General features: G+C 40.9%; 2 protein-coding genes and 1 non-coding gene across 9 annotated transcripts; 2 read left to right on the top strand and 1 right to left on the bottom strand.

Moving 5' to 3' along the window:
• Window positions 1–24,480: 24,480 nt before the first annotated feature.
• On the top strand, window positions 24,481–24,585 carry LOC115835605. Its single transcript, XR_004030643.1, has one exon. It is a non-coding gene; the product is annotated as a U6 spliceosomal RNA (small nuclear RNA).
• A 48,989-nt stretch (window positions 24,586–73,574) lies between these two features.
• On the bottom strand, window positions 73,575–98,194 carry C6H5orf22 (chromosome 6 C5orf22 homolog). 2 transcript variants are annotated; one of them, XM_003274905.4, is made up of 9 exons: window positions 97,993–98,194; window positions 96,053–96,198; window positions 94,591–94,740; window positions 91,483–91,912; window positions 89,163–89,225; window positions 88,784–88,905; window positions 84,497–84,563; window positions 78,763–78,902; window positions 73,575–74,728 (listed from the first exon to the last, which is right to left on the bottom strand). In XM_003274905.4, the coding sequence occupies exons 1-9, from the start codon at window positions 98,071–98,073 to the stop codon at window positions 74,599–74,601; spliced, it is 1,329 nt and encodes a 442-aa protein (XP_003274953.1). In that variant the 5' UTR covers window positions 98,074–98,194; the 3' UTR covers window positions 73,575–74,598. The 2 variants fall into 2 exon arrangements, with proteins under 2 accessions (XP_003274953.1, XP_030669803.1); XM_030813943.1 differs by lacking the exons at window positions 73,575–74,728; window positions 78,763–78,902 and adding an exon at window positions 80,595–80,732.
• A 144-nt stretch (window positions 98,195–98,338) lies between these two features.
• DROSHA (drosha ribonuclease III) lies at window positions 98,339–229,519 on the top strand. 6 transcript variants are annotated; one of them, XM_030813937.1, is made up of 35 exons: window positions 98,339–98,476; window positions 99,543–99,669; window positions 101,360–101,425; window positions 103,533–104,366; window positions 109,179–109,271; window positions 115,143–115,253; window positions 115,572–115,803; window positions 119,608–119,749; window positions 121,989–122,143; window positions 126,168–126,248; window positions 135,431–135,517; window positions 137,848–137,934; window positions 144,551–144,622; window positions 146,144–146,225; window positions 147,155–147,229; window positions 159,000–159,169; window positions 163,189–163,313; window positions 164,976–165,075; window positions 166,912–167,019; window positions 179,587–179,694; window positions 181,822–181,960; window positions 182,641–182,701; window positions 193,566–193,625; window positions 194,965–195,064; window positions 199,169–199,271; window positions 201,277–201,347; window positions 206,188–206,232; window positions 207,718–207,875; window positions 209,424–209,529; window positions 219,962–220,103; window positions 221,522–221,604; window positions 221,695–221,798; window positions 223,699–223,791; window positions 224,938–224,984; window positions 229,106–229,519. In XM_030813937.1, exons 3-35 carry the CDS (start codon window positions 101,406–101,408, stop codon window positions 229,234–229,236), a joined length of 4,125 nt encoding a protein of 1,374 aa, XP_030669797.1. In that variant the 5' UTR covers window positions 98,339–98,476; window positions 99,543–99,669; window positions 101,360–101,405; the 3' UTR covers window positions 229,237–229,519. The 6 variants fall into 6 exon arrangements, with proteins under 6 accessions (XP_030669797.1, XP_030669798.1, XP_030669799.1 ...); XM_030813938.1 differs by having other exon boundaries at window positions 163,189–163,289; window positions 229,106–229,514; XM_030813939.1 differs by lacking the exon at window positions 109,179–109,271 and having other exon boundaries at window positions 229,106–229,514.
• The last annotated feature ends 58,839 nt before the right edge of the window (window positions 229,520–288,358 follow it).

Below are 288,358 nucleotides of genomic sequence, written 5' to 3'. Positions count from 1 at the left end.
AGCCTCTGAGCAAGGAGGTGGGGAAGCAAACGCTGTAGCTAGATGGTCCAGGGGGACAGGGGATTGAAGTTGGGAGGAAGATCAAGTGTGAGCCAGGTCAGGTGGTTCAGTAAACCAAAGCCACAGACCCTGGGCACAGAACAGAGTTCCTTTTTCTCTCCCGAGCCTCTGAGGAATTGTGCTATGTGTAGGCAACTCCTCAGAGGCACCCAAAAAACAAAGAGCGCCACAGCTCTTCCGAACTCAGAACAAGGTGCTGCTGTGAACAGCCTCAGCCCTGTGCCAGCTCCCTGTGGCTCCCAACTGGAGGAGGCATCAAGAGTTGACAACACAAGGTGCCCTGCCTGTCACTCTGGTTTCCCACGGCTGGAAACGAGGGCATCTCACACTCCTTGCTGGGATGAGAGGACCCCTGTGTATTTTCCCTGTGAGATATTCAAAGATGAGTCCAGCCCCTTTGCCAGCCCCATGCCTGGGAACAGCTTGTTATCCTATGAGAATCTTCCCCACAACTCCCACCAAGACCAATAGGTAAAGCCCAGCCTGTCACAATAATCCCAGTTTTTCATCGTTTTGTTTTGTTTTCAAGAAATAACCTTGAGTTTTCCTTGCTCCTACTCTCTGGTATAGCTGCCTAGAGAGGGGAATATTGGAAGCAGCCTAGGCTAATGGCCTTATACTGCAATTACAGAGGTAGACAGCCAGCCAGTTTCACTAACGTTGTAGGGGTTGCGCGACCCAGGGGCACACGCTAACGCCACGTCTCACTCTGCCCACATCACAAGGCAGGGCTTCCTGGCTTTCACAATGCACTGGGGTTTGTTGTGTTTTTGTGGCTAGGTGCCTTACAATGTTCAAATGACACTGATTTTCACAGGATCTTCCCACAGTGGTTTATATGTGTACCTGGGGTCTTGACCAAGGCTCATGCTTTTTCTATTAATTAAAAATCAAAGCTCCCTGAAGGAAATCTACTGACCCAGAAATTAAGATGAGCACAGTGAGTTGTTTTTTTTTTTTTTTTTTTTTTTTGAGACGGAGTCTCGCTCTGTCGCCCAGGCTGGAGTGCAGTGGCACGATCTCCACTCACTGCAAGCTCCGCCCCCCGGGTTCACGCCATTCTCCTGCCTCAGCCTCCTGAGTAGCTGGGACTACAGGCGCCCACCACCACACCTGGCTAATTTTTTGTATTTTTAGTAGAGACGGGGTTTCACCATGTTCACCAGGATGGTCTCAAACTCCCGACCTCAGGCGATCTGCCTCCCAAAGTGCTGGGATTACAGGTGTGAGCCACCGTGCCCGGCCTGAGATTTTTTTTTTAAGCATAATTTCTCCTTCCACTTATCTATTTTCTAGCAGTCCTTCAAAAGGCTTTCCATGCCCATAGAATCCACTGAAGAGTTCCAGTGGGGATTTGAGAGGAAAGGAAGAGGAAAAACAATGACTCATGCTAGAATGCTCAAGCCAATCATTGTGAGCTGCTAGTAGTTGCTAAGAACTGTTGTAATTTGAAGATACAAATGATAATGCTGCAACAACAAAAACAATTCTTTATTATTAAAAAATTAGGAAGTCAAATTGTCTCTGTTTGCAGATGACATGATTGTACATTTAGAAAACCCCATCATCTCAGTCCAAAATGTCCTTAAACTGATAGGCAACTTCAGCAAAGTCTCAGGATACAAAATCTATGTGCAAAAATCACAAGCAATCCTATACACCATTAACAGACAAAGAGAGAGCCAAATCATGAGTGAACTCCCATTCACAATTGCTTCAAAGAGAATAAAATACCTAGGAATCCAACTTACAAGGGATGTGAAGGACCTCTTCAAGGAGAACTACAAACCACTGCTCAAGGAAATAAAAGAGGACACAAGCAAATGGAAGAACATTCCATGCTCATGGATAGGAAGAATCAATATTGTGAAAATGGCCATACTGCCCAAAGTAATTTATAGATTCAATGCCATCCCCATCAAGCTACCACTGACTTTCTTCACAGAATTGGAAAAAACTACTTTAAACTTCATATGGAACCAAAAAAGAACCTGCATAGCCAAGAAAATCCTAAGCAAAAAGAACAAAGCTGGAGGCATCACGCTACCTGACTTCAAACTATACTACAAGGCTACAGTAACCAAAACAGCATGATACTGGTACCAAAACAGATATATAGACCAATGGAACAGAACAGAGGCCTCAGAAATAACACCACACATCTACAACCATCTGATCTTTTAACAAGCCTGACAAAAACGAGCAATGGGGAAAGGATCCCCTATTTAATAAATGGTGTTGGGAAAACTGACTAGCCATATGCAGAAAGCTGAAACTGGATCCCTTCCTTACACCTTATACAAAAATTAACTCAAGATGGATTAAAGACTTACATGTTAGACCTAAAACTATAAAAACCTTAGAAGAAAACCTAGGCAATACCATTCAGGACATAGGGATGGGCAAAGACTTCATGACTAAAACACCAAAAGCAATGGCAACAAAAGCCAAAATAGATAAATGGGATCTAATTAAACTAAAGAGCTTCAGCACAGTGAAAGAAACCATCAACAGAGTGAACAGGCAACCTACAGAATGGGAGAAAATTTTTGCAATCTATCCATTTGACAAAGGGCTAATATCCAGAATCTACAAAGAACTTAAACAAATTTACAAGAAAAAAAAAAACCCATCAAAAAAATGGGTGAAGGATATGAACAGACACTTCTCAAAAGAAGACATTTATGCAGCCAACAGACACATGAAAAAATGCTCATCATCACTGGTCATTAGAGCAATGCAAATCAAAACCACAATGAGATACCATCTCACACCAGTTAGAGTGGTGATCGTTAAAAAGTCAGGAAACAACAGATGCTGGAGAAGATGTGGAGAAATAGGAACACTTTTACACGTTGGTGGGAGTGTAAACTAGTTCAACCATTGTGGAAGACAGTGATTCTTCAAGGATCTATAACTAGAAATACGATTTGACCCAGCCATCCCATTACTGGGTATATACCCAAAGGATTATAAATCATTCTACTATAAAGACACATGCACACACACATATGTTTATTGCAGCACTGTTCACAATAGCAAAGTCTTGGAACCAACCCAAATGCCCATCAATGATAGACTGGATAAAGAAAATGTGGCACATATACACCATGGAATACTATGCAGCCATAAAAAGGATGAGTTCCTGTCCTTTGCAGGGACATGGATGAAACTGGAAACCATCATTCTCAGCAAAGTAACACAAGAAGAAAAAACCTACCACCGCATGTTCTCACTCATAAGTGGGAGCTGAACAATGAGAACACATGTACACAGGGCTGGGAACATCACACACCGAGGCCTGTCAGGGGGTGGGGGGCTGGGAGAGGGATGGAATTAGGAGAAATACCTAATGTAAATGATGAGTTGATGGGTATAGCAAACCAACATGGCACATGTATACCTATGTAACAAACCTGCACGTTGTGCACATGTACCCCAGAACTTAAAAGTATAATTAAGAAAATCAAAAATCAAAAATAAAATAAACATTTAGCCCTTAAAAAAAAAAAAAAAAACTGGGTGGTTGCAATGGCTCATGCCGATAATCCCAGCACTTTGGGAGACCACTTTGGAAAGGATTGCTTAAGGCCAGGAGTTTGAGACCAGCCTGAGCAACATGGAGAGACCCTGTCTCAAAAAAAAAAAAAAAAAAATGCTGGGTGTGGTGGTGCACACCTAGTCCCAGCTACTTGGGAGGCTGAGGCAGGGGCGCTTGAGCCCAAAAGTTCAAGGGTGCAGTGAGCTTTGATTGCCGACAGGCGGACACTACCACAGCAGACTTAAAACAGTTTTTAAAAAGAGTTATTGGCCGGGCGCGGTGGCTCACGCTTGTAATCCCAGCACTTTGGGAGGCCGAGGCGGGTGGATCACGAGGTCAGGAGATCGAGACCACGGTGAAACCCCATCTCTACTAAAAATACAAAAAATTAGCCGGGCCTGGTGGCGGGCGCCTGTAGTCCCAGCTACTCGGAGAGGCTGAGGCAGGAGAATGGCGTGAACCTGGGAGGCGGAGCTTGCAGTGAGCCGAGATTGCGCCACTGCACTCCAGCCTGGGCGGCAGAGCGAGACTCCATCTCAAAAAAAAAAAAAAAAAAAAAAAAAAGAGTTATTGATGTCACGTAAAAGGTGTGTGTGTCGGAGGTACCATCTTGAAGCTAGAGACTGTCAAAGCACTCTCAGCAACTTGGAATTTGGCCCGTGTTTCAACTTTTCTCCCAGAGTAACTTTCGGCTTATACAGGGCGAAACTGGGTTAACGGTACAGGCATATTTTATTGCGACAGTTTGGCAGTTAGTGGTCTAGGACTAGGTGGCAATGTAGAGCAGCAAATTAAAAAGTGAAGTTTGATGTGATGTAGGATGGAGAATTCTCCCTGCTTCTGCGAGCTCTTTCCGTGAATGAGGTATCCCTCACCGAGTTCATTTGGCAGAGCTGGTGTTGCAGACACTCCCACAGCCTCGGGGTGGGCTCTCCCAAAAGACAGAGGGGGATATCTGACTCCCAGGCCTATCCATAAACGCACACACAAGCAGCCCACTGTAAATCGAGGAACTTCTGGAGGCCTTGATCTCTCCTCTTACATTTACAGTAAGGCCCTTGGGACTGAGTAAACAAAGCCAAATTTCCAAATGAATGAAAACTTACTCAGTGGACTTCCTTCCTTTCCCACGTGGCTGCCAGTACTTGGGCAGTGATGAGACCAGTCACAATTACTCTCCTTTGGCTAAAAAGGAAAGCAACTCTCCTTCCTGCCCCAATGTCCAAGGAAGGAGACGTCTTGAGCTGGCAAGATGTGGGTCCACCCATAGAGTGCTAACAGCTGAGGCCTGGATTGTGTGAGCTCAGTAGCAAGGCCAGCTCTCTCTTTTATGCCCTGGCAACATTTCAAGGTCTTTATTCAAACACAGGTGCCTCGTATGTACCAGGCACTGTGCTAGGAACTAGGGGGCATATACTAAGACAGTGTAAGTCCTGACTCTGCAAGAGGGCAGGGAATAGCCTGAGATGCAAGCATGGAACTCTTCCATACCAAAGAGTAGCTCAGTTGGCTGCCACGGCAGTAGCCACAGATCCAGTACAGAACCAGCCATGTTACCTAATGGACCTTGGGGTTGGAATTCCTAATTGCTCACTTCCATAGAACACTGTAGAACTATGGCGAGCTGGGGTCCTGGGTCTGTCCTCAGCTGCACATTGAATGTGTGGCCATGAGTAAAATCCCTCAGCCTCCATGAGTCATAGGTTCCTTATCTGTAAAAAGAGGGTAAAGGGCCGGGCATGGTGGCTCACGCCTGTAATCCCAGCACATTGGAGGGCCGAGGTGGGCAGATCACCTGAGGTCAGGAGTTTGAGACCATCCTGACCAACATGGAGAAACCCTGTCTCTACTAAAAATACAAAATTAGCTGCCGTGGCAGGGCGCACCTGTAATCCCAGCTACTCGGGAGGCTGAGACAGGAGAATCCCTTGAACTCGGAAGGCAGAGGTTGCGGTGAGCCAAGATCGTGCCATTGCACTCCAGCCTGGGCAATAAGAGCGAAACTTCATCACAAAAAAAAAAAAGAGGGCACCCCATACCAAGATAGTGGGTGGAAAAATTTTTGGAAAACTGTAAGCACTGTACACCTATGCAGATCTAGATTCATCACTTGAGTGGAGCCTGTCACTTAATACGTGTCTGGTCCTGGGACAAGTGCTTTTTATAACATTTTCCACAAAGACAAATACAGAGCGTGGTCAGGTTTGTGATCCTCATTACTAGGGTCTTAAATATCTCTCTTGTTTTTTATTTTTATTTTATGTGTATGTGTGGTATTTTGTTTGTTTTTTTGAGACAGTGTCTCATTCTGTTGTCCAGGCTGGAGTACAGTGGTATGGTCATGGCTCACTGCAACCTCCACCTCCTGGGCTTAAGTGATCCTCCCACCTCACCCTCCCAAATCACTGGGATTACAGACATGCACCACCACACTCAGCTAATGTGTAAATTTCTTGTAGAGATGAGGTCTCACTATATTGCCCAGTGTGGTTGCAAATGCCTAGGCTCAAGCACTCCTCCCACTTCAGCCTCAAAAATTGCTGGGATTTTTGAGCCGCCACACCCGTGCCAAAGTATCTCTCTTCTTGCCCCTCTCGTAATGGGAATTCATGCTTACTTCCTCAGATAGCAAGCATGAGGGGTACAGATCCTCATGGTAGATTTTCACCTGAGTCAGCAGAGAGCTGAACTTACAGACCGAATAAGGGTAGCTTCTTACGTTTTCTCTCAGCCACAAATATGTCTGCCCCAGCACAAAGATGAAAAATTACACATTTGTAGCTCTTCCAGTGTTTCGTTTTGTTTTAGTGCTTATATTTAGGTGCGACTTAACGCTGTCACAGTGTGTGATCTATTTTCCATCTCTGGGGCATAGGGTGCAGTTCAAAAGAAAGGTGTTTTCAGTTCCTAACAACATGATCTGACCATAGTCTAACGACATGAGATTTAATACAAGTACAACTTTATTTATTTATTTTTTTTGAGACGGAGTTTCACTCTTGTTGTCCAGGCTGGAGTGCGATGGCGCAATCTCGGCTCACCGCAACCTCCACCCGCTGGGTTCAAGCAATTCTCCTGTCTCAGCCTCCTGAGTAGCTGGGATTACAGGTGTGCACCACCATGTCTGGCCAATTTTGTATTTTTTAGTAGAGACAGGGTTTCTCCATGTTGGTCAGCCTGGTCTCGAACTCCCAACTTCAGGTGATTCACCCGCCTCAGTCTCCCAAAGTGCTGGGATTACAGGCATGAGCCACAGTGCCCGGCCTTACAACTTTAAATACTATAAATCATATCTTCTTAACCATCAGGCCACAACTTATCCAAATGAATCTTTTCCTTCCAGAAATATCTGAAGGAAAAAAATTTAAAGTTGTTTTTAAAATATTCTGAAGAGGACTCATCCAAGAAAATTATTTTAAAGTTTGTCAAGTTGAAAGTACAAATTTAAGTGTGTCTGTTAAAAGCAGTTGCTGGCTGGGCACGGTGGCTCATGCCTGTAATCCCAGCACTTTGGGAGGCCAAGACAGGCAGATCATTTGGGGTAAGGAGTTTGAGACCAGTCTGGCCAACATGGTGAAAACCCATCTGTACAAAAAATACAAAAAATTACCCAGGAATGGTAGTGCACGGCTATAATTCCAGCTACTTGGGAGGCTGAAGCAGGAGAATCACTTGAACCCAGGAAGCAGAGGTTGCAGAGAGCTGAGTTCGTGCCACCGCACTCCAGCCTGGGTGACAGAGTGAGACTCTGTCTCAAAAAAAAAAAACAAAAAACAAAAAACACACAAAACAGTAGTTGCCTTATTTTATTCTTCCATATCATATACATCCCTACCTATTCTTAATACAGTGAGGTGAATACAGCAGGTCCTCAAATAATGTTATTTAATTCAATGTTGTTTCATTATAAAGTCCATAAGAAGAAAAATGGATTCCTGGTTGGGGCCACTGTCTGTCTGGAATTTGCATGTTCTCCCCATGTATGTGTGGCTTTTCTCTGAGTACTCCAGTTTCCCTCACATCTGGAAGTTGTGACAGTGAGTGAACTGGCATGTCTGGATGGTCCCAGTCAGGGTGTAGGTGTGAGTGCACCCTGTGATGGGATGGCATCCTATCCAGGCTGGTGCTCCTCTTGGACCCTGAGCTGCCCGGGAGATGCTCCAGCCACCTGTGACCCCACACTGGAATAAGCGACGATCTTACTTGTTTTTATCAAGTTTCTCAAATGTATGTATAGCTCACATTTATTTAAGTGTTTAAAATTAGAAGTGTTTTGGTCTTTTTTTAGGCGTTTGGGCCTGGTGCAGTGGCTTACTCTTGTTATCCCAGTACTTTGGGAGGCAGAGGAGAGAGGATCGCTTGAGGACAGGAGTTTGAGACCAACCTGGGCAGCATAATAAGACCCTATCTTTACAAAAAACTAAAAAACTAGCCAGATGTGGTTGTGTGAGCCTGTAGTCCTATCTACTCTGGAGGCTGAAGTGGGAGAATGACCTGAGCCCAGAAGGTTGAGGCTGCAGTGAGCCACGATCATGCCACTGCACTCCAGCCTGGGCAACAGAATGAGACCCCGTCTTAAAAAAAGAAATTTGGTAATGTTTTTGTTACCAGAAATATGCTATAGCAACTTAATTCTTGTTTATATCAATTAGCCTAAGGTAAAATTAGTTTATTTGTCATTTCAGTTAAAGTTGCAGTTTCTAAGAAGCTAGCAACTACATTATGTGAGGACTTACCATATTCAAAATATTCAACAATCGGTACAGTGAGTACACCCAGCCATCAGGACACACCTAGCCTAAATGTGGTGCCAGGGCATGCCGGTCGAATACTGGGCAGAAAAACAGATAACAGGATTCACATGCCTTGTCTGGGGATATTTAAAGCTTAGCGCTACATGTGAAAGACAAGTTCTACCTTCGAGAACTCTCAGTCTTAGACAACGTGGTAACACTAAATGAACTGTGGCAGGGACAAAACTACTCAGGCAACAAACAGTTCCTAGCAAGAGTTCTTGCTGTACAGCTGAGAAAAAGTAAAGGACTTAGGATATTCTCAGTTAGTAAAGATTTGTTTAAGGCTGGGTGCAGTGGCTCACACCTGTAATCCCAGCTCTTTGGGAGGCTGAGGTAGGCGAATCACCTGAGGTCAGGAATTGGAGACCAGCCTCGCTAACATGGTGAAATCCTGTCTTTATTAAAAATTTAAAAAATTAGCCGGGGGTGGTGGCGGGTGCCTGTAATCCCAGCTCCTCGGGAGTCTGAGACAGAAGAATCACTTGAACCCGGGAAGCAGAGCTTGCAGTGAGCCGAGATTGCACTACTCCACTCCAGCCTGGGTGACAGAGAAAGATTCTGTCTCAAAAAAAAAAAAAAAAAAAGATTTATTTAAGCTTCTTACCTCACCCATATTTTATAATTACAGCTGATAGCACTGGTTTTATGTTTTGTTTATTGTTTGTTTGTTTCTGAGAGGGAGTCTCGCCTTGTCACCCAGGCTGGAGTGCAGTGGTGTGATCTCAGCTCACTGCAACCTCCGCCTCCCGGGTTCAAGCAATTCTCCACCTCAGCCTCCTGAGTAGCTGGGATTACAGGTGCCGGCCACCACGCCCGGCTAATTTTTTTGTATTTTTAGTAGAGACGGGGTTTCACCATCTTGGCCAGCCTGGTCATGAACTCCTGACCTTGTGATCCACCCGCCTTGGCCTCCCAAAGTGTTGGGATTACAGGCGTGAGCTACCGCACCCAGCCGATAGCACTGGTTTTCACACTATTGATACAACATGACTGTTCACCCATGGCCAAGTTTACCTAACACGAATAATGTCACTTAGCAATTTAGCTAAAACCCAGGGTTTTGCTTCTGTTTCTTGAATTATATTTGTGTAAACTTGCTCAATGGATCTAGCTGCATTTCGTGCTATTCCATGTCACTGCTCTCACAATAAACCAGTCAGCTCCCCACTTGCTATTTCGAAAGACAAGTCCGTGGAACTGCTCCTGACAGTTCTTCTTCGCCATGTGCCACTCCACATTGCCAGTATCACCCTCTCTTGTCCAGCCAAAATAATAGGCTCACTTATTTGGTGTTTTATATCTCTGACATTTCCAGGTTTTAAGACTTTAGTTCCCATTCACTACTTAGTTCTCTCCTGGCCTCATTTCAGCTTCTTCCATCAGCTGGTTTCAGTCTATGCGCAGGAGGTTTAAGGGCCATTTCAATCCAGGATGATGACCAAGATTTAAACCAGGATTGTGCAGCCTTAGATTGAACATACACCAAAATACCCCCTATCCTTGTTGCTCTTTATCTCTGCTGCAAACTCAACATCAAGTCAAAGAGGACTTATTTTCCACAATCTCCAATCTCTACCTATATGTATTTATGTCATCCCCTCAATGTTGTACCTCCTCATATTGTAATTATTTGTTCACACATAGGATTCTCCTTTAAGAATATGAAATCCTCAAGAAAGGGTCTGTACTTTGTGGATATTTTCCCCCATCACCTAACACCGAGTCTGGTGTGTCATATAAATTATAAATACAGATAGACGTAAGCGCATGTGTTTATGAGAGAGATGCAAGTGACGATAGTACTTATTTTGTGCAAGTCATTCACTGATGATGGTGAACCCATAGATCTGGCTGACATTACCAAAAAAAAAAAAAAAAAAGCCAGGCACAGTGGCTCACGCCTGTAATCCTAGCACTCTGGGAGGCTGAGGCGGGTGGATTGCCTGAGCTCAGGAGTTTTGAGACCAGTCTGGGCAACATGGTGAAACCCTGTTTCTACTAAAATACAAAAAATTAGCTGGGCATGGTGGCACGCGCCTGTAATTCCAGCTACTCAGGAGGCTGAGACAGGAGAATCACTTGAACCTTGGAGGCGGAAGTTGCAGTGAGCTGAGATTGCATCATTGCACTCCAGCCTGGGTGATAGAATGAGACTCCGTCACAAAAAAAAAAAAAAAAAAAAGTAGCTCATACTTCAAGATTAGATAGCCAAAGTTTCTAACATAAAAAGAGACTAGCAGCAAAACTCCAGAATTAAGTTTCTTAGTAATGACACCTTGACACTATCAGAGACACATAACCATGACAAACATAAGGACTCCAGTACTAACTGCATCCCAGAAGCAGCCTCAGCCTTTATCATTATCCTAAGAGCCACATAGAGACTATAAAATACTCAGTGAAATTTATACCACTGACAAAAAATACATTAACTTGTTAGGCCATTTTAAAATTTAGTCCATATGTCCCTGAGGAATTTATTAACGGTTCATGACTAGAGAAGACTCCCAGGCACCAAGCCATTCCATTTTCTTTTTTTTCTTTCTTTGAGACAGAGTCTCTCTCTGTCCCCCAGGCTGGAGTACAGTGGTGCGATCTCAGCTCGCTGCAATCTCCACCTCCCAGGTTCAAGCAATTCTCCTGCCTCAGCCTCCTGAGTAGCTGGGATTACAGGCACGCACCACCACGCCCGGCTAATTTTTGTATTTTTAGTAGAGACGAGGTTTTGCCATGTTGCCTAGGCTGCTCTCGAACTCCTGGCCTCATGTGATCCGCCTGCCTTGGCCTCCCAAAGTGCTGGGATTACAGGTGTGAGCCACCACACAGCATCACCCTTACTCCTATCCTGTGCCCTGCAGCTATTTCTCACTCGCCTTGGTCTTACCTTAATCAGGATCTCCATAAAGATGTATTATATTAAACAATTCTTATTATCCAACGGTGTTTTCTCCTATATCATTTTATGATTTCTTTTTGTACTTTAAAGTCTGCTTTTAAATTTAAGATGCTCTGCTTCCCAAGAATCCAGATTTTTGTACAAATTTAAAAGTGTACACTTAACCCCAAGGCCTGAAGCCCTTAACTTTAGGGCTCTACCTGTCTTGTCTATCTTTATAGATTGTTATCCTCCAGAATATAGTTTGAATAGGAGTCAGATATATGCATTGGCTGTGACTAATGGCTATGTGGAATGCTACTCTAGTTAGATGGTGTTAGAAGGTCACTGCTGGGTAGAGGAGAGTCACATCTACATCTAGTCATGGTCAGATCAAAACTCATCACCAGGAAAGGTGCGCTTTTTGACAAAGAGAACACTTCTTTGCTGTTAGCCATTGCTGCTTTTCTCACCTTCCTTTTAACCATTAGGTTACTTTACATACACCAAACAACATGTTTTAACCTAATGATAGCTATTGTATTAAGGGAAATTCCATGTAATTAAAGGGGAAATGTAGACCAAAAACTAGGGTAATATGCATACCTGGGAATGTCCCTTGGAAGCCGCCCAAGCCAATTTTTTAACCTTGATTCCATGAATCAAAATACAAAGAGCAGAGTGATTGGCATTTAGAAAGCACTGGGTAAATATTTATCCAGTGATTGCACAAATCCTTTTTTTACTTTAAAAATATCTCCACATCTACTAATTAATTTGCATTAAATGAGGCATTCTTCTTCTTCTTTTGTTTTTTTTTAAACACAGGGTCTCCCCCTGTTGCTGACACTGGAGTGCAGTGGCGCAATCGTAGCTCACCGCAGCCCAGAACTCCTGGGCCCAAGAGATCCTCCTGCCTCAGCCTCCGGAAGTTCTGGGATTATAGATGTGAGCCACTGCACCCAGCCAGCATTACTGCTTCTAAGGGGAAAAATCCTTGTGAGCTTTAGAAATGTTATATTCTGTATTAATAATTACCAGTTCTTGGCCAAGTGCAGTTGTTCACGCCTGTAATCCCAGCACTTTTGGAGGCCAAGACAGGTAGATTGCTTGAGGCCAGGAGTTCGAGACCAGCCTGGCCAACACAGTGAAACCCTATCTCTACTGAAAAAAAATACAAAAATTAGCCAGGTGTAGTGGTGCACACCTGTAATCCCAGCTACTAGATGCTAGAGTGGCTGAGGCACAAGAATCGCTTGAACCCAGAAGGCAGAGGTTGCAGTGAGCTGAGGTGGCACCACTGCACTGCGGCTTGTACAACAGAACAAGACCCTGTCTCAGACAAAACAAAACAAAACAAAACAAAAAAAACACACAAAAAACAAAAAGCAAAAAAACAAAAAAAAATTAGCAGACCTTGAAATATCAGAGTCCCACAAGAATGGCTTAAAAGGTCTATAAAGTTCTCTTGATATTCGTATATAATCTCTATAGCTGTGTCCAATACAGGAGCCACTAGCCACATGTGGCTACTTAGCACTTGAAATGTGGCTAGTGCAACGAAGGACTGAAGTTTAAATTGTATTTAAATTTAAGTAGCCACATGTGGCTAGTGCCTTCCAATATTGGAAAGCATAGCTCTATAAAAATAGGATGAGAAAAACAAAATTTGAAACAGGAAAATGTTTAAAGGCATTCCTATAGTCCTTCACCATTTTTTCTCTTCCACAGGACAGTTTGTTCACTTGTCTTCCAACTTCCTTTACTGAGATCTTTTTTTTTTTTTTTTTTTTTTTTGAGACAGAGTTTCGCTCTTGTTCCCCGGGCTAGAGTGCAATGGCATGATCTCGGCTCACCACAACCTCTGCCTCCTGGGTTCAAGCAATTCTCCTGCCTCACCCTCCCAAGCAGCTGGGATTACAGGCATGCACCACCACGCCCGGTTAATTTTGTAGTTTTAGTAGAGACGGGGTTTCTCCATGTTGGTCAGGCTGGTCTCAAACTCCCGACCTCAGGTGATCCGCCTGCCTCGGCCTCCCAAAGTGCTGGGATTACAGGCGTGAGCCACCGCGCCTGGCCTTACTGAGATCGTTTTTAAGTTTTATAGTTTTAATGATGGTAAATGCTGTTTCATCCACCCGTGCTTTGTTCTTGTGAGTCTTAATCTTGGCTGTGCCTCAGCCTCACCCCCAGAGATTCTATTCAGCAAGTCTGGGGAGGGGACTGGACATCTGTGTTTTTTAAGCTCCACAGATGATTCTGATCTGCAGCCAGGCTTGGGAACAACTACTTTACACCAGAGACCCAAACCAGCAGCCCTTGGGCCAAACACACCCTCAAAACATATGTTCATCCCACACAGTGTTGTAAAATGTTTTGAATTAGATGCCAACTTCTGCACATTGTAATTTTTTATCCCAAAAAAAAATGGTGTTGAGTAAAGGCTGCCCCCTTCAGATGCAGCATAAATTCTTTAATTCAATACTACTTGCCTACCTCATAAGGGCCCCACTTCCAAGTAGGCATTTGAGTTTGAGATCCCTTTCTTATTCCATGTCTATGTAATAATACCTGCCAAAGCAGAAAGCAATTACTTTATATCAATGCACTATTCCTAGGTATACGAACTGTTTCATCAATGGGACTGCCTAGAGTTATCTCGTCAGGGTGAGGAATATCACCCAACCATCATGTAAAATCCCTGAATAAATATGATGGAAGTCTCAAAAGGAGAACGGGTCATAATCCAGAATCATGAGACCACTCCTGTTCAGGGACAAATCATTATTTTCAGCAAAAATATTGTCTCACTTTTTATTTATTTAGAGATGGAATTTTGCTCTTGTTGCCAAGGAGTGCAGTGGCATGGTTTCTGCTCACTGTAACCTCCACCTCCCAGGTTCAAGCGATTCTCCTGCCTCAGCCTCCTGAGTAGCTGGGATTACAGGCACACACCACCACACCTGGCTAATTTTTTGTATTCTTAGTATAGACGGGGTTTCACCATGTTGGCCAGGCTGGTCTCAAACCCCTGACCTCAGGTGATTCACCTGCCTCAGCCTCCCAAAGTGCTGGGAGCCACTGCGCCAGGTGTGAGCCACTGCACTGGGCCACCTTTTGTTTTCTTTATTTTTTTTTGAGACGGAGTCTTGCCTTATCGCTCAGGCTGGAGTGCAATGAATGGCATGATCTCGGCTCACTGCAACCTCCAACTCCCAGGTTCAAGTGATTCTCCTGCCTCAGCCTCCCGAGTAGCTGAGATTACAGGCGCATGCTACCATGCCTGGCTACTTTTTGTATTTTTAGTAGAGGTGGGGTTTCACCACGTTGGCCAGGCTGGTCTCGAACTCTTGACCTCAAGTGATCTGCCCACCTCAGCCTCCCAAAGTCCTGGGATTACAGGCGTGAGCCACCGCGCCTGGCTATTTTCTTATACTCCAAACTCTCCTACATAAAGTACTGTAAGGCCAGCCAATAAGACTGTCAGGAAGGGTATCTTTGTTACAAATTTTATTCCCATTTTGGGAAAAAAAAAAAAAAAAAAAAAAGCTTTTTCTAGTTTCTCATCCTTCACCCATGTTTTCCATTTAACATATTTATATTCAGCCATGGTTCTTAACATTAAAAAGAGTTGATCACATTTGTGTATCTTTCCTCTCTCTTGAGACTCCTCTGTAATGACAGCTAATGAATGAAAAGTATATAAGCCAAAATGATGAAATAAAAGGTACACAGGTCATTGGTTGATGAAAACTTGATAGAGGAGTGCTAATTGATTTAGAAGCAGAGGAAGGCATAGCATTTGAGTATTTATGGGAACAATAGCTTTTTTCTCAGAAAAACTGCATGCATGTCAAACATTTTGCAGTCAATTTTTGGAGTTTCCCAGCCTCTGTGTCCCATCTATTGATTCCTGATTTAAAAACAAAAACAAAACACCACCAGCTTGAAAGAGGACACACTGTTTGACAGATAGTTTTACTGGATACAACACACCAAAATGTTAGCCACAGCTTTTTAAAGCAGGGCATACTTTTTAGATAAAATACTATAATAGAGCTTTTGTGTCAATAAAGGGGAAAGCAGCCTGGCATACCATTAGGCTTTAAGTAAAATGCAAGGAATAAATTTTCTCACTTCCAGGAGCATGTTAAACTAAGCATCATCTAGAATTTATGACTGAAGGCACAGTGGATTTCTCAGCATACAATAGATAAATCAATGGCATTTGAATTTTTAAACAAATCCTTAGAGACATCCACGACAGGGCTGAGACATTTCCTGAAATTGCACTCATAGAAACAGTTGCTTGACACCTTAACCTGGTTTGTTCCACTAATTCAGAGCTAACTCTTTTGCTCTTGAGTTTTTTTCCCTGAGTGGCAGTTGGTTCCCTCACTGAGGTGATAAATTAGGAGTCACCTTAAGGCATGAAACATGCAATATGAAACAATCTTATTTGTTAAATAGAAATTCCTGCATTTCTGTTCTAATCTATTTCTACGTATGACAGGCATCAAAGGTAAAGTGAAGAATTTTTTTTTCATAAGATGGCTTAAGGTTTTCTATTTCAACCACTTTATATTATTGAGAATGTTTAGGATTTTTACACATCTTGATTCCCCCCCAAGTAATGCAACAGATATTTTTAGAATCTTCATGTACTGATATTCTCCTTTTGTCCCCTGCAGAGGCTCTCTCAGCTCTGCTCAGCTCTGCTCAGGGCCCTGGGAGGATATCTCCCAGGCTTTCTTTTCTTTCTTTCTTCTTTCTTTCTTTCTTTCTTTCTTTCTTTCTTTCTTTCTTTCTTTCTCTTTCTTTCTTTTTCTCTTTCTTACTTTCTTTCTCTTTTCTTTTCTTTCTTTTCTTTCTTTCTCTCTCTCTCTCTCTCTCTCTTTCTGTCTTTCTTTCTTTCTTTCTGACAGAGTCTTGCTCCTGTCATCCAGGCTGGAGTGCAGTGGTATGATCTCAGCTCACTGCAACCTCCGCCTGCTGGATTCAAGCGATTCTCTTGCCTCAGCCTCCCGAGTAGCTGGGATTACAGGTGCCTGCCACCACGCCTGGCTAATTTTAGTATTTTTAGCAGAGATGGGGTTTCACCATGTTGTCCAGGCTAGTCTTGAACTCCTGATCTCAGGTGATCCGCCCACCTCAGCCTCCCAAAGTCCTGGGATTACAGGCGTGAGTCACTGTTCCCAGCATCCCAGGCTTTCTTGACAACTGGCTTCCAGTAGCCAATGGGATACCCTAGCAGGAGATCAGAAGGTGGGAGAAGAGAAACATGTGGATTATTTGTTCCCCTCTTCCTCTCTGTTTTGGTGTTAGGCCTCTGATAGTACTGACACCCCTCCACAACTATAGATGCTGCTGGATGGCACCTTCCCATCTCCAGCTCTCACTGGACTCCAAGAATTCTATTTCCTCCCCCTTGTCTCCTTTGCCCTTGATGTGGTCATGGCTACCCTTGCTTGCTAGCCTCTGGGTGTCGCCATAGCCTTTGTTGGTTCCTTTATCCATATCTCTGAAAAAAATTCCCTTCCTAAAGTCCCTTCTTTGGAACTAGTTGAAGTGAAGCCTGCTTCCTGCTGGGATCATGGCTGACACACCTCATCTCTCTTTATTTCAAACAAGTAAGACTAGCGAAGCAGAAAAAAGAAGGGAGAAAATGCTTGAGGAGGAGAAAGGAACAGTGTGGTTTTAAAAGGCAACGCTTAACAAGAAAACAACTAGAGTAAAACCCATCGAAAAGAAAATGCTCTTTTCTTTGCAATGGACTCCCTAGTAAGATGTCACTAAGTAAAGTGGTCATCAACCTACTCTTTTGAGCTTTGCTTTTACCAAAGAAGTCCAGTCTTGATGAGCTTTATCACTCCTTGTCATCTTTTACTTGTTCATTTCAAAGCAAAAAGGGAACTTATATTGACTGAACACATTATATGTGCTCATAACTCTTGACAATACTTGAGGTATTATGAATTGCATTTTAAAGAGGAGGAAACTGAGGCTCTCGAGAGATCCAATAATTTGCCCCAAATCATATAACTAGCAGGTAGTAAAGCCAGAATGAATAACTTAGCCTATATGCTTTCATATAGAATATTGCTTTCTTTAAAGTATTTCTCTTTGACTGCAATCTTAAGACACTATGGGCTCAAGACACTTAAGACGCTTAAGACACTATGGGCGCGGTGGCTCATGCTTATAATCCCAGCACTTTGGGAGGCCGAGGCGGGTGGATCATTTGAGGTCAGGAGTCTGAGACGAGCCTGACCAACATGGTGAAACCACGTCTCTACTAAAAATACAAAAAAACTTAGCCGGGCGTGGTGGCACATGACTGTAGTCCCAGCTACTTGGGAGGATGAGGCAGGAGAATTGCTTGAACCCAGGAGACAGAGGTGGCAGTGAGCCAAGATTGTGCCACTGCACTCCAGCCTGGGAGACAGAGCGAGACTCTGTCACCAAAAACAAAAACAAAAAACACACTATGACCCTCTGCAAAAAGATCTTATTGTTTCTAAATATTTTTGATGAAAAATAGTTGATCCACTTGTTTATTTTTTGTCTCTTTTGAGACTCCTCTGTAATGACAGCTAATGAAAGGGAAATATGTAAGCCCAAATGATATAAAGGGTAGAAGGGCCATCAGTTGATGAACACCAGACAAAGGAGTGGTTGTTGATGTAGAGCAAGAGGTAGGCATATCTTAAAGGGTCTCCAGAGGAAATTATGGGCCAAAAGGAAGGTTATTTGACTGATAGAACCCTGAAGAACTTTGGGAGCAAAGAGTGGACATACACTGGTGGACAAGAGTAAGAAGTGGGGCTGGAAACAGAACTGATGTAAAAATAGATATCTAGTGTCCCTGATATCTGTACAAATGTACATATTTTTTAAAGTGAGGTATTGAACAGATAATTGGGACGTCTAGGTTTGTTATTGTGGCTTGTCACTTTTTCTTCTTTGCTATAGGATGATCAAGAAGAAACGTGACTATTATTCTTCCCATCTCTACCCCAACTCTCTCTTTCTCTCTCAGAAGGCCAGCAGCAAGGTTATCTACCAGGTAGGCAAGAAATTACAGGTTCCTCCTCTAGAGAAATTAAATAGTCATAGAGAAAAGACCTCCACATTTTGGCCTTTGAGAGTTCCCTGAGATAATGGTCATTGCCCACACCTGATCACTCTCGACACACTTGTTCACAAACACAGCTCTCAGCTGTTTAATTTTATTTTCTTATTTATTTATTTATTTATTTTTTGGAGACGGAGTCTTGCTCTGTCACCCAGGCTGGAGTGCAGTGGCGCGATCTCGGCTCACTGCAAGCTCCGCCTCCCGGGTTCACACCACTCTCTCGCCTCAGCCTCCCGAGTAGCTGGGACCACAGGCACCCACCATCAAGCCCAGCCAATTCTTCTGTATTTTTAGCAGAGACGGGGCTTCACCGTGTTAGCCAGGATGCTCTTGATTTCCTGACCTCGTGATCCACCCGCCTCGGCCTCCCAAAGTACTGGGATTACAGACATGAGCCACCGCGCACGGCCAGCTCTCAGCTTTTCTGTGTCCCATTCTCAAATATAGATGGACTTAAGATTATTCAGATAACAACAACAAAAACATCAGGAAAATAAAAATTAGACAGCAGAAATGAAAATCTCAATAGTAAAGTAGAGGGTATAGTTAGGGAATCCAAAACCAGAGCAAAGTGGCAAATAATTGGACAATAAGAGAGAAAACATAAGAAATTAGATGGTCAATCCAGGAAGCCTGACAGCTAATTAATAGGAGTGCCAGAAAGAGAACAGAAAAGACTGGTGGAGAAAAGTATTAATAAAATAATATAAGAGAGTTTTTCAGAGCTGAAGAACATGAGCCTCTTCTCAAAAACAACTTTTTGGTATCTAGACCAATGAGTAAAAGACAAACGAACAAACAAACAAATATCCCACAAGGCCAGGCATGATGGCTCACGCCTGTAATCCCAGCACTTTGGGAAGCCAAGGCAGGAGGATTGCTTGAGCCCAGGAGTTCGAGACCAGCCTGGGCAACATAGTGAAACCTTGTCTCTACAAAAAATACAAAAAACTTAGCTGGGCGTGGTGGCACATACCTGTAGTCCCAGCTACCCGGGAGGCTGAGGTGGTAGAACCACCTGAGCCCAAGAGATCGAAGCTGCAATGGGCCATCCTCATGCCACTGCACTCCAGCCTTGGCGACAGAGTGAGACCCTGTCTCAAAAAAAAAAAAAAAAATTCCCATCAAATAACATAAACCAGTGAAAATGAAGGGTTATTATTATGAAATTTCAAACCCTAGGGATAAACAGAAGTCTCTAAAAGCTCTGGTAGGGGTGGAGAAATAGGGTGGAGACAGAAAATTAATGAATAGAAGATTGTGAATAAGAATGGCATCAAACTTCTCATGGAAATGGAAGGTAGAAGATAATGGAGTTATACCTTCAAATTTCCAAGGGAAAGTTATTTTTTGTTTAGCCAAGAATTATATATTTAGCCAAATTTGCTATCAAGTAAAAGGGTAGAAAAGAGACATTTTTACACATACAAGTCTTCAAAAAATGTACCTCCTGTGAAATTAAATAATTCAAACTTAAAGCTGTTGGAAATTTGAATTATTCTGAGCTTCAAATGGAGGGTGGCTATGTAGTCTGAGTCACGAAGCATGAAGCTGCAACTTCTGCCTTTTTTTCTTGTAAATAATTAAGAAGACCAAATGGCCTCAGACATGAGACCCCCTCAGATCACTACCTCCCTCATGGAGCAATAAAGGAATCTTCCTTGGGATGTAGCAATCTGTAACCAATCAAATTGCTCTCATATAGGGAATGGTCTTGTAAGGAAAATGCTGTAATCTGCTAAACTTTCTCTGTTTCTGCCTATATAAGTGAAACCTTACTTTTTTTTTTTTTTTTTTTTTTTTTTGAGACAGAGTCTTGCTCTGTCGCCAGGCTGGAGTTCAGTGGTGCGATCTCAGCTCATTGCAACCTCCACCTCCCAGGTTCAAGTGATTCTCCTGCCTCAGCCTCCCGAGTAGCTGGGACTACCGGTGCATGCCACCACATTAGGCTAATTTTTGTATTTTTAGTAGAGACAGGCTTTCACCATGTTGGCCAGGATGGTCTCGATCCCTTGACCTCGTGATCCACCCGCCTTGGCCTCCCAAAGTGCTGGGATTACAGGCGTGAGCCACTGCGCCTGGCCTGAAACCTTAACTTCTCCACTTTGGAATACTGACCTTGTTTGTTTGTAGTCACTGGTTCCCGAGCGGCCATCCTCAAGGCTTGTGTTTGAATAGACTCTGTACAAATTTATATTTTCTGAATCTCATTACTTAAGGTTGACATTTTGGTGACCATGATGGGACTTGAAGCAGAACTTCAGCAATCCTCATCGCCTTGTCAACAACTTGAGCCTTGGTACCAGCACAAATGATTTTCATTTTCCTGACTTCACAGGCTATGCAAATCTCTGGTAAGGCCCCTTTCAAGTTTGAGTTCTCCTGGATTGGTTGAGGATGCAGACTTTCTTTGCATTACACACATTCCTAACTCAATGGGGTTGGAACTGAAGTTCTACAACAAGGTAGGAGTTTGGTTTGTTATTCTCTAGAGATTCTGCTAATTGCAGATTTGTGATTTTCACTTTTCTCTGAGCTTAAGGTTTTATTTGGAACTACTGCTTGGAGTTTTTCAACCTTTTCTCTTGTACCAAATTTTGGTTAGGGAGAAAACAGTTTCTCTTTTAAAAGAGGAAGTGAATCTCTGTGGCTTAAGTGAAAATTTTGTAAACTTTAGAGCTGGTCAGATTCTGAAGCTTGGTTCAATTGACAAATCTAAACTTTTTTTTTTTGAGTCAATATTATAAAAGGCTCTCTATGAGGACAAGATAAGTCCCGAAGATAAGACACATTGTCTTTCCCATCCAAAAGGCACCTTTAGTGAGTAAGGTCTTGAGGGAGTGTTGGAGCTTATCACTCATGAAATAAACTGTTCTAAAGGGAATCCCTTCAGAAGAATATATGGGGAACTTTGCTTAATCCTGTTAGCATACATACAAGTTGATCACCTAGTGCCTTAAGCACTCAAGTCTCTTGGGACCACCAAGACACATAAACGAGAAGAACTGACTCAAGGGTGATACTTTGAAGAGCTATTCCCACAATCAGCACACTCAATCCAAAACACTTCCCATTAGGTCTTTTTGGTCATTCAAAAGTGAAGTCTAAATTCTGAGCAATCATACTTCTAAAACTGAGTCTTCTTCCTTATGGAGAGATCCACCCTTAGAAACATCAGCTAGATTCATGTTTAATACTTATGGCACCTTTATATGCAAATATTTAGAAAAATGGTCTCACATAACTCACAATGACCAAATTATAATGGCCAAATGGGGGTACCTTTTAAGTACCTAACCTAGTTTGCACACTCAATTAGAAAAAGCTGGCAGTAAAATAAAATAAAATAACTGGCAGATTGATTTTCAGTGGTACTTGGAAGCTTCTAAAAGAGATTCTGATAAAATCATTTCTTTGCAAGGAGAAAACAAAAGTACCTAAAACAATTTTTTTTTTTTGAGATGGAGTCTTGCTCTGTCACTCAGGCTGGAGTGCAGTGGCGCGATCTCTGCTCACTGCAAACTCCACCTCCTGGGTTCCTGCCATTCTCCTGCCTCAGCCTCCCAAGTAGCTGGGACTATAGGCGCCCGCCACCACGCCCGGCTAAATTTTTTGTATTTTTTAGTAGAGACGGGGTTTCACCGTGTTAGCCAGGATAGTCTTGATCTCCTGACCTTGTGATCCGCCTGCCTTGGCCTCCCAAAGTGCTGGCATTACAGGCGTGAGCCACCGTGCCTGGCCCTAAAACAATTTTTAAGTTGAAAAAGACTGCTGAAATTTCTCCTTCTTCAGCTCTTCTTTCTGTTTTGTCAAAACTTCTTTGTTTGGACTTACCTTCCCTCCCTCCTTCCCTCCTTCCTTTCCTCCTTTCCTCCCTTCCTCCCTTCCTCCCTTCCTTCACCTCTGCCTCCTCCTTCTGCTGTTGTGACTCCATTTTGGGAATACCCTATGTCCAGCAGAGGAGAATCTGCCTTGGTTTAAAGAATTCTTGGATACTCTTCAGGACCCTACTGGATTTGCTAGAGAATTTGTTTTGTTTTGGAGACAGGGTCTTGCTCTGTCACTCAGGTGGAGTGCAGTGGTGTAATCTCGCTTCACTGCAACCTCCACCTCCTGGGCTCAAATGATCCTCCCACCTCAACCTACCAAGTAGCTGGGATTACAGGCATGCACCACGATGCCTGGTTAATTTGCTAGAGAATTTGTACGTGTGCTGCTGAAGTGAGCACAATTTGCCAGAGAATTTGAATTAAACATTGACACTTATGATCCTAGATTTTCTGATTTATATCAATTGGTTCACATTTAGTGTTACAAAGTAAAGCCAGGCTGGGCACGTGGCTCACACCTGCAATCCCAGCACTTTGGGAGGCCGAGGCGGGTGGATCACAAGGTCAGGAGATCGAGACCAAACTGGCTAACACGATGAAACCCCGTCTCTACTAAAAATACAAAAAATTAGCTGGGCGTGGTGGTGGACGCCTGTAGTCTCAGCTACTCGGGAGGCTGAGGCAGGAGAACGGCATGAACCTGGGAGGCGGAGCTTGCAGTAAGCGGAGATCATGCCACTGCACTCCAGTCTCGGTGACAAAGCAAGAGTCCGTCTCAAAAAAAAAAAAAAAAAAAAAAGGAAAAGAAATTAAAGCCAAAGATTAGATAGCAAAGGCAAGTTGGAGAAATCCTTTAGAGGATCATGAATGGGCCTGCAATACTGCCAAAGTTTTACTAGCCACTATTCCCTTTGGTTTCTAAAGATTGGAAAAAATACAACAATGTAAATAAAATATTGATAAGGCTATAATGTCATACTATGAAAAATTTGAAAAACATTTAAATAATATTCAGGCTTATCAGAAGAAAGTTATACTAATCACCAAAATGATATTCTCCTTAACTCAAGCTTTGTAAATGGATTAAGTGAAGAATTGTCTTTTTATAACAAAAAGACAACGCCCTATTTGGGGAACCTCTCAAACTCATGATCTAGTTAATTTTGCTGATCAAATGTCCTGTACCCTAACCCAGAAATAAAAGGAAATAGAAGTTAAGCAGGGAGGAAAAGCAAATAAGATCATGAGTTTACAATTAAAACAATTGTCCAACCAATTTGTAACCCCTAAACAGCCTAAAAAGTTCCCAAACTGACCCAATCCCCTGCTTTGCAATTACTGAAAAAAGCCTGAATATTTCAAAATGGATTGTAGAAAATTAAAATGGAAATGAGAGCAACAAGTCAAAGAAAAAGAATAAGGATGCTCTGAGGAAACCAAATGGACCTTTTCTTACCTCCTTATAAATACCTTAGGGAAGGTTAGAATTAATTTAAATGGAGACCAAACACAAACTCTTAATGACACTGGAGCTACATTATCAGTGATATATCTCACCTTATTATGAGGTTACATTCCTCAGAGTAAAAAACCAGTACAAATCATGGGTGAAACAAATACTCCTATATCACTATATCAATCTCAACCCTATAGTTTTTCAGTTAGCTCCCCTAGAGGGAACCTAACATGTCTTACTCTTTGCCCCCTCAGCCTCCAACCATCTGATAGGGAGAGATTTCCTAGAGTTATATAATACTCACATATCTTTCTTTCAAAAGGGGGAAGGCCAGGTGCTGTGACTCATGCCTGTAATCCCAGCACTTTGGGAGGCTGAGGCTGGCAGATCATGAGGTCAGGAGATCGAGACGATCCTGGCCAACATGGTGAAACCCCGTCTCTACTAAAAATACAAAAATTAGCCAGTCATGGTCGTGTGCACCTGTAATCCCAGCTACTCGGGAGACTGAGGCAGAAGAATCACTTGAACCTGGGAAGGGGAGGTTGCAGTGAGCTGAGATCGTGCCACTGCACTCCAGCCTGGTGACAGAGCAAGATTCCGTCTCAAATGAAAAGGAGGGGGGATATATTTAGAATTTGAAGATAAAATAGAATTATTAGGTCCAAAATTTTCTCAAATTCTGATGCTTTTAAATCACAAATAGCAATTAATATTATCATGAAGGAAAGTAGATTGTTAAATAATGAAGAATTATGTAACAAGAGCTGTTAAAAATAGTACTTGAGTGCTTCCTTCAATAGCACATATAATAAAATTGGGATGACAGCGAAGATTAGCACGTCCCCTGCATGAAGATGTTATGCAAATTCATGAAATGTTCCATATTTTATATTAATAAAAGTTTTTTTTAAAGATTAAAACTAGTACTTGATCAATTGTGGTCAAAATTCTTCACCAATATTGGAAAAATTATCTTAGCTGCCCCAATTAAAATTCAAATAAATCCATCAAAACTTTTTCCAAACCTTAAACAATATTCTCTAAGATCAGAGGCATAGGAAGGGATAAGATCTATTGGATTATATGAAAAGAGGCTTGATTATTTTTTATACAAGCTCATACTCCAAACAGTAGAGGGTGGAGATTTGCACAGAATCTGAGGGCAATTAATAACATAGTCATTCCTCACATCCAATGGTTACCAAACCTGCATACGTGTTGACTGCCATCTCAACTGAAGGTGTGTTCTTTACTGTAAGAGACCTATGTGGCTCATTCTTCAGCATTCCTGTGGATAAAGATGATCAATTTCTCTTTACCTTCACTTGGGAAGATAGACAATACACATGAACAGTTATGCCTCAGGGATATACTGAGAGTACAACTTATTTTTCACAAATATTAATAGCAGACCTTTCAGATGTTGACTTCCTTAAGAAATACACCTTGATACAGTATGGAGACAATTTACTTCTGTGCTCAGGAGATAAACAAACCTACATAGAGGATGGAATTTATTTATTACAATGATTAGTTTCAAAGGAACACAAAGCCTCAAAGAAAAAACTTCAATTCTGTCAAAAATAAGTAAGATATTTAAGTTAACTAATATCAAAGGAAAGCCTCTTTATCAATTCAGCTAGAATAAAAAGAATATTGGGCTGAGTGCGGTGGCTCACACCTGTAATCCCAGCATTTTGGGAGGCCGAGGCAGGCAGATCACGAGGTCAGGAGTTCAAACTCAGCCTGGCCAAGATGGTGAAACCCCGTCTCTACTAAAAATACAAAAATTAGCCGAGCACAGTGGCAGGCACCTGTAATCCCAGCTACTCGGGAGGCTGAGGCTTGCACCCAGGGGGCAGAGGTTGCCGTGAGCTGAGATCGCGCCACTGCACTCCAGCCTGGGTGACAGAGTGAGACTCCATCTCGAAAAAAAAAAAAAAAAAAAAAAAAAGAATAAAAGGAATATTGGCCTTCCCTACCCCCAAAACTAAGAAACAACTGAGAGAATTTTGGGAGTTAACAGGATACTGAGGAAACTGAATTCCAAACTTCTCCTTAAAAACTCAACCTTTATATACTCTTTTTAAATAAGGTAAACTAGACCCCCTGGAATGAACAGAGGAAAATCAGTTAACATTGGAAATTTTTGGGTTTTTTTTTGAGACAGAATCTTGCTGTTGCCCAGGCTGGAGGGCAGTGGTGCAATCTCAGCTCACTGCAGCCTCCACCTCCTGGATTCAAGTGATTCTCCTGCTTCAGCCTCCCAAGTAGTTGGGATTACAAGTGCATGCCACCACACCTGGCTAATTTTTGTATTTTTAGTAGAGATGGGGTTTCGCCATGTTGGCCAGGCTGGTCTCAAACTCCTGACCTCAGGTGATCTGCCCTCCTCAGCCTCCCAGAGTGCTGGGATTACAGGGGTGAGCCACCACCCCTGGCTAACACTGGAAGAAATTTAAGAGTCTTATAGATGCCCCAGTGTTAGGGTATCTAAATTGTAACATTTCATTTTCATTGTTTGTTCATGAACTGCCTTAGGCATCCTGACTCAAAAACATGGAGATCAAAATAGACTTGTAGGATACTATAGTCAACAACTGGACCCCACAGCTAAAGAACTGCAACCTTGCATGACAGCAATAACCGCTACTGTCCCTACAGTGACCAAACAGTGATAGGATCTCCCCTCACTGTCTTCATTCCACATTCTGTGGAAGCACTTCTCAACTTGCACCACATTTAACACTATTCAGTTAGTAGACTGGCTTCTCATAAAAAGTTCTTCTTTCTGCTCCCCAATCAATCTCCAGATGTAAAAGTCTAAATTTTTCTAAATTCAACTGCCCCTGCCTTCAGATGAAACACCACATGATTGCATACTCTTAACCAACCAGCTCCTCTCCTAGGATGGACCTGCAAGAAACCCTCCTTACTAATGCTGAGGTTATTTGGTTTGCAGATGGATCTTACTTAAAGGGTAGATCTGAAATTTACCACGCAGGTGATGCTGTAGTATCCTTGACTGAGGAAATAGAAAATGCGTATCTTCCAGGAGAGACCTCAGCTCAGAACGCAAAGTTAATAGCATTAATTAAAACCTGTCAATTGGCAAAAGGAACAACTGCTAAAATATATACACAAATAGCTGATAGGCTTTTAGAGTAGCTCATTACTTTGGAATGCTATGGAAATAAAGATGATTTTTAACCTCTTCTGGTCAGTCCACAAAAAATAGACACCTTATTTCAGAATTATTGGAAGCTATATTATTGCCCAAATCATTACCCTTTATCAAGATTCCAAGCCATTCAAAGTCAAATATTTCAGAAAGCAAAGGAAATCAATTAGCAGATAGTACAGCAAAAAGGGCTCTACTAAGCGCATCTGAACAAGAAAACCCATTTTAGCTTTTAAGAAAGCACTTGATTTTGATATAAAATTAGCTCAATCCAAAGCTCCAAAAACAGAACAAGAAAATTGGGAAAGTAAAGGGGGAATGTACTTGTCTGAGACTGGGCTATGATATGGACCAAATGGTCTACTTATGCTTCCAACCAAATTACAGTTATCTTTCTTAACTCATGTGCATGATTTAACTCATTGGAGCCCTGATAAGATGATTGCTTGGGAAAAACAAGATTATTGGAAATCTCCAACTGTTGCTCATAAGGTGTATAATTGCTGCCACATCTGTCCAAAAGATAATCCAGGGAAACCTTTACATAGTTCTCTGGGTCATTTTCCTTTACCAGAAAGCCTAATTGAGGTATGGCAACTAGATTTTATTCAGCTACCAGGAATACAAGAATATAAGTAGGTTCTAGTAACAGTTTGTACGTTTTGTCATAGGGTGGAAGTATTTCTATGCAGAAGAGCAACAGCCTTAGTGATAAGTAAAATTCTTTTAGAAAAAAATTATTGCAACGTGGGTCGTCCCTCTAGAACTTCACAGTGACAGAGGACAGATGTGCTCATTTTACTGGACAAATAATCCAGTCAGTATGTAAAATCTTGCTCATGCTCCAATGTTTCCATTGTGCCTATCACCCTCAATCACCTGGGACAGGTAAATGCACAAACAGAATCACCAAAACTCAACTGGCAAAAATTAACCGAGGTTTTAAAAATTCCTTTGGCCAAGGCCGGGTGCAGTGGTTCACGCCTGTAATCCCAGCACTTTGGGAGGCCAAAGTGAGTGGATCGCCTGAGGTCAGGAGTTCGAGACCAGCCTGACCAACATGGAGAAACCCCATCTCTACTAAAAATACAAAATTAGCTGGGCGTGGTAGCGCATGCCTGTAATCCCAGCTACTTGGGAGGCTGAGGCAGGAGAATTGCTTGAACTTTGGAGGCAGAGGTTGCGGTGAGCCGAGTTCACGCCATTGCACTCCAGCCTGGGCAACAAGAGTGAAACTCCATCTAAAAGAAAAAAAAAAAAAAGAAGAGCAATTCCTTTGGCCAAAAGCTCTTCCATTGGCTTTGCTTAACCTAAGATTGACCCTTTTTGGTAAATGTCAGTTGTCTCCATTTGAAATTATTACAGGCACACCTATTAAATTGTCTCTAGGAAACTGTGAATCTATGATATTAAAAGGGGATATGTTCTATTATTGCAGTAGCCTTATAAGGCAGCTAACTAAAAACTGTAAGTTAGTAAAAGACTCTTTCCACACTGAGCTCCCAGGAGACAAAAAAAACTCAAGGACTATGGACTTCAACCAGGAGAGTTTGTTGATTGGAAATGCTACTTTTAAAGGACTCTTACCAATCGAGGTGTAAGGAATCTTATCAGGTACCCCAAAAACTCTTGTGCCAACCAGTGATTCCTGGATATACATCACCATGTAAAGAAAGCCATTTTGCCCATTTGGACTTCATCTCAAACCGGTGAGCTAAAATGGAAATTCTCCAGAACCAACAAGAACAAGAAAAAGATGACATCTGAGGTAGTCAGCTTTCCCAAGACACTGGACCAGGCCTGTATCTCTAAATGAATATTTAATTTTATTTTATTAAACTCATTTACTGCCGGAAAATGTTTAATGTTAATGATGACTAATAGATGGAGAAGGTGTTCACTTGCAAGTTCTCACCAAATTTCTTTTTTTTTTTTTTTTGAGATGGAGTCTCACTCTGTCACCCAGGCTGGAGTGTGGTGGCACGATCTTGGCTCACTGCAACCTCTGCCTCCCAGGTTCAAGCAATTCTCCTGCCTCAGTCTCCCGAGTACCTGGGACTACAGGCACCCACCACCACGCCTGGCTAAGTTTTGTATTATTATTAGAGACAGGGTTTCGCCATGTTGGCCAGGCTAGTCTCGAACTCCTGACCTCGTAATCTGCCTGCCTTGGCCTCCCAAAGTGCTACGATTACAGGTGTGAGCCACTGTGCCCCACCTATCAAATTTCTTTCTTTTCATTCCTAGTTCTTATGTTTTGCTGCCACTGTGACCAGCTATTGTCCATGAAGCAAATCTCTTCTTGGAGAGGCTCAAGACAATGCAAATGGATTAGAGAAAACACTTGTTGGGTATGTGGTCTTATGCCCTTTTCTGGTGGTTTTGGCTTAACATGGTGGATATCTCCTTTCCAAGAACAAGATTGGATAGAATGTCAGAAATATATCCACAAAAATTAGCTGGGCATGGTGGCGGGTGCCTATAATCCCCACTACCCAGGTGGCAGAGGCGGGAGAATTTCTTGAATCTGGGAACCAGAGGTTGCAGTAAGCCAAGATCATGCCACTGCACTCCAGCCTGGGCAACACAGCAAGAAAAAGAAAGAAAGAAATATATCTGTATTTCCCAAGAATACTCATTGGTGCTTAACACTAGCATGAATGATGCTAGAAATGATAAGTATCACTGGCCTTTTAATAATTTTTTTTTTTTTTTTTGAGACAGAGTTTTGTTCTTGTTGCCCAGGCTGGAGTGCAATGGCGCGATCTTGTCTCACTGCAACCTCTGCCTCCCGGGTTCAAGTGATTCTTGTGCCTCAGCCTCCTGAATAGCTGGGATTACAGGCGTGCTCCACCACACCCGGCTAATTTTTGTATTTTTAGTAGAGACGGGGTTTCACTAGGTTGGCCAGGCTGGTCTCAAACTCCTGACCTCAGGTGATCTGCCTGCCTTGGCATCCCAAAGTGCTGGGATTACAGGTGTGAGCCACTGTGCCCGGCCAATAATTTTTTTTTTTTTTTTGAGAAGCAGTCTCACTCTGTCACCCAGGCTGGAGTGCAGTGGCGTGATCTTGGCTCACTGAAACCTCCATCTCCCAGGCTCAGTCTACAGGTGGCCACCAGCACACTCAGCTAATTTTTGTATTTTTAGTAGAGAGAGGGTTTCACCATGTTGGCCAGGCTGGTCTCAAACTCCTGACCTCAAGTGATCCACCCGCCTTGGCCTCCCAAAGTGCTGGGATTACAGGCATGAGCCACTGTGTCTGGGCCTTTTATTTATTTATTTATTTATTTATTTTTTTTATTATACTTTAGGGTTTTAGGGTACATGTGCACAATGTGCAGGTTTGTTACATATGTATCCATGTGCCATGTTGATTTCCTGCACCCATTAACTCGTCATTTAGCATTAGGTGTATCTCCTAATGCTGTCCCTCCCCCCTCCCCCCACCCCACAACAGTCCCCGGAGTGTGATGTTCCCCTTCCTGTGTCCATGAGTTCTCATTGTTCAATTCCCACCTATGAGTGAGAACATGCGGTGTTTGGTTTTTTGTCCTTGCGATAGTTTACTGAGAATGATGTTTTCCAGTTTCATCCATGTCCCTACAAAGGACACGAACTCATCATTTTTTATGGCTGCATAGTATTCCATGGTGTATATGTGCCACATTTTCTTAATCCAGTCTATCGTTGTTGGACATTTGGGTTGGTTCCAACTCTTTGCTATTGTGAATAGTGCCGCAATAAACATACGTGTGCATGTGTCTTTATAGCAGCATGATTTATAGTCCTTTGGGTATATACCCAGTAATGGGATGGCTGGGTCAAATGGTATTTCTAGTTCGAGATCCCTGAGGAATCGCCACACTGACTTCCACAATGGTTGAACTAGTTTACAGTCCCACCAACAGTGTAAAAGTGTTCCTATTTCTCCACATCCTCTCCAGCACCTGTTGTTTCCTGATTTTTGAATGATGGCCATTCTAACTGGTGTGAGATGGTATCTCACTGTGGTTTTGATTTGCATTTCTCTGATGGCCAGTGATGATGAGCATTTCTTCATGTGTTTTCTGGCTGCATAAATGTCTTCTTTTGAGAAGTGTCTGTTCATGTCCTCTGCCCACTTTTTGATGGGGTTGTTTGTTTTTTTCTTGTAAATTTGTTTGAGTTCATTATAGATTCTGGATATTAGCCCTTTGTCAGATGAGTAGGTTGCAAAAATTTTCTCCCATTCTGTAGGTTGCCTGTTAATTCTGATGATAGTTTCTTTTGCTGTGCAGAAGCTCTTTAGTTTAATGAGATCCCATTTGTCGATTTTGGCTTTTGTTGCCATTGCTTTTGGTGTTTTAGACATGAAGTCCTTGCCCACGCCTATGTCCTGAATGGTATTGCCTAGGTTTTCTTGTAGGATTTTAATGGTTTTAGGTCTAACATATAAGTCTTTAATCCATCTTGAATTAATTTTTGTATAAGGTGTAAGGAAGGGATCCAGTTGCAGCTTTCTACATATGGCTAGCCAGTTTTCCCAGCACCATTTATTAAATAGGGAATCCTTTCCCCATTTCTTGTTTTTGTCAGGTTTGTCAAAGATCAGATAGTTGTAGCTATGCGGCATCATTTCTGAGGGCTCTGTTCTGTTCCATTGATCTATGTCTCTGTTGTGGTACCAGTACCATGCTGTTTTGGTTACTGTAGCCTTGTAGTATAGTTTAAAGTCAGGTAGCGTGATGCCTCCAGCTTTGTTCTTTTGGCTTAGGATTGACTTGGCGATGCGGGCTCTTTTTTGGTTCCATATGAACTTTAAAGTAGTTTTTTCCAATTCTGTGAAGAAAGTCATTGGTAGCTTGATGGGGATGGCATTGAATCTATAAATTACCTTGGGCAGTATGGCCATTTTCACGATATTGATTCTTCCAACCCATGAGCATGGAATGTTCTTCCATTTGTTTGTATCCTCTTTTATTTCATTGAGCAGTGGTTTGTAGTTCTCCTTGAAGAGGTCCTTCACATCCCTTGTAAGTTGGATTCCTAGGTATTTTATTCTCTTTGAAGCAATTGTGAATGGGAGTTCACTCATGATTTGGCTCTCTGTTTGTCTGTGATTGGTGTACAGGAATGCTTGTGATTTTTGTACATTAATTTTGTATCCTGAGACTTTGCTGAAGTTGCTAATCAGCTTAAGGAGATTTTGGGCTGAGACAATGTGGTTTTCTAGATATACAATCATGTCATCTGCAAACAGGGACAATTTGACTTCCTCTTTTCCTAATTGAATACCTTTTATTTCCTTCTCCTGCCTGATTGCTCTGGCCAGAACTTCCAGCACTATGTTGAACAGGAGCGGTGAGAGAGGGCATCCCTGTCTTGTGCCAGTTTTCAGAGGGAATGCTTCCAGTTTTTGCCCGTTCAGTATGATATTGGCTGTGGGTTTGTCATAGATAGCTCTTATTATTTTGAGATACGTCCCATCAATACCTAATTTATTGAGAGTTTTTAGCATGAAGGGTTGTTGAATTTTGTCAAAGGCCTTTTCTGCATCTATTGAGATAATCATGTGGTTTTTGTCTTTGGTTCTGTTTATATGTTGGATTACATTTATTGATTTGCGTATGTTGAACCAGCCTTGCATCCCAGGGATGAAGCCCACTTGATCATGGTGGATAAGCTTTTTGATGTGCTGCTGGATTCGGTTTGCCAGTATTTTATTGAGGATTTTTGCATCAATGTTCATCAAGGATATTGGTCTGAAATTCTCTTTTTTGGTTATGTCTCTGCCAGGTTTTGGTATCAGGACGATGCTGGCTTCATAAAATGTGTTAGGGAGGATTCCCTCTTTTTCTATCGATTGGAATAGTTTCAGAAGGAATGGTACCAGTTCCTCCTTGTACCTCTGGTAGAATTCGGCTGTGAATCCATCAGGTCCTGGACTCTTTTTGGTTGGTAAGCTATTGATTATTGCCACAATTTCAGAACCTGTTATTGGTCTATTCAGAGATTCAACTTCTTCCTGGTTTAGTCTTGGGAGGGTGTATTTGTCGAGGAATTTATCCATTTCTTCTAGATTTTCTAGTTTATTTGCATAGAGGTGTTTGTAGTATTCTCTGATGGTAGATTGTATTTCTGTGGGATCGGTGGTGATATCCCCTTTTTCGTTTTTTATTGCATCTATTTGATTCTTCTCTCTTTTCTTCTTTATTAGTCTTGCTAGCGGTCCATCAATTTTGTTGATCTTTTCAAAAAACCAGCTCCTGGATTCATTAATTTTTTGAAGGGGTTTTTGTGTCTCTATTTCCTTCAGTTCTGCTCTGATTTTAGTTATTTCTAGCCTTCTGCTAGCTTTTGAATGTGTTTGTTCTTGCTTTTCTAGTTCTTTTAATTGTGATGTTAGGGAGTCAATTTTGGATCTTTCCTGCTTTCTCTTGTGGGCATTTAGTGCTATAAATTTCCCTCTACACACTGCTTTGAATGTGTCCCAGAGATTCTGGTATGTTGTGTCTTTGTTCTCGTTGGTTTCAAAGAACATCTTTATTTCTGCCTTCATTTCATTATGTACCCAATAGTCATTCAGGAGCAGGTTGTTCAGTTTCCATGTAGTAGAGCGGTTTTGAGTGAGTTTCTTAATCCTGAGTTCTAGTTTGATTGCACTGTGGTCTGAGAGACAGTTTGTTATAATTTCTGTTCTTTTACATTTGCTGAGGAGAGCTTTACTTCCAACTATGTGGTCAATTTTGGAATAGGTGTGGTGTGGTGCTGAAAAAAATGTATATTCTGTTGACTTGGGGTGGAGAGTTCTGTAGATGTCTATTAGGTCCACTTTATGTAGAGCTGAGTTCAATTCCTGGATATCCTTGTTAACTTTCTGTCTCGTTGATCTGTCTAATGCTGACAGTGGGGTGTTAAAATCTCCCATTATTATTGTGTGGGAGTTTAAGTCCCTTAGTAGGTCACTCAGGACTTGCTTTATGAATCTGGGTGCTCCTGTGTTGGGTGCATATATATTTAGGATAGTTAGCTCTTCTTGATGAATTGATCCCTTTACCATTATGTAATGGCCTTCTTTGTCTCTTTTGATCTTTGTTGGTTTAAAGTCTATTTTATCAGAGACTAGGATTGCAACCCCTGCCTTTTTTTGTTTTCCAGTTGCTTGATAGATCTTCCTCCATCCCTTTATTTTGAGTCTATGTGTGTCTCTGCATGTGAGATGGGTTTCCTGAATACAGCACACTGATGGGTCCTGACTCCTTATCCAGTTTGCCAGTCTGTGTCTTTTGATTGGAGCACTTAGCCCATTTACATTTAACGTTAATATTGTTATGTGTGAATCTGATCCTGTCATTATGATGTTAGTTGGTTATTTTGCTCGTTAGTTGCTATAGTTTCTTCCTAGTCTCGATGGTCTTTACAATTTGGCATGTTTTTGCAGTGGCTGGTACCGGTTGTTCCTTTCCATGTTTAGTGCTTCCTTCAGGAGCTCTTTTAGGGCAGGCCTGGTGGTGACAAAATCACTCAGCGTTTGCTTGTCTGTAAAGTGTTTTATTTCTCCTTCACTTATGAAGCTTAGTTTGGCGGGATAGGAGATTCTGGGTTGAAAATTCTTTTCTTTAAGAATGTTGAATATCGGCCCCCACTCTCTTCTGGCTTGTAGAGTTTCTGCTGAGAGATCAGCTGTTAGTCTGATGGGCTTCCCTTTGTGGGTAACCCGACCTTTCTCTCTGGCTGCCCTTAACATTTTTTCTTTCATTTCAACTTTGGTGAATCTGACAATAATGTGTCTTGGAGTTGCCCTTCTCGAGGAGTATCTTTGTGGCGTTCTCTGTATTTCCTGAATCTGAATGCTGGCCTGCCTTGCTAGATTGGGGAAGTTCTCCTGGATAATATCTTGCAGAGTGTTTTCCAACTTGGTTCCATTCTCCCCATCATTTTCAGGTACACCAATCAGACGTATGTTTGGTCTTTTCACATAGTCCCAAATTTCTTGGAGGCTTTGTTCATTTCTTTTTATCCTTTTTTCTCTAAACTTCCCTTCTCTTTTCATTTCATTCATTTCATCTTCCATCAGCGATACCCTTTCTTCCAGTTGATCGCATCTGCTACTGAGGCTTCTGCAATCTTCGCGTAGTTCTCGAAACTTGGCTTTCAGCTCCATCGGCTCCTTGAAGCCCTTCTCTCCATTGGTTATTCTAGTTATCCATTCTTCTAATTTTTTTTCAAAGTTTTTAACTTCTTTGCTGTTGTTTTGAATTTCCTCTCGTAGCTCAGAGTAGTTTGATCGTCTGAAGCCTTCTTCTCTCAACTCATCAAAGTCATCCTCCATCCAGCTTTGTTCCGTTGCTGGTGAGGAACTGCGTTCCTTTGGAGGAGGAGAGGTGCTCTGTTTTTTAGAGTTTCCAGTTTTTTTGGTCTGTTTTTTCCCCATCTTTGTGGTTTTATCTACTTTTTGTCTTTGATGATGGTGATGTACAGATGGGTTTTTGGTGTGGATGTCCTTTCTGTTTGTTAGTTTTCCTTCTACCAGACAGGACCCTCAGCTGCAGGTCTGTTGGAGTTTCCTAGAGGTGCACTCCAGACCCTGTTTGGCTGGGTGTCAGCAGCGGTGGCTGCAGAACAGCAGATTTTCGTGAGACCACAAATTCAGCTGTCTGATAGTTCCTCTGAAAGTTTTGTCTCAGAGAAGTACCGGGTTGAATGAGGTGTCAGTCTGTCCCTACTGGGGGATGCCTCCCAGTTAGGCTGCTCAGGGGTGAGGGACCCACTTTAGGAGGCAGTCTGACTGTTCTCAGATCTCCAGCTGCGTGCTGGGAGAACCACTACTCTCTTCAAAGCTGTCAGTCAGACAGGGACATTTAAGTCTGTGGAAGTTCTTGCAGAGTTTTTGTTTGTCTGTGCCCTGCCCCCAGAGGTGGAGCCTACAGAGGCAGGCAGGCCTCCTTGAGCTGTGGTGGGCTCCACCCAGTTCGAGCTTCCTGGCTGCTTTGTTTACCTAAGCAAGCCTGGGCAATGGCGGGCGCCCCTCCCCCAGCCTCGCTGCCGCCTCGCAGCTTGATCTCAGACTGCTGTGCTAGCAATTAGCGAGACTCCGTGGGCATAGGACCCTCTGAGCCAGGTGCGGGACACAATCTCCTAGTGTGCCGTTTTCCAGGCCCGTTGGAAAAGCGCAGTTAGGGTGGGACTGACCCGATATTCCAGGTGCCGTCTGCTTCCCCTTTCTTTGACTAGGAAAGGGAACTCCCTGACCCCTTGCGCTTCCCGAGTGAGTCAATGCCTCGCCCTGCTTCGGCTCGCGCACAGTGCGCTTCACCGACTGTCCTGCACCCACTGTTAGGCACTCCCTAGTGAGATGAAACCGGTACCTCAAGCAGAAATGCAGAAATCACCCGTCTTCTGTGTCGCTGGGGCTGGGAGCTGGAGACCGGAGCTGTTCCTATTCGGCCATCTTGGCTCCACCTTTTTAAATAATATTTTATAGGAGGCTGAGGCAGGCACATCACTTGAAGTCAGGAGTTCGGGACTAGCCTGGCTGACATGGCGAAACCCCATCTCCACTAAAAATATATATATATATATATAAATTAGCCAGGTATGGTCATGCATGCCTGTAATCCCAGCTACTCCAGAGGCTGAGGTAGGAGAATTGCTTGAACCCAGGAGGTGGAGGCTGCAGTGACAGAAGATTGCACCACTGCACTCCAGCCTGGGTAACAGAGCCGGACTCTGTCTTAAAACAAAACAAAGCAAAACAAAACTTTAAAAGCAAAGGAGCAAAGGACATAGGGACATAGGAAGGCTTTTCAGAAAAAGAGGCCAGTTCATTAGCTTTATAGCTGGTATTGCCCAAAATGAGAGGTAAGACAACTCAATTTCAAGATAGTATAACACAAGTTTGAGATGGTTTTATCTGGCTTACTCCCTATTTGGTCAGCTCAGTCAGCTTGCCCCTAAATGTTGAGAATGAAAGAATTACAGTAAGGATACACAACCCAGTAGTACAAGAGATATGGGATGGATACTCAAGGAACAGTGCATCCACACCATTATATTACACAGTATTGATTGACATGCCACTGAAGGGGCACAGGTATTTACTGGTGTTAGGTACAGTAAGTTCCTCTTCAAAGAGTCAGCTTGTTCAGCTTCCTTGCTCCTTGTTCTCTATTTTCAAGCCTAATTTCCTCATTCTTTGTACCTCTCCTTGCCCCTAGTTACGGTAAATAACCTTCCTGCCAGCCCTAATCTGTAATTTGCATCTGTCCCCTCAGCTACCCACTCTGCAATTGCTCGTCCCACCAAAACATCCTTCCACCTTTACTGTGCCCTAACATGACCAAACATGACTTGTACTGTAACAAACAGCTTCTCTCTTCCCATCTAATTAGCCCTATTCAGTTTTAAACAGTAGCCAACTGGGTCAGCTTAGATAGTGTGGTCCGACTCCAGCCAGTGGGGAAAGGACACAGCTACAGGAGTTGCTGCGTTAGAGATAAAAACTCCTGCCCTATCCCACTTAGTGTGCTCTTGTGACATGCCAGGCACAAGTGACACCTTTCTGCAGAGGTAAATTGCCTTGCTGAGAAAGCTTTTTGCTGGAGGGCTGATTCTTCTTTGCGGCACTGAGCATTTATTTCCAACACTGGCTATCTCCAAATTGTACATCTTGGCTATGTGGCCTCAAACTATGGCCACGGTTACAACCAGGATTGTTAGAGCAGTGTTCTTTGCATTATGCCTGGGCACAAGATTGAATAATTTACAATCTTGTAAATTACAGAGCCTGCAAATCTTCTTCATTTATAATCTTATTGGGTTTGTTTTGTATTTCATTGGAATGATCAATTAGCTTCCATCTTTCTGCCACAATGGGGTATTGAAGAGGTCCTTTGGCATGTAAAGGCCCTAACCAATTACACAAAAAAGACATTAAATGATAGTTGCATGATTATCTTGTTATTAAACAATAAAGTTTCTCTTATGAGAAAGGCTGCATTGTTCAGGTGCAGTGGCTCATGCCTGTAACCCTGAAACAGGAGGTAGAAAGAAATTATTTAGATAGTAAGGGCAACAGAGTTCTTGGTGGAATTTCTCTTTTAACAAAAAGCAGGCACAAAATTATTTCTTTTCTTACAAAGAGCAGCCTGAAAAAATCAAGCTGCAGACACAGATAAGCAAGCTGGAAGCTTGCACAGGTGAATGCCGGCCAGCTGTGCCAATAGAAAAGGGCTGCCTGGAAGCCAGGTATGTTCAACATGGAGGCCCCATATTTCCTTTTCTTTGTCACCACGTGTATAGTAAAAAGGTAGGCAACAAAGCGCAGTGTGGTGGCTTACGCCTGTAATCCCAGCATTTTGGGAGGCCGAGGTGGGTGGATCATGAGGTCAGGGGATCGAGACCATTCTGGCTAACATGGTGAAACCCCGTCTCTACTAAAAATGCAAAAAATTAGCCAGACGTGGTGGCAGGCGCCTGTAGTCCCAGCCACTTGGGAGGCTGAGGCAGGAGAATGGCATGAACCTGGGAGGTGGAGCTTGCAGTGAGCCGAGATCGTGCCACTGCGCTTCAGCCTGGGCGACAGAGCCAGACTCCGTCTCAAAAAAAAAAAAAAAAAAAAAAAAAAAGGTAGGCAACATGGCAATGGCTGGGTAGAGAACCCATCTGCATCATAAAAGATTAGGGTGGGGCGGCCAGCTTCCTCAGGGTGCTATGCAAACGTCACACCTAGTCCTAACCAGTTCTTTGTGTGCTATGCAAATGGCGCAATGGTCTGGCCTATCTTTCGTGCCCTATGTAAATCAGACACCTCCTCCTCAAACCCATCTATGAAACCTTCTGCATTTCATGATGGTAGCAGAAACCCATTCGGGACCCCTCTGTCTGCAGAAAAGAGAGCTATTCTCTCTTTTGCCTATTGAACCTCCACTCTTAACTTCACTCTTTGTGTGTGTGTGTCCTAGTTTTCCATGGTCATTGGACAACAAATTACCCCAGGAAAACAACACCACTTCAAATCCCAGCACTTTGGGAGACTGAGGTGGGCGAGTCACTTGAGGCCAGGAGTTCCAGAGCAGCCTGGCCAACATGGTGAAACCCCGTCTCTACTAAAAATACGAAAATTAGCTGGGCATGTGTCTCTACTAAAAATACAAAAATTAGCTGGGTGTGGTGGCGCACGCCTGTAGTTCCAGCTACTCAGGAGGCTGAGGCAGGAGAATCGTTTGAGCCTGGGAGGTGGAGGTTGCAGTGAGCTGAGATTGCGCCACTGTACTCCAGCCTGAGCAAGAGAATGAGACTGTTTCAAAAAAAAAAGAGAGAAAGGCTGCATTACAGAACCATATGGCTTTAAACATACTCACTGTATCCCCTGTGATAATACACGGGGAACCCATGTTATCGTAAAGATGAAGTGTTGTGTTTCTGTTCTGGAAGAATCAGATAACATCACTAAATTAATGGCTGATATGAAAACCTAAATAACTAAACTTTAATATCCTACACCCACTCTAAATGATTGGCCAAGAAGCAGGTTTAGATCTTGGTGAACTTTGCCACAGAAGCTCTTATGCGTTCTTGGAATTATAAGCATTTGTTGTATTTTGTCCTGTTTTTGTCTGTATTACTTCTATGGCATTTGTTTGCAATGGAGTCAACATACAACTGAAAAAACTAAAATAATGGTTGCTCAAAGAATTGCATTAATTGAAGATGCAACTATGTAGCCTGACTCAGGTCACAAAATCACTTCCTTCATGTTGCTTTAAATTCAGCCTACACCCCAATAGTTTTGTTGTTGTTGTTGTTTTTGAGATGGAGTCTCACTCTGTCTCCCAGGCTGGAGTGCAGTGGCGCAATCTCGGCTCACTGCAACCTCTGCCCGCCCAGTTCAAGCGATTCTCCTGCCTCAGCCTCCTGAGTACCTGGGATTACAGGCGCATGCCACCACGTCTGGCTAATTTTTATATTTTTAGTAGAGACAAGGTTTCACTATGTTGGCCAGGCCAGTCTCGAACTCCTGACCCCAGGTGATCTCCCCACCTCAGCCTCCCACAGTGCTGGGATTACAGGCATGAGCCACTGCCACGCCACCCCAACAGTTTTATTGCCTAACAAATTCCTCCTGCCATGGGATATGACACTCTAGGAATGAGCCCACCTAGCAACACAGGACTAAGCTCCTGAACTTGAAAGGAACCAAAACTATTTGAGTTCATCTATGACAGTTTCTTCAAAAGGTCAATGAAAGGAGGGAAATGTGCAATTAAATAATTCAAACTTAAAGCTGTTGGAACTTTAAATTATTCTGAGCCTTGAGAGGAATGTGGCTCTGTGGCCTGAGTCATGCCGCATGCAGCTGCAACTTCTGCCTTTTTTTTTCTGTAAATAATTAGGAAGATTAAATATCACCAGAGAAAACACCCTCTCAGATCAGTACTCCTTCTCACAGAGTATAAAGTAATCTGCCTTGGAATGTAACAATCCATAACCAATCAAATCACCGTAATGCATGCACTGGTCTTTTAAGGAAAATGTAATCTGCTAAAATTTCTGTCTCTGCATGTATTAGTGAAACCTTAACTTCTCCACTCCGGAATGCTAATCCTGTTAGTTTGGAGTCAGTGTTTCTGGGTGGTCATCCTCAAGATTTGCATTCAAACAAACTGTGTTGTTAATGATATTTTCTGAATCTCATTATTTTTAAGGTTGACACTCCCAATAGCCTTTCTTAGAAAGCTGTTTAAGGATGTGTCCAAGCATTCACATATATGCACATACACTCACACACACACACACACACACTCTCTCACACATAAAAAAAACTAAATTAAGAGGAGGATATTGGGATTTTGGAATACATGGGATTGAAGAAACAGAAGATCCAAGAGAGGCAAAAAGAATTTCCTGGGTGATGGGAAATGGAAGTTCCAATACAACAATTAAGCAACAGGTCCACAGTGGAAACATCCATATTGGAATAGGAACATGGGGGCACTAGGAAGAGTCTAGAACTGAAGCAGGGCAGACAGTGATGTAATTCCTTAATTATCTGACATGTTTTGTATAAAGTTTAATTGAAAGTCATTTTACAGAGCTGTTGAGGGTGTGGAAATAGTCGGCTGTCCAAAGAAAATTAAGAAACTGTCTTTAAATTAGGCAATCATTAACTCTAGAAAAAAACAAGTTGCATAAGGAAGGATATATAATCACGCTACTAGGCTCAGAAATAAACTGCATACTACATATACATAGACAAAATTCTAAAAACACTGAATATAAATTTTACAGATATTTGAGATTTTGGCCAGGCGCCATGGCTTATGCTTGTAATCCCAGCACTTTGGGAGGCTGAGGCAGGTGGATCACTTGAGGTCAGGAGTTCGAGACCAGCCTGACCATTATGGCAAAACCCTGTCTTTACTAAAAATACAAAAATTAGTTGGGCATGGTGGCACATGTCTGTAATCCCAGCTACTCAGGAGGCTGAAGCATAAGAATCACTTGAACCTGGGAGGCAGAGGTTGCAGTGAGCCGAGATTGTGCCACTGCATTCCAGCCTGGGTGACAGAGCAAGACTCTGTCTCAAAAAATAAGTAAATAAAATACAAATAAATAAATAGATATTTGAGATTTTATTTTTTGGGGAAGGTGGTGAAAGGAAAAGAAAAGATATAAGTAAGCTAAAATCCTTATTACTCCTAACTGGAAATCAATGGATATGTCTACTGAGATGAACCAAGAGACAGCAGTATGTACACATTACTTAGAAATAAAAAAGTAAAATCAGTGAAAACAACTTACAAAAATTGAAATTAGTTACTTGGTGAATGGTGGCAGTAGGATAGTGAAGAGAAGGGGCTATTTTTTAAAAATCAAGTTTCATAATCTTTGATTGTTTTTTGAGACAGAGTCTCCCTCTGTCACCCAGGCTGGAGTGCAGTGGCATGATCTCGGCTCACTGCAACCTGTGCCTCCTGGGTTCAAGCGATTCTTCTGCCTCAGCCTCCATTGTAGCTGGGATTACAGGTGCACACCACCACACCCGGCTAATTTTTGTATTTTTAGTAGAGATGGGGTTTCGCCATATTGGCCAGGCTGGTCTCGAACTCCTGACTTCAGGTGATCTGCCCACCTTGGCCTCCCAAAGTGCTGGGATTACAGGCGAGAGCCACCACACTGGTCAATCTTTGATTTTTCATACTATTCAAGTATAGCACTTTGATAAAAAATAAAAGTTGATTAAAAATAATAATTATAGTTATTTTATATAATGGAAAACTTTATAGTTGAAATTATACAATATCACAAAATCAGAATTTTGAATTATAGTATTAATGCTCCGTTTAACACATGTAAAACTTTATTTAATCATATGAGTTATTACCACAAAGAAGACATGATCTGGCAAAGCCATTTTGCACTTTGTGATATGCTTTGTAAAACTGGAGTTTTTAAATTGTGATAATTAATTCATGAAGGGTTAAGGATTTTATTTCTGCTTTCTGAGGTTTATTAATATTTAAAGCCTGGATATGTATTTGAAGCATAAAGAACTTTATCAAATTAAAGAGTGGCAAATCATTCCCCTTTGAAGAAAAATATTACAATTTGCATTCAAATTCCTTTCTTATCTTTTTTAAAGAGGAAAGACAGCATTAATTTTAGGTCTCATTATATTTACCATCCAAGAGTTTGCAAATGGAAATTATATCGAAATGATAAATGTAAGTCTGTTTATGCTTTTCCTGGATTAAACATATATGCACATACACATATATATATATATATTTTATTTCTTTGAGATGGAGTCTCGCTCTGGTGCTCAGGCTGGAGTGCAGTGGCGCGATCTTGGCTCACTGCAACCTCCACCTCCTGGGTTCAAGCAATTCTTGTGCCTCAGCCTCCTGAGAAGCTGGAATTACAGGCACCATGCCTGGCTAATTTTTGTATTTTTTGTAGAGACGGGGGCTTCTCCACATTGGCCAGGCTGGTCTCGAACTCCTGACCTCAGGTGGTCTGCCTGCCTCGGCCTCCCAAACTGCTGGGATTTCAGGTGTGAGCCATCACACCTGGCCACACACCCATATTTAAATGTTAAGAAATCAGCAACAGTTATTTTACCCATCTGCAGTCTGAGCCCGATGATATGACAGCCTTCTCTCCCTTCTCTTTCCTTTCCTTCCTCCTTTCCTTTTTCCTTTCCTTTCCTTCCTCCTTTCCTTTTTCCTTTCCTTTCCTTCCTCCTTTCCTTTTTCCTTTCTCCTCTCCTCTCTTTTCCTCTTATTTATTCTCAATATTGGCTGGGTACAGGGAATATAAAAAAGGATGAAGTATTACCCTTTATCTACAGAAATTATAATCTGATGCCACTGTACACAACTAAATATAAAACAATTTGAACACAGTGAGAACAAAGTACTATGAAGGAATCAGAATTTACAAGATGTCTGGGGACAGAGAACATTGTGCTGGGGCTCAGAACATACCACACCAAATATGACTATAAGAGACCAGAATATGCCACCCCAAAATATGCTTCCTTAGCATGTTGCTTATTTTGAGCTGGTTATTTTGAGAAACTGCAGACACAGGAGTATTTCTGAAAAGTTACCTTTAAAAAAAGAAATTTACATCTTTAAAGGCAGTCTCTATTTGTAAGGGTGTCTCTCTCTCTGCACCAGGGAAAAAGGGAGAGTAAATCAGTAGAGACTCATAACCAATGGGGAAGGCTTACATTTAAATCTGCACAAAAAAACCTTACCTTTGTTTTATGATGTTTTCCAGACCTTTCCCCATACTCTTCTTTCTTTTTTTCCCGGAATGATGATATTTAAGCTTGAAGTTTAAATGCTTCTTTTGAGATCCACTCTAAATATTGACACATTTCTCAGCGTTTTCTTCCAAATATACATGAGGCATATACAGTAATAAACTGTTTGTTTTTCTCATGTTAATCTCTTTTTTGTTATAGGTAGCCCCAATTAAGACCTATTAAGGGTAGAGAGAAAATTATTTTTCCATCCCTTCAACTGGGAAGAAGTCTCTGAAGCAGACACTTTTTCACTTTGACTTGGAGGGCGTTGACAGGCAACAGGAGAGGGCTTAATGCAGAGGGGCACAAAGTGTCCAAGGGCACAGGTAGGTACCGTGCAAGCCCCTGCATCCAGGGAGGTGGGTGACTTCTGGTCCACTGTGGACCTGACCACACTCTCCCCCGAGATCACTCACAGACACTGGGAGGAGAGTAGGAAGCCTAGGGGTGTTGGGTTAGAACTGGAAACACCTGGGTCGGGGGCAGGGCCGACTGCATGTAATCACGTAATGAGGAATGGCTGTTCATTTCTAGCATAAAGGAGAATGCATCGCAAGCACATTTAAAGAAACGAGTGCTCTATGAATAGTGCTAAATTAAAAATTCTTGGACAAAAGGATTTTCTTCAAGTTCCAGATTATTCAGAAACAAATTTGTATGTGCAAATTGGACATGAGATATTCTTTCATTCAACAGTTATTTATCGGGTGCCGGCTATGGGATGCTGTCAGTATTCAAGGCACTGGGAACCAAAAAAGTTCTTACCCTTGTGTCATATTCTAGTGACACCTATTCATTTTTAGTTCATCTTTCTAGATTAAAAAAAAACACACACACAACAATTGTCAGAAACCAACTTATAGATTTGTCAAGACTAATTTAAGTGACTGACCAACAATAGTCAAAAAACTTAGATGCAAATGTAATGGGATGTTTTTTAACATTCTTCTTATTAAAAGAAAATTGCATCATTGCCTTTACAGTGATATGTTAAGATCATAAAACTGAAAAGCACTCATTTGATAAATCTGGTAGTCTAGAGCCACCTGGTGTCCAAACTATTTACGTTATTTAACAAAGAAAAAGAATACTTTTTTTTTTTTTTTCTGGTATGATTCCACTTATGAGATGTCCAGACAGGCAAATCCATAGAAACAGAAAGCAGGACAGTGCTTTACTCTTTTAAATTTGAAATTCCCTAATTAAAAGAAGATATTCCCCACAATTAAAGATTAAAACTTAAAATATATTAGCCAGGTGTGGTGGCATGCACCTGTTAATGAACAAAGATTCTGTATTAGTTTCCTATTGCTGCTGTAAAAAATTATCACTAACTTGGTGGTTTAATGCAATACAAGTTTATTATTTTACAGTTCTAGGGTCATATGTTCATAATGGGTCTCTAAAATCAAGGTGTCAGCAGGGCTCTGTTCCTTCTAAAGGCCCTAGAGGAAGATCTGTGTCTTTCCCCTTTCTACCATCTAGAGGCTGCCTGAATTCTTTGGCGGGCAGTCCCCTATGGTCTTCAGAGTCGGTGATGACTGTTGAGTCTTTTCCATGATGCACCCCTCTGACACTACCTCTGGGCCCACCTGGATGATCCAGGCTACTCTCCCCATCTCAAAGTCAGTGGATTTTTTTCTTTTAACAGAGATGGGGTCTTGCTGTGTTGCCAGGTTGGTCTTGAACTCCTGAGCTCAAGCAATCCTCCCTCCTTGGCCTCCCAGAGTGCTGAGATTATAGGCATGAGCCACTGCACCTGGTCGTCAGTGGATTTCTTAGTTACACCTGCAAACTTAATTCTCCCTTGCCCTAGAACATAACTTATTCACAGGTTTTGGAGATTTGGATGAGGACCTCTTTGGGGAAAAGACATTATTTTGCCTATCATAGAGTCCATTAGTTTTTTCTGGAGGCAAATATGCTACTTTTTAAGTTTCAGTTAAATGGAAAAGACATTAAACTATTTCTCTGTCCCTATTTGTAACTTGGAATCGATGAACAGGAAGAGAAACATTGCTTCTGCCAATGCCTGTAAAATTAACCAAGCGTTTAAAAATCCCCACAGTGAATTTTTATTTATGCTTTCTTTACTAATCTTAGCCAGAAAAACCCAAACCAAATATTTAAAAATGTTAATCTTAAAATTAATTCAAGTTGACAAAGACAGGTGTAAGCCCAAATACTGTTCGATAGTACACGAAACATACAAGTAGAAGGTTTTGTTTGTTTGTTTACTGGGCAAAATGGTTTTATCTGCAAACTAGTTAGAATGAAGCTCACAAAAATGGAAAAATAGGGACCTCTGAAAGGGATAAAGAAGGCGAAAAGAGGAAGATAACGGGGGTCTGTTTTTTACTGTACCTCTTCATCACAGTAGCAGGTGAACACCCTGCCTATATTGGTCATCGGCGAGCAAGAGCAAGAGTGACCCTCCACACTCAGGAGGTTTGAATGGGTTGCTCCTGAAGTGGCCTTCAGAGTGAGGATGATAAACACGCTCCTTCTCCTTTCTGTGAATGTAGGCAGTATATGCTCATCTAACCTCAATGGAAAATCAGCCAGAAAAAGTGCTTGGATTTTCAATAGTGCTGCCCTGCCTTTTCTGGAATGTCATATATAAGGGGCTATGGTGAGGGGACATCAGTATTACCTAGGTAGAATGAGAAAAAAGAGAATTGAATTATTCAAAATAATTGAATCATTTTGGAATATTCAGCTGTTAATAATAATTGAGTATTCAATTATTTCTGTTATAAAAATGCTTTAGCAACTGTTAATAGTGCTGATAGTAGTAAAGAGAGTCTTTCCAGGACCTGTGTAAGGCTTTTCTCCAGTTTGAGGAAGCCTTCATGAAAACATTACCTCCAAGAACCTCCTTAAAGTTATGTATGAATTAAAATTTAATAATTTTAATTAATAAATTTAGTAATTAACAATAAGTATAACAATAATTATTTAAAATAATTTAATTAAATATTTAATAATTAAAATTATTAAAGTATTTTAATAAATAGCAGTCATTAAATTGCTAGCGTAAGTCTTGGCAGTATGTGTTATATAGTTTTCATTGTAGAGGTTTTACATGTCTTTTGTTAAAGTTGTTCCTAAGTATTTTGTAAATTTTAATGCTTTTAAAAATGGTAATGCAGGCCGGGCGTGGTGGCTTACACCTGTAATCCCAGCACTTTGGGAGGCTGAAGCGGGTGGATCACAAGGTCAGGAGATCGAGACCATCCTGGCTAACATGGTGAAACCCCGTCTCTAGTAAAAAATACAAAAAAATTAGCCAGGCGTGGTGGCGGGCGCCTGTAGTCCCAGCTACTCCGGAGGTTGAGGCAGGAGAATGGCGTGAACCCGGGAGGCGGAGCTTGCAGTGAGCCAAGATCGCGCCATTGCACTCCAGCCTGGGCAACAGAGCCAGACTCCGTCTCAAAAAAAAAAAAACAAAAAAAACAAAAAAAACAAAGGTAATGCCTACCTGGCCCTTTAGAAAATTAAAAAAAGAAAAGAAAAAAATGGTAATGGTTTTATTTATTCCTTTCCAGTATGTATGACTTTATTTTTCTTACCTTTTTACACTGGTAAGACCTCCAGTATAATATTGAATAACGGTGGGGAAAGTGAACATTCTTGCTTTGTTCACAGCCATAAGGGAAAGGTAGTCAATATTTCACCATTAAGTATGCTATTATCTTTAGGTTTTTTCCTAGATGACTTTTATCAAGAAGTTCCCTTCTGGTCTTAGTTTACTAAGAGATTTTCATTTTTAAATCATGATGGCTATTATTGAATTTTGTCACAGGCATTTTGTTGCATTTATTGAGATAATCATATGATTTTTTTCCTTTATTCTGTTAGTGTGACAAATAGCAACAATTGATTTTCCAGTGTTAAAGCAACTTTGCATCCCTAAAATAAACCCCACTTAGTCACAATGTATTATCATTCCTTTTTATGTATTGCTCCTTTCAACACTCTATTTTTCCCTTCCCTTCCCCTCCCTCCCTCCCTGCCTCCCTTCTTTCTTTCTCTTTCTTTCTTTCTTTTTCTTTCTTTCTTTCTTTCTTTCTTTCTCTTTCTTTCTTTTCTTTCTTTCTTTCTTTCTTCTTTCTTTCTTTCTTTCCTTTCTTTCTTTCTTTCTCTCTCTCTCTTTCTCTCTTTCTTTCTCCTTCCTTCCTTCCTTCCTTCCTTCCTTCCTTCCTTCCTTCCTTCCTTTCCTCTTTCTTTCTTTCTCTCTCCTTCTTCTCCTTCTCCTTCTTCTTCCTCTCTCTCTCTCTCTGTTTTCAGACAGGGTCTCACTCTGTTGCCCAGGCTGGAGTGCAGTAGCGTGATCATGGCTCACTGCAGTCTTGACCTCCTGGGTTCAAGCAATCCTCCCACTTCAGCTTCCCAAAGTGCTGGGATTACAGGTGTGAGCCACTGGGCCTGGCCAAGAAACTATTTTCTAAAGGAGTTCGTGGCCGTGAGTGTGGCTTACGCCTGTAAGGAGACTGAGGCAGGAGAATTGCTTGAACCCGGGAAGCGGAGGTTGAAATGAGCCAAGATTGCGCCACTGCATTCCAGCCTGGGTGACTGAAGGAGACTCTGTCTCAAAAAAAAAAAAAAAAAGGAGTTTGTGTAAGATTAGTATTATTTCTTCCTTAAATGTTTGGGAGAATTCCCAAGGGAAACCATCTGGGTCTGCGGTTTTCTTTGAGGGATGGCTTTCGATTCTCAATTCAACTTTTAAAATTAATATATTCAGATTTTCAATTTTTTTTTTTTTTTTGCATCAGTTTGGTAAGTTGTGTTTTTCAAGAAACTACTTTCATCTGACTTGTCACATTTATCTGCCTAAAGTTACTGCCTGCAGGCTTTGTGGTGATCTCCCCTCCTTCTGTTTGAGGTTGGGAATGTGTGCTTTCCCTCTTTTCTGGAGCATTCTCAAAGTCTCCCATGGCAGTGTCCTTTGTCCTAGGCAGGGCAAAAAGGATGAACTTCTTTCAGTTATGGAGAGGCCAGCACCCTCTTCCCCTTTCTTCTATTTCTCATCCACAAACTCCTGCACGCTCATAGATAAGACAGACACTATCTGGGAGATCCCTCATTTTCCCCATAATAGGTTCCCCAAAATGTTTTTTGGACACGAGAATGTATAGACTTTGGGGGATGTGGACAAAACAGACAAATACCAACATAATTACTGTTACTATGATTATACATATGTACTTTAAATCAAATTATATATTGAGTTTTTTAGTTGCGTTACTATATAAAAACACACATATTTATACTCTATATAAACATAGACACATTTACCATTTTAGCCATTTTTAAGTGTACAATTCAGTGGCATTAAGTACATTCACAATGCCATGCAACCATCGCCACTCCCCATTTCTGGAACTTATTTTTTTTTTCTTTGAGACAGAGTCTTGCTTTGTCACCCAGGCTGGAGTGCAGTGGTGTGATCTCTGCTCACTGCAGCCTCTGCCTCCCGGGTTCAAGTGATTCTTCTGTCTCAGCCTCTGGAATAGCTGGGATTACAGGCGTGTGCCACCACACCTGGCTAATTTTGTGTTTTCAGTAGAGACGGGGTTATACCATGTTGGCCTGGCTGATCTCGAACTCCTGACCTCAGGTGATACGCCCATCTCTGCCTTCCAAAGTGCCGGGATTACAGGCGTGGGCCACTGTGCCTGGCATATTTCTGGAACTATATGCACACCACATTTTATTCATTCATTCATCTGTGATGGACACTTGGTTTGTTTCCACCTTTTGACTATTATGAATAATGCTGCCATAAGCACTCGTGTACAAGTATATGTTTGAGTGCCTGTCTTCAGTTCTTTCGGGTATATATGTAAGAGTAGAATTGCTGGACCATATGGTAATTCCATGTTTAACTTTTTGAGAAGCTGCCAGACTTTTTTGCACAGCAGCTGTACCATTTTACATTCCCATCAGTAATTCATGAAAGTTCCAGTTTCTTCATATTCTTGCCAACACTCGTTATTTTCTGCTTTTTTGATAATAGCCATCCTAACTTCCAATGAAGTTACACCTCATTGTAGTTTTGATTTGCATTTCCCTAATGATTTATGAGGCTGAGCATATTTTCGTGTATTTATTGGCCAGTTATAGAGAGACGTCTATTCAAGACATTTGCCCATTTTTGAATTGTTTCTTTTTTGTTGTTGAGTTGTAGGAGCTATTTATATATTCTTTTATTTATTTATTTATTTTTGAGATGGAGTCTTGCTCTGTCGCCCAGGCTGGAGTACAGTCGTGCAATCTCGGCTCACTGCAACCTCTGCCTCCCGGGTTCATGCCATTCTCCCGCCTCAGCCTCCCGAGTACCTGGGACTACAGGCACCCAGCTAATTTTTTTGTATTTTTAGTAGAGACAGGGCTTCACCATGTTAACCAGGATGGTCTCGATCTTCTGACCTCGTGATCTGCCTGCCTCGGCCTCCCAAAGTGCTGGGATTACAGGCATGGGCCACTGAACTGGCCCTATTGATATATTCTTGATATTAATCCTTTATCAGATATATCATTTGTAAATATTTTCTTCCATTCTATGGATTCTCTTTCCACTCTCTTGATTGCGTATGTGTCAACCTGACTGAGTCACAGGGTGTCCAGATAGTTCTTGGTGTGTCTGTGAGGGTGTTTCTGGAGGAGATTTGCACTTGAATGGACAGACTGAGTAAAACAGAATGCTCTGCCCAACGTGGGTGGGCATAATGTAATCTGTTGAGGGACTGAAGAAAACAAAAAGGTGGAGAAAGGGAGAATTTGCTGTCTTTGTCTGAGTGCTTGAGTTGGGATATTGCTCTTTTCCTGTCCTTGGGACTTAACATCATTGGTTCTTCTGGTTCTCAGGCCTTCAGACTTGGACTAGAACTACACCACTGGGTCTCTAGTTTGCAGGTAGCTCATTGTGGGACTTCTCAGCCTCCATAAACATATGAGCCAATTCCTTACCGTCTCTCGCCCTCTCTCTGCGCATGAGTGTGTGTGTTCGTGTATCTCTCTCCTATTGATTCTGGTTCTCAGGAGAACCCTAATGCAGATGTCTTTTGATGCATGAAAGTTTTTGATGAAGTTCAATTTTTTCTTTGTTGGTCATGCTTTTGGTGTCATATTCAAGAAATTATTAGCAAATGCTAATGCCATGAAGATTTTCCCTTATATTTTCTTCTAAGAGTTTTATAGTTTCAACTCTTAAGATTAAGTCTTTGATCTATTTTGAGTTAATTTTTGCATATGGTGTAAGGTAAGGATTCCATGTCATTTTTTTCCATATGTATATACAGTTTTCTCAGCACTTTTTGTTAAAAAAAAAACTGTTCCTTCCTCATCGAATGATCTTGGCACCCACCTACATATGGTCGGTTTTCATCAATTGACCAATATGTGAGAGTTTATTTCTGAGCTTTCTAGTCTATTCCTTTGGTCTGTATGTCTGCCCTCATGCCAGTACCACACTGTTAGGATTACTTTAGCTTTGTAGCAAGTTTTGAAATTAGGAAGTGTGAGTCCTCCAAATTTGTTCTTCTTTTCAAGATTGTTTTGGCTATTTGTGCTCATATATTAACTTTAAAATACTGATTTCCCTCCACTTATTCTTCATGATATCATTTTATTTTTATTTATTTATTTATTTGAGACACAGTTTCACTCTGTCACCCAGGCTGGAGTGCAGTGGCGCGATCTCAGCTCACTGCAACCTCTGCCTGCTGGGTTCAAGTGATTCTCATGCCTCAGCCTCCTGAGTAGCTGGGATCACAGGCGCATACCACCATGCCTGGCTTATTTTGTAGAGACGGGGTTTCACCATGTTGTCCAGTCTGATCTCTAACTCCTGGCCTCAAGTGATCCACCTGCCTTGCCTCCCAAAGTGCTAGGATGTGCCCGGCCAATGATGCCATTTTAAACATATCACATGCAATTTTAATATGGTTTATTCTGCTACAATTATTTAAGGTGGATTAACTCCTATGAGATTGAAAGTAGAGAAATTAGGTCAGTATGCTGTGGAAACTATATTGGTTCATCTGCAAAATTGCCCAGCATGTAATATTTTGTGCCGCCAAGAAAGAGCAGCAGGATGCAAGCACATGAGCACAGCTGAATACCCCAAATATAAAGGAGTACAGTATTGAAACCAGTGCACTTTCTTTCCATGCCCTCCTTTTTCCTTTTGAAATAATTTTCCGAATTATTGCAAAAATAGCACAAAGAGTTCACATATGCCTTTCTCCCAGCTTCTTCCAATTTTAACTTACACAATTATCAAAACCAGAAGAAACATTGGTACCATACTATTAACCAAACTACAGACTTTACATATCACCAGTTTCCTCCCTTAAAGCCCCTTGTCTGTTTCAGGATCCAATCCAGGATCCCATGTTGCTAAATCATGTGTCTCCTTAGTCTCCTCCAATCTGTGAGAGTTCCTCAGTCCTTCCTTGTCTTTCATGACCTAATGATTACTTTGCAGAATTTCCCAATTTGGATTCCTCTGATGATTTCTCATGATTAGATTGAGATTATGCATTTTGGGTAAGATTACCCCAGAAGTGATGTTGCGTCCATGTCAGTACATAATGACATCAATGAGACTTATTACTGGTGATGTTAACCTTGATAATTTGGCTACTGTGGTTTCTCAATAAAGTTCTGCACAAAATATCTTCTGTAATTGATAAATATCTCAGAGAGATACTTTGATACTGTGAAATATCCTGTTTCTCCTCCAATATTCATGACCGATTTTAGCATCCATCAGATGAATCATGCCTGCAACAATTATGATGGTGTCTGCCTAGTAATTTTATATTTCTGTTATTCCTTCTATGTTTTTAAATTAGAATTATTTGTAAGGAATAGATACCCTGTTTCTCCCATTTATTTATTTATTCAATCACTTATGTGTATCAGTGTGGACTCACGGAAAGTTATTTTATTCTGAGCTAAAATCCAATACTATTTCAATTTGGTTGCTCTAGTTGTTCCAGCTTTGTCCATTGAGAGCTCTCTTTCACATTAGTTCCTGTGTCTTCTCAACAGACACAGGAACTATCTTTCAAGCACCTCCTTATTTTCTAGTGCAATAACCTATTCCAGGCTCATTTTGCATTTTGCAAAGGAGACTTTGTTCCTTTCACAGGAGAATGGTGTGTGGAGCTCATGACCTAGGATCTAGGTATGCTTATAGCCATTGGAGTATCATTGCCTTTAGGCACTCTTAGCAGACAGAGCTAGGACATTTATCTATGTATACTAACTCATACATATGCACACATCTAAATGTAAAGGTGTATGTATGTGTATATTTGATACATTAAAAACAATTATTTTGGACTGGGCACAATGATTCATGCCTATAATCCCAGCACTTTAGGAGGCCGAAGTGGTGTTGATAGCTGATGTGACACCTTGGTTCTTGTCTTCTTCGTTTAAAAGAATTTAAATGAGAGACACACAGCAAAAGAAGTGCAGCATAGAGTAATTTATTGCAAAAGAAAAAGAATATTTGGAAAGTTAGGTACAGAATAGACAGTACACCGAGAAAGAGGATTCAGGGCGGGCTGCTCGTAAGGATGAGACAGCAGAGACTGGCGCTAGGGAGACTCCCATAAAGGAGTCTCCCGTGATTATTTATAAGGAGTTGGAAAGAGGTGTTGCTAGTAAGCATGTACCGGGGGGTCCTCTGGGTGCAGGTGCGCAGTAACTGTACATGCTTGTTCATATGTTGCATGTCTCATTAGCATCTTAAATCTCCACCCAGGGTGTGTTTTTTACTATTATAATGGGCAAAGGGTCAGTTTGAGGATGGGTAAAATCCAAATATGCATGTGCTCTAGAAGGGAAAGTCCCTGCTGAAGACAGCTTTGCTTGAGTGAGCCCAGTGCAAATGCTGAGGCTGATTGTGTTGACTGTATGCTCACCATGGTTGTTCGTCCCGAAAACATGGTCAATTCCTTGACTACCAGTCCTGCCTCAGTGGGAGGATTGCTTGAGGCCAGGAGTTTGAGACCAGCTTGGGCCACATAGCAAGACCCCATCTCTATAAAAATAATAAATACAAAATATAAAAAACAATGATCATAATACTGATATATCTGATTCCAATTCAACACAAGGCTCATTCTACCCGTCTCCCTTTCCCTCCTTGTAACTTATTTCTTTGAGAGACACATGGCTCTTATATATAATGTTCATTTATTTATTCAATACTAATATACACAAAGTATTTATTGCATTGCTAATCCATAGCCCTATGAGAAATTAATTTACTAACTAGTGTACAGTATTTGTTTTTTTTTGTTTGTTTGTTTTTTGATACGGAGTCTTGCTCTGTCGCCCAGGCTGGAGTGCAGTGGCACAATCTTGGCTCACTGCAACCTTCACCTCCCGGGTTCAAGCAATTCTCCTGCCTCAGCCTCCCAAATAACTGGGACTATAGCCGCGTGCCACCATACACGGCTAATTTTTGTGTTTTTAGTAGAGACAGGGTTTCACTATGTTGGCCAGGCTGGTCTCGAACTCCTGACCTCAGGTGATCCACCCACTTTGGCCTCCCAAAGTGCTGAGATTACAGGTGTGAGCCACCACGGCCAGCCGAGTACAATATTTGTAAATAGTTCATTTTGCCATTAGCTTTTCAGTATCCAGGCAAAATACTGTTTTTCAAAGTTACTTAATTATTTTCTTCCCCATCCCCTTCTGTATGGTCATGAGTCATTTGTAGTATATTTAATTTGTTCAGTCATTACTATTTTCTTCCCTTTTCTATAACTCCTTTCGAATTTCCCCGTTTTTCACCCCTTTGCTACCCATACCCTGTGGGTAACCAATCTCTTTAGTTTCTTGTTTATCTTTCTGTATATTTTTTGCACAAATAAGAAATCTGTTCTCTTATACTCCCTTCTTAATTTTTGTTTTCCTGTTTTTCTTTAAAACAATTTCTTTTTAGAGATGGGGTCTTACTACATTGCCCAGGTTGGCCTTGAACTCCTGGGCTCAAACAATCCTCCTGCCTGGGCTCCCAAATCTCTAGGATTACAGGCGTGAGCCACCGTGCCTGGCCCCTCCCACCCCCACCCGCACCCCCACTTCTCTTTTACATGAAGGGTAGCATGCTATAGTGACTCTTTTTTTCTTTTTTTTCTTTTCGAGACTGAGTTCGCTTTTGTTGCCCAGGCTGTAGTGCAATAGCATGATCTTGCCTCACCACAGCCTCCGCCTCCCGGGTTCAAGCGATTCTCCTGCCTCAGTCTCCTGAGTAGCTGGGATTACAGGCACCCGCTGCCACGCCCAGCTAATTTTTTGTATTTTAGTAGAGACGGGGGTTTCACCGTGTTGCCCAGGCTGGTCGTGAACTCCTGAGCTCAGGCAATCCGCCCGCCTCAGCCTCCCAAAGCGCCTGGGATTACAGGCATCACGCGCAGCGTAGTTAACTCTTTCCTACTTAGCATTTTTTCATACCCTCTTCTTCCTGTTTGCTCATTTCGGTCACATGCTCTGTCTTGGCTGTGCAAAATACTGTTTCCACCATCTTTGTGCATTTTGTTTTTGTTGTTACATCCCAGAAGCCCCAATTCCTTACTACACATTCTTCCATCAAGCTACTTTCAGCTTTTTTTTTTTAAAGGTAAGATTCTATACTTAACTGTAGTATTTTTCTATTAAGAGTTTAATGTGTCGCTTATTATTATGCTAGTATTTCTTACAGGGTTCTGCTTTAAAAAATTCTCATTATAAAATTGTATAGGCTTTGAGTGGCCTGCTTCAACTTTTCCCCCATAAGCCCTGTTATTTTTAGTGTGCAAGTTTGCAGAAGATAAGCCTTTTATAGAAAGCTGTTTAGTAGCAGAAATGCCTGTTATCAGTAGTTTCATCATCACTTTTTGAGTCTTTTAACACATTTCAAGAGGCCATCATCTTCAAATCCATCTAAATTTTCAAGAGAGTACAAATTTGTATGTGATGATATTGCTGGAAATTTTGTTCTGAGCCAAGTACTCATATATTGTTCATTATCTACAAAACAACCACTTACTGTATCTCTTTTCAACGATCTCTGTGAATGGCTTATTTATAATATCTTGCAACTGTGAAGCCATCTTCTAGGAATAATTAGTAAATCTGTGTAAATTTCTTTACCTCCTTTTTATCAATTCCATCCTACAAAGCATGCAAAGTTGTTCAAACTCATATAATTGAGGAAATTCAAACCGGGATGCTACTGCTTGATAAGCAGTAGGTGATGGCCTGACTCTTTGTCTCTGGAAAGTCTTCGCCAGGTGCAAAAGAGGATCGACCACTAAAGGAGCTTCTCAAAGCTGGTGAGGATGATGCTAGTGCAGTGCTTTTAAACCTTAATGTGCATACAGATTACCCAAGGATCTTGTTGAAATGTAGACTTTGGTTTCAGTAAGTTTGGGAGGGGCTTGCAATTCTGTCTTTCTAACCGGGGCTCAGGTGATGCTGATGCTGATGCTCCAGGTTTATGGAGCCCTCTCTGATAAGGAAGATTATAGATTTTTACTAAGAATTGAGATCAGCATTCAATAGAATATTCTGAAATATTGGAAGTGCTTTATGTCTGTACTGCCCAATACAGTGGCCACAGGCCATGTGTGGATACTGAGCACTTGAATTATGGCTAGTGAGACCAGGAGCTGAATTTTAAATTAAATTTAAATTAATTTGAGTGTAAATGAAAATAGCTACATACAGTTAGTGGCTATCACCCTAAACAGTGAATATCCTTTAAAATAAAAAAATATATATACATATATATAAGGTGGGTGCCGTGGCTCATGCCTGTAACCCCAGCACTTTCAGAGACTGAGGTGTGCAGATGCTTGAGCCTGAGATTTCAAGACCAGCCTGGCAACATGGTGCAACCCCATCTCTACAAAATACAGAAATAAAAAATTAGCCAGGGATGGGGGCCTGCCCCTGCAGTCCCAGCAATCTGGGAGGCTGAGGTGGGAGAATCACTTGAGCTCAGAGAGGTTGAGGCTGTAGGTCGTGCCACTGCTCTCCAGCCTGGGTGACAGAGTAAGACCCTATCTCAAAAAATAAAATAAAATAAAGTTAAATTAAATTAAATAATATATATATATATGTGTGTGTATGTGTGTGTGTATATATATATATATAAAATTATGTTCAGGGGCAAAGGGAACTTTACTTCTACCCTCTGAAGGTTTGATAATTTTAGTCTCTGGAATAAACTGGACAGTAGACAGATCAACAGGAGAAAAGGCGTACAGATTGATTATGTGCATATGCATGGGAGTCCCACAAACTATGAGACTTAAAGAAGGACCAGATGGCTGAAGCTTAAATAGCATTTTGGGCTACAGAAAGAAATAGTAGCTTGGGGTTTCCAGGGGCGGGGAGGTGGCATCAAATTATGGAAGGTTAAGGTTAAAAATGTCTGGCAAACAGAGGTTTTCTTGTAATGCAGATAGTCTTCCAGGTAGCAGTCTTCAAAAGAATACATTAGGCCTGTGTTTAGGCTCCTTTCCTGTGAGTTAATCTTCCCTGTTCAATGAGATTATAGGGAGGGGCTCACAACTGCATTCCTTCTAGACCAACTTCAGAGAAAGCCATACTCTGGCGCTTCGGGAGGGAACGAGGGAAACAGACCTTGATTTTCCTTTAGTGAAAAGCACTCAGCATGCCAAAGCACCATACTTTGGGGCATCAATTTCTGAGCCCCAACACTTGTGTATGTAAATACCTGTACAAACATATAATATAGTTTTTGAGGTCTTTATATTTTCATAAATGCAATGCTATTGAACGCATTCTAAACTTTGCTATATTATGTATTGATAAATGTTCAGGTTGTTGTCCACTTTTTTTCAACTACAAACTATACAGAAAAAAATCTTTGTGCATGCCACCTCAAATACATGTTTGTGTATTTCCATAGGATAGACAGTGAGAAATGGAATCACTGGGTCACTGAGAATAGTTACTATTTTGAGTTACTGCCAAGTTGCTTTTCAGAGAAGCTGAAGTAATTTATTCCAGTTTTAGTAGGAAAGTACCATTTCTCCACATTCTTGATTAGTATTACCAACATTTTTTATTGCTTTGCCAGTTATATGGTGAAAAGTTACATCTTACTTTAATTTACATGTCTGTGCATGACTAGGGAGAATAAAATTTATTTCTTTGTTTACTGATCATTTATATTTTCTGTGACTTGACAGTTCACATTGTCTGTTCATTTTTCTGCTGAGTTGTCTTATTCTTATATATATCCAAATTAAAATTTTTTGTTATATGTTATATTTATTTCTAGTTTGTACTTTTTTTGTACTTATATTTTAAGTTTGCTTATGCCTTTAGGTTTTTACAGAAGGTTTAAATTTAGACATGGTTATGCAAATCTCCTCCCTTGCAACTTTCCTTAATTCAGGCTTTTCTGCCCCAGAGTCATAAACACAGTCTCCTATGTTTTTATATAATACTTTTATAATCTTACTGAGATATATAATCCATATGCAATTGATTTTTATTAAGTGTGAGTTAGAAACCAACCTTTTTTTCTCTAAATGCATGGTCGATTCTCCCAATACTATTTCTTCAGTAGTCCAGCCTTTCACCACTGATAAATTTCAACCTTTATTAGATATTAAATTCCTATGTATGTGGAAACCTTTTTCTGAAGTCTTGTGTTTCATTAATTTTGTCTGTTTATTCATGCATCAACATGACATTTTAAACAATATTAAACACATGCTTTGATATCTGCCAGGACAAGTTTCTCCCATTTTTTCCTCCTAAAATTGTCTAAGCTATGCATACACGCATACACTTCTAGCCTCGCTTATGAATTCTTGAATTAGCTAGCCAAACTGTATGCTAAAGACTGTTGGGTTATTTTGGGGATTACATTTTACATATCAACTTGCAGAGAGCTGGTTTTTTTTTTTTTTTTTTTTGAGACAGTCTCGCTCTTTTGCTTAGGCTGGAGTACAGTGGCATGATCTCTGCTCACTGCAACTTCCACCTCCCAGGTTCAAGTGATCCTCCCACCTCAATCTCTCCAGTAGCTGGGACTACAAGCATGCACCACCACACCCAGCTAATTTTTTTTTTTTTGGAGATGGAGTTTCACTCTTGTTGCCCAGGCTGGAGTACAATGGCACGATCTTGGCTCGTTGCAATCTCTGCCTCCCAGTTTCAAATGATTCTCTTGCCTCAGCCTCCTCAGTAGCTGGGATTACAGGTGTGTGCCACCATGCCCAGCTAATTTTGTATTTTTATTAGAGATGGGGTTTCACCATGTTGGCCAGGCTGGTCTTGAACTCCTGATCTCAAAGCGATCCACCTGCCTCGGCCTCCCAGAGTGCTGGGATCACAGGTGTGAGCCACCACACCCGGCCTAATTTTTGTATTTTTTGTAGAGAAAGGGTCTCACCATGTTACCCAAGCTGGTCTCAAACTCCTGGGCTCAAGTGATCCTTCTGCCTTGGCCTCCCAAAGTGCTGGGATTATAGGCATGAGCCCCTGCACCCAGCTTGGCATGTTAAAATACTGAAATTTATCATCTATAACCAATAATGTTCTCAATTTTGGATTTCTTCTACATCTCATAAAGTTTACTTTTTTCCTTGTAAAGATCTTCTGTATTTATTATTTAGGTTCTGTTGTGAATTCTTTTCCATTACATTTTCCATCTATTGCTGGTTGTATTAGTCTGTTTTCACACTGCCATGGAGAAATACCCGAGACTGGGTATTTTATAAAAGAAAGAGGTTTAATTGACTCACGGTCTCACATTGTTGGGGAGGCCTTGGGAAACTTACAATCATGGCAGAAAGCAAAGGAGAAGCAGGCACCTTCTTTACAGGATGACAGGACAGAGTGAGTGCTGAGCAAAGAGCACTCTTGAGCCCCTTGCCATCAGATCTCATGAGAACTCACTATCATAAGAACAGCATGAGGATAACCACCCCCATGATTCAATTACCTCCTATGACAACTACCTGGGTTCCTCCTATGACACACGGGGATTATGGGAACTACAATTCAAGATGCGATTTGGGTGGGGACACAGCCAAACCATATCACTGGTATATCACAAAACTACTAATTTATGAATGTCCATCTGCTATCTAAGCCACCTTGTTGAACTTTGTTGTTATTTGTAAGTTTTCATCATATTAGTTTCATAATCTATCATGTGGTAGATTAATCATAGCCTGGAGCCTCCCCCTCTTATCTCAAATCCCTAGGAATGACAGAAAAGTTATAAGAAAAATAAAATACATCCCTGCCTCCTAGAACACACAAAAAAGAAAAAGAAAATACATAGTAGCATCCTGTATATACTATTAATCATTTTATATTTTCTCTTCCTCCTAGTGGAATTTTCAATATCAGTACACAGACAGGAGCCCCCTTCTATGTAAGGGTACCACTGTATGGATGTCTGATAACTTAACCAGTCTCTGTTGAAAGACCTTCCTCCCCAGTCTTTTACTGTCACAATGAAAATCCTCGTATAAGAGTCTTGCAATTGCCCGATGGGTTCTTCCTGCCTGCTGCACAAACAAATGCAATTCACTGAGACTGTGGTACTGCAGTAAAGAAAGTTTAATGCAAGGCCAATGATATGGTTTGCCTGTGTCTCCACCCAATCTCATCTTGAATTGTAGTTCCCATAATCCCCACATATCATGGGAGGGACCCAGTGGGAGGTATTGAAACATGGAGGTGGTTACCCCCATGCTGTTCTCATGATAGTGAGTGAGTTCTCATGAAATCTGATGGTTTTATAAGGGGCTTTTCCCCTTTTGCTCAGCACTTCTCCTTCCTGCTGCCCTGTGAAGAAGGTGCCTTCTCCTCTATCGCCTTCCACCATGGTTGTAAGTTTCCTGAGGCCTTCCCAGCCATGCGGAACTGTGAGCCAATTAAACTTCTGGAGCAAAGGTGACTCTTGCTATGCTTTGGCAAAGAGACTGGTGGCATTTTGCCCCTGCCCTAGAGATCTGTGGAACTTTGGACTTGAGAGAGATAATTTAGGGTATCTGATAGAAGAAATTTCTAAGCAGCAAAACATTCAAGAGGAAACAGAGCAAAAAGTTTGGAAAATTTGCAGCTGAAGATGCGATAGAAAAGAAAAACTCATTTTCTGGGGAGAAATTCAAGCAGGCTGCAGAAATTTGCATAAGTAACGAGGAGCTGAATGTTAATAGCAAAGACAATGCAGGAAATGTCTCCAGGGCATGTCAGAGATCTTTGTGGCAGCCCCTCTCATCACAGGCCCAGAGGCCTAGGAGGGAAAAATGGTTTTGTAGGCCTGGGCCAGGGCCCCCCTGCTCTATGCAGCCTCAGGACATGGTGCCCTGCGTCCCAACTGCTTTAGCTCCAGCTATGGCTAAAAGGGGCCAATGTACAGTTCATGCTGTTGCTTCAGAGGGTGCAAGCCCCAAGCCTTGGTGGCTTACATGCAGTGTTGGGCCTGCAGGTGCACAGAAGTCAAAAATTGAGGTTTAGGAACCTCTGCCTAGATTTCAGAGGATGTATGGAAATGCCTGGATATCCAGGCAGAAGTTTGCTGCAGGGATGGAGACTTCATGGAGAACCTCTGCTCGGGCAGTGCAGAAGGGAAATGTGGGGTTGGCTCCCCTACACAGAGTCCCCACTGGAGCACTGCCTACTGGAGCTGAGAGAAGAGGGCCACTGTCTTCCAGACCCCAGAGTGGTAGATCCACCAACAGCTTGTACTGAGCACCTGGAAAAGCCACAGATAATCAATGCCAGCCAATGAAAGCAGCCAGGAGGGGAGCTGTACCCTGCAAAGCCACAGGGACAGAGCTGCCCAAGGCCATGGGCGCCCACCTCTTGCATCAGCATGATCTGGATAGGAGACATGGAGTCAAAGGAGATTATTTCAGAGCTTTAATTACTGCCTCATTGGATTTCAGACTTGCATGGGGCCTGTAGCCCCTTTGTTTTGGACAATTTATCCCATTTGAAATGGGTATATTTACCCAATGCCTGTACCCCCATTGTATCTAGGAAGTAATTAACTTGTTTTCAATTTTACAGGCTCAAAGGTGGAAGAGACTTACCTTGTCTCAGATGAGACTTTGAACTTGGACTTTTGGGTTAATGCTAGAATGAGCTAAGACTTTGGGGGACTGTTGGAAAGGCATAATTGTGTGTGTGTGTGTGTGTGTGTGTGTGTGTGTGTGTGTGTGTGTATTTGAGACAGAGTTTCCCTGTTACCCAGGCTGCAGTGCAGTGGTGCAATCTTGGCTCACTGCAAACTCCACCTCTTGGGTTCAAGCAATTCTCCTGCCTCAGCCTCCTGAGTAGCTGGGATTACAGGCATGTGCCACCATACCCAGCTGATTTTTGTATTTTTAGTAGAAATGGGGTTTCACCATGTTAGCCAGGCTGGTCTTGAACTCCTGACCTCAGGTGATCCACCCACCTTGGCCTCCCAAAGTGCTGGGATTACAGATATGAGCCACCATGCCCAGCTGCATAATTGTGTTTTGAAATGTGAGGAGATGAGATTTAGGAGGGGCCAGGGGCAGAATGACATGGCTTGGCTGTGTCCCCACCCAAATCTCATCTTGAATTATAGTTCCCATCATCCCCACGTGTTGTGGAAGGGACTCAGTGGGAGATAACTGAATCATGGGGGCTGTTACCCCCATGCTGTTCTTGTGATAGTGAGTGAATTCTCACAAGACCTGATGGTTTTATAAGGGGCTTCCACCCCTTTTCTTGGTACTTCTTCCTGCCACCGTTTGAAAAAGGTGCCTTTCTTCCCCTTTGTCTTCCACTATGATTGTAAGTTTACTGAGGCCTTCCCAGTCATGCAGAACTGGGAGTCAATTAAACCTCTTTTCTTTATAAACTACCCAGTCTTGGGTATTTCTTCATAGCAGTGTGAGACTAGACTAATACAGCCAAACAGAAGAACTGGAGTTATCACTCAAATCAGTCTCCTCAAAGGCTTGAAGATTATGGTTTTTCAGGGATAGTTTGATGGGCAGGGAACTAGGGAATGGATGCTACTGACTGGTTGGGGATGCAATCATAGGGGTGTGGAACATGGTCCTTTTGCACTGGGTGTGGGGCCACAGGACTGGTTGAGTCATGGGTCACGAGTCTGGATGGGGTCAGTCAGTTGCCAGAATGCAAAAGTCTGAAAAGCATCTCAAAAGACCAGTCTTGGGGCCGGGTGCGGTGGCTCATGCCTGTAATCCTAGCACTTTAGGAGGCTGAGGCAGGTGGATCACCTGAGGTCAGGAGTTCGAGACCAGCCTGGCCAATATGATGAAACTCCATTTCTACTAAAAATATAAAAATTAGTTGGGTGTGGTAGCAGGTACCTGTAATCCCAGCTACTTGGGAGACTGAGGCAGGAGAATCGCTTGAACCTGGGAGGTGGAGGTTGCAGTGAGCTGACATTGTGCCACTGTACTTCAGCCTGGGCGACAGAGCTCGCTCCATCTCAAAAAAAAAAAAAAAAGCCAGTCTCGGGTTCTACAATAGTGGTTTTTTTTTTTTTTTTTTTTTCCGAGGCGGAGTCTCGCTTTCTTGCCCAGGCTGGAGTGCAGTGGCGCGATCTCTGCTCACTGCAAGCTCCGCCTCCTGGGTTCACGCCATTCTCCTGCCTCAGCCTCCTGAGTAGCTGGGACCACAGGCACCCGCCACCATGCCCGGCTAATTTTTTTTGTTTTTGTATTTTTAGCAGAGACAGGGTTTCACCATGTTAGCCAGGATGGTCTCGATCTCCTGACCTCGTGATCCGCCCGCCTCAGCCTCCCAAAGTGCTGGGATTACAGGCGTGAGCCACGGCGCCCGGCCAATAGTGTTGTTATCTATAGGAGCAATTGAGGAAGTCACAAACCTTGTGACCTCTGGCCACACGACTCCTGAGCAGTAGGGGATTATAAAAACTATGCCCACATTTTAGCAGAATTCCGGCCCCTCCCATAATGCTAATTTCGTGGCCTTTCATTAGTTTTTGGTCCCTGAGCAAGGAGGAGGTTAGTTTTAGGGAGGGACTATTATCATCCTTGCTTCCAAGTTAAACTGTAAACTAAATTCCTCTCATGGTTAGCTTGGCCTATACTCAGGAATGAGCAAAAACAGTTAGCCTGTGAGGCTAGAAGCAAGATGGAGCCAGCCATGTCAGGTTTCTCTCATTGTCAGAATCTTTGCAAAGGTGGTGTCAGTCTTTGCACAAGTATCTGCAGATAAATTCCTAGAAGTGAAATTCCTAAAACCTGAATTTAAAAGTGTATGCAATATACTTCAGTGTTAATAGCTACCACCAAAGTGCCCTCCGGAGGCTGTACCAATATGTATTTTTAACAATAATATATTAGCATGCTTGTTTTCCCATACCTTCAGGAACACACTTGGTTTAAAACTGCCCGAAAGGCATACAGAAATGGCCTCTCAATTCTTGCTATAGCAGATGCTGTGGATGTCCCATCCAGTATTTCCATCCCCCTTCCAAGTTTACCTGCAGAGGACGGTTCCTGCCCATCCTGACAGCATCCGACATAAGTGTCTTTATCTTTCTGCTTCTTTTCCTGAGTCATTTTGAGGTGTCACAGGAACTTGCTCAGCCCATCCAAGGGTGGGCTTCCCAGGGTGGCTGGGAATTAACAGCCTATCAGCTTCTCAGAGGCAACCCTTAACCAAAGAGGAAAGAGAACCAATGGATAAATGTGCAAAATTCCCCATTTCTCATCAGGCAATTCTGAAGCATGTTCCTGCCAGTTCTTCCGGGGACCCTAGTGAAATTGAGCTCTTGTTGGCTAAAGCAGTAATCTCGTTAGTACATCCTTTAATCACTTTGCTACCTTCCTTATCTCATTTCCCCACTCCCTCACTTCTTGCTATCACCTCTCAAACTACATTCACTGAGATCCTTGCCTCAACGTCTGCTTTTGGGGAGACCTAAACTAAGACGGATGGTACTAGAGCTGGTCCTAGAAAGGAGACCCTCAGAATGGGATATGAGAATTTGCTCATGCCCCGGTCAGGAGCAACAAGAACCTCACTGCTGGTCTAAGTGGGGGAAGTGATAGCCCATGGCTTAGCATGTTTACTAAGAATTTCACCAATGATTATTTAGGATGAGGTACAGGCAGAAGGGGAAGCACTCGGCTAGGGAAGGATTGTGGAGGTGGCTGACTTTTGTGAACTTTTCTGGAGTCCTTGAAGAGAATAGCACAGAGAACAGCAGGTAAGCCAATTATCAACTCAGGGCATGCTATGAAAGCCAAAGGCTTTCATAGCCAGCTTTAATTAGATCCTCATCTCTTGCTGCAGGAGTGCAGAGTATGCTGCATATTAGACTCAGAATATAATCATAAAAATGTCAGCACTACAACGGATGCCAAATTCACAGCCAGGGCAGATGTCCTATGTTAATTTCAGGGCCCAGAAAGGGAAGCAGTAGGACTGTGAAACCTGGAATGGTCATGCTACACAGTCTTGAATCCCATATTCCTTTGAATCTTCAAAAAACAAAAGAAAAAAAAAAGAAAAGAAAAAAACATGCTGGCTCTGGGGGTTCATGCCTGTAATCCCAGCATTTTAGGAGGCTAAGGTGGGAGGTTCAGTTGAGCTCAGGAGTTAGAGACCAGCTTGGAAAACATAGTGAGACCCCATCTCTACAACAACAACAAAAAATTAGCTGGGTATGGTGGCATGCACCTGGGATCCCAGCTACTTGGGAGGCCGAGATGCAAGGATTGCTTGAGCCTGGGAGGTGGAGGCTGCAGTGAGCTGTGATCATGACACCACTCCAGCCTGGGTGACAGAGTGAAATCTTGTCTCAAACAAAAAACCAAGCATGCTTATTTATTAAGAATCTTTCCTTTTCTCCTGTGATCTAGAAAGTTTCCTTCCTTCTTTTCTTTTTCACTTTATTAAAATTTGATTCAATTGTAATTAATTTGTTGTAAGGAGTAAATTGGGAATGCAACTTCCTAACTCATCTTTCCCCACTGATATAAAATGCCACCTGGATTGTACACCGAATTCCGTATGTACTTGGGTCTTGTGGGAAAGAAAGCTAGGTGTTCTCCAAACCTGCTCTTTCTTCTATCTGGGCATATAACAGGGTACGTTTCCCAGGTTTCCTGCAGTTAGGAACTGATAGGCCTGGCAGATAAAAGCCTCCCAAAAGATGCCCCATCCTCTTTGCCTCCTTGCTAGGTGGATTAGAGATATTCGCTAAGAAAACCTTGAAAACCACATGTTAAGGATGGCAAAGCCAAAGATGTAAAGAGCCTGAGTCCAGAATCCTTGTGAAGAGGAAAGTCTGCTGAGCAGAAACACATTCTGGACTTTATGAAAATGAGAAACTTGTACTTTGTATGAGACATTAGTTACTTTTTATTAAATCAGATGTCCTTACTCTAAAATAGGTCTATTTCTGTTTCATTCATCAGTTTGTCTGCTCATATGCCCATACTATGCTGTTTTAATTTACATAATTTCATAATGTATTTTAGTACTTAGTAGGAGTTAATAACTTCATTAATTTTTCACAACTTTTTGGGGTTCTCCTTGCATGATCATTTTTCCGTATGAATGTTAGAATCAGCTTCGCTAGTTAAAATAAAACCTCCTTTGGTATGTTTATGGAAATTGTAAACATTAGTATTTGATATAAGAAGCAGTGACACCTTTATAATATTGAATCTTCTTATATAAGTACTGTTATTCTCTTCATAGATGGTCATGTCTTCATTTTTATTCTTTAGTAGTATTATAAAGTTTTATTTGTATAGGTGGTAATAATTTTTTATTTTGTTTACTCATAGTTTTTTTTTGAAGTTATGGTATTATAAATAGGATCTTTTTTCTATAATATTTTATAACTGGCTGTTGCTTATACAGGAAGCCTACAAGGATGCTGTGTTACGTGTTTTAGCATGATGTCAAATAAAAACAAAATGACCAGTCGGACATCCAAGAAAAACGTCTAAAAGCAAAACAAATCTTAAGTTTAAAAATGTTTACACTGTACAGCAGAAAAACAGACTGCATTCAGAGAAGGCATGTTAATTCACAATTCTAGGTTAATTCACAATGGTCAGAGTTGCCCTCCTTTTTGATTAGAATTCCAAAGAGCTGCTATTTTATAAACTGTCCATACTATTTAACGAGCAAGCACTGTTGAGCTGGGGTTTGAGGAAGCACAAGAAACATCACCATTCTCCCATTTCTAATAACTCAGAAATAGGTGCAGGCCTTCAGGCAGACAGATATATCACTATTACTGATGAAACTGATATTAAAGAACATAGCTTATGTCTGTGGCAACAGCTAGCTTCCTAATACTGCATCGAGACAGACTTTGTCATCCACTGGCAGCACGGGACAACTGTAAGCCTCTCCCATGGAGCCCGTCCTTACAAACTAAAGGCATGGAAAGGCAAAACAGAACATATATTTCTATAAGAAGGCATCTTGTAATTCTCTTCTTTCATTTTTCCTCATTCAGGAAGGAGTAAAAGGGCAGAGCAAGGCAGGACTGTAACAGAAGGTACCTCAAAATGGAAGTAAGTATCAGAAGTGAGAATAATTGTCACTCCTTTAATGGCAAAACAATATATTTTTAGGGATCAGAAGTTCATACAGTTTTTGGATATATCAAATGTTAGATTTTCAATGTCAGGCAGGAATTTAAACTATATGTATTTTTACGTCCTGCTTACACACGCATTGTGGAACATGGTTCTTATCAGGCCTTACCGTAAGAACACAAAACAGATTACAAAACTATTGGGAAAATAACACAATTTGCCTTGGCCTTCTTTTGTTTATAACACAGTTCTACGGACACAATCATTATATTACAAGTATTTTTCTTTTAGCTGTTCTGGATTCTTGTATTCAATACACTTAATCCTTGGTAAGTGTTCATCCTTGCGTTAATGCATTTGTTTAATGTGCTCTCAAAGACAGCATGTTCATAATAGGATGTATAATATAGGGCAGATAATAAGGCTTATCACCACCGAGTCTCCAGTGACCATCACAATTTTTCAGTATTTATTAATTCATTATACATGTTTAGAGGCCTTATGATGTGACAGGGACCATGCCAGAGAGTGGAGCAACAAAAATGTATAAGGATGCACTCAAGGAGCTCATGGACAGATGGGGAGGGCAGAAATAGCTCACTGAAGTGCATTGACAGAGCATAGTTGTCCTGTAGGAACACAAGCTGGGCCTTGAATCATGCCTAAATCAAGGGACTCTGACACTTTAAGTTGTCCAACTTTATACAACTTGTAACTGGCAGAGGAAGTACTTGGACTTAGACTGATTCCAAAGCCACTGATACTTCAGGTGCCACTTTGTGATGATGCTGCCCCTCATTGTACCTGCTCCAGATGGGGCAATGGCAATGCTGCAGAGGGCAGATGGTGTGGCTGTGCAGTTCTCAGAGTAATTTGCCCAAAAAGCTGGCCTTTGAGCCTAGCGCTAACCCTGACTTCAGCCTCCCTCCTTGAGTCATCAGGGTCAGCTGATGGGTTGTGACCTTATTAAGCCAAGCTGACAAAGGCATTCCCCATTTCTCTAATGATCCCATTTTGCTTACTCCTCAACAAGCTGAGGTTGATCTTTGGTCAGGCTGAGGCCCAGGTGAAGGAAATGCTTGGGAGTGGTTTGGGAAATACTGGTGAACTGGGTGGAGGTACCCACTTTACCCCACCTCCCTGTCATGCTTTGGCTGATTCATGAGGGATTTGTTGTTGTTGTTATTTCAAGTTGCCTATAAATCAGCTGTACCAAAAATGGTGAGGATAACCCCAGATTCTATGAAGGCAATTCGTAAGTCCAGGGGTAGCAACTTCCAAACACTGTCTACATAAAAAATTTGGCATCACAAATCTGAGTTTTATCTGCAAGCATGCAGAAGGGAAAGTATAAAGAAGAAGCTGGAGCAAGCTTTGACTTCTCTGACCCTCTGTAATTGCACGAGAGTATAAGATTTAAAATTGTGAATAAATGAATGCTTGCACCAACTGAAGGACAAAAGTTTTAAATTATCAGTAACTGCCTAAAGTGATCTCTTACTTCTTTCCTTATGGGCAGGAACCTACCTTTTTTGAATAGACCTCTAACCTTGAAATTCTGTTATTCACAGATATATGATGGGGGCTGATAGGCGGTTGAAAATAATCAGTATTTGGAGAATTATGAGAAGAGCAGCTGAGACTGGAGCAGCCACCACAGGATATTCTCATTTGGGCTGAGTTTGGAAACAATAGCCAATGTTTACTGAATGATTCCAGTACTGATGGCTTTATATGTATTTTTCTTCATAATGTCCTGAGGAGTTAAGTTCTTTTTTTTGTTTGTTTTTGAGACGGAGTCTCACTCTGTCACCCAGGCCAGAGTGCAATGGCGCAATCTCGGCTCGCTGCAACCTCTGCCTCCTGGGTTCAAGTGATTCTCCTGCCTCAGCCTCCCGAGTAGCTAGGATTACAGGTGCCCGCTACCATGCCCAGCTAATTTTTTGTATTTTTAGTAGAGATGGGGTTTCACTATGTTGGCCAGGCTGTTCTCGAACTCCTGACCTCGTGATCTGCCTGCCTCAGCCTCCGAAAGTGCTGGGATTACAGGCGTGAGACATCGCGCCCGGCTGAGTTCAGTTCTCTTCTTGTAAAAGGGTACCTGAGGCTTAGAGAGGTCACAGAGCTCACACATGGGGAAGGGAACACTGGAGTCAGGTGGTTGGCCCCTGGAGCCCACATTCTTACCATGTTCTCCTGCATTCAGTCACGGAACTTCTCACTTGGCTCAATTTTAGCATGAGTCACCTCAAATGGGGTGCAGGGGCTTTTTTTTTTTTTTTTTTTGAGACGGAGTCTCTCTCTGTCACCCAGGCTGGAGTGCAGTGGCGCGATCTCGGCTCACTGCAAGCTCCGCCTCCCGGGTTCGCGCCATTCTCCTGCCTCAGCCGCCGGAGTAGCTGGGACTACAGGCGTCCGCCACCACGCCCGGCTAAATATTTTCGTATTTTTAGTAGAGACGGGATTTCACCATGTTAGCCAGGATGGTCTGGATCTCCTGACCTCGTGATCCGCCCGCCTCGGTCTCCCAAAGTACTGGGATTACAGGTGTGAGCCACCGCGCCCGGCCACAGGGACTTCTAAATAGTGTTAATGGCTGACTGACAGGCTTCAGAGATCTGCTTGCTGTCAAGGTGCGTTTTGAAGTTAGCAAAATGGTAGAGATGCTGTAGTTGGAGGTTGGCTGACTATTCAATGAAGGCCCTCCAAGAAAGTAAAAATGTGCCATCTCAGCCTTGTTTTAGCCTCCATCACAGAACTCCTGTTTCTGAATTACAGGAATCAAACTGACAAGATATTAATGTACAGAATGCCAATTTACTAATTTGCAGTGTTAAGATAGACCCTCCTAGTGAGTGACCAGAATGTTCACTGTTCAGAGAACTCTATTCTAAGAACCAAGGTTTGTGGGAACCTCCTTAGTTATTTGTGAATGCAAATGAGAATGAAGGGAAAGGATGGTGCTGATGTCTGGAATCCCAGGGTGCACCTAGAACTGCAAAAACAAGAGGCAGTCCAAGACCAATTAGTGCAGAAACAAGCACTGCAACTGCAACAAAAGTGCTACCACTGAAGTCGACACAGCAGAGCAGGACAATGAGTGTTTATAAAACTGACCCTCACTTTCATGTGAAGCCTAAAAAAGTCATACAGAGCTAGAAAATAAAACGGTGATTCCAACGGGCTAGTGGAGAGGAAATGGGTAATGTAGGGCTAAAGGATGCAAAGTGGCTGATACACAGGATGAGTGAGCCTAGAGATCTAATGTGCACACGAGGACTACAGTTAAAAATGCTGCATTTGACTCAGGATTTTACTAAAAGAGATTATAGGTGCTCTTGTCACATACACACAAAGGGCAACTATGTGAGAAGTGGATATGTTGATTTACTTGACTATAGTAACCTTTTTACTATGTGTATCAAAACATCATGTTGTACACCTTAAATGTTTACAATAGGCCGGGCACAGTGGCTGACGCCTGTAATCCCAGCACTTTGGGAGGCTGAGGCGAGTGGATCACGAAGTCAAGAGATCGAGACCATCCTGGCCAACATGGTGGAACCCTGTCTCTACTAAAAATCCAAAAATTAGCCGGGTGCGGTGGCAGGCGCCTGTAGTCCTAGCTACTTGGGAGGCTGAGGCAGAAGAATTGCATGAACCCAGGAGGTGGAGCTTGCACTGAGCCGAGATCGCACCACTTTACTCCAGCCTGGTGAAAGAGTGAGACTCCGTCTCAAAAAAAAAAAAAAAAAAAAAAAAAAAAAAAAAATAATAATAATAATAATAAAATTACAATAAAAAATGCTGATCCTCAGCAAAGTATCAGTATACTTTCAGAAGGCAAGACTGTATGTCAAGCATTTCTGAAAGATGTCAAACAAAAACTCCTGAAGTTTCACTAAAGTGCTGTCTCTTGAGATGTACAGTGAATGAGAGAATCTTCTACTGAGAAACACATCACTGACTATAAACTACTGGCAGTATGATGAATTTACTGCCAGCAACCCAGGGCCACTGCTCTGAAAACAGTCAAGACTAGGAGAGATTATCATAAAAAGAGTGAAGGAGGCCAGGCATGGTGGCTCACGCCTGTTATCCCAGCACTTTGGGAGGCTGGGGCAGGAGGATTGCTTGAGCCCAGAAGTTTGAGACCAGCCTGAGCAACATAGTGAGACTTCATGTCCACAAAATAATAATAATAAAAAGCCTAGCATGGTGGCACACACCTGTAGTCCCAGCTACTTGGGAGGCTGAGGTAGGAGGATCGCTTGAGCCCAGGAGGTTGAGGCTGCAGTGAGCCAGGATCATACTACTGCATTCCAGCCTGGGCAACAGAGCGAGACCCTACCTCAAAAAAAAAAAGTGTGAAGGACATTGACTAAGAGCTCCTTGAGAAGCTAGAACACATAAAGACCCATGCCTATAGGAAATATTTCTTTCTTTCTTTTTTTTTTTTTTTAGGAGACAGAGTCTGTCTCCATCGCCCAGGCTGGAGTGCAGTGGCACGATCTCAGCTCACTGCAAGCTCCGCCTCCTGGGCTTCCGCCATTCTCCTGCCTCAGCCTCCGGAGTAGCTGGGACTACAGGTGCCTGCCAACACACCTGGAGAATTTTTTTTTTTGTATTTTTAGTGGAGACGGGGTTTCACCGTGTTAGCCAGGATGGTCTCGATCTCCTAACCTCATGATCCGCCCGCCTCAGTCTCCCAAAGTGCTGGGATTACAGGTGTGAGCCACCGCGCCTGACCAACTATAGGAAATATTTCTAAAGAGATCTAAAATTGACAGTCAAAAGGTTATTATGAAAGGCTGGACTTAAATTTTTTCCCCCTAGATACTAGGAAATACACAACTTACTAATAAGTTAAAGTCCACGCTTACACTTAAGTCACATTTTTAAAAAAGCCACAAAAATCCCATGCTTTAATGATATTAGTACACAATTCAAAACACTGTACCATGGTATCCCCTCACTGGTACTCAGAACACAAATGAAACACATCTTGATAAAGTAAATATCAAGACATAATTTACTAAGTTGATTCTTTTCAACTATTAGGGACTGAATTTTATTCTCAAAGAGATGATCACAGAACATGAGAATTAAACAAACCTTCCTATAAAAGAAATGGATGCTTTTATTCAACCTGAGTTAAAACCACAATGAATCATATCAGAGTTCATGGGAATCATAATAAATGACTAGTAAACCACTCACAAAATCAAAGCTATCGATATACTAAGATCACACACATTAATTAGTGCTACAGTTCAAAACATACCCTTTAACTTACTTAGCATGCAAAATAATCATAAAAGTAATGTCTGTAAGCTCTAACCAAAAATTTTAAAAATTAAAAATAGCACAATTCTACAATTCTGATTTTACCAAGAAAATAAACCTATTCCGGCACACATTGTTCTATGAAAATGGAGAGCTGAGTCAGGCTGACCTGCTTTTCACAACACAAATAAGCGTTCATGCTATCAGACTTGGGAAATTAACTCGGTGACAAAAATTCACTGGAAAATAGAATCCTTGGAAAAATGGGGTCAGGTGCCATCCACTGAGAGGCAATGATAATGTGTGTCCTTGGTTATTAGCACAAAGTTAGGCAGCACACTATAATTTTAGCTACATGCAACTCTGTAGGGACACATGTGGGTAAGGCCTGAAAGTTACATGCAAGAGTGAAAAGAACTGCTGTGTTGGGACTGAGGAATGATGGGTGTTTGTTTTTCTTTAAATGTCATTTCACCTTTTAAAGGAAAATAAATCAAGTAGGTAGGTAAAAATTACTGAACTAAAGAGATACTAAAGATCAGAACAAGGCCGGGCGCAGTGGCTCACGCCTGTAATCCCAGCACTTTGGGAGGCCAAGGCGGGCGGATCACGAGGTCAGGAGATCGAGAACCATCCTAGCTAACACGGTGAAACCCCGTCTCTACCAAAAATACAAAAAATTAGCTGGGCATGGTGGCGGGCGCCTGTAGTCCCAGCTACTCAGGAGGCTGAGGCAGGAGAATGGCGTGAACCTGGGAGGCGGAGCTCGCAGTGAGCCGAGATTGCGCCACTGTACTCCAGCCTGGGCGACAGAGCAAGACTCTGTCTCAAAAAAAAACAAAAAAAAAGAAAAAAGAAAAAGATCAGAACACTGGCCAATTGAGAAAATCAAGTTTCATGATTAAGACTCAGGAAGGATGTCCTAGTTATGGGGTGGGGGTGGTGGAAGACAGTTTATATCTTTGGGTATTTACGGCAGGTCAGAATTAAAGATTTAACTTTTTCCCTTACTATTTACATAAAAAGCTGGTTTATCTGAAAAAAGTATCAATCCAGACTTGCCAATAAAGTTGCACTTAGGTACTATATTATTGATATTTACAACGACCGCCTGGAGGCACAAAAGACCCTGAAGGGCTTTTTTGATCGGTAAAACAAAAACAGAAAAGCAAAGAACAGTTAATTTTTGTTTGGTCAAGTTTACTCAACCAGACCACCTTGATACCAACAATGCTGGAGAGCATTTGGCAAGAGCAGGGCCACAATGCCAAATTCCTTGGAAAGGTAGACTTCCTACGATACTTTCATGGATTGGCAAATTTGTGGGTTTTTTTCGGTAGTAGCTTTTGAGAATGTTAGTTTCTGGCTGGGGCAGTGACTCACACCTGTAATCCCAGCACTTCGGGAGGCGAAGGCAGGTGGATTGCTTGTGCCCAGGAGTTTGAGACCAGCCTGGGTAACATGGTGAGACCCCACCTCTATTTTTATAAAATTAAAAAAAAAAAAAGAGAATATTACTTTCCTATAAGGCCATGGTACTCTAAGTACTAAGACAGGTCTGTTGTCCTTTCCTTCGTAACATTTCTCATAACCCATAATTTACTTCTCATCTGTCTCCCCTAAAAGGGCAGGGGCCTTGTCTATTCCATTCATTACCATATACCCAGCACTTAATAATGTCTGGTACATGTTAAGTGTTCAATAAATATTAGTTGAATGAATAAATGAAGTATGAATGAATCTCATACAGTCCAATAGACCTGGGGGAAAAGTGAAAAAAAAAAAAAAACCCTAAAAAATACTTAAGGAAGACAGATAAACAACAGTTCTATTAGCTGGGGTTATTAGACTTGATGCCAAAAAATTTACCATCATTCCGCAACTGACAATAGTTGTTTAGCGATTCAAAATATCTGAAAGATTTCAACTGAAAGTTAATATAAAAACAGTGTTCTCTGGAAGACTCATTTACAAATAAGTTAATTAAAGGGCTGTTACTAAACCAAGATACAACAGGAGCCTAATGTTTTGTTTGTTTCAGGATGGAGGAGATTCTGCTGCATACACTTGGAGGTCTAGATTTCCATAGAGGGCACGTAGCATATTGAGGACCTTTTCTTGAATAGTGTCAACTTGGTCAGAAGGACAGTAATCATCCAGACTTGACCTAGAACCAAAAGAAAGAGAAAGAAGAAAACTACACATAGGATAAAATCATACTGTGAGGAAAAGCTGCATGTGTTGATTTCAATGTAAAACAGAAATTAAGGTGTGCTGAATTTTGGATTAATATCAATTGAAAGCTAGTAAAGGTTTACCTCATGTTAGGCACCTTACGTAAATTATGTTCTTTAATTTTCACAGCAACTGTATGAAATAGGCACAATTACTATCCCTTTAAAGAAATCTGAAAGAGATTAACCTGGGCAAGGTGACATGCGGTGTGCGCCTTAGTGCTTGATTGCTAGACCACTGTTTGCCTGAAAGGGAGATGTTGTTTGGGAATACAGGGGCTTATTATCTTAGCGATGGGACATCTTTTATTATGTGTGTGCTAGGGCTAGAAATGATGAGGGTCGAGGTTTTCCAACTGATAAAAGGATTCTATTTCTAAAAATGATTTGTTAACTACAAAATTATAAAGGATCCATGGCTTGGTCCAAAATGAAATGTGGCGATGTGCTGGTGTTGGATTTACTTTCCTAGGCAGTAGGAAGCAGAAAAGAGCAGAGTAGGTTGGGGCAGATATCTGTATTTTGGGAGTCTTTCCAGAACTTACCAACTGCAACCTGAGTTGCACTGGGCAGTTACAATGCTGCTGCCAGTTACAACTGGATTAACCAGTGTCTCCTGGTTCTGGATAAGGGTTAATAAAGCCTTCTAGAGGACAGAGTGAGAAGAGCAGCACAGAAATCTTTATAGAAGGAACTGGAATTAGTTATCTGGCCTACTCCTTAGTACAAGTATTTCAAACCTAAAGAGATAATCTATAAGACCACTGATAAACTCATTTTATGCTCTAGTGACCAGGTTATTTTTGTGGCTCGATGTGAAAATTTAAGACACAATAAATAATAAAGAGAAACTTTATTTTTTATTTTTTTTTGAGACAGAGTCTCACTCTGTTGCCCAGGCTGGAGTGCAGTGGCACAATCTCGGCTCACTGCAATCTCCGCCTTCTGGGTTCAAGCGATTCTTCTGCCTCAGCCTCCTGAGTAGCTGGGATTATAGGTGCCTGCCACCATGCCTGGCTAATTTATATATTTTTAGTAGAGACGGGGTTTCACCATGTTAGCCAGGCTGGTCTTGAACTCCTGAACTCAGGTGATCCGCCCACCTTGGCCTCCCAAAATGCTGGGATTATAGGGGTGAGCCACCATGTCTAGCTTGAGAAACTTTATTAAATAGTAACATATACATATGGACAAAAGCCTACTTTTATTTTTTGAGACAAGAGCTTCCTTTGTTGTTCAGTGGCATGATCATGGCTGATTGCAGCCTCAACCTCCTGGGCTCAAGCAATCCACCCACGTTGGCATCCCAAAGTGCTGGGGTTACAGGTGTAAGCCACTATGCTCAGCAAGACCTACTTTAAATTGTCATATGTAAAAACTCAATTTATAAGTCTTAACAAATAAAGGGTACTGCAATACTTTTGGAAAGATTTTTGACTTTTTTTTTTTGAGACAGGGTCTCATTTTGTCACTCAGGCTGGAGTGCAGTGGTGTGATCTTGGCTGACTGCAGCCTCAGCTCCACAAGTAGCTGGGACTATAGGCACATGCCATCATGCCTAGGCTAATTTTTTTTGTTTTTTTGTAGAGACAGGGTTTTGCCATGTTGCCCAGGCTGGTCTCAAACTCCTGAGCTCAAGTGATCCACCCACCTCCAACTCCCAAAATGCCAGGATTACAGGTGTGAGGCCACTGCACCTCGCCAATTTTTGACTTCTTTAAACACTATTAGAGTCGTTCTTGATGGGAGCTACTCCCATGAGGGTGTTTTGAAAATCTCTTAGTACATTTTTGATTGACACAATGAATAGGGGATGCTATTGACATTTAGGGGACTGGGATAAGAGGGCTGGGCTGCTACAGGGCTTGCAACAGGCAGGATCATCCTGCAATATGAATAGCTATCCTGTGTCTTGAATATTTTCAAAGTCTACTGAGTACTCATGTAAGTGAAAAAGTGATTTTTATTTTTTTGAGACTATGATATAGTTTGGCTGTGTCCCCACCCAAATCTCATCTTGAATTGTATCTTCCATTAATTCCCATTGCAGTGGGAGGGACCTGGTGGGAGCTAATTGAATCATGGCAGTGGTTTCCCCCATACTGTTCTTGTGGTAGTGAATAAGTCTCATGAGATCTGAGGGTTTTATAAGGAGAACCTCTTTTGCTTGCTTCTCATTCTCTCTTTGCCTGCTGCCATCCATGTAAGACATGACTTGCTCCTCCTTGTCTTCCACCATGATTGTGAGGCTTCCCCAGCCACGTGGAACTGTAAGTCCAATTAAACCTCTTTCTTTTGTACATTGCCCAGTCTCAGGTATGTCTTTATCAGCAGCGTGAAAACAGACTAATACAGCCTAGAACTGAACACTTGTTTATATATAAAAGTATTTTTAAAAAATGCATTAAATATGAACTAAATTTTCCAGGAATGCAACACTCTGTCAGTTGGGGAAAGACTAGACTTTAACTGCAGATCCTTATGAAGAGGCTGTTCAATGACTGAAAAAATGTCATTATGGCAGTGCTGTTCATGGCATCTGGTCAACGCACGGTATCTGTTTGCATTTGTAACTGCTACATTTACATCACATAGTGTAACTGCTACAGTATATTTTTAACTGCATCTCTTAAATATGTGAGTCTAGTTTGGCATTTTAATATATTTTATTATCAATTACTTTAATTCTTCCTATGTGTATAGGTATTATGTATATAGTAGGTTACATTACCTATATATAATGTATATTATCTATGTAATTATGAATATTATCTATATATTTAAATTATATATAGGTAGGTTACATTATATGAGGTTTCAGAATGATAAAAGGATGTTACAAAATGTTTGTCATGAATTACATATTATTAGCCTGAGTACTTAAAGTACTTATTTTAGAATCTCATACTTCCATACAAAACCAGCCCAAAAATTAACACAGGAAAGCATTATTAAATTGTTATAACTATTCAGCAATTATATTCAAATTTAAAACATGGCAGCAGCCAAATAATTGGTAGGACACAGAAATGAGAATTCTTGTGTTCATCTGAATATTACCAACCTCAAAGACAAGATAACAATAACTACATTGTTTGCATGTCATCGCTAACAGGGAACAGAAAGGGCCAGGCACAGTGGGGGCCGAGGCGAGCAGATCATCTGAGGTCGGGAGTTCGAGACCAGCCTGACCAACATGGAGAAACCCCGTCTCAATGAAAAATACAAAATTAGCCAGGCGTGGTGGCACATCCTGGTAATCCCAGCTACTCTGGAGACTGAGGCAGGATAACTGCTTGAACCTGGGAGGCAGAGGTTGCAGTGAGCTGAGATTGCGCCATTGCACTCCAACCTGGGCAACAAGAGCGAAACTCCATCTCAAAAAAAAAAAAAAAAAAAAAAGAAAAACAGGGAAGAGAAAATACAACATCTAAATTTTGCGCTGAGTAGGTAAAAAAAAATTTGTATTATTTTATTAGTAATCATTATATTTACCTACAGAGATTGTATTAGTTTCCTACTGCTGCTATAAAAAATTACCACAAACTTAGTAGCTTAAAGCAACACTAATTTATTATATAGTTTTGGAGGTCAGAAGTCCTAAAATAAAGGTGCTGACAGGGCTGCATTCTTTTTGTAAGATCCCAGGGATAATCTGTCCCCTGGCCTTTTCTAGCTTCTAAAGGGTGCCTGTGTTCCTTAGCTTGTGGTCTCCGCCTTCAAAGCCCACAGTGTAGAATTTTCGAATCACTCTCTCTGATTCTGACCCTCCTGCCTTTCTCTTCTAAGGACCCTTGTGATTACATTGGGCCCACTTGGTGAATCCAGGATAATGTCCTCATCTCAAAATCCTTAAGTTAATCACACTGCGAATTTCCTTTTGCCATATAATGTAACATATTCACAGGTTCCAGAGATTAGGATGTGCACATCTCTGATTTGCCATTATTCTGCTGAACACACTTACCTTGCAATTGTCACAAGAGTAGGATTTGGTAAATTTTTCAGTAAATAATGCACAGATTGAATAAGATACTCTATTTCTTGTTCTGTGCTGATATGGTGAGGAAGTTCTGAATAATCGCAGGTTAAACCAGCCTGGTGAACCTGAAAATAAGACAATTAAAAATTACACTGTATGACAGTTGTTTTTATAAGCTTCTTTAATCATTAATGGCCTTATTGACAAATCTTTACTTTCATTGATACATAAAAGATGTACATATTTTCAGGGTATATGTGATAATTTAATACATTCATAATAGCATATAAAGATCAAATCAGGGTAACTGGGATATCCAACACCTTAAATATAAAAAACTTTTAATTTTTAATATTTTTATGCATTGGGATTATTTTTTCCCTAACAGTTTCTATGTCATAAAAGTTATTTGCTCTCTGAAGTGTTGGTAGAACTCGCCTATACACCTGTCTGGGCCAGATGCCTCTTTTTAGAATAAGTCTTTAGCTACTTCTTTATTTTATGATTATTGGTCTTGGGTCAATTTTGGTAATTCACATTTTCTATCAAATTATCCATTTCATCTAGATTCTAAAAAGTTGAGGCCAGGCGTGGTAGCTCATGCCTGTAATACCAGCACTTTGGGAGGCTGAGGCAGGCGGATCACCTGAGGTCAGGAGTTTGAGACCAGCCTGACCAACATGGAGAAAACCCGTCTCTACTAAAAATACAAAATTAGCCGGGCGTGGTGGCACATGCCTATAATCCCAGCTTCTCCTGCTAAGGCACGAGAATCACTTGAACCCGGGAGGCAGAGGTTACAGTGAGCCAAGATTGTGCCACTGCACTTCAGCCTGGGCAACAAGAGCGAAACTCCATCTCAAAAAAAAAAAAAAGTTGTACATATTCTTATCTCATTTTTAACACATTATTTTACTTACTTTTTAAATATTAATATATGCACCTAGTACTACATTCAAAGCTTTGAGAGGATACAAGAGAAAATATTTATCCTACCTTATTTAACCAAACTGTTTTCTTGTGTATCCTTTATGTATAACCATAAGCTACTGCTAGCTACATGTGTTTTAAATTTGAATGGAATAATGTTCTAGTCTTAGCACTAAACTAAACTTGCCTGAAAGTTAGAAGTGGCTCACATGCTACCATTCTGCAACCTTAACTTTAATGTTTTGAAAACTAGAACTTAACTATGTCATAGTTTTGCCTAGAGTACACAAGTGCAAGGTATGAAAACACACACTAATCAACTATTTTATTGGAGGCTTTGGATACACATCAACAATTTAACTGGCAATGATCAGTCAGTGTGATAAAAGGATGAATTCTGGATGTTCATTTTGCCAAAATGATAAAACTATTTAGTGTTCTATCTCTGCAGCTGTAGGCACATCATAATGGATTACATCATCTGTGACTGAGCCCTAGCCATTCTCTGCTCCCCAAAAAAACATCAAACCCACCCAACGAAAAAACCCAGATGCAGTGTAATGATTAAAGCAGACCTGCCTGCAGACATACTTGATAAATATTGTATGAACTCAAAGCATTTTCTTTCTCTTTCTAAATTTGACACAAAGTCTCACTCTGTTGCCCAGGCTGGAGTCCAATGGCACGATCTCAACTCATTGTAACCACCTAGGCTCAAGCGATCCTCCTGCCTCAGCCTCTCAAGTAGCTGGGACTACAGGCATGCGCCACCACACCTGGCTAATTTTTGTATTTTTTGTAGAGACGGGGTTTTGCCACGTTGCCCAGGCTGGTCTCAAATTCCTGGGCTCAAGCGATTTACCTGCCTTGGCCTCCGAAAGTGCTGGGATTACAGGTATGAGCCACTGCTCCTGGCCTGAAAACATTTTCAAACCTTAAGTATCTTATAACGATCTTCTTAATTACCATTTTTAAAAAGTGTAAGTCTTGGAAGTGTTTATTTAGGGCAATTTGAATGTATACTCCTGGAAAAAAAAAAAAAGTTAAACAAAAAAGTGTAAGTCTTGGATTTGCTTAGGTTTCACCAAAATATTCTATTGCTTTGCTCATTATATGGTTTGGCTGCATCTCCACCCAAATCTCACCTTGAATTGTAATTCCCACAATTTCCACGTGTCATGGGAGAAACCTGGTGGGAGGTGATTGTAGGGGTGGGTCTTTCCTGCACTTTTCTCATGATAGTGAATGAGTATCAGGAGATCTGATGGTTTTATTTATTGTTTTTGAGACAGAGTTTCACTCTTTTTGCCCATGCTGGAGTACAATGGCATGATCTTGGCTCACCACAAACTCCACCTCCTGGGTTCAAGCGATTCTCTTGCCTCAGCCTCCCGAGTAGCTGGGATTACAGGGATGCGCCACCACACCCAGCTAATTTTGTGTTTTTCATAGAGATGGGGTTTCTCCATGCTGGTCAGGCTGGTCTCGAACTCCCGACCAAAGGTGATCTGCTCGCTTCGGCCTCCCAAAATGCTGGGATTACAGATGTGAGCCACCATGCCTGGCTGGAGATCTGATGGTTTTAAAAACACAAGTTTCCCTGCACAAGGTCTCTCTTCTTGTCTGCTGCCATGTGAGATGTGCCTTTCACCTTCTGCCATGATTGTGAGGCCTCTCCAGCCATGTGGAACATTAAGTCCATTAAATCTCTTTCTTTTATAAATTGCCCAGTCTCGGGTATGTCTTTATCAGCTGCATGAAAACAGACTAATACAGTAAATTGGTACCAGTAGAGTGGGGCACTGTTGAAAAGATACCTGAAAATGTGGAAGCAACTTTGGAACTGGCAGAGGTTGGAACAGTTTGGAGGGCTCAGAAGAAGGCAGGGAAATGTTGGACAGTTTGGAACTTCCTAGAGACTTGTTGAATGGCTTGGACCAAAATGCTGATAATGACATGGACAATGAAATCCAGGCCGAGGTAGTCTCAGATGGAGATGAAGAACTTGCTGGGAACTGGAACAAAGGTGACTCTTGTTATATTTTAGCAAAGAGACTGATGGCATTTTGCCCCTGCCTTAGAGATGTGTGGAACTTTGAAGTTGAGAGATGATTTAGTGTATCTGGTGGAAGAAATTGCCAAGCAGCAAAGCATTCAAGAGGTGACTTGGGTGCTGTTAAAGGCATCCATTTTTTTTTTTTTTTTGAAATGGAGTCTCGCTCTGTCACCCAAGCTGGAGTGCAGTGGTACCATCTCGGCTCATTGCAGCCTTTGCCTCTCAGGTTCAAGCGATTCTCTGCCTTATCCTCCTGAGTAGCTAGGATTACAGGTGTGCACTGCCACACCCAGCTAAGTTTTGTATTTTTAGTAGAGACGGGGTTTCGACATGTTGGCCAGGTTGGTCTTGAACTCCTGGCCTCAAGTGATCTGCCAGCCTTGGCCTCCCAAAGTGCTGGGATTACAGGCGTGAACCACTGTGCCTGGCCAAGGCATTCAGCTTTAAGAGGGAAACAGGACATAAAAGTTTGGAAAATTTGCAGCCTGACAATGTTAAAGAAAAGAAAATTCCATTTTTTGAGAAGAAATTCAAGCTGGCTACAGAAATTTGCATAAGTAACGAGGAGCCAAATGTTAATCCCTAAGACAATAGGGAAAATGTATCCAGGGCATGTCAGAGACCTTTGTGGTGGCCCCTCCCATCACAGGCCTGAAGGTTTAGGAGGAAAAAATTGTTTCATGGGCAGGGCCCAGGGTCCCAGTGCTGTGTACAGCCTAGGGACTTGGTGTCCTGTGTCTCAGCTGCTCCAGCCATGGCTAAAAGGGGCCAACACAGAGCTTGGGCTGTGGTTTCAGAGGATGGCCTTGGCAGCTTCCGTGTCGTGTTGATCAAGCCTGCGAGTGCACAGAAGTCAGGAATTGAGGTTTGGGAACCTCTGCCCAGATTTCAGAAGATGTATGGAAACACCTGCATGCCCAGGCAGAAGTTTGCTGCAGGGGCAGGGCCCTCATGGAGAACCCCTGCTAGGGCAGTGTGGAAGGGAAATGTGGGGTCGGATCCCACCGAGAGTCCCTAGGGGCACTGCCTAGTGGAATTGTGAGAAGAGGGCCACTGTCTGTCCTCCAGATCCCAGAATGGTAGATCCACTAACAGCTTGTACCGTGTGCCTGGAAAAGCTGCAGACACTCAACACCAGCTCATGAAAGCAGCCAGGAGGGAGGTTGTATCCTGCAAAGCCACAGGGGCGGAACTGCCCAAGACAATGCGAACTCACCTCTTGCATCAGCATGACCTGGATGTGAGACATGGAGTCAAAGACGATCATTTTGGAGCTTTAAGATTTGACTGCCCCGATGGACTTCAGACTTGCATTGCCCCTTTGGGCCAATTCCTCCCATTTGGAATGGCTGTATTTACCCAATTCTTGTACACCCATTGTATCTAGGAAGTAACTAACTTGCTTTTGATTTTACAGGCTCATAGGTGGAAGGGACTTGCCTTGTCTCAGATGAGATGTTGGACTGTGGACTTTTGAGTTAATGCTGAAATGAGTTAAGGCTTTGAGGGACTGTTGGGAAGGCAGGATTGGTTTTGAAATTCGAGGACAGGAGATTTGGGAGGGGCCAAGGGCGGAATGATATGGTTTGGCTGTGTCCCCATCCAAATCTCATCTTGAATTGTACCCCCTACAATTCCCACATGTTGTGGGAGGAACCTGATGGGAGGTGATTGAATTGTGGGGGTGGGTCTTTCCTGTGCTGTTCTCATGATAGTGAATGAGTCTCACAAGATCTCACTGTTTTAAAAACGGGAGTATCCCTGCACAAGCTCTCTCTTCTCTTGTCTGCCACCATGTGAGACATGCCTTTCACCTTCTGCCATGACTGTGAGGCCTCCCCAGTTATATGGAACTGTAAGTCCATTAAATCTCTTTTGTAAATTGCCCAGTCTTGGGTATGTCTTTATCAGCAGTGTGAAAATAGACATCTCTTATTTAAAGAATACCAGCAAATTCTTATAAATTCAAAAAATACTTAAATCAATACTTCAACTTTAGTCAAACACAGTGGTCTGACTGTATTCCATAAGTAAATAAAATATGCAAACCCAGCTTACTGAAGTAAGAGAAAGACCACACTAAGAGGAAGGAGACTTGGAAGTCTTAGCCCTGGCATCAAATCTGAGAAAAGTCATTTGAACATTTTAAGCTATAGCTTTCTCATCTCAAGTACCAGGTCAAATGGGAAAATATATGCTTCAAAGACTGCAAAATGATATACAAATAAATTATGACTAAAAGTATCTTTCGCCATAGCATTCAGATCCCTGTTGACAAACAGCTAACACATTTAAAATGTGCTAGTCACAGCTCTCTCTTTTTTGTCTTGTGGTTTTTACAAACGGAAAAGTTTTTAAATAGGGAGGAAAAGAAGGAAGGAGGAAGGGAGTATAAATACTCGTCAATAAAAAGTGGACCATTTTAGAAATTGTGTGCTTTTCTTTTGTCTGGTGAAGAGAGATCTAACCACAGACAAATTTAAAAAAATACACAGGACTTTTGCTTCATACGTAAAATTGAGAAAAAAATGTTTTTCCTGGAAGGCTTTTCCAGGAAAATAGTATTCTGTTTCAATGTATGTATTTTTTTCACTCATTTCTTTTCTTAATAATTGTTTCAGACTTCACAGGAACACAAACAAAAATGAACCACTTTAACAAAAAGCAAATTCTTCTACCCAGAAAATTGTCTTTACAAAGGGTCAATTTTACACGTTAATATAAAATATTTACCATTTCATAGTCTGGTACTTCCATCCGTTTTTTCAAACTCTGTACAAGGGGAACTAGTGATTCCATTCTGGAAAAAAGCCATCCCACTCAATTAAACATCACAACTACCACAACTAAAATGACAATAGCCAATGATACATTATACTAACATTTACCATAATAACATGCTTCATATGGCACTTGGGAAATAAAAGATAAAGCTGTTCAAATATCTTAAAATATTAAGAAATAAATGTTTCCTGATTTCTTACCCAAAAGATTACAGATTGTGTTAAAGACTAAAAGTGAACATTCAAGAAAATGAGATTTCTTCTTCAAAAATGGGAAGTTCTACTGACTTTAAAAATTATTTTGAGGCCAGGTGCGGTGGCTCACACCTATAATCCCAGCACTTTGGGAGGCCGAGGTGGGCAGATCACTTGAAGTCAGGAGTTCGAGACCAGCCTGGCCAACGTGGTGAAACCCTGTCTCTACTAAAAGTACAAAATTAGCCAGGTGTGATGGTGCATGCCTGTAATACCAGCTATTCGGGAGGCTGAGGCAGGAGAATTGCTTGAACCCGGGAGGCGGAGGTTGCAGTGAGCTGAGGCCACACCATTGCACTCCAGCCGGGGTGACCAGAGTGAAACTGTCTCAAAAAAAAAAAGATTATTTTGATTAGCAAGAAAACTAAGTGTCTTTAGCATGCTGTGATAAAAAAAAGGCTGTTTCCTGAAAGCTAAAAAAAAAAAAAAATTAAGGACATGTTTATTTGTATATACAATTATTATTACTATTGAGACAGGATCTCGCTACTACCCAGGCTACATGGCAGTGGTGTGATCATGGCTCACTGCGGCCTCGAACTCCTGGGCTTAAGCAATCTCCCACTTCAGCCTCCTGAGTAGCTGGGACAATAAGTGAACACCACCACACCCAACTAATTTTAAAATCTTTTTGTAGAGATAGGGTCTTGCTACGTTGCCCAGACTGGTCTTAAACTCTTGGCCTCAAGTAATCCTTCCACCTTAGCCTCCCAAGTGTTGGGATTTTACAGGTGTAAACCCAGGCCTAGCCAGTAAATACAATTATAATCGGAAAAATCCTACATCATCTGATATAACATTGATGCATTTTTTTTTTTTTTTGAGACAGAGTCTCACTCTGTTGCCCAGGCTGGAGTGCAGTGGCACGATCTCGGCTCACTGCAAGCTCCGCTTTCCAGGTTCACACCATTCTCCTGCCTCAGCCTCCCAAGTAGCTGGGACTACAGGTGCCCGCCACCACACCCGGCTAATTTTTTGTATTTTTTAGTAGAGACGGGGTTTCACCGTGTTACCCAGGATGGTTTCGATCTCCTGACCTCATGATCCGCCCGCCTTGGCCTCCCAAAGTGCTGGGATTACAGGCGTGAGCCATCGCGCTCGGCCACATTGATGCTTTTAAGGTATTAAGTTTAGGTGGACCTTTTGGAAGCTCTGATTGGCTAATACTTCTAGTGTTTTAATTCCTCCTCCACAAATATTCACTAATTTGCTGGGAGTAAAAAAAGAAAAAAGGAGGCATGGAGGCCTGCCTGCTTGCTCACTTGTCCTGTTACTTTTTCCTTTTAATGAATGACATTTTCTAGGATTCTGGACCCTAACCACCCACCTCACTTCCCTAGACATAGTGAAGCCTCCATGCCGAGGGTCTGGCTCTTTAGGGTCATGGTTAGTTTGGGGAGACTTTTCTTTCAGTGTCATCTACTTTTCCTTTATGCTATTTTTTCTCCCTTCAATACCAAGCACAGTCTAAACTCACTACTGTTGCAGTCTCATCATACCTTCAAGTCTGTGATAGAACTCTCTGCTGGCGATGAGGAGCTAACTGGGCATGCTCAGTAGGCAGAGTGGGTTTCAGTGGAAGTCTGTGGGCTGGACTTAGGATTCCAAGGTTTCCAGGCCTATTTTGTTGTTGCTGTTTAAGTTTTAAACTTAGCTTGAGACTTCATGAAATAACAAAATAATAGGTATTTTCCAGAATTTCTAGGAAGACTCCTGTCCTGTGACTTATTTTTCTATATCCCTCTTCTATCATTTCAAAAAACAGGGAATCATTTTAGAACCCTATACGGAAGAGGAAAAAGCATTAACTGATTTTTTTTCTTTCTTTTTTTGAGACAGGGTCTCCCTCTGTCACCCAGGCTGGAGTGCAGTGGTGCAATCTCAGCTCACTGCAGACTTGACCTCCCAGGCTCAAGTGATCCTCCCACCTCAGCCTCCCAAGTAGCTGGGGCCGCAGGCACATGCCACCATGCCTGGCTAATTTTTTGTATTTTTTTGTAGAGACAGGATTTCACCGTGTCACCCAGGCTGGTCTCGAACTCCTGAGCTCAGGCGATCTGCCCACCTTGGCCTCCCAAAGTGTTCAGATTACAGAGGTGAGCCACCATGCCTGGCCATTAACTGATGTTAAAGTGCCTAATCAATACTTATTGATGTGATTAATATTACTGTGAATTATTCTTCCACATCACTGCTTTGTTAGTGTCAATAATTAAAGCTTTATGATGTTTACATTTTAGGGATATTTTTGAATATTTTAAGTAAAAATTACAATGAGTATTTTGAATAGATAATACATGCGCATAGCAAAAGAAATAATTTCTCACTCATATACTTCATCATTTAGCCATAGAATTCCTCTCCCCAGAGGCAACCACTGTTTCAGCTTCTTCCATATTCTTCTAGAGATCTGCTGAATTATTTTTAATAACCAAAACATGACAAATCTTAATGGCTGTTCATGTTCTGGCCTAAAGTACTGTTGATTCTAATTTCCCGTTTTATCTTGCTACCTTACAACTGATTTTCTTTTGTTTACACCAGAGAGAATAATATGACAGTTTGTAGGAGATTAGTTTTAAAATAAGCTAGTTCTGGTTTTCCTATGCTCATGGGGACAAAAAGTTTGTCTGATGGTTTTATTTTAGTTTTCTGGCTGTTTGAGATTACATGACTTAAGAATTATTTTAGAGAAAAATCACTGTAATATTTATGTCAATATTCTTTCACTCCAGCTTCAATACCAAAGGCTTTCACTCAGAAAGAACTTCTCTCTCCATTCTTTCAAGGTAATATGAACAGTCAGTTAAATAAATGACCTGATGGAGAATCTAGCCTTCAAATACTGCTCCTTCACGTCAAGAGATTGAAAATACTCTTCCACTTGTATTTGGGTTTTCCTTAAAAGAAGCTAAGTTTTCCAATTGTTTTTCCAGTCTCCACATGCTGGAGTGCAGTGACGCAATCTCGGCTCACTGCAAGCTCTGCCTCCCGGATTCACGCCATTCTCCTGCCTCAGTCTCCTGAGTAGCTGGGACTACAGGCGCCTGCCACCATGCGCGGCTAATTTTTTTTTTTATTTTTTTTTAATTTTTAGTAGAGACTGGGTTTCTCCTTGTTGGCCAGGATGGTCTCCATCTCCTGACCTCGTGATCCGCCCGCCTCAGCCTCCCAAAGTGCTGGGATTACAGGGGTGAGCCACCACGCGCAACCAAGTTTTTGCATTGTAATTTACTTGTCAAGTAATTTACTTTTCTGTTGTTAGGTTAGTATTTTTTTTCTTATTCTACTTAGAACAGGGAATGCCTATGTACTACTCATCTTTAATTCTCTTTAAGACCTTGTACAATATCTCATATTTAGGGGCAGCTACTATACAAAGACTAAAAACATGCTCACTTACTATGTGACTTGGGGCAATTTACTTAACCTTGGTTTCCTCATCTATAAAATTGACATAATAATAATAAAACTGTAAGACTGTTGTAAGGAGTACATGAGATAAGGCAAGGAAAAATCTTTGATAAAGGGTACACAGAAAACACTCAATAATGTCTACTATTGTTAGTAAATGTGTTGAAGTTTAATACTAATTCTTTTTTCTTTCTTTCTTTTTTGAGACAAGTCTCTGTCACCCAGGGTAGAGTGCAGTGGCATGATCACAGCTCACTGCAGCCTCAAACTCCTTGGCCCAAGCAATCCTCCCACTTCGGCCTCCCAAGTAGCTGGGAGCAGGGGCTGTAGTGGCTACCGGTAGGTGCCACCATATCTGGCTAATTAAAAAACTTTTTTTCAGAGACAGGGTCTTGTTACATTACCCAGGCTGGTCTGGAACTCCTGGCCTTAAGTGATCCTCTCCTGCCTCAGCGTCTCAAGTAGCTGAATACTAATTTTTTAAAAGCAATGTATCTTGCAAATTTAGGAACATATCTAGGACTGAAAGTTGGTAGAGTTGGGGGAAAAAAATGTTTGAGAGTCTTACCCAGGGTTTGAAGCCCATCTCTGTACTGTTTCTTCATCATCACCATCACACAAATCAGCGAAAGTGGCTTCTAAATCCTCTAATTGATGAATTCGAGTATCAACAATATCTACCAAATCTTCCTTTAAATACATTGAAAAGCTGAGATTATATAGTTATTCTTTCAAAAAACAAGCAACATCCTATTACAAAAAAAACTTGGCTCTATTAGTTAAAACATAATTTTCAAGTACTAACCATGGGCTTTGCCAATACACACACACACACACACACACACACACACACTTTGAGCAGTCTTTGAGATCACTGTGGTAATTTGCAAGATATTATTAGTTACATGATAAATGAATAAAACCCCAAAGAAACAAATGGAGGATACCTCTGTTAGGTTGGTGCCAGGTTTCTTAAATTGGTACAGCTCTTGTAAGATTTTGTACTCTTCCTGGAAAACAAAACAAAAAATCCACATACCAGAAAAAAAAAGTTAAATTTTTTTAATGATATGCTTTAAGGAAGAGACAACCTTCCTTGTGATACAAGAACATCTTAGATAATTATTTAAAGGTATGTATGGGAGAATCAGGCAAAATGTATACTTTAGATTTTTATTGTAATAATTTTATTGTAAATATTGTAAAATTTTGTTTTATTGTAAATATCACTTCTTCAAGGCAACTCTATCCAGCTGGGCATGGCAATACTATGTAAAAATTACCTAAGGAAGTATACTTGGTGGCTAATGGGTCACGAGATGAAAATATTTTAAATAATATTCCGCCATATAAATGGCATGTCCTAGCTGTTTACAGGACTTAGCTGTTTACAGGAAATATACATATCTTTAATAACAACAACAAAGAACTCCCTATGTTCACTTTGCAGCCATTTCTCTGACAACAGAAGAGAACTCTGAAGTACAAAGGCAATACTGGAGGTAGAATGTCAAAGACATAGAACCTCGGTCAGGAGGCACCACACAAGGGGAGAAAGAGGCTTGCTATACAAACTTTGTAGGATAATGTTTCCCCTTGTTTAGCACAGCTACATGGATCCATTATATAGCTGGGTACACCTGGCCCCAGTAATCCTATTTAGGAGTATTCTCAGGAAGAGGTTATATCCAAGAGCTAAAATTCATTAAGCACAATGTTGTGGCATATCTTCAGTGCTTTATTCATTATAACAATCCTGAGTTGGGTATGATTATTATTCTGATTCGATACTTGAAGAAACTATGGGTCAGAAAGGTTAAGTAATTTTCCTAAGATCATATAGCTAATAAGCAGTAGAGGTAACAACAGAACTTAACTCCCCTAACTTTTGAACATGCTTCTTTTTTATGAGATGGGGTCTTGCTCTGTCACCCAGGCTGGAGTGCAGGGGTGCGATCACGACTCACTGCAGCCTTGACCTCCCAGGCTCAAGTGATCCTCCCATCTCAGCCTCCTGAGTAGTTGGACCACAGGCACATGCCACTATGCCTGGCTAGATTTAAAAAAAATTTTTTTTTTTAATAGAGATGGGGTCTTGCTACGTTGCCTACGCTGTTCTCAAACTCCTTGGCTCAAGTGGTCCTCCTGCTTTGGCCTCCCAAAGTGCTGGGATTATACGCATGAGCCACCATGCCCAGCCTGAACATGCTCTTAAAAAAAAAAAGATGAACATCTGTCTTTCCTAACGATATTTAAAAAATTGCTACTAAATAATAAAGTGTAATATATGCTTTTTAAAAAGTCCATTGTACCAAAGGGTATTTAAGCTATAAAAATCCCTGTGTTCCCAGGTTTCCTGATAGCACTCTAAAAGGAATAACTGCCACTGAATTTCTTATGTAACCTTCTAGAAACTTTCATTACAAATATTTATTACAAATATTTAGGTGAGTAATCAGGCACACCACTGTTTAAGGAATAATCTGTTACACAGAATTTATATATAGAATATCGCTGGAAAGATACACAAGAAACTGACCACAGTATTTGTTTCTGAAGCAAAGAACTGAGGGAATGGGGATAAGAGAGTGCTGTTTTTCAATGTACATTGTCCCTTGGTATCCGTGGGGGATTGGTTCTGGGACCTCCTGTGGATACCAAAATCTGTGGATGCTCAAGTCCCTCACATAAAATAGTGTAGTATTTGCATATAACCTATGCATACCCTCTCATATACTTTAAGTCATCTCTAAATTACTTGTGGTATCTAATACAGTGTAAATCCTATGTAAATAGTTGCTAATACTGTATTGTTTTTTATTTGTATTATTTTTTACTCTTGTATTGTTATTTCTAGTTGTTTTTTATTTTTTCTGAATATTTCCTATCTGTGGCTGGTTAAATCCAGGGATATAGAACCCATGGATACAGAGGGCTGACTGTATATACCTGTACTGTATGATTTAATTTTTATCCATCACCCATGTATACATTACCCCAATTAATAAATGCAAAATAATGAATACTATCTAGAGCAGGAGTTGGCAATCCACAGCCTATAGCCTGTTTGTGTATCGCCCTCAAGTTAAGAATGGTATATACAACTTTAAAAAGTTTAGAGAACAGCAGAAAAGGGTATTAGTAGAGAATGTGAACCCCAAAGCCTAAAATAATTGCTAGCTGGCTGTTTAAAGAGTTCGCTGGTTCCTCATCTAGAGGAAAGCCATACAATTCTCAAGATCTATGTGTTAAAAATACAGTATTTACCTGAGTGAACATTTCTTTGAAGGGATTCTTGACTGAAAAAAAGTCCAAGTCAATATCTAAAACAAATGCCTTCCCTTTCTTCAAAATTTCCAGAATTTCCCCAGTGCTGGCAGCAGTCTGGCATTCCTGATTTTCAGAAGAACATGAACATGATGGTTCTAGGCAAGTCTGGTCACTTCTCTGTGTTGCTGTGTCCTTTTCCAGTCCTTCTGAAGAAGAGTCACAGTTAGTAGAAGCAGTGTTTTCCGAATCTTCCAGGGCTAGCTTTGGTTTCTTAGCAGAAGACACTGCATTATTTTCTTCTTGATTGTTACAGAGTTTATAAGGTTTTACCATAATTACATCCAATTGTAAAGGTTTTTGGTTCTCTAGCTGGTCTTCAGGTACATACAGACCATCACTTAGGAAGTAATGATCTGTACCTGTAACCCTGAATCAGAGGAAAAAACGATTTTTAAGAAGAATGGGCAAATCAGTTGACATTTCACTATGGCATGGCAGAAATATAAGAACAGATCTATTTGACAAAAACTGAGAGCAGTCTCTAGTATTTATACTTCCTGTTCTTCTGTAGAAATAGCATTCCTCAAATTCTTAGCTGGACACACAGCTGCTCCACATAAAGACTACATTTCAGTCTGCCTTGCAGCCTGGTGTGGCCATGTGATTAAATTCAGGCCAGTGGTTGTGAATGGAAGAAAAGCATACAGAGCTTTGCTCTCCTGTTCCCTGCTGACTGGCATATGAACACAGAGGTGGCAAGTCACCTTGGACTATAAGGACAAGGTTAATATTCTAGAGACGGTGGTGCAAAAAGGTAGAAGGAACTAGAGTTCCCCAAACTCTAGAGCTGCCACATAGGCCTGGACTGTGTACAGTGAATTCTACCATAAGAATAAACTCTCTTGTTTAAACCAGTGTTCCTTTGTTCTCTCTCATACCAGCTGAATCTTTATCCAAAAAATCATGGAAGGGAAAAATTTCAACTGGAAATAAATTCTCTTAATAGAAACTCCCCCTGACATATTTTAGAGCTTTGTTAATTTTTATATAACCATAGTATTTTCAATATGAAAAGTGACTTGGTAAATACTTCAAACAGTGAAGCCAAATACTTCCTCTAGAGGCATGCCTTACCCACCTAAAATCATGGTTAATATTTATTTCCCACTTGACCTCTCCCAGCATACACAGCTATAAACTGTAAAAGCTATTTTCCAGAAATAGATTAATGACATAGTAAAACTAATGTCCAAGCTTATTAAAACTGTACAACCCTAAGATGAGGCTGTATCCCCCAACCTAAATTAATATTCTTTTTAATAACAGCAGTTTTCCCGTGTTCCTGTCATACAAACATACAAGTATTTGTTAAACTGCACACCAACATGTATATGTGTCTTTTCCATACATTTTTACTTGCAGGATTAACCAAAGTCATGAATCAAAATCTTCCAAAATTGTTAACCACACATGGAGTTTCAGATGTCTGTGTCAGATTGCTGAAAATTATTTGATTTTATGGGTTAAATCAGGCCTACTCACTGAAGTACTCAATAAAAACCCTACTACTATTTCACATATACCAGTAGTATGTACAATATTTATATGCTGAGTCTTAATTATTTCTTTTGAGTTATATCTGAAATACAATTTTCATATATCACAACAAAGCTATTTGTGCAAATGATAAGAATGTATACTACAAAAGTTAATTGTATCATTAAGAATAAATTAGAAATAAAGTATCATTTTCAATGAGGAAGACTATCTGATTTTCAACTATTACCATTTCACTCCATTATCCCTAAGGTTCTAGAAAGTTATGGCTATACTGCTTAAAATATTTATCCCATCACAAGAGAATTTTAAAGTCAAGAACATACTGATATTTCTAAAAGTATTATAGTATCACAAGATACACAAAACATTGTTAAATAGCTTATACAATAAAAACAGTTGCACATTTATCTCACGTCAGAGGATACTGTAATTTACTTTAGATTAAGTACTTATCTGAAACTAATTATATTATAAAGAAAATTAAAGCCCCAAATCTACTTATTCAGCAGTTGGATTTATAAAAAAATCAAAGTGAGATAATTTTGCCCTTTCACTGCTAATTATTGTTTTTTTTTTTTTTTTGAGATGGAGTCTCGCTCTGTTGCCCAGGCTGGAGTGCAGTGGCATGATCTCGGCTCACTGCAAGCTCCGCCTCCCAGGTTCACGCCATTCTCCTGCCTCAGCCTCCAGAGTAGCTGGGACTACAGGCGCCCACTACCACGCCTGGCTAATTTTTTTGTATTTTTTAGTAGAGACAGGGTTTCACTGTGTTAGCCAGGATGATCTTGATCTCCTGACCTCGTGATCCACCCGCCTCGGCCTCCCAAAGTGCTGGGATTACAGGCTTGAGCCACCGCGCCCGGCCTAATTATTGTTTTTTTGTTTGTTTGTTTTTTGTTTTGTTTTTGAGACAGAGTCTCAAAACTGTACTCCTGCTGCCCAGGCTGGAGTACAGTGGCACGATCTCAGCTCCCCACAAGCTCCATCTCCTGGGTTCACGCCATTTTCCCGCCTCAGCCTCCTGAGTAGCTGGGACTACAGGCGCCTGCCACCAAGCCCGGCTAATTTGTTTTTGTATTTTCAGTAGAGACGGGGTTTCACCATGTTAGCCACGATGGTCTCGATCTCTTGACCTCATGATCCGCCCGCCTTGGCCTCCCAAAGTGCTGGGATTACAGGCGTGAGCCACTGCGGCAAATTCAGCAGACAACAGTTATATTGACAGGAAACAGTAAAATGTACTACTGAATATATAAATCTATAAGATACTTCAATGGCTTAAGAAGTTAATCACCGATGAAGCCCAAATTCCAGAGGATAATGATCACATTCAAAATCTAATTTGACTAACAACTAAATATAAATGGTACGTGAGGAATATCAACAGACTTAAAAGTTTGTTCTTCGTGTTTTGAGAACTCTTTGGAGAAGCTGAGGCTTAATCTGACCCTATCTGTGTGCAGAGACTTATGAAGTTATTATAGGAATCCAAAATAACATAGAAACATTCAATCACTTCCATATTCACAAATATGAGGAAATTACCTGATTGTTGTGGTAGAAGTGTCTTTGCCTACTAAAAAGTGATGTCTGCCCTCTCTGATTTGCTGAGCCCATGTGGGATGAAACCATATTACATGTGAAAAATGGCCAGCATAAACTGCAGGCATAATCCAATTTTCAATACTTAATTCTCTGGAAAAGAAACATAGAGACAACATTAAAACTTTTAATTTTTTTTTTCCCCAAGTGCAATTTTATCCACAACATTTTAAGACCACAGGTCTCAAAGTGTGGTCCCTAGAGTGGTTCCTGAGACTTTTTCAAGGACATCACTATTACAAAACTATTTTCATGAAAATACTAAGGTATTATTTCCTGTTTTCATTTATTGACATTTGCAAAGATGGTGCAAAGGCACTGGTGGGTTGATGTTCCAACATTCAGCAGCACCAAACTGTTAGCAGTTACTATATTCTTCATTACCAACCAATGCCAAAATACATAATATAAAAGTTTCATTCGAGAACATCTTGATTTTATTAAATTTCCATCCTGAGTATACATTTTTAAATATTATGTGTGATAAAATGAGAAATGCACAGAAAGCTCTCCTGCTACATAGTTTGAAGCATAACAGTTGTCTCAAGGAAAAGCACTTGTTGTGATTGAACTTCAAGGTGAACACCGTTTATCTTGAAAGGAGTGATCAATAAACTATGGTTATTCACACTTGATACTGAATTGCTGAATTCTACATTTCAAATAAGTTTTAATAAACTACTACTTTTCAAGTTTTGGTGCACTATCAAAGAATATTCACAATTATCTGAAAAGGCTATCAAAATACTCTTTCCTTTTCCAATTACATGTCTGTGAAAGCCTGAATTTTCATCATATATTTCAACCAAAACAACATATGGCAATGGACTAAATGCAGAAATAGACATGAGAATCCAATGGTCTCTATAAAGGCAAATATTAAAAGGATTAAACATTGGCCAGGCTGTTTTTGTCAACAAAGTTTTTTTGGTTTGTTTCTTTTAAGAGATGGGGTCTGGTTATGCTGCCCAGTCTGGAGTGCAGTGGCTATCCACAGGCTTTGATCACAGCCTGGAACCGCTGGCCTCAAGTGATCTTCCCACCTTAGCCTCCTGAGTAGCTGGGACTACAGGCTCATCCACCATGCCCAGCTTGTAAATAAAGTTTTATTGGAACACAGCTGCTGTCATTTGTTTACACAGTGCCTGTGATTGCTTTCACACTACAAAGGCAAAGATTAATAGTTGCAACAGAGACCATATGGCCAGCAAACCTAAAATATTTACTAATCTGGCTCTTTAAGAAAGTTGTCAACACTTGTTCTAAATAAAATGCAAAAGGCAAAAAGACAAACAAAAAACCCCCAAACCCATGAGTTTAGCAAAGTCTATTTCCTATAATTGCTTATTATCTACTGCAAATTGTACTTCAAACACAAAAGACCACGAATAAAATCACGTATTACCCAAAGAGTGTTTCCTTATCAAACACGGTGTCTGCTGGCATATTCACAGGAATAAGGAGGTCTGGATGTGAGTCGAAATGTAAAAAACTTATATTACTGGCAGGAAGATGCTTTGAGCCTATGGCCCGGTATATAAAGGGTAGAACCTGTAAAAGACACAGGCACACAATAAGAATTAACACTGAAACCATGAGCACACACTCAACTGCAGACTGAAAAACAATGCTAAATAATGCACATAACCGAAAGCATACTATGTTGCTGTAAAGTGGAAAAACATAAAATTTGTTTATTGTAGATGGTGCAGATGATAATCTCAAGCATTACTTTGTCCTCAGAACTTCCAACCTGCACCTCCAGCTGCCTTCCTGCTGCCCCCTCAAACTCAATAGGTCATGTGGGGAAACAGACCAGGACGGGGGCTCAGGAACGAACTACTGCTTAATGCCTGTTCTAATATTAACTAGGTGTTCAAGTTACCCTAGGTCTCAAAGTACTTTTTTTTTTTCCTTTAAAAAGGGACAGGGTCTTGCTCAGTTGCCCAGCCTGGAGAGCAGTGGTGTGATCATGGCTCACTGCAGTCTTGGACTCCTGGGTTCACGTGATCCTCCCACCTCAGTCTCCTGAGTAGCTGGGATTACAGGCACGCACCACTACGCCCAGCTAATTTTTTCACTTCTATTTTTGTAGAGATGGGATTTCGCTCTGCTGTCCAGGCTGGTTCGGGTCTTTTTGGTACCCTTAGAATGGTGGGGTTGGGTTAAGTGGTCTGTAAAGGATTTCTCCTCTTACATCTCTAATTCTAGGTTTAATACCTAATTTGAAAGCACCGTCTCACCTAGGCTTTCTCATTCTCTGAAGGTCATAGACACTATATCCAGGTCCTGAGAAACCTATCTTCCTCTCCTATTAACTGTCACCATCAGTAAATCCCTCTTCTTTTTTTAACATCCAGAGAACCTCCTCCCATCCCAAGCCTACTGATGCTACTTTACAACATATTTATTAGATCCATGGGCCTCCTTTGTTGACTTGGAAAATTTTAGATTAAGACACCAATTTAGCTACTGTAAATCAGCACGGCCATAAACATGGAAACCCCTTTTAGTGTTTATCTCTATGCAGGGCACCGTGTTAAAATATATAATTTTTTTTTTTACACAATATGGGCCGTGCGCAGTAGCTCACGCCTGTAATCCCAGCACTTTGGGAGGCCGGCGGGGGCCGATCACGTGAGGTCAGACGTTCAGACCATCCTGGCTGACATGGCGAAGCCACGTCTCTACTAAAAATACAAAAATTAGCTGGGCACGGTGATGTGTCCCTGTGGTCCCAGCTACTCAGGAGGCTGAGGCAGGAGAATCACTCGAGCCCAGGAGGCGGAGGTTGCAGTGAGCCGAGATCGCGCCACTGCACTCCAGTCTGGGCAACAGAGAGAGACACCGTCTCAAAAAAGAAAAAAAAAGATTTTTAAACACAATATGCACACAATAACACTCCTAACAGCCCTGTGAGTCCTACGATTACGGTCCCCATTTCAGATCAGAGCCCACGTTCCAAACAGAAAGCCTCCCATCTAAACAGCAGGGCTGTGGTGGCGATTCCAGGAGACACCTGGAAGTCAGAGTTAACTGCAGGTTAAGGACACAGGGCTCTGCCGCCAGACTGTCCGGTTTCGAATCCCGACGCCACCAGTTGTTTGGTTCTGGGGGCAAACCGAGGTAAATAAGTTGCCCCGACTCGTAGGAAGCGCCCATAAATGTCAGTTCTCATTCTTCCTAGTTAGCTGTTTTGGGGTCCTCTCCACAGCAACGGAATCGGGCAGTTTAACTCTGGTTAACTCTCTGGCCTCCGATGCTAAGGTTGCGCCGTCTGCTTGGCCCTCTGAGCGTCAGGGCTTCCGCTGATTCTGCCCCAGAGCCTGGCTGCCGTCCGCTCACCTCCTGATGATCCTCCACCACCCACACTGGGAGCTTGGGGTAACGCCGGAGACCAGCGCGCCCTCCCGCGGAGTCACTCATGTTTTTGCGCCCGTCAGCTTTGCAGCAAAGCGGTGGCAGCCGGAGAAGTGCCGGGAAAGCCGGCGCCTCAACCCGGCCAGCTCTCTCCGGGCGGAAGCGCTCCCTCACCCGGTTGCGTTTTCGGATTGGAGGACGCAGGAGGAGGGGGCGCGGGCTCCAAAGGGTCTTTTGCTGACGATTGGTCTAGACGTCCATCGCTTTCGTTGACGCGCCAATCACCGCGTACAAGGCCCTGCGGTGGGCTGAAGAGTTTTCCCTCCCTTGGCCCAGCTTTCTCAGGTTTGCTTTTTAATTCCCTCGGTTTCCTGTTCCGGAGGCGCGGGCGGCGCCACTGTCTTGGTACCTGCAGTAGTAGCCTGGCTTTGCTCTGACGGCGATCTCGCGGCCCGAGAGCCTTTTATAGGTAAAAGGGGTACCTTGCAAGTGTTAGAAGAGTTTCCGAGTGTCAGGATTTAAACGGGGCTGGAGTCTCCGGGGCTGGGGTGAAAGGCGTCCGGGAATTGGGGTCGGGCAGCCCCACTTCAGATCTGCAGCTAAGGGCAAAAGAGCGACCCTAGGCCTGGATCCCGCAAATACGTGGAAGTGAAAAAGGAGACCTTTCATTCATTTGTGGAGCACACACTGTGTTCCAGGCCTGGGGCCGCCCGGCTCTCGGAGGGGAGTGAGATCCTGAGCTCAGCGCCTGCCTCGTGGGGCGTACCATCTGGCGGGAGATGCAAACAGTAAATGTGCAGTTATGGATCAGGATGAAGGTGACTGCCCTGCAGATCCACCTGGGGAAAGAGGGAGTTCTCAATAAAAATGTAGTCACACTGTAAAATTCTTTTTACATGCACTGACGTTCTGGCCGTGTTAACTATTCAAGACAGCTCCTTCAGTGTCTCTGCTTCCAAACCGCAACTGAGAAGAGACAGACGGAGAAAAGAGAGTTACTTTACCAGTTGCAGTGAATTCCTTGACTTTTGAATTAAAGTCTGCATCCACAACACAGTCGGACTATGCCTTCAATAGGTCAATTTCATGATTAGTCTTTTTAGATTTTCTAACTACAGAAATATCCATGAGGATCTGGCAGTGAATGTTGAGCTCTTGTTACACACTGTACAAGAGTGTTCATGACCCTGACTTTTGCCCACCTCTAGGTGCAGCACACACCTTTGTGTTCCCCTAAGCCCTGCACATACCTCTTTTTTGTGTGTGTTTATTGCATTATTTTGTATTTTTAAAACACTTACTTGGATGTGGGTTCTGAGTTCCTTGAATCCTACAGGCTGTGTGTCTTACTTATCTCTGAGTCTACAGGGCCTGGGACAGTGCTTCCCATGTATGGGCTCATTAAATATTGCATGACTCAGTGAAAAGGTCTGCTTTCTATTGCGGAGGTACAAGGAAGGGAAATGTACAGTAGCAACATGGAAACATACTATTGGTGAGACGGTAAACATTTATTGACCACCTACTGTGTGTAGGTTGCTTTTCCCGGGGATGTGAAGGATACAGAAATGACTGTGAATCAACCCATATCATCAAGGAGCTGATAATCTAGTGGAGGAGTTAGACATGTGCATACTTCACTGTGATATGAGGCAGTCTCTGGTAAGTGCTGTAAAAGGATTAAGTATAGACTAAGTCTAGAGGGAATGGGATTACCTAAGGGAATCAGGAAGGGCTTCATAGAGGAGGTGGCCTTTAAGATTGGTAGATGGATAGAAAATCACTGGGCAGATTCATACGTTGGGAGATTTTTTTTTTTTTTTTTTTTTTTTTTGAGGTGGAGTTTCGCTCTTGTTGCCCAGGCTGGAGTGCAATGGCACGATCTGAACTCACTGCAACCTCTGCCTAGGGTGGGAGATTTTAGAGAGGAGAACGGGAGCAAAGAACTAGCTGGTTCTTTGTACTTGAATGGTAATCCGTTGGGAAAACATAGGGTAGTAGGGTCTTTCCGGGGAAGATACTGGAGGACAAGCCTGGGTCCAGAGTCAATAGGGCCTTAAATGCCAAGCACAGAGTTTGAACTTGATTCTGTTGGCAGTGAGCAGCCTATGGTGGCAGGAGCACCTGTCTGGGCCCCAGGTTTATCATGAGGGTACTGGACTGGATAATAGTAATAAGGAGTCAGGCACAGTGACTCACGCCTGTAGTTCCAGCTATTTTGGAGGCTGAGGTGGGAGGATTGCTTGAGCCCAGGAGTAAGAGACAGCAGTGAGCTATGATTGCACCACTGCACTCCAGCCTAGGGACAGAGTAGACTCTGTGTCTTAAAAAAAAAAAAAAATCAGATATTATTTGGTGCCTATTATTTATTAAGCACAATGACTACTAACATAATCTGAAGTTATTTTCATGAGCCATTTGGAAGCCTTCATAGTAAAGTTCTATTGATGAGACTTTTAGAAAGACTTTAGGAAAATGTTTCTAAACCTTCTATGTTAAAGGTTTTTGTACTCAATATTTATGTGAGTTTTTAAAAAATGTTTTGCTGAATTTCAAGTATTTGGAAAATCATTCATGTTTACAGTATTTTTCTGTGGGAGGAACTGAGAATGAAAATCAAGAATCATTAACTGGTGTGTTAACAAGATTGTGGTTATGTTTGAATTTGAATGCTGGTCTTACTGTGATTTTTGTGTTTGGTCTATGCCTACATGGTTTTTTTTTTTTTTTTTTTTGAGACTGTCGCCCAGGCTGGAGTACAGTGGCGCCATCTCGGCTCACTGCAAGCTCTGCCTCCCGGGTTCACGTCATTCTCCTGCCTCAGCCTCCTGACTAGCTGGGACTACAGGCGCCCGCCACCATGCCTGGCTAATTTTTTGTATTTTTAGTAGAGACGGAGTTTCACCGTGTTAGCCAGGATGGTCTCCATCTCCTGCCCTCGTGATCCGCCTGCCTCGGCCTCCCAAAGTGCTGGGATTACAGGCGTGAACTACCATGCCCGGCCTGTGCCTACATGTTTTTACCATGAAGGAAACAAGAGTATGAAGGGGGAGAGGGGGAATGATATTTTTCCCAAGTCTTTTAACAAATTAGAGATGATCTATGCCTGTAAGTCTTTTTAGCTGCAGATAGTTTTGAGTTGGCAAAACTAGTAATAATGACATTTTAAAATTTAAGGACATTAAAAATTTAGTTGGAAACTTTAACACAGTTCAACATGCTTTTAATTTTGTTAGTAGGCTAAGTGTATTGGAAACTGCAAAATCAGTGTTATGGTAATTGCAGAAATATTTTGTAGCATTGGCAGTTTAGGAAACATGTTTATGTCTGTTTTATTCTTTCTGTTTTTTAGAGCTTATATTCTCTGTGGAAGATGTAACACATCCAGGCGGTACATCATGATGCAGGGCAACACATGGTGAGTGCTGTGATGGGAATGACAATAGTTTGGGAGAACCGAGACAGGAGCAAACATTGGTGCTGGGCTATAGAGGGTGGAAAGGATTTAGATACATGGGGAGAGGGGATAATGTGCTCATTCTTTCGACAGTGGGCACAGTACAACAGAGGGCCATGCACAGGGCTAGGAAGCCAGACCAGAACAGTTAATAGAAATCCCAGAGTGCTGCCCTGACAGCACTTGCAGTTCCGAGGTGCAGGCAGACATTGAAGGTGGAATTAGGTCCTTAGTAGGTGGATTGAAATTATTGCAGGACCTGCTAAGAAGCAGCACAGAGTGTTGTGAGAGCAAGGAACCTAACAAAGCCCTGGGGTCAGTGACAGTGGTTGTAGAAAGGCCAGCAAGGATATTATTGTAATAGCCATGTAGGAGGTGATGGTGTGAAGCAGATGAATTCAGGAAATATTTATGAAGCAGAAACAATAGGATTTTTTATTTTTTATTAAGGGATAGTTGCCATATAAGTGACAGCAATTTTAAAGTAAATTTTTAGCTAAGGATGGGGGATGAGGGAGGACAAGTCAGATGATTCCCTGTTATATGTCTTAAGGACCACTAATGGTGTCATTTATTGAGATAGGAAATACTAGGAAAAGAGCAAATGTTTATCTTGGAGGGGAAGGTCATTAATTCCTTTTAGCATATGTTATGTTGAATTTGCAGAGTCAGTGAGACACTCGAGAGAGATGGGGTTGGTAATCGGCAGTGTGGGTCTGGAGCTCAGAAGTTGTGGGCTAACGGTGTAACTTGGGAGTTTCTGACAGATTGATGTTAATTGAAGCAGTGCAGGTGGGTAGCGTCACTTTGGAAGAGAGAGTGAGCAGAGTGCCTGCGCTAGACCCCTGAGGAATACCAGATGGTTAAAGGCCCCCTAGCAGAGAAGAAGCTGGTATGGGAGACTGCCAGGAGGAACAGCCAGAGAAGTAGGAAGGCCACAGTGAAGGCGTCAGGAAGCCAAGAAACGCATCCATGGGGGTGGGGGCTGGGGAGGCAAACGGGGAGGCAACTGGACTGATTGCTGCACAGAGATCAAGCAAGGTGATTGAAAATGACCTTTGGTTTTCAAGACAAGGTGGGCACTGATCATGTCACTTATTGGAGTGGTGGTGGAAGCTGAAGTCGGATTAGAGTGAGTTGGAAGTGTATACACTTTTGCCTTAGCTTGGGCTGCCATGACTAAATGCTATAGACTGGGTAACTTAAACAGTAAACATTTGCTTCTCACAGTTCTGGAGGCTGGCAGTCTGAGATCAGGGTACCAGCACAGCCAGGTTTCTGATGCACGCCCTCCTCCTGCCTTGTAGGTGGCTGCCTTCTTGTTGTAGTCTCACCTGGTAAGGGGTGGGTGGCGGGGATTTCTTTTCTCTTTCTCTCTTTATAAGGGCACTAATCCCGTCATAATTACCTCTCAGAGTCCCCACTTCCATAGAGCATGACATCGGCATTATGGTTTCATCAGCATGAATTTTGGGGTGGACACAAACATTCAGTCTGTAGCAACTTTTTCAGGTCATTTGACTGTGAAGGGGAGGACAAAGAAGGGGTAAAGTCAAGGGAGACCTGGAGGCCGAGGAAAGTACTTTATGCTGGAATAGACCTGAGCACTTTCAAATGCTGTTGTGAAGGGTCTGGTAGTGGGGAGAGGTGGAGGATTGCAGAGGGAGGGTGGTAATCCCAAATATGCATTTGGAGATGGGAGTGGGGGCTGGGGATCTTGTGAGGTCAAGATCAGAGGGGAACTTGAGCGAAGGCATGACAGCAAATGGTGAACAATGGGATGTTGAATTGGTCATTTTGGAAGTGGGGCAGCTTTAAGGAATGGTCGGTCCAGGGACTAAACATGGCAGTGGGCTGGGTGGCCAAGAAAGGGGAAGAGGAGTTTATTGAGCATGAGGGTTTCAGATATTAGCAGGAACCCAGTATTAAATGGATGGCCTATTCCAGTGGTTTGACTAGGGGGTCTTTGAGTTGCTCATCAAGATGGTCAGGTATTTATGAAACCCTATTTACACAGTTAGGATTATTTTTTAAAAAAACTTTTCCGTTTTTCTTTTCTGCCATGAAGTCACAGAATGTCGTTCCACCCGGGACGAGGGTGTCCCCGAGGACGAGGAGGACATGGAGCCAGACCCTCAGCACCATCCTTCAGGCCCCAAAATCTGAGGCTGCTTCACCCTCAGCAGCCTCCTGTGCAATATCAATATGAACCTCCAAGTGCCCCTTCCACCACTTTCTCAAACTCTCCAGCCCCCAATTTTCTCCCTCCACGACCAGACTTTGTACCCTTCCCCCCACCCATGCCTCCGTCAGCGCAAGGCCCTCTTCCCCCTTGCCCAATCAGGCCTCCTTTCCCCAACCACCAGATGAGGCACCCCTTCCCAGTTCCTCCTTGTTTTCCTCCCATGCCACCACCAATGCCTTGTCCTAATAACCCCCCAGTCCCTGGGGCACCTCCTGGACAAGGCACTTTCCCCTTCATGATGCCCCCTCCCTCCATGCCTCATCCCCCGCCCCCTCCAGTCATGCCACAGCAGGTTAATTATCAGTACCCTCCGGGCTATTCTCACCACAACTTCCCACCTCCCAGTTTTAATAGTTTCCAGAACAACCCTAGTTCTTTCCTGCCCAGTGCTAATAACAGCAGTAGTCCTCATTTCAGACATCTCCCTCCATACCCACTCCCAAAGGCTCCCAGTGAGAGAAGGTCCCCAGAAAGGCTGAAACACTATGATGACCACAGGCACCGAGATCACAGTCATGGGCGAGGTGAGAGGCATCGGTCCCTGGATCGGCGGGAGCGAGGCCGCAGTCCTGACAGGAGAAGACAAGACAGCCGGTACAGATCTGATTATGACCGAGGGAGAACACCATCTCGCCACCGCAGCTACGAGCGGAGCAGGTAAACCACTTGTGTGTAGTTCTTTAATGAACTGCAGAGGCCCAGGCACAGTCATTCTCCATTTATGACAACCAAACCAAAAGGATCCAGTAGTGCATCTTGATTTATATAAGGAAAGGAAGCACATTTTGGACTCTGTTTTCAAGAGGAAGAAACAACTGACAAATAAGTTGATGTCAGAAAAAAATTGCTCTTAAAAAGCATTCCAAATATATCAGTGTAGATTCATTTCAGTGAATATAAGACTTTTACTCTGCATAATACAGTTGACATTTTAATGATGATCCCATGAGATGAAAGAACTTGTATTTTTTGTGTTATCATAGATTAAATTATGTTCAATGTGATCATCATATCAGGTTATAGCATTTGAGTTTTTTTGGAACTGGCGATCTGCATGTTAATAAAGAATCAAATTAGTTAACAGGCAGGACTTTCTGATTTTTAGGATAAGTGGAAATTTATTGTACATTGTTGCCTTCTTGGTTGGTTTCTTTGTAAAAATGAAGTAAGATTATTTACACATTACAAAAGATAGTTTTCAAAATATCTTTTTTTTTTTTGTGATGGAGTCTCGCTGTGTTGCTCAAGCAGTAGTGCAATGGCGAGATCTCAGCTCACTGCAACCTCCACCTCCTGGGTTCAAGCGATTCTCTCACCTCAGCCTCCCCAGTAGCTGGGATTACAGGTGCACATGACCACACTCGGCTAATTTTTTTTTTTTTTTTTTTTTGAGATGGAGTCTTGTTCTGTCGCCTAGGCTAGAGGGCAGTGGCGCGATCTTGGCTCACTGCACCCTCTGCCCCTGGGTTCAAGTGATTCTCCAGCCTCAGCCTCCTGAGTAGCTGGGATTACAGGCGTGCACCACCACGCCCAGCTAATTTTTGTATTTTTAGTAGAGACGGGATTTTGCCATGTTGGCCAGGCTGGTTTCGAACTCCTGAGCTCAGGTGATCAGCGCCCCCTCGGCCTCCCAAAGTGCTGGGATTACATGCGTGAGCCACTGCACCTGGCCTAATTTTTGTACTTTTAGTAGAGACGGGGTTTTACCATGTTGGCCAGGCTGGTCTTGAGCTCCTGAACTCAAGTGATCCACTCACCTTGGCTTCCTAAAGTGTTGGGATTACAGATGTGAGCCACCATGCCCAGCCCAAAATTGCTTTTAATCTGATTTTGTTGCATTGAAATGGATTCTTACTGAAGAAAGTTGTATTTTAAAAATACTGTTTCATTCTATATTACATTTCTTTTTTCAAAAGACCAAATATGTATAAATATGAGAGAAATAATGTTTCAAGGAGGCATTTCTAAAACTGGGATTCTAGCTGGGCTCACAGAAATACTCTGAAGTTATATGCAACTTTTTTGTGTGTATGTTTTTCTATAAGGAAGCTTACATCAGGTTCTCAAAGAGGAGGGTGTGAGTCTGTTATCCCAAAAGCCTAAGAACCATTGGTTTATATGGAAAAATAAAAGACACATATCAATTGTGCAATGTTTATTTATGCCTCAGTGAACTCTTACGTTGATGAAGATTTGAGGTCTTCCGTTGTCAAGCTAATAACGGTGCTTCTCTTTCTTTCCCCAGTAGTGTACTTACCTTCATTGTCTTGTGGAACTTTTGTGCTAAAAGTGTTTGAGCTCCCCAGACCAAGTCACTTCACTCTGGGTTTGCAGAGAGCTGGTCTTGGCTCTTGTTGCTCTGCAGCTGATTTCAGGAACCAGTTCACATCTGTTTCCACATTTTTCTCATGGCTCTATCAATTTGGTTCTGACTGAACATTTTGCCAGTAAATTAAATGATAGTGGTCATTCTCTGTCCTGAAGAGAGGGATTAGTGCTCAGAAGGAAAATGCTTTGTTGCCTCTCCCTGGTGGCCTGGTAGAAGGTAGAAGGGAATGTGTTTCTTGTAGGGATGACTGACTTCTGGTGGGCCAAAGCTGAGTGAGAGTTGGTAGACTTTAAAAATCTTTTCAGCATGAACTACTGTTTCTGGTCAATATTCTGTGATGGACTAGTTGGCAGAGGCATAGGCATGTGATAGTTTTTATTTTTATTTTTTGGAGACAAAGTCTTGCTCTTGTCCCCCAGGCTGGAGTGCGATAGTGCGATCTTGGCTCACTGCAACCTCTGCCTCCTGGGTTCAAGCGATTGTCTTGTCTCAGCCTCCTGAGTAGCTGGGATTATAGGCACCTGCCACCACACCTGGCTAATTTTTGTATTTTTAGTAGAGACAGGGTTTCACCATGTTGGTCAGGCTGGTCTCGATCTCCTGACCTCAGGTGATCCACCTGCCTCGGCCTCCTAAAGTGCTGGGATTACAGGTGTGAGCCACTGCTCCTGGCTGGCATGTGATAGTTAATGTTACAGTTTTATAGTGCAAATGTTAACTGGAAAGAGTAGTTTGTAAATAGTTTTCTTCAGACTCTAAAGTAATTGTTAATAATCTTGTTTCTGGGAAAACATTTTGCAGCAAACATTCTAGATAGTGTTGTATTTCCCCCTCTGTTTTGAGATGCTGTAATTAGAGGAGTTGTCAGGGCTGTGCTGTAAATCCTAAATTTTTCCATCAAGGCTTCGACTTTGAGTTATGTATTTGTTAGAAGAAACTCAGATGTCTTCTGAATTGAGGATCTCAGTAAAATCAAGTGTCATAAGAATTACTTCTAACCTGATTTATCCTAAACCACACTCCTTTACTATAAGGATCTATATCTTTCTAAAATGGTCTTTATTTATATTCGAGTTGTTTTATAATGTGCTTGGGGCATTTGCTCTGGAGCTGCCTAGTGGCATAGCTACATTATAATTAGCTCCCTTTGGGATATTAATTAGGTGGAATGTCAGTCATCTGTCTTATATGGCATGCTTCTGTGAAACAAACATGGAGCATATGAAGTCCTAATATAACTTCTAGAAGTATATGGGGAAAACTGAAACTTCATAAATTTGGATTGTGTTAAGTTTACGCAAATTCTATAGTGTGTTCTCTGGCCGCCCCTCCCCTGCTTCTTGGGGTAAGTGAATCTATCCTTTTACAAATTCTGTCTTCCCTATTTTTCTCTGCCTCCAAAATGTGGTTGAATAACAATTGCAAGATTGTCTTAGGGTGGACTGTTTTTGGAAAAGGTCTGTGAAGAAGTGGATATATGTACTTGTTGTCATGAAAAATGAAAGTTACTCCAGGGGATAAGGAAAGAAATCGCTACAGGCAGATGTAGTGCACCAAGCACACTGTTGAGCAGAGTGGTAAGGATGTGTGCCCTGGGCTTCACCTAGCTAGGGAGTGCTACCACGCAAGAATTCTCACGGCTGTCCTTGTGACAGTAAATGTGTAGCTATTGGAGAACTAGCCTAACGTACCTAAGGAATATCTTAATGTTTGCAAACAAGGAAGAATCTTGGGAAAAGTAACACAAACATAGCTTTTCTTGCTTTAAATGAATTTGTCTTCATAGTGTTACTAATGTGATTTATATCCAAATTGGTCTCTTCAAGTCCTACCCACTCAGAGGTACCAGTCATCATTAGAAGTGTTATTCTTAAATGCAAAATTCTATTGGCTATGTGGTGAAAAAAAAATTACAAATATCCTCTAATTAGAGTTTTTATTTGGAAATGTAGGCAATTATTCTTTTCAGCAGCCATGCCATTACAGATGACATGTATCTTTGACATGTGGCATGGTTCACTAATTTCTATACAATAACTAAGATTTACTGCCCAAATGTAAACTGTGATTTTAGAAGTGTATGAGATGAAGAATGTAGAATCCAAATCTCTGGCTGCTTTATTTGGGATAGCTGGTATATATCTGAGGATTGTATATCTATCAGAAACATTATTCAAAGGAGTCTTCCTTTAGAACAGGGGAATCTTTAAGTAGAAAGCAATTTCTATTTTAATACCTAAGCACTCACCGATCTGTCAGTTTTGTAAGTTCTATTTTCAATGTATTGACATTTCTGTTTGGCGATAGGTTGGGGGATATTTTTGAGTTCAAACATTTTTATGGTCTTCTTTCTAGACTCAGGTTAATATAGCATTTTATTTTTCCTATTCTAAGATTGGAAGGTTACTTCCTTTAGACTTGTAGTTCTGATTCAGACACACTAGAGTTCAGATTTCTCTTCTAGATCCTCATTGTTAAATAGGCTCAAAAGCTGTTAATATTATTAAACCCCAGTTTTACATGAGAAGGTTTTAAAAATTCCTCATCTTTTTTTTTTACATTAAGTAAGCCCAACATCTCTATTTAGTTTTTTCCAGATGAAAAATAGCATTCAAGTGACTTAGTCATGGCCTCATGGCAGGTTAGTGATAGCTAGATCTACAACTCAAGCCTATAAGCCATAAGCGTTAAGAGCTCTTTCATTATAGAACCTTGTCCTAATTTTCACTATAAAAGCTTTATAATTTACATTTATTTGATAGGTGAAATAGAGCATTTTTTAGAAATCAATAGGATGTAGAGTTCTTTAGAGTTTTCCCTCTAGGTTAAATAACCAAGGATTGGCTGATTGCAAGGTTTTAAGGGAAGATTAGGATAAAATTCCCATTATTGCATAGCATCATGTATGACTTCTTTCTTTAAAGAAAACTACAAAAATTCTCCAAGTTAGTTAACTTCTGTAAGGTGAAAAGCTCCTTTATCCTCTAATAAATTAAGAAGGCATAAAAATATCCCCCAGTGAATAGTGCCTGAAAAATTCCTAGATGTGGTCCATTTATTTAGAAGATGAATTCACTGAAAAGAGATGGTGTTTTTGAGTCTTTCTGTTGAAAACAGCTCTGTGTATTAATTCCTTTAAGAGAGCGAGAACGGGAGAGACACAGGCATCGAGACAACCGAAGATCACCATCTCTGGAAAGGTCCTACAAAAAAGAGTATAAGAGATCTGGAAGGTAAGCAAGGAGTTGACACTGAAAGAAGTCATAGGATTATCTCCTTGAATTCAGATTTTGTGCTTGTATGGAGCAACAGCCAAGTCTTCATAATGGCCTCAGAGTCTGTCCAGGATGACCTGTGAGAAAAGCTAAAGCAGCCTGTAATTTAAAAGACTTTACTTTCCAGATGCATTGATTATGCACAAGGAAAATCTTGATAAATTTCCAAAAATTAGAAATTATACAGACCACTTTTTCTGACCACAGTGCTATAAAACTATACATTAATCATTTTTAAAAACCTTGGAAATTCATAATTATGCTCTTAAATTTACATGTTTCAGAAAAAAAGAGCAAAACTGCAGTCATATTTTCATTAGAAAATGACATTGAGATTGCCATCACCCAAAACTTAAAGGGTGTAATCAATTCTATATCCCAGAGTAAAATTTTGTGGTCTTACATTAATATAATGGTAATGAAGAACAGCACTCTAGAATCTGACAGATTCGGGGTCAGTTATTAGATCCCCCAATTTTATTACTGGGCAAAGTTATCAGTGTCTTCGTTTGTAAAATAAGGACAGTTATATGTACCTTCTTGAGTGATAAGGGGTCATTGAGATAATGCATGTCAAACACTTAGAACTGGGCCTGAAGTAAGTGCCAAATAAATGGTAACTATGTATATAATTATTATCCGAGCACTTGGCTCTAGAAATTGGTGGAGCTTAAGAAAAGCAGAAAAAGGGATTTAAAGATAAATTAATGAAATGGAAACAGAACTATAGTGATATAACTATATTGTAAGTAAATGCAAATACAATTTTTAAAGTGGGAAATAAAGAAAAGAAAAATGTACATAACATTAGGTTTGAGAAAGTGTATGATTACAGGAATGAAAAGAAATTTAAAAATTTAAAACAGTATAAAAAATTAACGAATGTGATGGGTTGATTTTTAAGAAAACAAAAATAATTTCACACAAGAAGCAGAAAACTTTAATAGGTCAATAACTCTGGAAAAATGGAAAAAGCTTACTTTGCACCACCTCTGAAAAAAGTTTTAAAGTGGTCTTGAACACTAAAAAAAGATGGAAGGAAAGCTCAGCTCATTTTGTAGTAGCAGGAAAAACCAGATGGCAAAACCTAACCAAGGGAAAAAAAATGACACAAAAACGACACAGCAATCTCTCTTACAAATATGGATATAAAAACATGAATTAGGATATTAGCAAATGTTTTCAGTAGTTTGTTAAAATAACTGATAGAGTTTATTCCAAGACTGCATGGATAGAAAAGTTAATATTAGAAAATCTGTATTCTATGTGTCAAAATCTGTAGGGTTATCTCAGTACTTGCCTTTTAGGTATTTAAACTAAAACCAGCATCCATATGTGAGTAAAAACTAGTAAACTAGAACTATTAACAGTTGTCTTTAACGTGATGAAGAATGCTAGCTCATGATGAACCTGATGGATACTATCCCCAAAGAGTCAAATGTGGTGTTGAAACCTGCTGGCCTTTCCCATACAAATTTGAAAAAAGGCAAGGAGGCCCCATTGCTTATCATTGTTACTGAATATCCTTATGATACAATCAACATGGTAATTAAAAACGTGGTGTTTTTGTGTGTCCTGGGTATTGCGCTGGTATGTGTGATATAGTCATTAACAAAGGCCCCCACTTAATAGGAAATGGAAAGTTAAGTGCTGTAAGTGCGTTTGATAGGACACTTACATGTTGCTGTAGATTAGAAGAGATTAATTAGGAAGGATGAAGTGCCACGGGTTAGATGGGATTAATTAGGAAAGATGAAAAGAGGGCCTGAGGAGGAGGAGAGGAGACAGCAGAAAAGCCAGGGTATTGTGTCAGTGGACATCACTGAGGACCTATTTGAGGTGGATGATTTTTAATGTATAAGTGCTGGAAATAGCCTCGGTTTAATGGTTTCTTCTCTAATGCCGGGTAGCTTGCAGAGAAGGTAGACTTGAATTCTATAAGTTCTGACTAACGCAGCAGAAAGTAAAAATTAGAGATGGAAGTACTGTGAGGGGGAAAAGTTACCAGTTTGCACTGTAGCATATTGGTAAGAAACATTGGGAGTTTGGATTTTGAATTTTGGAGTGCCTGAGACACTTACCTAAAAAAGATCTTTTGTTTCTGTGTTGAAATGCCCTTCCCAAAGTGTTAAAAAAAATATTAACTGATGTTCACAACAACTGACCCTGACCATTCATTACATCATTCACAACTCCTGCTTGAAAGGATGGGTGAGGATGTCTTTTGCCTGTGTTTCTTGGCAATAAAACATTTGGTGGGATTTCTTTTTAGAACATGCTGAAATGTCTGTATCAACCATATTAGCATTTAACTACCGCTTCCTAGCTTTATCGTATTAGGCAAGTGACTGATTTTCAAGGCTGTTTCCTCCTTTGTAGGGGATGTTAATATCTGCCTCCTAGGCTTGCTGTCAGGATTAAATGTGAAATGTCAGTAAAGTGCTCAGCAGGGTGCCAGCCTCAGAGTAAGCACCAAAACAAACCAAAAAGAGTCCCTAGGAGCTAAGAGTTGCCATTATTACCTGACAGTATTTTAACAGCCTTTTAAATAAAAAGGACTACCTGGTTAGAAAATGTAATGCAAAGAAAAATTAAAATTCACTATGGAAAGTTATTAATAAATTATTTAAGCGTCTTGTAATGCATAGAACCAATGGGAAGAAAACTATAAAATGTAGCTGATGACAAAGAAGGTGATGTAATAAAAGGAAGGTATGTCCTATTCCCGTAGTGGATGACCATGTTGTAAAAATACCAGTTTTCTTCACAATATAGTCACGTACCACATGGCATTTCAGTCAGTGATAGACTGTATACAACGCTGGTCCCAAAGATTATAATACCTTATTTTTTTACTAGACCTTTTCTATGTTCAAATATGTCTAGATACATAAATATTTACCACTGTGTTACAGTTGCCCACAGTATTCAGTACAGTCACATGCTGTACAGGTTTGTAGCCTAGTAGCAACAGGCTATACCGCCTGTCCTAGGCGTGTAGTAGGCTATACCATCTAAGTTTGTGTAGGCACACTGTGATGTTTGTACAGTGATGAAATCACCTAAGGACTCATTTCTTAGAATATATCTCTGTTGTTGTTAAGTGGCACATGACTGTAATCTATAATTTTAATGTAACTTCAGTTAAAGTACTTTTTCTTTTTTTCTTTTTTTTTTTTTTGAGACGGAGTCTTGCTCTGTCGCCCAGGCTGGAGTGCAGTAGCGCGATCTCCGCTCACTGCAAGCTCCGCCTTCCGGGTTCATGCCATTCTCCCGCCTCAACCTCCTGAGTAGCTGGGACCACAGGCGCCCGCCACCATGCCCGGCTAATTCTTTGTATTTTTAGTTGAGATGGAGTTTTACCGGGTTAGCCAGGATGGTCTCCATCTCCTGACTTTGTGATCCGCCCGCCTCAGCCTCCCAAAGTGCTGGGGTTACAGGCGTGAGCCACCGCGCCTGGCCTTCTTTTTTTTTTAGTTTTTAAAAATGTAAAAAGAGATGGGGATGTCACTATGTTGCCCAGGTTGGTCTTGAACTACTGGCCTCAAATGATCCTCCTACCCCGGCCTCCCAAAGTGCTAGGATTACAGGCATGAGCCACCACGCCTGACCCTAAGTACTGGCTTTAGGACTTCATAATGACTCTTTAATTTTTCTTTGGGATACAAGTTAGGATAATGAAGAAAAATAGTAATGCAAGGATACTTACTCTGGAAGTATTAAAGGTTCTGGAAATATATAATAATTTTAAAAATTTCACATGGGTTAAATATCAAAAATTTGAAACAACTAAAGAGAGAGAATATATATTACGTACATCTAATAAATATGTAAAGTTGCATGTGATAAAGAATATGTTTTTTTCAAATCAGAGGAGAAACTGGCAATTGGTGAGCCATTTGGAGGAAAAATTGAGATTAGATTTCTGCCTTACACCTTGGAGAGAGAGAATTAAAAATTGTGTTAAAAGTAACTGATGAAAATATTTTTTTAACCTTGGGATAGGAAATGGCTTCCAAGCATACTAAGGCAGGAAGCATAAAAAGATCTCTAGATTTGACTTTATAAAAGTTGTATGTAGCAACAAACAAATAGATTTCAAAGCAAGAAACTGGAAACGGTTACAATGCATATGACAGAGGGAGGACAGTTACCTTAATGAAAACTGTTTCAACAAATTAAAGACTCTAATCATAATTTTAAAAATATTTGCATAGCCTATGACCAGAATGTTCACAAAAGATGTAAGCATGAAATGTATTCATTTCAGTATCGATAAAATACTTCAAATTAAATTATATGAAAATACTTTTTCATCAGAATGGCAAAGATTAAAAATAACCATAGTGACAGGATGTGTGGAAATGGGAACTCTTATGTGGTTTTGACAGTAGTCTAAATGAGTACTACCTAACTAGAGAGAAGCCTTAAAAAGTATGCATTTGGGAAAGAATTTGACAAGTGTGCAAAGAACACTAATGTGTTCATCATAGCATTGTTTATGGTGGAAGAGAAGTAAATGTTAACCTAAATAACTATTATTAGTTTTGCTAAACTATGGTATATACATATAAAAGAATAATAATGTACCTATTAAAAATGCTCCAAATATATAATTATTGAAATAGGTGTTCCTGATTTACTACTGAATGAGAAGGTCAGGCTATAACATTAAAACATTTGTGAAATATAGTGATTTTCTCTGAGTGGTATTATGTGTGGTTTTTGTTTATGTTTGTGCTTTTTTTTTCCTACAGCGAACATACATTGACAGTAATTTTTCTGGTAACAAAACTAATGATGCATATTGTAATGTTTAAAAGTTATATAAATAATATGTATAATCTTTCTAATCCAAAGTGTACATACCTACACACACATATATACATACAGACTTTCCCTGTTAGAAAATTACAAGTTAGTGGTAGAGTTAATGAGAATACTTACTACTTTGATCTGGATGTAAACTTTCATGGATAGTAGTAACTTTGTTAGTGGAGCTGTGAAGGCTACCAGCTGATCTTACAAAGCAGTTTTTCTACTTCGCTGGATTCTCAAGGTCTCTGTGTTCTACCTAAATTTCTTGGGCTTAAATTAAAATCTACCCTATAGGTTTTGTTGTCATTGTTGTTGTTTTGAGACAGCGTTTTGCTCTGTTGCCCAGGCTGGAGTGCGTGGTGCGATCATAGCTCACTGCAGCCTCAGCCTTCCAGGCTCACGTGATCCTCCCACCTCAGCCTCCTGAATAGCTGAGACTACAGGTGTGCGCCAACATGCCTGGCTAATTTTTGTACTTCTTGTAGAGACAGGGTTTCACCATGTTACCCAGGCTGGTCTGGAACCCCTGGGCTTAAGTGATCCTCCCGCCTCGGCCTTCCAAAGTGCTGAGATTACAGATGTGAGCCACCACGCCCAGCTGACCCTATAGGTTTTTCCCTCCAAGTACATCCATAGGATGGGTCTTTGCAGATTTCAAGCCCCAGGAAGTCAAGGAGATAGAGTTGTTTTTTCATCCTTCTTTATTGACTGAGTTAATATTAATATTTGTGAGGACCAACATTAGGCAAAGTGTTGGTTCGCCAAGTAGTAATGCCCAAGACTGGGGTTCCAGAGACATCGTTAGGGATGACATAACTGGTTCACTCTTGGATTATTATTATAGTCCTCAGGCCAAATTTATGGCCATATTGAGACCCTGTTTTGTGAAGTCTTAAAGTCTTTTTTTCCTGGCAAAGACCGATGTGGAGGATTCAAAACTGGTATTCTCATTGCTGAAATTGTCCATATGTGGACATTTCCAAACATTTCGCAAATATCTTTTTCTTTTAGGAGTTACGGTTTATCGGTTGTTCCTGAACCTGCTGGATGCACACCAGAATTACCTGGGGAGATTATTAAAAATACAGATTCTTGGGCCCCACCCCTGGAGATTATGAATCAGTAAGTAGATCTGGGGTGGGGCCTGGGAATTTGTATTTTTAAACAAGTAAACTTCAGGTGATTCTGATGCCACCAGACTGGTATTTGGGAATCACAGGTTTAACAAAAGTACACATGGTGATTTGGCATGGTATTCATATTTTAGGTGAAAAATGCACCAAATAGGTGAAATGGAATAGTTTTTACAATGGAAGAGTATTTTTAATAATTAACCTCCTTTGCCCTCTTTTGAAGTTGCTCCCCAAGTAGGGAGAAGAAGAGAGCTCGTTGGGAGGAAGAGTATTTTTAATAATTAACCTCCTTTGCCCTCTTTTGAAGTTGCTCCCCAAGTAGGGAGAAGAAGAGAGCTCGTTGGGAGGAAGAAAAAGACCGATGGAGTGACAACCAGAGTTCTGGCAAAGACAAGAACTATACCTCAATCAAGGAAAAAGAGCCCGAGGAGACCGTGCCTGACAAGAATGAGGAGGAGGAAGAAGAACTTCTTAAGCCTGTGTGGATTCGCTGCACTCATTCAGAAAACTACTACTCCAGTGACCCAATGGATCAGGTGGTAGGTCCGAAGTAGCAGACAAGCTATAGACCAGGGTTTCTCGGCGTTGTCACTATTGGCCTTTAGGGCTGGATAACTCTTGATTGTGGGGACTGCCCTATGCACTGTAGGATGTTTAGCAGCATCTCTGGGCTCTACCTATTAGATGCCAGTAGTACCCCTCCCCAGTTGTGATTACCAAAAATGTCTTCAAATATTGCCAAATGTCCCCTGGGGGGAAAGATCACCCCTAGCTGCGAATCACTTACAGACAAAAGCCTTTTTAAAAAGCTGAAAGCCAAGAGTGCAGTAGGTTAATTAAAGTGTCTTTTTATAATGCATTTTTATTTATTTATTTTTGAGACAGGGTCTCACTCTGTCACCCAGGCTGGAGTGCGGTGGCACCATCGCGGCTGACTGCAGCCTTGATCTTCCAGGCTCAAGTGATTCTCCCACTTCAGCCTCCTGAGTAGCTGGAACTACGGGGGCATGTGCCACCATGACTGGCTAATTTTTTTGTATTTTTTAATAGAGACGAGGTCATACTCTGTTGCCCACTCTGGTCTCGAATTCCTGAGCTCAAGCAATCCTCCTGCCTTGGCCTCCCAAAGTGCTGGGATTACAGGTGTAAGCCACTGTGCCCAGCCTATTCTACATTTTTAATGATGCTGGTAGTCTCAATACTGGTGGTTTCATAAGCTTTCACGTGTAACTAGTTTATACAGTTTGTGGTGTGTATGTGTGTATGTGTGTGTGTGTTTTTTCTCCAAAATGAAAAATAAGGAAGAATTTGAGTTTGTCTCTTCAAAGTGTATCCTTGACCAAAACAGCACCAAGCCTACGAAGTTGCCCATGCATATTGGCTAGTTTTGCAGAAAGGGAGAGCCACTGTCACCCTTAATGGGCTGGAGGGAAGACTCCTAGAGCGCATGCTGCCAGGGCCGGGGCGCCTGTGGTGCTACGGCCAGCGTGCTCATTGCCATGGCAGACTCCACCACTATTTCTACATGCTCACTTCTCTTTTCTTTCTTCCATCTCCATTTTATTTTCTGTCACTGTCACCTTTTTGCTGTCTCTTCCCCTCTTCCCCCTAGGTGTTATGCCTCCATCCTGTTAGGCATATTTGCCACAAAATAGGCATATAGTAATGTTCATTGATGAAATGAATGAGTCGACATCTCATTCATTTAATCAATGAACTTTTGCAGATTTAGGGCATGAAAAGTTGCAGATGTTAGATTTAGTGCATGGGATTAGATAAGAGATAAGAGAGGGTTGTGTTATTTGGAATTTTGTGAAAATAGCTTCTATTTGGACTTTTATCTGTGGGGAATTTGAAAGGAGATTTCTGTGTTTTTGGAAACAAAGGATTTGAGAAGTCTTTCATAGTGGTGTGATATTTTATTTGATAAATTAGAGCAGGCTTTTAAGTCATAGTTGATGTGGTACAGGGAAGGGAAAGCTCACATACTGTGCACTTTCATGGTGCCCGAATGTTACTCCATGCTTCTCATGTTGTCTTACTTGACTGTGAAAACACCCCTGGCAAGAAGGTGGTTCTGTCAGTTAGAAATGCTGCTAGGAGTAATAACACCTGACTAAGTGGGACTTAAACAAGCTGGGTTTGTTCTTCTCATAATAAGGTACCTAGAGGGAGGCCGTGGCTGGTGTTCACTGAGTGCCTCAGTCATGGCAGGCCCTGCTGTCTTCCTGAGCATCTTCCACAGTTGCAGGATGATGCAGGACCAGCAGGCCTCAGGTCCTTACACACCCGTGTCCCCACACGCAGGATGCAGAGGGCGTGTTGGGTGAGCATTCTTGTAGTGTCTTGCCCGAGCTCTCCTTTCATCCCTTGACTTCCCTTCCATCCCTTTACCAGAGCCATGTGACATGCCTACCCCAGGGATTTGTTTTTCCTTACTGCCATAACAGAGTTCCACAAACAGCATGGCTTGAAACCACACACATTTGTCATCTCACAGCTTGGGAGGTCAGAAGTCCAGCTTGGGTCTCACTGGCTCCATCAAGATGTCAGCAGGTCTGTGCTCCTTTATGGAGGCTCTGGAGAAAATCTGTTTTCTTGCTCATTCAGGTTGCTGACAGAGTTCAGTTCCTTGTGTCTGGAGGACAGAGGACCTTGTGTCCTTGGTGGCTGTCAGCTGTGGGCACTTCTTTGTTCCTCCAGGCCATGTGCATTCGTTGACTTGTGGATCCCTTCCTCTGTCTTCAAAGCCAGCAATGGTGGTCGAGTCCTTCTCATGTTTTAAATATCTCTTGCCTCTTTTTCTGTTGTATCTCTGACCCCTGTTGGCAAAGGTTCCCTGATTTTAAGGATTCCTGTACTAAGATTGGGTCCAGCCAGCTGCAAATCCTTTTTGCCATGTAAGTTAACATATATATTTAATTTCTGGGGATTAGGACATGGACATCTTTGAGAGGGGCTGGTGGCTCAGCCTACCTTCCCAGAGATCAGGAGTTCTCTTCTCCAAATCTTATAGAATCCTGCTTCTATTAGGAAGAAGGGAAGAATGGCTGCCATAGGTGTTATTATTCTTAAAACAATAAAGATGAAGACACTGAAGTTCAGGGAGTTTAAACAGGCAGGGCTGGTTGTTTTTTATTACATCATTATGAGTATATTAAAACTCCAGTGTAGGAGGAAGACTGATAAACTCAAAAGGCTGACATTTGCCTTTGAGTTTTGTTGTCTGTGGTGCAGAGAAGGTGGTGAGAATGTCAAAGCTATACCGGCATTGCCACTCCCAACAATGAGATGGGGCCTGAATTATCCCCTCTTCTGGGTACCAGATTTTATGATTTGCCTTAATTTTACATTTGACAGGTCTGGTTTTTACATTTTAAGGCTACTAAGTCAGAGTGTGGACATGTAAAGTGATTTTCAACCTGGAAATTGAGTGAGGAAAAGTGGAAAATTTCCTCTAGGAATCTGTTGCAGAGTCCCGTGTTTGTGGTATGTGTCTGTGTGTGTGTGGGAGAGAGTGTGTGCATGTTTATGTCCTTGTGTTTAAGGCATGAGTGTGTGTGTGTGTGAGTGTGTGTGTGTGTGTGTGAGAGAGAGAGAGAGGGGTGGGGGGGATATATAGGATATTTCTTGTTGCTTGTTGGATTGATATAGGAGAAGATAGATTATCAGTGATTTTCAGTAGGAAGTGTACATTCCCTAGGAGGGTATTTGATGTCAGTTGTCATGATTCTCTGAGGGTCATGATTTTTTTAAAAATGTCATTTTAAGAGGGTGTAGATGAACTGTTCTAATGTTTCTTTTCTTTTTTTTTTTTTTTTTTTTGAGATAAGGTTTTACTGTGTCACCCAGGCTAGAGTATAGTGGCACAGTCATAGCTCACTGCATCCTCCAACTCTTGGGCTCAAACAGTTCTCCTGCCTTAGCCTCCCAAGTAGCACAGGCACACACCACCTGGCTAATTTTTTTCTTTTTCATAGAGGTGGGGTCTTGCTATGTTGCCCACGCTGGTCTTGAACTCCTGGCCTCGAGCAGTCCTCCTGCCTCTGCCTCCCAAAGTGTGCTAGGATTGCAGGCGTGAGCAAGCACGCCTGGCCGGTTCTAATGTTTCTGAATGTTGGCAGGGCACATTTACCTGAGGACTGTGTCAGCGATAAGTGTGTGTTTGATTCAGAGTATGATTGCCAGTACTCGAGCATTTTGTTTTTAAATGTTTGTTAAATTGAGGGTTGAAAAATAGCATCTTGCTGTTAAAAATGTTTTGATTACCTGTGAGATCTTACATATCTTTGATATGATCGTTATTGATATAGTTCCTAATATTAATCTTTTATTTTTAAAAGGGAGATTCTACAGTGGTTGGAACAAGTAGGCTTCGGGACTTATATGACAAATTTGAGGAGGAGTTGGGGAGCAGGCAAGAAAAGGCCAAAGCTGCTCGGCCTCCGTGGGAACCTCCAAAGACGAAGCTTGATGAAGATTTAGGTGAGTCAGAGTCACTAACTAGCCTGAGACCCTTGCGATTATAGCTTCATTCCTAAATTTTGGGGAAATACCCTTTAGAGTCCCACATTGAGATTTCTTCTTTTTCATTTTATTTTTCTTAATTACAGTCAGTAAGATACATAGCAGTAGAACTTCCTTCTTTTTGATCCTATTTTTCCTTAGTTCATTTGGCAGAATACAGCAGCGATCTCGTTTGCAAGGCATGCCTCTTGGAGAGTTGTCCAGTCAGAAGAGTTCAGCATCTTTCCGAAAGCAGGAGCCCGTGCCCCCGCCTCTGAGGACAGTTGTCCTTCCTTGGCCCTCTCCTTTGCCAGGTGCACCTGGTTTGATGAGGGAAACGGTGACTATAGCCCAGCTCTGTTTGAAGGTTTCTCTCCACTTGTGTAGATAGTTTGCGTAGCTTTTTCATAAGGTGGTCTATTTTTTCATTATATGTTCTGAGGTTCCAAGTAGCTTGTAAAATCTTTGAGGATGGAAATTGCTTTTTATCACTTTGTATCCTTAGCCCCTAACAGAATGCCATGCACAGATGAGACATTCAGTGTGCATTTACCTACATGTTCTCTCTGGCTCTCATCTGCCCACCTCCATTACATCCCACACGCTGAGAGGCAGTTATCCATACTGGGCAAAGGCACCTGAGTCGGGAGCTGGATGGCCTGGGTTTGAATCCCTGCTCTACCACCTGCTTGATATGTGACCTTGGGCCAGAGGTTCATCTCCATCTTAGATTTTTCTCATTTGTAAAATAGGGATGACAGTAGCATCTATCTCATGCAGTACATGTAAATACAACTCCATGTTGGATTTTATTATGCTACTATTACGTTAATCTCTTATAGGATTAATTTATTTTAAAAATTAATTATTTTTCTTTTTGTAGAGATGGAATCTCACTATGTAGGATTAATCTAACTTCTAGGTCTTTTTTTTTTTCAAATTGTGGTAAAATACACATAATATGAAATTTACCATCTTTACCATTTTTAAGCATACAGTTCAATAGGGTTCAACATGACATTGTTTGCAACCAGTCTCCAGAACTGTTTTCCTTTTATAAACTGAAACTCTGGACCTGTTAAGGAATAACTCCCCAGACCCCAATTCCCCCCATTCCCTTATTACTACTATGCTACCTTCTTTCTCTATGAATTTGACTCTTAGGTATCTCATATATGTGGAATCATGTAGTATTTGTCTTTTTGTAACTGGCTTATTTCAGTTAGCATAAGTCTGTGTCTGTTTTTATTCAGTCACTTTAAGGACTAACATCTTCTCTTGCTGTTACTGAGGGAAAAAAAATGTCAAGTCTTTGGTCTTGCATTCCCAGCCTTCACTGTGGCATTCCCAGCACTCCCAGCCCCTAACCTCCCAGTGTTTTTCTGTGTGGCCCACGCTCTAGCTAGTCCACTGTGTTCTTAGCTCCACGCTTTTGCCTACGATGCTCCCTCTTCATTCCTTTCTTCTTTTCTCCCCCTTATCATGCTTCTCCCATCCCGTCGCAGTGCCTGGGTCACATGTGCTCCTTCTTTGAAATTATCACCAGCCTTTCTGGATCCCAGTGAAACTGCCCTTTTATGGATCTTTACATAGCTTGAATGTTAAACTACGTACTACTACTATGGTTTTTCATTTTATCTGACATTGCTCATCAAGTCTTACTTTCTCTCTAAAGATCTTTATTTTCTTTGCTTCCCCAACTAGATTGTGACTTAGCATTATGGGCTATATATTTTTTAATGGTGTTGCTTAGTAGAGTATTTGGTGTAGAGTAGGCCCTTAAGTATTTTCTAGAAGAATAAAGAACTCTTCTTACCTTTAGAGGTTTAGGTCATTTGGAAGTCTCCACAAAAACCAGTTTGTCGGCCGGGTGCGGTGGCTCACGCCTATAATCCCAGCACTTTAGGAGGCCGAGATGGGCGATTCGCCTGAGGTCAGGAGTTTGAGACCAGCCTGGCCAACATGGCAAAATCCTGTCTCTACTAAAAATACAAAAATTAGCTGGGTGTGGTGGCAGGTGCCTGTAATCCCAGCTACTTGGGAGGCTAAGGCAGGACAATCCCTTGGACTCGGGAGGTGGAGTTTGCAGTGAGCTGAGATTGCGCACTGCACTCCAGCCTGGGTGACAGAGCGAGACTCCATCTCAGAAAAAAAAAAAAAAAACAAAACAGTTTGTTAATTCCATCAATTTCTGTGTTTTCCTCCCAACCCCTGTTAGAGAGTTCCAGTGAATCCGAGTGTGAGTCTGATGAGGACAGCACCTGTTCTAGCAGCTCAGACTCTGAAGTTTTTGACGTTATTGCAGAAATCAAACGCAAAAAGGCCCACCCTGACCGACTTCATGATGAACTTTGGTACAACGATCCAGGCCAGGTGCGTGTTTTTATGCCCTTGCTATGAAGGTTGCAAACCCAGACATAACGGTTATTGCTCTGGGCTCAGAAGATGCATGTTGCCTAGTAGTGAAACTGAATTTTACTCTCAGGGTTGTGTCCTGAGACACAACCTGAAGGTTAGCTTCAGGTTAGTTCCAAAGCATAAGCACCAGAGCCGCTATCCCTTGAATCATTTTTGATGATGTTTGTAAATTCCGTGTTGGGGAGAGGAGTAATGGCCCTGCCTCATTAAACTTGCAGTAGATGGAAGGAGACACATGGTAGGATGAGGAGAGAGAACTCGGAGGTCTTTTTAGAAGTAGTTCACCTGGAAGTTACCTTGCTGCAATAGCAAATAAGTCCTATAAGATTTCTTTTTTTTTTTAGTTGGTAACAGTCACAAGTTCTCTTCCTTGTTAAACATATTTGAGCTAATGACATAATAGGTGGACATAATTATTTTTATTTTTAATTACTGTCTTAATATGAAGTAATACGTAATAAAATTAGCATTGTTAAAAAAGATTTGTGTCACACAGATACATAATACATGCAAAAATTGTATCTTTAATGCATGTAAAGTTAAAAAGCATAAGGTATATCTATAAAAAGATAATTTAAAATTTATATTTTGTGGGTAAATTTATAACATTCTATATTAATTAAAATGCTTTTCTCCTGGTTCTTGTTAGATGACAGCTATCCATCTTTTTTTTATAGAACGTCTGGCAGAAATGTATTTTGTGTGTTCCTTTTACTCTCTTGGAATTGAGCAGAAATGTTTGCAGAACTGCCAATGCATTTTAAAACTTGGTTTTCTTTTTAAACAGCTTTGTTGAGTTATAATTTACATATGATACAATTGTACTTCAAATTTATAATCCAGCATTTTTTAGTATATTCATGGGGCTGCACAACTATCACTACAATTGAATTTTAGAACATTTTTGTCTCCCATAAAATAAACTTCCTCTGTATGTGGGTTTTTTTTGTTTTTTTGTGTTTTTGTTTTTTTTGAGACCTGGTCTCACGCTGTTGCCCTGGCTGGAGTGCACTGGTGCTATAACGGCTCACTGGAGCCTTGATTTCCCAGGCCAAAGTGATTCACCTGCTTCAGCCTCCCAAGTATCTAGGACTATAGGGGCGTCCCACTATGCCTGGATAGTTTTTTTTTTTTTTGAGACAGAGTTTCACTCTTATTGCCTAGGCTTGAGTGCAATGGCGTGATCTTGGCTCACCGCAACCTCTGCCTCCCGGGTTCAAGTGATTCTCCTGCCTCAGCCTCCTGAGTAGCTGGGATTACAGGCATGCGCCACCATGCCTGGCCACTTTTGTATTTTTAGTAGAGATAGGGTTTCTCCATGTTGGTCAGGCTGGTCTCAAACTCCCGATCTCAGGTGATCCACCTGGCTCAGCCTTCCAAAGTGCTGGGATTACAGGCGTGAGCCACTGTGCCCGGGCTGCCTGGCTAGTTTTAAAAAATTATTTGTAGAGATTAGGTCTCCCTATGTTGCCCAGGCTGGTCTCAAGCTCCTAGGCTCAAGCAGTCCTCCTGCCTCAGCCTCCCAAAGTGTTGAGATTACAGGCGTGAGCCACTGCACCTGGCCCTCTAGTCTTTTTACTTGACTGTTGTTTCCTGTTCGCAAGAAGCCTCTACATTGATTTCCGTGGATACCTGTTTCTATCAGAAATTCAACAGTGCTTTGTAAACAGTCTCTCTAATGCTGTTGAGTGTTACTGGTTTTGTGTCCTCTGTATAGTTGAGCCTTGTGAAGGGCTGAATATGTAGGATCCCAGACCTTGGTAAAAGGCAAGCATGTAGGATGTCTCAGCTTTCCTGGAGATCAGTGAGCACTAAGTTAATTTTTTATATTTTTCATCACAACAAGTCATGACTGGCATTAAGAGTGTGTTATAACTTTATTTTTGTCCTTTTTTTTTTTTTTTTGAGACAGAGTCTCAAAAAAACTCCTGCTCTGTTGCCCAGGCTGGAGTTGGAGTGCAGTGGTGTGATCTCAGCTCACTGCAACTTCCACCTCCCAGGTTCAAGCGATTCTCCTGCCTTAGCCTCCCCAGTGGCTGTGACTACAGGCTTGCACCACGCCCAGCTAACTTTTGTATTTTTAGTAGAGATGAGGTTTCACCATGTTGGCTAGGCTGGTCTCAAACTCCTGACCTCTAGTGATCTGCCTGCCTCGGCCTCCCAAAGTGTTGGGATTACAGGCATGAGCTATTGCACCTGGCCTTAGGAGTGTGTTATAACTTTGTTTTTTTTTTTTTTTTTTTTTTTTTGAGATGGAGTCTCACTCTGTCGCCCAGGCTGGGTGCAGTGGCACAATCTCAGCTCGCTGCAACCTCTACATATCTGGTTCAAACAGTTCTCCCTGCCTCAGCCTCATGAGTAGCTGGGATTACAGGCGCCCGCCATCACGCCCAGTTAATTTTTGTATTTTTTAGTAGAGATGGGGTTTTGCCATGTTGGCCAGGCTGGTCTTGAACTCTTCACCTCAGGTGATCCGTCCGCCTTGGCCTCCCAAAATGCTGGGATTACAGGCGTGTGCCACTGCGCACAGCTGTGTTATAACTTTTGATGAAATCCTGTTACATCTCTTATTTGCCAGCTGTTACTTTAGATAATAACATAATATTTCTTTTCGGTAGCAATATTATTCCTCTGCTGTACCACCTGGATCTTTAGATTTCCCAAGAGGCTAAAGAAAGGTATAGCTTTTTACTTTAATACTTTTTTTTTCAAAAAGTCTTATTGACTTTTATATTTTAATTGGACATAATGAGTTATTAATCTCAATAACTTTAAATAAATATGTGTGTGTGTATATATGTATACGTATATTTTTTCTTTTAAGGCTAGTCAAGTGAAGAAGCAGTGGGAGTGGAGAAGGAACGAAGAAATCTGTAACTGGCTGTGATCAATTACTTGTAAAAAACCATTACACTCTGACCAGCCTGTATTTTTAAAATATTACAAAAAAGGGAAATGGAACTCCACTTCTTCATTTTCCCTATCTGAGCTCTGGTCTTGTTTTTGATTCAGTATTACCATCTATACCAGAGGAACTCATGAACCTGGCTTGTGAGGCCCTTCAGATTTTGATCTTAGTTCTGCTTCTTTTGGTCTTCTGCCCCACATAAATGTTCCATTTTATTTAGATGGGTCTAGTGGCCCAGAGCATGACGTGGACTCTCTGCCTTCTCCCCTTTTCTCATGCGTGCTGGTGCCTCTTGTGGAGCAGCCATTTTGTTTTCTTGTCCATCTCATCTGTTTGACGCCCCAGCGTTACCTACTTTCGAGTGATTTTTTTTTCTTTTAAATTATGAAGCACATCACATATATGTTGTTCTCCTGTCTAGAACAGATATTCACTGAGCACACGGACCCGGTGCTCTTTATCATCCCCATGCTTAGCACTGATCCGTTCCAGAGGTTTTGAAGAATTGCCTGCCTATGGAGCCTTGTGGGTGGAGTTCGTGGCACTGAAACAAATTCAGGGAAAGAGATGTAATCTAACCTGACCAGTGTGGCAAGTTTTTCTGGCTTTAGTAGCATTTTCTTCTCTCTGCTAGTGAGGTACCTTACAGTTTCTCTTTTCGAAACACTGAATCCGCAGGTCACCTTCAAAACACTCTGTGTGTTCCTCCAGGATATAAAATTTGCTTTTGTGAAAGAGTCATTTTTCTTGAGATAAGAAATAGGGAAACAAAGTGTCCTGGGAATTGGTAGAAGAAGATGGGGGCAAACAGTGTGCTGACATTGGTATTTTCTGCTCGGCTGCACAAATAACTTGGGAATGCCGTGTTGTCACACGGTTTCCCTTTATCAGACAATATAGACAGTTTGCAGCTTTATTGGTTTTGGAACATCCGTTTAATCTTCTAACCGTGACAGCCTCTCAGAGCTTCAGTGCTCATGACATTAAAACCCACACATTTTCGGGGGCATCACTGTGCATGGTGTGGATTTTTCCCTCCAATAAAAACGAATTACATTGTGTTTCTGACAGATGAATGATGGACCACTCTGCAAATGCAGCGCAAAGGCAAGACGCACAGGAATTAGGCACAGCATTTATCCTGGAGAAGAGGTAACTGGTTTGGGTTATTATGTTTGTAAATGCCGAGAAGCCAGAAGTAGACAGATGTTGTTGCTGTTCTGTCCCCCATAAATGAAATAATACCATCAAAATTCTCTTCATATTCCCTAATAGTCTCTGTTACTGATAATTGCAGAGGAAAGCACTTGGGTTTTGGGGGCGGAGTGGGGAATGTTCTCAAGGAAACTTTAACAAAAGTTTTAGTAGTTTGATTATTTAAAATAGGCATGGTGTATTTGATACGTGTTTCCCATTTTAAGTATTCTTCAGCTGTACATATTATAGTTTTATGTTCCATCTTAAGCGGCTCTGAATGGCCCTGGAGCAACACTCTTACTAAAGTGCTCTGAAGCGCATGTCTTCTCTCTCTGGTAGTCTGTCTTTTCCACCAAACTGAATATATATTGACTATTTTACCTGCGTCTCCACCCTTGGTTTATCAGGGACCCTCTAAATAAGTTTAACTGAATAGGTAGAACACTTTTGCATTGTAGAGTCATATATAACTATCCCTTTCAATTATTGTCCCTCATTTGTTCCCTTTATCTTTTATTTTTGTAAGCTATTTTTATTAATCCCAGGATCCTCACTTTATAATTCAGCACATTATATTTAAACATAGTATACGTAAAACATTAATTTTTATTTAAAACTTGTTTGAGGGCTCAACAATAATGGGAATAAAGACTATGAGATGGTGCCTGATAATTTGAAATACTTGCATCACTTCTGCTCATTTGTCTTTGAAAGTTGGCAAGTGTAGCGAGGAATTTGTGGGACAAGGTGGCATCTTGTGAGCGTTTGTGCACATGCCTCAGGTTGGGAGCTCTGAGACGTTGATGAGGGATCAACACCTGTGACAGGAAAAGAGCAGAGGTGGGAACTATTCACCTGTGATGTGGGTCTGATCAGGCCTGGCTTGTCAGAATTTTTGTGTGTTGTGCCGGAATGGCTGCCATACCCCCATCTCTCTCAGTCCCCAGGGCAAAGTACCCCAGGAAGGGCACGACCTTGGGAGAGGGGGCTCTGCAGCTGAGGCTGACCCTGAAGGAGCCAATAGCTACAGGCTGTGTGCTGACTACACAGTGCACATCTGGACAGCAGGCCCTTCCTTGAAGGGAGACTAGATGGGCAGTGGTGCCAGCTAGGGACCTGTAGGCAGGAAAGGCAGGTGACAGTTTGGTCTCCTGGAGGAATGGTCCCATTTTGGGGGCTCAGCATGGGTCATTGTATCTGGCTAGTTGGATGTTTGGCAGCGGAAGTTAGCTTAATTATATAGCTTAGGCTTGATAAGCGGGGTCCATGCTATCGGGCTCATGTGAAGCCTCCTCTGCTACTGTGGTCACTTCATTCATGTGCCCCTCCTGTCGCTCTGGGGTGGCTAAGGACAGAGGGTGGCTGACACCAACTGCCCCAGTCATTTTGTCTGCTTGGTACCTCTTGCATGGTGGTGCTGTCTGACGGACCTCCATGTGTGAGATAGAGCTCATCATGCTCCCTTCCATTTGTCCACCTTCAAGTCTCTACCCCAAGACCTTCTCATCCATCATCTTCCAATCTTTCTTCTTCTAGGCCCCTGACCAGCCAGCATGGCCACTTGCTTCTGCCCAGGAGTCCATCTATATTCTAACTTCAGGCCACTTCTCTTTCCACACAAAGTGGATGACCCAGTACACTGCCTGAAACTCCACCCCCTGGGAGAGATTTCCCCACAGCGCTGTCTCTCAGAGCCATCCCAGAGTGAGGCTGTAGTGCCGTCTGTTTTCAGCTCACCCACTCTTGCCAACTGACCCATTTGTAAACCAAGCTTGGGCTTTTTCCTCTGCTTTCATCCATACATCCTTAGTCATCAGCTGAGGGAGGGGAGCTGGTGCAACAGTGGTGGAGCTGTGGGGATCCGGGCCACATGCCCAGGCAGCTTGTTTGTGCCCTTGGCTCCTGGGTATGCTTGACTCTGGCAGTACCACTCCTGCCTTATGACGGATTGTTGCTGATGCTGTATTGCCTGGTGGGACTGACAGAATTTACCCTATGATGGGTGGTTCTGGCCACATGTATATCTGGTGTGTATCTGGTATCTCTTGGCCAGGCCTTACATATCTATCAGGGCCCAGTAGCACATCTGGAGTATTTTTTCAAAGGCACATAATTCTTCACTATAGATGGCAGGTCTTGCTCCAGAACGTCAGGGACCAGCATTGTGATTCTCCCAATGTGGCCTGCCACAGATTCCTTTTGGCATCTTTTCCCACCAACACTGTAGGATCTGCCAAAACATACGGCCCCAGCAGCAGGGCTGCTTGTACTCTAGCCTGGAACAGCTGAGGCCGTTTCTCACATGGGCTGTCCTCAGTGCGGGCAGCTGTTGATGCCGTTTGCGCCACTCTGTAAGCGGGTTGGAGCAGTGTTTCTAAATGTGCATTCTCTTGCCTCCTGAGCCTGAAAAGGCCCACTAGGTGTTGTGCTTTCTTCACTGTAGGAGGTGGAAGATATAATAATTGTCTTTTACTTTGGAGGGGATGTCTTGGCATTCCCCAGACCATTGGACTCCTAAAAACTGTGTGGCTGCGGCAGGCCCCTGAATCTTTGTAGGGTTTATCTCACATCCACTGTGGTGCATGCATTTCACTGAGGTCTCTAGCCTGATCATCATCATGTCAGAGGTGTAATGGAGCAGTGTGAGGTTTTGCAGCATGCCCCGACCATCGGGAGCTCTTCGGTATTATGAGTGACACAGCCCTGGGGCAAAACTATAAATGTCTGTGAACCATTCTGATCCTCATTTCTGATTGGGATAGAAAATAACCCATTCACCAAATCATTTGCCATATACTTTATATCTGCTCCAGCTAAACTGCAACACCTGGCCTGACAGCTACAATCAGAGCTCCTGCTTGGTTGAGTTTGTGGTAGTTTGCAGTCATCCTTCAGGATCTTCAGGGGCCAGACAGGTGAATTAATTGGAGATAGGACCGGTACCATCTCCCCTATATCCTTCAGATCCTTAAGGGTGGCACTGACCTCTTCCATCCCCACAGTGCAATATTGGTTTTGATGCCTGGGTTGACGGGGGTGGTGGTAATTTCGTTTCTGCTTGGCTTTCCCATTAGGATAGCTCTTATTCCACATGTCAAGGACCCAATGTCGAGTAGCACATTGGGTCTGCCAAGAATGTCAATTCTAGTGGTACATTCAAGGACCAGGGAAAGGGCCACTGGGTAGATCTGTGATTCAGTAGACCCACTGCAAGTCAGAACTTGACCAAGATCCATTTATTACCTTGGCCTCATATGCTCTATTCTAACTGGGGCACCACAGTGATGTATCCAGTCTCCAAGTATCAACGATGATTCAGATACTGCATCTAACATGGCTTGAATTGTCTGTTATTCCTCTTTTCCCAGTGTACAGCTCCCCAGCTAAATGGCCATAAGCCCCTTTGGGGAATGACAGGGTTATTATTTTGTTACAGGATCCTTCCTTCTGGGATCTGGCCACCTCGTCAGTCAGTGGATTTCAGTCCAAAAAATGTGATCACGTCTGGAACTGGGCAAGGAATAGTGTGACTATTTATTGGAATGACCTGCTTTCAGTCTCTTGGTTATCCATTCTTGGTTTCTTATGTTTGTACAAACTAAGTAGTACTCTTATTGGTTACCCACTTATTTTGTACCCAAGGATACCATGTTCTATTAACTATTTCCATGACTCTTTGTGGGTCAGACCCCCTTGGCTGCCACTTTGGCATGGCTTCCAGCACTTAGTCCTGTCACCTGGCATCTCTTGTTTCAGGATTCTGTCATCCCTATTACTGCTGGTGAGCTCTGCTCTCTGACCACTTTTGTGGTCAGCCCTGGCCTGCAGAGGAGGCTACCACTGATCTTCCTGATGATGTTTGTGCTCCTGTTACCTGCACATTCGTTTTGGTGTGTCCTCTGGGGCTTCCCATGCGACACGATTATTTGGCATATTTTCCAGCCGTAGATACTTTATCCATTCTAACTTCCTTGAGTCCTTGAATTCCTTCCTCCACTGTCTACCACGGCAATTCTGGTATTTCAGCTTTGCTCAGCATGGGCCGTTGCTTCTTCATGCTTTTAGGAGCCATGCTAGTAGGGAGTTCTCAACATACCCTGGTGTTGTTGTATCCTGAGTGCCCCCAAGTCAATCTACTCTTCTCTAAACAATTTTGTGTTCTGGCCCTGTTGATCAAGCGCTCTCAGCATCAGGTCCTCTGCAGACTTCTCTGGCTGTTGCCACATGCTAGTTAGTTCCTGCAATTCTTTTGAAATATAATCTGTTTCCTTCTAGCACCTCACCAGTTGGGGCCCTGAAATGACCCCAATTGTAGGTGTTGTCCAGGAGGGGAGACTGGTTGAGGGGTGCGTGAGGGGGGATAGTGTTGCCTTGCGAGTTCTTCCATTGTCTTCTGGCACAAGTGAGTGGTTGCTCTTAATTGGGAGGGATGTGCCATCTCTGCAGTCAGATGATATAGAAGAATCTGGGGAGTCAAAACCTAAATGTCCCCATTTCAGGTTTCCTGGGCCCTGACTGTGGCTAATTGTCTTTGAGGCTTGGCCACTCTCACAGGTAAGCCTTAGGCTTGGTCCTGCCTTTCTGTGACCTCCCACTGTAGGTAGTGAGAGTTTCTTCTGGCTTTCACATCTGGTTTCTAATCGTCTTTTCTCCTCTGCTGTTATACTTCTATAGTGCAGTGGTTCTCTAAGTTAAGGCTCCCAGCTGAGACTCATACGAGCTTCACCTGGGAACTTCTTAGAAAGGCAGATTCTCAGCCCATCCCAGCCACTGAATCAGAAACTGGGAGTGGGGAACAAGCAGTCTGAGATTTAACCAGCCCTCCAGGTGATTTCTGGGTACACTAAGGTTTGGGGACTGTGGTAGAGCATCACTGGTGCTTAGCGACAGCCATCCATCCCTGAAGGATCATAGCCATTGTTCTTGTAGCTACCATTTTCTCCACAGTCTTAAACACCTGGGTGTTTGGCCTGCTTCCAGGGTACAGCTTCTAATTCACCATCTTTAAAGTTTAGTTGCCCTGACATCTGGTGCCAAGGGGCTGTCTGTGTTCCACTTACCACCAGCGATGGCGTCTTCATTGCTTGTTGGGAGGTGATTGAGCTCCAAAACACCATCTTATTTGCTGTTTTCTTGGGTCACTCCTAGTACCAACAGCCTCATCTTGGGTTCTCTAGAAGCAGATGCCAAGATGGAGTTTTGGGTGCATGATGTTTATTAGGAATCAACACCTGTGAAAGGAAGAGGGTGGAAGCAGGATTGGACAGAAGGATTGGCTGAACTGTGAGTGAGGCCCATCAAAGCTGCATTCAGCCTGGGGGTGATCTGTGGAATGCATATTGCCCGTTTGAGCTGGGCTGAAATGGCTGGGCATTTATACCTCTGCCTTGCTCAGGACCTGATGTGGGCCATGCCTGAGGTCAGAGGAGGGAGATCTGCAGTGGAGAGAGATCCTGAAGGAGCTTATAGCTGGAAGCTCCCTGCTGTCTGTGCCCTCCACAGCCAGGCAGCAAGTCCCTCCTTGAACGTGGGTCTGTGTGTACAGCACCATGTCTATCACAGGTGCACCCAGTGATGCCATCACAACTGATGCTGTCACAGCACACTTCTTTTGCTGCCTTTGTTCACCTTTTCCCGTCTTTTTTTTTTTTTTTTGACACGGAGTTTTGTTCTTGTTGCCCAGGCTGGAGTGAAATGGTGTGGTCTCGGCTCACTGCAACCTCCACCTCCCGGGTTCAAGTGATTCTCCTGCCTCAGCTTCCCAAGTAGCTGGGACTGCAGGCATGCGTCACCACGCCTGGCTAATTTTGTATTTTTAGTAGAGACGGGGTTTCTCCACGTTGGTCAGGCTGGTCTTGAACTCCCGACCTCAGGCGATCTGCCCACCTTGGCCTCCCAAAGTGCTGGGATTACAGGCATGAGCCACCGTGCCTGGCCAGCCTTTTCCCATCTTAAGATCCATGCATATTCTGTTCCACCACCTCTCATGCTTTCTTCATTTCTGACCTTTTTGATTTTTACTCAGCATATTTATTCCTTCTAGCTTTTTAAATTTCCTATTAACAATTACTGCTGTTAGTTCTCAGATTAATTTCCCCACTTTTTTTTTCAGTTTATTCATAAGTATAACCAAAGGTCAGTTATTGTGTTATTTTACAAGTAAAAGGAAGATGGTCATAGGATTCTAGATCTAGAAAGATCCTTAAATCTTGTAGTCTGAACCCCTTCTGGAGTATACTGTAAGTGGCATATTGTGGCTGTAAGATTAAGGGTAGCCATACCTTCATTCAGGTGTCTCACAGGGATGATACTCCATGTCAGCAGTGTTGTCCGTGTCAGCCTGTGTCAGCAGTCTACAACTTAGCCTGGAGATTTCCAGGAGACAAGGCCACCTAGGCACAGATGCAGCTTTCATAAGTCTTAAAGCAAAGTTTCCCCTTACAAGAATACTTTAAACTCCTTTTAGAAAAGAGACACCTGGTAACTGACCTGGACTGAATACAGGTATAAGCAAAGGAAAAGGATCCTCCAAACTTGAGAATGGTCTCTGGATGAAGACCCTCCTGGTGACTTGGTCATCTAACTCCCTGGCTATATCTGGCCTGCGTCTGCTGTCGGTCGTGTAAGAGAATAAGCAGAATAAACTGCTTGAGCATCGGTTGATGACTAAGACTTATCTTTGAGGAGAATCAGATGGAAAGGGAGGAGTCCCTCCTGAAAGAGCTGGTTAGTTAGGTCCACTCAAAACACGCCAGCCACCAACATGACAGCTGGGGATGGTGATGGGATTTGCATAAGCAGGTGAGTAATGGCACTCATTTCTATGAGAGAATCATGACAGAGTGAATGGGAGCTATCTCTGATCCAGCTATTGGGTGAGCCCTATGGACTCTTCCACAGTGGGTCTGGCAGTTTTTATTCGGCTTTCTGGCCAATTGCTACCTTCTGTGTGCACTTTGTACCTCTGCTATGGAAATTGCCACCAGGCACCTGCCAAAATTATTCTTAAGATCCTTCCAGGCCCATAGTAAGGGGGGACAGGCTCCCAAGTGGAGGAGGACTGTCTGGATGTCAGGGATGCCCTTGGCTTCAAGAGCTGACTGCCGGCTGGTATGTCTCCAGCCCTTGCTGTGCCAGCGGAGCATCTCGGCCTGAAGGATCCTGGGATTGTGACACCATAGGCCAGGAAGTCTTAGGTCAGGTTTATCTGCAGAAAGCCTCTCTGTTGTTGTCTGCCAGTGGGGGAATTAGAAGATGATCCCCTGCAAGTCTGTACAATCACTGAAGGGCACATTATCCCCTCTGCACTCCTGATGGGACTGCACAGCTTCTCCAGGGATGTGTTCCATCCTCAGATGCCTGCTGGGTGCCACATACCCCAGTCACATGGGCTCAGTTCAGAGTCGCATCATTTGGCCTGGCTGATCCATAGGCCTTCAAGCTGTGGAATGATGATCCCGAGTGCGCGGGGTTACCATTGGTTGCACTGCAGGCATTACCAGTCACCACCTGGGTCATGGTTAGGACAGTGGCTGTCACCTCCACAACCTGCTCAGATGAGGAGGCATGCCCCAGACACCGTGGAAGTCTGCAGAGAGGTTCACTCTTTGACAAGGACAGAAATTTAGAGCCTCCTCAAAGACCTGATGAAGGGACTCAGTGAGAAAGTTGTCACTGGCTGTACTGTGTGTATCACACAGGAAGTGAACTGTAACTCACAGACTGAAAAATATAACAGTTGGTAGCTATCTCCAAAGATGGTAAGATCTCTCATGACTTCAACACCCAGTCAAGGTTATCCAGGAAGCACAACTTGATGGGGCTGTGGGCATAGAGCAGGCAGCCATAAGCTGTCCCTGTCCTCTGCTGCAGTGGCTGTTTATGGCTTGGAGAATAGCACACCTCAGCATGAACGTCCCCATCAAGGGCTGAAAGTAGCTGGTGTAAAGTTCAGGAAAGAACATTTAAGCATGTTTCAGTGGGTTTATGCAGCTGCCACCTCCATGGGACTGGGGCACCGCTGGGAGAGCCCTGTATAGGCCACCTTGCAGCCAGATGTTTATGGTTTTCTTTTTGTTTTTGTTTTGAGACAAGGTCTCCCTCTGTTACCCAGGCTGGAGTGCAGTTGTGCAATCTTGGCTCACTGCAACTTCTGCTTCCTGGGCTCAAGTGATCTCCTGCCTCAACCTCCTGAGTAGCTGGGGCCACAGGCATGCACCACCACACCAGGCTAATTTTTGTAAAGACAGAGTTTTGCCTTGTTGCCCAGGCTGGTCTTGAACTCCTGGGCTTAAGCAATCCTCCCACCTTGGCCTCCTAAAGTGCTATGATTACAGGCATGAACCACTGTGCCTGGCCCTACTTTACAGTTGTTTTTAAGGTGAGCCCCATCATAGGCCAAACGAGCTCTCTTGGTCTCCGAAGTTAATCAGGCTCTGTGGCCCCTTGCCATGCTGGAAAATGCCAAGACACAACCACCCAACTAAGTGTTTCCAGCTGCAGCTCACACCTCTCCCAGCCCCAACTTGACACCTTGTAGCCAGAGGTCTGACACCTGGCATCACTCTCCTTGGCCTCCCCAGGCCCATCAGCCACAGGATGAGACCCTCTCCAGCTGTCTGCAACAAAGGCAGAGCTACTTCTACTGGCAGCTGCAATAAAGGGGACTCCCAAATGGGCCCATCTCCGGCAAGCCTCATGAGTTCCTTCAGACCCTCCTTACAACTGACGTGGCCTGCTCACCCACCGACCCAGATGGAAGAACACCAAGTCTTCATCAAGACCCCCCCATGTGTACTAGCAGTCCAGCGGGTGTCCCCCTGGTACCCTCATGGATGATAATTGCTCATTTACCAAGTTCACAGTATTTTGGAGGCCCCAAAACCTCAGACATTTACGGCCTTATTGGTCATCCTTGCTTCACCAGCACCTGAGGAAGTGGCTGAGAGCTGGAGCATGGCCAGCCCTTTTTTATTGGTCTAGGTATGGCAAAGCCAATACTGTTCTTTCCTACCAGTCTGTGAAGGAACAGACATAAAACCTCTTTTGTTAGATGTGAATCTAGGAAATACAATATATTTTTAAGTAAAAATACTCTTGCTTTACTTGTAAACTGATTTTCGTTTTTTTCCCCTCAGGCCATCAAGCCCTGTCGTCCTATGACCAACAATGCTGGCAGACTTTTCCACTACCGGATCACAGTCTCCCCGCCTACGAACTTTTTAGTAAGTTTCTAAAGAATCACATGCATATCATTTAAAACGTAAATAGAGTAAAATGAGAATAGGCTAAAGTTATTGATTCTGTTCTTAAATGTTCTTACTTTGAAAAATATTTTATTTTTATGTTGAGAAATTGGCCTTTTTCACAATGATGTTTCTTTCAGCTTCCTCTTCACTATACTACTATATCTTTTTTCATTAAATATTGTTGGCATCACTTAATAGCCAAATTCATAATAGTCAACAATGTTGGCGCTATGGAGTGGGAAGAAAACATACAACACTTCCACATCTCTTAAAAATTAGTCAACAGCGGCCCGGCACGGTGGCTCACGCCTGTAATCCCAGCACTTTGGGAGGCCGAGGTGGGCGGATCACAAGGTCAGGAGATTGAGACCATCCTGGCTAACACGGTGAAACCCCGTCTCTACTAAAAATACAAAAAATTAGCCAGGCTTGGTGGCGGGTGCCACGGTGAAACCCCATCTCTACAAAACATACAAAAAGTTAGCCGGACATGGTGGCGGGCACCTGTAGTCCCAGCTACTCGGGAGGCTGAGGCAGGAGAATGGCGTGAATCCAGGAGGCAGAGCCGAGATCGCACCACTGCACTCCAGCCTGGGCGACAGTGTGAGACTCTGTCTCGAAAAAAAGTTTTTTGAAGAAATGCCAAACTGTTTCCAAAGTGGCTGTACCATTTTTTGCTCATTATTTTTTTCTTTTTTCAGAGGTGAGATCTCACTTTATTGCCCAGGCTGAATTTGAACTCCAGTCTCAAGTGATCCTCTTGCCTCAGCCTCCCAAGTAGCTGGGATTACAGGCATGTGCCACTGTGCCTGGCTCTCTTTTCCTTTTATTTAATTTCGACCATCTTTGTTAAGTTTTTCAAATATAAATTAACAATAATATTGGCAAAACAAATAATATATATTTCAATATTCTTTTGCTCCCCCTCTTTCCAAGTTGTTCTTAATAGATAATGTTTAAAAGAATGAAATCTAATATCTGTGTTAGAAATATGTCTTATGGGTCATCAATCTTAATAATTACTGCCATATTTAGCATTTAAGTTTAAAAATGGCTGGGCCTGGGGGCTCATGCCTATAATCCCAGCATTTTGGGAGGCCGAGGTGGGTGGATCACCTGAAGTCAGGAGTTAGAGGCCAGCCTAGTAGAGATGGTGAAACCCCATCTCTACTAAAATACAAAAATTAGCCTGGCATAGTGGTGCACGCCTGTAATCCCAGCTACTTAGGAGGCTGAGGCACGATAATTGCTGGAACCTGGGAGGTGGAGTCTGTAGTGAGCCAAGATCATGCCACTGTACTCCAGCCTGGGCAACAGAGTGAGACTTCATCTCAAACACACACACACACACACACACACAATGTTGGGTTATAAGAATGGCATAAGGAATAGAGTCCCTCATGCTTAGATTGATATATGTATTGTTTAGTTACAAATCCAATTTTCAGGGAATTAAGGCCTCTGAACTTGTATGGAAATTGATTTGTTGCAGTGTTTGGTTGGTTGACTTCTTGGAGAGGCTGGGAATAGAGCTATGAGGGGTTGACCTTCTGGCGCCCGGAGGCCTTTCAGAGACTTCTAGGCTGTTGCTAGTCTCCACTTTATGATGCTGGGTCTTTTTCCACTTTACATTTGAGTCAGCTGTGTTACTACCTTGCTCCTGCTAGGACTTCTGTTAGTTCAGAAACATAGTTCATTGGCCGGGCGCGGTGGCTCACGCTTGTAATCCCAGCACTTTGGGAGGCCGAGGTGGGCGGATCACGAGGTCAAGAGAACGAGACCACGGTGAAACCCCGTCTCTACTAAAAATACAAAAAATTAGCCGGGCGTGGTGGTGGGCGCCTGTAGTCCCAGCTACTCGGAGAGGCTGAGGCAGGAGAATGGCGTGAACCCGGGAGGCGGAGCTTGCAGTGCGCCGAGATCGCACCACTGCACTCCAGCCTGGGCGACAGAGCGAGACTCCGTCTCAAAAAAAAAAAAAAAAGAAACATAGTTCATTAAGAACAGAACTGGTAGCATTGTGAGATTAAATAAAACAAGTTCCTAGAAAATGAAGCTTAATATAGTCTTTTATTTATTTATGGCACCCATAATATTACATCATTCATTGTCTAAGTACATAAATATTATACTTACTATCTGAAGCCAGAGAATTTCATGTAAAATTAAACTTCGTATAAAGTTCTCCCTGGTGTCTGAAAGGAAGTCCTTATGTTCTATTGGTTACTTTGTGTCCTGATGGATTTCTGCACATGCAAATCGTGTCATTTATTTAATTTGGGGTTCATGTTTCTGTTTGCTTTTAGACTGACAGGCCAACTGTTATAGAATACGATGATCACGAGTATATCTTTGAAGGATTTTCTATGTTTGCACATGCCCCCCTGACCAATGTAAGTATGTGTCAGTTGGCTGCTTTTCTCTTTCCTTGTACCTCCTTTATCCCTTCTTTCCAAAAGTAAAAACATTTCCTGTCATCTGACTCCTAAGAAACATTTCCTCTGCATCCCTCTGTACCGTAAATGAGCTGCAGGAAGTCTGCAGCAGTGCATCAGGTGGCAGTGTGACATCTGTGCTAATGAGTCACAGGTTCGGTCTGCATTAAATGGTGTAAGTAAACGTGTCAGAGTAACATTTTGAGAGTGTGAAAGATTGGAAAAGGAGGATAAACTGTGGAGTAATGTGTTAAAGCTATTTTGGGTTGGTTGTCCTTCAAAAGAAAGTTTTAAGCAGAAGCCATTGTTTAGTCTCTGAGCAAAAGAAACAGAGCTTATTCAGAACGTTTGGAGCCTGAATTCATGAAATACATTTTCTGCTTTTGAATCCCAGGAATATGTCTTCAAGAGACTTTGACATATGGATTAATGATATTTTTATACAGGTATTAAGTCAGCTTTGTTTGTAATTGGTTCAAATGGAAGTTCCTGATCCGTGAGTCAAAATCTTTCCATCTCCATGCTGGCAGTCCCAGGAACTGTCTTTCTTACTTCATATTGCAGCTGGACGTAGAGTGAATTGGCTGGCAGTGGCACAGGAAAAGATGTGTGGCAGTGTACTTGACCCAGTACAGATGCTGTTGTAGAACTTACTGAATTGTAGCTATTGTATATCCACATCAAATAGAATGTTCTTTAACCTTTTCTGGTTTGGTTACATGAAATTACATCTGCAATTTGAAAAATTATTTTAGTACCGTTTACTTCACAGATGAAATTCTGTTCCATTGGAGAGTACAGTTAAGACTCAAATCTTTGCCTTACCTTAGCCCTTTTTGTCATTCTTTTTTTCTATATAAGTAGATATGATTCCATAGCAGTGATGCTAATTTAAGACAAATTGTTTTCCTAATGAGATTTTCTTTATTTCACAGTATTTTTTATCCTAGAGAATTTTCTTTGAGAAGATGATTACATTGTGAATGTAAAAATAAAATCATTTGATAATATATATTACGTTTTTCTTCGGGGGGACCATCTGTTCACTAATGTAGAAAAGCAATAATATGGGCTGGGTGCAGTGGCTCACGCCTGTAATCCCAGCACTTTGGGAGGTCGAGGTAGGCAGATCACTTGAGGTCAGGAGTTCGAGACCAGCTTGGCCAACATGGCGAAACCCCATCTCTACTAAAAATACAAAATTAGCTGGGCGTGGTGGTGTGCATCTGTAAACCCAGCTACTCGAGAGGTTGAGGCACAAGAATCACTTGAACCCGGGAGGCAGAAGTTTCAGTGAGCCGAGATCATGCCGCTGCACTCCAGCCTGGGCAGAAGAGTGAAACTATGTCTCAAATAAATAAATAAATATAGAAAACAATAATATTAGGCCATTCTTAAATAATCTTTATGGAAGTGTACTAAGAGGTTTCTGAATTTTCATGATTTCTCTGCTTTTTTTTTTCAAGTGTCATAAACTTTCAAACCCTTTGTTACACCAAATCTCATAGCCTTAGAGTTGATAACTCTGCACCCCTGATCTACTGCCTATCTCTTTTTTCCCCACAGAGGGCTTATAAATACACAGAATTTAGTTAGCATGAAAATACTTAAAACTATTCTTCATCTTATTTCTTGATTCCCTAGAAGTAATATAGATCTTATTTTGACTTTTAGGATCACCTTAAACAAAGAAGGATAGCAGTGTGGCTTTAGAGAGACCAGGGTTTAAAATTAGTGATAGCTCTGTGATTTGACATTTCAATCTTTATAAGCTTTGGCTTTCTCATCTGTAAGATTAGGGTATTAGTGGGAACAATCTCATTGGCTTTTGTGAAAAATAAATAAGATGGCACATGAAAAGTGTTTATCATGGTGTTTGGCACATAATAAATACTGGCACCTCTCTCTTTGGAAAGGATTTCAAACAGAGCTGGGTTTGAATCTTTCTTCTAATCCTTTTTTTTTTTAACTTTGGACAAGTGAATTCTTTGAACTTCATTAATGATAGCAATGCTTGGGGTTTTAGTGAGAATCAGACATAATTTTTTTAAAATATGGACTTTTTTAAAAAAAAATAGTAGTTTTAGGTTTACAGCAAAAGTGAGTAGACAACATCATTTTTAAAAACGTCCCCCAGCACAAGGTTTGGCCTGAGAGGCCACGGATGCTAAATTAGTCACAGTCGTTACCGTCATTATAAAACAAAAGGACAGAAAAAATTCCTGGCTTCAGCATATATTTTATGTAAGTGTTCAAGTTCTCGGTGAGAACTTTATTCTATGACAAACCCCATCATTTATATTAGAGATGTTCATAAAAATAGAGTTTTAATCTGAGTGTTGTACAGTTCATAGGAATTAGATCCATCAAACGCCTCTTGAATTTGAAATAGCCTCCTAAGGAAAAGAATTGTTAAATTGCTTTACCAATCTGATTCCTTTTCTTGCTAGAGAGAGAATGTCAGCAAGCATGTCATGCAAATGATGGTAATGATAGAATCTCCACCAAATCTAGTTCTACAAGTTCTCTTAAGGTCTTGAATTGAAGTGGATTGAAAGCCTTGTTGGCTGAGTATAGAGCATTCTGGGAGAATTTTACCTTTTTATGTAGTACATTTGTTATTATAATACCTGATGTTAAGAGCTTTGACAACTTATCTGAAGTTTTAAAGATATGTGTATTTGCCAGGTGCAGTGGCTCACACCTGTAATCCTGGCACTAACGCAAGGGAATCGCTTGAGGCCAGGAGTTCGAGACGGCCTGGGCAACTTAGGGGGACCTCATCTCTACAAAAAAATAAAAATATTAGCTGGGCGTGGTAGTGCCTGTCTATAGTCCCAGCTACTCTGGAAGCTAATGCGGGAGGATCACTTCAGCCCAGGAGTTTGAAGCTGCAGTGAGCTGATTGCCCCACTGAACTCCAGCTTGGGTGACAGAGCCAGACCCTGTCTCTTTAAAAAAAAAAAAGGAAAAAGGGCCAGGTACAGTGGCTTACACCTGTAATCCCAGCACTTTGGGAGGCCAAGGCGGGCAGATCACCTGAGGTCAGGAGTTCGAGACCAGCCTGGCCAACATGGTGAAACCCTGTCTCTACCAAAAATACACAAATTAGCTGGGCGTGGTGGCGGGCACCTGTAATCCCAACTACTCGGGAGGCTGAGGCAGGAGAATTGCTTGAACCTGGGAGACAGAGTTTGCAGTGAGTCGAGATCGCGCCACCGCACTCCAGCCTGGGCGACAAGAGCGAAACTCCGTGACAAAAAAAGAAAAAGAAAAAGAAAAAGAATGTAAGATGTGTATGAGTTACACCGTATTTTGTCATATTCTCAAAAGCACAGGAGAATCCCTGGATCATTTCCCTCCCACTTTAGTTGGCTTCCCATTTGCAGTGGACTCGCTGACCCCTGGATTTGGTCAATCAGTATGTGGAAGTAGTAGAGTTAGAAGATAGAGGTTTGGAGAGTTTTTTAGTTTTTTGAGTTTTTTGCGAGGGTGAGATAGGAGTATAAGTCAGCATAGGATGTTCTTTACTTTTAAGTATTCAAACATGATAGTAGTCATTTATATTATTTGATGGCATTTGTTGGGAGGTATTTTGGTGATCTTTGAAGTTACACAGTTTCTTGGTTGACCATTGTGTAGCAAAATAACAAGCTCTTCTTGACACTTAGAGAGAGACCACAGTTTGAAAAGATGAGGAGATCCTGCCTTTCCAAGTTTGTGTGTCTGAGAAGGGCTCTGGTGGTATGGATGGAAGCCCAAAAGAAAATAAAGTATATACAAAGAGAAGAGGACAGAGAAGGAATTCCAAGAAGTGATTTTACTTAAAATGAAATGGGGGAAAGGACTGTACGTGCATAAATCATCTAGCAGAGTGCTTCTTCCTATGATAGCAAGGAGGAAAGTTTGCACATTTGCTTTCTGCCTACCTCTTGAGAATTCCCAAGAGCTCTGGTTGTTTTCTCTCCTATTTACTCTCTGAGTAATTCATTTCCACCCATGCATATTCTGATCCCCACCAGATCAATATTAATAGCTGTGACATGTACCTCTGTATTAATACTCCACTCTCACATTTTAGATTGCCTTTTGAAATGAACCTCCTCGATGTTTCCTCAGATACTTTACCCTCAACCTGTGTGAAACTAGACTCATCATCTTCAATTTGAGGTACTCAAGGGACACCCTCCTGAATTAAGTGACCTAGTTGGTCACTTAAGCCAGAAACCCAGAAATGGTCCTTCTTTCTTCACTCTTCCTCCCACATCAGAATGGTCACTGTATATTTCAGTAATATCTCCTGTGTTTAAAATTTTTATCTTCCTTTCCAGTCTTCCCTTCATTTGGCTCCTGGACTATTGCATTAGACTTCAGTCTGGTCTTCTTTGTTCCCTTACAAGCCACTCCCACGCTGTTTCCACGGTGTCTCATCTGAAATGTAAATGATGATAATCTGTAACTTGAAGTAGTTGAATGATTTCTTGTTGCCATATATCCATAAGCCCTGACCTTAACATGGTTTGTAAGGGCTACATAATAGAGTTCATATTTTCCTCTCTAGATCATCTGGCATCTCTCTCTCTCCACGCACTTCTGTCTGAACTGTGAAATTACTACTTCTTTCCTCAGCTCCCTTTCCTCCATTTTGCTAGAAGCTAAACACCTGCTCTGCCTCAACTTTTTCTGGATGACCTGGAAAATTCTTCCCCATCTTTTTTTTTTTTTTTTTTTTGATGGAGTTTCCCTCTTTTGCCCAGGCTGGAGTGAAGTGGCATGATCTTGGTTCACTGCAACCTCCGACTTCCAGGTTCAAGCGATTCTTCTGCCTCAGCCTCCCAAGTAGCTGGGATTATAGACGCCACCACGCCCAGCTAATTTTTGTATTTTTAGTAGAGACGGGGTTTCACCATGTTGGCCAGGCTGTTCTTGAACTCCTGAACTCAGTTGATCCACCCCACTCAGCCTCCCAAAGTGCTAGGATTACAGGCATAAGCCACCGTGCCCAGCCCCTCCTCATCTTTGAAGCCAACTCACATGTTACCTCCTGTTTGGTTCTTTTGTACTTTATACTTTTTTTGGTTGCTTGTTTGTTTTTTAATTGAACTTAGAAGTTACATTGCATTGTATTCTGTTTGTATTTGCTTACATGCCTTTCTTCTTATACCTCTTTACCTCTTAAGATAGGACTCGTAGCTTATTTTAGAGCACCTATGAACCTCATATAGTTGTTAGCAAAGAATAGGTATTTTAAAAATACGTTGAATCATGCAAAATTTTGTAACTCTTAAATATTTTTAAATGATTATAAGAACAAAGTAGAACTTGATAATGGCTATTATGAATTTCACTCAAATTAACCACTGTTCTTTAGAATAAAAAGGAAAAGACCCCAAGAACTAAACTTCGTATCTGAGAAAAGGATTTCCAGTAGATGGCATTATAAGACTATTTTTCTGTTTTTCGTACCATCCCTTTCACTGATAGAATTAAAATTTGTTTCTTTCTGATTGCTATGGTTTATGAAAATGATTACATCTATATAAAATCATCTTATGGACAGATTAAGCAGCCAGAAAAACTCAGTTAACGCATCTCTGGGACTTCTGGGTCTGTTATTTTCCCCAGCTAGCCAGCCAATTCTCTGCAGTAATCTCCCTCCCTTTTTCATTCTTTAATTCATTCAAAAATATATTTACGGAAAATCTATTATGTGTAGGCAGTAGGCAATTGTCTGATGATACACTGGTAAAGTAAGATAGATGTGGATTTATTTTATTCTGAGCCTTCCTTCATTTTCACATGCATCTTGAGTATTAGAACAGGTAATGAGAGGGGTATACTCCAGTGGCTAAGAGCTGGGGTCTAGAGGAAGACTTCCCAGTTCACCAAGCTACCTGTTCTCTTAGGCATGGTACCTGATGACTCTTCTGCCTTAGCTTCCTGCACTGTTCAGTGGACATGGTAGCCAAACCCATGTCATAGGGATGTTGTGATGGTTACATGAATGAATATTGTGAAGCATTTGGGACAGTGCCTGGCTCAAAAAATGTCAGCTATTATTATTTTTATTATCATTTGTTATTATTATATTTATTACCACAATTGCCTTTGCTCAAGAGCCAGATGGGCAGCATGATTGGGTGTTTTCAGTGACCTATGAATCCATAATTGATGAATTATCACCCTACTATCCCTGATCTGCCTAAGGAGCCAGAGATTCTAAAATATTTTAAAAACTTGAGAAACAGAAATGTTTATGGTTATGGTTTTATTAATTCTTTAGAGGTGATATTTGTGGTTTTAATGGGTTCTTGTCATGTTTGTGTTGCTGCTGCTAATACCGTTAATTAAGCACCACACTATGCAGGTTTCTTGGAGAGGCCGGGCCAGCTGGGTTCTTGTCATTAAAATCCAGCACTTGTGGTCAAGCTTCATATGCAGTGTTGTTAGCCGCTGAGATGAAGGTGAAGCCTTCTCATTTGGTTCATGGCCTTTTGGGTCAGGTAACAAATGCGTATAATATGAGCCTGCAGGGAGATATTGGGGAACTGAACCTCACTTCTTTTTATTGCAGATTCCACTGTGTAAAGTAATTAGATTCAACATAGACTACACGATTCATTTCATTGAAGAGATGATGCCGGAGGTAAGGGAAAAGATTGTGTAGTGGTTTGATGTAGTTTGCTCTTTTGCTTGTTCCACACTACTATTTTAAAGCATTGAACTTGGCCAGATCTGGCTTTTGCCAGGAATATCTCTAAAGTATCATATTCACTGTTGAAAGAGTCAGTGAAATGTAGCTCTAGTATCAAGGTTAAAATTCAGGCCAATTTTCAACTTGTTGACCTGTTTTTGAACCCCTTTCTCCTTGTGTTACATCGGCTGATATTAACTTTACATCTGTTTCTAGTTTCTTTTACGTAGGGTACAGATTTTGGTTACTGGCCATTGTCAGAGGGGAAATTGGAATAGTGAAACAATCTGATAGCTGTTGTAATAATATTATTCGTTATCTCCAATGACAAGATCAATGCTCGGTTCATTTTTCTTCCCATATATTTACATATTTTTCCTAATTGTTTTTCATTGCGGGTGCTCAGCAGCAGATTTATCTCAATATATGCAAGAGATTTAAAATTCCAAAGGAAGATTAATGTGAATCTCAGAATGATTCATAGTCTGATCTTGAATTTAGTGGTGTCAACAAATCATACTAAGAAATAACAACTAGACAGCAAACAAGCTTGTGCACTTAACATTGTATTGGAGTCAGGGTCAATTTCCGGAGCCCCTGGCTCTGCTTGCAAACCTTGTTTAATGGGACAGCTCTGTCATGGGCAGGGAGCGTGGAGGGGGAAATTGATGGGCATCACATGTGTGCCTAGTTGGCACCTGTTTCATTCTGAGCAAGTCTTGTTCATTGTACCTTCCTTTCAAAAAGAATTAAAGAAGAAGAACCACCCCTTCATTCTCCTGCTTTAGAAGGGACTTTTTTTTTTAACTTCCTTTTGGTTTTTAAGGTCATATGCCTTCATTTGCTATTACAAAAGTTTATGACTTCTGGCGTGGTCTCATGCAGGGTGATTTATGAACTCCGAGCAAAACAAGTAGGAGGAAGAATTATAAGTCTCACTTGCAAATATATCATCTGTTTAGCTTGTTTACAGGAGAAATTTTGGTGCAGAGTTGTATAGTTTTTCTTAGCCCTTTATTTGCATTCATTACTTATTTGAACTTTTTGGGTACACATGACCTCTGTTTTTTGGTAACTCCATGACAATTATTCTGGATGTGTGGGGCGGGGGTGGGGGACAAGCCTATCAGGTGCATATGTGTAATCTGAATTAAAAAAACATCCTCAGAAGATTCTGACACAGTTTATAATTGAATTAGAAAAATACATTAAGTGAGACTTTACTTTTTAAATTTCTTATTTTCTTTGTATACTGAGAAGGGCTAAGTTGACATTAAGGAATCCTAATGGCATTATTGTCTATTTCATTTCCATCTGAAACTAGTGATCAGTGGCCAAACTCTTCAGGAAACTATATGGTCTTAGTATAGTTTTAACACACACTTTTAAAGACACTTGACAAGAACAAGTTGAGCCTTCAGTTAATATATATTTTGCCAAGCTACAGTAATTTAATTTTGGTTTATTTTTCAGAATTTTTGTGTGAAAGGGCTTGAACTCTTTTCACTATTCCTATTCAGAGATATTTTGGAATTATATGACTGGAATCTTAAAGGTAAGTAATAGGATTTAAAGAAGAGAGTAATGTTTATAGAAGAACGTTATGGTATATGTGAAAACTCTTATAAAAGTTGTAGGGAGATAGTTGAAATTTCTCTTATTTTTTAAATACCCAGAGAAAAGTGTTATTCACAGGAATGCTCGTTATCATTTGACATGAATAAGTTTCTATGGATTTTACTTTATACAGTTTGACAGGGCTTATTATTAGCTGGTAGCAGCTTGAAGATTGTACCAGTTATTATCTGTAACTACCTTGATATATGTGTACCTGGGAAATTACCATTAGTTAATATTTTAAATCTAGTAAACTTTGCTGTAATAAATCTTCTAAGATGGAAGTTTATTTAAATGCAAAACTTTGGTTAGTCATTAAAACGCACACACACACATGCACACACGCAGACACTTAGAGTGAACCAGATAGATTCAAAGACTTGATGCTTGGTTCTTGGATAGTAGCTTACTCTTTTGGAATTATCCGTATTCTAACAAACAGCTACTTATTTATTGATGAATGGCTTTTCAAACTGATAGCATTTCTCAACATTTTTTTAGTGTAGTGATTAAAATGGGAAAGAATGAACACATAGTCACATTATATCATGCAATAATTCAATGATAATAAGTCTTGATAGTTTTGAATTTTAAAAATAATTTTACTGTATATATTTGCTACTTGGGGCTTTCATCCTCTTCTTGCCTTCCTGTAGTCTCCTCATTGCAGTCTTCCTTGGGTGCTTGTGGCAGTTACCAATGATTGATTTAGCCACTGAGGAGGAGTGGCAGGAGGTGGTGGTATTTTTTATGCCTCTACTTCTGGTGGTAGTTTTTGTGGTTGTCATAAATCTTAGAAATTAAGTTGCGTGCTTGTTTTTTAAGACTGAGTTTTCTTTTTTTTTTTTTCTCATTTGTTTGCTTCAGGTCCTTTGTTTGAAGACAGTCCTCCCTGCTGCCCAAGATTTCATTTCATGCCACGTTTTGTAAGATTTCTTCCAGGTAAATCTTCTGGCTTGTCAGTGACCTGGTGAGATAGTGCATCTGAAAATAAGCTTGCTGTTTTCCTTTCAATCTTCAGGGACAACTTTCCCACCTTTGATACTGTTAATTATCTACTTCTCAGGTTAGGCATGGAAATGTAAAATTATACATGTGGATTTATATCCCTGCATAAATCATGGTAGTCCAAATTAGATGAACAATGGAAGAACAGATTTATAAATTTTAGAAATCTACTTGACAAAATATCATGCAGGTGTGTTAACATGGAAAAATGATTGTGGCTTAAAAATGCATATGGCTAATTGGAAAACAATAAAAAAATTTTAAATTCAATATGATTATAACTATGCTGAAAAAATTACTATAATAATGGTTACATTAAGGTAGTAGGATTATAGTGATTTTTTTCCTATCTTTTGACATGTGCTTGAATTCATTTTACAGTGAAAAAAAGGTATAAAATAATTTTGTCTCCCAATAAAATACATAAGGAAATATATGACAGTTTTTTAAAGCAATATTTTAACTGTTTTCAAATTTTTTTTTTTTTTTTTTTTTGAGATGGAGTCTCGCTGTGTCGCCCAGGCTGGAGTGCAGTGGCGCAATCTCCGCTCACTGCAAGCTCTGCCTCCCGGGTTCACGCCCTTCTCCTGCCTCAGCCTCTCCAATTAGCTGGGACTACAGGCGCCTGCCACCATGCCCGGCTAATTTTTTTGTATTTTTTAGTAGAGACGGGGTTTCACCGTGGTCTCGATCTCCTGACCTCGTGATCCGCCTGCCTCTGCCTCCCAAAGTGCTGGGATTACAAGCGTGAGCCACCGCACCCGGCCTTCTAATTTTTTTTAAAGAATCCAACTGTAATATTTGGCATTATATTTAGTGTTTTTAAAAATGCTTGGAGTGAGTTTAGTGACGTGTACCTATAGTCTGAGCTATTTGGGAGGCTGAGAAGGAAGGATTGCTTGAGCCCAGTGGGGGTTTGAGACCAGCTTGAGCAACATGGCAAGGCCCTATCTCTAAAAATTAAAAAAAGTATTTTTAATGAAATCTTTTGGTTGCCTTTTTGTTTGCAAAATCTTTCTCCTTGAGGCTTCTGGCACCCTATTCCCACTCCTTCTTTATTTATTTCCTAGTCAATTACCTGCTTTATCAAGTGCTGTGAAACCTGGCTTACAGTTTCCTCTCTCCACAAGGTTCTGTTACCAGCCTGGTGAACTTCACTTACCATTCTACCCTGAGCTATATAATTATTTGACTTTTTCTACTGTAACGATTGTCACCACTCAGCCGCTTAATCTTAAGATAAAACCTTGGACCATGCCACCAACCTACATTAATTTCTCCCTAGAATTTGACTCCAGTATCGCACTTTCTGGTGACATCCTTCAGTCTAGCCTCTCATGTCCCTATTGCCTTTGCTTCTACTTGGATCTTCCCTCTTCTCCTTATGTACGGCTACTTTCCTTTGCCTTCCCCACCAGGTCCTGTGCTCTGACATTTACCCTGTCAGTTCTAGCTGTCTCCGCTGCTTGTATGGCCACCATCTCCGAGTTAATGTCGTCAATCCAATTGCTTGCCTTTTCTTCTATATGTGGGCCGCTCAGTAATACTGGAGAGTAAAACATAGCTGCTGCTGTAAATCTGTGGTCTATAATCTTGGTTGGGGAGCTTTTCTTCGTGTAACCTTTCCACCCAATATCAGCAGTTAAAGAATTTCAGTGCTGTGTTCGTGCTGTCCTCCTTATGCCTCCTGTCTCCCCACGGGCAGGAGCCCCTGTCTCCCTTGGGCAGGAGCCCTTGTCTCCCTCATGCCTGAGAGCCCTGCAGTGAGCCTGTCGGAGTCGGGCTTCCTCCAGTGCCCTTGTCCATTCACAGCCAAGTTTTGCTTCAGTGCCAGACCCTCTCTAACTGTCCCTAACCCACTGCAGCTGCTGACGCCAGAGGCAGCCTCCTACAGACCAAGTGCAGAGGACGTGCGTCAGTGTTAGTCTCTTCCCTGCACTGGTGCCTGGGCGCTCCTTACTTTCCTCCTGTCTCTTTGACTCCCCTTGTGTGGCTTTAGTTTCTTGTCTACTCTGTCTGGTTTAGATTTTTCTCAAGATTTTTTCCTGATACTCTTTCCTCAGTCCAGACAGTCAAAATGGCTTAGTTTATTTTAGGTTAGCATTACTCAGATTTTTACTATTACTGTTCATGTTTATTTTGTTTAGAAATGCATTCAAAGGCTTTTCTCCTTTTTATGTCTGGTTTTGTTTTATTGAGATGCCCTTTCTTCTCTTCCGGTGAATGAATCTTTTGATTTTAGAATGGAGCTTCAGCAGTAAACATATTAGAAAATGGTGTTAGAGTGAATTTGCTGAAAAGCCTTTTCCTTTCTATATCTACTTTCCTCTAGGCATTTTATGACCAAACAGATGTCTGAGAGAAAGTGGGCAGTTTTAAAATCACCTTAAAGAAAAATCTGATGTTGGATATTTACTTTGTGAGATTTCAACTCTCACATAACTATGTGGGGATAACATTTAGGTTGTCGTAAAGAAAAAGGTCTACTGATTTGTTTTTAAACAGGGTTTACCTTTTCATTAGACTTCCCTTTGAAAATATACATACTAAGAAGACCCCGAAGGATACAGAAAAATACCTAATGTATAAAATGCATTTTGGTATTAGATAGGAAATTATGGTTGATTTGTTATTCATAATGTGACCTTGTTAAAGATCTTTTAGAAAATGGTGAATTTAAAAAAACAAATTTTGATATGTATTTTCATTTTTTCTGTGCATAAGGGTTTTTTTACGTAGTTGTCATCTACTAGTATATGATTTGCATCTATTTTTTAATAATTCATTGAGCAGATGGATATTTTTAAAGATCGTGATATATAGTGCCAAATTTCTTGTCAAAAGAATAACATCAGTTTGTGCTGCCGTGAACTATGCATTATTATTCATTTTTAGCAGAAGATGGCTTTCCCATCTTCCTTCTCTCCTTTCTTTCTTCCTTTTAAAAAATTTCAGTGGTGAGTTCCATGAGGCTGAAGAGTAAACGTTTGTCTGTCTTGTTGTATCACTAGTGCTAACATACTTCATGGCACCTGGCAGGGACTCAGTAAATACTTGTTTACTGATTTTATTTAATTGGTCATAATAATGCCTTATCTAAATGTTCATGTTTTTGGTTACTAGTGAGTGTTCTTTTCCAATAGTCTTTGGTATCTTCTCTCATTTTTATAAAGTAAACTTTTGATTGAACTATAACATAAATACTGGAAAGTGCATGGATCATGAATATAGGACCTTAGTGAGTTTTTACAAAGTGAATATGACCATCCACCCAGCACCCAGATCAAGATTAGTAGCTTCCAAGAACCCCCTTAGGACCCCTTTCCAGTCGCTGCCGAGACCCTCAAGGGTAACCGCTATTCTGACTTGAAACACCATGTATTAGTTTTACCTGTTTTTGAACTATGAAAACTAGAATTGTATATTCTTTTTTGCTTCTGTCTTTTGTTTAATGTATTTCAGAATCATATCCTGTTGCACTTAACTGTAGTTGGCTCATTCTCACTACTATATAGTATTATATGGGACGACTAAATTAAAATAAACCTATCTATGATTAATGGACATTTGAGTATTTTCAGTATATATATATATATAAAAATGACATTTATATTCATGTTTTATATTCACTACATATATACATATATTCACTATATATCTGTATCTGTATATTTGAATAGCATATGTACGTTCACCAAAGACCTGTACATGTCATTTAGTGAGCATATATATATGTATTTCTGTTACATATATACCACACCAAGTGGAATTCTGGGTGTGTGTATATTAAGCTTTGTAGACACTTTCAGTTCTCCAAAGTGACTGTACTGTTTTACCTTCTCATTAACAGTGTATGAAAATTCAAGTCATTTCACATTCTCACCACTTGGCATTTATTTTTTCTTTGTCAGTTTAGCCATTCTGATGTGTGTTCAGAAGTATCACATTGTGATTTTAATTTGCATTCTCCTAATGACTAATAAAATGGAGCACCATTTCATATATTTATTAGGTACCTAGATAGTGGTTTTTTTAAAGTGCTCATTCAAGTCTTTTGCCCGTTTTTCTATTGGGCAATGTCAGCTTTTTTCTCATTGATTTTTTTTTTAAGGTTTTTAGAAATATATACTGTATATGAGTTCTTTGACAGATATATATATATATATATATATATGGCTATATATATATATATATATATATATATATATATAGCCAATGCCTTCTCTGTAGATTGCTTTTTGATCTTCTTGATTTTTGTTGAATAGAAATTCTTAATTTTTATGTAGTCCAATTTATAGATATATATTCCTTTATGATTAGAGCTTTTTGTATCATATTTATAAAATTTTCGCCTACCCTAAAGTCAAGATACTCACTTATATTTTCTTCACTTTTAGAGCTGTAATTAGTCTTGAATTTGTTTTCACAATTGGTATGAGATATGGGTCAAAACTCAGTATTTTCAATGTGGGTATCCAATTGACCCAGCACCATTTATTGAAAAGAACAATTTCTTTCTTTAGAAAATTGAAGTGTTGCTTTTGCTTTTCATTGAGTTGACTCTGTGTGTATGTGTGTATGTGTGTATGTGTGTGTATACAAACAATACAAAAGTATGTAAAGTAAAAACAGTGAGCACTTCCTTCTGAACATGTGAAAATGGGTAAATGCTGTAAATGGCTTGATTTATATTGCTTTAACCGCTGTAAAGAGAATTATGCTTTTTTTCTTCAAGTGGAATAACACTAAATATGTTACACAACTTCCTTTTTTTTTTTAACTCAGATACTTCAGGCATTCTCTGTACTGTAAATGCTTTGCTTCATTCTTTGATGCATACTTAGCATTTTATAGTATGGATGGACATTAATTTGTTTATAATTCTTATGGTGACAAATATTTTGGAGTTCTCCATTTTTTTCTCCATTTTATATAAATGCTTCAGAAATAGTCTGTGTCTATCCTGTTGCATTTGTTTGTTTCTGTAAGGTAGAGTTCTAGTAATGAAATTATGTGTTAAGGTAGTATGCACATTTTAAATTCAGAATGATGTTGGCCAAGTTTTCTCTAGAAAGGACATACCAATTTGTAGTTCTGACCAACAGTACTCTTTATGACCAACAGAAAGTACTCTTTTTCTATACACCTGCCAATACTGGATGTTACTAGCCTTTTTTTTGTGACAGAGTCTGACTCTTCTCACCCAGGGTGGAGTGCAGTGGTGCCATCTCAGCTCACTGCAACCTCTGCCTCCCAGGTTCAAGCGATTCTCTTGCCTCAGCCTCCCAAGTTGCTGAGATTACAGGGACCTGCCACTATGCCTGGCTAATTTTTGTATTTTTAGTAGAGACAGGGTTTTGCCATGTTAGTCAGGCTGGTCTTGAACTCCTGACCTCAGGTGATCCACCCACCTCGGCCTCCCAAAGTGCTGGGATTAAAGGTGTGAGCCATCACACCTGGCCAGGATGTTACTAGTCTTTTACAGTTTAGTCCAAGCTTATCCAACCCGCAGCCCATGGGCCACATACGGCCCAGGACGGCTTTGAATGTGACCCATCACAAATTCGTAAACTTTCTTAAAACATTTTGAGTTTTTTTGGATTTTTCTTTTTAATCTCATCAGCTGTCGTTAGTGTTAGTGTATTTTATGTGTGGCCCAAGACAGTTCTTCCATTGTAGCCCAGGGAAGCTGAAAGATTGGACATTCCTGGTTTAGTCCATCTGATAAGCAAAAAGTCTGATGTTACTATTTGCATGTTTCTTGAACTTCTTTGAGAATGAGTAGCTTTCCACATTTTTCAGGTATTTTATGGTCTTCTCATTCTTACTTGCTTTTTATTTATGTCAGTTTATTATAATATCTAACTGAAAATTCAAGTTTTATAAGTCATCATCATATTTCTCTAATTCTTCAGTTTATCCCTTTTGAAGATAGCTGTCCCAGTTGCTTTATACAACTTTACCCAAAAGTAAGCTTGATAGTTTAAACCAAGGATTATTCAATGCTGACCAGTTTACCAGAAACCAAATCATAGAGCAATCAGTTTATTGAGATTTAAAATTTTTTCTCAAATTTTTGTTTCTTTCCTATCCCACTCTCTACCTTTGGTCGCAAAATAGTTGATATGAACTAGACTGAGTATAAGGTTTTATTCTGAGTGTAACTGGGGCAAAGGTAGGTCGTAATTCAAGATAGTGAGATCACACTTAGGGGAAAGCCTACTCATTGCTTATATTACCACCCTAGTAAAGCATTGCAAATCCTGAATCAGTTTTGCAAATTGACTGTCTAGAAAATTGATGCTTTGAAATTGCCCCATCTGGAGTAGTAGTTCTCAGGTGTGGCTGGCAGGGGGCCAGGAGGTGGGAGAGTATTGCAAAATTTCCAGGAGGCAAGTGTAAAACCATCTATTAGTACCACATCTATTTTTGCAAACCATCTATTAGTACCACAACTTAACATACATTTGGAAAATTTAGAAAAGACTTGTTAATACATATTTTAGAAAATAAGATTATTAGGATGTCTCAGCAGGAATATCCAGAAGACACAGAAACGCGGTCATACAGTTACTGTCAGTGTAGAGAAAGGGGATAATATTTTTGTATTTCTTAAAGTTGAGTACTAACAGTTGAGAAATACTCTTATAAGCAGCCATATTCTTAATACAGATTCCCTAACAAATTACCCCCCACCCCAAATAACCATGTAAATAATCAAGCAATATAAACTGAGAGAATTGGGTCTCTAAGAAACAGTTTATAAAGTCTATCAGTTCATTAATGACTGTCCAGATTCATTCCCTGAAACACAAACTCCAGTTCTTCCCGAATAATGAGCTGTTGTCACGGTTCCAGTCCCAGAGTTGGCGGAATTCCTGCTAACCTTAGCTTACCCGCTCTCATTTCTCATTTATATCATGTCCTATTTATTTCAGCCAACAAGATAAAAATTACTTCCTAGCCCTCAGTGACATGGCTCCATAAATCCCCAACATAAACAAGTGGCAAGGCAGACAAACCAAAAGAGCCAATTCATTAACATTAGTGAATTCATGGCAGCCTGAGTGCAAGTGGCCAAGTTATTAGTCTGCTTTAGAAAGTCATTCCACAAATGTTTATGGAGTGTCTTTTTGCCAGGCTGGGTGTGAGAGATATAGCCCGTGCCCTGTGGCTCTGGCAGGAGTCTCTAATTTATGGATCTCCTCTTGCCTTTCCATGGAAATTGAACCCCAAAACCAGACAGGGAGCAGAGTCTCAATCCCCCTTCCTTGAGATACCTTTCACTTCAGGTTATCTGCCCTGAGTTTCTACTTTGTTACAGTGGTAAATAAAATCTTATTAAGGTTTAGTTGCCATTTAAAATATTTAGCAGATTTCAACATGGATTTGTGGTTTCTCCTTCAGTGTTGTTAACTTTGCACCTGATGTGTGTATATGTATATTTTTAATTATGTCTAGTTTCTGTGCTGCTATGTGACTTGTTTCTGCCTCATCATTAGCATTGTACCTGAATAAGAAGGTGGATAACTGGCATTCTTATAAGCACCTTGTGATCTTCTTTCTTTCTTTCTTTCTTTTTTTGATATAGAGTCTCACCCCATCACCCAGGCTGGAGTGCAGTGGCACAGTCTCGGCTTATAGCAACCCCTGCCTCCCAGGTTCAAGCGATTCTCCTGCCTCAGCCTCCTGAGTAGCTGGGATTACAGGAGTCTGCCACCATGACTGGCTGATTTTTTATTTTTAGTAGAGACAGGGTTTTGCCATGTTGGCCAGGCTGGTCTCGAACTCCTGACCTCAGGTGATCCACCCACCTTGGCCTCCCAAAGTGCTGGGATTACAGGCGTGAGCTACCCCACCCAGCCATTGGCCTTATTTCTTAATCTAGTTATGCCTTTCCTAAATTGGACAGTATCTATACTAATCATTTTCTACAGAAATGAAGCCTTTAAGGGAGTCTTGGTTTGTAGTCTTAAGTGTTCCTCTCTCCCACTAGCTCTTTTAAAAGTCTTTTCACATTAAATTCGCTGTCCCCAGTCCATTTTCCTTTTATCTGAAGTGCCATGGAGTCAGGCAGCTGTAAATGTATGTGTGGAGATTCTAGTGCTGTTTTATATATCTGGACCTGTGTATATTTACTCCCTCCGTCATCCTCCTCTCCCCCCATGAAAATATGAATCTTTTTTCTAATTCTTACACAAAGCAACATTCTGCTCCTTCTTACGGTATTTTACACCCCTATTGTGTCCTTAAAGTCCCTGGTACTCTTAAGTAATCTCACCAAGTATAGGCATTATAAGCCAAAAATTATTTTCTTCTTTCCTTAGTTCCTAGTGAACCTAGTTGGTGTGGCAGTTCTTTCCAAGGTTCGCTAGGTTTCCTTTATTCCTGCTGTTCTGTGTGTGTGCACATGAAGTGTATAGGCAACGTATTCTGGCATTAGAATTTTCTCATCCACCTGTTCACCTCAGTCCCCTTAGAAGATTAGTGATTCTCATGGACTCAGACTGAGAGACAGGTATTGTGGGTTTGCTGGGCTCCTTAGCAAAGAGAGGAACATTACTGATGGAGGAACACACGTTACAAGCAGGTGGATTGGAATATGTTTTTATTATTTTATTTTATTTTTTGAGACAGGGTCTTACTTTGTTCTCCAGGTTGGAGTGAAGTGGCACAGTCACGGCTCACTGCAGCCTCAACCTTCAGGGCTCAGGTGATCCTCCCACCTCAGCCTCCTGAGCAGCTGGGACCACCAGCGTGTACCACCATGCCTGGCTAATTTTTGTATTTTTTGTAGAGAGGGGTTTTGCCATGTTGCCTAGGCTAGCCTTGAACTCCTGAGCTCAAGCAATCTGCTCACCTTGGCCCCTCAAAGTGCTGGGATTACAGGCATGAGCCACCATGCCCAGGTGGAAATGTGTTTTGAGACTGACTTGGAGAAATATGCCCTTAGCCATGTGTCTTCGTTTGAACTGTACTAACAAAAACATAGATTGGTGGCTTAGACAACAAACACTTATTTCTCACAGTCCTGGAGGCTGGTAGTCTGAGATCAGGGCGTCATCGTGGTTGGGTTGTTGATGAAGTTCCTCTTACTGTTTCACAGCCAGCCATCTTATATCCTCACCTGGTGGATAAAAGAGAGAGGAAGCAAGCTCTTTCGTGTTTCTTATAAGGGCACTAATCCCATTTATGAGGGCTCTACCTTCATGACCTTATTACCTCTGAAGGCCCCACCTCCTAATATCATCATACTGGGGGTTAAGATTTTAATATATGTCTGAGTGCTGTGGCTCACACCGTAATCCCAGCACTTTGGGAGGCTAAGGTGGGAGGGTCATTTGATCCCAGGAATTGGAGAACAGCCTAGGCAACATAATTAGACCCTGTCTCTACAAAAAAATTTAAAAAGTAGCCAGGCGTGGTGGCACAAGCCTGTAGTCCCAGCTACTTGGGATGCTGAGATGGGAGGATTGCCTGAGCCCAGGAGGTTGAGGCTGCGATGAGCTGTGATGGCATCACTGCACTCCAGCCTGGGTGACAGAGACCCTGAATCAAAAAGAAAAATGAAAAAAAAATGGATTTTAATATATGAAATTTGGGGGAACACAAACATTGAGTCCATAACACTATGGAAGTTAGCTTATTAATGATGACTTTTGCGTTTAAGGCAGTTGCTTTGTAATGAGGCATAAAAAAAGTTACTGCTATGAATTAGTAGACAGAACATATCTTAATGTGGGTTGATGTATTTTGTGACTTTGTCACTTCTTGGACAATTATTATTATTTTTTAGAAGCACAGTGTCTTTAGAACTTTGATTAAAAGAACTTTATTTTCTGAGTGTTATCTACAAAGATTCATTTAGGAACCATTGTGATCAATCATTATTAGCCTATGTGCTTCTTGAGCGCCTAGAGCTTGTGGCATTTTTTTCCCTGGTGATACTGACATGGGACCACTCACAGTGCATGGCACATATGGTGAAAAACATGCTCCCGTCTCAGAGTCAACTCCAGAGCTCTTAATGAGCTGTAAAGCTTTGTAAGATCTGACTTCCCTGCTGCCTCTCTCACATTCTTCTCACTTCACACCATCCACAGTGGCCTCTTTGCAGTTCCTGGGCACAACAGTTCCACTCCACCTTAGGGCATTTGCACTTTCTTCTCCTCTTCCAGACTGCTGCATGGTAGCCTCCCTTGCTCCTTTCAAGTTTTGCCTATGTGAAACCTCTTAGAAGATTCCATTCCTATCCATCCTTTTAGATACAACTCCAGTTCCTTGTCCTGTTTGATTCTTCTTTGTAGCGCTCATCTCAACCTGATCTTTTATGTAGCTCTTTTATATTGTCTCTACTGCAGTAGAAGCTTCAGGAAGGCAAGGCTTTGGCTGTTTCCATCATTGCTGTGTTCTTAGGGCCTAGAACAGTGGCTGTTACATAAAAGGCACTCAATAAATATTTGTTGAATAAATGAGTATTTGGATGAATGAGTGAATGCATGCCTGCATATATAGTGGCTGTTGAACAGCAATGTGGTCTAGTTCCAGAGTAACATCTCAGATGGAGGAACACAGCTCACACAGAAATGTTGATATTTTCTCTCTTTTCTCTCAGACATGCAGTCTTGTTTAAGTTCTTAGCCCACAGCAATTCACATTAAAATTGTTTAGTGCCCCAGACTCAAACTGGGTGCCACTAATTCCTCTGGCCAGGGAGGACACTCTCTTTTGTGCCATCCCATTGCTGCCATCTTGTGCTGTTGGTCACTTTCTTTCTCCCTGAAGTGTTTGGTCCTGTACTACTGTTCATAGCCTATCTCATGACCTGGGAGAGGGTAATGATTGTCCTCTTCAGGGCTCTTGTCCTTTGTTTGGTTGGGAGTAGGCAAAGAAAAGAGGTATAAAATGGTTGCCCATGTTGGTCCAGAAGTTAAGTCCAAAGAGAAGGCAGAAGCCTGTGGACCCCACATTAATGCTCAAATGAAGTGGATGTCTTTAGTTCATCAAGTACTAGATTAATTGGCTTTTTTCCAGTGTACTTGAATGATGCCCTTTGTTATTTTTATCCCCTGTACTTGGTGCTATATGCTTCTGTAGGCCTCAGAACACTCAGTATTTTTTCCATGTACTAACTCCATAATGATCTTCCATGATATTAGCACAGGCTCTTTAGCTCTGTTCATCATGGCAGGTGCAGCACATTAGCACCAAAAAATTAGACCATAATGCAACAACAGTGTATTGAAGACATCCATAAATATCTCACAAAAGCTTAGAATTTCCTTAAGACAGTAACATCACTTCTAAAGAGCTTTCATCTGTTACCTCAGAAAGAATGATAAAATATTTAAGACCTAACATGGTTCTGTATATTATAAACTATGGTTCGTTATGCTAGGTGGCTTTAAATTTATTTAGATAGGCACCTTTTTTATATTCATACCTCACGAATGGAGCCTTTTATCATTTATAATGTTGTTGTTGCCAATTTAGTAAATGAGATGGTTTATGAGCACTGTTCATCAATGAAACAAATGGCTTTCATATTATTTGGCACCTGGTTAAACAGTGTACATTTTACGTTACCTTTTTGTACGTGCTCTTTTTCCTCCATTGTCTTGTTTTTTCCTTATTCAGTTGTTGATTTGCTGTAAGTTGAGTAGCCTTATTTTTCCTCTTCTCTCCACTCCCACTCCCACCCAAGATGGAGGAAAGGAAGTGCTGTCCATGCACCAGATTCTCCTGTACTTGTTAAGGTGCAGCAAAGCCCTGGTGCCCGAGGAGGAGATTGCCAATATGCTTCAGTGGGAGGAGCTGGAGTGGCAGAAATATGCAGAAGAATGCAAAGGCATGATTGTTACCAACCCTGGGACGGTATGTTCTGGTGTCTGTATATTCAGAGGCTGGAGGACCTTCTTTTCCAGATCTGAATGATTCAAGAAAACAGTAACAGCACATTTTAAAAGTTTTAGGTACTCACTGCTCTTGTCCTTGGATAATTTTTCCTTTAAATATTTAGTAAATAAGAAAATATTACAATTTAGGCATATTTGGTAGTAAATTCACCTAATTTAGTAAATTTATTCTACCTGAAGATAGGTACATTTTTAAGGCTTTTGATGCATGTTGCAGATTTCTTTCCAGAAGGGCTGTAAAATTTGTACTCTGGGAGCATATGAGAGCAACCATATCTTCATGCTGGTTGTACTAAGGGAATTGGATGAGAGTTGGGGGGCGGGAAATGACTTAGTTCAGTTTTGTGTTTATTTTGATTTCCAAATGTTTATTATCCATTCATGTTTTCTTTTGATAATTGCCTATTAATATCCTTTGATCTTTTTTGTAGTATTCTTTTTTATTGATCCTCCACCATAATTATTATAAATATTTTCCATTTCTTTGGGTGCTACTTAAGTTTTTTGTTTTAAAATTAGCTTTTGATGTTCAATTTTAGAATTAAAAAATGCAAACATTAAAAGGAGATAATTAAAAGAAAACTAGTTCTTATATAAAGACATAACATTTTCTTTATATCAATTTTTTTCTTCTAAATTAGTGTTACTGTTTCATAAAATAGTTACATATTGGCATCTTACAAGGATAAAATTTTATAGAAATGAAGAATTAAAATATTTCCATGAAAATAAATGGAATAATCTACTTAACAAAGCTGTTGTTTTCTAAAAAGCTGCCAGTTGGTTAATAGCTTTGATTCATAAACTAAAAACTCTGGATCAACTTTTTGTAGCATGACAGTAACATCTGCACAAACAAAATGTTGCTATTTGCAAATAAAACATTCTGGCTAGTATGGATTCTTTTAAACAAATCCAGAAAGTAAAATTGTTTAATAAAAATATGTTTAAACATAAAACTTGTTTAAAACCAGAAAATCGTATAATTGTTACTGTTTTACTGTTAAGCCACATAATTATTGAGGTGACTTTAAAAGAAATATGTAAGTAATAACACTCTCAGGGTAAGACTGTGAATTCTATTTTTATTCTTAAAACAGTTGCATATATTGATATTCCCTTTGTCACTTTTCATGCTGAGTCAGAGGATGGGGTGATGGTGGTGGGCGATGTCCAGTTTCAGCTGGGTGGTTCCACTTGGAGAGTTCCATGTTCTGTGGTAGACATGGGGGGAGCACGTTCACCCTGGGCTTCCTTCCATGGTATAGTTATGTTTTCCTGAAATCTAGAATCAGCTGGAAAGTTAAAAAAAAAAACAAAAAAACTTAAGGATACCCTGGCTTAAGGATATACCTACCTTATATGCTCCAGGCAGTAAGGCCCAGTTTGCTGTAGTTAAAAAAAAAAAAAAATCCTCTAACAGTTTGATTTTCTCATTGCTTGTTTTTGAGCCAGTGGCATAGGTGAAGTTTATGATCACCATGATCATCATTCAGCTGATTTGTTGAGGGACTATTATATGAGCCAGGTGCTAGTGAAGGTATATGTTAGGTTGGTGCAAAAGTAGTTGCGGGTTCTGCCATACCGCAACTACTTTTGCACCAAACTAATGTATGATGCTTGCCCAGGTGATAACCCAAAGACCACCAACATATGAAAGGAGTCTTTGATGAATGGTTGAGCCAATGGGCCCATCAGGAAAGCCTCTCATTTTAGGAGAGATCACTGGGATAGGCTTGCCAGGGGTGCTTCCTAAACAGTAAGATCTCTGAGGAATTGAGAAATTGTAGAAATTATTGGCATGATTAACTGTGCATCCTTGAGATGCTGTAAAGCCAGTATTAACAACATGAAGTCAGACCTAGTCAGTATGAAAGATTTATATTGGAAGTTTCGGTGTCAGGCTTAAGAATGTGTTGAAGTTAGTTCTTTTATACTATTTATCTAAAGATATGCTTAAAGGAGGAAAAAAAATCTGAGAACTCAGTATTATGAAAACATCCTACTGAGAAATGTGCAAGTTACTCATATGACAAGGTAGACACCACACTACATTTCATCCTCTGTAGGACTTACTTCGAAAGATTGCAAAATGGCGAGAATATTGGGAAATTTATTAAATTTTTCAAGCCATTATGGTCACATTAAATACCTCATTGCTGCAGAACTTAAAAGAATTAATCTTCCAAGGAATACTTTTGTCATTAGTGACTTTTGTCATTTTTTATTCTTACACAAAGATCGTATAATAAATGTTATAGGGTGTGGCCAAAGTCTAGAATATATTTCATTTCCTGCTCCCTCAACCCCTGCCATAAATTTAGAGATACTATAGATATTTTAAATCACTGTTTCCTCTGTTGGTACCATGGCATGGTGTTTAAAATCACAGAAACATGAATAATTCAATAGCATTCTATTCCACAGTTCCCATTCTAAAAATGTATCCTGCTGTTTTGTTGTACAAAATAATGAAAGTAATTATTTGACCTTAAATAGCACGTTGCTACTGTTGATGGGCATTTAAATAATTTTATATTAGATTACAAGTGAAAAAAATATTTTCCATTTTCAAATTTTGAGAGCAGAGACCAACTTTTCAAGAAGCTAGTGAAATTTTGTTTGTTAAATGACACTTAAAAAGTTTGAGGGTTTTTTTTGTTTTGTTTTGCTTTGTTTTTTGAGACAGAGTCTCACTCTGTTGCCCAGGCTGGAGCACAGTGGTGCAATCTCAGCTCACCACAACCTCCGCCTCCCAGGTTCAAGTGATTCTCCTGCCTCAGCCCCCTGAGTAGCTGGGACTACATGTGTGTGCCACCACGCCCGGCTAATTTTTGTATTTTTAGTAGAGATGGGGTTTCACTATGTTGGCCAGGCTGGTCTCGAACTCCTGACCCTGTGATCCACCCACCTTGGCCTCCCAAAGGTTTGAGTGTTTTAATTAATGTGGATGAATTCACCCAAGTTTATCCCCTTTGTCACCTCATTGAATATTTGTCAGATGGCTGGCTGGTATCACAGTTGTAGGTAGAGGGACCAGTTTTTCCCAGTTGCTGAGAGATTTCGTGGTTTTAGCATTGAAATTCCTCTGTCCCAGAGAAACCAGGCAGCCAACCAGACTCTAATTGTTGGGCATTGTTGTGGGACAGAATGAAGATTATTGGCCTCTGTATGAATCAGTTTTACAGCCTTAGCCTCCAAAGCAACTGAGCCACAGACTCTACAGTGTGCTAGTAAAAACTGAATCTCTAATTGAGACTGTCCTGAGAGGTGATTATAAGGAAGGCGGTTGCTGAAACCTATTCTCTGTGATTTTACCATCTTTTCATAAATTTAAGCTTTCAAGATGAAAGCCATTTCACAAATGATCCAGAAGGAATGAGCCATTCACTTCTTCCTTTATTAGACACGAAGAAAAAAATATGAGGCTCTCTGTTAAAATACACAAATGTCCTACATGGACATAATAAGAGAAGCTTAACTATTTGGCCTTTGCACCACTATACTTTCTAACTTAAAGATGTAGAATTAAAGGAATACATAAGATCCACTGAAAACAAGTGAGGGAAAAAACTTAAATAGAGGCATCTGTCTGTGCATCCTGAAATGTGAAATTAAAGCAGAACAGGCTCTGCCTGTGATGTGGAATCCTTCCCCTGTGCCTTTGGAGAGGTTAAGGAAAAGTTATATCTGACTAGGTGTCCTTTTAAAAGTTTAATTTTTAAAGGTTTCTGTGTGGACTGCAAAAAAGGACACAATCATTGTTCATTATGCCAAATGGCATAGGCTCATTTACAAGGATGACATTACAGTTTTTAGATAGTATAGCTGCTGTAATTAAAGGGTTTTAAATGACCTTTTCCTTTTGGGGACAAGGCTTTCCTGGAAAAAAGTCTGATTTATTCCTTCCCTACTTAGGTTAAAGTCAATACGTAAAGACTTCTTATGGGAATAAATGGCTTTGATTTTTCTCTCTAGAAACCAAGCTCTGTCCGTATCGATCAACTGGATCGTGAACAGTTCAACCCCGATGTGATTACTTTTCCGATTATCGTCCACTTTGGGATACGCCCTGCACAGTTGAGTTATGCAGGAGACCCACAGTAAGATATTTCTCAGTGTTTGTCTTAGCCAATTTCACCTTCTACTAACAGCTGAATTAGCAGAGAAATACCCTTTAGTGGATGTTTCCTTTTTAAAAATTAAGACCTGAAATGAGCCATGCTTCCAGTTTAGATTACCCAAATGAAACAATTTTGGTAGCTCCTGAAGAATTTTCTCTACATATTTGAGTGCAAGAAACTATTATTCAATAGAAAATTTTTGGCAAACTTGGTCATCATAAGTCCTTGTATGTTTTTAAACTTTAAGGAACTTTTTCTTTATTCATCCTTATAATAATAATAATTATTATTTTTTATTTTTTCAGTGCCCTCTAGAGGAAAGTAGCACATATTGGTTCCTAGCACTGCCGAATTTATGCAGAGTTCTCTTTTTGGGGGCATCTTAAGAGTTCAAGATCACATGCAAAGTCAAGGTTGTGTTGGAAGTAGGAGCCGTGACTTCTGACTCTTAGGATTGATGTAACTTTCTACATTTTGATTTTTCCAACTGGCATGTTAGTGCTTTCTGGGAGAAGATTTAGGATGTGTGGGAATGGAGATAGTACCATTAGATTCTTTGGGACTGTTTGGATTTCCTACCTTGCTAAACACACAAACAGCTTCCTGATTTAATTTTTTTTTTTAAAAAAAAAAGGATTCATAGTGGGAGAAAAGGGCATGGGAGATTTTCAATTCATAAATAGAGTTCTGGCTGACATATATTAGAAGAGGCTAAAGGGTTTTGTTCTTTTTTTCCCCCCTTTGGATAAAAGTATGAAGCAGTGAACCAGGCACTGTGTAAGTACTTCTTTCTTTCCTCCATTCTCTTAAAAAAAAAAAAAAAAAAGTTTTCAAAAAAGCAGAGGCCCAGCTAAGGCCAAGAAAGGAGCAGTTTTAATATGACAGAAAATCTTTGGAAAATCCCTTCTTGTCAGAAAAATGTTAGTAGAATGTGATGAGGCTCTCGTGGACTCAGATGGCAGGACTGTGAATTGATAAAGGACTGCATATTCGCTTCATTTCCAGGACGCTTTGACAGTATCCTTTAGACTGGTCTAGGTTATAACTTATTTGACTGCAACAAATATGCTTATATTGTCATGGTAAATAAAAATTGGTATACACCATTAGTCTTTTACCCTCTCCAGTGGACAAATGGATACAGCTGTGTAGCTTGGGTTTTGGCACAAATGGAGTTCTCATTCTCATACTCTTCAATTCTTATATTTGGTATAAGTAGTTCAGCAACTGACAGTATCCCTATTAAGGAAGGGGTCTTTCTTTCAAAAAATATCAGAAAGTGTATATTTAAATAAAATCTGTTATTTTCAAGAGGTAACAGTAAGAAACAGGATGATTCCATTGGTTGAGGTGTTTTTGTGTCTTTGGAATTCTTTCCAGAGATTCATTCATATAGTCACACCTCATTTCCAACTGAAATAAGCAATAATCAACTTAATCACCAGATTCCAGTTGACTCTTATCCATCCTGACTGTCAACCTCAAAGTCTTAGCCTTCCTTAAAATGATGGCTTTCTGCCATTAAGAATAATCAAAAGAATGTAATGTATGATTTGAAGAGGGCTCTTAAAATAACTGATTTTGTTGCACTTTAGGTTTACCTTCTCTTTACCTGAGATGTTTGCCTGTCTTTTTCCTTAGGTACCAAAAACTGTGGAAGAGTTATGTGAAACTTCGCCACCTCCTAGCAAATAGTCCCAAAGTCAAACAAACTGACAAACAGAAGCTGGCACAGAGGGAGGTCTGTATCAGACTCCATTCCTTGGTGATTAACGATGATGTGCTTCAGGTTTATTTCGCAATTGTTCTATCACACTATACTTCTGGTACAAGATGGAAAAATATTTTTTTTTTAAAAATCATACTTTACCCTCCTCCCCACATTATTATACGAATTGATTTTAAAAAATCTTTTAGTTTTTAAGGGAGCCTTTTTATCCCTGTATTAGTCTGTTTTGCATTCCTCTAAAGGAGTACCTGAGACTGGGTAATTTATAAAGAAAAGAGGTTTATTTGGTGCACGTTTCTGCAGGCTGTACAAGAAGCATGGCACCAGCATCTGCTTGGCTTCTGGAGAGGCCTCAGGATGCTTTTAGTCATGGTAGAAGGTGGATGGGGAGCAGGCACATCATATGACAGAAGAGGGAGGAAGAGAGGGAGGAGGGAGGTCCCAGACTCTCTTTAACAAGCAGATCTCACATGAACTCATTACCGTGGGGAAGGTACCAAGCTATTCTTGAGGGATCCACCCATGACCCAAAAACCTCCCACCAGGCCCCATCTCTCACATTGGGTATCATATTTCAATGTGAAATTTGTAGGGGCCAAAACATCCTAACTATATCAATCCCTAAAATGCCAGTTTCTTAATGGATTATTACCACTGGGAATCAAACATATCTTTTATAGATATTAAAGCTTAAATTTGTTGAATCAGCCTTTTATCTTTAATTTGGTTGCACATTATACAACATTGGGCCTTACTCAGATTTCTTGGTCTTAAAGTTGGAAAAGATTGTCTTCCATTGCTCTGCCAGTTTAGTATGGTAAACTTATTTTGTAAGATTTCATATCCCAAATTCCATATTTCCTTACTAATGGGTAGTACTATCCCTGTAATGCAAGATAACTTATGTTTTAGTTTTAATTATAAGAATAAACGATTTCAGTATCAACATAGATTATTGTCTCGGAGAGGTTTTATTCTGCTGGGGTTGTGTAAGGGCAAGGCTTTGAAGCTGGAAAAAGTGAATTCTGGCTTTGTCACTTACTGTGATTTAGGCCAATCAGCCTGTTTATAAAGGAGGGAACTAAGGTTGAGAGGCTGACTGAAATGTTCCTCCGTTGGTGCACTCAAGGAAAAAGGTAGTTCCGTGAACTTCCGAAATATGCCATTTAACGGGCCTCTTGTGGTATTTGGCCTGTAAAAAGAACTTAATCAATAGTGGGGGTGGGGGTGGTTCCTGTTATTATGAATTCCTATGAGATTTTGATTCAATTGCATGCATACAAATATACAACTATTTTTACAATTATTCGAAGGGCCGTGAAAGGGAAGAGTTAGTTCCTAATCATGTCTCACAGGTGACATTTTAGATCATAGTCTTTTTTTATTATAAAATATGCCCTTGCAGCAAGAGTTTTTATAAGGGTTTGCAAGTTAGAAGGCAACTGTTAGAATTATGTGGGTTGCAGTTTAATTTACTTTGTTTCTTAGATGTAAATACTTAACATGAGGCTTGATAAAAATTTTACATGCTCATTTCAAATCCCAAACCACATTTTGCTTCCTTTATCAATGAAAGGGCGTATTTTGTTCAAAAATACCAGAATGGTAGATTTAGTTTAGATTTTTTCTTATCTAGTTGCCAAGAAAGGCTGGGCTGTGTTATACCCCAAGCTTTGAGCATTCCAGCCTCCATTTTAAAGAAAATATTATAATTTTGTATGAAGGGATTTGAGTATCTGAATGTAAGGGTGATAGTAAATGAATCCAACTTACTTTCTAATGCTTCATGTTTGGCTTACTATTGCTTTGTAGCAGTTGTGTTACTCATCATAATGAATTCTTTTCTAGGAAGCCCTCCAAAAAATACGGCAGAAGAATACAATGAGACGAGAAGTAACAGTGGAGCTAAGTAGCCAAGGATTCTGGAAAACTGGCATCCGTTCTGATGTCTGTCAGGTGGGGACACTTCTGAGGACACAGTTATGCCCATACTTTTCTTCCTTTAAAACAAATCTGGTACTGAGGGTTTCTTAATTGAGAATGTTCTTTAGAAAATACTACCTTGAGACTAAATGGAATATCAACTATAAATTGTTTTCTATTATTTGGATTTTGTTTTTGTTGTCTGTTTTGATGCTGGTGTGTGTGTGTATGTTGTGCTCGTGGCTGTTGGGGTGGGGAGAACCTTACTTAGTAGTGTTCAGTTCAGTCTCTTCTCTTTGGATGAAGGTAAGTCTGTCCTCAAGCATCTGCTCATGCATCTGCCTGTTTGCAGCACACGTATAGGTGCTTATACAAAAGAGATAATCCAGCAGCCATACAAGCAGACTCCTGAAGTGTATGTTTTCTAGACTGATGACTCAAATTTACATTGCAATTTATATTGCAGAGAACTGAAGGCATTAATGAACAGAATCAGTGTATACTTCATATTTGAACCAAATGATAATATATTTTCCTTGGGTGAATGCAATAGAGTAACATTTCTGCTATATGTAACTAACTGACTAATAAGCATTTTTGTTTTTCCTATGGGTGGAATTTATATGTGATTAAAGATCCCCTAAACCAACATATTCTGTTTTTTCACTTGATTCTTTTGTCACAATTGATATTGGATGAAGTCCATGAGAATTACAGTAAAGGAAATGAGTACACAGGCTATGGTTAGGTAATGCAGTTTGCTGTGTTCAGCCTTTTGGAAGAATACTTCCAGGCTTCCATTTATCTGTTTCGATGGTAGCATGTGTTGCAGTAAGTTCAAGCAGCTTACTCTTAGTTTCTTCTTAGTGTTCATTTCATCATAATGAATTTTTTAAAAAATCAGTGTTGGCATTTAATTATTATATTAACTAGCAGGGTTTAAAAGTATTGCTACACAATTTATGTACTAAGTGATGTCCAAAGCTAACTATTTTTGCATTAAGATGAACTGCTATTGGTGTAATATTGCCATATTTTCAGGGTAATCATCTATAGTGGTAGCCAGCTATTTTCACCAGGTCTACAATTATTTTACCAATTGACAAATATCTTATGATGTCAGTACTTTCAGATGAATATTTTACTTCCATTGATTCTCTCTCAGGGCCATTTGAAGCCATATCACCCGGTTTTTCTGTTTGTCAGTGTTTCCCCAAAACCAACGTAATGTCATCCTAAGGTGGACATCATCAGACCAGTGAGCAGAATCCTAGACAGTTTGCTCCAAATCTGATGATCTCAGTGATAAGTCAGAGTTGATTGTCTAAGAGATCATAAAATTGTTGAGCATTAAGAACTAGAAGGCACCTTCCAGACCTTCTGGTTAGTAGTTTTGAACTTGTGTTTTTGGTTAACTTCAAAGTTTTTTTTTTTTCATACAAAACCCTTCTAGAGCCATTATTTGTAAAAGGATAAAGAAGCCTGATTGACTAGTGGGAGATGGGAGTGGAGAGAGTATCCTGTTTTACTTGATTTCTCCCCCACCTCCTGTAGCAGTCCCTAAGGCCACTGAATACAGTATCTTTCTTTTTTTTTTTCTGAAGCATTGAGCCTTTTTTTTTTCTTTTTGTGAAGCAAACAAGAATACTGAATTATCTGTTCCAGTACAGTTTTGTATTCTTCAGCTATATCACAAATGTCCTTCCTCTACCCTCACTCAGCTAGTTGAGAAGCAGCTGGAGGAGTAAGTGGTCTTGTCTCTTGCTGTGTGATATGCTATGTTCTGTTTCGAGGTTGATAGGGAAAAGGACTCACTCAGTTTCCTTGCCTAACTGGTAGAAGAAAAGGGATCCTGATTAAACCCCTGCAAAGGTGAATGCTTTATGATCTAATAATCGTTCCTCCCTCTGTAGAACTCTCACTCTTCCAGAGAGAACTGCCATCTGTTTAGAAGCCATGCTTCCATTCTCTGGTCCTCCGAATGGAAGTCTTTTTAAGATTTTGATAAAATTACTCTCATATGTAAATGACTTGATAAAGAATGTAAATTGTTGCCTGTGAGTTCATATACTGAATACAGAAGGAATTGCTTTATGGTTTGTAAAGAAATGTCTGCATATAAATGAATGAAAATGAGCCAGCAAGCTACCTGAGAAGTCCATAGAAGCAGAAGAGAAGGAAATGCCACTTACACAGTGGCAACATGGGGGCTGAGAGTGAACTATTAAAAACAAAAAACCCTGTGCTTTGGTGAAATAGTTCCTTACACACCAAAATCAAATTATCCTGGATGCATTCTGTAGCTGTCAAGGTTAGATGAACAGATGAAGTATCTGTTTATTTTGACATATTAAATATTATGTCACCATCAGTGAGTATTCTTGGGGTTGTGAAAGTAAATTGTTACCTGCATTGAGCTTAAAACATGAACATATGGAAATTTGGAGGTGTTCATCAACTCATTCATGACACAGGAGTAACCTAGTTCAAACTTTAAATAAAAAAACCCTACAGTAAGGTTTAGGGGAAAATGATTTAGGGGAAAATGGCAAAAGTAAACTAGCGTAGTTGACTTTGGGCTCAAAATAAGTATTTTTGCAATGAGTATTTTCATTATGTTTATTTATACCTTTCCTTGTTCCAGAATGGCTTCGAAGTGGTAACTGTTGTTATGAATGTAGGAATAAATAAACCACTGACTATGCAAGCCATGGGCTAGTCATTTGAAACTCCCTGGACTCTTACTGAGCTTTCTCTTCGTCTGTCCTATTGAATATAAATGGTCAGAAAGTCTTCCTTTCTACTGATGCATCTTACAGAAAATCTTTGACAAGTAGAGAACTTCTGGGTACATTTTAACTAAGAGTTTTTGCCACAGATGATACGTTAGCTCTTCCTGGAATTTTTATGTTTTAAAATTCTCAGGTATTCTACATGCATCACACAAAGATTCTGAACAGTTGCCCTTAAATTATCAATGTTTGCTATACATTTTGTTTGAATTTTTTTAACCTTGAAATTCCTTCAGTGAACAATGAAGGCAGCAAAGCCATTCCCCCTAGTTTTGTTGTAAAGAAATCAGATAAAATATTTTATCATGTAGCATTAATGACCAAACATCTATGAATATATTTTAGAAGCTGTTTTAGTCGTATTTTTAGGATAGAGTAGTCTTTTTACATCCTTCATAAAAGTTTAGTCCAGTGCAGGTTTGTCTAGTCAGAAGTCATATATGCTAACATTTTTTATTGTTTATTTGGCCTTTACTTTGTTCTTAATGTAAAGATTTTAATGAATGTTTAATAAAACCTGTAATTTTTTGAGAAAGGGACCAACAGTGTTTTTGTTGTTGTTTTTTTACAAGTAAAATTGGCTGTGGCTTACAATGATATTTAATTTCTTATGTTAGAATAAATGTTTTCTTTTGGTGTGTTTTCCTCACATAAGCTGGTGGCATATCATAATGCAGTTTAAAACCTCCAAAATGAAAGCATTTAGTATTTTTGGTAATGAAGAATAAAAATCTAATTGACTAGGAAATAGCAGTTAAGTGAATTTATACACTGAATACTTTGAATAATTTTATGATTATTCAAAGTCTTTGAACAGATAGGCTCATAATTTTTAGAAAAAAGGATGTATTTAAAATCCTTGGTAGTTTTTCCTCTGTATTTGATAGTTCATTGATATAGAACCTACTGTTTTTTAGTAATAATTGCTAGTAGGTTGCTAGTAAAAGCCTTGAGATGCTATCTGGTTTCTGCAGGAGACGAAACCATCGTGTTAAATCTGAGATGGAGTGACCTCAGTACCAGCATCTCTCTCTGGAAGTACATTTTCCCCAACCAGAGAAGTTACCAAGGATTGTTAGGAGATTAGAAAATTCTACCTGGTGCCCCAGCCAATGTTAAGAGGATTGAAAACCTAGGGGTGGGTGCTATAACTTGTAATTATATGTGAACCGAATGTGGACCTGTCACTATATTTGTAGATAAATTGTTGAAGAACTTTTTCTGTGTTGCTGCTTGTTAGAGTGAATTCTGGGTAATGTGGAAGAAAAAGGAATCAAAACCTGAATCTGAGTCTAAAAAATTGAGCATAATGACTCAGAAGAGGAAGAAAAGCAACATGCTGCAATAGGACCTGTATTTTTTAAGAATAGGGTTTCACACACTGAGGTTAAATTGGTATCTTCTGTAGAGGGAGGCGCCTGGACCCTATGCTATACTGAGAAGGTGGTCCATGGAAATCAATAAACTGACTCAGAAGACGTGAAAAAAGGAGCAAAGAATTTGCACCATCACACTCACATCACCAGTAGGAGACTCATGCCAAACACGGAGACACTGTAACTTCTTAAGGAAAAAAAAGGAAACACAGGTGCCTGGAGAACTGTTGGCCTTTGAGGAAAGCTGAGTTGTGGTGGTTGGTATTTGTATTGAGTGGACAGAGAGCTGTATTTGGACTAATTAATGAATGTGCTGTCTTCCTAGAGTGGCCATCTGGAATGGGATGGAAGGCTGCCATGTATTATCAAATTATCTGATTCTGTTGCTCAATGATTTGTCAAGGAATGACTCAACAGTGAAAAGTAACATCCCTAGGGATTCAGAGACTTTGGACAGCAAGTTGAAGGATGTATTTTCTAAATTAGATCTTGTAGCAGGGGGAAGGAGGAATGTCTGAGAGGGCAATGGTTTCATAGTTATTGTTAACAAAGGAATTTTGATTTTTAGTCTGTATGAGATACTTGATTTTTTAATTGGAGCGTAGTGCTGCTTGTGAAGAAGGAAAGATTTGTTTAAAGGCTAACTGGCCTGATAGAGATTTTTTTGTTTTGTTTTTTGTTTTTTTTTTAGAGATGGGAGTCTTGCTGTGTTGCCCAGGCTGGAATGCAGTGGCTATTCACAGGTGCAATAATAGTGCACTCTGGCCTTGTTGCCTTGGACTCCTGGGCTCAAGCAACCCTCCTGCTTCAGCCTCCTATAGCTGGAACTACAGGTGCATGTCACCTCATCTGGCTAGTATTATATTTTATTAGGAATAATTTAAAACATACAAGATGAAAGAGAAAAGAATAATGAACTCTGTGAACTATCACTTAGCTTCGACTGTTTTCAAAAGCATTTCTGTAATATCATCAAATACCTAGTCAATGTTTACATTTTTCTCGTTGTCTATTAAATTTATTTTAGTCTGTTTGAATTTGGGTCCATGTGAGATCTATACATTGTGATTAGTTGGTGTTGTTTAAGTCTCTTTAATCTGTAGGTTCTCATTCCATTTCTCCTTTTTTTCCCTTGCAAACATTTGTTGCTGAAGAAATTGGATTATGTGTCCTGTAGAGTTCCTACAGTGTAGTCTGAGTTTTGCTGATTGCAACTTTCTGGTGTCATTTACCAGGTACTTCTGCCCCTTGTATTTCCTATAAATTGGTAGTTAGATCTAAAAGTGCACTGCCCAGTATCACTGGTTGCATGTGGCTATTTAAATTTAAATTAATTAAATGAAATTAAAAATTCTGCCTCGCAGTTGCCCTAACCACACTTTGAGTGCTCAGTAGACACATGTGGCTACTGCCCATTACAACAGCACAGATAAGAGGATATTTCCATCATCATAGAGTGTTCTGTTGAATAGCACTGACCAGATTTAAGTTCAGTTTTTTTGCAAGATATTTTCATAGCTGGTGGTGAGGACTCTCTTTATTTGTATGTGACATTATCGGTCACTGATGGATCGTTACGTAGACCCAGGGTCTGCCAAAATGATATTCTAATTCTGTCTTTCTTCATTTATTACTTAAAATACTTTTTAAAAAGGATCTTTTCCTCATCAACTATTTGATTACCCTGAGATGAAGATCCTGTGGGACAGCACCAAAAATTACTCATTTGATTTATTCCATAATACACAACAAGTAGTCCCAGATTAACAGTTTAATAGCACCACCACCAATATGGTGATGGAAAATAGCTGCTTGTTTGTTTGGGAGTACAGATGGTCTTTGATTTACAATGGGGTTACATCCCAGTAAACCCATAAACCCAGAGTAAGTTGAAAATATCATAAGATCATAAGTTGAATTTTCAGTTTATGATAGGTTTATTGGGACACAGCCTATCATAAGTCAAGGAGCATACTGAATTAATATTGCTTACATGTCATTGTAAAGTCAAAAAATTGTAAGTCTTACCATAGTAAATTGGGGACTGTCTTTGTTCTTTTTTGTCTTTGATTATCTATAGCTGTATCTCACTGGGGATTTACACTCAATTTTCTATATCCCGTGGTTATGCCACAAACTGGATACACAGAATTCATTTGTTTCATTTTACTTTTGATTTTAAGAGTTCCACTGACTGACTGACGGATTGATTGAGTCAGGGTCTTGCTGTGTCACCTAGGCTGGAGTACAGTGACACTGCGATCATGGCTCACTACAGCCTTGAACTTCTAGGCCCAACACATCCTCCCACTTCAGCCTCCTAAGTAGCTGGGACCACAGGCATGTGCCACCATGCCTGGCTGATTTTTCTATTTTTTGTAGAGACGGGGTCTTGCTTTGTCGCCCAGGCTGGTCTCAAACTCCTAGGTTCAAGTGATCCTCTTGCCTCAGCCTCCCAGAGTGCTGGGATTAGAGACATGAGCCACTGTGCCTGGCCTAGGTTCCTTTTAAAAATTAAAGATTGTTTTATAATTATGTAAAATGTTTACATGACTCTTCAATCAGATTTACAGGGTCAAGTGTACTTTTTTTAAGTCTAACTTCTATCTCTGTTGCTTGTATCCTTTTCTTGCCACCCACCCCTGACTATCTTTTAAAATGTAACTATCTTTTAAAAATGGCTTGATCTGGCTACGCACGCAGTGGCTCACGCCTGTAATCCCAGCATTTTGGGAGACCGAGGCGGGCAGATAACCTGAGGTCAGTAGTTCGAGACCAGCCCAGCCAACATGGTGAAACGCTGTCTCTACTAAAAATACAAAAAATTAGCCGGGAGTAGTGGTGTGTGCCTGTAGTCCCAGCTACCTGGGAGGCTGAGGCAGGAGAATAGCTTGAACCCAGGAGGCAGAGGTGGCAATGAGCCAAGATCATGCCACTGAACTCCAGCCTGGGAAACAGAGTGAGACTCCATCAAAAAAAAAAAGGCTTAATTTCTTATTTTTATAAAAGCAAATATATATGTATTTTTGTTTGTTTTCCTCTTTCCTGTATGAATGGTGGTATCTTAAACACCCTTTTCTCTACTGAGATTTTGTTCACTTAACAATGTGTCTGGACCAGATGTGATGGCTCAGACCTAAAATTCCAGTGCTTTGGAAGGTCAAGGCAGGAGGATTGCAAACTTAGCCAGGTGTGGTGGTGCACACCTGTTGTCCTAGCCACTAAGGAGGCTGATGTGGAAGGATCACTTGAGCCCAGGAGTTTGGGGCTGCAGTGAGCTATGATTGTACCACTATACTCCAGCACGGGTGACAGAGTGAAACCCCATCTCTAAAAAACAAAACAAAACAACAACAACAACAACAACAAAAAAGTGTCTGGGAGATCACTCTATAGTAATATATAGAGCTTACTGATATGTTTGGCTTTCTGTCTGTCAAACAGTTTTATGTTAGTGGTTACTATGAAATCCATTATATTGGCTTTGTGTTTTTCCTTTTCATATCCCTCGTATTCGGGAACGCTTGTATTTTTATTCTAATGGTTACCTTTATACTGACAACTTTATAGTATAATTACATTTCTCCCTTACTTCTCTTTCTCTCTGTGTGTGTGTATCTTGTTGTCTTTTAGTAAAAATAGCTTCTCTCTGCTTCTTCCCATAATCCTCTCTCTCACCTGGCACCTAATTTGAAGTGATATCCTTTTGTTGCAAGTTAATAAGGCAGACAGCAACCTCATCCTACTCTTTCTATATTTCTTCTTCTCCCCTTGTTTTCTGATGGTTGTACTAATCAATGTTAGAATGTTTAATTATTTCTTATATTGACTCACTTGTGATTATCTACCATAAAAATATATTTGCAAGTAATCATCAAATCATATGTCATTATCAATCTCCTACCTCCCCTTTTTTATTTGTCTGAAGCTCATTTTCTAAAACATTCCTCAAGAAGGGCTTATAGAAACAGTGGTCCTTGAGTTTCTGCATGTTCCTCACAGTTTGCCTGTGGCCTTTATTTTAATGGTCAGTTTGGCTGGATATAAAATCTGTGGATCCCATTTTCTTTCTTTAATATTTTAAACACATTCTCATTGTTTTCTGGTGTAAAACATTGCTGTCAAAAGTATGATAACAATATGGTCAGGTACAGGTACTCACAATTGTAATCCCAGCACTTTGGGAGGCCAAGGCAAGTGCATCACCTGAGCTCAGGAGTTCGAGACCAGCCTGGGCAACATGGCGAAACCCCATCTCTACAAAAAATACAAAAAATTAGCTGGGTGTGGTGGTGCACACCTGTGGTCCCAGCTACTTGGGAGGCTGAGGTGGGAGGATCACTTGAGCCTGGGAGATGGAGGTTGCGGTGAGCCGAGATCGTGCCACTGCACTCCAAACTGGGTAACAGAGTGTGACCCTGTCTCAAAAAAAAAAAAAAAGTGTGATAACAATATGAGTTTAAGTGACTTGGTCCTTTTGTATGAGTGCCCAAAGGATTTTTTCTTTTTCTTTAGAAACCAATAGTTTACTAGAATATGTCTCAGCTCTTGTCTCAGCTCTTTTCAGTTAATTTTTTCAGGTATGCTGTATATACTTTCAGTATATACTTTCAAGTTGTCTTTTGTCTCAGGAAAGTTTTCTTTTTCTTGTATTACATGTTTCATTATTTTCTATTATTTTGATTTTTAAAGTACTCCACTTATATGCATCTTATATTTTCTTTGCTTCTCTTCTGGATCTATAATGTTCTCTTGAATTCTTCATTCAAGAAGTAGTAATTACTTCTTGCATCTTATATCTTCTTATAAGATATATGCATCTCATATCTTTTTTGCTTCTCTTCTGGATCTGTCATTTTCTCTTGAATTCTTCATTTCTATTTTTGAAAAGCACTATTCATTGGGCTGATCTGATTTTGTGTTCCTTCTTTAGTCTTGAAATGCTTACCTCCTTTTATGTTTCTTTTTCCTGAGTTTTGTCACTTCTTTTCAAATCTTCCTTTCCTCTTATCTCATTTCTGAATTTATGTAATATTTCTTTGTAATTTTTGTTAATCCTTCTGTTGTTTTAGTAATTTCTTTGCTTATTTTGAAGGTTATTGGTATGTTTCTCTGGAATTTTTTTTTTTTTTTTTTTTTTGAGACAGAGTCTGGCTCTGTTGCCCAGGCTGGAGTGCAGTGGCGTGATCTCGGCTCACTGCAAGCTCCGCCTCCTGGGTTCATGCCATTCTCCTGCATCAGCCTCCCGAGTAGCTGGGAACACAGGTGCCCATCACCACACCCGGCTAATTTTTTGTATTTTTAGTGGAGACGGGGTCTCACCATGTTAGCCAGGATGATCTCGATCTCCCGACCTCGTGATCTGCCTGTCTCGGCCTCCCACAGTGCTGGGATTACAGGCGTGAGCCACTGTGCCAGGCCTCTGGAATGTTTTTATTCTCAGCAAGGATGTTATTCTACTCCTCTTCTTAGAAAAATCTTTGAATGGGATTTGATCATGATTCTTTCCTGTTGCTCTTTAAGAAACTTAAAAATTAAGTAAGCCAAATGAAATAGTTTCCTGTACTTTTAGAAAGGGGGTATAAGGCAGGATAGTTTTTCATGGTTCTGGAGCTCCTCATCCAGTTGTTTTTGCAGTGATAAAAGAATATGGCTTCACACTAAGATCTGCCCCCTCTGCTTCTCTCCTCTGCTTTTGTCTGGACCTCCTCTCTTTTGCCATTCATTATCCCTCTCGTGCGAAATGTGGCTTTCACTCCCAGCACTTTCTCCTCGTTGTGGGGCTTTTACCTTGTAGGGAGCTTCAGTTTTTGTTTTTTTGTGTGTTGAGTGTTTGTAGGTCCCAGGTGCCTTAAGCACAGTTAGACTGTCCTCCCGTATTCACTCAATGAATTAGATTCGGCAGAGCTCTCACCAGTTTGGGTTGTTTTCGGTGAACATGTGTTGTTAATTTTGAGTTTCTTCCATTATCAGGGCCTGTGCCTCTCTTCTTTCACACAGATGCTGAGACATAGCTCTTTCTCCTCATCCACTCTTATTTAGGGACTCAAGAGGGTACCTTGTCATTTAGTTTTTATGTAGATAATGTTCATTGGTCTTTCATTTTGCTAGTCTTGTTGCTCTATTTTTGTGGGAGAATTTGAGGGTTTTTTTTTTATTAAAGCAGTTGGCAGACATAAAGATACCAGACATAAAGATGATTGTATTTTAATATTGCAAAGATTGATACTTTTAAAAACCGAGTTAGAAATTTAAAGTCTTGTAGGTAACATTGAGACTTGATGTCTGGGATTCAAGATGGACACAGGTCATCTATACCCTTCCATGGTACTCACAAAAGGTTTATTTGGAAGGAGAAACAGGCTTTGTTTGGAGCAGATTTAGAGGAAGTGGTTAAGGGATTCAAAGCTGTTTTACATGAGAAAAGGTTAAAGGAAGTAAGGAAGTAAAGTGTAGGTTAGCTAAAACAAGATGTGGAAAGCCTGCCATTTTGTTTCTGAGTAGAAGTAGGATTAAAGGGATAAAACTTCCAAAGATACAGATTTGGGCTTAAAGTTAATAGTAATTTTCAGGCCTGGCGGAGTGGCTCACGCCTATTAATCTTAGCACTTTGGGAGGCCAAGGCAGGCTGATCCCTTGAGCCCAGGAGCTTAAAACCAACCTGGGCAACATGGTGAAACCTCATTTTTACAAAAAAACACAGAAATTAGCAGAGTGTGGTGCTGCACGCCTGTAGTCCCAGCTACTGGGGTTTGGTGGCTGAGGTAGGAGGATCTCTTGAGCCTGGAAGGTCGAGGCTGCAGTGAGTTGTGACTGTGTCACTGCACTGTAGCCTGGGCGACAGAGCGGGACCCTGTCTCAAAAAAAAAAAGGTAATTTTTTAATAATCAGCACTCTAAAGAGGGTTTTATTTTCCTGGCAGGCAGCGATTTATCTCTCATAGGAAATATTAAAAAAGTAAACAATTCACCAGGTTGAGTTCATGCTTTAGAAAGGCAGTTGCACCGAATAGTCTTCATGTCCTAACCCATGTCCTATCCACCTGGAGTTTTTAGCATCAACTCTTGAGCTTCCTGCAGTTTAAGTGGCTGGAAAACTATTATTCTTTGGTTGTGCATGTTGTTTCCATATTGTTGTGTTTATCAGCACAGCACTTATAAAAACAACGTGGATAAAGTGCCAATAATTCAAATGCTAATGGCATATTTCTAGCTTTAATGGCAAAAACAGTGTCTTTACCTTTTCTATCTTCCACACATATTGTAAGGCCTTACATGTGGAGGTGCTCAGTTACATACTTACTGAATTGAACTGGCAAGAAAGATTTTTTGTTGATTAGGGATCCTATTTGGTAGAATGAATCTTTCTTTATAAGTTAATAACATAACTAATTTCTATAGTTTAAAGCAAATTATTTTCATGTATTTTTAAACAATGCCAGCTTAAAATACTTCAAAGACTGAAATAATATAAAGCATATGTCAGTCATTCTGTGGGCTGGGTCCATCCTCCAGGTTCTGATGAATAAGAATGATTCCTTACATGCTCTTGTGTTCTTGGGAAATAGTATTAAGGAAAAGAAAAAGATATACCCTCCATGAAATTATCTCCCAATAAGGAATTTATAGCCAAATGAAAAGGGATTGAAGGAAAAATTTAAATTCTGTGTCCTTGGGTACCTTAACTATACTGGTAGCTTTATAAAAATTGTCTTCAGAATGTTAGATCATTAAATGTTAAACCTAGGGTGGCATATCTGGTTGAGAAGCTCTTCAAGGATAGTCGTGGGCTTTAGGGGTTTGTGAACCCATTAAAATTGTGTACAACTTTTGCATGTTTGTGCACAGGGACATTTTTCTGGGGAAAGAGTCATTTTCCTTGGATTCTCAAAAATATCTTGACCCCAAAAAAGTTTCAGAATGAATGAATCCTAATCCATTCCCTTTTAATTAAAGATAGACAAGGAGGCACAGAAATGCATGTGACTTACTCAAAGCTACCCTGCTGAATACTGATAGAACCAGGGCTATTCCTAATGGAATGAGGGCTAACAGGCCATGTTCTAAGAAGATTTCTGTATTTCCTCTTTTAATCCTTTTAGCTATCCTCGGAAGTAGGAATATTTCTTATTCTCATTGTGCAGGTGAGGAAACTGAGGCAGAGAGGTGCGATAACTTGCCTCAGGTCACACAGTGAATGAGTGGCAGAGCAGGATTTGGACCCACGCATTCTGATTCGAGAGACTATATACTCTTAACAGCTACAGTCTCTCACAGAGGATTCTCCAGAATGCCATGCAGCCAATAAGCTGTTTCAGGACTTAGTGAGATAGAATTTGGAATGTGAAAATGGTTCTGGCTTGTTGTAAAATAAATGAAGTCACTTTGTAAGTTTTTATAAAGTTAAACATTATTGAATATTTTTTTTCCTAGCATGCAATGATGCTACCTGTTCTGACCCATCATATCCGCTACCACCAATGCCTAATGCATTTGGACAAGTTGATAGGATATACTTTCCAAGATCGTTGTCTTTTGCAGGTAAGAATTATTCTCCTGTAAACTCACGTAATAACAAGATAGGAGTAATTCATCTTGCAGGTCACAAATGGTACATTGGGTTCTCTATCCTGGGAAGTGACAAGGATTATTAGAAACATAGTTCTCTCCATTGCTCTACCCTGGTTGCCTCTGCTGCTTTCCAGCCCATTCTCTTACATTTATTTGAGACCGTCCCTAAAGAAGTTGACCAAAACTAAAATTTGTCAACTCTGAGTACCTTCTTCCAACTTTTCCTCCTTTATGGCTCTCCTTTCCAGGTGCTGAGTATTCTAACTTCTCTGAAAGATGTAGTTTTTTTTTTTTTTTTTTTCTTTTCTGGTACAGAGTTTCGCTCTTGTTTCCCAGGCTGGAGTGCAATGGTGTGATCTCGGCTCACTGCAACCTCCGCCTCCCGGGTTCAAGCGATTCTCCTGCCTCAGGCTCCTGAGTAGCTGAGATTACAGGCGCCTGCCACCATGCCCGGCTAATTTTGGTATTTTTAGTAGAGACAGGCTTTTGCCATGTTGGCCAGGCTGGTCTCGAACTCCTGACCTTAGGTGATGCGCCTGCCTCGGCCTCCCAAAATGCAGGGATTACAGGTGTGAGTCACCGCGCCCAGCCTTAAGATGTGGATTTTTATGTTTGTTTGCAGAAGAGGGCTTGCATCAGAGATCTGGAAATTTGTTTTTTGTTTGTTTTGGCCACTTTAAAATTTTTTTCAATAGATTTAGGGGTACAAGTGGTTTTTGGCTACATGGATGAATTGTATAGTGGTGAAGTCTGGGCTTACCTGTCACCTGAATTGTGTACATTACACCTAATAGGTAGTTTTTCATCCCTCACGCCCCTCCCAACACTCCCCATCTGAGTCTCCAGTGTCCGTTATACCACTCTGTATGCCCCTGGGTACCCATAGCTTAGCTTCCACTTGTGAGTGAGAATATGCGGTATTTGGTTTTCTGTTTCTGAGTTAATTAACTTAGGATAATGGTCTGTAGTTCCAACCGAGTTGCTGCAAAATACATTATTTCATTCTTTTTATTGCTGGGTAGTATTCCATGGTATATGTATACCACGTTTTCTTTATCCACTCATCCGTTGATAGGCACTTAGGTTGATTCCATATCTTTGCAATTGTGAATTGTGCTGCAATAAACATAGAAGTGCAGGTGTCTTTTTGATACAGTGACTTCTTTTTCTTTAGGTAGATACACAGTAGTGGGAGGACCGAATCAAGTGTTACATCCACTTTTAGTTTCTTGAGAAATCTCCATACTGTTTTTTGCAGAAGTTATACTAATTTATGTAGCTTATATAAAGTTCAGTGTATTATAAGCCTTCCCTCTTCACTGCATCACACCAACACCTGCTGTGTTTTGATTTTTTAATAATGGCCATTCTGACTGGGGTAAAGTGGTAGGTGGTATCTCCGTGTGGTTTTAATTTGCATTTCCCTAATGATCAGTGATGTTGAACATTCTTTCATGTTTGTTGGCCATTTGTATATCTTCTTTTGAAAAATGTTTGTTCATGTCATTTGCCCACTTTTTAATGGGGTTATTATTGTTATTATTATTATTTTTTCTTGCTGATTTGTTTTAGTTCCTTGTAGATTCTGGATATTAGTCCTTTGTTGGATATATAGTATGCAAATATTTTCTGCCATTCTGTAGGTCGTCTATTTACGGATACTTGGGGAGATAAGATGGAAAGATCAGGGCTTAGAATCCAACTGGGTAGACAGCTCCCTTTCCTGCTTAATTTGGGATGATACAAAGATGGTGCTGTCATGCTGAGTTTTTGTTTTGTTTTTGTTTTTTGAGACAGGGTCTCCCTCTGTCATCCAGGCTAGAGTGCAGTGGCATGATCATAGCTCACTGCAGCCTTGACCTCCTGGGCTCAAGTTATCCTCCCACCTCAGCCTCTTGAGTAGCTGGGACTCCAGTCACATGCCACCACACCAGGCTAATTTTTTATTTTTTGTAGAGATGGTGTCTCACTGTGTTGCCCAGGCTGGTCTTGATCTCCTGGGCTAAAGTGGTCCCTCCACCTTAGGATTACAGGCGTGAGCCACTGCACCCAGTTTATGTTGTTTTAAAGACTGAACTTATTTCATTGAAATTTTAGCTGGCCATGACTCATCCAAGTCATCATTTAAATTTTGGAATGAATCCTGATCATGCCAGGAATTCGTTGTCTAACTGTGGAATTCGGCAGCCCAAATATGGAGACAGAAAAGTTCATCACATGCACATGCGGAAGAAAGGTATGTCTGGATGATTTTAAGATGTGAATCTCCTATTTTGGCCTGTGTTTTCTGTCGTAAATTATTTCACCTCTAGGAATGGTTCCCTGGGTGACTCTTTCACCATCTCATATTCTAGTGCTTACTGACTCTTTTTTTTTTTTTTTTTTTTTTGAGACAGGGTCTCACTCTGTCACCCAGGCTGGAGTGCAGCGGCACGATCTCAGCTCACTGCAAACTTTGCCTCCTGGGTTCAAGCGATTCTCCTGCCTTAGCCTCCGAAATAGCTGGGATTACAGGCATGTGCCACCACACTTGGCTAGTTTTTTTGTATTTTTGTTAGAGACAGGGTTTTGCCATGTTGGCCAGGCTGGTCTTGAATTCCTGACCTCAAGTGATCTACCCGCCTCTGCCTCCCAAAGTGCTGAGGTTACAGACGTGAGCCACCGTGCCTGGCCCCACGGACTCTTTTATAATATTTACTTTGAGCAGGAACTATAATAAGGGTTGATGAGTTTTTTAGAAAAATTTCTTTTTCCTATCCAGTGTTTTAAATAATTGTTTATTACACTTTTAGACAGGTAGATTCCAAACCTTTTAAAATCACATTGAGATGAGATAATTTTTTTCTACTGTAATATGATGGTCCTATAATTCTTCTATCTGTATTTACTTGTGTATTTGTTTTTTATTTTAAATAGGGATTAACACCTTGATAAATATTATGTCACGCCTTGGCCAAGATGACCCAACTCCCTCGAGGTAAAGTTGATTTTTAAAAAACAACTTGATGGATATATAATTCACATACTATACAATTTACTCATTTAAAGCATACAATTCAGTGGTTTTAGTATGTTCACAAAATTGTATATCCATGGCCATCATCTAATTTTGCAACATTGACATTACCCCAAAGAGAAACCCTGTACTCATTAGTAATCTTTCCCCATGTTCCTTAGCCTGCCCAATCCTAGGCAACCACCAATTTATTTTCAACCTCTGTGGATTTGTCTCTTCTGAACATTTTATATGAAAGGCATCATATAAGTCAGTTCTTTGTGATTGTCTTCTTTTACTTAGCATGTTTTCAGGATTTGTCCATAGTATAGTATGTGTCAATACTTCATTGTTTTTATTGCTAAATAATATTCCATGATATGAGCATACCATATTTTATGTATCTGTTCATCAGTTAATGGGCATTTGGATTGTTTCCACTTTTTGGCTGGTGAATAATGCTGCTTTGAATATTTGTGTACAGATTTTGTTTGGACATATATTTTGATTTCCCTTGGGTATATACTTAGGAGTAGAATTGCTGGGTCATATGGTAACTCTGTTTAACCTTTTAAGGAACTGCCAGACCGATTTCCAAAGTGCCTGTACCATTTTATATTCCCAGCAGCAATATAGCAGGGATCCAGTGTCTTCACATTTTTGTCAACACTTGTTATCGTTTGTCTTTTTTATTCGAGCCCTTCTATTCTAGTGAATATGAAGTATTAGCTCATTATGGTTTTGATTTCCATTTCCCTCGGCTCATGAAATTGAGCATCTTTTCATGTGCTTATTGACTATTTGTTTATCGTCTTTGGAGAAATACCTATTCAGATCCTTTTCCCATTTTTAATTAGGTTATTCTAAATTATTGAGTTATAATAGTTTTTAAATATATTTTCAGATGCAAATTCCTTATCAGATTTGCAAAAATTTTTTTCGTTCTGTGAATTGTCTTTTCTCTCTCTTGATGATGTCCTTTGCAGTACTAAACTTTTGATGAAGTTTTAGCTATTCTGAGTTTATTGCATTTCCACATGAATTTTTGGATTAGCTTGTCAATTTCTGCAAAGAAGTCAGTGGAGATTTTGATAGGCATTATGTTGATTCTGTAGATCAATTTGGGAATTATTACCATCTTTTAAAAAAATGTTTATTTAAAGTGCAGTTTGTTACATAGGTAAACTTGTGTCATGGGAGTTTGTTGTACAGATTTTTTATCCCCCAGGTATTAAGCCTAATAGCTATTAGTTATTATTCCTTATCCTCTCCCTCCTTTTGTTCTCCACCTTCCGAAAGGCCCTAGTCTGTGTTGTTCTCCTCTGTGTGTCTGTGTAACCTGTGGTATTTGGTTTTCTGTTCCTGTGTTAGTTTGCTAAGGATAATGGCCTCCAGCTCTATCCATGTCCCTGCAAAGGACATGATCTCATTCGTTTTTATGGCTGCATAGTATTCCATGGTGTATAAGTACCACATTTTTTTTTCTTTTTTTTTTTTTTGAGACAGTGTCTCATTCTGTTGCCCAGGCTGCAGTGCAGTGGCATGATCTCAGCTCACTGCAACCTCCGCCTCCTTGGTTCAAGCGATTCTCACACCTCAGCCACCTGAGTAGCTGGGATTACAGGTGTGCGCCAGCATGCCTGGCTAATTTTTATATTTTTGGTAGAGATGAGCTTTCGCCATGTTGGCCAGGCTGGTCTCCAACTCCTGGCCTCAAGTTATCCATCTGCCTTGGGCTCCCAAAGTGCTGAGATTACAGGCCTGAGTCACCATGCCTGGCCCCACATTTTCTTTATGTAGTCTATCATTGAAGGGCATTTAGGTTGATGATTACCATCTTAACCTTTTTTTTTTTTTTTTAAAATAGAGACAGGGCTCTTGCTATGTTGCCCAGGCTTACCATCTTAATCTTAAGTTTTCTGATTCATGAACTTGGATGTCTTTCCATTTATCTGTCTTTTTAAATTTTTTCAATAATGTTTTATAGTTTTCAGAGTATACATTTTACACATCTTTTGCAAAATTTATTCTGAAGTATGTTATTCTTTTTTGTGCTGTTATAAATGGAATCTTTTTTTTTTTTTTTTTGAGACGGAGTCTCGCTCTGTCGCCCAGGCTGGAGTGCAGTGGTACGATCTTGGCTCACTGCAAGCTCCACCTCCTGGGTTCACGCCATTCTCCTGCCTCAGCCTACCGAGTAGCTGGGACTACAGGCGCCCGCCACCACACCTCACTAATTTTTTTGTATTTTTAGTAGAGACAGGGTCTCACTGTGTTAACCAGGATGGTCTTGATGTCCTGACCTTGTGATCCACCCGCCTCAGCCTCCCAAAGTGCTGGGATTACAGGCGTGAGCCACCACGCCCAGCCTGGAATTATTTTCTTAATTTCATTTTCAGGTTGTTCATTGCAAGTGTTTGGAAATACAGTTAATTTTTGTGTATTGGTCTTATGACCTCCAACCTTGTTGCTCTTGTTTATTAGGTTGAATAGTCTTTTAATGGATTCCTTAGGATTTTGTTATTTTTGAAATAATATTATCTACAAATAGCAATAGTTTTACTTCTTCCCGTGTAATCCTTTTAATTTCATTTTCTTAACTTAGTTGCCCTGGCTAGAGCCTCCAGTACAGTGCTGAATAGAAGTATTGAGAACAGATCTTTGTCTTCCTAATCTCAGTAGGAAGCATTCAGTCTTTCACTATTGAGGATGATGTTAGTTGTTGGGTTTTTATAGATGCTTTTTATCAGAGTAAAGAAGGTCTTCTATTCTTAGTTTGCTGAGTGTTTTTATCACGAAATGGTGTTGAATTTTCTCACATGCTTTTTCTGTAGCTATTAACATAATCATTCATTTTATTCTTTTATTCTAATTGATTTGGGGTATTAAACCAACCTGGCTTTCCTGGGATGCCTCCCACTTGATTGTGGTGTCTCATTCTTCTCATGTGCTGCTGTATTCAGTTTGGTAGTATTTTGCTTAAGATTTGTGTGTCTGTATTCACAAGAGATACTGGTTTGTAGTTTTCCTGTGATGTTTTGTCTAGTGTCATTATAATGGTAATACTGGCCTCATATAATGAGTTGGAAAGTTTCATACGTTAGCTTTTCTTATTTAATTTCCTGGTTTTATAAGATACCTTCTTATGAGGAATATTGATATTCTCATTTATGTGTGGTCTTGAGGCCTTTGAAGAATCTGGGAATGGAATGACCTAGGTGTGTATAAACTCATTAACACAGTTTGACAACTGAATGAAAGCAAATGCTTAATGGCTGATGAGGCTCTGGGGTTGCTTGCAAGGAGGATTATCTTTGTGTGTGAGGTACAGCAGGTTCTATTTGGAAAGCCAGTAGAGGAAACTGCTGGAGGGTGGCTTTCTTTTTAAGATGGGGAGTTGGAAAGTGGAATAGCTATGCTTATCATTCTGGGGATCCAGACTGAGATGGATTAAAGGTGGGCAGAGTAGAGTTGGAAGTTACAGGAAATTGAGGCAATTACTTCAGCTGCCCACTGGCCTCCACAAAAATTGCCAGCAATGGCTGACATGGCTTCCTTTTCCAATATCTCCTTCATATATCAGGTTTTTAAAAAATTGACTTGCCTTGAGTTGTTCTCTTTTGAGGTTATCAGAAACCAAACCTCTTCAATCAAGAGGTAAAAAGAAGAGCAGGACAGAGCTTTAAAATTCTTGTTTGAAAATGATCATATGCCCATATACCTCACTATGATGTTCTGTGAGAGTCTAAGATCAGAAAAGAATGAATTAAAATAGCCCTTAATCATACCCTCGGGGATGGTGTGACCATGGTTTTATTTTACCCTGCTGCATTGTAAAGTCTGTATTTTAATAAGTAGAATCCTATATACCCATAGCCCTCTAACATGGCTACATGAACACCATAGACATGTACTTTTCAATGATGAAAATATGGGTTTAAATCATCTTTGTCTCATCTTCCCCTACCGCAGTTGTTGGTATGTAAATTATGTCTTTTGATAATGTCATTTGAACCCCATGATTTATGTTTTCTTTAGCTCTGTTACAAAGAAGTGGCTTTCTTACCGTGGCAGAAGGGATGATACCTGAGAAACTATGTGATGTTTGAATTTACCATTTTGAAAATGATATTATTGACAGAGAATAAACAAATAATCTCTCTTGTCCTTTGACATTCGGCCTTTGCTGCTTGTGTTGAGAGCCTCTTGCCCTGAATATGATCTTTTTGCTGATGCAGAGTTGACCCCAAGTGTCTGTTCAAAAAAAGCCTCTTGGCCTTGGCTGCCAGGATCTGCTGCTAGTTGACTGCTATCAGCCAGCTGTCCACTGCTGGGCACAGCTTCTCACAGAGACTGACCCAAGTAAGACAGAGCTACTTACCTGGGTTGTCAAACATACCCTGTCCCTTCCCTGTGTGCTGATCGTCATTGTAAAACTTCCTCTGTCATGCCCATGTAACCTTGTAATATCCTGCTCAAATCCTGCTGGTATTTGTTTTATGGTACATATTCTTGTTCCTCTGTGCACCCATAATTGTGTTATGGGGCTATTTTTCTTTACTGGACTGTAAGGATTTTGAAGGTCTATGGTCCTACCCATGTTTTTTCTCCCTGTTCTTTATAACTAGTGCCTTTCACAGAACAGGTACTCAGTAAATAAGTATTAAAGGAAGGAATGCCATTCGTCATACTACTTTTATCCCAGGCTATTTACTTATTGACTAGAAATAGGGCAGTGGAGGGATCAAGAAGGGTTACGGTCAGCAGTTTAAATGGATGGGTAGTATCTTTCTTAATCTCATTTGAGATGGGCTAGGGTTTACAAAAAAGGCATGAAGAAATTAATAAATAATTCTTGATAGCCTGGCTGCCCATGAAAACTACAAAATAATTAACTTTTATGATGCTGTTATCTCAAGCAAATATGCCACCCATAATTTTAAAAATGTCACTGTTTAACCACCTAAATCTGAGCTGAATAGTTATATTTTATTCATTCATGCAAATTGTGATGAACTGTTAGCACAAAAAGAGTGTCTGAAGGATTAGGCATTTGGTGGCATTCAAGTAATCCACGTATTATCAGTAAGACCCTTGGGAAGGAGGGACCAGAAGAGTAGCAATGGAAAAAAGGGGAAAACCAAGCTGCCTTGGTTTGATTTGATTTTTTTTCCTTTTGGAGAGTCATTGCTACATATAATGCATAAAAATCTCGGCCAGGCGCGGTGGCTCACACCTGTAATCCCAGCACTTTGGAAGGCTGAGATCTCAGGTCTCCTGGGTCTGTGGCCTGTCCTCCCTACAAGTGTCCAGGCAGATGCAGTGAGGTGAAGGAATCCTAAGTTGGGTAGAAGTTCCCACTGACCTCCAGGGCCCCCTCTAGCTCTACTCTGCGAGTCACTGCTTGAGGCTTGGGATGCCAGAGTGCGAAAGATTCTGCGTACCCTCACTGGATTTGGCCTATCCCGAGATGGCTTTCCTTGGAGTGAATGGCACCTTACAGTACTTACTGTTACAGGGAGATGGTTGTGTTTTATAAAGTGCATTGAGTTCCTCAGACAAAATGTGCTGTATAAATGTTACAGTTAATCTAGATTTCATAATGCCTCTGTTGATTCACTTCTTAAAAACAAATGGAGTATTTACTGCTCAGTAAATATCTCATCTTGGAACCTGCTAGTATTTATAAAGAGGGTGATTAAAGAAAGTCTAAACAATGAAAGAAGGAACAAAAGATTTGCTGCTGCTGAGAGGACTAGCAGCCCACTCTTCCCGTTTTTCCAGATAAACCATTGGCTTAGGAATTGTACAGTATAATAATAAACTAAAGTGGTATTTAATCCCCATTCTTATTTATGACTTATTGCCAGAGTTTAGTCATAATGTGGATACAGAAAAACATATGTTGGATTTGGGCAAATTATTTAATAAATGGCAGACTCTCTGTTGAATAAATCTGTTTAGAACCATGACCTTGTATTTCAACAAAATGAATAATAACCCAACTTTGTGGTTATTAAAACCCTAGATGTAGTTTTTGTCTCCATGAAAGTTTATAAAAGAAATTAAGGTAAAACTTATGCCAATATGACTTCATTTAAAATGGTATATGACTTCAAGCATATACTAAATATGACTTATTGTCATATTTGACTAAATGTCTTACTATTCTTTAAAAATGCATTAGACATCCAAATATGGTCTGTCCCCAGCTCCTTTGTCCCCAGTTTCTTGCTTTCCATGTGAAGATTTTTCTGTATAGTACTTCGCACTATTAGGAAGAAGATAAAGCCTGTGCCACAGAAAATGCATTTTTATTTTACTGGCTCATGAAAAAGAATTTATTTTTTAAAACTCACTATTTCTTTCTTAATTTCTATCCTTACCCAGGACAGCAGCTTAATAGGTTTCTTGAAATTGCAGGAGGACTTAGGAGTTAACATCGTCTTACCATTAAATCATGCCTCTATTCCTTGATGCTTTCTCCAAGAATGATGGCAGATGCTTTTGAAGTTCTGGTGTATTTGACAGAAAGCAAAATCTCAGTATTGAAAAGTTTTGAAAATTTTTTTTGTTAATATAATGTGTCATACTCCACTGTGGAACTTTTGAGTCACTCTTGGCTAGTGGAGTAGTGACAAAAAAAAGTCCTTTAAAGTCTAGCATATATTTGGTAAAAATAAGAAAAGTTTGTCTTAGGACCTACTGCTTTTTTTTTTTTTGAGACGTGGTCTCCCACTGTCACCCAGGCTGGAGTGCAATGGTACAATCATAACTCACCGCAGCTTCGACCTCCCAGGCTCAAGTGATCCTCCCACCTCAGCCTCCACAACAGCTGCGACTACAGGCACGTGCCACCACACCCGGCTAATTTTTTTAATTTTTTGTACAGACAAGATCTTACTTTGTGGCCTAGGCTGGTCTTGAACGTCTGGCCTCAAGCTATCTCCCACCTCAGTCTCCCAAAGGATTACAGGCATGAGCCACACCTGGCCTGCCCTTTTTTTTTTTTTGAAACTAAATTATGAGATTATGAATTTGTCAGCTAGACATGAATGTATTTTCTCTTTCTCTCTCTCTTTTTTTCATTTCCCATTATTGGGTATTACGATTGAGTATCCCTTATCCGAAATGCTTGGGACCAGCAGTGTTTCAGATTATTTTTGGATTTTGGAATATTTGCATATAGTGAGATATCTCGGGGATAGGACCCTATTCTAACTGAAATTCATTTATATTTTATATATATCTCATATATAAGAAATATATATAAGATGGCCTTGAAATGGCCTTGAAAACCAGATGGGTTTAGACTCATGTAGCCTGAAGGTAATTTTATACAATATTATTAATACTTTTGTATAGACAAAGTTTTGATTGCAAGCTGTCACATAAGGTCAGGTGTGGAACTTTCCACTTGTGGCATCATATTGACACTGAAGAGTTTCAAATTTTGGAACACTTTGGATTTTGGGTTATGGATGCTTAACCTGTAATTGCTTTCCAAAATGATGTTTTCACATAAATTAAAGGCCATAAGTTGGAAGGAGGGTTCAGAATCACTAATTTGTTGTTCACAACTTACCAGATTTTTCCTATTACCTTTTATTTCCTGTAAAATTCCAAAATGTGGAGGAATAGTAGGGTAGAAGAATAAACTTACTAATGCGATAAGTGAAATGATAGCAGTTGTGCTTAAATTTCTAAGTAGATGATTTGGTAGCTAAGAATAATTTACAAATATTTTAAATTTTCTACTATATATGAAACTATAGGGATACTTTAAATATGGAAATTAAACTGGCACACATGAAACAGAATAATACAGATATAATCTAATTTTGTTGTAAATGAAGTGATAAGTGTTGACTTTTTGTGGGAATGGGGGTGGGATGGTGGGAGTTAGCCCGCACCCCTGGAAGCTCCAGTACTTAGGGTCGGCCTCCCAGTTGACTGTAGGAATGAGTGCGATTTGGGAGAGGTAAAAGGGAAGGGAGCGGGGATGGTGTGTGCATGGTAAAGTTGTGCAGGTTGATCAACATGGACTTGAAAGTTGCTATTTAAAGTAGATAAAAGTGGTGGGTATGATGAAACTAGATGAAGAATGGCCTTGAAAGCCAGATGGGTTGAGACTCGACAGGCAGCTGTTGAATTATTTGGGGAGATGCGGGTTGGTGTCAGAGAGATTTAAGAAAGCCCCTGTAGTTAGTGAGGCCAGCTTCTGCTCATGCCCAAGCCTGTCCTTTGCTGTCTTTGCTCAGGCCCCATGGGCTCTGCGTGTCCTCCTTCCCTCCTCAGTGCATCCCTTTGGTTTTTCTCCCCTTCTACATCCCCAAACTCATATTTTCTCTTTCAGCAGCCAGCCTTGAAATAGACATTCAGGTTCTTTTCATTCTTAGTCATCTCCCCCCCATCCTTCCAACACCTCTAGTGAATGCATAAAACCAAAGATAGTACATAACCCTTTACGTACTATGTTTTTTCGTACACATACATACCTATAATGAAGTTTAAATTATAAATTACGCACAGTAAGAGATTAACAGCTACAATAATAAAACAGAACAGTTATAACAACATGCCTTCTGTACACCAAACCCCATGATATGCAGCTTACCTATGTAACAAACCTGCACAGGTACCCCTGAACCTAAAATAAAAGTAAAAAGTAAATAAATAATAGTATGCCAGCATCATGACTCTTGTGCTTTGGGACCATTATTAAGTAAAATAAGGATGACTTGAACGTAGGCCCTGAGATACTGTGACAATCGATCTGGTAGCCCACATGGCTAAGTGACAGCATAGAGATACTAGAAAAAGGGATTATCCCAGGTGGAATAGGGTGGGACAGCACAAGATTTTACCATGTGGTGAAGAACAGCATGCAATTTAAAACTTATGACTTGTTTATTTCTGAAATTTTCCTCTTAATATTTTTAGATTGTGGTTGGCCAGGGGTAACTGAAACTGTGGAAAGTGAAACCATGGGTATGGGAGGGCTGTTGTACAATTCCATATAACTTATTATTTCTCCAGCCTACTGTACTCTCAAGCAGGTTTGTCTCCACCACTTCACAGATAGCCTATCAAGGGCCTCAGTGACTTCACAGGACTGAATCAGTGGTCTGTTCTCATCTGACTTGAATCTAAGCAACAGTGGGCATAGCTTACCACTTCTCTCTTGAAACACATCATTCCCTATGGCTGGAGGATACCATGCTGTCCTTGAGGAGAGCATACTGGCTTCCTTTTCCTCCTACCTTCCTGGCCAGGTCTCCTTTTCTGGCTTCCCTCCTGCTTGACTTCTCAACTTCGGCACTCCCTGGGTTCGTTCCTGGGACCTTTTTTTCCCTCTGGCTACATCCTCTCAAGTGGTGTCATATGGTTCATCACCTGAAATTCTGTCTAACATTGACCAACCCTAAAGATTCATTAGCAACTGTGTCCTAGCCCATGAGCAGTAGGTTAATATCTAGCACTCTACCGGATCTCTCCATTTGGATATTTGATGGGCACTTCGAAGTTAACATGTCCAAAATGCACCTCTTGCTTTTCCCCCAAACCTGCTTTCCTTTTGGTCCTCCCCTCCACAGTAAATGGCACCACTCCTCACAAACTACTTAAGCTGAAGCCTAGCCATTGACCTTCATTCTTTTCTTTCACTTAGCTTCCAAATCCCAACTCCAGCTATCAACAATTCTTTTCAGTTCTGTCTCCAAAATGCATCCCAAATATGACTGTTTCCCTCCTCTGCACTGTGACCTGCCCAGCCTAAGCCTCCCATGCGGGAAAGTCTCCTTGCATCTGCTGCAGCCTCTCCTCAGTGCTTCTCTGTCCTGCACTCAGTGTCTCACAGCAGCCAGTGTGGCCTGTTGAAAACCTAAATCACTTCATGTCATGTCTGTGCTCAATCAAAGGGGCAGTGTGAGAAGCATGTTGGTACTGAGAGGAGGCGCTCCATTGGCTTTACTGAGACTCAGGAGGAGGTTTTCCGTGGGCCACCTTCTCGGTCGTTTCAGCCTTGTATGCGAAGATGAGAAAATAACAGCCTGTGGGATATGACTTCATCATATAATTAAAGTCTAAATAAAGTGTGATCTGTGCACTGAGGGAGAAGTATTAATTTTGATGAGAGGCATCGGGCAGGGCTTCATAAAGAAGATAACATTTTTGCTGGGCTTTGAGGGATGAGTAGATTTTCAGTGTGGCTCATTGTATGAGAGAGAGTGGAAGGCTCTGGGGTGGCAGGGAGCTTGGCCTGAAGAGGCACACTGAGTGTCTTAGGTGATGCCTCTTTCAGAGAGTGCCAGGCAGTTTTGGAGCAGCGCCCGATGAGTAGATAGGATAGGATAGGAGTGGGTAATGAGACTGAAAACGTAGATTACACCTATTTTGAAGGACTTCAGATGCTGGGTTGAGTTTAGAGCTGGAGTGGTGGGGAACTGTCTTTAGGACATTGTATCAAAACAGATTTTCCAGTGGTCAGAAAATCCACTGAAGGCATCCTTCTTTCTGTCTTCTACATGATAGTAGTATGGAAATACTCAGGATTGTTAGTGAGATATCACCTTGAAGGCTCTGGATGCTTTAAGTCTGGTAAGGAAGCCCCCTGGTAGAAAGCCTGACTCACGTGATGTGATGTAATGTACCTCTCCTTCCCATTAGGCAGGTGCCAGATGCCTCTGGGCTAAGATGGTGGTCTGTGCTCTTAATTATGAGGAATAGGGAAGGTGGTTTGATTACTAAAGGAGCTAACCTTCATGTGCTCTTTTGTTGCGGGGGTGGGGGGGTGGGGGGAGTGTTAGTATGCTGTATTAAGTAATCTTTTTAATTGCCATTGTAGGATTAACCACAATGAACGGTTGGAATTCCTGGGTGATGCTGTTGTTGAATTTCTGACCAGGTAATTAGGCTTTTTTGTTTTTTACAATTCCTCAATAATTATATTCTATTGGTAACGTACTTATTACATTGCTTTCTTTGTAATTAGCCAAATAAGGCATCGATACACCATGCATTTTATCTCTTTTGTAGAGCTCAGAAGCCACATGTCTGTGGCACTTGCCCTGACAGCTCGCACTCACTGATGCTGTAATGAATGAGATTACAAGATGAAAGGCTGGTGTCTCTGTCCTGTCAAGTATATGTTAAAGTTGCTTACAGCCACTAGAGATCAGCTTGTCTTGGTCTAGATGCTTCAGAGCTTATATTCAATTTGTAAAGAAAGGGATGATATTTTAAAATGTCATTTCATCTTCTAGGATTTGTCTTTGATCCCTTTCTTACTCTTTCTGATCTCAAGGGAAGTAAAGCTTACAAGTAATTTTAATGACCAGATTTGTGTGTGTGTGTGTGTGTGTGTGTGTTTCTCTCCAGAAGTGTTTTAGGATCCTTAATTTGAAAGTAGGGGTAGGACGCCAGGCGCGGTGGCTCACGCATGTAATCTCAGCACTTTGGGAGGCCAAGGCGGGTGGATCACCTGAGGTCAGGAGTTCAAGACCAGCCTGGCCAACATGGCGAAACCCCATCTCTACTAAAAATACAAAAATTAGCCAGGTGTGGTGGTGCATGCCTGTAGTCCCAGCTACCTGGGAGGCTGAGGCAGGAGAATCACTTGAACCTGGGAGGTGGAGGTTGCATTGAGCTGAGATTGTGCCACAACACTTTAGCCTGGGTGACAGAGTGAGACTCCGTCTCGAAAAAAAAAAAAGGAATGGGGCAGGAAAGTGTGTTTTGCTTTTCTATACTGACACAATTTCTCTTTTAAAGGGAGACAATACATGCTTCTCTTGGAACTCTCTTGAGCTGTTTTTATTCCCTTTAGGCTATTTCTTTTCACAAGATGGACATAATCAGGAGAAGAGACTCCTCTCTCCAGGGGCCACACATAACTCAGCCCAAGGAACAGCATTTGTTTCACTCCCAATTTTTAGTATTGAATGTGTTTGCTCTTAGAGTGTGTAACTGATTATTCTGGTCTTTGCTGTCATCAGATTTCAGAGAAATCTTTTAACAGAAATAAATGTGAAAATACGAGTGAATGGTGCTGTCTAGGTTTTAGCACATTCAGATGTACTGTTCTTACCATTTAACTTTCAGAGACTTTAATCAGATCCTTTAGTTTGATTCAGCTAATATCCATTGCACACATACTGTGTGCCAGCCCTGTTTCTGTGACTCAGAGCCACAGACAGAATGTTGTGATGCATATTTATTCACGTACTCCTTTTTTTTTTTTGTAGTGTCCATTTGTACTATTTGTTTCCTAGTCTGGAAGAAGGAGGATTAGCAACATATCGGACTGCCATTGTTCAGAATCAGCACCTTGCCATGCTAGCAAAGGTATAGAAAACATCTGCAGCATTTGTAGTTACGTCTGACATGCTCTTCTGCGGTCCATGCATAATTTTGCGTTTGAATAAGTAACTCTTTAGGATATATTAGGGGTGTCAATATTTTACAGACCAGGAAGTATTTTTTGCTGGGTTTTAAGGATCCAGTCTTATTAGTTCTTTTACCTTTGTGAGTTTCACCAGCAGCTAATGAACTCCACACTGAGGTAACTTGAGAACAGATGAAGAAAAATTTGACAGATGTGCATGAACAGAGTTAAACATTTGGGGAAAAGGAACATGGGAACAAAGCAAAAGAAATGAAATATACTGTATTTTCCCTTTGTATAGTATTTGTATAATATTTCTGTAGTACATTTATTTTTAATTTATGTTAACAAGCCCAATGATAGCTTTGAACAGAATATTACAGACCATTTTTTATCCACTAGGGGTACTTTCTACACCTTTGAGAATCCCCCAAATCACAAATCCTATTAAGATTTAGGGTTTAGGCTGTTCCCCTAGCCTCATTGACTTAGCTCAGTGACTAACAGAACCTTTTCATAATTCAGATAAACGTGATCTGATTTGATGTTTCCATCTCCATATGATGTCTTATTATAATACATCATGGCTGATAAGAACATGGATACTTGCACTGACTCATCAGGGTTCCAGTCCACACTCCTCCTCTTATAAACAGATGGCCATGGACAAATTGACAAATTGTTGTTCTCTTCTCCAAGCCTCTGCTTTCTTGTCTGTAAAATGGAAATGACATTAGCCCTTGGCACACAGCCTGGTTGTGAGAATTAAATGAGATTATGAGTTTTAATGATGACATTTATAAAGTGCTAGGCATAATACTTGTTTATAGTAATTACACAAAGATGTTAATAATTTTGTAGGGGCTGTTTTTATTGATGCTACTCATGTTCTTGTGAAAAATCCTTACATTTTTTTAGACCTTTGGGTTTATTTAATAGTAGGTAGAATGGTGGCTCTTAAATCCCAAGCACTGGGGATCCACTGGAAAAACTTTTGTGGGTTTTGCCTAAAGTAATTTGTATCTTTTCTTCATTTTGATATAAAAGTTTGATTTTGATAGGAAGAGTAGATAAAGCCCATCCTAGCTTTATGACTGGTTTCTTAATTTGATCTTGCCAAGGCATTAATTATATTCAAAATGTGGTTAATTTTAGCTTGGGTGTTATCAATAACACATTGTTTTATCTTATGTGATAACATCATCATTGTAGCTACAGTGGTAGGCTTTGAACTGGTTTTAGTGGCATTTGAGAAAGTAAATATTGATGTCTTAATGAAAACCTGTAAGCAACCAGGTAAGCTAACTTGGTTTTAGCAGGCTCACAATGAATGAAATTTCACAACTCTATGTAAAACTGCTTAAGTGTTTGGTTGATTTAATTGTCACAGTACTTCCTGATCATTCACATAAATGCCACTGGAAATACATATTAATAAGTAGGTAGTCACTCCGTTCCTTATTGTTTTTAGTTTAGGATGTAATGGAATGGCATAATTATTTTTCAAACACTCGTAGGGAGGATATTTACAAAGTGTGGGGAATTGCCGTAGCATGAAAACAGAAGCTATTATATAACCCATCGGGTGCTGTACAAAGCCATGACTAATGACAGAGGTGGCTAGTTTCTCCCTTCAGGGATTTCTATGTGGTCTTCTTCCACCAAGCCCAAGGCTTGCCATTCCCATAGTACTCAACACCCATTGGCTGCAGCAGAAGGCTGTGGCAGTCCCACCTTTCTTCTATCTAGACCAGTAGTCCTTAACCATTTGGGAAGGAAGGGAATTGATGGAGAATTGTTGACCCCTTTGAGAATCTAACGAAAGCTCTAGGTCACCTTCCAGACTAATGAACATTTTAACACATCAACAGTAACACACCACTCTATCCTTTTTAAAAGTTGTACTAATTCCGGGTGCAGTGGCTCATGCCTGTAATCCCAGCATGATTACAGGAGGTAGGCTGAGGCAGGCGGATCACGAGGTCAGGAGATCGAGACCATCCTGGCTAACATGGTGAAACCCCGTCTCTACTAAAAAATACCAAAAAATTAGCCGGGCATGGTGGTGGGCGCCCATAGTCCCAGCTACTCGGGAGGCTGAGGCAGGAGAATGGCGCGAACCCTGGAGGCAGAGCTTGCGGTGAGCCTAGATTGCGCCACTGCACTCCAGCCTGGGCAACAGAGCAAGACTCCTTCTCAAAGAAAAAAAAAAGTTGTACTAATGCCTACATGGAAAAATAAGAATATAGAGACTAGAAGAAGTCAGGAAATTCACATCACAGCACTCCAGAATACAGTAGATGTTTATAAGATAAAATATGGCTTGCAGTCTGCTCACAAGCAGGGCTCCAGAGATAGCAAACAATTAAATTTTCCCAGTGAAGTTGTGAAACAGATTAAATTTACGTATTCTAGTATAAACTCTCGCACTTTGGGATCAATTTTTAAAAAGAGATATTTTCTGCTATTGCTTTTGCAGTAGTCAAAACTCATTTGAGTATATTTTATAATCACGAATTTCAAACAGTATAAAGTACTACAGCATATATGTCTTGTTTTTATTGTCTTTGTCTTTTTCCAATATGAATAAATATGGATATTTAAGATACATACTGAGACACACAGAATCTATGTCTTTTGTCTGAGGGCTGGTGGAACTCATATTGTCCTAGGCTGTTCATTGACTTGTGATTTGTTCCATGTTATGTGGCATGTTATTGCTTAGTATTTATTGAATTGAATTACGTGGTAATGGAAATGGATTTATTGCATATTTATGCAATGTTTGTATCTTTTTTATGGAAAGAATTATGATTTCCATTTATTCAATCTCAGGAGTTGTATAAAAAATATTCTTTCACATTGTGTCTAGTTCTAAAAGGCTGGAATTGATTTGTATGTTGTAATGCCATGGGATAAGAAATAAGCAGCCACAGAGATCAAAGTAAAGGAAAACTGTGAGTAAGATAGTGAAATGAATCCAGAGGTAAAGTTGGTATACACTGACGTATTCATCACCTACAACTGGGCTACAAATTTGGCTCTAAACTCTTCTGAGGCCAAATCAGAAAAGGAAACACAATTTACTATGAGTGCTATTTTCAGAGCCCTTAAGATCAATCCAATTCATTGCTCAGAAGGTCTCACTGAACCCACAGAGAGATGAGTATGGAAACCTTATGAGGGGGACACAAGTGCAGAGGGGTCCCCAAATCCTCACAAAAAATAAAAATAAAGATTTAGAAGTATAAGGCATTTTGAAGTCTTCTGAGGGTCCTCACCTACTCTTCCACATAAAAATCTATTTTGGGCCAGGCGTGGTGGCTCACGCCTGTAATCTCAGCACTTTGGTAGGACGAGGTGGGTGAATTGCTTGAGCTCAGGCGTTTGAGACCAGCCTGGCCAACATGGTGAAACCCCGTCTCTACTAAAAATAGAAAAATTAGCTGGGCATAGTGGCGGGTGCCTGTAGTCCCATCTACTCGGTAGGATGAGGCAGGACAATCGCTTGAACCCGAGAGGTGGAGGTTGCAGTGAGCCAAGATCATACCACTGCACTCCAGCCTGGGCGACAGAGCCAGATTCCGTCTCAAAAAAAAAAAAAAAAAATCTGTTTTGTATGGTGCTGACATTGTCAGTACTACATGACTTGAGTCAAAGACGTAAAATTGACTTTCAGAAGTTTCTGTTAGGTTTGTAATTTTCTCCCTAGGCATATTGGATGAACCGAGGGGCTTGTAGCAGAATCTTATTCCAGCCTGGGCTAGTGCTTGGTCTGAATTTGGAATTGGAAAGTTCAGATCTGATCAATTCTGAACCTACTTGAACTATTGGAGTTTGTAGAAGCCTGTTTGGGAAAGAATTGAGTTAGTGAAAACTGAGCTGTATGTATAGGACTTCTAATGAATGTTAAACTAAACTCTCTCTTAATAGATTCATGGATTTGTAACAATTACGCTGCCCCCATCTCGTCTCCACACCAACTCTCTGCAAGAGATGCTGAGTTACTATAGTTAAGATTTTGGCAAACTCTATCTTACGTTTTGTCATTGTGAATTTTGTAGAAACTTGAACTGGATCGATTTATGCTGTATGCTCACGGGCCTGACCTTTGTAGAGAATCGGACCTTCGACATGCAATGGCCAATTGTTTTGAAGCATTAATAGGTAATTTCTCTCTTCTTCAAGAAGTCTACTTTCTTGCATGTCTAAACAGTCTGGTGAGCACATAAAATTTAGTGTGGAAACTTGGGACAGAATTACTTGTCCCAAAGCACATGAGGTTCCTAGGACAACACCTACCACCTTGTATTATAGTTATTTCAGTTCCTTCAGAGCAGTGAACATGCCTTTTTTTTTGCTTTCTTACCACCTGAATTGGTGTCTGATGTCATGTAGATGCTTAGTATTTAATGAACTGAAATGAGGTGGATTAATATGGAGATGGATAACTTTCCAGATTTGATTCAGGATCACATACATAAACAAACAGATTAGGTTGCTGAGAGGCTCCAGTGTTGCTTTTGATTAAACTATTTGTAAGATTTCTGTTTTGAACATCTTGAGAATACCACGTTTTTTAAACCCCACCCAGGGTTTGAGTCTGTATAACTGTTATTGATTCACTTGAAGCAAGACCGATGTTGACATTTCACTCCTCACTCAGGCACTTTACTTCCTTGGCTTCTTTTTGACTATAACCCGAATACAATTGGCCATTGGTACAGGAAAGTTATGAAGAGTTAATTAGCTGGTGATTACAAGTTTGTATGCTTTACAATGAAATGTTACAGTAGATTGACCATTTGTTTTTTTTTTAAAGTAAATGATTAAGTACATTTTAGCTTTCAAAGGGCTTTGTTCTTATCATTTTTGCCCTCTTCCTTTGAAAATGAATATAAGAGCTTCCCATTGTAGTTTCATGCTGATGATAGTGGGAAGAGAATGTTTAATAATTATCCACAGTCTTTTCACAACTATGTCTGTTTTTCACAAATATGTCTATTTTCAAAGAATTTGTCGCATGGAATTACTTTGCTCTGTACACATAATATTTTTGACAGTTGGTGTTACCATTGCCTCCAGAACCAGCCAGACATGAGTCAATTTCCTGTTCCATCATTTATCAGATCTGTGTCTTTGGCAAGCTACCTAATCTCTTTGATCCTCAGTTTCCCCATCTGTGAGACTGTGAGATGGAGATAGTATCACTTACCTTGCAGAGTTGTAATGATCTTAATACCTGATTCTGGCAGCATCCAATCCAGAGCAAAGCTCTACTTCCTTAAGCTGTCCCCTCAAATCAACTAATATGAGCCTAAATCCTCTAAGTCTTTTCTAACATCCTCCTACTGAGTACCCCATGAAAGTGAAGATAAGAACGTGGAAATGCTTTGCATGCTACCCAGGACATAAGTGTTTCCCAAACCACAACAGCTGCTACTACTGTTACTCTGACTATCATTGTTACAACTATCAATAAATAATGAATGTCTTTAGTTGTCAAAAGCCCTGGTAACTAAGTGCCTTAACATTTTACATGGAAAAGTAGCCTTTCTGAAGACAAGTGTAAACATTTGATTTCAAGAAAATATGACTACTCCATTGTAATTTATACCCAGTTAAAAAGTTACCACAGTACTTCCTGGTTATGATTCACGAGTGTCTGTGCCTAATGCTTAATTATTCCAAATTAAAGGTGAAGCTTCCCCTGATATTTTATTTGCAGATGCCTTCATTGATCTAGACTCAGGTTTTGTCTATCAGGTTTTTTTTTTCCTTAGGTATCTATATACATTTGATCTGAAACGTAAACTATAAGTGCATAAAATAAAAGAACATTTGCTTTACTAAAGTCAAGTATTTGTGCATTGTTCCCTTAGTAAGGTTTATGCCTTTACCCTTCATGATAGTTGATATTTGGCCTCTTTTACTTACAATATTAGATTTAGATTTTAGTAAATCGAATTTCGTATTATTTCAGTCTAATTTGTAACACAAAGCATAGCAAAAAGAGGGGAAATGTCACCTTTAAGACAATTGCTTCTGAACATGTTGATTTGTTTTCTGTGAGTAGTTTTTGGCTTGCGTTTTTGCTTTTTTTATAGAGATATGTCATTTTCTTTGACTGTTGTTGGAGACTCTCTTTTGGCATTCTCTGTTTTTCATCTAGGAGCTGTTTACTTGGAGGGAAGCCTGGAGGAAGCCAAGCAGTTATTTGGACGCTTGCTCTTTAATGATCCGGTATTTCTATGGAATCATTTGATTTTTTTTGTTATATATTATTACAGAAGATTTTATTTCAGCTGGTCTTTGTAATTTGAAGAGAATATAGGAGAAACAAAATAGTCAGATCTACCATAGATGGGACATTTCAAGTACACCAAAATGGCTTATTCAACTCTTGCAGATGGAAAGTTCCATGGACTTTACACAAGGAGTTTTTCTTTGGCCCGAACCTGTCTTTCCTCATGGTCACTTATAAATTAAATGTGAATACAAATGTAATAGGACTTCGCTTCATTTTGAAGTGTCTTGAAGCTAATTATGATTTTATATTTTAGAATCATTGGGTATCTACCCCATGCAGGCTTAGTTGAAGTGATAGCCTTTTGGCTTTTCTGTGTATGATTTGTTTTTATGTAAATTATGTAGACTAGATAAATGTTTATTTATTTTTAAAAGTCAGTTCATAGGGAGTTTCTGATAGGGCTATGGATAAAGAGTATGAAAGTACTTTTTTAAAAAGCAAATTGTAGTTTAAGAAAAAATGATAGATTCTAAAATAGTTTCTGTTGTTACTTAAATATTAAGCTATTAATATTGCCAGAGATACCTTTTTAATCCTGCATGTAATAGAGCACACTGGATGCTTTCTGCACCAAAACAAGTCAATTTAACATTTAAAGGGAGAAGCAACTCTGTATTCCAAATTGAAATGTCATTATAATTGAATGAAATAGCCCTCATGGAGCAATAAAGAACACAGGAAGCCAGTTTTAAGCCTCTGTGAAACCTTCAGCTTAAATGGCTGTCAGACGTTATTACTGTATTACTGTGGGTAGTTTTTTTAAAAAAGGATCAATAGTTTTGGAAAATATGACCTGGACAATGTTCATATCTGAGAATTTGATTTTTGTATTTGTTTTTCTAGAGATATGTGATGATTTTTATGTGTGAATTTCCTCCTTATGGGAAGATTATCTACAGATGTTCTGTGTCCCCCATTTTTGTCCTGCACATATAAACACATGTGCATCTTGATTTGCATCTGTACCAGATAGTGTGTGTTTTAAGACCTTTTCTTAAATCTTAAATTTTCTTTGTTCTGGCCTTCACCTTTTGTGGGTCATTTCAGCAACCTCTTTGCTCTCTTTCCTTCCTGCAGTCTTGTCTGTGTGTCCCCCAGCACCCTTTAGACTCCTTCCCCCACCCCCACCTCCTCCCTGTCCCCTTCTCCCATCTTACCTGCATCCCCCAATCCACTGTGTTCTGTTGTTCTGTTTTGCTGCAGTTTTCTACGTGTCTTCTTTAATTGCATCAGTCTGTTTAGATTCTTTTCTCTTTAAACTGCCTCTCTGTCAGTTGTCTACTTAGTGAGCTTATCTTGTGTTTCCAGTACCTAGTGCAATGCTGGCATGTGCAGCGTTTAATACAGATTTGTTAGAAGAGTGAAGTGAATAAATGACTGGATTAAAAGCAGAGTCTGAACATTATCTTACAAGCGGGGTGGTTGAGATTCAGAATTTGTTTTAGTGTGTCTTTTGTGAAACTGTATAAGGCTCACAATGTATGAGTTTTCCTCTTTAGCATTTTGAAGTACACAAACTCGGACACTGACTCATTTCACATCTCCATATTGGTTTCCACCTATTAGTTGTAGCATGTGAGAGATATTAGTGAACCAATGTACTTCTTTTTTGAATAAGGCATCATGAAAGCCTAATTAGCCAAAGACAGCCAGGGACAAACCTTGGCGATTGAGTGTCTGCAGTGATCCTTAGTCAGAGGGTCATAATGGCATTTTACAGCAGCTGCAAGACCTTGAGGGAAACATTGCTTCCTGTTGACTTTGCTGCTGGCTTTATCTATGTCTGTCTTCTCAGCCCTGTAAACAGCAAGGCTGTTTTTTTCTTTTTAACCCTCAACTGAGTTTTACTCTTTCAGCCCCAGTTTTGCTGGTTTTGTATTTTGGTCTTTGTGTAACCCTTCATGTTTGACCCAGTACATTCAGATCCATTGTTTCATTTTGATTATGTTAATGGCCCGCTTAGAAAGACAGAGGGGTGTTAATGTGATTTTTCCTATGCCCCCTCTTTCCACACCTTTTCTCTTTACACATCTATCCCAGTACCTCTGACTCAGGCCTTTTCTCTGGAGCTCCAGAAATTGGAAAAAGTGTCTTTTCAAGTTGGCTCTGGGCACCTTCTCACAGGGGTTTCACAGATACCTCATTTAAACTTGTGTAATATTGAACCCATCACTTTTAACCCCCAAACATGTTCCTCCTTCCTTATTTTTATCTTCTAAACCAGAAACCTTAGGATTTATTTTTGTCCCTAAGCTTTCTTCTCCTCTTATCTGATCAGTTGCAAGATTCTGTCAATTCTGACCCTAATATTTCTTGAATTGCTACCCTACTGCTTTCATTTTTGTCCTCCTCATTTCTCACTTGAACTCTAACCGGCCGTCATCCCCCACCGCTCCAGTCCATCATTCATAGCACATTTCTTCTTTTCAATATGCAGATTTGGTTATGGCCTTTCTTGCTTAAAATCTTTGGTTACAGCCTCCCAAGCTCTATATACTACATAACATAGCATTTAATAGTTTTCATAATCTGACTCTCAGCTGTTTTTTTAATCCCTCTTTGTGCCATTCACTAGGAATCACCTTTTCGTGCCTATGTACTTTAAGACTTATTATTTGTGTGTTTCTGGTGCCCCGTTTTTGATTCTCACTCTCTACTGATTTGCCAAAATCTTCATATTCTCAGGACACATCTGAGGAATCATCTCCTCTTTGAAGCTTTATCTGACACCTCCAGGCAGTTTTCCTAACACTTATATGTATGTATCTCATTATTATGAGACTTACCACAATGTATTAAATTGCACTTATTTACCTTCATTCTTTCTCACTAGGCCTCGTTAGGACAGAGCTAGGTATTCAGTAAAAACATGTTGCATGAACAAATGACCTGATCAGACTATTTTCCAGAAGAGCCAGCTAAAGGTAGAGACCTTGCCTAAGGTCCTTGGGCTAATAAATGGTAGCACTGGGCTTCCAGTCTAGATCTTTTCAGTATATTTCCCGACACCAAGGTGCAGCAGAACCCTATCTCGGTGTCTACGGGGTAGATGAAAGGAAATGGACAGGTGCATTAGTCTGGTCATGGGGTGTTATGCTATTACACCAAGATGGGTGGCAGCAGACATGAAAGGAGAAATCAGTCTTGTTTGGGTATAAGACAGGAAGGTGATAGAAGAAAGGTGAATCAAGATCGCTGGGAATTTTGAGCCTTGGAGACTGGGGTTGGTTGGAAGAAATAGCTGTTTATCATTGTTGTTGTTGTCATCATTTTTAATAGTAGGATTTTCTATGGGCCAGCTCTGGGTTTAATACTTTGAGTGCATTGCTCAGGGTGTTCGTCATAGAACAGCTTGAGTAGGTCCTATGGTTGTCTTTGTCTTAAGCTTGAGGACATGGAAGCTTAGGTTAAGTGACTTGCCAAGATGGAATCAGGATTGGACCCAGGTAGCCTGACTCCTAAGCCTACCGTCTTCTGTAACAGATGCTCTAGTTTAAGGAGAAAGGTGAAAAGTTATCATTTGATCATGTTCATTATGGGGTAATAGGTGCCCATGTGATATTTAGAGTTATGGACTGGGAGCTTAGGTAAGAGGTCAGTGCTGCAGCAGAAATGAATGAGTAATCCAAACTGAAGTAGTAAAGCATTGGAAATAGTGGAATTCTCCAGTGGAAATGGTAATGAATACGTCAGGCAAGGGGCTGAAGTTTGATAAATGTCCACTTAGGGTGAAAGGAGGAGGAAAAAAAGCATTGAGAGGAAGTTGTAAGAAGGTAAGAACAATCAATATAATTTGCACTACAGAGATTTCAAAGGAAAGATTTCTGAATTGGTTAAGAGAAGTCCTTTAAAGTGCCCCAAAGAAAGTTTGATGTTTAAATGCTTTTAAAAAATATTATTTTAAAAACCCTGAGTGTATTTTATTAAGATATCAGTTGTGCAAGAAATATTAGGTATTTTACTTTATCACCCTGTGTGTTTGTTACAAGTGGTACTAAATTTTCCTATAGTTCTTCTCCTCTAAAAAAAAAACTTAAATATTTTTTCCTCTTAAAGAATTTTTTTTTGTTATTTATTTCAGAAATCTAACATCAAGGTCGGGAAGTAAATTCAGTCAGAGGCTCCCTAGAGTCTGAAACTAAAGGAAAAACACTTTAATCCTGAGGAAGTTCTCATTATAACCTCTAGATTTAACTCAGTGGATAAAGTAATGTACTAGGGGTTTCCATAAAATTCACTCATTCCAGTAGTTCAAGTGAGCATTTGTAGTGACCCACTGTAAAAGCGTGATCTCATAAACGTAAGATCTTATGAAGATGACATGGGGCCTTTTCCACTCCATCTTAAAATAGCTCATATGATAATGAATTAGTGCCTAAAATAAAGGACATTTGAAATGCGTTTTAATTACAAAAGGCACAGCTGATGCACATTTCTGGATAATGGTAAGAAAAAATATGATTAAAACAGCAGCTTAGTGCAGTGTATTAGGTTAACCAAATGTGTAGCTTAGTTTTAAAAGGTGTCTGACTTCTGGGACTAGAGGTGGCTCTTTTCCCCCCTAGCTTAATAGGCTAATTAGAGTCACTACAGGCGGTTTGAGTGGTGAATACACTTAAAAAAAAAATTAGTTTGCCAGCGCTATTGAATTTGCCATAAGTGGAGTCAGCGTCTTGAAATAGTTCAGTATTTCAAATAATGACATTTTATTTAGTACTCTAGAGTGCGTTAAATGGCTCCCTTGAGCATTAAATGCATCACTCCATTTTCCAGGACCTGCGCGAAGTCTGGCTCAATTATCCTCTCCACCCACTCCAAGTAAGTATGACCTCCCTGTCTGCATTGAGCTTTATAACGCCAGCTATTCATGTTACTTTCCTTTGCCTTTTTTTCCTTTCCCACTTTTGTCTTTTGATTCTCTTCAGTGGCATTGTGCCTTGAAGCTGAGGTGTCAGACCTGGAAAACTTTGAAACAATAGTAGAATGAACCCGTGCATTGTGTTTATGTGGTCTGGAATGGGGTAGGGGGAGCATTGGGAGTCATCTTCCCTCAACGAGGAAGGAAGAGCTACTGTGTAGTTATGGATGCCCCACCACCACCAAAAGGTGATATTCAAAGCGTAAAATGTTGACTCCAGTATATATCTATACACTTGCTATTGCAGGGAAAGTGTTAATAGTACAGAAGCGAGTCTGAGCATACTAAAATAGTAGAACAAATACAAATTAACATTGTTAACATATAATCTAATCTGGATCTTAGAAATTGAAAGCTTCAAATCAGTGTATAAAACCTACTGTAAATTAAAAAATTAGTATAGTGTGATAGCTTTTCACTCAAGATTTTGGAATTTAAAAGCTCTACATATGGTGGTGACACCTATTTCCCCAGATGGTTTAAGAATTCTTACTATTCTTTGCCTTTATTTCTGTTTTACTTTGGGATATATGCATATATGTAAACATGCATATGTATCCTCATATACTTATTTTTATATATGTATATAAAATAAATGTAAGGAGTGGTTGAACTCTCATAAGAGGCTTTACAGTAAGAAATGACATTAATTCATTAGAGTACTTTAAAAATATTTTATTAATACATGAGTGCCCAAAGTTGTTGCAAATGTTCATTTTAATCACGCTTTTCATATTTGCTCTCTGCTAGTTGTTAAAGGCTCATTGTTGGAGCACCACCTGTCTAGTGGTATCATAATCTCCAATGTACATTGAACTCTGTTTTAATGATGCTCATTGCCAAAATAGGTTGGTCCCTAGAAAACACAGTAGTAAATTACTTTAATGCAGTAGTTTTTAAAGGGCAGACCCAGACCAGCAGCATCTGCATCACCTGGGAACATGTCAGGAAGGTGGATTCCCAGTCTTGATTCCAGACATAGGAAATCAGTAATCTTGGGGGCAGGGCCAAGCTGACTGTGTTTAACATGCATGCTGGAGTTTGAGAACCATTGTTTTACTAGATATATATATTTTCTACCGGCTGTTCTTCAGCTTGCATCTCCTTGGACAGTTAGTATAATACTTGGGATTTTGAACTATCTGTGTACAGTACTTGGCCTTGAAATTTGGTAGAAGATTGGAAAATATTATTTGAACCTTCTTTAAATATTAGATTTGTTTGCCATTCAAAGAGATGAGAAATGAGCTTCCATGCTTTATTGGCATTTCAGAAATTTCTGCTCATGGGAGAAGGAATTTTACAAAACACCATCCTAGAATTGATCATTACACTTATAACCAAAAATGAAAAAATGATTTTTATTTATTTCTATTTTCCTGTAGCTACAAGAGCCAAATACTGATCGACAACTTATTGAAACTTCTCCGGTTCTACAAAAACTTACGGAGTTCGAAGAAGCAATTGGAGTAATTTTTACTCATGTTCGACTTCTGGCAAGGGCATTCACATTGAGAACTGTGGGATTTAACCATCTAACCCTGTGAGTTAAAAGTTCTCATGTAGTCCCAATGTGACCATTTAGACGAGGCAGTCCCAGACCTTTGGAGTATGCCCTTCGAAGGAATTGGGATTTCAAATATATTTCCAGGAAAGTCACATTGCGAGGTGGGTGGGCAGACAGACCTCAGTGTGGACCTGGGGTTATGCTCCAATCCAGTGTTGTTGGTTCCATTGTCATGCATCTTGGTTTCTCTGTGAAGTTTTAGGAGAAGTGTGAAGGAAGTATAAACTTTTTCCCAGCAGGACAGATACTAAATATTTTAGGTTTTGTGGGCCGTGTGGCCTGTGTGCAGTGATTCAACTCTGCCATAGTAGCATCAAAGCAGCCATCGATGAAATGGAAATGAGTGAACATGGCTGTGTTCCAGTAAAACTTTATTCTTAGAAACAGTCCATGGGCTGGATTTGGCTCTCTGACCCCTGCTCTAGATGAATGATTTGAAGGTGAGCTAGTGAAACAATTAAGAAAATAAGCAAAATTTTACTTCTTTGGGGTTGTTTTTTGTTCATTTTTTTACTCTCCTCTTCCAAACCAAATATTCCCAACTCTCTTTAAACTGTAAAGATGAAAGATTCTTATCACAGATTTTTTTGTTTTTAAACTTGGATTCCAGCTTTGAATAATGGAGTATGTTATTTCTTTTTCTTTTTCTTTCTTTTTTTTTTTTTTTTCTTCTGACAGATCTCACTCTGTTGCCAAGGCTGGAATGCAGTGGCATGATTATGGTTCACTGCAGCCCTTGACCTCCTGGGCTTAAGCACTCTTCCTGCCTCAGCCTCCTGAGTAGCTGGGGACCATAAGCATGTGCTACCATGCCTGGCTAATTTTTATATATATATATATATATATATATACACACACACACACACACACATTTTATATATATATATACACACACATTTTATATATATATACACACACATTTTATATATATATATATACACACGGCCAATTTTTTTATATATAGCTAATTTATGTATATATATATTATATATATATATATAAAATATATATACTTTTTTTTTTTTTTTTTTGTAGAGATGGGGTTTCTTCATATTGCCAGGCTGGTCTCAAACTCCTGGGCTCAAGTGATCCACCTGCCTCGGCCTCACAAAGCACTGGGATTAGAGGCATGAGCCACTGCACCCGGCCAGAGTATATATTTCAATAAATTTAGCAAAGAAAGTTCTTGGACCTGTTTGCTTTCTTTCAAGATTGTTGTTTGTATTATGCTTGATTTTTCAATTTATGCTCTTCAGCTTCTGACCAGGCAGTGTTTACCAGTCTTTATTTTGGCAATCGTTTAATCCTTAGATAATATTCACTTTATTCTTCTTTAAAACTCAACCTATATTAACTCAGATCTCTTCTCAATCGAGGGGCCTTAGGGAATTTTATTTGGTTTTGTGCTTTAAAACAAATGAACACATTGTCTTTTTAAGTCATGCCTTTTTTAAAATTCTGGGTGTTTTTTTGGAAATCCATAAATGGTTATTGATTTCTTTACATTGATGTTTCTTCTTCCAGGGGCCACAATCAGAGAATGGAATTCCTAGGTGACTCCATAATGCAACTGGTAGCCACAGAGTACTTATTCATTCATTTCCCAGATCATCATGAAGGACACTTAACTGTGAGTTTGTTAAATCACTTCCTCCAGTAAGATTGCTGTAAAGCCGAGTGAAGATTAGAGGGGTCAAATATATATATCTATGTAATTGATTTCTTACTCTTAGTGACTTTAGCTTATCATATGGCTTTGTTCATTTCATTGTGCAAATTGTATACAAAGCACATATGCAATGAGAGCTCATTTTATACTCCTTTGTTTACTGACTGTCTACTCTGTGCAAAATATTGAGCTAGGCCTCACTGAAGGACCAAAGGTAAGTTGACACCAAGTCTGTTTACAAGGAGCTTAAAAATTATTAGAGGAGATTAAAGCTTAAATAACCACAAAATAAACACTATATATATATATATATATATATATATATCATGAGTTTATATATGTAGATACACACTATAGAAAGCATAAGTTACTATAACTAAATGCAAGGTAGAACATGTTAAATATCATAAAGAAGCCTAGGTAAATTGTTGCACTTGTGCGGTTTAGGAAAATACGAGGTTTCTTCTATCTGTGGAGTTCAAAGAAGGCTTCATGGGTGTAATGATGTTTGAGCCTTTAAAGATGGTTAGGATTTGACCATTGGGATTTGGTGGGAAGAAATGTCTGTGCAAGGGTAGTACACACACTGGGACTGCAGAACAAAAAGCCATGGCATAAAAAAATGAGAAGATTGAGAGGCAGTAGGGACTTAGTTTGGTTAGACCATGGCAGAGTTGAAAGGGAGTTACAAAGACAGGTTTGATTTATACACAAAGTGAAATGGTCCCTATGCCTCTTATTTTGGTTTCATTTTATAAAACTTTCGTGAGCGTTTTTATTTGCTGCGTACTGTTTTTACTCTGAAACCAATCAATAATATCCTGAAATGGTGAACAAAACGTCCAGAAGGAGGTCATGATGATCTCTTAAGGCACAAGGAGTAACCTTTGAGAAGTCCCTTGAGGACTGGACATTGAGAAAGCAAATACTTTATTGGGCAAAGAAAAATATTGGTACACTACAAGACACTTAGTGCAGTCTGTCTTTATTATGTTGAAGCAAATAACAAGTCTTTGAAACTTTGCATCTCTACAGGTTTTATGTGTGTTCTGCTTTGAATAGAATTGGATTTTATCTTTGTAACTGTGAGCCCTGGAAATAGTTTATGTGAGACATAAATATTGGAACTAGAGAGAATATGGTGACTTGGCTGTTCAGATGTCATTTTTCAGTGGAATTTCTAAGCCTAGCATTCATTCATTCAATGAATATCTCTTGAGTTCCATCATAAGTGCTGAGGAATCAGCAGTACTCTTTTTTTATATCAACAGTTTGATTACCATTTAAAGTTAACTGTTTTTAGGTGGACAAGAAAGTGTCTTTTTCAGGACTTAATATTAAATTCATAAGAAAATATAAACATTTTTGAGAAATGAACTATTGATTAGTATCTCACTATTCATTAGAAAAACAATAAATTGCATGTTCAATATCCTCTGACACTTCATACGTGTCAGAGTATCTGGTTGGCCCGAGAAATGGCCAAACCAACTAAATAGTTTGAAGTGGTAATTCATCTTAGGGCCCTATAGAGGCCACTTTTGAAAATGTTTACTTTAAATACACACATTTCCCCTGGTATTCCTACAAAATTAATTGTGAATGCTAGGATCTTATAGAGATGGGAAGTTTATTGTTTCCCACCTGCTCACTGCATACATTTCCCCTCCCACCCCACTCCCCCACCCCCAGCATTGAACAGTAAGGAAACCAAAACTCAGGCATGAGTCCTGCCCATGATCTAGAGAAAGATAAAACTAGGACTAGATGAGAGACTCTAGTTCTATGTTCTTTCCAAAGTCACTTCAATGCCAGAAGTGTAGTTTTATCCAAAATGTATTTAACAGCCCTGCTATCTTAATATTAGAAAGTTTTTGACCAGCTTATTACAATGATGTTGACAAATGATAAAATTACGTGAAGGCTTTTTGAATTACATTCACAGAATGCTTTGGTAAAAATCAGCAGGACCAGCAGATCTGCGGGCAAGACAAAGACAAAGAATAAGCTAAATGCAGATTCTAACACATACCAACTCCCATTAGCATTAACATGGCTGCTCTCTTCTCCTTGAAACACAAGCTTTGTTGGCTTCTGTCACGGTGCACTTTCCTGGGTTTCCTCTTACCTCTTTAGCTACTCTTTCTCAGCCTGCTTTGCAGACACATCTTAGTCTCACAGCTAATAAACAGTCCATATCTAAAATGCTCACTCTTAGGTCATGTTCTCTTTTTAATAGAGTCTCTCCTACCAGTCTTTTCAATGTGTGTCATCAGTTTCATCTTACTGGCAGATGACTTCTAAACTGATCTCTTCAGTCCTATCTCCTTTCTGAGTTCCAGCCCTAGCTGCCTTCTCAACGTCTCAACATGTGTAAGACTGAATTTGTAGTCTCCTGCCTGGGTCCTTGTCCAGTATTCCCTGAGTAATTGAACGGCGGCATCACCCATTCAGTGTTGCATGTCAGAAACCTAGGAGACATCTTGAATGCCTCTCTCTATCTCCCTTTTCTATATCCCAGTCCATTCACAAGCCCTGACAGTGTTACTCCTCGAGTATTTCTTGAATTTATCCTCTTCCTTATGACCTTTTTTCTGTCACTCACATCCTCCCTACCTGCCTTACTCACCTGGACCACTGCAGTTTAATTTCTGTATAACTATCAATACGTTATAAGGGCCAGGTATGGTGGCTCATGCCTGTAATCCCAGCACTTTGGGAGGCCAACCTGGGAGGATTGCTTGAGCCCAGGAGTTTAAGACCAGCCTGTGCAACATAATGAGACTCCATCTCTACAATAAAATAAAAAACTAGCTTGGTAGAGTGGCATGCATTTGTAGCCCCAGTTACTTGGGAGGCTGAAGTGGGAGGATCGCTTGAGCCCAGGAGCTATGGTTGCACCACTGCACTCCAGGCTGGGCAACAGAGCAAGACTCTCCTCTCTCTGTCTGTCTCTCTCTCTCTCTCTCTGTGTGTGTGTCTTTCTCTGTCTCCCTCTCTCTCTCTCTCTGTCTGTGACACACACACACACACACACACACACACACAGTTACAGTGTGATTGATAGAGACCCAGTTGAAAGGAGTGACGTTTATTAAATTGCAAAGGATAGGAATCTGAAGGTTGTGTTCATGCAAAACATAAGGCAATGCAGCATCTTCCTGTGAGAGGAGTGGGCTCCTGGAGTCCCCAGGTGTCTCCTGGATGTATCCTAATATATGAAAAGCCTGCCTTTGCCATTCTTACAGGCATTTTTGAACTCTGTCTGAGAGATGGACAGCCTCTCAGGCAGAAATCCTTCAAGAGGCCCAGATCCCAGGCCTTTGTGAAGTCATTTTTGCAGCTTCCTACCCTGGTCTTCCTATGTCAACTCATGCCCCTGCCCAATCCATTTTACATGCTGCAGTCAAAGGAGTCTCTTCACAACAAATCTACACTGGCCTTTCATCTACAGTGACTACACTGTGACGACACCAGCCATTCATCTTCAGTCCCCTTTGGTTGTTTCTTTTCCTCTCCCCACCTCTTAACATTGGAGTGGCCCAGTTCTCAGTCGTCAGACCTCCTCTCTGTCAACTTCTGCTCCGTAAGTGATCTCATTCTGTCTGTCTCATGGCTTTGAATACATCTTTACACTACTTCCTAATTTGTGTCTCTGGCCTTTTCCCTTTCCTTTTCTTGTAAATTTGTTTAAGTTCTGTGTAGATTCTGACCACTTTTACTGTTATCACCCGGTCTGAGCCACTGTAGTCCAGATTATTAGCCATAACCTCCCAACTGATTCATCCCCCGCGCCCCAGTCAGTTTTCAGCACATCTAGGGGATCATTTTTAAAGAGAAGCCAGATTCCTCTTCTGCACAAAACCTCCCAAACCTTCCCATCTCAAGAGTAAAAGACAGTGTTGTTACAGTCACCTTATATGAACTGGCTCCCTGTCTCTGACTGTTTCAAAAGACTCTTAACATTGGCCTGTATGCCAGTTCCTGTAGGACACTAAGCAAGCCCTTGCCTCAGGGCCTTTGTGGTGCATTTTATCTGGCTGCAGTATTGTTCTCCTGGTAACCTATACGGCCAAATCGCTCACCTCCTTCAGGTCTCTGTTCAGATGTCATCTTATCAATAAGGGCTTCCTTAACCTACCCTGAATAAATAGGCAACCGCTTCCCCTTGTCACTAGCACACCCCCTCAGCCTGGAACCTCTCATGTCTTTTTCCTCCTTAGCATATAGTATGTAATGTACTTGTTTACTATCTGTCTTCTCTGATCAGAGTGTAAACTCCATGAAGGCCAGAGTTTTTGTTTGTTTTTTCCGTTCCTGATTCCTTGGTCCCTGGGAAGTACCTGGCATATCAGTGCTCAGCAAGTATGCTTTGACTGAATGATCATCCTATCCCAGCTTAACTCTCTACAGTTGCTCTTCAGATAGTTTCTAAAGAACAGGCAAAGCCCTGGGTGGTCTGGCCTTGCCCGCCTGCCCAGCCTCATACCACAGGCTCTTTTTCTCGCTCTGCACCTCTGCACTGAGCTGCTATTTGCATTTCTCCAGGCCTCCTCCTGCCAGCAGGCCTTTGTGTATGCTCTTCCTCCCCCTGGAAGCTGTTCTGTTCTAGCCCTTACTTTTATGTGCCTGGTATCTTCTATTCTTCCTTTAGATGTCCTTTCTGGTGTGACTTCTGGATGCGGGAAACTCTCCCTGACCACCCTTACCCATCCCCACCCCCCAATCAAAATTCTGTGTTGTTTTCCTTCCTGGCCTTTACCTCAGTTTGCCTACCCCAATAGACTAGAAGTTCTTTGAGAGCAGGTTTTTGTTCATCACTGTATGCTCAGCAGTGCCTGGCATATGATAGGCCCTCAGTACATCTTTGCTAAATAAATAGAAGAGTGACAATTGTGCAGTCAGCTAAGTCAAGAGGGAAGAGGCAGTGGCACTGGAGGGAAGTGGACTGTTGCTTTATATATAAGGGAAGAAGCGGAAGGCTTACTTATGAGTGTCTAAGGATTAAAATTAATTTAAAATTTGGAGAGGATTACTTATTGCAGTTGCATTGGTTGGGGGATGGCAAATGATTCATTATTGTGATTAAAGAGCACACAGCTACAGTAATTCACATTGGGAGGCATTAATTAGCTTTGAGCCGTTCCCTTGCACACTTAAAGGGAATAAGGACAATTGAGCAAATGTAATATGGCTTTCAAGTTTTGAATGCTGATGGAGAAAAACATTCTGTTCTGTAAGTTGGCTATTCAAAAAGGCTTACTCGGGAAGGAGTGTTAGGCTTATCCAATTGTTCTAGGATAACCGAGTTTGCATTGGGTTATGGGGGGAAGAAGTTCTGTTTCATATGCTGAAGTTTTTAGTTTTTAGGTTGGTGTATGCAGTAGGGTCAAGGTATAAATTGTGAGAACGCCTCAAAGAAAGTGTTTACACAGGCCAGGATGCCTGTCATGTAACCCTTGGAAATCTTAAGCCATAGGAGTTTTCTCCTCTGTATCATTCTTCTTTGTTAGCCTTCACTCTTTGCTAAAAATAGTTGCTAATCTCCATGCCTACTGTGTTCAAGGCACCGTACCCAATGGTGGCATGCACTGTAGTGGTGATGAACCTACAGTTTTTTTTGTTTTTAATGATTTGGGAAAATGGGAAAGAGAGCAAGGATTACAGATAAAAAGCTCAAGAACCAGTGATCTAATCCTGCCCTGCTGCTTCCACACAGCACTGAGCATAAATCATTCAGACAAACAGGTATTTTATCTAAAAGATCTCGTTGAGAAGATAGATTCCACAGCCTCCTGTTTGAGGATTTCTGTCACTGACATAATTTGGCTCTTTGTATCTGACCTGTATTTGCCTGCTAGCATTTATGTACCTTTTCTTTAGTTATCACGGGAAATGGAGACCATCTGGCGACCACTCTTGGTATAATAGACCTGTGTGGCATATCACTGTCACTTTCAATAGTATATTCTGCTTTCACCCCGTGTTCTTATATTAAGCCCTCAAAATAATAAATCACAGTCTGCTTATTTTACACTAGGTGGCCCTCTTTGGTAGCTCATCCCCCAGCTGTGGTTTTTCTCTTTAGATTCAAGAGTGAAATAGGATACTTGAAGGAAGATTGTCAATATGTATGTTTTATTTAAACGAATAAATCTTTTTCTTATGAAAGTTTAAAGTAATGATGAAAGACTGCTATGCTGGGATGATAGAAAACATCCTGGATTCTCAATACCAGAGTTTGAGATCTGGGATATTTACATTGGTCTCTGACATTGCACCAGGAATTCAGCAATCCTTTCCTCAGGTTTACAGAGAGCTTTAATTATAGTCTTCTTAGTCATTTCTGGTGATTTCAAATTAAACTCTGTCTTTCTGGAAGTATTTTTTTTAAAGTTGTTGAGGACAGGTTAGCACCTGGTAAAATGGGGAATTTTGAGGACAGTGAGTGGACAGGACAGGTATCCAAAACATTTTACATTGAAAACAAATTCAGAGGAATTCTTAGAATTTTCTAGAACCTTTTTCCCATAACTGAAGAGCAAACGTATTTTGTTGAGTTATGATGATGCTGTTGTGGATAACACAGCAACAGCTAACATTTCTGTTGTGTTTATCATATGCCAGTCATTGTAGTTAGATTATATGTCATTCACTCTAATTCTCAAAACAAGCCTGAGAGCCAGGTACTACATTCTCCATTTTATAGATGAGGAAACTGAGGCTTAGAGAGATTTAATAACTTAGACAGGGTCACTTAGCTAGGAAGTGCCAGAGCCACAATTTGAACCCAGGTAACTTGGTGCGAAAGCTTTTGCTTTTTGCTATCTCTAACGCAAGGCATTGTTTGCAAAATAGTCTGATAAGTGTCTTCTGCTCAATTGGGTGCTTAATGTTTATTTTCTAGATTTCCACTAAAATATATAAATAGATATTTCCTCTTTGTAAAATAGTAATTTATAACATCACCATCTACAGGCTTTTCAACTTCATGTCTTGCCCCCATTTAAATCCTTCTGCCAAAACAATCTTTCTAAAATAAAAAGAAATTACCTCACAACTGCCCCCATTTGATACCTTTTGGGATTCCTCTTCCCCTACAGGAAAGTGCAGGCTTCTTTACATCATCTGCCAGCCTTACTGCATCAGCTCTCCTCACTTGGCTCTGATTTCCCCTCCAGGTCCACTCAGCGGTCACCTTGCTGTGTAATGGCTCCTTGCATTTGCCATAGCTGCTCTCTCTTCCTTGGAAACCATTTCCCACCCTTCTCTCACTGGCTGACTCAGTCTTTTTCAGTTCTGATTCTGTGTTCATCAGAATCCACCTACATAAATCTTTTCAAAAGTTAAATCTCCAGAAATGTTGCTTCGTTGGTTCTTGAAAGAAGCCTGGGCAACAGCTTCTCAGAAGCACCTTATGATTCTGGTGTTACAGCCAGGTAAATGAGGCCCTGAAATGCTTTTACTTAAATGTCAGCCCTCCTCCAGGAGGCCTCCCTGGAAGGCTGAGGTCTAGAGGAGCACCTGCGTGTATCTGCAGTCTCTGTGCTGGCACTGCAGCCACCACAGTGCATTGCAACAGCCAGTCTGCACGTGGCTTCCAAGGAGGGTGTCAGTTCCTGAGGGCAGCAGCAGCACGTTGCTCCTCTCAGGATCTTCAGCTGTCAGCACAGGGCCTGGCATGTAATTGGTCTGCACCACTGGTGCACTGAACTGCTGTAACCTCAGGTTTTCCTTCCTGCTGATACCCCTGGGTCGTGTTCTCTGGCAAATAACATGATTCATTATGAAGTAGAGTTCAGCAAAGGACAAGGTTGAAAGTTGTCATTTAGAGAACTGCCATTCAGACTTTCTAGTCTAGGTAAAGAGCAAGGTCTTCTCTCTTTTCAACTCATTTTCTAAATTTAAACTCATTTTCTAAATTTAAACTGACGATGAGAATATGGATGATGTATAGCTTCCTTCTCCCCCACTGACTTTTGGTTCAGGCTCTGGGTTTTTGGCAAGAACTTACAGATCTCACTTATTATTGGCCACCCTTCTGCTTTAAGACCTGTCAGGGCTTGTCTGAAATAAAACTGGAAGCACTTCTGATTCCATCCTCACTGCTTTCCTCCTTCCCCGTCAGACAGCATTACTGTATAGTACTGAGTGAGGGGCCCCAACGCTGGAAGGTGGCAGGTGGGGCCTGGCCGCCAGTGATGTGTCATAATTCGTGTGTGCTCATGTGTGCGTCGGGCTTGTATCTGAGGCATGAACATTCCATATACACGGCTTAAAGAGTTTTCTTCCCATGCTGAAAGCATATATTCGGAGAGGACGCAACTTATTCAGCATAGCCTTGTTCCCACAGTAGCCATCCTATTCCCCTACAGCCTCTACTTTAGGAAAGCTCCCCATCCCCATTTGAAATCCAAACCAAAAAAGATATATCACTTTCAGCTCATTTCTTCCATAATTACAAGATCTTAGGCTAATGGGCTCCTTATTGGTTGGGTCTTCTATTAATGTTACATGCTAGCCTTTTAATTTTGAGCTCCTCTGTGGATGTTAATTTTAGTGAAACTCTACATTGAAAAAAAGATGGGGCTAAGGGGGAGATAGGAGGAGGGAAGAAAGCAGAGACAGGCAAAGAATAATAGTCTGAAATTCAACAGCAAGCATGGCTTATGAAGATCAAGTTATATTTCTGCTTCATGAATCATTGTCAGACAAATTAAGAACATATTGTTTCTTATTTATCTATTGTCAAGGATTCACTATCAGACACTAAGAATAAATCTTGATTTTCATAAGCTCTGTTGACACCATGGAGCCACAGAGCATAAAACTTGCATCTAATAAAGAAAGTGTGACATGGAACAGCAGGGAGTGGAATACCAGCACAACTCACAGCTGCTTCCTGCTCCTCGTCCCTGTTTTCAGGAATGTTTCTTAGCAGGAAGTTTTTTAATAGACCAAGAATTTGTTATATGTATTCTAAGAAAAGTTGCAGTTGTAGATGCATTATTCTCCCAAATCTTAGAGATCAGGGATGATTATGTTCCATTTTTGTTTGGTGAGTTCCCATCTTTGTACGTACCTACTTGCTCCCAGCTGTCCTCCTCTCCTCTTCCCTAGTGAGTGGTTAATGAGTGTTAAATGCCTAAACCATACTTGTTTTATGGACACTTCTATAATGAATTCATTGCATAATTTTCATGCAGCGTATAGTGTTACTAGTTGGAAATTCTTGGAGGACTCTTAGCTGTCTGCTGAAATTCCTAGTAGAAATTTTTGTTTTGAATTCCTGAAGTTGAAGTATGAAAATTATATTTTAATTTGATTAGAGACAAAGGGTACCAGTGTGGGCCGGGCACAGTGGCTCACGCCTGTAATCCCAACACTTTGGAAGGTCAAGGTGGGTGGATCACTTGAGCTCTGGAGTTCGAGACCAGCCTAGGCAACATGGTGAAACCCTGTCTCTACAAAAGATACAAAAATTAGCTGGGCATGATGGCAGGCGCCTATAGTCACAGCTACTCAGGAGGCTGAGGTGGGAGGATAGCTTGAGTCCAGAAGGTGGAAGTTGCAGTGAGCCAAGATGGTGCGCACTGCACTCCAGCCTAGGCAACAGAGCAAGAGCCTGTCTCAAAAAAAAAGGATATCGGTATGAAAAACTGAGACTCAAGCTAGATACCATAAATCTTTAAAATAATAATAAAAGTAAAAATGTAAATAAATAATTTAAATATTTTCATAATATTTACTTAAACCTCACTTAAGTCCTATAATATCAAAATTAGCATCAGTGCCATGAAACTTGAAGCTTATTTTAGACTTTAAAAAAAAATCCTTTAAAATTAATGTACAGTGACAGAAAGCATGCCGAGTTTGCCTGGTCAGGGGTTGGGAAGGATTCACTGCGTGGAGATGCTGGGAATTTGTTTGGAGTGATAATAATGTACATGTTTTTCAAAACTCATCTAACTGTGCACTGAAAATGGGTGCATTTTATTGAATATAAGTTACACTTTAATAAAATTGATTTTTAAAACTCTTAATGCTTCCTCATTTAGTAGCATTAAACTTATTAGAAGCTATGACCTTAAATCATATTATATATCCCCCCTCCCCTGCCACAGCCCTGCCCCAGTGCTCCTAAAGAAGTAAATGAGCCATTTATGTCAGTAAGGTAAAAATACAGGATAGTAGAGTGGAGTACGTTATTAAGGAGAAGGTATCCGGGCATGGAACATATCACTGTCATCTGGGTGACGGTTGAGGACTTAGACCTCACTTATTTTGGTGTCCCTGTCAGTGAGATCCTCTCAGGCTCGTTGGGTCCAACCCAGGAATAAGAGAGGTCAAAAGTGAAATGTGTTCTCAATGTACCCCCATTCCTTTTGGGCAGTTGTTGCGAAGCTCTTTGGTGAATAATAGAACTCAGGCCAAGGTAGCGGAGGAGCTGGGCATGCAGGAGTACGCCATAACCAACGACAAGACCAAGAGGCCTGTGGCACTTCGCACCAAGACCTTGGCGGACCTTTTGGAATGTGAGTGCCACACACTTTTCTCTCAACCTTCAGGTTCAGAGTTTAAGTCCAAGTAACCGTATTTGTCCTCCTCCTCATTATATTATGTTCTGGCTAAAGAAACCTTGTTTGCTATTTTAATTTTCATTTATGCTTTTTACCAAAGCTTTTCTGAAGGAAAATAATTTGAAACTAAGACATGTGAATAATGAACTTTTATGTTCAATCTATCTTCAGTGGTACCCCCAACACATACCCCTCCATCCTAACACTCAGTTACCACATCCCTTTGTGTGAAACACTAATAGAATATGAAGATCAGTTGTTGTAAATCAGAGCCTTTTTGCCACCCAGCAGCCTTCATATAGGGGCACAGAAGAAAGAAGGGTAATTTATTCACTAAATACTAAAACTATTACTCATTGTTTTGAATGAGTGCAAAGCTCTGCGGACAAATGTCATCTTTTGCAGTTTCCGATACGGTCCGGTAGCATTGTAAATAATCCTATTATAGTTAACGAAAGGATTATACACATAGTTGTATTGTTTGTAGTACTTCAAAATAAGTGGGCCGTTCACTGAGCCTTAGAACTTTTTTTTTTGAATGTTACGGTATTTTTGACAATGGGAATTATATTCAAGTATCAAAGTCTACCATGCAAAACCAGCTTATTTACAAAGTGCAAAGCCATTCTGACTAAGGAACTTAAAAGAACTTCTTTTTCAATGAAAGAAAAGTAATTTAAAGATGAAAATCACATAAAAATTAAACTGAGAGATCATTCTCACTTTTTTTTTTAGCTCAATGAAAGCTGTTTTTATTTCTTTTGAAAATGCACCATTTGTTTGCTTTGTCAAGGTGCCTTTAAATGAAGTCATCCTAGGGGGTCACCATTTATTAATGCAAAATTTGACATATTGTTGTTATTAAGATCAGTATTAAGTTTTTCTCTTTTTGGGCAGATTGAATCTATAAATTACCCCATTCCTGTTCATTAAATTTAACATAGAATCCTTAAAAACAGGGGACCTCAGGATTGGTGTTGAAAATGGCAAGACCCAAGAATGTGCGTATTCTGGCATCATATCTAATCTTCAAGTAGTATTTTGACTTATTTGATGTGAACAGGGTTGGGTGCTCAGGTAGCATTTTTTCCCTGATATACAGCGGCATTCTGTGTACCTTTTAAGCTATTCATTTAGCCCTTAGCTAAATGCAGTTTGGTCTTTGTGGTCTATGATTTGCATCTTACACATCTCTTGCTACTTCTGATATTAATGATAAAAAGTGGGGGAAGATGAAATGGTAGCGCTAAAAAATAAAGAGGGCCTGGAAGTTGAAACTATTACTAAAATTTTGCCTAAAAGTCTAGGTCTCTTACTCTTTCTGATAGATGGCAGTGACTGTGGTTTATTGTAAAGTATTCTTTTTTCCCCAGCATTTATTGCAGCGCTGTACATTGATAAGGATTTGGAATATGTTCATACTTTCATGAATGTCTGCTTCTTTCCACGATTGAAAGTAAGCTCATATAAAGTTTGAATTAGTGGTCTGCTTTATGTTTGGTGAGTCCAGAACCCGTTACTAAATAGTTTTTGGGGACTTCCACAGGAGTTCATTTTGAATCAGGATTGGAATGACCCCAAATCCCAGCTTCAGCAGTGTTGCTTGACACTTAGGACAGAAGGAAAAGAGCCAGACATTCCTCTGTACAAGTAAGTACTTGCTGCCTGCAGGCCATTGATTGGATCCAGCATGCCTAAAATTGACTTTCCATGTGCCTTGAAGAATGAGTCATTGTGGGGTGATCATGACAGGAGCCCGGGATTGAGACTTCTTGGCTGTTAGTGTGACTTTGGACCCCACAGGGAAACTCACTGGGGCTCTTAGTCTTAGCTGTAATAAGTGGGTCCCACTCCATTATCTCTATGTTCTCTCCCATTTCTAAAAATCTCTGTGAACTACTGCCTGGGAGGGAGACAAACTAACATTATGAGATCAAAAAGAAAATTTGGATTCAGTGGTTTTTATATACATTTTTATATTTGTCTTCTTGCTTGTAACTTCTGCTGGGCTGTGCCTCTAGATGAGATCATGTATGATTATTTGTAGCAATATTTGGGTACCTCTCTGCACTTTCCCTGAACCCCTATTGGCTTCAACTTGGAACTTTTCTTCTCAGAATGTGTATCAAAAGCCATCATGTACTTTGAATATCTTTATCCTTTGAGTGGTAGCCAAAAGTCATTAAAAAGGAATGTAGGTGAGTAATGGGTCACCACACCACTTAATACCCGTTTTGATGAAAACAGGAGGTTCAGCTCTGAAGTAGAGTAATTATCTTGAGACACACATAGGTTGATTAAGAAGATGCTTTCAAAGTGGAATTACAAAATGAAAGGATTATTGAAATAGGTGGGTTGCATCTCAAGGTATTGTCTGGGTACGTGATTTTAAGGACGTGTAAAGATTGTTTCAAAACTGTTTCACCCCATGTGGATGCATACACGGTTGCAAGCACACACGGTGTGTGTTCTGTATGGAGTAAAAGCTCCCCATTGGACTTTCTCAAATTTCAAAATACACAAGGAAAAACATAAGACTGGCAGTTGGGAATTTTCAATCCTTTCGCATGTTTTTATTTAACAGTCACAACACTTTATAGGCCTTTTTGCTAAAGAAAAACTAAGGCCAGGAGAAGAGGTTGAGTCACCCCACAGCAAGCTACTATAAATTACGCCAAGAAGCTGTCACTGCTAAACAATATTTCCTTTATTTATTGGGGGAAAAAAGCCCCAAATGTTTAGAAATACTACTTTATTATGTGCCTAATAAGCATAATGAATATCCAAACTGTATTCTATGAAAGGCTCATAGCATTTCCTCATCAGAGTGATAATTAAGGTTCAATAAATAAAATGAGGATGCTAAACTTTCCATAGCACAGGCATGATTACTGTAATAAGTACTACCTTCAAGAAGCCACTCGTGCACATTCATCCCATGGAGCGTATGAACACAAAGGAAATTGCTATGCTCCCTCCTCATAAATCCCCCAAATGAAAGTGCAAGATGAGTTTGCTCATTTTATCAAGATCATGGGGTTGTTTTACATGTTTTGTTTTTAAGATTACTATGTTCATTCCATTATCTTTGTTGGCTACTTTTAATTTCCCTTTTCCATGAAGTTATCAGTTTTACTGCATTTGAAATCTGCACCATGTCATTAAAATCCCTAGTACCTGGAGCTTTGTTTTTTTGGTGATTGAGCTCATAACTTTTCATGAAAAAAGTTTGTGAATATGTACACTTAGAAATTCTTTAAAAATATTTTACCCTTCACTGTTAGCCTTTTGATGTTATTTATATTACTTTGGGAAGAAATATTAAAATGCAATGCAGAATTTTTAAAAATTTCTATTTCAAACGCTCTTGATATTTGTCGGATTAGCAAATCAAAAACTTAACTCTTTTTACCTTTCTGCCATTTTCACATTTCCTGTTATTTTACTTAACTCTGTCTAGGCAGTAAGTACATGATTTTCCTCATAGTTACATAGTAACCATGACAAATAACACTTTACCATAATAAATGTTCTTTCCTTTCCCTTTCAGGACTCTGCAGACAGTGGGCCCATCCCATGCCCGAACCTACACTGTGGCTGTTTATTTCAAGGGAGAAAGAATAGGCTGTGGGAAAGGACCAAGGTATGAGAAGAGAATACCTGGAATTGCTTTGAATGAACATCCTGTGTGTCTAATTCCCTAGCTGGTATCTCCAAACTCAATCATCTGTCTTTTTTAACTCAGAGAATAAAATGTTTAAGAGTAGTAGCAAAGTGAATTCCAGGGATTAATGTCCCCACATTAATTGTCTCAAAGCCAAGCCCTGAATCAGCCCTGGACCGTGGGAATACCATTGTGTAAGGGGGCTTTAGCTATCTTGAGAAAACCACATTACCTGGTAAGAAGGTCTGCCTAGTTTTAGTTACCCAGCAGAGCGCGCTTTGATGCAAGCTGTGCGTGTAAGATGTGTCATGTCGTCATGTCGCACATGACACGACCATTAAACTTTTTTTTTTTTTTTTTTTGGAGATAGAGTCTCACTTTGTCACCCAGTCTGGGGTACAGTGGCGTGATCTCCATTCACTGCAACCTCTACTTGTGCCTCGGCCACCCGAAAAGCTAGGATTACAGGCACGTGCCACCATGCCCACTAATTTTTGTATTTTTAGTAGAGACAGGGTTTCACCATGTTGGCCAAGCTGGTCTCGAACTTCTGACCTCAAGTGGTACCCGTCCCCCCTCAGCCTCCCAAAGTGCTGGGATTTTAGGTATGAGTTCACTGTGTCCAGCTCTGTTAGACATTTGATTTACTACTACTCACCTGAGCTGTATGGAAATGCTAGCATCTTTGAGTGAAAAGAATTATGTATATTATCACCTTTCTTTGAACTCTCCAGTCTGTATCTTAAACTGAGAAATGATTTGAAACCTGTCTATATATTTTTTTTTATTCTTTTCCTCTTTAAACTTTACAGTGAGGGTATTCAAACTTAAGTATGAAATACTTCAGACCTAACATAAATGGAAGGCATTTTATCGCAGTATTAAAGTGTGGAGTGAATAACTTAAGGAGGCTTTGTGCAAATCAATGACATTTCTGCATGCTCTTGTGTATATTCCTATCTGTGCAGTTCAGTGTGTGACAGTGTAAGTAATCAGAGGAGATTTTATGCACCAAATGTGAAAATCAGCCTGAAAAATTTGTAGCCATACCTTGCATTTTTGAAAAAAAAAAAAAAAAAAAAAAAGAATCTTGAAATTAAAGTATATCTTACTTTTATTTAATAGTATTCAGCAAGCGGAAATGGGAGCAGCAATGGATGCGCTTGAAAAATGTAAGCCTATTTTTTTTTCTATAATTATGTTCATAATGTAATGAGTGTTTTATGGAAAGGAAATGAGGAAGGAGAAAAATGGTAAGTACTGATAAAATGTGATCTTGTTTTCTTCAGAATTATTCTTTACACAGAGAATATAGTAGAATGTGAGACATGCTAAAATGGGCTTATATTTAAAAATAAAAGTGTTCCTGAGTGCTTTTTGATTTGCATTTTCCTTTTTTGCTTAGAGTCCTAATCTCAGCGCGGGTGATCTGTGTGAACAGCCTACTGTGTTTTCTTTCTTTTTTTTTTTTTTTTTTGAGATGGAGTTTCGCTCTTACTGCCCAGGCTGGAGTGCAGTGGTGCTATCTCGGCTCACTGCAACCTCTGCTTCCCGGGTTCAGGTGTCAGGTGATTCTCCTGCCTCAGCCTCCCTAGCAGCTGGGATTACAGGAGCCTCCTACCACACCCGGCTAATTTTTTTGTATTTGTAGTAGAGATGGGGTTTCACCATATTGGTCAGGCTGGTCTTGAACTCCTAACCTCAGATGATCCACCCACCTCGGCCTCCCAAAGTGCTGGGATTACAGGCATGAGCCACTGTGCCCAGCCTGTGTTTTCTTTCATACATTTCTGTGTTCTCTAAAATCTTGTAACAGAAAAGTATACGTGTGAAGGTTTTTTCTTTTTTGTTTTGGCCGTTGTTTTATTAAATGGGCTGTTATTACATACTTCTCTGCACCTTTCTTTTTTTGCTCAATAATGTATCATGAGCAGCCCTGCAGATTATAGAAAACAGCTCCAATTCATTCTTAGTGGCTGCATAATATTTCCTGCTATAGGTGTGCTATATTTTATTCAGCCTTTTTGTTATTGGTGGACATTTTTTTTTTAAATCATCACCAATAAATGTTATATATTGGTGCATTTTAGTTCTGTGGAATAGGTTTCCAGGAGTGGGATGCGTGGGTTGAAGAAACTTCAATTACATGATTGACCTTGCAGGAAACTGCATAGTCTTTTGTAAACTGAAGGCTTAAGTGCAAGGGATTTTTCTTCTGAGGTCTATTGTGCTGCACAGCAGAACCTGTGGGCACAACATGACAGTGCAATTCTATTATGCTTCAAGTACCCCGCTAAATGAGGCAGGAGACAGCAAAGTGTGGGAAGCTAAAAGTGAAGAGGCCCAGAATCCTCAGGCGTGGGAGAGATTCCAGGAAAGGCAAGCAGGCCAAGAGCCAAGTGGAAATCAGCAAAGTTTCCTGTTCAGGGACAGGGAGTTTAGTGGGAGCAGACGCTGATACTGCCAGGGTCCAGCATCCATGGATTCTTCACTGAGAGTTTAAGTTGGCTATTAGGAACATCATCCATTGTACATATAAATTTGCAATCAGAGTGAAATAAAAGTGAGATTCCATTTTTTGTTTGTTTTCAACTATAAAACAGTACTGGAGAGATCACCTACTCTGAGACAGGCCTGCATATCCATACTGGTAGGAGTGAGTTGTTTAAACTACTGGAAAGCAATTTGGCAGTATGTAGCAGTTCCTTAAAGAAATTCATACCCTTGGTAGGCCAAGGTGGAAGACAAAATTAAAAAAAACAAACAAAAAACAAACAAAACCATTAGCCAGGCTTGGTGGCATGTACTTGTAGTGCTAGCTACTTGGAAGGCTGAGGCCAGAGGATCACTTGAGCCCAGGGGTTTGAGGCTGCAGTGAGCTATGATCATGCCACTGCACTCCAGCCTGGGCAACTGAGTGAGACCCTGTCTCTTCCCCTCCCCGCCAAAAAAAGTTTATACCATGAGAATCATGACAACTTGATTTATAATAGCAGATAAAAACTATGTGTTTTAGAGTAGGAAAATGTTTAATAAATTGTGGTATATCCCAGGGGCTAGGAAACATTTTCTGTAAAGGGCATTTTAGACGTCCCAGACCATACAATCTCTGTCGCAATTCTCCAGCTCTGCCACTGTAGCCCACTGGCCTGGATAGTGTGCAAACTAATGGATGTGTCTATTTAATGGGTGTATCTGTCTGTCAATAAAATTGTATTTATAAAAACAGATAGATAGCTGTATTTGGCCTGTGGATAGTAGTTTACCAACCCTTGCTATATCCAAATGTATCCATTAAAGTAATGGTTTTAAAAACTAATGATATGGGAAAATGCTTGTACTAGAATAAGTGAAAAAAGTATACCCATAAATACATACCTATATTCTACTTTCCCAGTGAGTAGAGAAATGATTTTAAATGTTCAAGTGTCTAGGTGTATGTGTGTGTGTATATATATGTATTTATGTATGTATATACACATTCACATTGCATATATATGTAGTACAACTTCATAGGAAAAGGGCTGTAAAAGTTTTATCAATAGTTAAATGTGAATTGTGTTTTTCAAATGCAAATTTGATTTTACAGTAGAGTTTATTCTGGAAATAGAGTTCATTTTGTAGAAACTTGCTTTACAGCTAACTTAGTGGGATTTGTTTATTTTTGAAAAATGTAGTTATATTTGAAACCTACATAAGGAATCAATTTGATCAGTTCAGGAATAGGATTTTAATACTGTTTTATTTCCAAAATACAGATGTCATGTTCTTCTTTTGTTTAAAATCAATCTCTGGGCCGGGCACGGTGGCTCATGCCTTTAATCCCAGCACTTTGGGAGGCCGAGGCAGGAGGCCAGGAGTTTGAGACCAGCCTGGCCAACATGGCGAAACCCCATCTCGACTAAAAATACAAAAATTAGCCGGTTGTGGTGGCACACGCCTGTAATTCCAGCTACTTGGGAGGTAGAGGCAGAGAATTGCTTGACCCTGGGAGGCAGAGGCTGCCGTGAGCTGAGAGACTGCATTCCAGCGAGACTTCATCTCTAAATAAATAAATAAACAAAATCAATCTCTGACCCCCAGACATACCAGGTCTTTGCTGATTCCCCACCTGTCTTTCAGATGCTTTTCCTAGCACCCTGTCCCTTCTTCAACCTGGTGTAAGGATGGTATACTATATAATTAAGAGGGAAAAAAGAATTTAGGTTCTATTATACAGTTGTCTCCCCTTATCCATGGGGGATACCTGACCCCAGTGGATGCCTAAAACTGCAGATAAAACTGAACATTATATAGATTGTATTTTTTCCTACACATGCAAAATTTAATTGAAAGAGGAAATTTAATTTACAAATCAGGCACAGAAAGAGATTAACAATAATTAAATAAAATTGAACAATAATATACTGTAATGAAAGTTGTGTGAATGTACTCTTGATTGTATGCTGTGCCTTCTCTCTCTCTTAGAATATCTTATTGTACATTATCCACCTATTTTTGGCCCATGGTTGATCACGGGTAAATGAAACCATGGAGAGCGAGATCACTGATGAGGGGCCTGCTGTATATGTAGATCCACTTCATTACGCATTGTCATTAAAGCAAATAAATGAACTTGCCGCCAAGCATGCCATGCTTGCCCACATCTTGGATTCTTCATGTGTTTGAAACATGAGGTTATGTGTCTGCTTTAACCCAATAAGTTTTCTGCTTGAGTTACTTTTGCAAATACAGCTTTGGGCCTGTCATCACAAACCTAAAAATTAATTATCAGACATAATGACTTACTTAGAACGTGGCCCCTTTTTGTCCACCTGATCTTTCTTTGCTCTTTTCTGAATCTTTAATTCTTGGTAAATAATGGTGTGATAATATCATTTGTTTGAAGTTTTTAGTTTGAGCTTTTCAAAAACTGTGACTCCATTTTACTGTATCCTTTCATCTCTCCCAGAAAGTCACCTGTTGCTAGGAGAGTGATGCTAAAGCACCTGCTTGGTAACATTCCCAAGCCACACGTCTGTGTTTTGACATTTCTGTATGTTTGGTGCCTGCTATACCCAAGTTCACATCAGATACTGAAATTTACAATCAGGGGCACTCATCCAGACTTCCAATATGTTTTTGAGTGATGAAAGAATAAGGGAAGAAAACAGTTTTCTATCTTGTGCCTTATAAAATACAATTATACACATTTCATAGTCACGCATATTTGTATGTGCATATGTTTAGTTGCATCATTCTTTGCACTAGTGGCTATCCTTCATTAAATATAAAATATATTTCCTTGTGTCAGATAATTTTCCCCAGATGGCCCATCAGAAGCGGTTCATCGAACGGAAGTACAGACAAGAGTTAAAAGAAATGAGGTGGGAAAGAGAGCATCAAGAGAGAGAGCCAGATGAGACTGAAGATGTCAAGAAATAAAGGAGGGCATGCAAGTGTGGAGTATTTACTTGCTCAGTAACTGTGACTGTTGTCTATTGAGACCTAGCCTAGTTTTCCTACGGACAATGAATGAAGTGTACTCATTGAAATAAAATACAGAGTCAAATCGCTATTGTTGTTTTAATGATCTGTTTTTAGCTGGATGGTCTTTATTACAAAGTATTAGATTTTTCTTCTATTTAATGGAAAACGACTTTGGTGAATGTGCATTACTTCCTTTTATTTTGCTCTTTAAATAATAAAATTCAAGAAGCATATTCTATGTGGAATAGATCCTGTTTTTCCATCTCTGTCCCAGATTGTGACCCTAGACTTTCAATTGACAAGTACAAAATTGACTTTACTAGACATTTTGACTATCCTGTAGTAACATCTATCCTTTTTCAAATCTCTGGATTTTTAAGTAGATTGTTCAGCTTTCATCTGGTGGCTGTTCATTAAGTTATCAGCTGCAAATATTGAACTTACCTCTCTCTAAGTAGTGAATGTTTTGTAGAAGGAATCAGTTTAACAATTAATTGGCTAATGGGAGAAGGGGAAAGACTGATATTCAAGTCACATAGATTCTTTGAATCATTAGAATAGGAGAGAAATCATGATTCTAAGCCAGGCCACACTTTAAACCAAGTGCTCTCACCCTGGGGTTAGTGGAACCTTTAAGAAGTTAATGAACAGACTTCAGGGAAGTCAAAACCTCCCAAAACTATATTCAATTTTCTGTGTGTGTTTGAGATTTGAGAGGGCATGGGGAGCAGGAAGAGGAGGGTTCGTGGCTTTTATCAGCCTAAGTGGGCCCTGCAGTAAAAGGCTAACGTGACATTAAAAGACATGACATTTTTTAAAGTTATTCAAAACTAAACATCACTGGTTTCTTATTAATAAAGGCAAAACTTCTTTGTAAAACAAATCTGTTTCATTCATCATTTCAGCAAATATATAGTGAGTGCTTCCTATGTATCAGACACTGTTCTAGCCTTTGGGGCTATAGCAGTGAACAGAACAAACAAAACCCCGGGTCCTCGCGGAGCTTGGGTGCTAGTGCAAGTATACCCACAACAGACCAAGAGCCCAGTGGCAAGAAATAAAGCAGGAACTTGTGGGTGCAGTTTTCAATGAGGTGTTTGAGGAGTTCTCCCTAAAAGGGTATCATTTAAGATGGGAAAGAGGAGAGGAAGTGAACGCTTCAGGTATCTGGGAGTGTTTCTTATATAAATAACTATTAAATATTACCTATGTATTGTCAAAAATTTGAAAAATGGGCCAGGCACGGTGGCTCATACCTGTAATCCCAGCCCTTTGGGAGGCTGAGGCAGGCAGATCACTGTAGGTCAGGAGTTCGAGACCAGCCTGGCCAACATGGTGGAACCCCAGCTCTACTAAAAGTACAAAAATTAGCCAGGCATGGTGGCGGGCGCCTGTAATCCCAGCTACTCTGGAGGCTAAGGCACGAGAATTGCTTGAACCCCGGAGGCAGAGGTTGCAGTGAGCCAAGATTGCGCCACTGCACTCCAGCCTGGGTGATAGAGCAAGACTCAGTCTCAAAAAAATAAAAATAATAAAAATTGAAAAATATATTACTTTTATTAGCAGGAGAAAGAAACAAATGTTGCTTAGGAACTATTATGGAAAAAGTAGAAAGCATAAGCAGAAAGATAAATAAATCACTCATGATTACATCACCCAGATAATTTTTATGTCCTGTTGGACTGTCTTTGTAAATACACACATGCATTCATGTGTTTTAACAACAGGATACCATATATATGGTTTCCATAGCCTTTCTAACTTTTTAAAATATGAATATCTTTGGGCGTCGAATTCACGTTTACATAATATAGTTGTTGATGGCTGCATAGTAATACACATCTTATATGCCAATGGTAGATATATTAACCAATCTCATCAAAGATGTGTAGGTTGTAAGCAATTTATTGTCATAGACAGTGCTGCCACATACCTTTTTGAGGGTGTGTATACACACACACACACAAACACACACACACACATTGGAGAGAGAGATACCTCTCCAGGATGTCTTCATTTGCTAATCATAAAAATGTAATGTGGTGCCTTTAAAAAAGCTTGTCCTGATGCCCTTCCTCCCCACCAGTGATGCCAGGAGACAAGTGAGGAGGGAGAAGAGAGCTCATTTCTTTTTCTTTGTTTTCTTTTTTTTTTTTTGAGATGGAGTCTTGGTTTGTCACCCAGGCTGGAGTGCAGTGGCGTGATCTCAGCTCACTGCAACGTTCACCTCCTGGGTTGAAGCGATTCTTCTGCCTCAGCCTCCCAAGTAGCTGGGATGACAGGTGTGCACCACAACGCCTGGCTAATTTTTTTTTTTTTTTTTTTTGAGACGGAGTCTTGCTCTGTTGCCCAGGCTGGAGTGCAGTGGCGCAGTCTCGGCTCACTGCAAGCTCCGCCTCCCGGGTTCACGCCATTCTCCTGCCTCAGCCTCTCCGAGTAGCTGGAACTACAGGCGCCCGCCACCACGCCTGGCTAATTTTTTGTATTTTTAGTAGAGACGGGGTTTCACCGTGGTCTTGATCTCCTGACCTCGTGATCCGCCCGCCTCGGCCTCCCAAAGTGCTGGGATTACAAGCGTGAGCCACCGCGCCCAGCACGCCTGGCTAATTTTTGTATTTTTAGTGGAGATGGGGTTTCACCATGTTGGCCAGGCTGGTCTCGAACTGTTGGGAAAAAGCTGAGTGTTGGGAGGGAAACTGAGGCAGGGCTTGCATAATATCCTCTGGAATGTGTCTAGACTTGCTGGCTCCTTGCTTCTAGCCATCCTAGGCTCCTAGGCTCCTATTCCCATTATCTCAAATAGCAGAACATGTTCTATATAAATGCTAAACCATCACAGCTGTAAATCATATGCTTAATGCAACGTGTCCTTTTGACCACCACATTCTCACCACCTGTTTCTTTGTTGGATTACCAATAAATACCGTGGGCTGCCAAAGCTCAGGGCCTTCACAGCCTCCCCAATAGCAATGGCCCCTCTGCTGTCCCACCTTTCCCTCTTAAACTTTTTCTCAATCCTTTGACTCCGCCGAACTTCATCGCCCCCACAACCTGGTGTTGGGTCTGATCACCCCAACATTCCTGGCTGCTCAACTTGGGGCGACAAAGACCCTGGTGAAGGAACGAATGCCAGAATGTATGAAAGTGGAGGACGTATGGTCAAAGGACACCCGAGGACGTCTAAAAGAAGCTCAGCAGGAAAGCTGAGAACTCAGAAGAACCAGGATAACAATGGGACAAAGTGAAAGCAGACATTCTGCTTATTTAAATTTCTTCAGGCATTTATGACGAAGAGGGGGAGTGAAAGTTAGTACTCAGAATTTATCACTCACTCCTTAGTGCAGTAAAGCGGTTTTGCCCGTGGTTCCCAAAACAAGGGACTATGGAGTTGGAGGAATGGAAGAGAATTGGCAGAGATTTTAAAAAACGTATAAAGATGGAGCAAAAATTCCAGTCTCAGTTTGGTCAGTGTGGGCGCTAATAAAAGCAGCTCTTGAGCCATTTCAAACAGATGAGGCAGATTCAGATAAGGAAGAGGAAGGACGAGTGTAAAACACTACAGATTCTGAATGTGAGGAACAGGAAACAGGAAATTAAAAGAAAGGGAAACTGAAAAATATGTTTTACTAGCCCGTCGGCTCCACCTGCTGAATTAAGTGAAGGCCACCTCCTCTCTCTCCCCCTTAATGGGCGAGAAGATGAATTAGCTACAAAACTCACTGCTCCTGTAGTTGCAACACTAAAACCTGGAGCAATTGGTGGTGCTATACAAAATTCTATTCAAAAGGCTAGAGCCGAGGGAGACCTTGAAGCGTGGCAATTTCCCGTAACTATAATCCAGCAGGGAGGACAGCAAACGTCCCTCCGCTGTGTTTCTAAAATCCATCTACAAGGGAGAAAGACATATTACAAGTAAAGAAAAAAGTGTACCCTATTCCTTTAAAAGCCAGGGTAAATTTAAAACCTATAATTGAAGGTCTTCTCCGTGACCCTATAACACTCCAATACTACCTTGTTAGTGTAAACAAGGGTGTAGCCCAAAAGCACTGAGACCACTGACAACCCATAGCCTTCCTATCAAAAATCCTTCACCCAGTAACCCGCAGATGGCCCAAATGCATTCCATTGGTAGCAGCGGCAACTGCTTTGCTAGCAGACGGTAGAAAAATAACCTTTAGAGGAAACCTCACTGTGAGCACACCTCACCAGTTCAGAGCTATACTAAGTATATATATATATATCTATATAAAAGCAAAAAGGTAGCTTACTCAAAAATCTTAAAAGTGTGGGGCTATTCTGTTAGAAAAAGGTGATTTAACATTAACCACTGAAAATTCCCTTAACCCAGCAGGTTTCCTAACGAGGGATTTAAATCTTAATTACCATACAAAGGTCCGACCAGACCTAGCAGGAACTCCCTTCAGGACAGGACCATAGATGGTTCCTCCCGGTGATTGAAAAAACAAAAAACCCACAATAGGTATTCAGTAATTGATAGGGAAACTCTTGTAGAAGCGGAGTTAGGAAAATTGGCTAATAATTGGTCTGCCCAAACATGCGAGCTGTTTGCACTCAGCCAAGCCTTAAAGTACTTACAGAATCAAAAAACTATCTCCATCCTGACTCAAAAGGTTACTTACACCCTCTGAAACGAATTGGCGTAAGAACTGTTGTTTATGGGAATACATCTTGATGGGGCAGCCGGGTTGTTACGAAATACTCAGGAACCCAACCCAGCTCTAGAACTCACCTCTGAGTGCAAAGGCAATGCTGGGCACGCTAGTAAATGACCACTAGAATCCAGCAGCCTGGACCTCTTTCTTTGTGGTCAAGAAAGGAGGGAAAACAGGTGAGCGTAACTAATCCGATAAGCAGAGGTCCATGGGTGGTTATGCACCCTGGAAAGGAATAAGCATTAGGACCATAGAGGACGCTCTAGGACTAATGCTCATCGGAAAATGACTAGGGGTGCTGGCGTCCCTATGTTCTTTTTTTCAGATGGGAAACGTTCCCCCCAAGGCAAAAACGCCCCTAAGATGTATTCTGGAGAATTCGGCCCAGAGTGCATGTACCTTTTTCCCTCTCAGACTTGAAGCAAATTAAAACAGACCTAGGTAAATTCTCAGATAACCCTGATGGCTATATTGTTGTTTTACAAGGGTTAGGACAATCCTTTGATCTGAAATGGAGAGATATAATGTTACTGCTAAATCAGAACTAACCCCAAATGAGAGAAGTGCCGCCATAACTGCAGCCCGAGAGTTTGGCGATCTCTGGTATCTCAGTCAGGTTAATGATAGGATGACAACAGAAGAAAGAGAACAATTCCCCACAGGCCATCAGGCAGTTCCCAGTGTAGACCCTCATTGGGGCGCAGAATCAGAACATGGAGATTGGTGCCGCAGACATTTGCTAACTTGCGTGCTAGAAGGACTAAGGAAAACTAGGAAGAAGGCTATGAATAATTCAATGATGTTCACTATAACACAGGGAAAGGAAGAAAATCCTACTGCCTTTCTGGAGAGACTAAGGGAGGCATTGAGGAAGCATACCTCTCTGTCACCGGACTCTATTGAAGGCCAACTAATCTTAAAGGATAAGTTTATCACTCAGTCAGCTGCAGACATTAGAAAAAACTTCAAAAGTCCGCCTTAGGCCCGGAGCAAAACTTAGAAACCCTATTGAACTTGCAACCTCGGTTTTTTATAATAGAGATCAGGAGGAGCAGGTGGAACGGGACAAACGGGATAAAAAAAAAAAGCCACCTCTTTAGTCATGGCCCTCAGGCAAGCAGACTTTGGAGGCTCTGGAAAAGGGAAAGGCTGGGCAAACTGAATACCTAATAGGGCTTGCTTCCAGTGCGGCCTACAAGGACACTTTAAAAAAAGATTGTCCGAATAGAAACAAGCCACCCCCTGGTCCATGCCCCTTATGTCAAGGGAATCACTGGAAGGCCCACTGCCTCAGGGGACGAAGATCCTCTGAGTCAGAAGCCACTAACCAGATGATCCAGCAGCAGGACTGAGGGTGCCTGGGGCAGGCGCCAGCCCATGCCATCACCCTTACACAGCCCCAGGTATGCCTGACCATTGAGGGCCAGGAGGTTAACTGTCTCCTGGACACTGGCGCAGCCTTCTCAGTCTTACTCTCCTGTCCCGGACAACTGTCCTCCAGATCTGTCACTATCCGACGGGTCCTAGGACAGCCAGTCACTAGATACTTCTCCCAGCTACTAAGTTGTGACTGGGGAACTTTATTCACGTGCCTTTCTAATTATGCCTGAAAGCCCCACTCCTTTGTTAAGGAGAGACATCCTAACAAAAGCAGGGGCCATTATACACTAGAAGTGGAAGAAGGAAAAAGGGTAAATATGTATACAGACTCTAAGTATGCTTACCTAGTCCTCCATGCCCACGCAGCAATATGGAGAGAAAGGGAATTCCCAACTTCCGAGGGAACACCTATCAAACATCAGGAAGCCGTTAGGCCCCAAAATTCTCCTTACCTCTGAGTCTACTTCCTCCGATCCCTGCCTAAAGATAATTTTACGGGGAAGAGGATTTGCTTGTGTCTCTCCAGGTGGCGATCAGGTGCCTATGTGGGTGCCCACCAAACATCTGAAGATCTATTGTGAGCCACTGCATCTAGTGGACCCACCTGTACAGTGCGAATTGAAGGTTTAAGGATTGCTTTTAAGCCTCAATTTGCTTTCCCTGTGCCTTCTGTTAGAAGGGGACTGTTTCTCATTATGAGTGCCCTCCCGGCCACAGCCACAAAAGTTTTTGCTTCTGTTTCAGTAGATTTACTAACGGGGGTGGGGGTGTGTGTAAGGGTATACTTGTGTTTTTGCAGGAGATGAACGAACCATGTGGGTGCCCTCAAGATATGCACGACCATGGAACAGGAGACTGGAGGGACCCATGAATCCCAACCATGGATCGGGTTCCCCAGTATGAGCCACGAGCCAGTTGAATCTGAATGCGAAGATAGAACGAAGACTGACCAGAGTCACGATGCTTAACGGACCAATGCTTTCTGACTCAGCTCCTGTCTACCCTGAATACAAGAGACCCTAATAGTTAGGAATATCATCGCCCCTATTCAGCATGAAGAAGTTACAGAAGACGGACCTTCATCCTTCTGCAACCCCTAGGATTAAGGGTCCTCTGGTAAAAGGGAAAGGGGAGATATGTGGGAAGCATTCAAACCAGAGCAAGTCCAGTTTCAATAAGAGCTAAGAAAAATGAAGCTGAATCACCAACTGGCAATTAAGGGCTGCACAGCCTGCAATCGCCTTGCTCAATTAAGAGGCCACCTCTTATGCTAGTAATAATAATAGCTAGTAATGATAGTAATAATGATACCTTCTCTTTTACAAAAAAGAGAAGGGGGGCATGTTGGGAAAAAGCCGAGTATTGGGAGGGAAACTGAGGCAGGGCTTGCATAATGTCCTCCGGAATGTGTCTAGACCTGCTGGCTCCTTGCTTCCAGCCCTCCTAGGCTCCTAGGCTCCTATTCCCATTATCTCAAGTAGCAGGACATGTTCTATATAAATGCTAAACCATCACAGCTGTAAATCATGTGCTTAATGCAACGTGTCCTTTTGACCACCACATTCTCACCACCTGTTTGTTGGATTACCAATAAATACTGTGGGCTCCCAGAGCTCAGGGCCTTCACAGCCTCCACGATAGCGATGGCCCCCTGGTGTCCCACCTTTCTCTCTCAAACTGTCTTTTTCTCAATCCTTTGACTCTGCTGGACTTTGTCGCCCCCATGACCTGGTGTTGGGTCTGATCACCCCAACATCGAACTGCTGGCCTCAAGCAATCCACCCTCCTCAGCCTCCCACGGTGCTGGGATTACAGGCATGAGCCACCACGCATGGCCAAGAGAGCTCATTTCTGAGCTACATCGGTTTTGGTACATCTACCACCCTATTTGGTGCGCTCTTTCTGAGCATTTTATTTAAGTTATATGAGCAGCAGACAGCAGGACTGGAAAGAAAAGAATGCTGATGGCCTTGAAAATGTTATGAGCAAAAGCAAAAAAGCAGGGGAAATAGTTGATTTTTTTTAAAAAATAAGCACTTTTACTACTCTTGAATTGCATAAAAATAATGTCAAAGCCGGCATGCTTTTCAGGAATTTCTGTTGGACCCTGACTTTTACTCTCTGTAGCACTTTGGCCCTTTTCAAGTTCCCTCTCCATATTAATGGCTCTTGAAACCTGAAGAAGTCAAGTCCATAAAACACTAGAGCACCACTTGTAGTGGAACCTGCCACACACATCAGTGCAGCTTAGCTCCCAGGGTTCTATAGAGCAACGGTGAGGCCGACACTAAATTCCGTAACTAGCTAGCCACATAGGCCAAATCAGGAGGCGCCTGTGAGCCCCGCCTCCCACCCAACTGAATGTTCTCACATGTTCCAGTTTGATTAGAAGAGTCAGCAAGAGGATGTTCAAATATTCACTCAGCTGAGTGTTAAATGCTATTGGTCACAGAGGCTGAATATGAAGGTTTCTTCTCACAAGTCACTTAGGGTCTGGCTGGGGAGACAAATGATGGTGTGTGTGCAGACAAAGGGCTTCTAAATGGGGAAGGAAAGAAGGGAAAGTAGCCCAGGCAGGGAAGGCTTCACAGAGGAGTTAATACTTGAGGAATTCACTGAAGCTTGATGAGAGGGAGTTTGCAAGGTGGGGGAAGACATGCCTTTCCAAGGAAGCAACAGGATTGAGAGGCAAGAAAATGAGTCAGGAGTCTTAGTCCATTCATGCTGCTGTAACTAAATGCTAGCACCGTAAACTCGGTGACTTATAAATGGGAAATGTATTTCTCACAGTTCTGGAGGCTGAGAAGTCCAAGATCCGGGTCCCTGCAGATGCGGTGTCTGGTGAAGGCTCACTTTTTGCAGTGTCCTCACCTGGTAGAAGGGGCAATGTCACCCTCTGGGCCTTTTATAAGGGCATTACTCTCTGTAAGGGCTCTGTTCTCTTGACCTAATCACATACCAAAAGGCCTCACCTAATGCCACATTGGTGATTAGGTTTCCGACATGAATTTGGAGTGTGGAGGGATACCAACATTCAGACTGTAACAAACCTATTATTATGTTCCATGAAAGATGTGATGAAGGTCTGAAACAAGGCATTGGGAATATGGAATGGAACAGATTTGAGGCAGGTAAGAGAGAAAAATCTACCGGTCATGGGGTATGGCAAGGTATCTCAATTTGAATACTGTTGACATTTGGGGCCCAATAATTCTTTGTTGGGGCAGGGGACTGTCTTGTGCATTGTAAGGGTGTTTAGCTGAATCCCTGGCGTCTGCCCACAAGGTGCTAGTAACACCCCTTCCCCTGGTTGTGACAACTGAAAAGGTTTTTCTACATTGCCAAATATCCCCTGGGAGCAAAATCACCCCTGGTCAAGAACCACTAGGGTAGGAGAAAGGAAGCAAGAGAGCACCAGGCCAGATTTTGTGCAATCAAGATGCAAACTATTTTTAGAAAAGCAGGATTAGGCCGGGCACTGCAATTACATGCCTGTAATCCCAGCACTTTGGGAGGCCAAGTCAGGTGGATTACCAGAGGTCACGAGTTTGAGACCAGCCTGGCTAACATGGTGAAACTCCGTCTCTACTAAAAATATAAAATTAGCCGGGCTTGCTGGTGCATGCCTGTAATCCCAGCTACTCGGGAGGCTGAGGCAGGAGAATCGCTTGAACGCGGGAGGCGGAGGTTGCAGTGAGCTAAGATTGCGCCATTGCACTCCAGCCTGGGCAACAAGAGCAAAACTCCGACTCAAAGAAGCAGGATTAGAAAGTAGGTATTTAGTTGTCTCTGTTGAACTTGAGGGGCCTGTAGAATGCCTCTGTGGAGATGTTTAATAAGCAGTTACATATACGGTTTTATAGCCCAACAAAGATGCATGGGCTGAAGTTCAGATTAGAAACAGACACAGAATGATCAGTGGCATATGTACTTCTACAAGGGAGGGCATTGTTTTTCCAGGCTGAAGACAGAAAACCATTTCAATGATGTATTGCTTTGAAACTAGGTTTAATACATTCGATAAATTTATACAGGCGAAGGAACTCAACTCTCCTTTGAATTATTTCATCACTAGATGAGATTTTCTTAAACCAGTAGGCTTTTAAAGAATTATTTCCATCTTCTTTCATAAGTTTGTGAAGTGTTTGTGAAATTTCTCTACAACTACCTTGTACAAAATGAAGACCCCTTGTGAATTCCCCAGGTAATTGTTCTGAACTAGGAGTAAAGACGTATTTACAGAAGCCTTGCAGAAATATTCCCTATAGCTACCAGCCCAAAAATTCTTCACCAGACTTATTACTTGTTTATTATCTCATGAAAGATGAAATAAACATAAGTATATTAGGTATTATCATATTACTTATAAATATCAGAACATTTAAGAAAACAACCTAGGCCGAGTGCAGTGGCTCATGCCTATAATGCCAGCACTTTGGGAGGCCGAGGTGGGTGGATCACCTGAGGTTGGGAGCTCGAGACCAGGCTGACCAACATGGAGAAACCCTGTCTCTACTAAAAATACAAAATTAGCCAGGCGTGGTGGTGTGTCAGTGGCCCCAGAGACATCCCTTTGAAGAGACCCCTGCCTCATCTCTGCCAGGAACTCAGCAGTGAATGGGCACTGCTGTCCCATCACCCAGTAGCTGCTTCTGGAAGTTTTCTTTCATTTCTGCTGAAATATTTGTCAGGTTAAAGAAGAAATTTTAAATGAAGTTATATAAAAAAAACAAAAACCAGACCTGCACTAGCTAATCATTTGTATGCTGAATATTAGCCCATCATGATTTGAAACTCCCGGATAAAACAACTTATAATGAAAATGCAGGCAGACTCTCAACTGTAGCGATTCTAATGCTCACCTCTATTATAATAATAATAGGGGTCTCAAATGGAGCTGTGGAGAACAGTGGCTGCCCCTGACTAGAATTCAACCAGAAAGATCAAGAGAGAGCCCTAATTGCCTTTCTTCTCAGATCAAACAATTGACTTAATTCTCCGGGCCTACACACGGAAATGTGTTTGAGGAGATTCAAATAGGTTACTATAGAGGATTAAGGTTTTCTCTGCAGATTATACTTTTATGCCCTGTAGTTCATTGCTTGAAGTGTTAAGTAGTTTTGTCAAAATAAGCAGGGCTGGAAGGATTTTTAGAAACTTACAAATCACATACTCTTGCTGAGTAACACAAGGGACCTCTGTTTTTTGTTTTTTTTTTTTTCTCTCCCTTAAAAAAAAAATTAATGGTTGAGGCATGAAGGTGGGGAGAAATTAACCATGTTCAAGATTAGTTGGAAATTTCAAGAGGCATCTCAGATAAGAGAAATACAGCTGTGGTGGTTTATTGTATTTCCTCTCTTGAAAATTGTTTCACGAATGATGCGGCTGAAGAAGCCACATAAAGAGAAGGGATTTTCTTGTGAGTGCTTAACTGCCTGAAGAGAAAGTCCGAAGGGGATGTGAAATCCGACCCTTGAGGCTTCTCTGCAGTGCCGTGCTAATCAGTGTTACTTTACTCACTAAGACTTCATTTCTGCTTAAAGGAGTTGGTGGCAGAATAAGCTTTCATCCTCTCACAATAGATTATTCCCAGGAAAGGGCACTTGTCGGGAAGTCATCAGTGACATTCTGTCCTTGGTGCCACAGGTGGCCGTTGCTCAGCCAACTTCATCTTGCTCAGTTGTTCTCCCTGTTCCCTTGGGAATGCGTCCTTCCTCATCAAAAAGTTGCTCGGTGAATTTACCCACTGCACGGAACAGTGGTGATCTGTACACCTCCCTCCACTTTTTCAGCCCTCCTGGGTCCATCGCTCTTAGTAAAGCTACATGAAGAAGCTTAATTGATGTTGCAATATTGCACAACACACGGAGCACATGTAGACTGCAGACTCCATAAAGGCCTGACAGTGATAGGACAGCCTCGGTGTGCACACACCCCCTGGAGCCACGGCACTTTTGTTATTGTCCTGGCCTGGCACAATCACAGTTGCGTCTAGGGTCACCTTTCTAGTTTTTTTCAGAACTCAACTCTGTGCCCCGGGTCTTGGCGGGTGCCAGGGAAATTATTCTTTTTGCTTTGGTCTCTCCTCTCCTCTAGCATGGGGCCATCTCCATTTCTCTCAGCCACACTCTTTGTCTTCAGCAGCCCTTGCCAATGCTGCCCAACTGCTACCAGAGGTGCCCACAAACACCACCTCACCCCTCAGCGTCCACTGGGTCTGGGAAACCTCGTGCATCATTTATAGCCCACTCCCCAAGGAGACAAATTGCTGGGAAACCTCAAGGCAGAGTTAAGCAATGAAGGTAGGGAACATAGGATTGCTTTTGGCAGGACGACGCTAAAAGGCACAGGAGGGAAAAGAGAAACCAAAAGCCTGGGGGGAAGGCATGAGAATAAGAGAGTGAGAATGGTGCCCGCTGGTTCTCAGAGGCTGGGAGCCAGAGAGTGAGAATGCCATCCAGGCAGAGGAGGGATGGGGTAGGGGCAGGGCAGAGAAAAGCCTAGGCAGCGATGGCAGGGGCACGAAATGCTGCATGTTTAGCATGGCAGGCCCCCTCTGTCTCCTTGGAGAGAGCATCAGTAAAACACCTATTGCTCAATCATGGAAGCAAGCAATAGAATAAAGAGGCATTGAGTCCAACATTCAGACCGACCAAGTGACCTGAGAGCACACACATGGTCTAGCCATATCTGAGTCGCCATGCGGGCTGGGGAGCTGGTTTCTTCCCCTGCTAGCTTTTTCCATCTCTCTTCTCTCTGTCCCATTTCCCTTTTTGGTCATTTCCATCCTGATTGGGTCCCAAATGGACCGCTCTGCTCTTTCAGTCCCCAAGTCTCAGCCTTCTCTGAATAGATCTCATCTTTCTGTTAGATTCTCAGCACATTAAGTCCCTCAAGAGGCATGGTGATGCTCAAATAGATGAGGATTTTGAATGCCTTGGATTCAGAGTACCGAATGAATGCTTTAAGACAGTGGCCACAAATGGTTTGTATAAAGGACTGAGAATAGTTTTTTTTTTTTTTTTTTTTTGAGGTAGAGTCTTGCTCTGTCGCCCAGGCTGGAGTGCAGTGGTGAGATCTCAGCTCACTTCAAGCTCCACCTCCTGAGTTCACTCCATTCTTCTGCCTCAGCCTCCCCAGTAGCTGGGACTATAGGCGCCCACCACCACACCTGGCTAATGTTTTTGTATTTTTAGTAGAGATGGGGTTTCACTGTGTTAGCCAGGATGGTATCAATCTCCTGACCTTGTGATCTGCCCATCTCGGCCTCCCAAAGTGCTAGGATTACAGGCATGAGCCACTGCACCCGGCCTGAATAGTACTTATTTTAGCCTTTGTGGGCCAACAGGCAAAATCGAGACTATTATGTAGGCACTTATAAGAAGAAGACATCTTCACCAATTTTTATTGATAACATTCAGAATTTTATACACACTGGCATTTGAATTCCATTTCATTTTTACATGCCATAAAATATCCTTCTGATTTTTTTCAACTATTTAAAAATGTAAAAGCAATTCTTAGCTTGCAGAATATATAAAAACAGATGGCGGGCTGGCTTTGGCCCAGGGGCTATAGTTTGCTGACACCTGCTCTGAGAAGATTGAAAACTGCCACCATAAAGGAAACTGCACTAAAACACTGTGTTCTGCCCATCATCTCTGCAGACTTGATCATGATGATCTGGATTAAAATGCTGGTCATCAAAACCTCAGTTCCACAATCAATGCCTGTGATTCATGACGGGTAGTCAACACGATAGAGTTATAGAATTTTCTGCTTTTCTTCCAGGTAATTAGGCTGCAGGCCCAGGTGCCTTTGTAACTAATGTTGGCATGTTCCTTAAGCACATGCTCTTTATCAGAAGTTTGCACCAGGGACCATGTGGCGATCTTATCTTTTTACGGCAATGTGTGGTTCCAAAGCACTTTAACATACGATATCTCACTTTAGCCTCATAACAACCTGAGAGGTAGAAAGAGTCATTGTTATCCTCATTTCATGATTGAAAAAACAAACAAACAAACCAACAAAAAGAACTAAACAAAACCAAGGCTTCAAGAAGTTGTGGAGCAGCCTAAGATGAGACACCTGGGGATGGGTAGAGACGGGACCACAGGTGCTGCTAGGAACTGTAAATAGAGCCAGAAAGAAGACAGATCTGGAGCTTCGGTCGAGAGGGTAGACAGCCAACCAAGAAAACAAAATAATCCTATTAACTTTAAAAGAAGTGGCACACATATCAAGATGAAAAAGAAACGCGTCCTTCTTTGAATATTTCCAGAAATATTTAGCCTTGTTTATCGTAACCTAAAAGCATATCTTAAGGTAAAAGACTCTAAAAGCTGAATAAATCCAAAAGATAAAAAGAATAGACTTCAAGGTAATAATTAGACTTCCAAAGCCAGTCCCAGGATGCTTCTAAGGGCCAGTACCTCGTATGCGTGTTTTATTATTATCATATATGTCAAGGTCTTAAAACAGGCGGCAAAGGAAAGCTTCAACAAAGCTTGAGATTGTGACCCTTTCACACAGATCCGAAGGAGATCACAGAGGCCTAAGGCTTTAATGAGCCGCGGCAGGTTAGTGGCAAAGGTGATCCCGCTGCCCACTGGGGAGAGGTCAGGGAAGCGGGGACAGCCTGCTGCTGCTGTCTGCTTCTATCACAGCCACGCGGTGACATCACACGGGCCCAGCGTTCTTTGAACACTACCCCCAGGAAGTGTCACTCAGTGACAGAACTGATGCCCTTAGAGGGTAGTGGGTAACAGCAAGGCCTCTGGAATTGAGCTAACCTGGGTTCAAGTCCCCCGTCCTCCCCTTCTGGGTGTGTGACCTTGGGGAGCCTGCTTTTGGATGGCCGATGGTTTATAAAGGAGGATAATACAGTAGCTCTGCCACTGGCTTGTGGGGAGCACTAAATACGATAATGCATGTAAAATGTCCACCGCATAGCAGGTGCGTGATACATGTGTGCTATTGTTATCAGTGTTATTTATTAGGCCCAGTAGCAAACCTGAATGGGTTATGACCGCAGAGAGTCAGTTCAGTAGCAGAAGAAAAGGCTTTGGGTTGGGATTCAAAAGACCTGGCTTGCACGTCAAATTCTGACTCTTGGGAGAGGTTAAGTGATCTGAGGAAAGCGACTCACAGAGGCTGAGTTGCCTCATCTCAGCCCTGGAGTTCATTGGGAGGATTAAGAAAGACCGGGTGTGAGCTTGCGTTATAGATTAGATTATTATATAGTGCCACAAAAATGTTCACAGCAACACCTCTAAATGTACATATTTATATATACTACATCTCATCCTGGAAAAGGTTCCAGACATTTGTCAAGCCCCAGGCAAAGCTCAAAACTCACATAAAAAAGCCACACAAAATAATGAACCATAAAAAAATGATTTAAAAATGAGCATCCAGGAATAGGTGAAAGTAGGAACAAAAGATCCAGGAGAAATAAACATTTAAAATTACAGGTCAGAAGACTTTGTCTACTTTACTGTTCAAATTGGATATCAGATTTATCTGTAAGTTTCCCGAGAGTCAAAAGGAAAACGGGGAGATGTGGTTTTTCATTCTTATTGAAAATAAATGCATACATGTCTATCTTCCCCACTTCACCTCCCTTTCTCCCCTCCACCCCTATCTTTATCTTCTCCCCTTTCCTTTGTTCCAGAGAAGCAGTAATTTGCAATCATTACTACAACCTTGCCAAGGTGAGTACTATTTGTAGATGAAGAAACCAAGGCTCAGAGAGGTTACTGAGTCTGCTTGAGATCACACAGCAGTATGAGGCAAGGCCAGGATTCAGAGCCAAGTCTGAGGGCACCAAAGCCCTCACTTCTCTCCCACCACACTGAGTAAAATTGCTCAGCCAGGGCCTTCCTGAACTGTGCCAGCCACGGAGGCGGTTCACCAGAGAGTTAGCCAGGGACTGTCTTAGTGCCCCCAAATTCTGCCCAGAGTGTGAATCAGCAGAACATTACTTTTCAAGGCAAAAGAAGCAGAATAAAACCTTCCTATTATCTCAGTGTTGCCCAAGCAGAACAATCCCTAGTGGAGGGCACGGACTGGGGACACCAACGGAAGAAAGGGATGGTTTGCTGTTCCTGGGCTTGTAAAGGAATTTAGCAGAAGGCACGTGCAGAGGTGCCTCCTGGCCAACAATTGCCAAAGGCTGCAGGTGAAGTAAACTGGACCAAACGCAAACAGAATATCAGGGAAGGGTGCTCTGAAAGCAGAAAGAAAATTCCAAATCAGACATGGTAGAGCCAGAATGATGTGGAAGGAACACACACTTCAGTGAGAGTGAAACAAAGCAAGAGGAAGAAGGAAATACAGCCCCAACCAGCCTTTTCATTCAGGTCTGGTAACTGATACCACAACTCTGTTGTGCAGAATTACAAGTCATCATAACCAAGGTTCCAGTTGACTATATAGTATAAAGTATACAGTCCCCACTGGTGTTTTTAATAGATCCATAAAGTCCTGAGTTAAGGAGCTCCTCCAGGCACCATCATATTGATATCTAGACTGGAAGAATCTACCCATTATTGCAAACTGGAGTAAGTGACACCTATGATTTTAACAAGGCTTATATCTCTCTGGGTGGCTATAGATTACGTTAGCATGGATTCCAAAGTTCATTTCACAGTGGGGTCATAAAGGAGGCACTGAGTGACCGAGAAGGCAATGTCTTCAAGCAATATTCCTATAATAAACATAGCATTTAGTATCATAAGCCTTTTCTTCTAGTGTCTCTTGATCAATGCCAGGGCCTTAGCACCTACAATACAGCTCAGAGAAGGGAATTCTGCAGAGGGCTTGGTTCAGTTCTGTGCTGAACTGTGTTGATGTCAAATTGGGTCAAGGGATAGACTATATGGCATTGGCATCGGGTCATTTTTTTGTTTAAATAGAGGCAGGATTTCACTATGTTTCCTAGGCTGGTCTTAAACTCCTAGGCCCCCAAAGTGCTGGGATTACAGGCATAAGCCACCACACTCAATCTATCTTATGTATTTTAAATAATTGTTCATTGACATCATTTTTCCTAACCTGTGGTTTTGATAAGAATTGGCCAGTTGATAGTTTGGCTCTATTTTCAGACACTGTTTTATATTTTAGAGAGACAGTGTGTCCGTTGAGGATGGAACTATATCCTTTGGAAATAAAAAGAAAACACGGAAATTTGATACTTTTTAATGAAATGTGAGTAGACAAAGTATGGCATCTACTTGGATTGATAGCTATTTGACCACTTCATGGAGACAAGATGCAGAAAGCTAGAATTGTTATTGGGAAATAGTTCTGGGGCTTTTCTGGTGATTGAAAAAATGATTAATGAAGCCCTGAAAATTTTACTCTATAGAGCATGAGAAGAAGCTTTGGGCCCGTAAACTGTTAGAGCAGTTGGTACTGGTTCTCCTCAGTGACCATATAAAACCTGGATGATGTTCCCAAAGATAGCATAGTTTTGATCGAAGCAGTTTGATACTACCAGGATGCATTAATCGAAAGATGTCCTTATTTTAGTTTCTAAATAAATGTACCTGTTTTATGTAATTGGATATATACCAGTTACGTTTTGTACAACATCTGACAAAAATTTTAGTTGGGTCCTATAATTAATTAACTGGAGGGCCTCTGAATCAGAAGGGTTTACTTGTTATCGAATGTAATTTGGAGGGATTTGGGCCATAAATCACTGGCTCTGAGGATTATTCAACTCTAGTCATGGTATTTTAGAGTGGAAGCCACAGTGTTTGGAAGAGAACACTGAATGGAATCTTCGCCTCTAGTTTGAATGCAAGGCATCTGTGGACAGGACTAGCAAAAGGAAGTCAAGATACGAGAGATGAAAGACACAAAAGAAATATGAAGGAACATCTCCTAGGTCCAACATTACCCAAATGAATTGGAATGCTACATTAGCAGATGTGTCTGGGTTTCACAGACAAGTCATTTACACTCTGCTGACTGAAATGTAGTTTCGGGAATAAAGTTGTAATGGCTGTGTATTATATCTCTGTCCTTTTTGTTCACATATTTTTTGCTCAGCTAAAATACCACTAGCGTATCTAGAAAAGTGAGGTCTTTTCAAGGAAAGGCCTCAAGTAGATGGTGGCTTTTAGCAGTCCAAGTTGGTTGTGAGTAAACAAAAGGTCGCCTCTGTTCCTTTGGGATGCTGTGGGATTACCTAAAGAGGGGAGACTCTCATTTACTGGCGTCACATCTTCAACTCTCCAAAATACGGCCCTGCCAAAGAAGTGAGTATTAAAGTGCCTCACTTAAGAAACCCTGCCTCAGGCCGGGCGCGGTGGCTCACGCCTGTAATCCCAGCACTTTGGGAGGCTGAGGCACGCAGATCACGAGGTCAGGAGATCGAGACCATCCTGGCTAACATGGTGAAACCCCGTCTCTACTAAAAATACAAAAAATTAGCCGGGCATGGTGGCGGGCGCCTGTAGTCCCAGCTACTCTGGAGGCTGAGGCAGGAGAATGGTGTGAACCCGGGAGGCGGAGTTTGCAGTGAGCCTAGATCATGCCACTGCACTCCAGCCTGCCTGGGTGACAGAGTGAGGCTCCATCTCAAAAAAAAAAAAAAAAAAAAAAAAAAACCAAAAACCAAAAAACAAACAAAAAAACCCTGCCTCAAATAAAGCCAGGTACGTAATTCCTTAGGTTCTCTCTCAGACCCACTAACTCTTCTTGTCCAGTCTTTTCAACAAGTGTGCGAGTCTGAGTTCTCCTCTTCAGATGGGAAGCAGTGTATCTACTAAGACAGAAAAAGAAAAGGAATGTCTCAGAATAGCTAGAGACATAGCTGGAGCCAGTGACATGTTAGGTCCAGAGTTATAACAATAAAAAAAATTCTAGACCTAGAACCATATTTTTATTAAAAAAAGAATACTGTGTATTCATGATAAGAACTCTGAATCAAGGCCTGGCTAAATGCTGTTTTCTAGGGCATGCATGATACACATTAAAATTGATCATAAATTTATTTGTAAGCTCAAGATTAAATAATATTTTAAGCTGGGTGTGGTGGCTCCCGCCTGTAATCCCAGCACTTTGGGAGGCCGAGGCAGGTGGATCACCTGAGGTCAGGAGTTCAAGACCAGCCTGGCCAACATGGCAAAACCCCATCTCTACTAAAAATACAAAAATTAGCCAGGCGTGGCGGCACATGCCTATAGTTCCAGCTACTCAGGAGGCTGAAGCATGAGAATTACTTGAACTGGGGTGATGGAGGTGGCAGTGAGCTGAGATTGTGCTACTGCACTCCAGTCTGGGTGACAGAGTGAGACTCTGTCTCCAAAAGAGAAAAGAAAAAAAGAAACTAGTGCAGGCCAACTGAGTCCTCCATCTCCTCATCTTTACCTGTCATCAAGGCCTGTAGGACAGAGGGTACATTGTGAAGCTTAGTGACTTAAACTGGGATTACACCAAAATAGTGGCTGCTGGAAGGAAACTGCTGTTTTTGTTCAGTGGCTAGGGAATAGGAATGAGGGGGTGTCAACATCTTCAGTGGTTTCTATTTTCAGATCTATGGAAATAATGCTCCATTTCTGAAAGATTCCCATTAAAATAGATTTAAGGCAATAAAAAGTAAAAAATTTCTTTGACCTTTACAAGATAATGTAGAGTGGTTATGTGCCTGACAAACCAAGCTTAAGACCTGGCTTTGCCTCTTACTAGCTGTTTGACTCGAGGCAAGTTTTTAATACTGTGTCTTTTTTTTTAATGAAAAAACGGACAGACCATTTAAAAGCCATCGATGCCATTGACAGAGGTGTGGTTGAGAATATCTGTGCCCCATCTGAGGGGCATCACTGGGGACCCCATTGTCTGCCAGCTTCTCCAGTCCTAAAGCCTCATGTTTGGTGGGAGTCAAGTTCCCCTCGAAGCTCACTGATTTGTGGAGAGAAGAGGGTAGAGGATCATTCCCCAAAGAAGATCTCAGCCAGGGCCCTGCCTGGCCGGCTAGAACTTGTAGAAGTGACCAGAGCAGCTCTTCTCCCATGGGAGGAGAACCCCTTCAAAAGGCAGTGAGCTTCTTTGCTGTTGTCTCAGAAGTCTCTTTCGGTCTCTGTTTCTTTCCCTAAGCAAAAGGCCTGGAAGTGCAATGACATCTGGGGAATTGGCCCACAGCTGCATAATAAATAAGTGCCATTTCCCTTGATTTCCTGTTGGTTCAGCTATGACTGAACCAAAAGTTTCAGAGCTGTTCAGAAAGTAAACTTGGTTGCGAGTGCATCCTGGGGTAAGGCTGAAGTCGACAAGCTCCCACTCGGTTTCTTGTTCTCCGTGATGGGGTCTGCAGAGCCTCTACTTTCCCCTCTGCCTCCGTCTTCCATGAGTTCACCTGTCTTCCTGTCTTCTGCTTTCCCGTAGTCTTGCTTGTAGCTGCCAGACTCAACAGAAGCAGGAGGAGGCAGGATGCAGCTGGGCCTTTGAGAGCTAGTCACGCATAGCTCTCAGCTCCTGCCAGTGGGTGGACATGTGAGAATCAGGGCTGCCCTGGGCCTCTCCTAGTCCTGCATGGCCGGGTACCTGTTCCTGGCGAGCACCTGTGATGCACTTCATGTCCTGGAACCTTCACCTGATGATTGATCATCCCTGGCCTGAACCCCAGGTGTCATATCCTGCTGTCACAGCACTTAGCCAGAGACTTCTGGTGCTAGCCAAGGTGCTGATCACACGGCTGCCAAAATCCAGGATCCACAAATTCACCCCTGCAGAGCCAAAAGAGTTGAAAAACCTTGTCCTGATGAGAAGACTAAGTAACTTCTTGCTACTTGGAAGGGGCAATTGGTGTTATGCTTCTGGGTTCTTCAGTGGTGATTTCCTCTCAGCTAGGGTTGGGGAGGGAGGGTGGGGAATAGTTACTTCATGGGCAGCACATTCGGCAAGAACACAGTTTTTTTGGGGAGTAGAGGCACAGGTGGGGTGAAAGATGGGGAGCCTGGGGTTATAGTTCCCAGGCTGGGGACCAGAGTGCTCCATGGAGCTGGTTGGGGGCAGGAAATAGATTGCTTCCAAGGTAATAAGAGTAAAGGGTAGGGGCAAGACAGAAGCTGGGGACAGGAGGCAGGCAGTGGGGCCAGTAAAGTTTAAGCCTAGACTTTGGCAGAAGAACACATAATGAGTGGGAAGAATGACAGGGTTGGAGTGGGGCTTAGCCATGAGGAATCTTCTAGGAGGAACAGTATCATGATGGCAGAGGGCCCCAGGAAGGGGATACTGGGAAAAGCATTCTCTGTCTCTGCAAGTGCATGATGGCTCTCTGAATGGTGACTTTATAAGGCAATATCCATGTTTTTAAACAGTTTATGATTTAGCTGACGGTGCATTATATTCACTCAATAGAGGGTTAAATAAAAGCTCTGGCAGCACAGGGTAAAATGACCAATTCATGGCATTCAGTACGTATGGACCTTCTACGAAGGGAGGATTTGCAAATGGGATGGAATAATTGGAGGGAACAGATGAAGGAACTGCAGTCCTACCTGATTCTTGAAGTATGGGGCAGGCTTTGGAGAGCTAGATGGGGAGGGAAGTGGGGTTCAGGTAAGAAGAATGTACTATGTCAGAGCTGAGTGAGGTGTGTTTTCAGGACAAACCGAGCAGGCTGGCTGGGATGCAAACACCAGGAAGCAGACAAGCGGAGGATAGCAAGGAGGATAGCAAGGAGGCCACAGTGATGCACTCCCCAAGAACTGGAGGAAAGAAGCCTGCCAGTGCATAATCTGTCAGAGCATAGATACACAAGGCCACTCTAAAATCCACTCTGTTCCCTGGCCCAGGGGATTGCACTGTAACAAGATACAATCTATAAAATTAACACATAGCCAAAAAACAATTAGAAGAAGAAGTGTTAGTCAGTCTAAGGAGCCTAGCAAATGAAATTTGGCTGTCCCCATCCAACTCTGTCAGGGAAGAGGGAGTTTTTTAAAATTTTATTTATTTTTTATTTTACTTTAAGTTCTGGGATACATGTGCTGAATGTGCAGGTTTGTTACATAGGTATACATGTGCTACGGTGGTTTGCTGCATCTATAAACCTGTCATCTGGGTTTTAAGTGTCACACGCATTAGGTATTTGTCCTAGTGCTCTCCAAGAGGGAGTTTTAACCAAATGATTTCTAATTTTTTGGTTTCATTGGCAAGAAGAGCATGGCATCAGGAGAGGCAGCATCAAAGAGCCTGAGTAGATGCTCAATTAGATGAACAAAGGAGCGAATAAATGATGTTATTAAATACTCCATTAATCCAATTCTTCTCTTTTTATACTCATCATGCATTCTTTTGATTGTAACTTAGCCTTCCTTCTAGATTTGCTTATGGAGAGAAAAGTGCTGATCAGAGACATTTCAAGTATTCTAGTCTCCTCAACAGGAATTGCTTAGTATGACAGGGTAAACTGTCTTTCTGGTTTTCTACATCATACCAATGAGTTTGGCTAATGGGAAAGATCCATTCTGATTTCTGAGACCGAGTATCAGACAGTGGATGGTGGTCGATTTGCCAGCACAAAAATCATCGTGTGAGGCTTCTTGAGGACAGCCTTGCCATGGGTTGGGAGGGTGCTATGTGGAATAGGATTATGGAAAGTCTTACACATCCGTGTGATGGGCCTTGAGTTTATTCTCCATGCATTTGTGTGGAGGTCAGGTGAATGAAAACTTACTGAGCACTTGCTCTGGGAAAGGCACTGCTCTGTGTGGGAGGAAATGATGACTAAATTGTCTGTGGAATGTACAGGGTACTGGGGACGGCAGCTTCTCACGGAACCATTTGTGATGAGCATTGAGAGAAAGGTAGAAAATAGACTTCAGGGAGGAGGTTGCAGTCAAATTGGGTCTAAAAGAGTGAGCAGAATTTTTAATTGGTAAAACCGTGGGAAAGGTTTTAGGGCATGGGAGCAACCTGATGGATGAGAAGAATCTCCTTGTGGCTGTAGAGGGGTGTTGGTAGGGAAAGGAGAAGGTTGGGTGAAGCAGAGACAACCTTGTTTGAGGGCCGTCTTGTAAGTAATGACAAGCAGTTGGTGGTTTGTGAACAGCAGTGTAATGAAAATGATTTTGTTTCTCTTTAGAAAAAAAGTTCTGGAGGGATCATGATGAATGGATTGGAAAGGAGACATATTGGAGGTGAAAGATAAATTCTAAGACTGTGCTAAGTACCAAGTGAAAGCCTGAACTAGAAGTGTAGGGGAGAGGTGGTGCAGGTGGAAAGAAAAGGGCAGATTCCAGCACAAGGTTCTCTCTCTTTCTCTCTCTCTCTCTTTTTTTTTTTTTCTTGAGACAGAGTCTCACTCTTTTTGCCCAGGCTGGAGTGCAATGGCACGATCTCGGCTCACTGCAACCGCCCCCTCCCAGGTTCAAGTGATTCTCGTGCCTCAGCCTCCTGAGTAGCTGGGATTACAGGCATGCACCAACATGGCCGGCTAATTTTGTATTTTAGAGACGGGGTTTTACCTTGTTGGCAGGGCTGGTCTTGAACTCCTGTCCTCAGGTGATCTGCCCACCTCAGCCTCCCGAAGTGCTGGGATTACAGGTGGGAGCCACCATGCTCGGTCCCAGCACAAGGCTCTTAACACGTTGGCTCAGCGATCCCGACAAGGCCTATGGGTGGACTGAGGGGCTGCACAGATCTCAAAGGTTATGTGTCAAATTTTGTGGGAGTCACATATGAATGTAACTGGGGAGAGGATTCTGCTAGCTGGCATCCCCCAGCGAAGATGCCAAGATGGGATTAAATATTCAAGACATTTTACAGGAGAAATGCCTGTGGGAGAAAACAGAGAGGACACTGGGAGAGGCTGCGAGAGCTCTCAGAGAGAGAAGGAAGGTAAGAGGGTTAAGGGGGAATCCTCCAGCCAAATTACCCATCGGAGGAGCCTCTACTCTTCCAGGAATGGCTCTGCTTACTATTCCTGCTGTGTTTAGTAATTGGGAACGGGCTGTCAGAAGCAGAGGCTAGGTGCCAATGCAGCCGCTCTATGTCTCAGCACAGCAGCCGGGAGAGCAGAGAGGCTCCTGTTCATGATCACCACAAGGACACCTGGCTTTTATTGGATTCTCAAAGAGGTCCATGGCCAAAAGGGGTTAAAACCTTTCTAGAAACTGTTGAGGCAAAACTAACAACGTGTAAATAACTTATCTGCATATCTAGGGGAATGGTGATGATGCTACCTGTTCTATGACATGTAGCACGAGGCACTGTGCCAGGGAGTGTGTTTTGTTTCTGCCATGTTGTGTTTGAGATGCCAGAAGCTCAGATGACACAGTTCGAGCTGCAGCTCTGTGAAGGAGTATTTTCTTAGAGAAATTGAGGTGACAATGGAAACAATAGGAATGAATAAGTTTTCCTCAAAAGAGTTTAGATTGAGCAGAGCAGAGGGTCAGATGAAGTTGTTTTAGATGGGGGCACTGGGGCATAACAGTCCAGGTATATTGTTGAGAGAAACCAGGATAAGAGTGAGAGGCATGGTCCAAAAGAGCAGCAGATAATCACTAGAGCACTCGCATCTTAAAAGCAATGAGGACAGAGGCTAAAAAAGAGTGGGGTTGTCAAAAATGCCAAATGCTTGCAGAATGTGAAGTAGGGAGAGGTCTGAGAGAAGTAGTCATGTTTTAAGAAGAAAAGAACCAGGAAACAGACTTTTCCAGGTATCCCCACAGACCTCATCTTACCGTGTTATTACATTTGTATTATAGCATTTTCTTGCATTTTTGGAAGAATTGTTCACTACATTCTATCCCTTCTCAATTCCAAATTAGGAAAAAGTAGGTAGGATCTTGTTAGAGGTTGGAAGAATCATTTCTATTGCAAAGAAAAGAATGGTGCTCTTTATAAATGTCTGAGGCATTTTTTCCCCTTTTTCTGTATCTTGGATTGTCATTCGAACCCCATGAAACAAAATCTAAACAATCCCTAATGCATGTGCTTTATGTTGAATATTTTAGATGTAAGGCATATCTGGCTTTTGACAGCATACCATAGCATTTAAAAAAATAGATGATTGGTATCATCGTTTACTGAATTCACTTTTGAAAAAAAAAATTTGTGGGGGGAGGATCCTTTTCCCTTGTAATGTGGGGATTGAAAGCTTGCACTGTTGTCTGATGGTTCAGAAATGCTTCTCTGTGCCAGTTATTGATCCATGTTGTTTGATGACCAAGAGTTTAATTCTTATAAACCGTAAGTGTATGGAGGATCGATTTAAGAACTATCTATTTGGACAGCACATCTTGTCCTTTTCACAATGGCAGTGTTGGTTTTATCCACTGGGTTACTCAATGTCCCTTCTATAAAAATCCATATGACTAATTTACTTGATTTTTATTCTGGGAATCATTTATTTCTTATGTGATATGTATTGATTTTTTTTTTTTTGAGACAGCGTGTCATGAAGGCTGGAGTACAGTGGCATGATCACAGTTCACTGCAACCTTGACTTCCTGGGCTCAAGTGATCCTCCCACCTCAGCCCCCTGAGTAGCTAGAACTATAGGTGCATGAAACCATGCCCACCTATTTTTTTTTTTTTTTTTGTATTTTTGGTAGAGACCGGGTTTTGCCATGTTGTCCAGGCTGGTCTTGAACTCTTGAGCTCAAGCAATCTGTCTGCCTTGGTATACCAAAGTGCTGGGATTACAGATGTGAGCCACCACACCAGGCCTCCATATAGTTTTAACTTATTAGAATATGCAAATTTTGTAATATATCGTATTTCCCTCTCCTCTTTATTACCAGGATATTACTGCATACTTAGGTATAGTAATAGGTCAATCTTGGTCCTGGTAAGATGACTCCCAGAGAAGTGCTTAGTTAATATATATTTGTTGAATGACTGACTGACTGAATGAATTAGTTCCTTTTGACCAGCTCAGTTCTATTTATGATATAAATGTAATATGGTGCATTAGTTTGTCAATTATTTTGGGTTACCTTGGAAGTAGACTGAGCATTAATCCTGAATTCAATCTATAAAACAAAGAAGCAAGCTGCACCCACAAAAAATAAAACAAAGAATATGACAATGAGTTTCTCTGATCTTTCATGGCTTAATGTAATATAATGTAATCTACAAGAGTACAACGAATGGTTGTTTTCATGTTTAAGGTGGTTCAAGAAGAAAAATTACCACTTTATTTTTAGATAATAGTTTTGAGTTGGTTGAAGGAAAAAGATCACGGGAGAAGTATGGTCTTTGAAATCAGAAAGTTTATACAAAACTTACTAACGTTGTGACCTTAGAGAGCTAAATTTATCCATAAAATTGAAGTAATAATGCCAAATATCTCCTAGAGGGGTGTATGAATTAAATGTGATAAAGTATGTGAAGCCCAGGACACATGATCAGATGTTGCTAATTGTTCAGAAAACTTCCATTCCCTTCCTTCGTTTCCTGTGAGCATCAACACACTCAGAAATTTAATTATGGGAGATGAAAGGCATTCAAAAAACACTCAATTTTCCTCACTCTTATAAATCAATAACACATTTATGAGTTTTATTTTAGTGTGCTTACCAGCGAAAACAAGATCAACAGACTCAAAAACTAGGTACCAAGTCTCACTGTTCTCTTGTATTAGCATGACTGTAAAAGGTCTGTGGGCATTCTTTGTTAACACTTTAAAATCAGGCATTCCTGAGTCCTATGAGGAAGCCCGCAAACCACTTACTCTGCTTCAGGGTATGGACATCCTAGTGAAGAACTGATATTTTCTATAAGATTATTACCCATCATGACTGAAGCTCAATAGATAAATTAAAAGCACGGCTACTCTTCAGCCCTGGAAATGACTCACTTCTCAAGTAATGCTCTCACTTCACTTGAAGATGGGCTTCAAGATGCCCTGAATCAGAAATGCTCATTGTCAAAGGGGTCTCTGGCCCATTCCCAGAAGAATTTGTGGGTTGTCTAATAGAACTGCGGAGGCATTTGGCTGAGTGCTTTCTGGAGCTTGTCCTGCCAGTTCCTGGAATTTGCACCAGGTCACTTGTTATCCATTTTAGCTGACTGAACAGTTTAAATCACGGATGTGAAAAGGCAACCAAAGCAATAGTTGGCAAAGCCCTTCCAGGAATGTGCTATTGCCATTTTGACCGTGTGTAAGTGGGGTCATAAACTACAACTGGCTCTTTCTTCCCTTTGCAGAAAACACACACACACACTCACTATTTGTTGAAGAATAAGTATTAGTCTCTGCGAAAATGGACTTACAATGAACATCTGCAAAAAGACAAGAAATGTAAGCCTGAGCAGAAAATACTCCAACTCACTGAAAGCAAACCCTCTGCCAACTCAAACGGGTCTCCAGGCTTGCTTTGAATAGTTTGGGCGTTCTTTTTTAGATTGATTAGAGCTTAAACGTTCAGTGCACTCTCTACTCTGTTACACTGCAAATGTGGTGCTCAGGTACTTATTTTCCAGTTTAGCATTTCATAATAGTCTGTTATTTTCCGCCTAGGTTGCTTTGTGACAGTCTCATGCAGAATTTCCTCCCATGTGGCCTTTTCTCTTTTGGATACATCTCATTATCCATTTAAGAGTAATGAGATAAATATGTGCCATCAAGTGACTGTAGGGGAATAAGTGCTCAGCACCACCTTGCAAATAAGTAGTTGCTCTCTCACCTGGAGAGCTTTAAAATATGTCCACACTGGAAACATTTTAAGGGACAGGTTAAAAAAAAATTTTACTTAGTATTGCATCTATGCAGTTCTTATAGGAGTTTTGTTAAAACTCTACTTACCATGAGTACATGTGGGTGTTTATGGAATGAAGAAAGTGGACATGAACTGGTTTTCCCATCAGGCATGTTTCATGCAGGGTACAAAGTATAGCAGTGATCAGAAATGCTTGATTTCTGTGGAAAAGGCAGCCACTAAGGTCACAGCCTTGGGGAAAGGCGGTGGATGGTAGAGGTAGTATGACCAGAATAGCTGGCAGCTGCTGCCGGAAGGGGCAACAGTTAATTCTGGACTTTCATTGCAAGCAAAGAGGGACCGTAAGTCCGCATCTGAGAGCCTGGCTCCCCAGGGCAAGAGGAAGGACTCTGAGGCTCACCGTGCAGTGTTTAGTATGAGGAAGGAGGCTAGTTGCCCGCTGGGCCTTCACTCTCCTCTCCTATTGCTAGGTACTTCATTAGAACAGGAGGTTAAACAATTCACCCACAAAACAAGACTCCACCCTTTGTTTCTCTGCTCAAGTGTCCTGTGGAGTTTTGCCACATAGTTTGTGGCATCCTCTGATGCACCAGGATTTGTGTCAAACCCTTAAACTCTGTCCTACTTTAATTCGTGAAATGGAGGTTGGAAGCTGGGACAATACGCAGATGATAGTTCTGGAATCTTAAAAATAATTATTCAGAAAATCTCTTCTATTTCCTCTCTCCATCTAAATATCATGGGAATTCAAATTTAGAGATTAGTTTCTCCTGAAATCAGGACTGCTGTTCGTGTTGCCGTAGTAACATTGCTAATGAAAGAAAGAGTTTCCAGGAGACCCATTTGTCAAACTCTATTCCGATCACAAGGGCTGGATTTATAAATTCCATAGACTACTTCAACTTCATTTTTCCTCTACAGACTCATGTATTATTTTACAGTTAGGCATTAAAACTATGTAACTGGATTAAAAAGTAATGAAATACTTACTATGACTGATAGGTTCGCTATTTGAGATAAATTTGAAGATCACAGTCATCATTGTACATAGCCAGTGTTTTCTTTCTTGAGTTCGTAGAACCTTTAGTGGTAAAACTTTTTCCAAGTCCTGCCCGTGGCCATGATATAAAGACATGCCATCAAACTTCCTGCAAACCAGAAAAAAATGATACACTCAAACTTTTGGAGCTTTGGAAAACTGGATTCCAATCTCAGATATTGACTTTGACTCTACAGATATTTGACTTTGATACTGATATCATTATTAGTGTGTGATGCATTCTTTCAGAAATGTTCTGCAGGAGTGTAACACGATATACTCTAAAATATGTGCTTTGGTTAGAAGATGGCAGGTTGAGCACATGTTTGCCTTTTGAGTCACCAAAGCTCATTGGGGACAAAAAAGGATAGAAGTTGCTAACCCACAGTGAGAAGGCCAGGATAAGGACAAGGAGAATTGGGCAGCCAATAGATAAGAAAGTTTAATCAGTTTAATAAATTTCTGGGAGATAGAAAGAAAACAGAAATGTGTTGAATGACAGAAGCCCAGAACATGCTATGGGAGGTAGGAGAGCAAGCAAGAGCCAAGAACCTTGAAGAAACTTTAGGTTCTACATCAAACCATAGGATAGGACAGGAGTAAGGGGCACTAATTAAAGAACAACTTACGGAACAACTGCATAGGTGGGTGCAATTCTCATAGGAGTTTTGTTAAAACTCTACTTACTATGAATACATGTGGATGCTTATGGAATCAAGAAAGTGAACATGAACTGGTTTTCCCATAGGGCATGTTTCATGCAGGGTACAAAGTACAGCTCTCTTTCACAGCTTTGTATGCAGAACAGCAACATGCCTGAGACTTATGTGTAAACCAACCAACCAGGCAACCAACCAACCCACCAACCAACCAACCAACCAACCAACCCACCAACCAACCAAGCAACCAACCAACTCACCAACCAACTAACCCACCAACCAACCAAGCAACCAACCAACTCACCAACCAACCAACCAACCCACCAACCAACCAACCCACCAACCAACCTACCAACCAACCAACCAACCAACAAACTCACCAACCAACCAACCCACCAACCCACCAACCAACCAACCAACCAACCAACTCACCAACCAACCAACCCACCAACCAACCAACCAACCCACCAACCTACCAACCAACTAACTCACCAACCAACCAACCCACCAACCAACCAAGCAACCAACCAACCCACCAACAACCCACCAACCCACCATCCAAACAATCAGGAAAAACAGAGGGGGTATTTTGTAAAACAAAAATGAACTCTAAGGAAAAGTTAAGGTCCTAGCTGTGTGCTAGTGCCTGTGGTAGACCTACCACCTAACAGAGGCTGGCCCTCCATTTACTCTAAAGCAGGCTAAAGCAAAACTGTAACTGATATGCTTCAGTCATTTGAATAGACTTCCCAGTCAGAATTCCCTCAAAGAGAGAGCCTTTTGGAATATAGATCTACTTACACAATGGCAGAAGAAAGCTACAACAATCACCCAGGTTTTTGCTGTTAAATATGAATGAACATCATCAGTCATGGGAAAAATAGGAAGAGCCCTCAGACATAAGCAAAAATCAGCCACATGGAAAAGAAAGTCCAAGGTAATTTGTATCAGCCAAGATGCCTTGGGGCTGCTTTGTCCATGGAGTAGCCATTCTTTTATTCCTTTACTTTCCTAATAAACTTGCTTTCACTTTACTCTATGGACTCACCCTGAATTCTTTCTTGGATGAGATCCAAGAGCCCTCTCTTGAGGTCTGGATGGGGACCCCTTTTCTGTAATTTGTGGACTTCAAGCTTAATGCAGCAACTGAATGAGACTGTGGTTGTCTCCCTTGGTGGTGGGGTAAGGTAAGTTCTATGAGTATACATGAATATTGAGGAGCCAAAGGGAGGACTTTGGCAGACACTATAAATTGGATTACTCAACACCTGCTTACAACCCCCTTTGCTGTTATTTGCTCTTATAGTAGAGGGAGTAACTATAAATACTCACCCAGTCACCTACACAGCTAATGGTAGCAATACAACACGATTCTGGCCAGTAAGACACAAATTTATGGAGGAAACTGCTCTAGGAAAAGTATTTGCTTGGTTGTTAAAGGTAACTGATGCAGCTGCCCCTGGCTCTCTCTTCCCTTTTCCACTTCCTGCTGCCTGGATCACAGACGTAATTCTTAGAACTGCTGTCATCTTGCAACCATGGGACAACAAGCCAATGTGCAAAGAGGGTATACTGAGAAACAGAGTCTAGGTTTCTCATGACATCATTATCCACTGTATCAGTTCTGGATTGCCTGAACTTATTGATATTTGAGTAAATTAAACCATATCTATTTAGGACATTATAAATTAAATATTCCATTACTTGAGACTGAACAGCAACTGGCTAATAACATAAAAGAAGGAAGTGGAGTGAGGAGGAAGGAAGGAATGAAGGACAGTGATGCTAATAGCCTTGTCTTACATAGGGTAGGATTGAGAAACTGACTTCTGTCATTGGAATCTTGCCTGTTTTAATATTTAATCATTGCTCATCTACCTCCACATTTTTTTTTTTTGTTTTTTAATCCTGAGATCTTCTCCCTATTTAATAAAATATTTTAGGCTGAGGCATTCTAGGCATTCTAGAGGAGGGCAGACAAGGCTACGTGCATTGATCAAGTTCTTGGCTTTTGAAATTCTAAGTGTGCTTTTGAAATTTATTTTCTTGAAATCCAAAGGCTTTTGCTTTGCAAGAGAAAGGAATATGTCATTGAATTCCAAAAGCTTGGTTTTAAGTAGCCAAGGAAAAATCTCTGAAGGCATTAGGGCATAAAGGTTAGTTTGCCTGAAGTGAGGAAGGAGGATAGAGGTTTAGAGAGTCAGGGGGAAAGCAAGTGCTTGGGGTTTGCTTGTGTCCTGGCCACCCTCGGCCCCCAACCCAATCCCGGAGTGGGAGTGTCAGAGGCGTTTGAACCAGAGCGACTCCATCTTGAATAGGGCCTAAGTAACATAAGGCTGAGACCTACTGGGCTGCATTCCCAGGAGGTTAGGCATTCTTGGTCACAGGATGAGATTGAAGGTCAGCACAAGATACAGGTCACAAAGACCCTGCTGATAAAACAGGATCTGGTAAAGAAGCCGGCCCAAACCCACCACAACCAAGATGGCAATGAAAGTGACCTCTGGTTGTCCTCACTGCTCAGTATATGCTAATTATAATGTATTCGCTTGCTAAAAGACACTCCCACCAGTGCCATGACAGTTTACAAATGCCATGGCAATGTCAGGAAGTTACCCTATATGGTCTAAAAAGGGGAGGAATCCTCAGGTCTGGTAATTGCTTGCCCCTTTCCCAGAAAACTCATGAATAATCTACCCCTTGTTTTGCATATAATCAAGAAATAACTCTAAGTATACTCAGTTGAGCAGCCGTATATACCACTGCTCTGCCTATGGAGTAGCCATTATTTATTCCTTTACTTTCTTAATAAACTTGCTTTTGCTTTACTCTACGGACTTGCCCTGAATTCTTTCTTGACAGAGGTCCAAGAACCCTCTCTTGGCGTCTGGATTGGGACTGCTTTCCAGTAATGGGAGGGGGTAGTTTAGAAAAGAGTAAGAGAAGAAAGGAGCAGTACACCCCTTTCCGAGAGGCAGCAAGCTAAACACAAGACTCACAGAAGTGCCTCCACCTCCTAACAGAGTGTGCCATAGCTGTACAATGGGAATTGTAGTGGGGAGGGCCAAGGCTCAGGGGAGGGCCTGAGACAGCCCTGCTGAGATTCCTGTGTCCCCATAGTCACAGAAGACAGTTGGAGAACTGTTTACGTCCTTTAAAGGGTCACAGAAGGGTTAAGATGGTGAGTGGATCTGAAGGAAATCTTTTATGAGAACATGGATGATTCAAACCATGTGAACTAATAATCAGAGTTCATGGTGGTGCCTGGAACAGCTCAGCAGATGTCAACAGAGATGTTAATGACCAAACATCAGGAGATGCCAAGTAGGACAGAGGTCAACCCTATCTATTTAGGGCATACCTACCTAGGATACCTCCCCCCAGTGCTTTGGCACCACATAAATCCCCCAGAAAAGACCTGCCCTCCCAGGAAAGTGGGAGGTAAGGGAGGAATTCAGCTGGACTGTATAGAGTTTAAATGTAAAATGACTGAGCTTGCTTGGAATGGACAATGATTAAGCTTTATGTCAGCTGGTAAAATGTGGTCTTTTAGTTACAGAAAATAAAGTTAATCTTTTTTTTTTTTTTTAAATGCCCAAGAACATGGCTGGAGAAAATTGAACCTGCTACAAAAGAAATTGAGGCACAAGTATCTTATTTAAAGTAATTAAAGATAAACAAGCAAAGAAGTAAAAATAATAATACATCAAATATTAGAAGGAGGAAAAGGTGGGAGAAGAGAGGATGGTTGTATAAGTTAATTAAATCCTCATCTTTCATTTCTGGGAGACAATAGGCTAAATATAAATTTGATACATTCAGAAATCTCATATGCATGTTATTTAGTATTTTGAAAGTAACAAGTATAAGAAAGAACTGAAACAGTTAAGATGTTGTTTCTTGGGAGAGGTACTGGGGGGAAGGTAGGAGACTATTTCTTTCCATCATAAATTGTTTTTTCCTATTTGATTTTTTTCTTACAATATATCCATGTTACTTTTATATTAATTAAACTAGCAAAAAATAATCATGAGCCTGTGTGTGATTTGTTTGTGCTATATGCTGCAGTGGTCTATGCTAATAGAATATGCATACTAAAGATAAAAATACCTCTGATAAATGTTCTAAGAATATGAAATACTGTGCATCACAAAGAGGCTTTGCAGAGCTCTGCGAGAATTCCCAGACTCTATGGGCAAAGACAGCAACCACCAGAACAATAGGAAATAGACATGATGGACAAGAGATAGGAGATGCACAAACAACATGCAAAGCTTAGTTAGGCAGGCTTTTCAAAAATAGTTATTGGGATTGTATCAAAGGTTGTGCCATGGCAATTGGAGCCTTGGGATGATACATTTGGAATTTGGATTGTCTTCTGTGAAATATAGTGGGAGTGGTTCTCAAGGCTTACACACACACACACACACACACACACACACACACACACACACACACCACCACCCTAGGTTTAGCTTGAGCTCTAGCCCATCAATCACTATCTTTTTCTCACTCAACCCTTGGCTTTTGGAAGCACAGTTAGAGGACTTGAAAGTCATGGTCTGTGACAAACCCATGTCCTCTCAGAGGCAGGAGACTGACAGAGTATAGGAAGTTATGAGTGAAACCTGAAGTCCTGTGACCCATGCTCAAACAAATGATGGACCTGAAATGAAGAACTGTGAATTAGGGAGGTCTAGGAGACAGCTCAGCAAACCCTTGTAGTGTTGTCAAGCAAATGCCCCTTTGTGCACTGAGATCACTCCTTTGTCTGGGTGTTCTTTGTACCTACAACTCTGGCCAACATCCTTCATTATTTTCTTGGGCTAATGGAACCAAAGAGGAGAGACACATTCTGGGACAGGTGAATGAGTGATATGCATGACATCCCTCAATCAGTGCTTCAGGCAGTACATGCAGTACCACTTTCAACACGCTGCCGAGCTCATTCTTAGAGGCTAGAGAGGTGAGTAAGGGCTATGTATATATCCCACATTAGTTTAGGACTGGTAGGAACAATTAGTGTGATTAAACATTTCAGCCTGACATCCCTTGAAAGTATTTACGGAACTCAAAAAAGTCACAGAATGAGCTGAGATTTATTTTCTGAAAATGTCTTCAACCCATGGCACTACAGTTATAATCATGCTGTTCCACAATGATATCATGGTTCCACCAAAGAAAAATTCTCTTCGTGTGGCTAGGAAGAGGAAGAGGTGAATAGGAGCTTCTGACCTCTACAGTGCAATTTTGCTTTCCCAATGACAGCAACCTGGAAGCATTGGAGGTATCTACCAATTCTAGCTTTGCTAGAATGTAGTACCTGAAAACCACCTTTGCTTTCTAGCCATTCATCTGGCCACCCAGGAGCAAGCTTCTTCAGAGCCAACATTATGGAATGAGGATTAATCAAAATCAAATTCCATACACATATTTATACCTCTAACAGGTGCTGTGCTTGAAATTCAGCCCTAGGGTTTTTGAAGTCTGGGAATGAGTTGGAAAACCTGCCATTTAAAAACTGCCAGCAGTTGTCTACTTCAGTGGAGGCCTCAGAGTTCCTTTCTAAAGAAGACAGTTCAACTGGGTGGGGTGGCTCATGCCTGTAATCCCAACACTTTGGAAGGTCGAGGTGAGTGGATCACCTGAGATCAGGAGTTCAAGACTAGCCTCACCAACATGGTGAAACCTCCTCTCTACTAAAAATATAAAAATTAGCCGGCCGTGGTGGTGCACTCCTGTAATTCCAGCTACTGGGGCGGCTGAGGCAGGAGAATCGCTTGAACCCAGGAGGCGGAGGTTGCAGTGCACCAAGATCGTGCTGTTACCCTCCAGCCTGGGTGAAAGAGCAAAACTTTGTCAAGAAAGGAAGGAAGGAAGGAAAGAAGGGAGGGAGGGAGGAAGGAAGGAAGGAAAGAAAGGAAGGAGAAAAGAAAGAAAAGAAGGAAGGAAGAAAGAGAAAGAAGATGGTTCTTTTGTTCTGGGTGAACCGCTTCAAAGCAAATACCCTTAACACCCTTCTGTCAGCTTAAATTCTTTCCTGGCATTAAGTGAAAAGCTATTACATGAAAAATATTTCCATTAATTGTAATTAATTCTGTCCTCACCTGAAATTCTCACAAACAATTTTCTCAGAGAGATAAATACATCATTTGGATAATGAAAACAAGATTAAATAGTTAATAAACAACAATTGTAAAGCACATAGAATTTGCACATAAAATGTAATGTAATGGAGGTTTAGTATATATATTTTTTCCCTGCACCGCTTTCTTCACCAGTTTTTCAACCATTTTGGGACTTGTGTTTATGTTGTACTCAACCTGCATTTGAAATTAAGTTTAAGCACAAATATCTTCAGGGCAAAATAGAGCTAAACATGACAGCACTTTGGAAGATGCGGAAATAGTGCAAGAGTGCAATAGACTGAAGGGAGTGGAAGAGGCCACTTTTTCATTTCTTTTTCTCTGTGTATATGTACAGAAAGCTAAACATTTAAACGTGCACAATTCAGATTTTTTCCAGTTGATATTCTCTAACTAGAAATCATTGGACTGAGTAAACTGGTGAATGTGGCTTTGCCTGAACTTATAATTTCAGAATATGATTTCGTATATCTCATTTATTTAGTATGTTTTGGGATACAAAAGTCATTATACTGAAACAAGGCACATGATAGGCAGAATAATGGCCTCCGCCCAACGATGTCCACGTCAAAATTCTTGTAACTCATGAATATGTTACCTTACACGGCAAAGGAGACTTTGCAGATGTGATTATGTTAAGGATCTTGGGATGGAGGGATTATTGTGGATTATCCAGGTGGGCCATTGTCATTGCTAGTGTCCTTATGAGTAGGGGAAGGGCAGGGGGTCAGAGAAAGCAAAGTGACAACGGAAGCAGTTGCAAGCAAGGAACCACTAGATGAGGATACAGACAGGGGGTCTCTAGAAGCTGGAAGAGGCAAGGAAATGGATTCCCCCTGGAGATTCCAGAAGGAATGTAGTCTTTGCCATTTTATTTTGGACTTTTCATCCTGGAAATTGGAAGATAATATGTTTGTGTTGTTTTAAGGCACAAAATTTGTGGATATGTGTGACAGCAGAGATAGGAAACTAATGCAAAGAATCATTGTTTGCAAAGCAGTGTAATTTTCAAGAGCCATTATGGTAAACTTATTACTCTGACAATCTGTATGAGATGGAAATCTGTGCCCACCCTTCGTTCTATAGCAGGGGTCCCCAGCTCTCCAGCTGCAGAGTGGTACTGGTCCACGGCCTGTTAGGAACTGGGCCGCACAGCGGGAGGTGAACAGCAGGTGAGTGAGCATTACTGCCTGAGCTTTGCCTCCCGTTGGATCAGCCGGGGGAATTAGATTCTCATAGGAGCGCGAACCCTAGTGCGAACTGCGCATGCGAGGCATCTAGGTTGTGCACTCCTTACGAGAAGCTAACTAATGCCCGATGATCGGAGGTGGAACAGTTTCGTCTCGAAACCATCCTCCACCTTCAGTCCACGGCAAAATTGTCTTCCATGAAACTGGTTCCTGGTGCCAAAATGTTTGGGGACCACTGTTCTCAAGGACTAGGCTGAAGTCAACTCTAACCTGGATGTAGATGTTTGAGACTGAAGAGTTAAAAGCCTATTTTAGGAGCATAGATTTCTGAATCCAGCTTAGATAGAAATGTGTCTCCAGACACATTTTGCTGTTGCTGTTTGTGGAGAATAGCGTGGACTGTGAGAACAGGCTAGAAGAAGTGGTAGGAAAAAATATTTTTTTTTGTTCTGTATGGTTTGGGATGGCCTTGTACTCAAAGTGTTCATTATCTCTGGTGTGATGAGTGAAATTTTTATTTTGGTACTGCTATGTATTGAATTGTGTCCCCCCCAAAATTCCTATGTTGAAGCTCTAACCTCCAATGTGATGGTGTTTGGAGATGGGACCTTTGAAAGGTAATCAGGTTAAAATGAGGTCATGACGGTGGGGCCCTCATGATACAATTAGTGTCCTTATAAGAAGAGAAGGCAGAGAACTTGCTCAGTCTCTCTGCCACATGAGGAACCTAGCAAGAAGATGGGCCATCTGCAAACTAGGAAGAGGGCACTCTCCTGAACTCAGCCATGCTGGCCCCTCATCACAGACTTCCAGCCTCCAAAGCTTAGAGCCTCCGGAGAAGGACTCAGCTCAGTCAGCACTTTGATGTCAGCCTTGTGAGACCCTATGCAGAGAACACAGCCCTGCTGTGCCAAACTCCAAACCTACAGAACTGTGAGCTAATCAACAGGCATTGTTTTTTAAGCTGCTAAATGTATAGTAATTTGCTACTCAGCAGTAGAAAACCCATATAGCAGTCTGTACTTTTCTGGTTTCTCCACCTCAGTGCATGGACTCCAGCTTTCTAGGAATGAGACCCAGTTAAACAGTGAGACTTTTGCTTGGAGCCACACATTTATTAGAGAGTCCATCTCTGTCTGGCCTCTAAGATAAAACATACCTAGACTAAATTTTGGAAGCCTTGGAAATGGCCCTTAGGGCCTTTAAAATTTTTAATAGATTGTTTTCTATGCAGTTAAGCATATATACTCAGAACCCTTATTTTTTGTTATTAAAAATATATGTGGCTCCATTTCTATTCATGAGCTAGGCCATTTTAAATATAGAAATGGCCTAGATAATCAAATTTCAGGAGTTGTTTATTATTGTAGATGATGTATGAGAATTACCTTTTATTTTACAAAATCTCTACTATAAGGAAAAGAACCTGCTGGCTACTTTCCTAAACAACCAGAAATTTTAAAGATGGGGTTTGCAAGCTATTTTCCACAATCCATCTGTTTGATAAAATGTGTTTTTAGTAAGTATCAGTGTATCCAATTCAATTCAGCAAACAGTGAATATTCTATTTTCTTTTCAAAAATGTTGCCTGAGTAAGTTCATGGAAACATTTTTTTTTCCACTGCACAAATCAATCCCATTAAAAGAGGTCTATTAAAAAGCTGCTACGTAAGGCACTGTGAGATCCATTACAGCAGATTTAAACTCTCCCAACAAAAAGATACCATATGTCTAGTATGAAGACAGAAGATTTGTTGCTGGAGTCAGAACACCAAACTCAGATGGGCTTACACAAAATTAGAAATTTATCAGCTTAATTGAAAAGCACAAAATTAGGCCTGGCTCCAAGTGCTGTTTTACCCAGAGGTTCAAAATATCACAATTTCTCTATGATTGTTTTAGCTCATGTCCCCTCCTGTATGCGCCCAATTTATCTCTGGGCTGGCCCCCCTCATGCTACCAAAATGACTCGTGCAACTGTAGACCTTACACCCTCACTACAACACCTGAGAAAGTGAGGATGTGTCTTCTTGGAGTTCTTTCGGAAGGTAATGGAGGCTGTTATTCTCAAAGTCCCAGCTGATATCTCTTAGGTCTCGTGGTTCTTAATCAAGTCTTATCTTCTTCCCTGAACAAATTATCAAGACTCTGAAACAGAAGAGAGGAGGAGACAGGAAGTAGTATGTTTTGCTTGAAAACAATGGGAAAGCAAATTCCACCCAAACCACATGCCTGAGAATAGGAAAGGGACAATTGTCCAAAGAAAATTCTGGAGCTGTTGGACAGAAGAGGCGAATCAATATATGTCTATAGTAGTAGAATAAAATAAATGGGGTAAGAAAAGCACAAAGTACTCTGATGCTATGGTGTCAAAAGGGAGAAAAGCTCAACCTTTTGTCAGGGTTGGGAGGATAAGAGATTTCACAAAATAGTGATTTGCCTATTATTTCTACTTATTTTCGAAGTTCCATATCGGGGAAAAAAAAGATATCCTCAGACATAGGAACATATCAGCAAAAGCAAAAGGGCAGACAAGTGTAGAGCTATGTGATGCTGATGCCAATCTATGATACAAAAATGTTGGGAAACAGGGTTGAAAGGGGAAGCTGGAACCTCACTGTGAAGGGCTTTCCTTGAATTCCAGCAGAAGAAATCAGATTTAACGTAGAAGCCAGTGGGGACTCCTTGACTGTTTTTGAATAGGAGAAAGACATAACGAAATATGCCCTTCAGAAATATTAATCTGCTGGCAATGAATTGGCTGAATTGCAGAAGAGGGAGACAAAATTCAGAGAGACGGGTTAGGAAGCTATTGTAATATTCCAATGAGAAACAACAATGACAGATGACAGTTAAGTGGAAGGAGCTGATGCAATGATGTAGAATCTTCATAGCTTGCTAATAAATTTGTTGGAAAGAATTAAAGGAAGAAGATAGTGACAGAGCTTTGATGTCAGATGATTATCAAGAAAGTGGTATTATTGATGAAAATGGAGAACTCAAAAGGAAGAGGTTTTTGAGAGCAACAGGCTCCATAAACAGCGAGTGATAAAGACTGAAAGCCCCTGTCATAGATGATCCTTAATTGCATGACAATCAAAGGGGCCTCTCTGCTATAATTCACCCCTTTTATAAGCAAACGTCGTTAACTGTGACATTTCCTACCATGTCCATTTATAATCTCAACATCACAGACCCATAACCCAGGAGCAGAATCACAAGACTTCAAAACTGTTAGGGTTGAGTGAGTTCGAAAGACATCATTTTTCCTCAAGCAGGTTCAGAATGGAAACTCCAGAGTCAGGTAGATGGAGATCAACGTATTATCTTTAGTGCTGACAAAACTTTAAGAGGCCAAGGCTTAGTCTGAGAGTCAAATGGACTTCCGTAGCTTGCCCCCGAGAATTAAAACAACTCACTTCTTTAAGCTGGTGTTTGGGATGTATACTTTCTCCTGCAGGGAGAAAGCCTCTGCATGAAAATTTACCCTTAGTCCTAAGAGTATGACACCTTCTCTATGGGCAGGCAGTCCTAAGAGTATGACACCTTCTCTGTGGGCAGGCAGTCCTAAGAGTATGACACCTTCTCTATGTTTTCTGGCAGGCAGATGCCAGAAAAGAGAGGGATATATTGGTTCAATTATTTCGTTTCTTGCTCTGGTGGGGAGGAAGGAGTAGAGGGAAGGAGGGAGGCTGAGGTTTCGCCTCCAGGATGTCCCTCCACGTGGTGTGAGAGATAAATCTTCCTCACTGCCAGTGGAGATTCCCCCAAGACCTTGTGCAGAACTTGTCTTCCCGTTGTTCATCATCAAAGCCTGGTATCTCCGATGTCTGAGGACCCTTGGACTCTGGCTCCTTCTGGCTCCGGCTAGACCCAGTGGTACAGGAAGCCAGATCGTGCAGACTTCTCAGGAACTAGAGGATTTTAATTTATGGGATGTTGTGCTCCAACTGGGCTTTTAGGCATTTCACTTTGGTGACAATGTGAAGAATGCACATGGCAGAGAAGCCAGTAGGGAAGATGGGGCTGGAATCCAGCAGGGAGGGTAACGAGGGGATTGACGGAAGCGTTGGCCATGGGCTGAAGTGGAGCAGACAGGTTTGTAAGCTATTTAAGAGGAAGAATCCATAGAACAGGGAGAAAGAGAAAACTAGCCCAGGGTTGGAAGATGATGTCGTTCCTCCTGGGAAAGAACTATAGAAAGATCAGCACATTGAAGGCGGAAAGTGAGATTTCCTTTTGTGACATTTTAGCTGAATATGGCCTTTCCAAGTGAAGATGACCAGAGTTGACCTCACCTCTCTAGGAAGCACATGGCAGAATAAAGCTTGAGATCCGCTGGGGGTGGGAGCATGGAGACACTCATTTCCTATTTCTCATACTTCCAGAGAGGGGAGGGATTTCTGCTGCCCAACCCAGAGGAAAAAGGACAGGAGGAACACTCCCAGCTCCTCCCCATCCCCTTATTCCCCCCCAGAGAGTCTTCTTTCTTTCATATCTGTCTGCTCATCCATGGAGCACATCCTCAGCTCCTCCATATGACATGTTTCCAGTGCAGGCTGCCTGTTTGGAGGTGATACATTCCATGCATATCCTATGACTGCCAATTTAAAGCCATGTTCTCAAATGGATTTTATCAATAATATGGCTGACTCTTTGGCGCCATCGCTCTGTGTCCAGCCTTATTTACCAGTGGTCCTGAACTCTGGAGTAGAGCGTTATTTGTTTACTGGGGCTGTCATAACAAAGTATGACACAGACTGGGTGGCTTAAATAACAGAAATTTATTTTCTCACAGTTCTGGAGGCCAGAAATCTGAGATCAAAGTGTTGATAGACTTGGTTTCTACTGAGACTTTTCTCCTTTGTAGAGGGCCACCTTCTCCTGGTGTCTTCATGGGGTCTTCCCGCTGTGTGATTCTTTGTCTTAATTTCTCTTTTTTTTTTTTGAGATGGAGTTTCGCTCTTGTTGCCCAGGCTGGAGTGCAATGGCGTGATCTTGGCTCACCACAACCTCCGCCTCCTGGGTTCAAGCGATTTTCCTGCCTCAGCCTCCCGAGTAGCTGGGACTACAGGCATGCACCACCAGGCCCGGTTAATTTGTGTGTGTGTGTGTGTGTGTGTGTGTGTGTGTGTATTTTTAGTAGAGACAGGTTTTCTCCATGTTGGTCAGGCTGGTCTCAAACTCCCAACCTCAGGTGATCCACTCGCCTCGGCCTCCCAAAGTGTTGGGATTACAGGTGTGAGCCACTGCGCCTGGCCTCTTTCTTAACTTTTTCTTATGAGGGTCCACCCGACCGACCTCATTTTAACTTAATTACCTCTTTAAAGACCCCTGTCTCCAAATACAGTCACATTCTGAGGCACTGGGGGTTACAACATCAACATACAAATTTTGGGTGGAGGTGGGGTTCACAGTTCAGTTCACAACAGGGAGAAGGGTATTTACTGACCCTCCAAAATTCCATCAACAGCCTGTTTTCCTTCTTAAATACATTCTCATACACAATTTTGAGGCAGTTTTTTTTTCTCCCTCACTCCATTTATTTCAATGTCAAGAGCTTGGAAAATTTTAATCAGGGCACTGTTTAGCTTCATTAAAGAAAAATCAGGGCAGTGATGTTCAAAGGCTGGATCTCAGCAGGGGGAGGGTTGCTAGGCTGTGCATCACCTGGAACTGGAGAGTGCTGAAGATGAGGCCTGGTGAGAATCCCACCATAATCAAGGTACCCGTAAATCTTCTCTCAGAAGTGGTGTGGATTAATGAATGACATCATCATTCCTGCACCCCTACAGGCTGTATGATTTGCCAAAGTATTCGAGGTTAACATTGTGTGTAAATATGGGTTCATAACAAATTCTGAGGCCATAATCCAGGCCCATGTTTTTTTCGTTCCTTTTTTTTTTTTTTCCAGAGATGGTCTTGCTCTGTCCTTCAGGCTGAAGTGCAGTGGTGCGACCTTGGCTCACTGCAGCCTGAACCTCCTGTGCTCAAGCAATCCTCCCACCTCAGCCACTTCAGCAGCTGGGACCATGGGTACATGCCACCATGCCCAGCTAATTTTCATTTTTTTTTGTAGATGAAGTCTCACTATGTTGCCCTGGCTGGTCTCAAACTCCTGAGCTCAAAGGATCCTCCCACCTTGGCCTCCCAAAATGCTGGGATTACAGATGTGAGCCACCATGCCCAGTCCCCATGTTTTTTTCTTTTTCTTCTTTTTGAGACAGAGTCTTACTCTGTGGCCCAGGCTGGAGTGCAGTGGCACAATCTGGGCTCACCACAACGTCTGCCTCCCAGGTTCAAGTGATTCTCTTGCCTCAGCCTCCTGAGTAGCTGGGACTACAGGTGTGTGTCACCACACCTGGCCAATTTTTATATTTTTAGTAGAGACGGGATTTCAATATGTTGGTCAGGCTGGTCTCAAACTCCTGACCTCAAGTAGTCTGCCTGTCTCAGCCTCCCAAAGTGCTGGGATTACAGGCGTGAGCCACTGTGCCTGGCCCCCCAGGTTTCTTTAGTAGTTTTGTTCTGATACTTCTCCCACCAAGTTTGAACTTAAATGGTTTTCCTAAGGGAAAGTATGCATCCAGAGTGATGACTGATTTTATGGAATTCTGTTAATATCAAATGTGACTGAAGACTGCCATTCAGAGCCTTGTTTCAGGGACATAAAACCTTTAGGCAGCTCCACACAATGAGAGGAAGAAATGACAGATCTGTGTTGATGAAACACTTTTCTTGATCAGTGTGATTACATTAGAAAGCTCTACTTGGATACATTGATTTGTCTTTGAGAGTGCTTTGTGCCACATAAATCTCATAGAAATATCTTTAACGTGCTGCCCCAGAAGGCCACTGCTTCCCTCCTCAGCAAACAGAAGCAACATCAGGGAGCCATTTGTCAAAGTTTCAAAGGGAATTGTTCATTTATGAACTGACATTGGATGGTCTTCCGTTCCAACATTCATGGGATTTTAAAACAAAGATGCATTTTATGATTAACCTCCACAAGCAAAGAGTTGTATTTGTCTCTTTTGACTTACTTCAGCAACCTGATTTAAAAAAATCTCCGTCAAGGAGAATCATATTTATTATACCTCAAAAATTCAGTTTATATGCATCATTGTTCAGAGCAATTTCTTTCTCCCTACATTGAATGGCCAAGTGATCATTTGTTTTGGAGATTCATTCATGCTTTAGAAGATCTGGCCACCCATGGAAAAGAACATTTTTGAGAGCATTTCCTCCTGCTTCTTTCTTAGGACAGGGAAAATAGGTCTTAAAAGAATTATAAGTGAATTTAAAAAATATTGCTTAAAAGTTTCTCACTTATTCTGGCACATGTAACTTCAGTTTTCTAATATTCAAGAGCTGTAGTGAAAAGAGCATTAGTGTCTGTTAAGATTCTCTCTTTTGAGTTAGGTGAACTTGAGCCAATTTTTGAGTTGAAAATTTACTTTCTTTCCTCCTATAAAATGAGTATTGTGGTGCCCATATTACTGGAGGGGTAGTATTAGAGGATGGGGGAATGGCTTCACTCATTATTTAAGAGCATGGATTTTGAGCCAGTCTGGCTTGGCAAATCTGTAGCTTGCTGGTTGCATGATGCTGGGAACATGACTTAACTTCCTAGGTCTTGGTTTTCTTATCTGTGAAGTAGGCATAATAATTGATCTTACCTCGTGTGGTTGTTTTGACAAGAGAATGAAATAATTTATAAACATAGTACCCACCCACTATAAATGTGAGATCATTACCATCATGATTGTCACCACCACCATCAAAATGAAAGTCACAAATAACCATTAACTGGTTTAATTATTCTGCTTTTCTTAATCGACTAAGACAGACATGGACTCAAAAAAAGTGAAATCCATAAAATTCAAACTGATCCTTACAAGACAGGTTGAAACCAGGTTTATATTATTTGAAGAATAATGTATCTTTTATATAGATAGATTTCTTTTGAATATCTATATTTACATATATACACACTATATATAATATAAAATATATACTTATATATAAAAAGGTAATAAGGTATATCTATACTCAGTTAAAATTTCATGAAAATTTTAAGTAATTTGAAATTTACCAAGATTTTATATTAAAACTATACTTCCATTTCTCATGCAAAACCATTTTCTAAATAAAAATATATTTAGTCACAAGGGCAAAATTGGAATAAGATTTAATAATCTCCTTTAGGAACTGATTTTGAGGTTTAAACTGTGCTTTTATGAACACCGCATTAAGAACTCTTAAATCCTTCTTATAATGTCTTCATATTTAAGCTTCAGTGGAGAAAAAGGAGTTTGCCATTCTCTCGCTTATTCAAAAATATTTCTGGATTTAAGAATATTAAGAGCTTCTGCTTGAAGATGACAGCATAAAGATAATTGCACTAAGCTCTACTCTTTAATATCAACTGAAAGCAACACAAATTCTAACCAAAGAGTCCATCTTTAACAAAAATAGTAGACACAACCCCAAGCTATGAAGAATTGCTTCTAAATATAGGGGCATTTGGCCCCAACTCCAGAAGATGCCAAACGTAGATTCACATTGGATAGTCCATTCACATTGCAGAGTTCTCCAACTGTAGGTGGCACAGCTCCAAAGGGCTTTTCCAGTTATCCCTTACTGAGAATCACTAATTCTACATCCTACCCTGAGGAACTGCAGACCAGATGGGACTGGAAGGAGAAAAGTCCATGAACTTTGCAGGAAATGTGCTGGTGGCACATGATGGAATAATAATACCACTGTTAACAGTATCACATAACAATTGCTGGTATTTAGTGCGTGCTTACTGTGTGCTAGGCACTGATTTAAGTAGTTTACATGTATCAACTTAGTTAATCTTCAAAGATAATTTCTATGAGGATGATACTATTATTATCCCAATTTTACAAGTCAGTTACAGAGCCTGGATTCAAATGCCAAGCCTGTCCTCTTAACCTCCATGCCCTGGGGCATTTCTGCTCTGGATATGGAGTCACCTTTGATCAGTAAATCCATGTCAGCTGAAGAGAATGAAAATAAATGCCAAGTCACTGTACAGAGAACTAGAACCTTATGGGGCTTCACTGTGAGCCACAGAAACCTTCTGCTCATTCTTAGAAGGAATGTGGGTCACTGGGAGGAGAAATGTCCTTGCAGCAAAGGCACAGCAGAGTTGGTGAGAAAGTCATCCAAGACAATATTACTCCTGTAGACCTGGCTCTCTCTTCCCTTTTCCTTCCTCATACAACTCTTGAGCCAAAAACTGAACAAGATGGAGCTTCCCTTGTTTAAAAATGAGTCATAATGTGACTGGGCGTGGTGGCTCATGCCTGTAATCCCAGGGTGGATCACTTAAAGTCAGGAGTTTGAGACCAGCCTGGCCAACATGGTGAAACCCTGTATCTACCAAAAAGTAAAAAAATTAGCTGGGGGTGGTGGCATGCACCTGTAGTACCAGCTACTTGGGAGGCTTGAGGCACAAGAATCGTTTGAACCTGGGAGGTGGAGGTTGCAGTGAACTGAGATTGCACCACTGCACTCCAGCCTGGGCAACAGAGTGAGACCCTGTCTCAAAAAAAAAAAAAAAGTCATAATGAGAAAGAATCTAGCATAGACTCATGTACAGATATTTGACAGCTAGAAAGCAAAAAACAAAGACCGCAAAAGCAAGTAGGGTGAGCGGAGGAAAAAACAAAATAAAGGCAAATAGACAATATACATCAAAAGGTGAATTTAATCATGAAGTGAATACAATTTTAAATACTTTTGCATGAAGAAGAGAACAGAATTAATAGACCCCCTAGAAAAGATTTTAATGCTATAAAAAATTGCTGCTATAAAAATTGCTGCTAGAAAAGAAGACTTGATTCTGTGGATTGAAGGTGCATACCATGGCCTCCTGTCTTGGGAAAATTGATAATGGTAAAGTTGTTGGGCATCAAGAATACAGAACCTGATATAAACCTGGCAGTTGGGATAGTACCTATTGCATAATAGACACTCAACTAATATTTGTTGAATAAATGAATACAACCAAACCAGACAATAAGGTAATTCACCTATATTGAGGGAAAACCAAGTTGGTTCATAGCAACAATACTAGAAAATGGTGAAGCAATCATTACAAAGTCTTTGGGGGAAAGAAATGTGCTCTGAGACTTCTATACTCAGTTAAATGTCATTGAAGTATATAGAAAACAGATTAATTTGACACACAAAAGCACTCAGGAAATATGGTAAACATTAGCTTTCTTTTTTGGCAAAAAAATAATCTACTTAACTCTGAAATCCAGCTAACCAAGAGATAAGAGATTAATGAAAATGATGAGCTCAAGAATAGGAAATGAGAATACTGATGTGAGTACTGAAACTATTTAGATATAGCACCAAGTCTAAACAACTGGGAATTAGGGCATTAGAAAAGAATGAATGTTAAAAACTGTAACCGAATAGAAATAATAATCTTAGTTCAGTAGTCAAGAGGTTAGAAATAATGATGTTAGTAAAATAGTCAAGAGGTCAGAAGGAAGTAGAGATGGGAGGAAGTGTCCATTTCATCATTTCCTCTTATTCAATATTTCATTATGGAGCTTGAGAAATTCTAATACTGATAATTCAAATAATGAAGGTTTAAATGCATTATTTTAATGCATAAAGATAACACCAGAATAATTGAAAACAACAATATAACTGGCCAAATCAGTATACAGAGGGGTGTATAAATTTGGGAGGAGAGGTATGCATGAGAATTTCCTCATCTCCTTTTGAGGAATTTTGTATGGATACTGTTTCAGATTGTTTAAATGTATTATTCAAAAGTATAACATTTAAAAACTAAAAATTGATTACAAACAGAAAGCCACACAAAAACAAAATAGAGAAATCAGATCACATAGGAAAATACAAGACAATGTAGGTATTAAAAACATGAAACGACAGTGAAGTTTAGCACTAACACCAAAGATATGATCAGATTAATAAATGCAAGTGGAGGAAACAATCTGTTGAGATTTTGAGAGAAAGGAAGAAAAACGATTCAGCAAGGTTGAAAATCAAAGGTAGGTGAACTCTTGTACCCCTGCAAAAAAAGTCCCACAACAAACCAAGGCAAATGGAAACAAAAACGAATCAGGGGTTGTAATGTTAATATTATCCAAGATCCAAGACTGAAATGAGGGCAGAAACTAATAAATGAGAAAAAGGCACTTGTAATGAAAAAGCTTACAAAGTTTACAATCCATAATGGTCTGTCATTGACAGTTAAATGCTAAAAACAATTAGATCAAAATCCTAACATAAAGCTCTATGAAATGGAAGACAAATACACAAAAACCCAAGTATGGTAGAGCCTGTCTGGCCCTCTTCTAGAATTAGATGAAACATATTCATTCAGTAAATCATTCATTCATTGGACCAATGCATATTTACTGAGCATCTATTCCCTGCCAGGTGCTGTGCTAGGTGACGGCAATAAAAGGGGAACACAACGTGAAAAACTTCCTGCCCCCATGGAACTTCCAGTCTACTGTGGTCAGATGTTAAATCAGCACAGAGGAAATGTGTAATTGCAATGTGATAAATGATAGATGAAGGAAAGTTACGTGGTATAGTTTGTGAATAAAATGAAGGGAACTGGGTGAACACAGCTGAGATCTGAAGGATGAGTAAGAAGTAAATTAAGTTGGGATGGAAAAGAACATCCCAAGAATGGGAACAGCATCTACAGAGAACTTTCGGGGCGAAGTGTGTTGGACGAAAAGAGAGGCCAGTGCAGTGAGAGAGGGCAGAGTGCAGGGCACATGCCTCACCAGGCAGAGTTTTGTAGCCCGTGTTGGGGAACTGCTGCTCCATCCTAAGGGCAATGGGAAAACGCCGAATAGTTTTAGGCAGGAGTGAAGCACTCAGATTTACGATTTGAAAAGATCTCTTTGGCTGCAGTAGAGAGAATGAACTGGCGGGATGAAAGCAGATATAGGAAGACCGGTTGGGAAGTTACTCTAAGCTAGAAACGGTGTTATCTGAATCAGAGTGTAGTGGAGAGCATGGATTAGGAAGATATTTAAGAGATCAATATATCTGGACTTTGGTGACACCTTGGCTATGAAAATGAGAGCAAAGGATATACTACAGACGAGACCTAGGTTTTAAGTGTTCACAAACAGAAAGGCTGGAGGATGGTTTTCCTGATATATAAAACCCTGAAGGAGACCAGGCATGTTCTGGGGGAGATGGCAAGTTTGGACATGCTGTGTTTGAGAGGGCTAGGCGCAGCAAGAGTACAGATGGAGGAAACAGTCAGAATACAGCCTGGAGCTCTCAGAAGTGAACTGGCTATGAGCTGAGGAGACAGAGTGTTGGATGAGTCCCCATCAAAGTTGTGATTGTCCCTGGGACTAATGAAAGGAGTACAGGTAGCAATGATATGAGTTCAGTGCTAAGCATTTATCTACGTGTTGAATCCCTGCTGACTGTTTTCCAGGGGCCAAATATCTATGTCCAAGATTTTGATGTGGCTCAACCTTCTACTCTGGGCACAAGCGGTGGCCGTTCTTTCCAGTTTCTTCCACCCGTCACATCATCCAGCCCAGCAGCCACCAACTCTCCACTAGGAAGGTCAGCCTGCACTCTTGGGGTCATGGCATAGTTGCTTCCAAGTAATCGTGCTTCCCTGGGACATGCTTCCTGCTTGCTCCACCATCCGTCCTTTTCTTTGATATGTGGCCTTCAAACTTGGAGGATGTTGCTGGGGTTTCCCCAAGACCTCCTGTACTTATTATCATCTTGTTCCACCTCAACTGTAACTCTTTGAAGTTAGGACATGTGGGGGAATTTTCCCTTGTTCAAGTGTTGACAGAACTTTTTCACCATTTTCAAAATCATTGTGTCACTATCACAAGGGGCTGGGCAGGAGGTGAGATACTTTGTTCAAGCCACCATCTTACCTCAGCTTACCTCTTTCCCTTTTATCCTGACTTATTGGACTCAGATTCCTGGCTCTTGTTCATCACTCTTGCAGCCTCTGCTTTTGGATTTTCTCTTCAGAGACACATTGACTTCTCCATCTGGCTCTCTGATTCTATTTTTTAATTGAACTCTCTACTCTGATCTTAATATACCTCTTCATACCACCAGGCCTTGGAGGAGAATCACTTCTTTTAGCTTTGTGTTTAGAAGGTATGATACGCCGAGTTTTAAGGTGGCCTGTGGCCTTTGTTTCATTGTTACGCCGGCGATGTCATGGTACATACCAAAAGAGAGACAACCTGGGTGCGCCTCATCTTATCACGCAAGCCCTTTAAAAGCAGGGTTTTCTCTGATTGGTGGGAGAATAGAAAGTCAGAGAGATTTGCATCATGAGGATTCAGCACACCACTGCTAGCTTTGAAGATGGAGGGGGCCACATGCCCAGGAATGCAGGTAGCCTCTGAAAGCTGACACTCCTCCTTGGCCAACAGCCAGCATGTAAATGGGAACTTCAGTCCCACAGCTGCAAGATTTTGACAAAGATCTGAATGAACTTTGAAGCAGATTCTTTCCCCAAACCTCCAGAGAAGAGCCCTGCCCAGCTGATCCCATGACTGTGGGACCCTGAGCAGGGAACATAGGCATGATGTGCCAGACTTCTGACCTACAGAAATGTGAGCTAATAAGCGGGTATTGTTTTAAGTCACTAAGTCCATGGCAGTTTTTACACAGCAATGGAAAACTAATGCATAAACATCACTCAGTAGCTTAATATACTCCACAGAAAAAGCTGATAATGAATTTTGGATGGGAAGAAATCAGGGAACATTACAACACCTTGGCAAACAAGTGGTAAAACCGATACAGAACATATTTTTTCTTCACACCTGCTCATTGTTCTCACAGTCACTAGAGCCAGTGGTCATCCTAGCCTTCTCTTCTCCCTCTTCCTCACCCTCAGTTAGTCAATGAGTTCTGGCATATATCCTTCCAAAATGCCTCCCCTATTTTTTATTCTCACTGAGTGGTCTTATTTAGAAACCCTCATTACATTTTGATTAAATTACTATAACAGCCTTCTAACTCAGAGCTTTACCTTAATTCTCTAAATTGCTCTTGTTTTAAACTTTGTAGATCCCTAATTTGATTATGTCACTCTTCTGCTCTACCTCCTTCAAGGACGTCCTACAGCCTGCGGAAGAAAATTCAAACACCCTGGCATTCTTCTTCCAGCTCAACGTTTCCACACTTATCATTGGCTCTAGTTACACTAAATGACTTGCCTTTACTACAGTGAAACTTTTTTTTCACTACTCTGTGCTTGGAAGACTATTCTGCCAACTCCATCTGAAACGTTGCTATTCAACCTGAAGACTCAATTTGAATGTCATCTCTTCTCAAAAGGGTTTTAGGGGTGAGACACTGACACTTCTCCCTCACAATCCCCTTCATTTTTAGAAAGTTGAGTACCCTAGGGCTTCTTTCCCCTTCATTACTCAGAGATTTCCCAACAGTCAGAGAGATCCTTGATTTAGACCAGGGTCATGCAGATTTGTATCAGACAGGGTCCAGCCCAGGACCCAAAGTATAACTCAGTCTTTGTCACTGTCTTAGGGGATAACCAGCTTTGAAGCAGAGATAGGGCAATTTGCATAGGAAACACAGAGTTGTCTGGGAAAGGTGGTCCAATTACCCCTCTATCTCCTTTCTTTGAAATTTGAGTTTGTGGAGATGCTGAGGTTTATAGGTTTGACCCAACAGCAGTCTAATGGCAGGAAAGACAGCAATGCAGTTCACATAATGCTAGTTTGAGTCCAGACCGAGGGAACACTGGGGAGTGGGTGGCCTCCTTGTGGAGCCTTCACTTCTTTGGTAGCTAGTGAGGCAGGGACTTTGTCCCACCTGTGGTGCTTTGGACTTGATCTGCTGTCACCAACTTCTACTCAGCTAGAGTAGCTTCTGCATGTTGGAGATGGGAGGATAGGATGCACTTCCCTCAGCTACCAGCATATTGGTGTTGCAGCATGGTGCTCTGGGATCTGCCTGTTGCCTGTTGTTTGCACCCCAAACCATTACTCATCACCATTTTCTTAGTCAACTTTTGTTTGGGTGTAATTAAGGGAAACAAACTTGACCTACCTAAAGCATTTGTCTAATCTGGTATGGATAAAAGAACCGAATCATGCTGGGGTGGGATTGTCACTTATTGGGGAACCAGGACTTGACAGGTACCTCACCAGGTGACTACAATAACACTGAACTCTATTCACTGGCTTACCTGTTTGGTTCTCCAACCAACTTATAAACATTTTTAAGTCTTATTAATTTTTTTCTATTCCTAGTGAGTACTTTGCTTGTAATAAGCAAACAAAACATTTTTAAGTCTTACTAACTTTTTTCTATTCCTAGTGAGTGCTTTGCTTGTAATAAGCAAACAAACATTAAACAAAATTTAAAAATGTAGGGTTTTATGTCCTTTTAATTGTCTATTTAATTATATTTGGTTTTACATTTTCAAAGGATGATCAACTCTGTTCATTAAGTATGCTGCTTAATTACCAGTTATTTTGATACTTGAGAAAAATATTTGATGCAGATTTGTTAGTAATATCATTTAATGTTCTAATCAAATGAACACTATGAAAGTTATAATAAAAACCCTGCTCTAAGGCTGGACATGGTGACTCATGCCTGTAATCCCAGCACTTTGGGAGGCCATGGTGGGAGGATCGTTTGAGTTCATTAGTTTGAGATCAGCCTGGGCAACATAGTGAGACCCTGTCTCTACAAAAAAAATAAAAGATTAGCCATGTGTGGTGGTGTGCACCTGTAGTCCTAGCTACTTGGGAGGCTAGAGCCAGAGAATCACCTGAGCCTGGGAAGTCGAGACTGCAGTGAGCTGTGATCATGCCACTGCACTCTTGCCTGGGTGGCAGAGCGAGACCCTGTCTCAGAAACAAACAAAACACACTGCTCTAGCAATACACTTAGGGTATATTGCTTTCCTCCGAATTTGAAAATTATCTAAAAATACAAAGGTTTCTCCTATAGAAAATATAGAAACAAGAAGTTAATAATCAAAAGATATGTCAAAAGATTATACTTCTAGCATCATCAAGTACTATTTTTGTATCAATAAAATACTTAAAAATTTAATTTTTAAATAATTTTCCTCTAATAATATGAAAGAATTGGTAATTCATACGATAAAGGAAGAACACTAGCAATTTGGACTATTATTCTAATTTTAAAAATTTTACTACAAATGGGAAGCAATATTTTTTGTTTAGCTGTTTTTCTTTCCTCACTCCATGCAAAATTATGTAAAGTTAAATACCTTGAAATACTTAGAAGCATCATTCAATGTATCCAATTCCATAAATGGAAAGGTAGCCTACTAATTTCTCCTTGGGGGTTTATTAACTCAAGCCACCTAACAGGCTAGTTAGCAAAGCATTCATTATGGGTAAAATAGGTAGAGGAATCAAGTAATTTCTTCTTCTCACTGGTGAGAGTATGTACAGCCATTTTTAATGAGCAATGCTGAGCCATTCCCAGCATGAAAATATTTAACAACTCTTCTAGGATAAGCAAGAACGCTGCTTTCTTTTTATCTCTGACAGAGCTTTGCAATGAAGGATACATGGAGCAGGTGCACAACAAATGCTTTCAGAAACAATTGAATAAATGGATCCAGAAACAAAGAGAAGTTAGTGCCAAAATACACTGAAAGCAAACCCTACATTAAATGTCTGGGGTGTTTGGGAGGTTGAGAGTAAGTTGAAAACAAAACAGTTCGTATGTGTAAAAAGTGTTACATTCCATTAGCTATCATTTAGAAAATCATTATTTTCACCTAAACCAGTGATTAAAGAATTTTTTTTCTGGGTGGGAACTTTTAGCTGCTGCCTCTGCCTCCCAAAGTGCTGGGATTACAGGCATGAGCCACTGCCGTGCTCAGAACAATGTTTTCTTTTTTCTTTCTTTTTTTTTTTTTGAGACAGCCTTGCTCTGTTGCCCAGGCTGGAGTGCAGTGGCACAATCTCGGTTCACTTCAACCTCCACCTCCCAGATTCAAGCGATTCTTGTGCCTCAGCCTCCCGAGTAGCTAGGATTACAGGCACCTGCCACCACACCTGGCTAATTTTTGTATTTTAGTAGAGACAGGGTATCACCATGTTGGCTAGACTGGTCTTGAATTCCTGACCTCAGGTGACCCGGCCATCTCCACCTCCCAAAGTGCTGGGATTTTACAAGTGTGAGCCACCGTGCCTGGCCCACAGTGTTTTCTTTCTACAAAGAGCTACAAATTCAGAAAGCAATTAATTCCAAATCCTGTAAAAAATTAACCTAACTTTTGACAAATTTAAACAATATTTTCAAAGCTTCTGGATGAGACTTTCCCCCTCAGCACTGATTGTGCAGTGTCTTTTCATGGTCCACACTAATCCCTTGACGTTACGTTTGCTCAGCACCACTGTCCTCTCCATTGTCATGTATTCAGAAGAGATGAACACTGTCTTTCAGTGTGTATATAACATTTGTCCCCCAGGTACTCAACCTTTTTTCTTCCGATTAAGAAGCCCAGCTGCAATATTCAACACACAGAAAAATTTAATGTCTTTTCCTCAGTCACTATCCAATAATGTATCTGGGGATTTCAAGGTCAATGCATGCTATTGCTCGACACTGAGAATCTGTAATATGTGGAATCATTGCAAACATGAAAAAGATGCTCAATGCACTTGCTACCTGAAAGTGAATGTGAAAGCGTGCAAAATTTAAGGTATAAAAGCTAAGGGAAATATTACAATTGTCACACTTGATTACTTTTAGACACAGCTTGACATTCTTGAAGAATAGATATTAAAGAGTAACTATTCTTCAAAGAGAAAAATTTACTTATTCGGGTATTCAATAAATATTCATTGGAAGCCTACTGTGCATGTAACATAGCAGATACATTGATGGATAACAAAGATGTACGCAGTATCATATTGACCATATATGTATCATTTCCTAGAAGGCTTTACCAACAAAGCAGAAATAAAGGAGCCTGATTATTGTAAATGGTGATGAAAGCTGTTCCTTATATACAGTAATAACATGACACTAGGCATCCCTTTAACAACTTAGTTCCCCAAAAGACATATTATATATTACTCACTGATAACGAGGGAGAATTTTTTTTTTTTTTTAGTAGAGACGGGGTTTCATCGTGTTAGCCAGGATGGTCTCCATCTCCTGACCTCATGATCCACCCGCCTCGGCCTCCCAAAGTGCTGGGATTACAGGCATGAGCCACCACGCCCCGCCCAACCAGGGAGAATTTTAAGGACACTCTTGTATGGAGAATGTAGACCTAGGCAAATTTGATTGTGAATAGAGGACCCCAAGAACTGATGCTTTAAAAAATTTCCAAGTGAAACAAGATAAGTCTGACTTGCTTAAAGAGGTCCTCTGTTTCCTAATAATACAGATTTAAATCAAAAGGTGTCGATGCAAAGCAACATTGGGATCTCATGATTAGAAGAGTGGATTTTGCACATATTGCAACCTACTTATTCTCTAAGAACCCTTGAAACTAAGGAAGCAGGAATAATCAGATAGGTTGTCTAAGAGAAGCATTTATAGGCTTTTTCTGTGAAGAAACATGATCTTCCAAACTGTGAATTAGATTGTCAAGAGACTGAATTTTTAACATCGTTGAATATGCCACTGAATTGTTCTATAAAAATATGTTATTACTATTTCCCTACTTTTTTATGTAGCTTACAAGTTTAATGGAAAGGGGAATGGTTTTATATCACATTACATCTTTCACATTTTTGGAGAAAAGGAGATGATTCATGTCTTAATCACATTAGGATAAAGATAAGGGTTACTACAAATTCATGGTCTTGAACACCAACTTGGTCCTTAATACTTTCTGGAAAGCCTTCTCTTTCTCAATCATCTATTTTCTTCTCCATAGGGGTAACTATGCCTGCTTCTCCACAGAATACCAAAACTTCCTGAGTCCAAATCTATCATCTTAGAGGATGTGTAGCTTACATCTTCTCCAGCACACTTCCTTTCACTGCTTCTTAACTGCCAGAGAGAGTTGGAAAAGCTCACCGACTTCTCACTCTTACCCATAGCAACTTGGCTGAGGCCCTGTCATCTTCCACTGCAATTGCTGTAGCCAAGGTCTTCAGTTACCTCCTTTCTTTGCATCTACTGGAAACTTTTCAGTCCTTAGCTTAGTTGACCTCTGGGCTAACTCTCCATCTTTATTATAACTCTTTCTAAAGTTGGAAACACCAAGTCTCCCTGCATTTCTTCTAATTCTTGAGTAAATATTTCTCAGTCTGCATAGCAAGTTCTTTTGGTTTTGTCTATTCCTTAAATATGGGTGTTCTGGTAGGTTTTGTCTTGTCCCTCTTCCCTTCATGCCCTAAGGACTCTCCCTGCAAAATCTCATCCACTCCTCTGCCTGAAATTATCATCCCTATGTCGCTGATTCTCAAAGCTGCATCTACATTCCAAATTGGTTACCGTAAACTTCAAATCTATGTATTCAACTGCTGCTTGACTTCTCTTGAATGTCGCATAAATATCTCAAACTTAGCATGCTCAAACTGAACACATTATCTTTCCCTCAAATATTTTCTTTTTCCTAGACCCTCTGTATAATAGCATCACAGGCTACATAAATGCTCACTTCAGAAACATGCAGGGATGGTCCACAATGTAGTCAAACCACAAACTCATTTAAAATCTCTTGTGAATCCATGAATGTAAAATTCAAATTGCTGTTACCACTGTGCTTGTGCTGGCCATTCTCACCTCTTGTCTCAATTACTGCACTCGCCTCTTACTATGTCTCTAAAAGTTTAAATGATGAAAGAAGGATAAATGAATGGCAACTTACCTAGCAGAATGGAGAAACTGAGGCCTAACTGCTAGCACAGGAATGGGAATCCAATAAGAAGCAAGTCAATTCATAATGCAAAACTCAGACAAGGTCAGGAATCAGAGATGCCAATTACCTCTGATTGCCAGGATATGGAGTGCGGCTTAAACAGATTGACTACAAATCTATATAAGGAGAAGTTAGATCTCAGATCCTCTTCCCTACCCTGCACAGCTGGATGACTTTATTCACTACTCTTTCCCCATCCCAGCAGAAGGTAGGAGATTTACTCTCCAGAAAAGCAGAATCAAAAGAGGACCCACATGCAAGAACATCAGGCAGTTGTGAGTAGGGGAAAGAGCTGCACTCCAAAGGTAGATTAAGTGAAAATCTATGTTTTGAACATTGGGATCCCCTGCAAAGCTCTCCGAGTTCTGGTAGCCAGAATTACACTCTTAGAAAGGAGATTGAAGGAATCTTGTCAGGGGAAACCAATGGTTCCAAAACGAAAGACTTACAAATGCTGGCAATTGGGTGTCCCAATGAAACCATCAGTTTCCTTCAATCACTCTGTGGTGAGGCCTGCCAGCTGACATATAGAGCTTTTAATTAGCTTTTTGGTACCTCACTATTAACTATGAAAAGACAGCTAAAGATCACCAGACAGTTGAGGAAGACTTCTTATCTAGAATACAAAGAGCAAAGCAAACAGAGAAAAGAAACTCAGGAAACACACCCAAAAAAAACGACCCAATAAAACAAAACAGATAAGCAGCAGGGAGCAGACGAAAACATTAAACATTTTTATGACTTCAAAGAGATGGAGAGTGATATTGCAAACAAAAACAATTATAAAAACCAGCTGAGATTCCCTTACATGGTTGAGAGGGATTTAAGGATCATGTCAGGAAGTTTATGTCTGAATTATGACAGGTTTATAGAAAAGTAAGCAATTAAAAAAAGAGGCAGTTAATTTCAGGAAAAAATAAAGTAGAACAAGGAAGAAAGTGAAATTATAGTGCAGTATAAGGCTCAACTGTGAACAATATTTACATAGGAGTCATAATAGAAACTTTGAATGTTGAACTACCAATTGTGCTATCTATATTGGAATGATGAGGGAAGAGTGTGCGTGTGTGTGTGTGTGTTTTTGTGTGTGTGTATTTGAGAGAGAGAGAGGTGGGCAGTGGGAGGGAGGGGTTTTGGGAATATCATAGGTAGTCTAAATCCTTACTCTCCGTAGTGAGAAGTCAGTAGATAATAGTCAAAACTATAAACCCCAGAACTAGTAGTGTTAATTTGAACCATCTAAAATTGTTGATATTAACCCCTTTTCACCTACGAAAATGGTAGCTTCTAATGATTCCTATTATTTAGAAACAGGGATGTCAACAATAGAAGCACTATCTTGAAGAGTTAAAGTGGGTATCCGTGGGTAACAAGATGCAAGTGGAGTGGAAAGTTTTTGCCATAAGCTTTGAAGAACTATTTGGCATTTAAACAATATATTAATTTAATAAAATTAAAGTTAATAAAAAATGAGTAAGTGCCTTACTTCCAAATCACCTAAGTGAAAAGACCCAACGTTACTAGGAGAAATGATTAATAGCAGTAATTGATCTAATTGTGACCACTTTTTCTCCTTTAAGATTTTTACCTTTTAAAAAATGACTATTAGGCGAGCTTAATCTGGAAGACAAAAATAGTCTGTTCTAATAGCCTGTTTAGGACTTTAATTGAAAATGTGGTTGCGTCTTCCTCCAATTAAACTAATTGAAGTGGAATTCTGATTGGGCCCTGTGAGACAGGAGTTCCCCAGCTGAGGCTCATAGAGTAACAGCTGACTCTAAAAAGAGAAAAATAGAAGCAAAAGCTTAGGAAGACTGGTGAATCAACTCCAGGGATTTCAATCTACTTGTTGACTGACATATGCAGGGAAAGTAGCCAGAAAAGTTCTGAAAAAAAATGTGGGGTTGTGGGAAGCTTCATCGGAGGTTTTAAATAAATGCGTCTGAACTACTCCTGGTATTTTAATTAGAAACCTGCAACCTTTTCCAGAAAGGGCACCTGTTTTAATCCCTTCATTATTTACAAGACAAGCCCATGCTTTGCATCCAACAGGTACGGGAAAGTTGTAAAGTATATGCAAATATTAAAATATTAAATATTTAAATGAATAAATAAATACAATTTAAATACAATATAAAATATTAACATATTAAAAATATTAGAACTTCCCTCCTCATCCCTTAGGAATGCCTAAGGGCTGTGGAGTGCATAAAATAGCCCCAATTATTTCTGGAGTTGGACTGGGGAATTTGCACTTTAGAGAAGCATTCTGGTGATTTTGCTGTAGGTTCTCGTGCTCTTTGGAGGCCCAGCTCAGGTCTAATGCCCAAACCAATCTGTCCCTCGACCTTTTCTCACTTGATAGCTATCATTT

The sequence above is a fragment of the Nomascus leucogenys genome, chromosome 6, assembly GCF_006542625.1.
Source record: "Nomascus leucogenys isolate Asia chromosome 6, Asia_NLE_v1, whole genome shotgun sequence".
In the NCBI taxonomy this organism is placed as follows: Eukaryota; Metazoa; Chordata; class Mammalia; order Primates; family Hylobatidae; genus Nomascus; species Nomascus leucogenys.
Note: the sequence above shows the minus strand (reverse complement) of the source record. Positions and strands in the feature narration are given on the sequence as shown.

Bases quoted from the DNA above. Each gene is read 5' to 3' on its own strand.
- C6H5orf22 (XM_003274905.4), bottom strand. From the start codon at position 98,073: ATGAGTGACTCCGCGGGAGGGCGCGCTGGTCTCCGGCGTTACCCCAAG. The intron at 94,741-96,052 runs GTAATACGTGAT...TTTCTTTTCCAG, and splicing joins GATAAGGAAACACTCTTTGG to AGAATTAAGTATTGAAAATT. The intron at 74,729-78,762 runs GTAAGTGTGTTC...TTTTGGTTCTAG, and splicing joins ACTCTTGTGACAATTGCAAG to GTCAAGTCTGGATGATTACT.
- DROSHA (XM_030813937.1), top strand. From the start codon at position 101,406: ATGATGCAGGGCAACACATG. The intron at 209,530-219,961 runs GTGAGTTTGTTA...CCTTTTGGGCAG, and splicing joins ATCATGAAGGACACTTAACT to TTGTTGCGAAGCTCTTTGGT. The intron at 223,792-224,937 runs GTATGAGAAGAG...TTTATTTAATAG, and splicing joins GGCTGTGGGAAAGGACCAAG to TATTCAGCAAGCGGAAATGG.